Source organism: Anolis sagrei, chromosome 4 (assembly GCF_037176765.1).
Source record: "Anolis sagrei isolate rAnoSag1 chromosome 4, rAnoSag1.mat, whole genome shotgun sequence".
Classification (NCBI taxonomy): Eukaryota; Metazoa; Chordata; class Lepidosauria; order Squamata; family Dactyloidae; genus Anolis; species Anolis sagrei.
Window position 1 is genome coordinate 49,406,809 of NC_090024.1, and position 206,161 is coordinate 49,612,969.

The 206,161-nt window shown below is 38.8% G+C and overlaps 9 protein-coding genes and 1 non-coding gene across 15 annotated transcripts; 9 read left to right on the top strand and 1 right to left on the bottom strand.

Annotated features, from left to right (window-relative positions):
* Positions 1-946: 946 nt before the first annotated feature.
* LOC132772818 (epidermal retinol dehydrogenase 2-like) lies at positions 947-11,650 on the top strand. The gene is made up of 7 exons (XM_060771676.2): positions 947-1,383; positions 2,423-2,554; positions 5,810-5,909; positions 7,327-7,471; positions 8,732-8,854; positions 10,861-10,994; positions 11,453-11,650. The coding sequence occupies exons 1-6, from the start codon at positions 997-999 to the stop codon at positions 10,970-10,972; spliced, it is 999 nt and encodes a 332-aa protein (XP_060627659.2). The 5' UTR covers positions 947-996; the 3' UTR covers positions 10,973-10,994; positions 11,453-11,650.
* Positions 11,651-18,032: 6,382 nt separating this feature from the next.
* LOC132774856 (epidermal retinol dehydrogenase 2-like) lies at positions 18,033-37,030 on the top strand. The gene is made up of 8 exons (XM_060775351.2): positions 18,033-18,580; positions 20,488-20,619; positions 24,116-24,215; positions 25,038-25,182; positions 26,697-26,819; positions 29,823-29,957; positions 31,879-31,950; positions 36,150-37,030. Exons 1-8 carry the CDS (start codon positions 18,194-18,196, stop codon positions 36,271-36,273), a joined length of 1,218 nt encoding a protein of 405 aa, XP_060631334.2. The 5' UTR covers positions 18,033-18,193; the 3' UTR covers positions 36,274-37,030.
* An 8,780-nt stretch (positions 37,031-45,810) lies between these two features.
* LOC132774855 (epidermal retinol dehydrogenase 2-like) lies at positions 45,811-60,646 on the top strand. Its single transcript, XM_067467413.1, has 7 exons — positions 45,811-46,209; positions 48,609-48,740; positions 50,829-50,928; positions 52,344-52,488; positions 53,626-53,748; positions 57,748-57,882; positions 58,223-60,646. Coding segments are annotated over exons 1-7 (963 nt in total). The 5' UTR covers positions 45,811-45,882; the 3' UTR covers positions 58,224-60,646.
* An 8,085-nt stretch (positions 60,647-68,731) lies between these two features.
* Positions 68,732-77,206, top strand: LOC132772817 (epidermal retinol dehydrogenase 2-like). The gene is made up of 6 exons (XM_060771675.2): positions 68,732-69,293; positions 70,531-70,662; positions 71,981-72,080; positions 73,847-73,991; positions 74,847-74,969; positions 76,410-77,206. The coding sequence occupies exons 1-6, from the start codon at positions 68,964-68,966 to the stop codon at positions 76,519-76,521; spliced, it is 942 nt and encodes a 313-aa protein (XP_060627658.1). The 5' UTR covers positions 68,732-68,963; the 3' UTR covers positions 76,522-77,206.
* Positions 77,207-93,864: 16,658 nt separating this feature from the next.
* Positions 93,865-122,982, top strand: LOC132774854 (epidermal retinol dehydrogenase 2-like). Its single transcript, XM_060775348.2, is given in 8 exon segments — positions 93,865-94,029; positions 107,754-108,100; positions 111,500-111,631; positions 115,977-116,076; positions 119,358-119,502; positions 121,684-121,809; positions 122,709-122,804; positions 122,806-122,982. Coding segments are annotated over 7 exon segments (993 nt in total). The 5' UTR covers positions 93,865-94,029; positions 107,754-107,779; the 3' UTR covers positions 122,879-122,982.
* Positions 122,983-124,479: 1,497 nt separating this feature from the next.
* CHCHD7 (coiled-coil-helix-coiled-coil-helix domain containing 7) lies at positions 124,480-146,872 on the bottom strand. Its single transcript, XM_067467418.1, has 7 exons — positions 146,776-146,872; positions 137,808-137,894; positions 136,325-136,423; positions 134,990-135,175; positions 127,179-127,216; positions 126,980-127,033; positions 124,480-124,933 (listed from the first exon to the last, which is right to left on the bottom strand). Exons 2-4 carry the CDS (start codon positions 137,859-137,861, stop codon positions 135,071-135,073), a joined length of 258 nt encoding a protein of 85 aa, XP_067323519.1. The 5' UTR covers positions 137,862-137,894; positions 146,776-146,872; the 3' UTR covers positions 124,480-124,933; positions 126,980-127,033; positions 127,179-127,216; positions 134,990-135,070.
* Positions 146,873-147,093: 221 nt separating this feature from the next.
* On the top strand, positions 147,094-182,729 carry PLAG1 (PLAG1 zinc finger). Of its 6 annotated transcripts, none has more exons than XM_067467414.1 (6): positions 147,094-147,291; positions 164,755-164,820; positions 165,513-165,619; positions 171,438-171,600; positions 175,994-176,352; positions 176,872-182,729. In XM_067467414.1, exons 5-6 carry the CDS (start codon positions 176,111-176,113, stop codon positions 178,121-178,123), a joined length of 1,494 nt encoding a protein of 497 aa, XP_067323515.1. In that variant the 5' UTR covers positions 147,094-147,291; positions 164,755-164,820; positions 165,513-165,619; positions 171,438-171,600; positions 175,994-176,110; the 3' UTR covers positions 178,124-182,729. The 6 variants fall into 6 exon arrangements, with proteins under 6 accessions (XP_067323515.1, XP_067323516.1, XP_067323518.1 ...); XM_067467415.1 differs by having other exon boundaries at positions 171,438-171,541; XM_067467417.1 differs by lacking the exon at positions 175,994-176,352.
* A 3,112-nt stretch (positions 182,730-185,841) lies between these two features.
* MOS (MOS proto-oncogene, serine/threonine kinase) lies at positions 185,842-186,911 on the top strand. Its single transcript, XM_060771673.2, has one exon. The coding sequence runs from the start codon at positions 185,842-185,844 to the stop codon at positions 186,889-186,891; it is 1,050 nt and encodes a 349-aa protein (XP_060627656.2). The 3' UTR covers positions 186,892-186,911.
* Positions 186,912-196,806: 9,895 nt separating this feature from the next.
* RPS20 (ribosomal protein S20) lies at positions 196,807-201,568 on the top strand. Its single transcript, XM_060775340.2, has 4 exons — positions 196,807-196,948; positions 199,406-199,505; positions 200,891-200,964; positions 201,354-201,568. The coding sequence occupies exons 1-4, from the start codon at positions 196,946-196,948 to the stop codon at positions 201,534-201,536; spliced, it is 360 nt and encodes a 119-aa protein (XP_060631323.1). The 5' UTR covers positions 196,807-196,945; the 3' UTR covers positions 201,537-201,568.
* LOC132775307 (small nucleolar RNA U54) lies at positions 200,761-200,826 on the top strand. Its single transcript, XR_009631512.1, has one exon. It is a non-coding gene; the product is annotated as a small nucleolar RNA U54 (small nucleolar RNA).
* Positions 201,569-206,161: the final 4,593 nt, after the last annotated feature.

Below are 206,161 nucleotides of genomic sequence, written 5' to 3' on the forward strand. Positions count from 1 at the left end.
TTTATGTAAATCATGTAAAGATTGAGGAAAAGTGGACTTTCTCCTTGAATCAGTAGCATTATGATCACTACTGTATCACCCTTTTGGCACAAGGTCTTACAGGGCTATATGGTAATGATCACAATGCAACCTGATGCTGATTCAGGGGAAAATACCACTTTCCTAAATCTTAACATGGTTTATATGAAAAATGTATCTTATGTAGACTTGTACCTGAAGTATATTAGACAATCCAAGTAGTTTTGTTTGCAAAATAGCACAACAAATAGTAGTGAATGCTTTAATTGTGATATGTTATAGGAGAGTTGAGTGAAAGCACATAAATACATAATACATACATAAATTATTACTAATATAACCCATTGTAGATACATATGAACAAATCTGCAACTTATAGGTTTGTACCCTGTATACATGGAATGTGTGACTTAGCACTATTATACAGAAACAGCTAGTAGTTCTGCCAATTTAGCAGCTGTCCAATATGTGAATATTTTTAATTCCTTTTTTCCTGCAATAATACGGGTCACTTAGAAGAACTATTTCTCCTGAGGATGCGAGAGAGGAATCACACATCTGCGTTCCTACCTGAGGAGCTATAATGTTCTGCTTTCGTAATGTAATATAAAATGTAATATGAAATTCAATAAATGACTCTGAAGTGTTTGTTCTCCTTCTTTTTCTCCTTCTTTTAAGGAGTGGCAGCACCTTCATTTTAGAGGCACTTAAGTGTAGGATAGGGCCAGCTGCACTTTAATATCTTGTCACATATCCATGCTGGCAATGTATATAATTCTGCTAAATTATAACATTATCTCTATAATCAAATCTAATTGTAAGTGGGAGGAGAACAAATTGGGCCTCCCATAGATGTTTTCAAATATGCAGATTATTTGAAATACTTATATCCACCGTAGCATAGACAATATCATTTCCTATTGCAAGGTTGAGAAGGGAGGATTTGCTCCAAAATTATTAACAAGAATAGCAAACTTCATGTTGATATTACCAGTAAATTATCTCATTTTTAAACTAGAAAATAGATTCAACAGAGTCATGTTAATCATAAGAAGTATCTTGAATACTATTGAATTTCTGATTTTATTTTGCTATTACTGTTTGGAGGCATTCATTTTAATGTTTTTCTCTCTTCAAAAAAATGTTGCTGGGAAAATAGTGCTTGTCACGGGATCTGCAAATGGAATTGGAAGAGAGATTTCCATAAATTTGGCACGTCTTGGTTCTGTCCTTATTCTCTGGGACATTGACGAAGAAGGTAACAATGAAACAGCAGAACTTGCCAAAGCCAATGGGGCTCTAGCCGTATATACCTACAAGTGTGACCTACGCAAAAGAGAAGAAATTTATGCGGTGGCAGAACAGGTAAAGCTTTATTTGTGGTTCAAAAATGTTGTGTATAATTGTGGTTCCTTTAAACAGCAAAGTGTTTGGCAAAGAGAACTGTAAAAATTATCTTACTATTATTTAAACCAGGGAAAAGTACAGAAGGATACAAGTCAGATAAAAGAGGATACATGAGGTGTGTCTACATTGTAGAAATAATGCAATTTGCAATCTCTTTAACTACCATGGCTCAATGCTATGGAATAATGTGAGCTGTAGTTTTACAGTCTTCTCTGCCAAAGTGCTGATTCCTCACCAAACTACAAATCCCATAGTTATACAGCATTGAGCCATGGCAACCATGGAAATACACGATTTCAGGCTGTAGTGGTAATAACATAAGATTTGGGGGAATTTCCCATTATGATCATAATCTACCTTTCAAATTAGCTAATGGGTTTGAAAGTAAGTACTCTTCACTATATGAACATTATAAAAAATCACAACACAGTTCAAAAACAAAAAAATGTTTGCAATAATGAATACAATTGAGCAGGGCAATAAAGCGTTATTTGCCCAGTGGCAAAAAATCTAGGTTGACAATAGGGGATTTCTCTGTGCATATTTTTTTTTAAATGAGTACTCTTTCATGCTTAGTTTACATTATTTCCTCCTATTTACACTGTGGTCTCTCTCTTTCTGTCGCTTTTAAATATCCCTTTATATAAGAGAATGCTGATGGAACATGGCCATACAGCCCGGAAAACACTTAGCAACCCAATATAAAATCAATTTAATGAAACAAACAGAGTCTGCAAGACAGTTGAAAAATGTTCCTATTGTGCACTATATACATGTATATAGCAATTTTGGTAAGGTAATTTGACACACGAAAGAAGCCTCCAAGAGTACAGAAATCATATGTTTTGCCTGCACAGGTCCTCAAAAGAGACTTACAGGAGAACAAAACTTACTTTCAGGGTTTGGTGCTACCTTTTGCCTGCACTCCCTCAGGCTGTTAATAAATCAGGATAAGTCTTGGGCAAGACATCTCAAGTTTGGCTTTTTATTTTTGCAGGTTAAAAGTGAAGTCGGTGATGTAGAAATTCTCATCAACAATGCAGGTGTTCTGAAAGGAAAGGATTTCCTTGATCTTCTTGACTCTGATATCGATGAAACACTAGATGTGAACACTAAAGCACATTTCTGGGTAATTGTTTTACCAGCTTTCTTTTACCAGTAAATGTATGGTTTGAATTTTTGCATATGGTAAAGTAGTTTGAATATTGGATTATGATGCATGAGAGCAACATTTGAATTCCCACTCAGTCGTGAAAATCCACTGGTTTACTGAGTGAGCTAGTCAAACTCTCTTAGCCTTAGAAAACACTGTATCTGAGTCACCTTTGTGTCGCCATAAGTTGATAATGATTTGAAGACACCCAATAACCACAATATTTGAGAAATAAATCTGTCATTGTGGTGAGAAGTGAAATCTCCATGCTCTTCAGCACTGACATTAATTAATTTTAAAAATGCTACTCCTGCTAGTGTGCAATCTTTTTGTTCTTCTTAAAATTCCTTAATGTAGACATAAGTTAATGAAAACATACTGAAATCAATGTGTTAAAAATATTTACATTTTTAATTAAAGTAATTGTTCAAATGTAGGATTTTAAAAAATAAACCCAAAATTTGCAAATGACTTAAAAATTGAAATTGTTACATTATAATGCTACAGAGCTCATTATCATCTGTTAGAATCACAGATGCCTTAAAGGGCCAGACTCAGAGTTAGTTTCTGAACAGAGTTTATTGCAGCAAAAGAAAGTAACACAGAGACACTTAAACGCAGTGCCTCTGGTCAAAACTCAAAAGTTAACCAAACCTGGTTCAAAAAAGGTAAACAGGAAAATAATCGTGATTAACGAGATAAAAGAACCGAAGTAAACACAGTGCTCTAAATCCAAACAAAAGGGCACAGCATGCAACTGGTTAACAAAGATTTGAAGCCTCAGAAAGAAAAGCGTAGTCAGCCAAAGTCCAGAGTCGTAGCAGGAGGAATCCGAAATAGCGAAGCTCCAAAGTCCACAAGCAGCGTCAGTTAAGCCGGTCCAAGGTCCAGGAAGGGAGAAATCCACACTCACGAGAATCCAATCTGAGTTGAAAGCACACACGATCAGGAACAGCAACCTGCAGATCCCAAACCAATGCTGAACATGAAACAAGCAGCGACAAGTCCAGACAGTATCTAATGCACGAACGTTCACCAACACCTTGCCTTCTGCAAAGATCCTGCATTCCTGAACCCACTTTTATCTACACATCCTCATCACCGCCCCATGATTATCCCTTGCAGCTGCTCCCAACTCTTCACGTGAAGTCCTTCGCCCATCCCTCCATCTTCTCAATCTCCTGTCAAGAATTAGATCCCCCCAAGACTCAGTTGGATTCTCCGATTGCCAGTCTTCACTCCCAGAGAATCCCATAAATGTCTCACTAGATGTTGGCTCCGCACAAATAGCTTGCACTTTCTTTACCTTAGTCCAAACAACAGTGTCATCCCCGTTTTCCCCACTCTGTGACCCATCATCCCCAGAGAATCCCTCAAATGAATCCTCATCTGTAGATGCCATAAGTAGGATCCTCTTTCTTTGCCACTCCTCATCCGATTCCTGCTCCTGAGTAACCCTCTTTCTTCCCCTAGTCCAATCCATTGTGTCTCCGTCTTCTCCTTCACTCACTGACCCTTCATCCCCAGAGAACCCCTCAACTGAGTCCTCATCTGTAGGTGCCATAAGTATATCCCGGATCCTTTTTCTCTGTTGTTCCTCATCAGACTCCTGCTCATGAGTAACCCTTTTTCCTCTTCTGACACCCATACTACTGCTTGCAATGTTACTCACAGGCTCTACTACAACATCATCATAATGGTAATACTTTATAACAGTGTTCCATTTTCTACAAAAATAACTTCCATAGAGGTTCATAAGCAGTGTGGTTTTTATTATAAATTGCCCTCCAGAGTTCATTTTTACAACTAATGTTGTAAATAAAAGAACAAAGCTTACCATTCAAGTTATCAACTATAAATTAATGCAATAGCAGCACTTTACTACTGTTCTGTACCCAAAGTTATAATGCTCTATCTTACATTGCCCCCTATCCCCAATGTTGCCATTTGACTTATGCACTTTATCCATCAGCCTTATCCTTACAATTGAGTTGCACCAGTCTGCCCACCCATGCCCAGAAATTGGTTATTATTGCAGGTTCATTGGTTATTTGTTTGATGGTTGCTCTTATATTCTGTTATAACTTTGTTGTTTTATTCTGTTTTATGCTGTTCTTTTTATATTTTAGGGTGCCATATTTTAACCATGTTTATTCGGGCTCGTCCCCATGTAAGCCACTCTGAGTCCCTCTGAGGAAATGGAGGTGGGGTATAAAAATAAAGTTATTCTTATTATTTTATGCAGTAGCCCAGAATAGTACCATTCTGCCCTAAAGCTTCTCTTTTATATATTTTGTCTTCAGATTTGAGACAGTCACTCATCCCCATTTATATTAACATTCTTCAGTTAGAACAAGTATCAGATGCCTAATGCAACATTCTTGATTGCTTTCCATCATATTGTATTAACCAGTAAACTACACATTGGTTTTGATATAACCCAATTATGCTTATTATTTTTCAAACTTATTTCTATTCATTGTTAAGCTGGCTATAGAGTTGAAGCTAATGTGTGACTAATATAGCGCTCACAATATACCACTATCTTATCCACAAGCATTCCAACTTCAGCAACTGTCCAGGTTATCTGTTCAGGTTATAGGAGCTGAATGCACTGGGTCCAAAATCAAAATTAGTCTGGGAGACTGCAATGAGTATGAGGCAAACACACAGCCTTTTTGGATCCTAGGAGCTAGGTGGTAGCATTAAAGTAATGAGATCCAAAATGGCTTTTACTACAGGCCAAATTAATACCACTACACTTCTCTTCAAACGCAACAAAAAGCACCATGTCCTCTCTTGCTGATCCATTGATTTTGCTTGATACAACACAAGAGTGACATGAAGCAGCAACACATAATAAGCCGTGTAATGGCAGTGGGATTGTTTTTCTTTTTATTGCTGTTAGTCCACTCCCTCCATAATGTCAAAGATGAGAAAATCTCATTCTTGTGTTTGAAGAGAAAAGTAATTAATTTTGTTTATTGTTTCATATATTGCTTCACTTCGATTCTCATGAGTTGATTAAATAATGAATTGCAAATAATGTGTTAATATTTTAATGTATTGCTTCCTAGCACTGAGTAAACTGGCATAAAAAATCCCATAAAAAAAGTATGCCAGCAGAAGTTCTTTAACTTTAATGTTTTATCTCTTAACTCTGAGCAAGCAAATACAAGAGTTACATAAAACATGGCTAATATTAATACTGATTTACCAATTGTGCCACAGACTTGCAAAGCCTTTCTTCCAGCCATGATTGCCCGCAATGAAGGCCATTTGGTTTCTACTGCTAGTATATCAGCACTAGCAGGGACCAATAAACTAACAGGTCAGTATGCTACATAACTATTCCTTATTCATCTATTAAAGTATAAAGTCAGAGACAGCCGGCCTGACTGGAAATAAATGAGTACAAATCAAAGCATCTTCGTTTAAGAAAGAATTGAGAGATCATAACGTTAGGTTAATAAGTCAGTGTGATGCAATTATTTGAGTGTTAGACTAGGACTTTAGTGGAACAAGGTCGAATTACCACCTGGCTATGAAACCTTCTGGGTGACCTTGGGCAAGTTTGTTTCAGTACCAGAAAACGGCAATGACAAATAGATCTTGCTAACTTTTGTTTTCAGATGAATTTTGGATGAAATAGCTGGTCATGAACAGCAAATGCCTCAAACAGAGTACATATTTATATCAGACTTAAGTAAAGGTTTCCCCTGATACTAAGTCTAGTCATGTCCAACTCTGGTGGTCATCTCCATTTCTAAGCTGAAGAGCTGGCATTGTCCATAGATACCTCCAATGTCATGTGGCCAGCATGTCGAATGGAGCGTCATATCAGACTTACCTGGGAATAAACAAATGTGAAAATAATCACAGGAATAACTAAGCAAAAATGTGTGAGATTTTACTTACAATAAAAGCAGGAAGCATCTATAGAGAAACAAAACATAATATTGAAGATAGCATGTTATGATATTTGTCCAGCTAGCATGCATGCTATAACTTCCTTCCTTTTCAGCTGGGCCAGGTTTTAAAGTGGAGGGGGGAACCTTCATACATGAAGTACACATCTGCACAGGAGAAGTTGTATCAAACATTATTCCTGAACATTTGAAGAAACCACCAAATCACAATCAGAAAGATTATTTTGTCATTCTATGTATTGCTAATACTTTTCAGAAGCTTCCACAATTATTTTTAGAATCTGTTAGAGATGTGTATGTAAATTCTCTGCAAAGAGGTTTCCTGTCTCCTCCTTAGTCATTAGGTAGTCTGCTTTCCTTTGTCCAGTTCTTTTTAAAAGGTCTCAATCAGTTTACATCTTTGGAAGTATTTGCAAAAATAGCAGTTGAATATGGCAACAATTTGCTACTACAACATTGGTTGCATAAGTACAACCAACTCTGAATGTAGGTTTACTTTCTCCCCCTTAGTTATAGTTATACAAAATATAATAAAGCAAAACAATACGTTTGAACCACATGTGGGGCTGATCGGGGTAAACTTTAGGGGTGATAAGGAAATATGATGTATATACCCAGTTTTATCAGTTTTATCATATCTTATCATATTTATTTACTGTATTGTTGTAAGCGTCTTATTTTAACTCACTGCAATCAAGTGTTATCAAGCCTTGTTGTTTGGTTTGGTATTGTGATATGGCCTAAGGGCTAAGAAATAAAATTACCACTACTAAATGTAATACTTTTCATCCTTTTGATTCTTCTTTCTGAATTTTTCAGATGCTAGTGCAAGTAAAGCTGCAGTATTTGGGTTTTTGGAATCTCTTGCATTTGAAATGAGAGCTGCAGGAAAGAAAGGCATTAAAACCACCATTATTTGTCCTTCATATGTGAATACTGAATTAGTTAGAGGAGTACAAACAACGTAAGTACTGAATTTCAGATAGCAGCACATTTACAAATGTCATTGCCTAGACACAGAGCTTGGGCACATATCATGGGACCTGTGATATATAAGGGACTGCCTTTGTAATCAGAGGTGGTGGGACCTCATATATTTCAAAATCTGGAACCAGTCTGGAACATTTCTGCTCCACACTGGCCCTGGATGCCATGAAGTTATTCAAATGCCCTTTCTCTCAATATGCTGTAGTAGGAAAAACAAAGTTCGGACCACACAGTCAGACCAAAGCCAGGATGTCCACCCTTACCTGGCCTGCTGTTACTGTCATTGTAGGAGCCAGTGATTGAGTTCTGAAGAGCGCCTTGCCATCACCAGTTATCTTTGCTGACAAGGGTAAAGAGAGGGATTATTCCATTGGCCATGTGGATGCCACTGTTGATGTTTTGGCAACATAAATGACACGGCCCAAATCTGTTGATTCCCTGCCTTGAATGCCGGAGAGAACTTTGGACCATTTATCTACTACTACTCCTAACGCAAGGTAAAATGGAGGCCCTTTTCCACTGCCATATAATCCAAATTATCGAACTGGATTATATGAGACTACACTGCCAAATACTCCAGTTCAAAGCATATGATCTGGATTTTATATGGCAGTGTAGAAGGTGCCTGAGATAACTGTTTTACCCCATGTTATGGTCCTGAGGTCCCTAGACATCATCTCGATGTCCAGAGTCAATTTTTAATTAAAAGTGGACTATAGGCTAAAGTAGACAAATCCTGAATTTTAAAATAGATGTCAAAACCCACATTAGTGCAGGAACTGGAGATTCCTTTTCAGGGGCCCCTTCTACACTGCCAAATAAAATCCAGATTATCTGTTTTGAACTGGATTATCTGACAGTGTAGACTTATCTAATCCCATTCAAATCAAATTATGTAGATTATCGGCTTTGATAATCTAGATTTTATGGCAGTGTACAAGGGACTAGAGTCATTGTTTTTTTTTACTTAAAAAGAGATTCCATTTGAACATTAAGAAAAAAAACTTGTTTGTTTTAGGAACTGCTTGACAGTGAAACGGACTTCCCTAAATGGTGATGAACATCTAAACAGAGGCTGTATGGCATCTTTCAGAAGTGCTTTAGTTCTGTATTCCTGCATGGCTCCTTCCAGCTCAGATATTCTATAAACTAAAAGTTCCTTCGCAGAACTATGTGGTTGTCAGAAAGGACAATGTTTCAAATTTATTCAGACAACTTCTTAAATATCTTCCTACAGCCAGCCGTTACTACTTCCTATTTTGGATGTCAGCTATGTTGGGAAGAAGATTGTGGATGGGATTCTTAAAGAAAAGTTGTATGTGCTCTTGCCACCATATGATGGACTCATTGTCCTTAAAATGTAAGAATCTCTCTCCTCTGTCAATTGTTATTTTTGTGTTCAAATATTGAGTCAATATTGTTGAGATAACCAATGTGGCTTAGTGCGCTGAAAGTTAGATTATGATGCAGGAGGCATTTTATGTTCAAATATTCCTAAATAACATAATCAAACATTGGAAATTGTTGTAATGTGTGGAACTGAGATATGAATGCAGCTTTTGACATTTGCTAAATTAATCTTGGAGCTCATATGTTTGATTGATCATTTATCTCTCTTGAAAATTATAATTTACTTTAAGTTTGTGAATGAGACTTTTCTTTTTTTTAAAAAAAAAGTTTATTTCCCATAATAGTCTTGATCATTTTTCATCAATAACTTTACTTCAGAATGCACCTCATGGTGATTATCAGATATAATATCAAATGGCCCTGACAGAATAGAATAGCTTTACTGTTATTGTTCTATTGCACACATCATAAAAACAACACACCCATCCCTCCACACTCCAGTCACCACTGCACAGCTCCCAATGCCTCATCAATGCAAAACCATGGAGTTCAACATAACCACAGCTCTAAGATATCTGTCATCATAAGAAAGCACTGGGGAAAAAAATCTATATTTGCAAAAGAAAAGAAAAAATAGCAAGACAAGGATGTTTACATTACCTACAGCCCTTTATTCTAGTTTCGGAAGTACTAATAAGAGAAATAAGACAAGGAGAAGTGATTAAAGGCTTGAAGGTAAAAAAAAAATCTATACAGTTGAGAGGTTTTGCAGATGATATAATGATTGTATTAGAAGATCTGTTGGAAAATATAACTCCTCTTATGAGCTCTTTAAACAATATGGTAAAGTGGCAGATTTCAGAGTAAATAAACAAAAAAACACATGTTGATAAAAAATATAATAAAAGAAGTCATGTGGTTGTAAAAGTTATCTGGATGCCAAGTGGTAAAAATAATAAATATTTAGTAATAATGTTACTGAATAGAAATTCAACCTCATTCCAAGATAATTATTAAAAAGCATTGAAAGAAATAAACTTGTATAATTGAAAATCTCTCACTATTAAGAAGTATATCTACAAGATATTTTTTTTTTGCTATGGCAATGCCAATGCCTGGAGCTTCTGGCCACCTCTCAGCTAATACTAATAAACATACCTAAAACTTACACTTTAATTGGGCATTTTGTTACAACTTGAAAGAGAATATAAAATTATTTATAGATGGTATCTGACTCTAGTCAAAGAGGTAAAGATGTACAAGGACACTAAAAATTTAGGTTGAAAATTTGAAACATATAAAGGTATTTTTTTTTATCATATGTGATGAAAATGTAACAAAACAAACAAATTGTTGAGATTGATTAAAAATGTTACAAGATATATTTAAAATTAGATTATAACTAAATCCAACTTTATTTCTACTGAGACTTTCAAAAGAACAAAAAAATACAACTTTCAAATGGTTACATTATATACTTATTGAAGCAAGACTGCTCTATATACAAAATGGAAAACTGAAAAGCTATTTGTAAAAGAATATTAAATTACAAAAAATATAATAATAATTCTATAACTGGGAGAAATTGACAAGTTATCTTGTTTGATAAAGGACAAGTAAATTGATAAATCATAAAAGAATTAGAAGAATTAGTTATCATTTATGTAAAAAATAAGAAATGCTTGCGGGTTTTAAGATAGAGCAAAAATGTATGGTATAATGAAGTCACTGTCTAAAATTATAGATTAGCAGATTTATAATATATTTTCATTGTGTGTCTTTGAAGTAGGAAGTCCTTTTTAATATTTTAATTTTATCTTTTCAATTATTGTTTTAAGTGATGAGAGTGGGGAAAATTTTAAAGTGAGATATATAGTGGCAAAAGTCATATAGGGAAAGTTTTGTCATATAAATTGTATAACATTACTTATATTGCTATAAAAATAATAAATATACAGATAAAAAAGAATAAATATATGTTTTAGAGGTAACTAAATTACTATATTCTCTCCCCAGATTTTTTCCTAAGAAAGTGGTTTTTCTTCTTGTAGAATATCTTGGAATATTCAATAATTTAGATCACTTTAGAGGTGAGATTCGTAGAGGACAAACACAAAGGACTAAATGAAAAATCTTCCTCTTAACAACTGGTATGTTTAATACTTTAGTGGATTGTTGTTTTACTTATTTAAGAATGGTTTTACTGTATCATATATCCTATAGGTGCCTACCTAGCATTATATGTACGTCAGATATTCTGTTAAAGCAAACAAAATTTGACATTTGAGTTTTTATTTCCTTGTAAAAGAATAATACTGCCATCCGGGCTGTCCATTGCTTCTGAGAACAGTTTTATGCTCATGCCAGTCACACAGATCTTAGGTGAAACTTATATTGAATACTCTACCTTTGACATAAAGACATAATATTGACAGTTAAGCTTATTTTTGCAAAGCCACTAGACAACCCATTAATCAGCATCAAAGACCAGCCTGCTTTCTCTTCATTATTCAGTAACATGTCTGCAGTAAATGTTGCAAAAAATGTAATAAACAAATTTGAGTTGGAAAAGAACAGGATTGTAATTTAGCTGATTTTCTGCCCACAGCAGGTGAGGGGAACAGCAGCTATCATCAAAGTCTCTTATTGTACATGTAAGAATCAGCAAAACAGAGAGAAGACAACAGAGAAAAGTCATCCCTCATCTTTCAGAATTCAAAATGTTTTTCTTTACTTACAAAAGGCTTCCCTGAAACTTCCTATTTAATATCTCATGTGCATACTGTTAGTTTTGAATAAATGTTTTCCTGGAATATGTTGACCTTTTTCTGTCTTTCTGTCTTTTGTTTGTTTAAAGCAAGCCTGCATAATATATGGCACATGGAACCAGTTGGTGCAGCCCATCGAGCACTGCTGCCCTCCTGCCCCCCATTCCTGCCACCTGCTGCCACTTGTGCCCCCACTACCCTGCACCACCACCTCTTGCTGTTTGTACTCCCTATTCACCAAGTTTGTGCCATTCCCATGGGAAGAGTGTCAACCTGTTGAACATGCAAAGGGACTGGGCTGTCCTTCCCAGATAGGGACCTCCACTGTCTGCCTTCCTGTCAGGGAAGAAGGAGAAAGAAGAGATGGGCGGGGCGGGGGGGGGGGGAGAAAATGAAGGAAGGAAGGAAGGAAGGAAGGAAGGAAGGAAGGAAGGAAGGAAGGAAGGAAGGAGGGGAAAGGGCTATGAACACAGGGAGGGGGAGAAAGGGAAGAAAGTAGAATGAATGAATGAATGAATGAATGAATGAATGAAAAAGAAAAGAAGAGGAGAAGAAAGAAAGAAAGAGAGAGAAGGAAGGAAAGAAGGAAGGAAAGAGGAAGGAAGGAAGGAAGGAAGGAAGGAAGGAAGGAAGGAAGGAAGGAAGGAAGGAAATAAATCAAGATAGGAAAAAGAGAGAGAAGGACAAAGAAAGGAGGGAAAGAAGGAAGGAAATAAGAAAATGGCAAATCACACCCCTTCAGCCTCAGAGCAAGACAAAGACAAATCCCCTTTGTCTTAATCCTAACAAGAAAATACTGTGATAGGGTTGTCAAAAATCTGAAATGATTTGAAAGCACACAACGGCTGCAACAATCTTAATTAGTTACCCTAGCTGGAAAGTTAGGTGCTAAAACTTATTTGCGGCACCAAGAAGTTTAGTCTATCTAGCCCAGTACTATCAGAGGCTGTTAAAGGGGTAATGCCTTGTCTCACAACAACTGAAATAGAACACATTGATTTTTCACCCATTTTAGTGCCATAGCATACTTATTTTCATTATTATTGTTATTATTATACAGAAAGATATTCCAAATCATTACTTAACAAGCAAGACATTTTGAATTTCACCTTATTCATTTGCTCAGAATAAAAGTGAGTTGCTTTCAAAGTGTAAATTAAGATTACACATAATGAAGTGTCCTAAAGCAAAAGTATTATGACATATGAGGTCTATGGACTCATACAATTTTCATTTTTTTCCCAAAGTACTTGAAAGATAGGGTATTTCATTTCCAAACACTGACCTATAGAGTTGATAGGCTTTCTAGGCAGATAATAAGCAGTACTTGCTAAAAGAAAATCATTATCTTTGCAACCATAAGCATTACAGGAGCTTTCTCCAGATCTCAGTTAAATCAGAGATGCCATGGAGTTTCAGAATTCAGAATCTAAACCTGCCATTGCTCAACCTCATGGTCAGAACTGCTGAACTGTCATTCTTAAAATGTGTACACAGATTTTCCCCACATACTGAAAATTGCACACTTCAAGGGTAAAATGGAGGCTTCCATCTCTCAATCGCCCCATTTGCTCCTGCAGAATTCTGGAAAATGTCACCCTCGTCACTGCTGTTGAATGGTCACAGACCTCCAGGAGAGCACTTGATCATCTCAGACAACAGCAAACAAGAAAGAAGAAGCAACCCTTCCTCCTTTTCCCTGGTCTTGCAAGCACCTTTGCTGATATCACCACAGGGAGCATGCAATTGCTGGTAGCTCTCCTGGAGCTTTTCAACTAATCAGCAGTGGCTACGCATAAGATGATGTTCCTGCAAGTCCAAACTGGTTTCGGCCAAATGTGCCATGTAGACTCTCTTCAACACAGCTGCAAATCAAGCACTGAATGTGTTCCTGTGTCAGGACCATGGGCCAAGAGGAGGAGGGGGGGTTGCTTCTCAGTAGCCAAAGCAGGACCTATGGAGGAGGAGCAGTTGGACCTGCCTGAGAACAATACTGCTGTGCAGGAGTAAGTCTCCATTGGGGCAACTGAGGCTTTGCAGATCTCCTGGGAGGAGGACAGGATTTTATACTCTCTGCTTTAGATGATCTCTCAACATCTAAAGATGCCCTCGGCTACAAAACACACAAAAACAGAGCATGCCATCTTTTCTTGCCCTAACTTTATCATATTGGCCCAAAACTACAGGGTTACCCTGGAGGTTAAAGCAAATTCTGGACAATCCTCTGACTTTTCCTAATGTGGGACTAAACCAGATTAGCCTGTTTTTACCCATGATACTTACTAGATCTAGAAAAAACATTGTGAAAACCGTAATATGCAAACCAATTGTGAGTTATATGTCCATGTAAATTAGTTCCCTGCCAGCTCTGCTTTATTATTAAGAAACTTCTTATTATTTTCCTCTCTAGCTGGTCATATTTACCACATTTCCTACAGTATCTCCACCAGCTATGTGGTAAAGGAGATTGTGGATGGTATTCTGAAAAAGAAACTTTCATATTGTCTTGCCATCATACGCGTGACTAAATACTTTTAAAATTTAAGAATGTCAGTTGCTATTTTGTGTCCAATTATAGAGCCAGTCACAGGCCCGTAGCCAAGATTTTGATTCGGGGGGGTGGGGGGTGGGAGGGGCTGAGTTTTATTCCGGGGGGGGGAGTGAGTCTGAGTGAAAGAATGTCTACCCTAGCAAACCTTTTGTATCGTTACCCCAATACCCCCATGCATATGAGATATATTGAGCATGGTGATCAGATCAGGATATGAATAAACATAACAGTTTAAATAATGTACCAGTAAGGCCTTTTTGCAGACCATCATGAGAATTTCTGGGGGGGGGGGCTGAAGCCCCCACCCCCCCCACCCCCCCGGGCGGCTACATGCCTGGAGCCAGTATCATGTAGCGATACATTATACTGTTAGTTTTAAATAAACGTTTTACTGAAATAAGTTAATCTACTTTTTTCTGTTTTTCTGTCTTTTGTTTATCTGCCATATAAAATCCAAATTATTTGCTTTGAACTGGCTTATAGGAGAAAAGATGGGTGCATAAATAAATACTATAGCTATCAATAAATTATGAGTAGCCTACGTTTATCCAAATTGATAGGAAGGATATTTTCTTCCCTTCTGAAATAGTGTTTTTTGGATGTTATATATTTTTAAACTTAAACCTCATTATTATTATTATTATTATTATTATTATTATTATTATATTTATACTCTGCTTTATCTCTCACGAAGGAGACTCAAAGCAGCTTAGCATAAAAGCATTAGCATATAATCTAGAATATACAAATATGCAAGTAAAACAATTAATATAAATAGTATTAAAATTCACAGTTAAAATCCATTAAAACATATTCAAAGTTTTAAAAAACACAGGGAATGCAAGTAAACACAAAGACAACCAATATTGGATTTATAGAAGTTTTATTAATTATAAGGTTACTGTAGAATATTTCATTCACTCACACATGCATTCTCTCATCTATATTTAGGGTGGCCTTTTGCAGCTGACAGATGGTAATTTTGTTAGGGCCGATTTTTTTAAAGTGCAGGCCAAGGTCTTTAGGCACTGCACCCAGTGTGCCAATCACTACTGAGACCACCTTTACTGGCTTGTGCTACAATCTTTGAAGTTCGATCTTTAAATACTCTTCGTATTGTATAAGCTTTTCCAGTTCCTTCTCATCAATTCTGCTGTCACATTATTATTATTATTATTATCATTATTATTATTATTATTATTATTATTATGTTATTACTGGATATTATTAGATATCTCTCTTACAAGTTTTATTGAATATTTGCTGTCTTGTTCTTTTTCTGTTTCTCTGCCAAATGATGCATCTCCTAGATATCTAAGAATACAATTGTAGGATTTCCACCTACAGGAAAAAAGATGAAAGGATTGAGACTTATTCTCCCAAAGAGAAACTCTCCAAGAGCCACCCATGGCTAATATGCACCATATCTTTCATTATGGTTTTTTGATAATCTTGCGGTTACATTAAAACTCTAGTTTCTTTCTTATGACAAATTACATTGTTAGTCTGAGGCAGCACAAATAACAGAATCTGGGAGAATCATAAAGATTGAACAATTTTTAAATTAGTTTTTCTTGATAGAAAAGAAAAAAAACATTAAACTATAATGTGAACAAACACATTGTAAAGTTATATATTTTAAAAAACACTCAACTAATCTACTTTCTAACTAGTACAAAAACTTACACATGACAAACCACAAACTAACACAGAGGCATAAACACTTAAACTATATATTAAACTATACTAATTATCAAGACTACTCTACAGACCTCTCTGTTTGTTTTTATTCTAACTAGTCAACTACCTTTAAGAAATATTAAGAAATATTATATAGGCATATATAATATACTACAAGCTCACAAATCCCGCATATGCAAAAAATATTATTGGAAAATAGTATTCAGTATAACCCAAAAGAGAAAACCTTTAAGAGTAAGTTTGAAAAATTCAGGGAAAGAGACAGAATTTTTATCCTGATGGCATTTTCCTAATTTTACGGTTTCTCATGTATATGTATTCCTGAGTGTATACAATTGAAGCCTGAACGATATGTGTTTATATATAAAAAAAAAACAAATGGCAGCCACAGTTTGAAAAGCTATTTTTGATAAACATCCCCAGCTGCGATGACAGATTATAGGAGCTATAGTAAAACAAACAAGCAAGCACGCTTTTGAAAGTTATGTTACCAAGTGGGCTAAAGTTATCTGGATTGTGTTTCTTTTTTTTTAGCCAAAAAGATGATCATGTTAAAAGAAATGTAAGAACTCACTGTGGAGATCTGGTCTCCTCCCAATAAGAACTGGAAGCCTGGTAGATGGCTATTCTCAGAATCTTCTTGGACAATCGTTCCCAACTGTGGGTCCCCAGATGTTTTGGCCTTCATCTCCCAGAAATCCTAACAGCTGGTAAACTGGCTGGGATTTCTGGGAGTTGTAAACCAAAATACCTGGTGATCCACAGGTTGAGACCCACTGTTCTAGGAAGTATGATCACTAGCCATGCTAAGTGGGGAATTCTGGGAGCTGTAACACTTCCAAGATCTAGAAATATTGGATATATAGTAAAATTGTTGGGTTTCTGAATAGTAGTTTATGATGTGTCTGTAGTATGTAGGTTTAGAGAAGAGAGGGTAGTGGTCTTATTATTGTATTTACACAGGAAGTCCTAACTAGGTGCCATCTTAGTGCGACAGATATTTATGGGTGTATTTAGAACCATGATAATCGTAACCCTTAAACATGGCTGCACCTATAAAAAAGCATGTTGGAATGATAGTCTGGACCAAGTGTTATTATGAACATGTCAGCCTTTTATTTAATTTTATATATGTTTAAAAATAATATGAATATGTGAACTTGTACACACAGCCAAAAAAAATCCAACTTCATCAAGATCTCCCCCCCCCCCCCCCCCCCAGTAATGCTGTTAGACAGGTTGTATGTAGCAGAAATTGTTGTGCTCCCTTCCTCATTTGATTGTGTTTTACAGATTTGCAGTGGATAAAAGCAATAAATTGTTCACATTTGCTTGAAAAAACATCAACTCACTAGAACCAATAGATATAAATATTATTGTCAGAATTGCATACAAAAAACAAATAATGGCCATAATGCTATTATTGAACACAGATTCAAAATAAAATCTGATTCCTCACTCTTACATAGATTATATTTTAAATTTTATCTGATGCAGACTTGTATCTGAAGTATATTTGGCAATCAGAGCTATTTTGTTGGTCTGTAAACAAATACTATGAAATATGAATGCATTTATTCTGATACGCTGTACAGCAAATGAGTGAAGGTGCATACATACACACGGAGGAAGATACATTTGAACAAATCTGCAGTTTATATGTTTGCACCCTGTATACATGGAACATGTGACTTAGCACTATTGTTCAGAATTCTCTAGTAGTTTTGCCAGTTTAGCAACTGTTCAACATAGGTATATTTTTAATTACTTTAATTACTTTCTCCTGCAATAATACAGGTGACTTAAAAGAACTATTTCTCCTAGGGATGCGTGGGAGAGAGTGATTTAACACCTGAATTCCTACCTAAAGTGATGTAATCCAAGATATAATGTTCTGTGTTCTCATAAAATCTAATATAAAATTCAGCAAATTATTCTGAAGTTCTTCTTCCTCATCTTCTTACAGTTTTTCTTCTTCTTTTAAGGAGTGGCAGTACCTTCATTTTGGAGGCACTTAAGTGTAGGATAAGAAAGGGGCCAGCTGAACTTGAATATCTTGTCACATATCCATGCTTGTCATGTGCAGAGTCCTGCTAAATTACAGCCTTTACCCCTTTGTTTGAATGTTGTTTGTATAATCAAATCTAATTGTATGTGGGAGGAGAAGAAAATGGGTCTCCCAAGGACATTCTTACAAAGAAGAGTGTTAGAAAAATTTGTCCCCACAGTAGCATAGACAGTAACATTTTCTCCTGAGAGGCTGAGACCGAAGGATCAACATCAAACTTATTAAATGAGAATAGCAAACATTTCAGGACAAAAATAATTAATGTTGATGTTGACAGTAAATTATCTAATTTTTAAACTAGAGAACAGATTCAACAGAGCCATGTTAATCATAAGAAGTATCTTGGACACCATTGAATTTCTGATTTTATTTTGCTATTACAGTTTGGAGGCATTCATTTTGATGTTTTTCTGTATTCAAAAAAATGTTGCTGGGAAAATAGTGCTTGTCACAGGATCTGCAAATGGAATTGGAAGAGAGGTTTCCATAAATTTGGCACGTCTTGGCTCCATCCTCATTCTCTGGGATATTGATGAAGAAGGTAACATTGAAACAGCAGAACTTGCCAAAGCCAATGGGGCTCTAGCCGTCTATCCCTACAAGTGTGACCTGCGCAAAAGAGAAGAAATCTACACAGTGGCAGAACAGGTAAAGCTTTATTTATGGTTCAAAAATTGCATGTATAGCTGTTGCCCTTAAGTAACCATCCAAGTGTTTGGAGAATTGAACTGGAAGATGATTTAACTATTCTTTAAGCCAGGGATGCCTACAAAAGGATAAATGAGTTAATACAAGAAAATTCTTTATATAAGGCAAATTATGTGATTTGTTCTATGTGACTATGTAATTTTAATTAATATCACTGTTTAATTGTTATGTAATGGATTTTATATTGCTGTTTGATATTGTTATTTTGATACTGTTGGCATTGAATTGTTGCCTGTGTTAGCCGCCCTGAGTCCCCCCTCGGGGGTTAGAAGGGCGGGGTAGAAATGGTCTAAATAAATAAATAAATAAATTAGGAGCCCCAGTGACACAGTGCATTAAAGCGCTGAGCTGCTGAACTTGCTAACCGAAACGTCGAGGGTTCGAATCCATGGAGCAGCTTGGGCTCCTGCTGTTATCCACAGCTTCTGCCAACCTATCAGTTCGAAAACATGCAAATGTGAGTAGATAAATAGGTACCACTCCAGCAGGAAGGTAATGGTGCTCCATGGAATCATGCTGGCCACATGACCTTAGAGATGTCTATGGACAATGTTGGCTCTTCAGTTTAGAAATGGAGATGAGCACCAATCCCTAGAGTCAGACGCAACTACACTTAATGTCAGGGGAAAACCTTTACCCTTTACTATTAGGCTGCAGGCATAATAACTGAAGTTTTTGGAGGATTTCATTGATTTTCCAATTTATGATGATTTACCCAATGTACAAAATAACATGAGGATTCAAGTACAGGTATTCTTTCATATATGAATACTATAAAATTTGCAATTCCATTCAAAAACCCTCCAAAATGTTTGCCATAATGAATATAGCTGGGTAAATAAAATACTATTTGCCCAGTGATTACCCAGTTGATGATGATTTGCCAAATTTACAAATATTATGATGATTCATTCAAGTATTCTTTTCTATACGAGCATTCAAAACCCTCCATAATGTTTGCAATCATGAATAAAATATAGCAAGGGAAACAAAAGACTGTTTGCCCAGTGGCCAAATTTCAGTTCCAGGTTATCTTGCTTAAATGTTTAGCTTAATTTTTAAAATTAATCTGACTGTCTCTCCCCCTCTCATCCTTCATCCTTAGTTCACATTGTTTCCTCCTTCAAACACTGCCCCCCCCCAAACTGCTCTTTATAGAAAAAAAGAAATACAACATTATTTAATGAAACAAATAAAGTCTATAAGTTAACTAACATCTTTGAAAAATGTTAACACCATCTAGTGTACATTGTTAAGCATCTGAAGGTAATGTCATCCAAATTGATAATTGTTCATATGAACATACAATTTGAATGAAGTAGATCATGGCACACAGCTACACTAATCCCTGCTTTGTAGTATGCTGGATGCTGGGGGTATGTGAACAAGGATTCCCCTACCTGTTGTAAAAATGCCTTACCTGGGTGAAAAATGCCTCATCTACCATTATTGCCCATAAGTCAGGGAAAAGCTCAAATTCTGAGGCAGGACTGAAAATTTTCCCCAGCTTTGGATAACATGGGGCAAGGCTGTATTAAGATGACCTTGCCCCACATTATCACAGATCAACTATATACTTTTTCACTTCTATACCAATCAAAAGTGGTCAGTGTAGATGTGCCCAAAGTGTGTAATGGACTTGATTGTGATAAGGCTAAGAACTGACACACTAAGTCCTTTTTGTTTAATACAATTAAGTTTTTATACAGGATTGAGCAACCTCCAGGGTTTCCGGAGTCATTAGTGCTGCCCCATAGTAGTCTTACTTTCCCTTTGTATAGGCTATTTTAATAAATCAGGGTGAGTATTGGACATGTCCGCACAAGTTTTCATTTTTATTTTTGTAGGTTAAAAAGGAAGTGGGTGATGTAGAAATCCTAATCAACAATGCAGGTGTCCTGAAAGGAAAGACTTTCCTTGATCTTCCTGACTCAGATATGGAAGAAACATTTGAAGTGAACACTACTGCTCATTTCTGGGTAATTTTTTTCATTCAAAACTACATGAAATTGTTTTACCAATAAATGCATGATTTGAATGTAGACGTGCGGAATAGTGGTTTGAGTATTGGATACAACTCTTGAGTATGATTTCATGGAGAATCTCCACTTTGCCGTAAATGACCCACGGGGTTACTGTGGGGAAACCACCCAATACTAGCCTAAGAAAACACTGTGATGGTGGGAAAATCTACATTGGTCTTTAGTCCAAGGATGAATCAGCTTCATGGTTGCTTCATGTCACATGGAAGTGGTTTGGGCTAACAAGGCTCCAGGCTGTTTAACATAGCCGTGAACTTTGCTAGCAAGAGCCACAGAACAACACACTGCCCTCAATGGCACAGCTTACATAGTACCTAAAACAATCAAGGTACAATTTATATATCAAGCTTTTCATTTGTTTAGAACTGTAGAAGCGTGTTACAAATTACCCTCCTAGAATACATTGTTACAACTAATTTCCACTGGAATTCACTCTCTTCCAACAACCTAAAAGATGGCTTTATACATGGACTTCACCAGATGGTCAGCACCGAAATCAGATTGACTACATCCTTTGCAGCCAAAGGTGGCGGACATCCATCCAGTCGATGAAAACAAGACCTGGGGCTGACTGTAGATCAGATCACGAACTTCTTATTGCTCAATTTAGAATAAAACTAAAGAGATCAGGGAAAACACACAGACCAGTTAGATATGATCTCACTAACATTCCTAGCGAATATACAGTGGAAGTGAAGAACAGATTTGAAGGACTAGATTTAGTAAACAGAGTCCCAGAAGAACTATGGACAGAAGTCCGCGGCATTGTTCAGGAGGCGGCAACAAAGTACGTTCCAAAGAAAAAGAAAACCAAGAAGGCAAAATGGTTGTCTGCTGAGACACTGGAAGTAGCCCAAGAAAGGAGGAAAGCAAAAGGAAACAGTGAAAAGGGGAGATATGCCCAGTTAAATGCGCAATTCCAGAGGTTAGCCAGAAGAGATAAGGAACTATTTTTAAATAAGCAATGCATGGAAGTGGAAGAAGACAACAGAATAGGAAGGACAAGAGACCTCTTCCAGAAAATTAGAAACATTGGAGGTAAATTTCAGGCAAAAATTGGTATGATAAGAAACAAAGATGGCAGGGACCTAACAGAAGCTGAAGAGATCAAAAGAAGGTGGCGAGACTATACAGAAGATCTGTATAGGAAGGATAATAATATCGAGGATAGTTTTGACAGTGTGGTGAATGAATTAGAACCAGACATCCTGAGGAGTGAGGTTGAAAGGGCCTTAAGAAGCATTGCTAACAACAAGGCAGCAGGAGACGACGGGATCCCAGCTGAACTGTTTAAAATCTTAAAAGATGATGCTGTCAAGGTGATGCATGCCATATGTCAGCAAATATGGAAATCACAAGAATGGCCATCAGACTGGAAAAAATCAACTTATATCCCCATAGCAAAAAAGGGAAATGCGAAAGACTGCTCAAACTTCCGTACAGTGGCCCTTATTTCTCATGCCAGTAAGGTAATGCTCAAGATCCTGCAAGGAAGACTCCAGCAATACATGGAGCGAGAGTTGCCAGATGTTCAAGCTGGGTTTAGAAAAGGCAGAGGAACGAGAGACCAGATTGCCAATATCCGCTGGATAATGGAGAAAGGCAGGGAGTTTCTGAAAAACATCTATTTCTGCTTCATTGACTATTCTAAAGCCTTTGACTGTGTGGATCATAATAAATTGTGGCAAGTTCTTGGTGGGATGGGCATACCAAGCCACCTTGTCTCTCTCCTGAGGAATCTGTACAAGGACCAAGTAGCAACAGTCAGAACTGACCACGGAACAACAGACTGGTTCAAGATTGGGAAAGGCGTACGGCAAGGCTGCATACTCTCACCCAACCTTTTTAACTTGTATGCAGAACACATCATGCGATGTGCGGGGCTTGATGAATGCAAGGCTGGGGTGAAAATTGCTGGAAGAAACATTAACAACCTCAGATATGCAGATGACACCACTCTGATGGCCGAAAGCGAGGAGGAGCTGAGGAGCCTTCTAATCAAGGTGAAAGAAGAAAGCGCAAAAGTCGGGTTGCAGCTAAACGTCAAAAAAACCAAGATTATGGCAACAAGAATGATTGACAACTGGAAAATAGAGGGAGAAAATGTGGAGGCTGTGACAGACTTTGTATTTCTAGGCGCAAAGATTACTGCAGATGCAGACTGTGGCCAGGAAATCAGAAGACGCTTACTTCTTGGGAGGAGAGCAGTGTCCAGTCTCGATAAAATAGTGAAGAGTAGAGACATCACACTGGCAACAAAGATCCACCTAGTCAAAGCCATGGTATTCCCTGTAGTAACCTACGGATGTGAGAGCTGGACCTTAGGGAAGGCTGAGTGAAGGAAGATCGATGCTTTTGAGCTGTGGTGTTGGAGGAAAGTTCTGAGAGTGCCTTGGACTGCGAGAAGATCCAACCAGTCCATCCTCCAGGAAATAAAGCCCGACTGCTCATTGGAGGGAAGGATACTAGAGACACAGTTGAAGTACTTTGGCCACATCATGAGGAGACAGGAAAGCCTAGAGAAGACAATTATGCTGGGGAAAGTGGAAGGCAAAAGAAAGAGGGGCCGACCAAGGGCAAGATGGATGGATGGCATCCTTGAAGTGACTGGACTGACCTTGAAGGAGCTGGGGGTGGTGACGGCCGACAGGGAGCTCTGGCGTGGGCTGGTCCATGAGGTCACGAAGAGTCAGACTGAACGAATGAACGAATGAACAACAACATAATGTAGTTATATTTCTTCTTTTTCAGTCTCCTTTCTATTCATAGCTGGGTTGGCTACAGGCCTGGAATTAGCATGTGTCTAATATATTGCTCATAATATACCACTATCTTACACACAAGCATTCCAGCTTCAGGGAGTAAACACAAACAACTAATTAATTTGACCAGGATGCAGGTACTGAATGCACTAGGTCCAAAATCATTAGTCTAGGAGACCACAATGAGTATGAGGCTTACACACAGCATTTGGGACATTAATGAAGTCAGGATTTGATATACCAGGGCCTAGTTTCTCTTGCTGTTCCCATCAATCTTTCTCAATAGCATACAAGAGTGACATGAAAAAACAGTGCATGACAAGCCAAGTAATGATGTGATGATAATGGAAATATCTCTCTTTCTGTGGCATTCAATCCACTCCATTCACAATGACAAAGATGGCAAAATCCAATTATTGTACTTGAGGAGGAAAATAATTATTTTTATCCACTGTATCCTTTCAGATACTACTTATGTTCAATTCTTAATGTGTTCCTTTTTAATGCACAACTTCCTAACATTGAGAAAATTAGCATAAACATTCTGAAAAAGTATGTCAGCATATATGTCCTTTACTTGTAATGTTTTCTCTCAGGATTCTGAGAAAGCAAATGTGGGAGTTACATGAAACATGCCTAATATTAATAATGATTTACCAATTGTATCACAGACTTGCAAAGCCTTTCTTCCAGCTATGATTGCCAACAACGAAGGTCATTTGGTTTCTATTGTAAGTTTAACAGCACTAGCAGGGGGCAATAAACTAACAGGTCAGTATGCTATATATCTATTCCTTATCTATGCTATCAAAGCACTAACTCAAGGATAACTGGCATAAGTGGAACTTAGTCAGTGCAAATCATGACATCTTAATTTAGAAGAGAATTAAGGGGACATACAGTTAGTTTAATGAGCCAGTGTGATGCAATTATTTGTGTGTTGAACTACGACTTCAGTAGAATTCGGTCACCTTACCACTTGGCCATGAAACCCTCTGGGTGACTTTGGACTAGTCCTTCTCAGCCTCATAAAAACCTCTTTAAAAATCTTGTTATTTTTTCCCCCAGAGACATTGGAATTGAAATAACTGGTCCTACACAGCAGATGCCTTAAACAGAATAAATATTTATATCAGTCCTACTTGGGCTTAAGCATATTTGAAAATAATCACAGCTGTATCTAAGTAAAATCTGCGTGATTTGCCTTAATATAAAAGAAGGAAACATCTATAAAGAAACAAACAGTAATATTAGAAATAGAAAAATAACATTTTATGATTTTTGTCCAGTTAGTATGCATGTCATGCTGTCTTTCCTTTTCAGAAGGTCAAAGTTTTCAAGTTGGGGGGGGGAGGAGGAGAGAATTATGTAGGAGAACATTCAAATATGAGATACTCACATCTGCACAGAAAAAGTTGTATTGAACACTTTCCCTGAATATTTGAACAAGCCATTAAAACACAACCTGAAAGATAATTCTGTCATTCTCTGTCCTGACAGTGCTTCTCAGAGGCTTCCACAATTATTTTGATTCATTTTTATTCAAAATATAGTATTTTTCATCCTTTTGGTTCTTCTCCCTGAATTTTTCAGATTACACTGCAAGTAAAGGTGCCGCATTTGGATTTTTGGAATCTCTTGCTTTTGAAATGAGAGCTGCAGGAAAGAAAGGCATTAAAACCACCATTGTCTGTCCTTATTATGTGGACACAGAATTAGTTACAGGGGTAATAACAACGTAAGTCCTGAGTTTCAGGTAGTAGCACATTCATAGATGTTGTCATTGTCTAAGCACAGAGCTTGGCCATATATCATGGGATCTGTGAATTATCAGGAATTTCTTCTGTAATCAGGGGGTGGGGGCTCAAATACATGGACAGCAAAATCTGGTATTAGTCTCAATCATTTCTGCTCTGTACTGCCCCAGATTACACAAAGCTGTTCAGATGCTCTGCTCCTAAACAAAAGTAGCGGTAGTGGAATCAAAGTCCAGACTGCCCAGTCAGGCCAAAACCCAGGGCAACCCCACTGGATGATCAGTCTAACCTGACAATGACAGCCAGTGATGGAGCTCCAAAGAGCTCTAACGACCTCATCATACATGCTAATTTGCCCATCATACACCACTTGCTCTCCCCTTTTGCCATAGAGCTCATTGCATGACATACATACACTTCAAAAACGGAGAGCAAGCACCAAACATTGCCACATCAGCAATATGGCAAGCTTCCTGTGTTGCTTTTTGCAACAATGGGAGGAAGCTGGACGGTGGACACTTCCCCTGTGGGATGGGGCCCATGGTAAGTCTGGCAATGTGAGGCAGGGGGTGATGGGTTGTCCACGTCCCCCACCAGGACCCCACAAATTAATGTGATAAGGTCCTTAGAGAAATATTGCTCCCACTCTTTCTCCTTTGTCCTGATGGTGTCATTACTAATGTGGCAACATAAGTGACACAGTACTAATCTGTCTCCTTCCTTGCCCTGAGTGAACGGAAAAGGATATGGTGATCCTGGATTGTGTGGTCAGTGGACTGGTTTGATGTATAGCCAGTGTAGATGTCTACACTACCCCTAAATTACAGGGCTGCTTCCCAGTTTAACAACACGCATGAGCATTCCCTGATTTCATCTAATCTGTGGTGAAGTTACTGCTAATGCAGCAAATGTCAAAACCTACATGTCAGAATCAACCTTTTTTTTCTTTTTCTTTTTTCTTTTCAATAAATTCTTTTTTTCTCTTTTTCCTTTTTTCTCCCCCCCCCCTTTTTTTTTAACCTTTCCTTTCCCCCCAGACCTTTCACTCCAATTTCCATTAGTAGGGAAACTTCCTTACCCCCTTATCCATAGTTAGCCTCTTCCTCTTTCCTACCCGTTAAATTTTCCTATTCCTTATTCCCTCCCTTCCTTTTTTTCTCCTCTTTTTTATTTTTATTTTCTCTTTTATTTTTCCTTAAAAATCAATAAAATTACTTTTTTAAAAAGACTCAACTTTTTCCTAGAAAAGAGATACCACTCAAACAATAGGAAAAACTTCTTTATTGTAAGAACTGCTTGATAGTGGAATAGACTTCATTGTATATGCCTCTTTCAGAAGTGGTTTAATTATAAATTCCTGCAGGGCAGTGCTTTGCAGCCTCCTCAACCTCTGTGATTCTATGAACCAAGAGCTCCTTGGTAGAAGTGTGTGGGTTTTTAGACATGCATTTTTGTTCAGACTTATTGAGTCAACTTCTTAAATATCTTCCTACAGCCGGCCACTTCTATTTCCTATTTTGGATGTAGGCTATGTTGCGAAGAAGATTGTGGATGGTATTCTGAAGGAGAAACTTTATGTTGTTGTGCCAGCATATGCCCGGACCATTCTTCTTAAAATGTAAGCATTTATCTTTGCTGTCACTTGTTATCTTTATGTTCAAACATACAGTATGGTGCAAAAAGGCAGTGTGGCTTCCTAGTTTGACAGACTATGAAGAGAGCAATGTTTGAATCCCTGCTCAGGCATTTTGTGTTCAAATTTTCCTAAATAACACAACCAAACTTCTGAGATTATTGTCATGTAGAGACCTGAAATGTAATTGTAGCTTTTGACATTTACTAAATTAATCTTTGAGCTCATATGCTTGAATTATCATTTGGTTTTCTTCAAAATTATAATTTACTTCAGACTTCTGTACTGGACAAGATAGAAATATCAATAATGAGAGCCATCCTAAGTATACTTACCTGAACAGATAATCCAAAACAAAAGAAAAAAGATTCATCAATGTTTTGAAAAAGTGTAATTATAGACCAGTCTCCAATTTTCCAATTCTGGGCAAGGTACTGGAGTGTATGATGGTTTCCCAACTTAGGGGACAGGCAAACCAAAAAGGTGGTTCAAATGTCTGGCTATTTGGCTTGGAGTCCCTTTGGGCTCTTTTGTGTCCCCTATGGTGTTTAAGATCTACATCAAACCTCTGGGAGATTTCATCCGGTGTTTTGAAATGCAGTGCCATTTATAATACACTCTGCATGGGGCTGTCTATGAAGAGTGTTTGGAAGTTTCAGCTGTCTCAAAGAGCTGAAGCCAGGTTGTTAACTGGGACTGGCTAAAGGGAACATACAATCCCCTTGAGACAACAGCTCCACTGGCTGCCACTTTGTTTTTGGGTACATTTAAAAGTGCTGATTATGATCTAATAAAGCTCCATATGTCTCAGGTCTGGACTACTTGGCAGATTGTACCTTTATGTATGAACCTACCCGGGCCCTGAGGTTCTCCGGATACGGCCTTTTCTTGGTTCCACCATTATCTCAAGCATTATTGGTTGTGACACAAGAAAGTCACCTGCCTAGGAAGAAACTTTTTCAGTATTTTTTTTTAGATACAAGTTGGGAAAACAGGAAGCGAAATTTGCCTATAGCTAGGGAGTTGCCCACAAAACTTGCAGGAGTTGCTTGCTTCTGCCTTGAATATATGGTTACTAGCATTAAAATAATTTGTTGTTGTTCATTTGTTTCCGACTCTTCGTGACTTCATGGAGCAGTCTATGCCATCGCGTAAAATAATTAGGGATGCTCAAAACGAACTTTGGCACTTGAGTAAAACAAAATGACCCAAACAGAGTAGAATGGGACACTTGTTGAGAACTTTCAAAGTTTGGGAATACAACTGGTTCTATTTAAAAGAAGCAGTGGCGACCATACCTCAAGAAGCCTAACTTGGCCATGGTGGTCCACGCCTTAGTTACATCCAGGTTGGATAACTGTAATGCACTCTACATGGGGCTGCCTTTGAAGATGGCCCAGAAACTGCAACTGGTGCAAAGGTCAGCAGCCAGGTTGCTAACTGGGGCTAACTATAGGTAGCAGATGACACCCCTATTAAAACAGCTCCACTGGTTGCTGATAAGTTTCCAGTCCCAATTCAAAGTGCAAATTATCACCTACAAAGCCCTAAATGGTTCGGGCCCTGTCTATCTTCGAGACCACATCCCCCCCCCCCCATGTACCTGTGTGGGCATTAAGATCTGCCAGGGAAGCCCATCTCGTGGTCCCACAACCATCACAAGCATGGTTGGTGGGGATGAGGGAGAGAGCTCTCTCAGTAGTGCCCCCCAGCTTTGGAACACCCTCCCTAAGGAGATTAGGCAGGCCCCCACACTGTCCTCCTTCCAGAAGGAATGGAAGGCATGAATGTTTGCACAAGCCTTTGAGGATGTGTAGTCCACAATTAATGATACACCACTGCACTTTCATTCCATGCCCTAATTATTAACTACTACTTGCACTATCCTATTCCCTAATTCTTGTTTAAAGTTGGCCATGTTTTATGACAGTTCTCACCATAGGTTACTGGGCACTGTTTGGACCTTAAATTATTGTTTTATATGCTATTGGTTTTATCTTGTATTGTGTGCTTATTTTATGCATTGTTTTTGGCACATTGTGCCATATGTAAGCCGCCCCAAGTCCCTTCGAGAAGATGGAGGCAGGATACAAAAGTTGTTGTTGTTGTTATTATTATTATTATTATTATTATTATTATTATTATTATTAAAATAGAAAAAATTCAAACAAATACTCTTTTATCATATTTTTTCAACATACTGTTAAAATGTCCCAGTTTCAGTTAATTTGGTAGGGGAAAGAGGAGAATGGACATTTTTCCTTTTTCCTAACATGATAAAAAGAAACGGCATTAAGAAAAGCTACAGCTACACCTAGCTTGTTTATTCACCCTCATTTTAACTGTCTTCAACATTTTGTCATACCTATCCTGGTTTTCATCTATGAAACTGAGACAATATGAGATTGATATTTTATTTTATGGTATTGGAAGGGCCCTTCCACAAAGCCCTAATATCAAGGCAAAAAAACTCACATTATCTGCTTTGAACTGTCCACACTCAGATAATCTGGGATTTTCTGGCTTGATATTCTGGGATATAGGGATGTGTGGAAGGGCCCTCAGAGGCTTGTCTTTTTTTTCAAAGTTGAACTGTTGGGGCTGATTCTTTCCCATAATGGCCTTGATCCTTTTTCATCAATAACTACCTCAATGCATCTGGGTTTTCTTGTCAGATGCAATATGACATGAGCTGACCCAAACAGGGGGAAATACCTGCCATTGCAAGAAAACATTAGGAAAAATATGCTCAACGCAAGAAAGAGTGAGAGATGTTTGTTGTAAAAGGAACAGCTTGATAGTTCCAATGTTTCTTATTTCTAAGAATGCAAGTCTTTTTTAATGTAAGTCCCTCACCAAATGAATGTCTCATATGCAAAAAGGACTTTTACAGCCTGAGACTGAAGGAGTGGTGGCTTCCTGTCTACTCCTAAGAATAATGATGTGGTTTTTTAGAGCTAAATCTAAAATACATTATTCTCTCCCCAGATTTCTTCCTGCGAAAGTGGTTTTCCTTATTGCAGAATATTTTGGTTTCTTCAATAATCTAGATCACTTCAAAGGTGAAATTCAAAGAGGACACGCCAGAAAGGACTCGATGGGAATGCTTCCTATTGACAACTGGTATGTTTAATGCTTGGCTGATCTTCTGTTTGTTTGTTTTTACCTTACTTATCTAAGAATGTTCTTAGTCTATCATATATCCTATAGGTCCCTAGCATTTTATGTCAGATGCTCTGTTAAAGCAAGCAAAGTGTTACCTTTGACTTCATATCCTTGTGAAAGCACCACACTGTCATTTTGATGGTCCATGGCTTCCAAGAGCAGATTCATGTCATGCTCATGCCAGTCACCAGACCTTGGAATAACTTCTCCAGCCAATGACAGATGGAGGAGTCCAGATTTACCTAATTCCTGGAGGAACTTAGCCTTGATTCCCCAGTAAAGATGCCAGTTAGAGGAACAACACTCCAGCCCCCACACTTATAGACATTGGGATTAAGTTTCTCCATCCTGTTCCATGGTGAGACTCCAGATACATTCTTCATGGTGTTCCTGGATACAGTGATATTGGGCCTAAATAGACATTCTAATTGGAGGAGGAACTCTACGTGCAACACTCAGTGGTGGAGCCAGTGAGGATGGGTAGGAATGAAGGCAATGGTCCTTCAAATCTGATTTTGAATTCACCAGTCCCTATATTTCTAGCATTTCAGAAAGTAAGGCAAAGTAACCAAATAAACCAATGTTTGGGAAAAATTACAAACCATAGCAAAATATAAAATGATTAAACTACAGCTATGTTTAATGGGATTGCTGACACACTATATGAAGACATTACAACACAAAAATACAATCAACAGAAATCCTCTCATGTAAACTTTCTAATTATCAATTTATTCCACCTCCTCTACAAACTGTTAAAGGTCTAAGAGCTCTTGAGAGCTCTGTATCTACCTGCAATGGCAACAGAAAAAGGAAAGTTAGCATGAGTGTCCAGTGGGGCAAAGTCAGCTTCAGCCCTGTTGCACTGTATAGATTGTTCTCTGTCATAATGTTGTGTGAGGCACAGAATGTGGGTCTTTTTGCCACTGCTTAAATGGAACATCTTTAATCAATATTAGAATTGTTTGAAACAGAAATGACATTTGTGCAAAACATGCATTTCTATAATCTAAACCTTACCTAGAAATAATAATATTAGTTTGTCCAATTTTGAAAATCTTGAACATCTTCCAAGTTTTACTACAGTGGAACCTTAACTTAAGAGTATTTTGAGTTAAGAACTATCACTCTGCCCGGGTTTCACTTTGACATATGAGCAGCATTTTGAATTAAGAGCTAGTGCCAGAGGGAGTGCTAACATGAGAGTACAGGGTTTTAGGGCTTCAAGGGAGCAACCTCCATGCCTCGTACCTCATGCTCTTCTCTGCTTTGGTAGATTGTAGTCTGTGTTGCTCTTGTCTGCTTTGAGGAAGTGAGTTAGTTGATTGTGTGTAGTTTTTATTCCTTGTATATTTGGCTTCATGAAGAGAGAGAGAGCAAGAGAGGGAGGGAGGCTGGAATGAGAACAGTATGAAGAAAATGATGCTCTGCCTCTTCATTTTGTGCTTTTGTGCTTCCTTGCCACAACTTTGTGCTTTTACCATTTTATTTTTATTTATTAAAATAACATACATTTATAAGTGTCTGTTGCATATAGTATTTTTTTCCAGCTATTAGTGTTATATTAGTACAAATAAAAACATCATAGGTTCTAAGTTAATGTCCACTTCCTCCTTTGCAGTTTTCTAGGATCCCCTATGTGCATTTTTAGTTTGTTTTTACTTTTTTATTAAGGTGTTGAATCACTGGGTGCCATTCATTAATGATGTCCTCTAGTTGTTCTCTTAAGAGTACAATTATTTTGTCAATTATTAGCAAATCTATAATGTGTTTCCCATTCTTCTAAAGGGGGTATCTGTGAGGTCTTCCAGTATCTAGCATAAACGGTTAGAGCTGCCACTATCATGTAAAATAAATTTTTTCCGAATTTCTTTTCTAGTTCTTCATCTGGCATGTACAAAAGGTACATTTGTGGTGTCATTTCGAAGTTCATATGTAGCATCTTTTCGAGGTATACATGAATCTATTTCCAGTAGTTGTTTACTTTGTAGCATGTCCAGTACATGTAAAAAAGTGCCTTTTTCTTATCCACATTTCCAACATTTGTTTGTGCAGTTGTATATCTTCGCTAATCACTCTGGAGAGGGATACCAACATAAATGCATTTTATGAAAATGCATTTTAAAAAACCCCAGAAATGAAATCTTAGAAAACCCAGAAATGAAATAGCTAGAAGAATTGAACCAAATGGGACCTAAATGCAATTGGCTTCCATATAAACACCTGCATGAGAAATTTAAAGATCAATGTAGAACCTTGGTCTTCCAGACTGTGAAAACATGGTTCAATATAGCTATGTTCCAGAAACCAAAGGGACTTATATCTTATATATACAAACATCTACTTACTCGGTACACAGAAGATGAAGTAGTAAAAAAAAACCAATGGTTAGACAGGCTCAAAACATAAGCCAAGTGATAAAAATAGATCAGTGGGAATAGACATGGAAGAGTGTGCTTCTACCATTTTAAAGTTGATCTTTTTTATTGTTCCATGTGAATGTGCACTTATGCATTATTTGTTATTTTTAAAGTACATTTTCTTATTTGAAAACACACATTACAGTTATATTTGGGTTTTCAAGTTACATTTGTTTTGTCCCAATTATCTGGAACCTTCCAGAGTTCCAGATAATTGGGACAGAGTCATTATCTGTTATGATAAGTGATACAAAGACTTTTGCAATAAGTGATCAAAAGATCATCTGGTCATTCTTACTTTCATTCTCTTGGTAGCTTCCATTATTTCTACTATTGTAATAAGTGTTATTAGCTTTGGGCCTCATCTACAATGACCATTTAATGCAATTTCAAATCAATATTGAAGAAAATGGTTTTACTGTGCAGATGATGAGCACAGCAATTCAAGAAAGATATTGACAAGTGTCCATAGACAGTAATCAAAATGATCAAAGGTTTGTAAATCAAGCCTTGTGAGGAATGACTTAGTGAGCTGGGTATTTTTAGCTTGGAGAAAATAAGGTTGAGAGGGGCCATGATATCCCATGTTCATAGAATCATAGAGTTGGAATAGACCTTGTGGGCCATCCAGTCCAACCCCCCTGCCAAGAAGCAGGAAAATGGGATTCAAAGCACCCTTGACAGATGGCCATCCAGCCTCTACTTAAAAGCCTCCAAAGAAGGAGCCTCCACCACACATCAGGACAGAGAGTTCCACTACTGAACAGCTCTTACAGTCAGGAAGTCCTTCCTAATGTTCAGGTGGAATCTCCTTTCCTGCAGTTTGAAGCCATTTTTCTGCATCTTAGTCTCCAGGGCAGCACATTGAGGAGGGGGCAAGCTTGTTCTATCCTCTGGAAACTAAGACATGGAGCAACAGATTCAAATTGCAGGAAAAAAGATTCTACCTAAACATTAGTAATTTCTGATGGTAAGAGTTGTTCAACAATGGAATATGCTGCCTTGGAGCATGATGAGTCTTCTTCTCCTAGGGGTTTTAAACAGAGGATGGATGGCCATCACTGGGGTTGCTTTGATTCTGCATGGCAGGCATTTGGAGTGGATGGCCCTTGATGTCTCTTCCAACTCTTTGATTCCATTAAATCCTGGGACCATTCTGAGGCTCAAATGGTGGTTACACAAAACAGAGCACAGAGTTGCATTAAGGCATCTTTTGCACACTCTTGTGAAACTTTCTTGTCTGGTTGCCACAGTTTGAAATTAGCTTTGAACTACATTAAATGATCAGTGTAAATGGGGCCTTGGTTCCTGACTATCTTTAATTACTGCTAAATGGTGATGGTCTATATATCCTTTCCACAGGAAGCTGATTTATTTTTATATAAAGAAAGATGTAGTTTTAAAAAAAAATCTTTTAAAAAATCTTACCATTATAATGAGTCAATGCTTTGCCATCTCAAATCTTTTGCATCAGTTTCTTCTCCATGCCCTTCCATAACTTACTGGCAAACCATTTAAAGGCCCTTCTACACATGCATTTTAACCCAGGTTAAATCGGGTAAAAAAGGGGAGGGATGGCTAAATTACATTTAGCCAAAATTCAGGTGGAATCTGGAGGAATCAGATTAAAGGCTGAAAAACATGTGTTTAAAAGGTGTCCTTTAAGCCCAAATCCTCCTGAGAAACATGCACCTTTCCATGCCTGTGTATCCCTGCAGGCATGGAAAACATATGTTTTTCTCCCCTCCCTCCATCTGGACTATCTAGAAGGGCCCTAACAGTTACATTTTCAAAGTCAGTATGTTTTCGTTTTGTGTATCTCATATTTCAATTTCTCCGTATTGTTCTGTGTGAATCCACTCTTTATATTTTCTTCATTTGGCATCTGAAGTCTTTCTAGAAAATCAGACAAGGCTTCAGTCATCATAGATGTTTTTATTTTGCTGTTCTGCTGTCCATCTAAATCAGAGAAACCTCTCTCTTTTCTTAAGTCAGCCATGGCATCTAACCACTTTATAACATTGAGAAATTTCGCAGTCGTATGAATTAACTACTTCCAACTGTAATGCATATCCCTCCTTGGTTAAAAATGGGCAGAAATGTCCAGAAACGAGGGAACACCAGCAATTGACCACCTCACATTGAGAATTTTCCCCCTCGTAGAACATTTCAGCCTCTTTTCAAGTTGGGAGAGGAACACAGCTCATCACATGTTCCAAGACTGAAAAGAGACAGAAATGTCCTGAAAAGAAGGAAGTCTGAGCATGGGCCAGCAATCATGCTCATAGCTTCTACCTCCTATTCCACTTTACTTCCATGGTTCCAACTAAAAAACAGGTAGGATGGGAACTATCAAAGTTTCCTGTCCTGTTCCAGTCCTGTTTCATTCCCCAACTATTGGCAGTATATTGTATTCTATGTGGTTTGATGCAGAACAATTGGATCCCATGGAAAGAAAGGGTTTTAACCTGATCACTGTCTTTTGAATCCTACGGTGTTTGCTGCAGAAAAATAGGATCCCGTGGACAGAAATGGTTTTAAGCTGGATTACTATCTCTTGTATCCTATGGGATTTGGGGCAAAATAATAAGATCCCATAGAAAGAAGTGGTTTTCAACTGGTGTCAGTCTCCCTTAATGTAAGCGGCTTTGGGCAGGGCAAGGGATCTCTTGGTTTCCGTATATTGTTGTTTCTCCTGATTTTGAAAAAAGTAATACTGATCTTGTGATGAATGTATGATGAATGTATTGTCAGCTCGGAACTTTCTACCTGTGAGTGTGAGTATGATGGGGAGGCAGAAAAGAAACTGGACTGCTGATGACATCAGAGGGGCAATTCTCTACACTTAAAGGGGCAGTTACCCATGCTTTCCCCTCTCAATTTGATGAGGTAGTCAAGAGGCTACATGAAGCCCTGATGAATTGCAGCAACTGCTGCTGACACCAACCCTGCTCATCCAACTTTCTAAGGTCCCTGTATAGTTTCAAGTTCTTAAATGAGAAAGATTACAACTGTTGGAACTACTTCTCGTATTATGATTTTTATCAATGAAAAAAATGAGATAAGGCACAAATATTGAAATAAGCTACTGAAATCTTTAGCAGGAACCATAAACAACACACCTCATCACTTTGAGAGGGGAAAGCATGGGTGACCATCATTTTAGCATAGAGAATCACCCCTCTTATATCGTCAGCAGTCCCGTTTCAAGTTCTGCCTCCCAATCACACTCACATATGGAAACTGAAGAACTGGTAATACATACATCTTACATTCATCACAAGGTCAGTGTTGTGTGAAAGATTAATCCTGATGGAAAAGGACAGCTATTTCCCCAGCCTCACCTCAAGAAAGCAACAGAAAAGACATATTGTTTTGGTTTTTTGTTGTTGTTTTTTTACTTAAAGAATTGATGAAATTTTCAAAAATAAAGGCAGGGTTGTGATACTGCTCTAGTTAATAAAAAGTACTATCTGAAGTAAGAAAGAGTGGAGAAAGTTTGAAGCAAGAAAAAATGGAAATCTGATTGTCCGACTGATACCAATTGCTGAAAACGAAAATCCCTCATCACAAGAAATAACCTGAAATGTTACAGCTCATCCTTTAATATAGAAGTGCACTTCCTTACTTTCAGACTGAGATGGGATGAAGTGAACAATTTTGAGGTTGGTTATAAAAACAACTTTTTTCTCCCAGAGCTAACCAGAAATACTGTGTGTTTTCTCCACAGATTTCCGCCTACAAAAGCACCTCCTTTTAGAGTTTTTGATACTTTTCGGGAATTTAAATCACTTCAAAGGCCATATTACAAGAGGACTGAAAACAAAGGACTAAAATTCTGTACTGTATTGTAAATGAGACATCTTCTTCTTGGTAACTGGTGGACTTCATACCTGTTATCTTCTGTTTCATATATTTCTACTAGTTTTGTCTTTCACTTATCCTATAGATACATAAACTTCAAATTTTAGATACTATATTAAAACTAGTAAAATTGTGCTGTTGGTGGCCTTTGTCTTCATACCACTGTATGCATAGCAAAATATAGAATTCAGAGGAAGTTTCCCAGTCCCTGGACAAATGACTTCTATGTACATCAGTTTGTGCTAGATTCACTCCATGTTAGTTTTCCCCACCAATGAAAGACTGTGAAATTACTTTTGTAGTAAGCATATTATTTGGAGGAGGAGACCTCTATTCAGCATCTCAATCATGACAAATGACATCCTCCTTCAGGTAAACACTGAAGTTGTGGAAAAGGTATAAGAGTTAAAATACAATTAAGCTATCAAAAGATTAGAAGAAACATTAAAGCATGTTCACCAAGAAACAAAAATACATATAATTAATAGCTCTTAACCCATACCAGTTCCCAAAGGTCTGTTAAAAATGAAATGCCTTCATTAGCCACTTCATCACACATTTACCTCTTTGAACCACTTTGGGAATACGACCTGCTGCCATCAATGATGCTCAGAAGGACCCACCCCATTTACTCTCCAAGTGCCGAGGAAGCATTGCAAGCTGCTTCCTCAGCAACTACAGAAAAGTAAGTGGGTTTTGGATAGCTTCACTTGAGCTACCTGCATTTTTTGACCTTTTTCCCCATGTGATGGGGAAAAGGGAAACACACATTGCTGCCCTTTCTCCCATCTGATGGGGACAGGGTACCTTGTCCCATTGTACCCATTTGATGGGGGAGGGAAGGAAGGTGTGTAGATCAACATGAGGCATCCTGTGTTCCTACCGTTTTGCCAGCAACTGCCAGCAAAACAACACAACCCAGGGTGATGTGTAAAGGGGTCCCTAGTGATGATAGGGCAACATGGAACAAGTCAGATGGACCTCTTATAGAAAGGAAGTCCAAATGCCTGGGAACAGCCACTCTGAGGCTCCTTCCACACAGCTGTATAAAATCTACATTGAACTGAATTATATGACTGAGTGGACTCAGATAATCCAGTTCAAAGCAGATATTGTGGATTATCTGCCTTGATATTCTGGATTATATGGCTGTGTGGAAGGGCCCTGAGAAGACCTTCTACTATATTTCTAGGCAAAAAGTAACTATGAGGATGGTGGAATGAAGAAAATGCCTCTTTGAAGATATTAAAACCCATGCACATTCATGATAGAGAATATAAAACATTAGAGATCTTGGTTCCAAGCTGTATAGAATAGAATTGTATTCAAAGAGCCTAGAATACCAATTAGATATATTTAATCAATAACACTATCTGATAATTTATCTACAAGAATACACAATATTTAAATGCCAACACTATTTTCAAACAAATATTCTTCTCTTGAGGGGAAACACGAATGCCCCTCAAATTATTAAGGCAAAATTAGAATGAAGAAGTCTCTGATGTAATAGAACTTCCTAGGAAACTGCTGATCCAAAGTGTTTGAAAGGCATCCACAAAAATTAGTAGAAGGCATCCATAAAAATTAAAATTAAAATGACAATAAAATTGAGTTAAGATGACATGACTCAGATTTAGTGACCCAATGCAGTTCAGTGACTTGAGCTTTATATTGTAACTTATGATCAGAGTTCAAATGAGCACATAGTAAAGGAAACTCACTGGGTGGCCTTGGGCAAGTCACACCCTCTTAGCCTCAGAATAAGGCAAATGCCCTCTGAACAAATCTTCCCTAGCTGATTGCTATCTTTATGTCTTATATTTTGGACTTTTAAAACAGCCAGAAAGGAAGTGCTGCTTTAATTAAACTGTTTGATACAAACTGGGTGTTTGTTTGATTCACCTCTGCCTGAATATTGGCAGAGCCCTGGTATCGTGACATGGGGAAATTATTGAAGTTTTAACAAACAACATATTTTTTAAAAATCTAGAAGAGCTATCTCCTTGAATTATTTATACTATGACACAAGATAACAGGGGATCATTCCCCACAAGTTTCAGAAAGATTTGCACATCTACTGATTGTTGGGATTTAATTTTTTTATATAAAAATGTGTTTTAAAAAAAGCCACAAGAGCTATCTCCTTGAATGTCTCTATAGGACACACAACACAGCATAACCCATAGAACTTCAATTTAGGGGTTTCCTCTCAGACCATCATAGATTTACTTACAAGTCTCAGCCAGCCCTCTTTGCAGAATCAATAATTCATTGAAATTCTGCCTGCTGCTTCAGAGGGACAATAGCTCTCCCCTAGCCTAATTGGGGCTTTCTGATGCTGAGTAAAATTCTGGGAAATGTAGTTTAGGGCAGGGCATTTTGAATTCTCTGCCACAGGGGTCCTTGCCTTCCCAAACTACATTTCCCAGAATTCTGTGATCTCTCAGTCTCCTTCCCAGCTTGCTCAGCTCCTTTAAAGAGGAATGGCAGCCTCACTTGTTTGCGCTGAAAACAAAACTGACTTTGGGAGGCTTCCAAGGTTTGCAGAATTTAAATGAAAAGTATTGGGTGAGTCTTTTGATTTTTAAGTTTTTGCATCATTTCCCCACCCCTCCCACTGTTTCTTAATATGTGTTCAAATATACAAAACTAACACAATAGATACAAATGAATAACAAACAAAGTTTAGCACACCCTTTTCAATTATAAATAAAGGATGTAAATAAACACTTATAAATCTTTTTATCCATCACTAGAAAGGATGTCAGTGCATCAAAAGCAAGATGAACTGTGTCATAACAGCCCCAATGAAGCATGGTTCAATTTCTAAGAAACTTCCCTTCTCCATGGCCATCCCCAGGAGGGAAAGTGTTCCAATACATTGTAGGTTGTTTCTCTGACTTGTGTTATTATGCCCTCACAAAGCAACATAGAGGTGAGCCAAAGTTATGCACAGGGGTCAAAGTGTGACAGGTTGCCAAGCTGTGAGCCGATAAAGAAGGGTGAAGCTATGCTATTTCCAGTTATTTTCTTAAATTTGAGACTTCAACTGTATTAAGGAAGGCCATTCCTAAAAGAAGAAAAGATCTTTGTCTTGTTTTCCATCTACGGCATGCTCATTTGAAAGTGTTTCTTTCTGTGATTAAACCTTAGAAAACACAGAAAGATTTTTAAAAGAGTTTGAACAAGTAATTCAGGAAATTTTCTCTAGTAATGTGTGATCCTAATAAATTTGCGTATTTTAATGTGCAAATAGATACGTCTAAAAAGACATGCATACAAACCTGGTCCAACTTCAAAAGTAGAAGAACCATGAGATGGGTGGAGGCATTCCTCAGAGCATGGGAATGTTACCTCGTATCCATAGGTTCTTTTTCCCAACTCAGAAGCATCATGGCCAGGATCCAAGTGTGTAACATCCAGTAACAGATGTTCCAGGAATTTGTTTCATTCACAAATCAGAAGCATCATGGCCAGGATCCAAGTGTGTAACATCCAGTAATAGATGTTCCAGGAATTTGTTTCATTCCCATTTCACTTCTGCCCTTTGGCACACACAGCCTTCTCACCACTTGGGTTCTGCTCTGACAATTCCTTCAGGGTGCTGTGGGTAGAGGAATCATTTCCTTCGAGGCCCTCTGACAGAATGTTTCTCAGTGGATATATGGGGATGTAGTAGGTGCAAATGCGGGCGTTGTCTCCCCAAATAGAAATTTGCCCCAGAAGTGAAAATCTCTACCATTGGAGCAATGTAACACTTCATTTAGGATTTTCATAAGCACAGTTTAGGCCTCTAAATGAAATAGGGCTCCAATGTGATTAATGGAATATCAACACAGCAAACAGAAGGATGCACAGCGTTCAGTGCTACAAAGCTAATAATTTGGGGCCTAAGGAAAATTTCAGTGGAAATTGAGGTCTGCTGTACACTACCATATAAAATCCTGATTATCTGCTTTGAACTGGATTATAGTGTAGACTGAATTATGATCCAGTTCAAAGCAAAAAAAACCCCATGATTTTTATGGCAGTGTCGATGGAGCCTTATGTGGGTCATGATTTTTGCAACGGAACTCCTTACAGTGTACTCACCTCTGGATGACCTAAATGAATCCTGGTGCACATATACGTATAGAGGGGGAGGGAGGAAGGGAGGTGGAGAGAGAGAGATTATTCAAGTTGAGAAACAGTAGCTGTAAGTGGAAAAGTTACTTTTTCAAAACATCTTCTGTGAGAAAACACATTGTAGTAAAAAAAACAAATAAACATTCAATAACCCCACTCTTTTGAATGATATGTCAGTAGTTGGGCTAAAGTTAACTACTACCTGGAATATTGATCAAGTTAAAACAATTGCAAGAACCTATCCTGTCCCTCATTCCACCTCAAACCTGCTGTGGAGATCTGAGTTTCTCCCTGTCAAGACTGGAAGACCAGAGTACTAATAAGAAAACCTATCTGTTACATTAATTAGTGTTAGATGAGACTGATTCACATCTTAGAATTATTTCTTTCTAATTATTGAATAGCAGAAAAATCAATTTTCAACAAAGCAGAAAAGCAATTTTCAAAAGAAACCTTATGGAATTCTGACCTCATTCACCAACTAGAATATGAACCATCTTTCTACTCAATTCCAACCATCATTCCCATCTAAACCAGCAAACGAAGACTCTGACTGATTTTTCTATGCACATAATCAATTAACCACATTTACCTCTTTAAGCCTACCAAGTTTCAGAATATTTCGATTGAACATTTTAAAGAAAGCACAAATTATCATAGTTGTTATATACCTGAAAATAAATCATAAATTGCTTTTAAATTTAAGTTTTTCTTTTGGAGTTTTTTGGGACTACAATCTCTGAAATGGAAGAGGCTTGGCATAAGACAAAAGCACAGTCCTGAAAGACACTGCCAGGATATTCACCGTAATGAAATAAGAAATATAATGAAAATATATATTTAATCACAGTGTGCGTATCTTACTGTATGGCTGAGAAAATGTGACTTCTTAACTTCTGCTCATTTTGGGGGTTAGACTAGGAGCCCGAACAAGCATAACCTGGCAAGTCCTATCAAACACTGTAGAAAATGGTACCTCTGTGACAACAAAGCAAACAGCCTCTTCTATGAAGAGCCCAACATGAGGTCTAGCATTAGAAAAAAATACAGCCCTGAAGATCACAGCCAGGATTTCTTCCCCCGAAACCAGGCAGTCAACCACATAATGAAACTTTTTGCTTACAATAGTGTGACCATGTGTGTCTGTGCCTTTCTCTGAGGCCAGGAGAGTATGACTGCACAGCTTCCAGAGCAGACCAGATCTGATGCCCTGTAGTTTGTTAGGTCATGAGCCTGACCAGGCAGAACCTGGAGGGTCTCACAGATACAGGGGAAGACCTTGTGGCCTCTTCCAGAACAGTTCCAGGCTGAGTTAACAACAGGCCAAAGGCATGAAGCCCAATATGAGGTCTGAACAACATTGGGACCTCGAAATGTACTTGCAAAGTATAAAAGCCTGATGGTGAACCAAATGAAGGCCTCCTAATATACTGGCCAAGGATATAAAGCTGAACACAAAGCCTAAAACAAGATGGATGCCTCCAAATATACTGCCAAAGGTGTACAGCCTAACATGAGGTCTGAAACACAATGGAGTTCTTCAAATACAATAACAGAGGCTTACCGCCTAACATGTGGCCTAAAACAAAGTGCTGTCCTCCAGGTTTAAAGCCTGAAATATGCCCTGAAATCAAATGAAGGTCTCCCAATATAATGGTGAGATTTAAAGCCTAACATGAGACTTGAAACAAAAGAGATCCTGCCCCCAATATAATTGCAAGAGCTTTACACCTGACATGAGACCAAAAATTAACTCCTAACATGAGGCATTCAATAAAATGTAAACCTCAGTATGTGATGACACAGTTAATGAGTGGAATTGCCTGGGCCTTCCTGGGGCTGAGAGAGTGTGAGTCCCTCTAGACAACAATTTGTTAAGCATAATTTTGAAGGAAGGAGTGGTCTATGACTCATCCAGGCAAGAATTTATTAAGAGTTTATTCAAAAAGCAGGGGTGGGGGGAACTCTCCTCCACTACGGAACATGCCTTCCATGAAGCAACTCAGGAAGGCTAGATGTCGCCGGGTGAGAAGGGGAACTCTGCTTAGTGCAGCCACCCAAACCTCCAGCCCTTATGTTTTGCTGGGAAAACCCTGCCAATAAATGCCAAGGGCAGAAACTGCCCACATTGTAGGATGTATCCTTGGAGGAAAGGCATAGCAACCCCATTATCCTCTGGAAAAAGGGAGGGAGCAAAGAGGGAAAGTCCTAATTCCCCATTAGGAACTTGCCTCCTACCTCAAGCTGAAGCAAAAAGCACAGCAGGGGACAGAGCAGCCTTAAATAGCCTGCAGCTCCGCCCCTGTCAACTGCCCCCACCAGGTCTGGTCCCCTTCATGAGGGCCTTCACATTCCTCCCAGCAGCTTAGACTTGGCCTGCCAGTTGTGGGTGGGCTAACTTGGTTACTTCTACTATATTGGATATTGCTGCTATTGCAAGGTAAATTGGTGGAAAGGTAGGAACTGACAGTGAATAAATTTGGTTGAGAAAGTGCTTGCAGTTATGGAGGGACTCTTAATTTTTGCTTCTCATAGACTTATCATGGGGATTTGGTTAACCAATTAACATTCATAAGTAAACCAGGCTTGTTTTTCAACCTGAAAAGTTTCAGGGGTGGTTTGAATACCTAACACCCCAGCCCCTTGACTACACGCCTGTCAGGGTGTGAGAGGTATTCATGGCCTCCATCACAGCTGGACCAAATGTCTGTGGTGAAGTGAATGGATGTCCAGCTGGCACCATCTAGCAATTGTTCCATGCGTTCCCTGCAGCAGTGATACAGGGATGACACCACCATCCTGGAGAAAGGTGGTATGCAAGGGGCCTTGTAGTGTGGAGCCACCAGTGCCATCAAGTCACAAAACCCTTCTTCCTCTACTATCAAGAAGGGCTGGTAGTCAAGAGCCAGCACCTCTTTCAGGTGCTGGTTCATCTCCCTCACAGTGGGCAACGTGCCACCCACTCTGTCCTTGCCAGGGCATGCCTCACTGCTCGAGGGTGGCTTGCCTCTTCTTCCTTATGCCAGCTGGTGGCTGTCAGGAGCCTTGCTGCTGCTGCTTCTGTCGCCACTCGTCCCAGATCCAGGAGCCATTCCAACCTGCAGGGGGTAGTGCCACTTAAGATGCAGTCATTGACAGATTCTTGAGGTCTTTCCCTCTGCTGACTTTGCCTCTGCAGTGCTGGCACACTGCCTGCATGTGATTGTCAGGATGCACCGGGAACTAGTCCAAAACTCAGGAACAAGACCAGATGAGGTGGGGAGAGGGGGCAGATGAAATCTTATCACCTTCAGGCCCTCATCCTCCACACTGCCAGGACACAGGGAGGATTGCACCTCAAAATCTTCCCCTCTACCAACTCCTATGCAATCTCCTCTATTTCCTCCAGGGGCAAATTCAGCTCTGTCTCCTCTGACTGCTCAATGGAACTAATGATGGGCAGCACTGTCAGCCCAGATTGAGAGGCTCCTTCAGCAGCAACACCAAGAGAGGTCCTTTTAATTTTGCTGGGTGTGGGAGGAGCAGAAGTACCTTTCCCTCTCCCTTTTGCTCCTCTCAAAGCCTGGCCAGGGAAACTAGACCCAACATCACCACCCACATCACAGCCATGCCACACTACAATTAATATATATAATGATTTATACATCGATATCTATATTTAGATAGATGTGTGTGCGTGTTAAATGCTTGTGTGCACTATTTGTGCAAAAGCAAACACAAAGCAGAAAAAGAGAGAGAGAGGCAAAAGAAGGCACCGAATAAAACAAACAAACATGAACACAGGGCTTTTTTGTATTTTTAAAATATTTGGGGGGGGGATTGCATAGACCAGCACACATCACAGACATAGGCTGAAGAATTGGTAAAGGGAAGGGGGCTGTAAAAGGCTTTAGGGAGGGAGTTGCACTAGTAACTAATGGGAATTTTTAGGGGGGGGGGAGTTTGGGGCAGAAGAGGAATAGGAACAGAAGTCGGGATTATTATAAAGGCTAGGCTAGTAACTACACAGAGAGAAGAAAAGAGCTCTCAGGTCTTATTTCTCCAAATGGCAACTCTCCACAGAGGCTGAGCCTGGGGCTCCTCCCCTTTGCAGAAAGCTTTACAGAAAACTCTGATTGGATGACAAGTGAAAAAAAAAAAGACATGCGGTGGCAAAATGCATCCAGCCACCTGGCAAAGAAAATTGTTGCATTTCCTAATACAGAACTTCAGCCTGCAAAATTCCAAATTTCAGAATCTTTCCAAAATGTTTTGGGAGGGGCTGTTTATTTTTGGAAAAATTTGGAATTTGGTTTCTGGTTCGAATTTCGAGGATCATTAGTCTGAATAGCTGAACCTTCCAAAATCTGGAACAACATCTGGAATTTAACATACCTCTAGTAGATAAAACAATAAATTGTTCACATTTGCTTGTAAAACTGTCAGCTTGCTAGAAGCAATAGATATAAGTATTCTTTTCAGAATTCTCTATAAAGAACAAATGCTGACCATAATGCTATCCAACACAGTTTCAAAGGGAGGAATTCTGTTTCCTCGCTCCTACATAAATTATATTTTTTAATGTATCTGATGCAGGTTTGTACCTGAAGTATACTTGGCAATCAAAGTAAATTTGTCTGTCAACAAATAGTATAAATACAGTAATTGTGAAATGCTGCGTGACAAATGAGTGAAGGCATATACATACACACGGGTAGATACTTTTGAGCAAATCTGAAGTTTATATGTTGTATCCTGTATACATGGAACATGTGACTTAGCACTATTGTTCAGAATTCTCTAGTAGTTTTGCCAGTTTAGCAACTGTTCAACATGTGTATATTTTAATTACTTTAATTACTTTCTCCTGCAATAATACAGGTGACTTAGAAGAACTATTTCTCCTGGGGATGCGTGGGAGGGTGTGATTTAACACTTGAGTTCCTACCTAAAGCGATGTAATCCAGAATATAATGTTCTGCTTTCACATAAAATGTAATATGAAATTCAGTAAATGACTGATGTTATTCCTCCTCATTGTCTTTCCTTTTCTTCTTCTTCTTCTTCTTTTAAGGAGTGGCAGTACCTTTATTTTGGAGGCACTTAAGTGTGGTATAAGACAGGGCCAGTTGAACTTGAATATCTTGTCACATATCCATGCTGGTCATGTGCAGAATCCTGCTAAATTACATCCTTTACCTCTTGTTTGAATGTTATTTGTATAATCAAATCTAATTGTAAGTGGGAGGAGAAGAAAATGGGTCTCCCAAGGACATTCTTAAAAAGAAGAGTGTTAGAAATATTTATCCCCACAGTAGCATAGACAGTAACATTTTCTCCTGTGAGGCTGAGTCTGAAGGATCAACATCAAAGTTATTAAATGAGAATAGCTAACGTTTCAGGGGGGAAAATAATTGATGTTGACAGTAAATTATCTAATTTTTAAATTAGATTATCTAATTTTTAAATTAGAGAATAGATTCAACAGAGCCATGTTAATCATAAGAAGTATCTTGGACACCATAGAATTTCTTATTTTATTTTGCTATTACAGTTTGGAGGCATTCATTTTGATGTTTTTCTGTATTCAAAAAAATGTTGCTGGGAAAATAGTGCTTGTCACAGGATCTGCAAATGGAATTGGAAAAGAGATTGCCAAAAATTTTGCACGTCTTGGTTCCATTCTCGTTCTCTGGGACATTGACGAAGAAGGTAACAGTGAAACAGCAGAAATTGCCAAAGCCAATGGGGCTCTAGCGGTCTATACCTACAAGTGTGACCTACGCAAAAGAGAAGAAATCTACACAGTGGCTGAACAGGTAAAGCTTTATTTATGGTTCAAAAATTTCATGTATAGCTGTTGCCCTTTTAAGTAACCATCCAAGTGTTTGGAGAACTTAAGTGGAGAAATCATTTGACTATTCTTTTAGCCAGGGATGCCTACAGGAGGATACACGTTAGTATGAGAAATATGTTATATAAAGCATACAGAAGGATATGCAAGTTAATATGATAATTTTTTAAATATAAAAAACATATTAGGTTGAAGGAATAATAACTAAAGTTTTTGGATGATTTCATTGATTTCCCAATTGATGGTTTGCTCAATGTACAAATGTTATATGAGGATTCAAATACAAGTATTCTTTCCTATATGAACATGGCAATGCCATTGAAAACCCTTCAAAATGTTTGCAATAATGAATAAAATATAGCTGTGTAAACAAAAGACTGTTTGTCCAGTGGCCAAATTTCAGTTCCAGGTTATCTTGCTTAAATGTTTAGTTTAAAATTTTAATCAGTCTTTCTGTCTGTCACCCTCTCATCCTTTATCCTTAGTTCACATTGTTTCCTCCAACACTCACAATCTTCTCCCTCTCTCTTTCCTCTCTCTCCCTCTCTCCCTCTTAAACTGCTATTTATAGAAAAAAGTAATACATTATTTAATGAAACAAAGTCTTCTTCTAGCATCTTTAAAAATATTAATATTATCTACAATATATCTGTACATTGTAAAGCATCTGAAGGTAATGTCTGTGTCATCCAAATTGATAATTGTTTGTTTGTTTGTTTATTTAGTTAGTTAGTTAGTTACTATATTTATATCACTCCTTTCTTGACCCCGAATGGGACTCAAGGCAGCTTACAGATAGGCAACGAATTCAGTGCCTTAACAACAATATACAATTTTATAATTCTTCATAGGAACATAAAATTTGCATGAAGTAGACCATTGTACACATCTACACTAATCCCTGCTTTGGGGTTGATCTGGTGTGCTGGATGATGGAGACCAAGTTGGGCCAAAAAGTGTCTGAACAAGGATTCCCCTACTGCTGTAGAAGTTGGAGGAAATCCCCACTGACCTGTGGTGCCAAATAGGGTTTGGCGCCAATAGGGGGTAATTGCATTTCCTTCTTCAGCCCCAATATCACAGTGGTGTCCAGCCCAAGTACACAGCATCTACTTTTTCTCCATCACTCACCTTGATATCAGACATGCCCGGGGGGAGGAGGTAATCCCCCTGTTGCCATGGTTGCTGTCAGGATGAGTGACAAGGAAAAGATTGGAGCCATGTCATGACTGGGGACTGATACAACAAGGGAGGTAAGGGGGCAGAGACTGCCATCTGTTTCACAGGCCATCCGAACATGGGGAAAGTCGGTGGCAGTCAGGACACTTGCAGCCATTTCCAGATGAAAACTGCCTCGTCTGCTTTTGCTGTCCATAAAGCTCAAATTCTGGGCAGGATTTGAAATTCCTCCAACTTTGGATAACCTTGGGCAAGGCTACATTAAGTTGACCTTGCCCCACATTATCACAGTTCAGCTCTATGCTGTTTCACTTCTATATCAATCAAAAGTAGTCAGTGTTGATGTGCCCATAGTGTGTAATGTACTTGGTTGTGGTAAGCCTAAGATCTGACACATGAAGTCCTTTTTGTTTAATACAATTAGGTTTTTATACAGGAGTGAGCAACCTCCAGGGGTTCGGGAGCCATTAGTGCTGCCCCATAGGAATCTTAGGGCAGCTCCAAACAGTGGAAAAGTCTGCGTTGACCCGGGTAGTATGCACACCACCCCAAAAGCCCACACTTTCCATGGGCATTGTCTGCATGTCCTCCTGGTACCTACTGAGAGAACCCCTTTAAAACCCCTTTGAAAAGAAAATAACTTATGGAACTGGCATTTCCCTGCTACTGGCTTTCTCCTGGGGCACTGAGGAATGGCATGCCAGAAGAAGGCAGGGGAGGAGGAAAATCACCCCCCCCCCTCATTCCTAAGTACCAGGAGAGGGCGGCAGCAGGGAATTGCCAGCTCCGTAAATCATTTTATTTTTTAAAAAGGGTTTTTAAGGGGTTTGAGGAATGGGTATGTGCCCTTGTGGTTTTCTGGATTGATTTAATCCAGAAAAATGTGACTGCTTTCTGGACTGTCCCCTCAGAAATCCAGGACTTTTGGGGGGGGGGCAGTCCAGACAGTGGCCATAGTGAGTTCGGTTCACGCCTTCCAAGAAGGTACAGAACAAACCTACTAACAAACTGCCTAAAGCATTTGCAATTTCATGGGGCGTCATTTGGACACCACCTGCGAATATCCGGGAGGGAATTTTACACCATGTCTGAATATGCCCTAACTTTCCCTTTGTATAGGCTGTTTTAATAAATCAAGGTGAGTATTGGACATGGCTGCACAAGTTTTCATTTTTATTTTTGTAGGTTAAAAGGGAAGTGGGTGATGTAGAAATCCTAATCAACAATGCAGGTGTCCTGAAAGGAAAGACCTTCCTTGATCTTCTTGACTCAGATATGGAAGAAACATTAGAAGTGAACACTACTTCTCATTTCTGGGTAATTATTTTTTCATTCAAAACTACATGGAATTATTTAACAAAATGGCATGGTTTGTATGTAGACATGTGGAATAGTGGTTTGAGTATTGGATACAACTCTTGAGTATGATCTCATGGAGAATCTTACTTTGCCATGAAAAACCCACTGGTTTATTGTGGGGGAACCACACAATACTAGCCTCAGAAAACACTGTGATCGTGGGAACATCTTAATTGGCCCTTTATTCCAAGGATGAATCAGCTTCATAGTGGCTTCATTTCGCATGGAGGTGATTTTGGCTAACATGACCCCAGGCTGCTTAACATGGCCTTGAGCTTTGCTAGCAAGAGCCACAGAACAACACACTGTCCTCAGTGACACAGGTTACATAGTCCCTGAACAATATCTGCTTTGAAATGAATCATCTGAGTTCATTAAGTGTGGATTTTACACAGTTGTGTGGAAGGGACGTAAAATCACTTGACTCTTGATTGCTTTCCATCACATTGCATTAGCAAGTAAACCTACATATTAAGGTTTGTTATAATTCAGTTATATTTCTTCTTTGTGGTATCTGTGAAAATCACTGTGATGGTACTTCTTGTGCTTGCACACTGTGCTCCAGAATCTTCTGGATAGCTTTAGAAGCCTTCTAACTTCAGCCCTGTCCACCCTCCCCGGGAGGCATATGATCAGTGGGAGGGGTTGAAGCCTTAGTTTCTGTGATCTGCCGACATCATAGAAGCTTTGGAAATCTCAGGAACCTAACTGGGGTCTGACTTTGGATGTTTCTGTCTTCTGGCTTATTGAATTGGACTAGTTTTTACTATAGGTTGTCTCCTTCCTCCCCCCCCCCCCCTTGCATTGATGGACTATTTTGACTATGCCTAATGACTATTCCTTTGGTTAAACCTCGCAAGATAAGTGTCTCTTGTTTCTGTCTTCTGCCGACATCATAGAAGCTTTGGAAATCTCAGGAACCTAACTGGGGTCTGACTTTGGATGTTTCTGTCTTCTGGCTTATTGAATTGGACTAGTTTTTACTATAGGTTGTCTCCTCCCCCCCCCCCCCTTGCATTGATGGACTATTTTGACTATGCCTAATGACTATTCCTTTGGTTAAACCTTGCAAGATAAGTGTCTCTTGTTGGGGGAAGGCATTTCTGCCCCTCAGGTCCACGAAACAATGGACAAAGTGCTGGTTTCTCCCACTCCTTCAAAGAAGCGCGAGGTGTCTGAGCCTCCTACCTCCTGGCCAACAAACATATCTTTAACAACAGCAAAAAAGATTAAAGCCTCTCGGGTTTCCACAAACTAAAGAGGGAAAAAGAAAAATTCTAAGAAGACAAAGGATGGTCCTTGCAATGCACTCTGCATTGGGTTGCCTCTAAAGACTGTTTGGAAGCTTCAAGTAGTCCAACGGGCGGCAGCCAGATTGCTAACTGGAGTGGCATATTGGGAACATACAATGCCCCTGTTACATCTGCTCCACTGGCTGCCAATTTGCTTCTGAACACAATTCAAAGTGCTGGCTTTAGCCTATAAATCCCTAAATGATTCCGGTCCAGTTTACCTGTCCGAACGTATCTCCTTTTATGACCCGGTGTGACTGTTAGGATCTTCTGGGGAGACCCTGCTCTCGGTCTCGCCCTCATCACGGGTGCAGTTGGCAGGGATGAGAGACAGGATCTTCTTGGTGGTAGCCCCATGGCTGTCAAGCAATGCATGACATGCCACATAACAATGTGATGATAAGGAAAACCTCTCTTTTTCAGTGGCATTCAGTTCACTCCACTCATATTGACAAAAATAGAAAAATCCAAATATTGTATTTGAAGAGAAAAGTACTTTATTAATTGTATCCTTTCAGATACTACTTACATTCAATTCCCATCAGTTGATTAAATAATGAATTGCAAATAATGTGTTACTTTTTTAATTTACTACTTCATAGCATTGAGTAAATTGTCATACAAATCGTGAAAAAGTATGTCAGCATATATGTCCTTTAATTGTAATGTTCTATCTCAGGATTCTGAGGAAACAAATGTGGGAGTGACATGAAATATGCCTAGTGTTAATAATGATTTACCAATTGTATCACAGACTTGCAAAGCCTTTCTTCCAGCTATGATTGCCCGCAATGAAGGTCATTTGGTTTCTACTGCTAGTGTATCAGCATTAGTGGGGTCCAATAAACTAACAGGTCAGTATGCTATATATCTATTTGTTATTCATGCTATCAAAGCATAAACTCAAGGATAACTGTCATAACTGGAATTTAATCAGTGCAAATCATAGCATCTTGATATAGAAGAGAATGAGGGGAACATACAGTTAGGTTAATGAGCCATTGTGATGCAACTGTTTGTGTGTTGAATTATGACTTCAATAAAACTGGATCATCTTTCCATTGGCCATGAAACCCTCTGGGTGACTTTGGACTAGTCCTTTTCAGCCTCAGAAAAGGGCAGTGACAAAAATCTTGTTAACTTTTTTCCTCCCAGAGACATTATAATTGAAATATCATATAGAGCAGATGTGGGGGAGAAGGGCGGGGCATAAATATAGGAAATAAATACATAAATAAATGTCCCAAACAGAATTTATATCAGTCTTACTTGGTTTGAAGCACACTTGAAAATAATCTCAGCAGTATCTAAATAAAATGTGTGAGATTTTGCGTATTATAAAAGAAAGAAACATCTATAAAGAAACAAAGAGATAGCATGTTATGATTTTTGTACAGTTAGTATGCATGCTGTGACCTCTTTCCTTTTCAAGTTGAGGGGGGAGAATTATATAGGGCAACAGTTCCTAACCTGTGGTCCACAAGAATGAAAATATGGTTGGCAGCCTCACCATTACCATACCATTGTCTCAAAACCATGTAGCATGTGGTCTTGCAAAACCCTCTTATAGTGCTTAGGCAACTGGGATGTTGTGAGGGGAGAGGCTGACTATCCACAAAGGTTTACTACTACCACATCAGCTCTAGAATATTAAATATGGTTTTGTGTGGGTGAGCAGATAGCGACTACTAGATGGCATATGTTCTGTATCAGAAACTAGAGCTGATGTGGTCTATCCAATGCAATTTTCTGATTTGTAACCTTTTTGGTACTAATGTTGAAGAGTGATCCCTGGTCAAAAAAAAAAAAGGTTGGAACCACTGATATAGGGGAAGATTCAAATATGAAGTACTCACGTCTGCACAAGCAAATTTGTAACAAACATCATTCCTGAATATTAGAACAAGCCATCAGAACACAACCTGAAAGATCATTCTGTCATTTTATGTCCTGCCAGTCCTTTCCAGAAGTTTCCACAATTATTTTCAGACTCAGAGATGTGTATGCAAAATCTTTGCATAGAGGTTTCCCTTCAACTCATTAGTTATTAGACAGTTTGTTCTCCTTCATCCAGTTGTTTTTGAGGTTATCTCTATTATTTTACATTACTTTCTGAAAGTAACATGCAAAAATATTAGGTAGATAATGATATAATAAGACAATGTTAAAATGTTTTCTGACTCCATATATTTCACATTATTTTTAATCATTTTTATTCAACATATAACATTTTTTTCATCCTTTTGGTTCTGCTCCCTGAATTTTTCAGATTACACTGCAAGTAAAGGTGCAGCATTTGGATTTTTGGAATCTCTTGCTTTTGAAATGAGAGCTGCAGGAAAGAAAGGCATTAAAACCACCATTGTCTGTCCTTATTATGTGGACACAGAATTAGTTACAGGGGTACAAACAACGTAAGTGCTGAATTTCAAGTAGCAGTATGTTCATAGATGTTGTCATTGTTCAAGCACAGAGCTGGAGCATGTATGATGGGATTTGTGATTTATCAGGAACTGCTTCTGTAATCAGAGGGTGGGAGCTCATATACATTTATTTACTCTCTTTGTATACCGCCCCTCTCAGCCTTCTGGCGACTCGAAGTGGTTTACATGGAGAGCAAAATCTGGGATTTCTGCTCTGTACCGGCCCCAGATTCCACAAAGCTGTTCAAATGCTGTGCTTCTGAACAGAAGCAACCAAAGTTCAGACCGCACCAAATCCAGGGAAACCCCACAGGATGGTCAGCCTTACCTGACAATGGCAGCCAATGATGGAGCTCCAAAGAGCTTTAACCACTTCATCACACTAGAGAAAAAATCCACTTAAAATCCTGCAGAATTCTGCAGAATTCTGGGATTTATAGTTTTGTGAGGTTGTCAAAGGCTCCTCCCTAATTAGAGAGGCATTGCTCCCCAAACTTTATCCGGATGGTGTCATTACTGATGTTGCAGTGACATAAATGAGAGAGCACGATTTGTCCTTTTTCCTGCCCTGAGTGCAGAGGAAAGGAGGTAGTGATACTGGACTGTGTGGTTAGTGGACTGGTTTAATTTAGAGCCAGTGTAGATGTCCACACTAGCCTTAAAGTACGGGCCACTCCCAAGTTTGCCAGTCATCATGAAATTCCCTGATTCCACCTAATGCAAGGTGAAGTTCCCACTGATAAAACAAATGTCAAAATTACACGCTAGAGTCATGTTTTCCTAGAAAGGAGATTCTACTCGGACGATAGGTAAAACTTCTTTATTGTAAGAACTGCTTGACAGTGGAACAGACTTCACTGGATGTGATATTTCAGAAAAGCTTTAGTTATACATTTCTGCATGGCAGTGCTTTTGCAGCCCTTTCAGCTCTGTTATTCTGTGAACTTAGAGCTCCTTAACAAAATGATGTGGGTTTTTATAAATGCATTGTTTTTCAAGCTTATTGTCAACTTTTATTTTATTTTATTTTATTTTATTTCAACGAGTCGCCCTAGGGCTGAGAGCAGCGGTTAATAAATGCAAGAAATAAATAATAAATAAATAAACTTCTTAAATATCTTCCTACAGCCGGCCACTTCTATTTCCTATTTTGGATGTAGGCTATGTTGCGAAGAAGATTGTGGATGGTATTCTGAAGGAGAAACTTTATGTTGTTGTGCCAGCATATGCCCGGACCATTCTTCTTAAAATGTAAGCATTTATCTTTGCTGTCACTTGTTATCTTTGTGTTCAAACATACAGTATGGTGCAGAAAGGCAGTGTGGCTTCCTAGTTTGACAGACTATGAAGGGAGCAATGTTTGAATCCCTGCTTCAGGCATTTTGTGTTCAAATATTCCTAAATAACACAACCAAACATTGGAGATTATTGTCATGTATAGACCTGAAATGTAATTGTAGCTTTTGACATTTACTAAATTAAACTTTGAGCTCATATGTTTGAATTGTCATTTGGTTTTCTTCAAAATTACAATTTACTTCAGACTTCTGTACTGGATAAGATAGAAATATCAATAATGATAGCCATCCTGAGTACACCTTCAAGTACAGAGGCTTGAAAGTAGATTCAAAATAAAAGGGAAAAGATTCTTCCATGTTTTTAAAAAGTCCACTTTCAATAAAATGTACATAAGAAATGAGTTGTAAATTCATTTTTTAATTTATTACATATATTTATACCCCGCCCTTCTCACCCCGAAGGGGACTCAGAGTGGCTTATAAATTGGCAACAGTTGAATGCCGTATAAACAAACAAGTAAAAACAATAAGCATATTCATTAAACCATGAAAGTAAAAGAATCTATGCATTAAAAACCAATTAATTAAAACCACAAAAACCACGCAAATCCAAAGTCATAGTCGAGGAGCCATTCTGTGATGATTCTCAAATCACATTTTTGCATAGGGTCTTCCATACACCATTGGTGAAAAATATATTGACTGTCACAGTATGTGCTTTACCTTATCTGTACAGATTCCATTTTAATCATCCTTTTCCTTTCATTAGAATTTTAAAAACACAAGCTTCATTGGTAAAATTGAAGCTTTGGACGTCTTTGCACAGCAGTCACAAACATTCCTCATTGTTCCCTCTCACCGCCAGACATGGGGAAGCCGCGCAGCTCATCCCATCAAGGGAAGCGCAGTGCATGCTTGGAGCACATGGCTTCCCTCTATAGAAAGTAATGGCAACACAGGAAGCCTCCTGTATTGCGAGGGTGGCAGCAGCATGCCAATTCCACCCCTCTTCACCCACTGAACTGGCACAATGTTGTCTAATGGGAGCCAACTGGCTCCATGGGCAACCAGAAATAAATGGGCATTTGCCGCCAAATCTAGCCCCATATGGTGAGGTGGTTTAAAGGGAGGAGTGACAATTGTGTTCCATTTGATACCTATTTTTTTCTTTAATTATCAAAAACCACCCTATAGCATTTTGAGAGCACTCCTTTATATGGAAAAGGCTTTTCTTTAGCCTTGGCCAAGCCTTGTAGATATGCTCCTAGAAAGCAAAAAGCAGCAAGGATTGGTAACACCCACTAAAAAGGATGCAGAGAAGAAAGATAGTCTCAGGGCATTGATAAATATTCTTTTACATTTCCAGTTAGCCCAACACATTTCAGCTTAGTACTATTTAACAGTCTTAAGAGGTTAATAAAAATAAAGAAAGAAAAGGGGAACAATAAATAAATAACATAAATATAAAACGAGACAAGTTACAATTTGTTGTAGCACTTATATGTACCCTATATACTCACATCTAAATTTTGAATTTTTAGTTAAAAAAAAACCAAATAAACCTAAACTGGATTGAGCTATCCACAATGTCAATTGAACTACTGAACCTTAAGTAAACTCTAATGTCCTTGGTAACTATAGACCAGTCTCCAATCTTCCAATTCTGGGCTAGGTACTGGAGTACATGGTGGTCTCCTAACTCCAGGGATTTCTGGGTGAAATAGATTATCTAGATCCATTTTAATCTGGTTTCAGGCCTAGGCAGCTTTGGTTGGGATAGAGGCAGCTTTGGTTGCTTTCGTGGATTATCTACACAGAGAACTGAATGAAACAGATTGTCCATGTTCTCCTGGACCTCTTGGGAGCTTTCAATATCATCGACCATGTTATCCTTCTGAGCCACATACTGAGACGCAACTTGGAAGAACTGGTGTATAGTAGCATTGTCCTTCCTGGACGAGCACACCCAGAAGGTAGTGCTGGGGGACTTCTGTTCAAATGTCTGGCTGTTTGGCTGTGGGGTCCCTTGGGGCTCTGTTGTGTCCTTCATGCTATTTAACATCTACATGGAACTGCTGGGAGATGTCATTCATTGTTTTGAAGTGAAGTACCATCCGTAACCCACTCTGTGTGGGGTTGTCTATAAAGAGTGTATAGAAACCCCAGGTGGCTCGAAGAGCTGCAGTCAGGTTGTTAATTGGGACTGGCTACAGGGAGCACGCAATCCCCTTGTGACAACAGCTCCTCTGGCTGCCAGTTTGTTTTTGGGCACATTTAAAAGGGCTGTTTATGACCTATAAAGTCTTATATGGCTCAGTCTGGACTACTTGGCAGATTGTATCTTCTTGTGTAAACCTGCCCAGGCCCTGAGGTCCTCAGGAGTGGCCCTTCTCTTGATTCCACCACCATCCACGGAAGCATGCTTGGTTGGGACACAAGAAGAGCAAAATGACCCCCTTCCTGGTGTCCTTCCAGCAGCATGCCTTTTTATTAAAGGCTTTTAAAGAAAATGTTTTGAATAGTTTTTAATGGTTTCAAAATACTAAGGATGTCATTATAAAGCAATTATATAACCAACTGAAAAGTTATAAGATATATGAAATCTTAAGTTTTAAAATAAATGAGTGCTCTCTAGGTCCACATTTGGACCATAGAAGACAAATATGCTATGCCTCATTGTCCAATCAATATATTTTTTTAAACAGAATCCTCTCAATCTGTGAAAAGTTTTCTTTAGAACCCAAAAATACACATCTTTAAAGTACACTTCAGGAAAAGGTCAAACCAGGCCATTAGAGAATGACACTCTCTCAGTATTTTTTTAAATACAAGTTTGGAAAAACAGGACACGAAGTTTGCCTATAGTTAGGGAGTTGCCCACAAAACTTGCAGGAGTTGCTTGCTTCTGCCTTGAATGGATGGTAACTGGCATTAAAATAATTAGGGATGCTCAAAATATTTTCAGATTAACTTTGAAACTCGTGCAAAACGAAATGACCCAAATGGAGTAGAGTGGGACACTTTTTATGACTTTCGAAGTTGAGAAATCAAACTGCTTCTATTTAAAATGGAAAATTCAAATAAATACTCTTTCATCATATTTTTTCACCATACTGTTGAAATGTCCCAGTTTTAGTTAATTCAGTAGGGGAAAGAGAAGCAAATGGACATTTTTTCCCATTTTCCTAATAGCAGTTATCACCACACCTAGCTTGTTTGTTAATCCTCATTTTTAACTTTTATTATTCTCACCATAGTCTAATATCATTTTGCCAAATCTGATCTGATTTTCATCTATGAAATTGGAACAATATGAGATTAATATTCTATTTTATGGTATTGGAAGATGGCAATAGACTCAGAGGCTTGTCTTTTTTTTTTTTTCAAAGTTGAACTGTTGGAGCCGATTCTTTCCCACAATGGCCTTGATCCTTTTTCATCAATAACTACCTCATCTTACAATGCACCTGGGGTTGCTTGTCAGATGTAATATGGCATGAACTGTCCCTGTCAGAGGGAAATACCTGCCACTACAAGAAAACAGTAGGGAAAATTGCTCAAAGCAAGAAAAAGCTAGAGATGTTTTAAAAGGAACAGCTTGATTGTTCTGGTGTTTCTTATTCCTATCAATGTAAATCTCTTTTAATGTAATGAGTGACCATGTCACATGGGTTGCCAGAATCACCACACATTGTGCGTCATGAGATGGGAGCCAGCAGATTCTGTGGATCATCTAGGGCTCAACCAGCATATGCCGGCAGAAAAAGCCCCTTGTAATGAGGTTGTAAATCTCTCACCAAATGGATGTTTTTGAAATGTTTAAGTTCATTTCTCATATGTAGAAAGGACTATTACAGTCTGAGTCTGAAGGAATGGGGGCTACCTGACCAGCCCTAAGAATAATGGGTTTTTTTAGAGCTAAATTTAAAATACTACATTGTTCTCTCTCCAGATTTCTTCCTGCAAAAGTGGTTTTCCTCCTTGTAGAATATCTTGGTCTCCTCAATAATCTAGATCACTTCAAAGGTGAAGTTCAAAGAGGAGAGATCACAAAGGGAGAAATGGGAATTCCTCCTCTTGACAATTGGTATGTTTGATACTTGGTTGATCTTCTGTTTTTTCTTCTTACTTATCTAAAAATGTTCTTAGTCTGTCATGTATCCTATAGGTCCCTAACATTTTATGTTAAGTAGCAGTAAATCATGATATATGGGCGTTGGGGACATCTCTGAAAATCCCTTTTAAAACTATGTCTCCTTCACTCGATCACAATAACTTATTTGAAATGTTCCAGCTCATCCTTTAATAAAGTGCACTTCCTTCCTTTCATTGGCAGGGATGGGATGAAGTGAACAATTTTGAGGTCAATCCTAAAAACAACATTTTCTCCTGGAGCTAACCAGAAATGCTGTGTGTTCTCTCCCCAGATTTCTTCCTACAAAAGTGGTTTTGCCTACTTGTAGAGTTTTGGTACTCTTCAGGGAATTTAAATCACTTCAAATACCATATTACAAGAGGACATAAAACAAAGAGCTGTGAAATGCTGTACTGTATCCTAAATGAGAAATCTCTTCTTGGTAAATGGTGGACTTCATACTTAGGTGATTTTCTGCTTCATATATTTCTACTAGACTAGTTGATATTATTCACTTATCCTATAGCTGCATAAACTTCAAATTTTAGATACTATGTTAAAAATAGTAAAATGGTACTGTTGGTGACAATTGTCTTTATACTACTGTAAATGCATGGCAAAATATACCATTCATAGGAGGTTTCCTAGCCCCTGGACAAATGACTTTTCGATACACCCATTTGTGGCACATTTGTGAAAACAAACTGGGACTTGGGAAAGCTAATGATAGTTCCCAGCTCAGACCTAGTAGATGATTTATTATGTCTCAGTCGTAATCCCTACAGAAACATGCAAGTACACAGCATTTGTCAAAGACTTGGAACCTTCTGACCTTTCCAAAATGTCAGACCCTTAGGTGTTTTGGTGTACTTTCATTACCTCTTACTTTGGAGCCATAGGCTCCATATACCCTATCATCACTGACCATATGATGCATTTTCAACCAGTACTGAAGAAAGAGTTTTTACTATGCAGATGATCACATAGGAAATCCTGGAACCACTCTGAGTCCCAGATAGTGATTATACAAACTACAGAGCACCGGTGCACATTAAGAGCTTTCTTTCACATGCTTTTGTGGGAGTCTGTTGTCTGGCCACCATAATTTAAAGCTATAGATTCAAGGAACAAACACAGCTGGTATATAGGCTTTAAATTGCAAAGCCTCTCTTGACCACCATAGAAACCTAGGGACAACAGGTTCACAATTTGGATATACTCCTGAACTCAACATTGAATCTGAAGGCCCAGGTTTCTATGGTGGCCAGGAATGGCTTCACAGTTTAAAACCTATGCACCAACTGTGCTTGTTCCTTGAGATGCTGGATCTAGCCATAGTAATAAGTGCCTTTATTACATCTCATTTAGATTGCTATAACACACTCAACAGGGAGCACTCCACTCCCTTGTTGCAACAGCTACAGTGACTATGAGTAGTGCTGTGCTATGATCTCTAAAGTTCTTTATGGCTCATGTTCAAGCAATTTGGCAGACTGTATCTTCCTGTATCAACTGGCCCAGGCTCTGATATCATCATGTTGTCAAGCCACTGCACTCCCTCCCCAATTATTTATAGAACATAAAGATATGTATTTGTTTTATTTTTGAAACCTTTTCCACGACTCCAAAGTTGCAAAATATCAAAGCTGCTAGAGGCGCCGGGATAGACCTAGCAGCAGCTGTACCCTAAAATTCTATCAAATCTAACCCTTCAATAAATGTACCAATTTGAGTTTTATGTGTAACTTATATCATTTATGTATTGTGTCAATTCCTAAATATATAAACTGTATCAAGTATATGTATCAAAATGTATCTTGAAGGCAGCTACCTCTCCATGCCCTCAGGTTTCATAATCCCTTGGGAAAGAATAACATGGCCATGGTCCCTCCAGTTATTCCCCAAGACAGATAAATATCAAAACCTTTGTGTGTTTGTGTGTGTGCAGACAGATTCTCTTTGTCATCAGGATGAGCTCAGGATGTTTGTTCATTCAACTTGAGGCTGAGAGTATGCCACTCCCACAAAATAAGGGGTGCACCAAATATGAGTTTGTTAACTTTCTGAATGGGCAGCCAAGCCCTTGATTGTCTGGAATTACCAGCTTTGTCTTTTGGGTCTTGCACCCTTTTGTCTCACACAGAACTGGACACTTGAGTTAACAAAAAACCCATCAGCATATTCACATCACCATTTCCTCCAGGGTCACACCCTCCCAGGGGACATCCCTGCAAAAGATTGGTCCTCCTGTCATGGGAATCTCCTCCTGCAGACTGCAACATAAGGGAATCCTGGGGCAATCCCAGCATGGATTCTAGCCTGTCTCTCTTCTCAGCCAATCACGGGAGAGCACAGGAAGTCTGAATAGCTGCCAGAAATGTATAAGATGTCATGTATTTTTCTATGAATTTGTGCTTATACCTTTTGAAGAGTATTGCTTGTTCTTTGCCAAATCGTAATAAACCTCTGTAGCTTTGCCTTCAACCCTGAGTTCTTGTTCTCATTCTGGACTGATCTGGTTTAGAAAAAGCTCTCCAGGTATGAACCTCTTTATCCGCGGGACTAGCTAAAATCTCAACAATCAGGAAATGTCCTTCTCTCAGTGCTATAACCATTGCAAACACAGTTAATGGGGACTTGAGAGAGGGCCTTATTGGTAACTGCCCCATGACTCTGGAACTCCCTTTCCAGGGTGGACAGAATGATCCCCTCTCTGCTATCTTCCTTTCAGTGGGCCAAAACATTCTTATTCAGGCAGGATTTTGAAAGAATATATTTAAGAGCAAGCCAAGGGATGTTGCATGAATGATGAATTGCTTTTAATATATTTTTATCATTTGTTTTAATAGTATTGTAATTTAATTGTAATGTTTAATTCTGTTTTAATATTTCCCTTTTGTATGGTTTTATGGTTTTAAAGTTATGAGCCATCTTGGGTCTCAGTTCTGAGAAAAATTCTGGGTACAAATAAACATAAAAATATTGTTATTGTTATTATTCCAATTTACAGCAACAGTTTTTTGAGGTTGAGAGTGTGTGACTTACCCAATTATCTAGTGGGTTTTTATTGGTGATTTCAACTTTGGTGTCCAGAGCTATAATCCACTAAGTCACACTGGCTCTCTATGATAACTGGAATATTCACTTCCTTGCTTGTAGAGGCTGCTATTTTCTCAGGTTGAAAGAAAGCACATCACAGCAGCATGATTCAAATTCCCTTACTGAAGAGGTAATATCTGAGACTGTTTCAGTTCTGATTTCATTACACTTCTTTGCAACCTCATGTACATTGAATGACAACAAGTGGAGGGTTGGCACAAAAATTCCAAATTCTTAAGAGGTGTACAATTGTTCAGTGGTTATATTCAGCAGGGAAAAAGACGTTGCAGCGCTTCTGGGTTTGAAGAGTGAATAGATTCAGAAAGAAGGAAATGATCAAAATGGGAAGGCCTAAAGAATTCTAGCTGGAATCAGATTGACAAAACATAAGACAGCGAGCCTTCCATCCCTCAGCTAAGGATCAAACTTCTTTCAAAGGGAATCAGGAACAAGTGTAAATGAAGGGGGTGAAAAAAAATACAAATTGTCTCACGCTTAATAATAAAGGACACCTCAGTGCATCAAAGAAGGTTAGTGACAACACAACAAGGGTCAGAATGAAATAAGGTTGTTATTATTGTTCCCCCACCTTTCTCTCTACAAAAGAGTGTCAAAGAGCCTTACAGTCAAGCCAATGCAATGCAATTTAAAACCTAAAAATATATAGACATTAAAATAGTTGTAAATATTAACAGTATTTTAAAAAATTAACAGTTAAAATACATAAAATGGATTAAAAATGTATTCAAAGCTAAAAGCACAGCACCCCCCGAACCTGATCTTAAAAAACCTTTTTCTTTAACAGTCTGCCTGAATAAAAAGGTTTTAGCCTTCCACCAGAAGGACAACAGAAAGAGGGCCATTCTGACTTCCCTGGGTAGGATGCTCCGTAATCAAGAGGCAGCTCTTTCATTCCCAATAACTGAGCTTGTGATGCCTTCTACTAACAAATTTCCTAAATGTACATATGAATGTATGTAAACTCCTTTATTACAGATAAGCGTAAAATGTACATACACATTTAGGTTGCTACACTATTTGTATTCACCATAAACTCAACTGCCTTCCAAACACGGAGTTGGAAGTTAAGTAAATAGTTGCATCAGACAACTGGAGAACCGCTAAGCAGAGCCAAGCCATCTGAAGGAAATGCTGCATAATAAGAGTTCAGTCTGACACTCTGCCAAAGCTGGAGGAAATTCCAGTTGGGTTGAAGCATGGGAGAGCATAGTAGTATTACTTTGCACCCATAATCTCTTTCTCCCAGGTCAGAAGCATTATGGCCAGGACTCAAGTGTACAACATCTAATGATAAGAAGTTCCAGAAGTTGGTCCCACACCCCATGCAATTTCTTCCTCAAACAAATAAGAATTGAGAGCACTGTGGGTGGATGAATTATTTCTTCCATGATCCTCTCACAGAACTTTTTCATGGATGTATCGGGATAAAGTGGGAGACAAATTTGGGGGGGAGGGGGGCGGTTGCTTCTCCAAATACAAATTCTGGCCCTGAAAGTAAAACTGGCTACATTTCCCATATTTGGGACTTTTATCCTTTCATTAAGCTATTCCAAAGTCTCGGGAATTGGTTTCACTTTACTTGGGACTCCCTTATCTTTTTCTGTTGAAGTCTGGCAGAACGCCGAAGGCACTGTTCGGCCTATCTGTTTTGACTAATCTCATCCCGTCTATCTATTTGCTCATTAATTACTGCAGATGTCAAGTTGTTTTCAAACCCCAAATCCTGGTAACTCTCTGGTAGCAATTCAGGGAGTATACCATCATCCCCATACCCTTCAGGGACATTCTCATGGGAAACTACACTTTGAACAGGGGTCTCCAGGTCATTCTCTGTATCAATATCATTGACCAAACCTTTGCCATTGACATCACTCCCCACATCCAAAGCACCCAGATCCTGAAACACAATCACAGGCTGAGCTCCAACAGCTGGACCCATTCATCAACTACATACTATGGGCTAACGTTCTACACAATGTCCACCAACGCGCTCATCTATCATAGTAGAACAACAGACTACAACTTCAGTATTACTTTCCTATGTTCATGGTGAATAGAATCATAGAATCATAGAATTGGAAGAGACCTCGTGGCCATCCAGTCCAACCCCCTGCCAAGAAGTAGGAACATCGCATTCAAAATACTCCCAACAGATGGCCATCCAGCCTCTGTTTAAAAGCCTCCAAAGAAGGAGCCTCCACCACACTCTGGGGCAGAGAGTTCTACTGCTGAACAGCTCTCATTGTTAGGAAGTTCTTCCTTGTGTTCCTGCAGTTTGAAGCCATTGTTCTGCGCTAGTGTACAGAAAACGCAATGATAGGATTGCCTTAGGGTTGCCTTCTCATAACTTTGAGGTACTCAATATTATATTTTAATAACTTTGTCCTGCAAAATACAGGCCTATTAAAAGTTCTATTCAGGAGATGGGTGGAGCGAAGAGAGGGAGCAAGAGAGTACAAATCCTCCTGGCTACTTGGAAAGATCTAATCCAGTGCTGAATGCTCGAATTTTGGTATAAAATGTAATAAGAAAATCAACAAATTACTTTTATGTGGTATTTTCTTTTGGAGTGGCAGGACCTTCCACTCAGAAGTACTTAAGTATTGTGTGAGGCACAACTGCCTGGACTTGACTGTCTTGTCGCATAACCCTGCTAAATTAGAGTCAACAATCTTTTGCTTTTGTTTGTGTAATAAATCTAATTATAAGTAGGTGTAGGGGACAAGTGGTACTGTTACAGAAATGGGAGGAGAGAACAAGGAGAACTCACACATACATTCTCAAACATGCAGAATTCTTTGAAATATATACCCTGCAATAGATTAGACAATAACATTTCCTACTGGGAGGCTAAGACTGAAGATTCAACTTCAAAGTTTTTAAAGGAGCATTAGGAAACTTTTCAGAAAAAAAGCAATCATAGTTTATACTGATATAAACTAGCTTTTTAATTTGAAAATATATTCGACAGAATGGTGTCTATATTGAGAACTCTCTTCGACATCTTTGAAGTTATGATTTTGTTTATTATAGTTTTGAGGCATTAATTTTAGGGGTTTTTTTTGTCATCCATAAAAGGAACCCCCGGTGGCGCAATGGGTTAAACCAGGTGGGTGCTGCAGCGATCGGGGGGGGGGGGCGGTAATGGCCACAGGTGCATTTGGGAGAGATGAATAACTGTAAGGGTGTGGTGAAAGCATAAAAGAAAGAAGAGAAGATTTAGAAAAAATTATTTCCAGGGGTTAGGTCAAATAAGTTTAGGAACCACTGGGTTAAATCCTTGTGCTGTCAGGACTGCTGACCAAAAGGTTGGTTTGAATCCAACAAGTGGGATGAGCTCCCATCTGCCAGCTCCAGTTTCCTATGTGGTGACATGAGAGAAGCCTCCCACAAGATGGTAAAAATATCCAGGCGCCCCTGGGTAACATCCTTGTACACAGCCAATTTTCTCATAAGCAATTTGCAGTTTCTCAAGTTGCTCCTGACATGAAAAAAGTCATCCAAAAAGTTGTTGGGAAAATGAAAAATTATCATCCAAAAAGTTGCTAGGAAAATAGTGTTTATCACAGGATTAGCAAATAGAATTGGAAGAGTGGTTGCATTACATTTTGCATATCTTGGTTCCATTCTTGTTCTCTGGTACCTTGATTTTTTTCATGTCAGAAGTTGTTTGAAAAACTGCAAGTTGCTTCTGGTGTGAGGGAAAGATAACAATAAAACAGCAGAGTTTGTCAAAACTAATGGGGTCGTAGCCGTTGTAGGTATAAACGTTTTTGCTACTGCATGGAATTCTTCCCCTTTCCCCACATTACACTTGTAGGTATAAAGTGGAAGAATTCTATACAGTAGCAAAAAAGTTAAACTTTTGTTTATGCTTCAAGTACATCATATATAATTTTTGCCCCTTTGAGCAAAAGTGAATAATCGGATTCTTCTGTAAGCTGAGGGCAGTCTACAGAAAGGTACAACCACTTTACAAGTTGGATAAGAAAAAATAAGAGAATAATCTGACTCTTCTATAAACTAGGGCCCTTCTAGTCATCCCTAAAACCCAGGAGGAAGTGTGTTAAAGTGTGTTTTTTCCAGGTTTCAGTTCCCACCCCCAAACCCCCTCAAGCCCCTCATCCCCCCCCCCCAAATGTACCAGTGGAATCTGCTGTCAGAACAGTACTGCTAACACCCAAAAATTACATCAGAAGGTGGGAAGGAGCTTGAAGAACCGATCCCAAGGTACAATCCTCACAGGACCAACACCTGGAAACCTAAGACAAAAAGGGCCCATCCAGAAAGGCCTTAAAAGACCTGTCTGGGTCTTTACCAGAGGCGTCCAAACAATGCCCCAGAAAAAAACGATTTAACTTGGAATAACCTTGATTATTCCAAATTGATTAAATACCCCATTAGATCCGGGCCTTCTGGAAAGGGGTGGATCTAATGGGCTATTGGGCCTGTGGGGACTATTCCCCCAGGTAATTCCAGGACTACCCAGAACTATTCTGAGGTGAGTCCCCATTTGCATCCTGAACCTTTTGGGCTTGCTCATTTGGAAGTGTTTCTGACTCTGATTGAACCTTAGAAAACATGAAAAAAATCAAATAAAAAGGAAATTTCCTCTAGTAATGTGTGATCCTAATAAATTTTCCTATTTTTAATAGGAAAGTACATACATCTTTTAAAACATATATATTGATTTAAGTTGGCATCTTATTTGTACTTACTATTGAACACAATTGATTTCCTTCTGGCCACAGGATTGTCCTGAAAAGGAGGTAAACAGCTGCATTAGGGAACTGCTTGGCAGAGCTAAGCCATCTGAAGCAGATGCCGTGAGATTGGAGTAAAGCTTGGCTCACCTTCAAAAGAAGAACTCCGAGATGGATGGAGGCATTCCTCAGAGCGTGAGAACATTAGCTTGCACCTTCTTCCCAAATCAGAAGCATCATGGCCAGGATCCAAGTATGTCACATCCAGTAATAGATGTTCCAGGAATTTGTTTCATTCCCATTTCAGTTGACACACACAGCTTTTACACCACTTAGGTTCTGCTCTGACAATTTATTCAGGTGCTGTGGATGGAGGAATCATTTCTTTCAAGGTTCTCTGACAGAATATCTCTCAGTGGAAATATTGGGTTATAGCAGGGGCAAATGATGGTGTTGCCTCCCCAAATACAAATTTGCCCCAGCAGTGAAAATTTCTATAATTGAAGCAACATAACACTTCATTTAGGGTTTCATGAGTACAGCTTAGGCCTAATGAAAAATTCAGTGGAAACTTGAGCCCCATCTACACTGCCATATAAAATCTGGATTATCTGCTTTGAACTGGATTATATGACAGTGTAAACTAATATAATCCAGTTCAAAGCAGACAATCAAGATTTTTTTTTTTATGACAGTGTAGATGGGGCCTTATTTCAGTCATGATTTTGCAGTAAAACTCCTTACAGTATGCACACCTTTGGATGATCTAATTGAATCCTGGTGTGCATATACAGGGGGGGGGGGGAGTTTATTCGAGTGGACAAACAGGTTGAAAAGTTACTTTTTCAAAACATCTTATGTGAGAAAACAGATTGTAATAATAAAAAAACACAATCAAGAACCCTGCCCCTTTGAAAGATATATCAGTTGCTAGGCTAAAGTTGAAATGATTGAGTTAAAACAATTGCGAAAACATATCCTGTCCCTCATTCCAACTCAAACCTACTGTGGAGATCTGGATTTCTCCCAATCAAGACTGGAAGACCAGACTACCAGTAAGAAAACCTAGTTGCTAAATTAGTGTTATATGGGACTGATTTAGAAGTTAGAAATATTTATTTCTAATGATTGGATTCTTAGCAGAAAAATCAACCTTCCATTTTCAACAAAGCAGAAAATCAGTTTTCAGAAAACACCTTCATGGAACTCTGGCCTCATCGATCAACTATGATATGGACCATCTTTCTATCCAGTGCCCACCATCATTCCCATCTAAACCAGCAAAACAAAGACTATTAACTCTGACTGATTTTGCTATGCACATAATCAATGATTTTTTGTTTTAAGAAGATAGATATGGGGTTTAAGGACAGAAACAGTGCCTTGTTTAACAAATAAAAATAAGGCTAGTGAAGAAGGAGTAGGGTTACTATTGCTTTCCTCCACCAATGAGAGGTTTTAGAAGAATTGATATTTATGACTGTGTTTACAAAATCATGGTCCATTGTTGTTTTGTCAATTTAAACCATTTCTGATGTAAGACAGTCCTGCAACCTATCACAACATTTTTTTAAATCTAAAAATATGTGACCTCCCTGGGGTCACCAGGGATTCAAATCCTGTTCTACAGAGTCATAGTCAAACCTCAAACCAGTACACCATGCAGACTCCTTTTAGACATGGTAGGACTCAGCAAAACAAGTCATTACAGTGATAGCTTGGGGCGAGCGTTAATGTGAACATGTCAACCTTTCAAATTCTTGGTGTGTCTAAAAGTAATTAAAGAATATCCACAAACACACAAATATTTCAAGTTCTTGAAAAGTTATTTTCCCAAAATGCTGTTCATATAGCTGAGATGGTCAAGATTTATATCCTAATTATATCCTAAATCCGTAAAAGACCACTTTGGTAGTTGGTCTTTTACGGATTTACAGTAGATAAGAAGAATCCATATTCTTTTGTTTGTCAAAACCTGAAATTGTTAGGAACAATAGATATAAATTTTCCTGTCAAAGTTGCCTACCTTATATTATGCTGTGGACCATATCACATAGAGTTGCAAGATTTCAGTGTGAGATTTTCATTGGTGTATATTTGATGGTCAAGTCTTTGTATAATAGTTAACTCTGACTGGCTATTTAGGCTGGATGTACACTGCCATATGATCCAGTTTCTGGATCCAGATTATCTGCTTTGAACTGGATTATATGAGTCTACACTGCCATATAATCCAAACAGACACATAATCTGGATTCAGAAACTTGATTATATTTCAGAGTGGATGGGACCTTACCTATACTGCCATGCTGACTGCAGTGAGGTCCCTTACAGAAAAAAAACAATATTGATGATAATGCTATTATGATTTCAAAACTCTTATATGGTTGACTTTATCTCATCCAAACTTGAACCTGAAGCTTATTATGTCAATAAACCATAGTAAATATGGTATATTGTATGCTATGGGACAGGTAAGTGATGGTAGATATATAAAAGATGTATACTTGAACATATCCACATCTTATGTCCTTGTATCAAATGTTCCCAACAACAGGTGATTTATCACTAGTGTACAAACCATCTAGTCTTGTGAATTCAGCATCTGTTCAATATGTGGATATTTTTAATTAGCCCTACAACAATATAGCCCAATTAGAAGACCTGTTTCTCCAGGGAAATGGGTGGAGGAGAGGAAAGGAGCAAATGGACACACACCTGCTGCCTTCCTGGGAAGATCTAATCCAACACTGGATGCTCTACTTTTGGTATAAAATTTAATATGAAGTTCAGCAAATGACATTGATGTGGGTTTTTCAGGAGTGGTAGGATTTAAGTATTCTGCGAGGCAGTGCTGACTGGATATGACTATCATGTCACATATTCACGATGGTCATGTGCATTATTTGAGCCATAATCTCTTGTCTGAGTGTTGTTTGTATACATAAATCTAATTGCAAGTGGGAGGAGGGGACAAGTGGGACTCCCACATAATTGGGTGGCGAGGAGAAGTGGGACTCCCATACACACTCTCAAATATGTTGTTCTTTGAAATATATATCCCCATAATAGATTAGACACTGGCATTTTCTTATGGAGAGGCTGAGAAGAAGGAACAACTACTTTCAAAGGAGAATTAGCAAACTATAGTTTACATCAATATTACCAGAAAATTGTCAAGTTTTTCAATTAGAAAAAAGAATCAACAAAATGAAGTCTATGTTAAGATCTCTCTTCGACACCATTGAAGTTTTGCTTCGCTTTCTCTATTACAGTCTGGAGGAATTAATTTTAAAGTTTTCTTGTTATAAAAAAAATGTCGCTGGGAAAATAGTGCTTATTACGGGATCTGCAAATGGAATTGGAAGAGAGCTCGCAATACAGTTTGCACGTCTTGGTTCCATCCTTGTTCTCTGGGACATCGATGAAGAAGGTAACAATGAAACAGGAGAGCTTGCCAAAGCCAATGGGGCTCTAGCTGTTTGTGCCTACAGGTGTGACGTTGGGAAAAGGGAAGAAATCTATGCAGTAGCAGAACAGGTAAATTTTTATTTATGCTTCAAGTACATTCTGTATAATTTTTGCCCCTTTGAGCATGAAAGTATTTGACAAAGCAAATCATTTGACTCTTCCATAAACTGAGGGAGGTATACCGAAAGGTACAACCATTTTACAGGTCAGATAAGAGAAAGTACTTGGATACAAATCATTTTAGGCTGTAATCACATTAACTAAATTTTAGATAGAATGCCATTCATTTTCAATGTTTATAATCATTTATCCAATGTGCAATTTCCAATATAATGTAAGTATTCTTCACTATATCAGCATTTCCAATGCAATTCCAAAATGATTACTTGCCCAGTGGCAAATTTCCAGTCGAGTTCAGTCCAAAAACAGGACATGTTCTGCAGTTTATCCACCTCCCTGGCCCTATGCTACCTTGTTGCTCTACTCCTGAAAACCTGATGACTCCAGCAGACCTTGAAAATGATCAGCCTCAAACTCTACCACAGCCATCGGCTAGGACCCTGTCCTACATCTTATCCACTTCCCCAGCCCTATGTTACTTCATTGCACCAGCCCTGACCCAGCCCTCTCATAGCTGTCTAGGACCACTTTGAAATTCCGGCCATTAGTAGTTTGAATCTTGTCCGATGGAATAATACTGGAAATGTGAGTGGTTGTTTTAACAGTATTATGTTTAGGTTTTCTAATCGTTATTTTATATGATTTTCTGTTGTAATTAAATGCTTTGCCCTATGCTGAAAACCTCCCTGAGTCCCCTTGGGGAGATACAGCTGCATGCAAATAAAGTTTATTTTATTTTATTATGATAGGACTCATTTTTCATAAAATTTCAAATTATTATGTTAAAACCATACTGTTTCCTCCTACACATTCTCAAATCTTTATTCTGTTTCTCTTCTAAATGGTCCCTTATTGAAAAAGCAAATCTAAAATACATTTATTGAAACAAAAACAAAAAAACCATGAAAAAATCATGGATTACATAGAGCAGTCAGTGATTGAATCTTGGCAAGACCAACACATGACACAAGAAATATTGTTTCTTTAATACATCTAAGTTGCTATGCAATCAGGAATGGTCATCTTCTAGGTCAGGACCATATGTGCAGCTACCCTCTCATGGCTCCAAAAGAGACTCATGGGGAGCCTAACTAATACTTTCAGACCTGGTGTTAATCTTTGCCTGTTTCTGCTATAGGTAATGTTAATAAATTAGGGTGAGAAGTTTTACTTTTTATTTTTTCAGGTTAGAAGAGAAGTGGGAGATGTAGATATCCTAATCAACAATGCAGGTATCCTGAAAGGAAAGACTTTCCTTGATCTTTCTGACTCTGATTTGGAAGAAACACTAGATGTGAACACTGCATCTCATTTCTGGGTAATGCTTTTTCATACAAAACTACATGGAATTCTTTTTACTAATAAATTCATACTTTGAATTTAGGTGTATTTCAGAACTTAAGGCGTTTTTAGATTGAGAAAACTAATCTCCATAGTACCATGGCAGTAATTATTTTGTGTTCTAGATTTACTTTAAATAAATAAACTGTCCAAATCTAGAATTTTAAAAAGTACACCCAATGCTTGAAAAGTACTCCAACATTGAACATGATATATTAGAATGCCACAAACCCTATTATCATTAATGCCGATGTTATGTCAGAAATATATTGAGGGATGGTGGCACTCTGTGGTGGGTTGAATCCATGGATTGTGAGCCTACAGATACAACAAGTAATGCTAAACCTCCTCTGAATAAACCTTTTAAAGAAAATACCCTCATAGCACTTAAGAATATGACACATGTATTGTTTCTCCTTTATATCTTTAGCATGTTGAACAGAATAGAATAAATAGTTTTATTGTCATTATATTCTTGTACAATGAGATTAAATCCCTTCCCTAGCACACATCACAAAAATAACACACCCATCCTCCACACCCAACCACCACTTCAAAGCCCTCAATGACACATCAATGCAAAACCATGGAGTTCAACATAGCCACAGCTCTAGGATAAAAGCTATCGCTCAGACCCCTTACACACAGCTGTATAGATTCCACATTGAATTGGGTTATAATTCGGTGGTTCTCAACCTGGCATCCCCAGATGTTTTGGGCCTACAACTCCCAGAAATCCCAGCCAGTTTACCAGCTGTTAGGATTTCTGGGAGTTGTAGGCCAAAAACATCTGGGGACCCCAGGTTGAGAACCACTGGGTTATATGGTAGCGTGGACTCAGATAATCCAGTTCAAAGCAGATATTGTGGATTATCTGCCTTGATATTCTGGGTTATATGGTTGTGTGGAAGAGCCCTCAGTCTGTCTTTGTCACCTTAACTGTCTACTAGATGGCAATAATTCAAAAAAAGAATATGCTGGATTCTTTGTCTTGTACTTGTCAGTCTGTCTCTGTTTGGAATGTTTGGAATTTGAAGTACTGGTCACCTTGGCTTCCAGCAGTTGCCAACCTGATCTATTCTAATATTCTAAAACATTATTAACAATAATATGGTCGCATCCAAATTCGATTCAACGTTCAGGGACTTAGTCCAAAGTCTGTCCATTATCAGTTCACATACATCAACTGCGATTGCTGCTAAGCCTGCTGCCCAATATGCCTAATATTAATGAGAATATGCCTAATATTTTTTAATATGCCTAATATTAATGAGAATTTACCAATTGTGTCACAGACTTGCAAAGCCTTTCTTCCAGCCATGGTTGCCCGCAATGAAGGCCATTTGGTTACTACTGCAAGTGTATCATCATTAGTGGGGAGCAATAAACTAACAGGTCAGTAACCTATGTATTTATTACTTATCTATTTTATCATGGCACAGACTCAAGCACAACTATCATAAATGGAACTGAATCAATGCAAACCAAAGAATCTAATTTGGGGAAGAAACAGGAGAATATGCAGCTAAGTTGATAGCTGATGTGGTACATTAGTTTGAGAAGTCTTACCATGTGTTCCAGTAGTACAAGGTTCAAATCTCCACTTGGGTCATGGAAACCCATTGGGTGACATTGGGCAAGTTACCCTTTCAGCCCCAGAGAAGGGTAATGACAATCGCTTGCTGAATAAAGCTTTTTAACATTTTTTTTGCAGAGGCATTATTAAAATATTTGATCATATGCAACAAATGCCCCAAACAGAAAACATTTTCATCTAATGGGTGATAAACAACAACAACAAACAACTTTATTTCTATACCTCCCTATCTCCCAAGAGGGACTGAGGGCGGTGTACAACAAAAAATCAGCAGACTTTCAGTGCCTAAGGAACTTAACATAATAAAGCATTTCAAATAATAAACAATCAAATAGACAACATCAAAATAAAGCACTTATGAAAATAATGACAGCTGTATCAATAACATGGTATAAGATTTGACTTCCCGTGAAACAAGAAAACAACAAGAATCAAGAAACAAACAATAACAAAAACATGAGGAGATATTTAAACTATAATTTGTCAAGCTATTTTCTAGATGGGCTGGGTTTTCAAGTGGAGGGGGATGAGTTGCATCAAAGAATGTTTTGATATGAAGTGCTTATATCTGCACATAAAAGGTTATGTCAAGCTTTATTACAAAACACTTCAACAAACCATCAGCCACAAAACATGACAGATCCGTCTGACATTCTACATCCTACAATTGCCTCGCAGAAGTTTTCCATCAGGGCAAAAAAAATCCTTGTTCTCACAGGGCACTTCCAGGCAGCAATTTATTGCAGGTGAAAATGGGTTAAAGTAACTTGTTTTCATCTGTGTTGTTGTTTCCATGCCTGCCCAGTAACATCTAGGAGGGCATGGGGCCATGAAACCAACCCCCAAAGCCCTCAAAATAGGAAGAAACTTACCGGGTACTGGCAGTCTCCTGGTGCACAGCAATTTGCTCCCCACCACCACCTCCTGATGCATCATTTATACATGCCAGGAGGCCTGTCAGAGATGCGTAATGGTGCCCAGTAAGTTTCTTCTTGCTTTAAGGGGTGCCTCTTTGCTTCTCCAAGCCCAAAGAAGCAAATTGGGCTGTGTGGACTGACCCCTCATTAGTCCCATGATTACCAGGGGTGAGTCCTCACAGGGTCCATGCCCCATTTATCCTCTTTTACCTGAGGAGTCATTTGTAAGCCTCAGGTAAAAGTCTGAATGGGTCCGCATTTTGGGCCCTCTCTGAAAGGGCCCACAATCGGTTATATGGTGCTTGTAAGTTCCATGCATAGAGATTTCTCTTCTCACCAACACTCTAGCCATCAGCCAACCTATTTTCCTCTGTCTCATTGTTTTTAAGAGTTACCAGTTTACCGAGAATTTCTGGATGTAAATCATTTTTAAAAATTACAGATAAATATGATAATAATTTGCTACTACAACATTTGTTACATTCAGTCATAATTTTCTATTTGCTGAATTGTGTTTAAGTCTAGATTTTGAGACTATGGTTTTTAAAAATGACATCTGAATCTCATTTTTAATATTATTTATGTAAGTATTTTATTCATACTTTAGTAGATTTCATCCTTTTCTGTCATCTTCTTGCTTTTTTTAGCTACTACTGCAAGTAAATATGCAACATTTGGATTTATGGAAGCCCTTGCTTTTGAACTGCAAGATGCAGGAAAGAAAGGCATTCAAACCACCATTGTCTGTCCATATTTAGTGGACACAGAATTAATTACTGGGGCACAAACACTGTAAGTAGTAAATTTCAAGTAGCAATTTATTCACAGATATTAAATTAGTACCTAAGCACAAAACTGGGATATTATGGGATCAGGAACTGCTTTTGCAATGAAAGTGAAAGCCAACATAGGTTTGTGAACCAGAAGCATGTTGCTAGAAATGTGTGGTTCTTTGGAAATTATTTTTTTTTCCTGTTCATTGAATCCACCTTTTTAAAAGAAAGATCATCCCAATTTTTTTTGGAAAAAGTGATGTGTCCTAAGAATTGTAGAATAGACTCCTCAAAGGGTGACAGGTTCTCCTTCTTAAACAGAGATTGGATGGGCATTTCCAAAAGTACTTTAGGGCCCTTCCAGACAGACCCCAAAATGCAGGCCCTGTCACGCTTTTACTGGAGGCACCCAAACAATGCCTCCAATAAAAGCAAATCTGGGGCAAAGCAAGAAACAGACTCCTGGAACTGTTTTTGCTCTGGCAACCCTCCTGGTGCATAAAAATGACATGCCAGGAGGCAGCAGGGGAGTGCAAATTGCTCCTGGCACCCCTCACCTACTGGTGTGTCATTTTTACGCATCAGGAGAACTGCCGGAGCAGCCTCATGGTCACCCAGTAAGTTTTTAGTTTAAGGTTTTTAAGGGTTGGAGTGGCCCAATGGAGACAATTCCCGGGAAAGCCCACTTCTTTTGGGCACCCGTGGAGACATAAACCCACTTCAGAGAGAGTTTCTTTAACCCTCTCCGAAGCAGATTAAAGCCCAATGTGAAGTGCCCTTGGTTATATATTCCTGCAAGGTAGAGAATATGCAGCTTCTTAGAAATATATTTTTTCTGTTTATTAAGTCAACTTTTTAAATATCTCCCCTTTAGGAGGGAATTCTTTTTTCCTATCTTGGATGCAGGTTACGTTGCAAAGGAGATGGTGGATGCCATTCTGAAAGAGAAACTTTATCTTGTCTTGCCATCATATGCCCGACTCCTCGTTCTTAAAATGTAAGAACATTTCTAATTTGTTACATCTAAATGTAAGGAAAAACTTTTCATTGTAATATGTAGGAAGTGAAATTGAAATGCAGCTTTGAAATTTGCGAAATTCTTACCTGAGGTCATATCTAGATTTTCTATTTTTAGTCACCTTTTTACAATAATGCTATTTTGTTCCAGACTTGTTTGACACAAAAGATAAATTGCTATCTTATGTATGCTATTGCATACCTGAACACAAGGTCTTGAATGTTCTAAGCATATCCATTTAAATAATCAATTTCCAATAAAATAAGTTGTTAAGAAGTGTGGGGAATTGTAGGGAATTTGCATTCTCTCTGGGCCCTTCGACACTGTCCCTATATCCCAAGATCTGATTCCAAATCATCTCTTTATCCTGGATTATCTGGCAGTGGGGACTCATATATTCCAGTTTAAAGCAGATAATCCGGGATCAGATCCTGGGATAAAGGGCAGTGTGGAAGTGTCCTCAGATACCTAATTTGGTCTTTAATTATTAAATATCACTCTTAAACATTTTGAGACACATTTAGTCCTCTTTCACTTCCCTTCATGGCAAAGGCAAGGGAGTTTGCAAGAGGCCATAGAAGTTGTTTCAAAGAATATTTGTGTTTAGACTATTGTTATGAGTTTTGTTATTCCATTCTTACTCCCAAGTACCTCCATTATTCACAGCTTAATTCAGTTGCTGCAAGTTGAATTCAAAGTATAAAAATAGTTTGCACTCAGTAAATTCAGCAGGAGCGAGAGAAGGAATAAATTCTTTCCCTTCTCAGTAAGCACAAAAAAATGCAATCTCCTGCAATCTTTCCTGGTTTATTTGTTCTTCTTTGTTATTAATGGTAGTAATCTTCACCATAGTTTGATGTCATTTTTACACATTTCCTGGTTTTCACCTGTGAAAATACTGGACAATATGAAATTGATATTTTATATCTTAGCTATGGAAGGCAGGAATAAAGTCAGAAACTTCTCTTTCATTCAAAAAGTAACTCCTGTGAGCAATTTTTGGCTGATAGTTTCACACAGTGGCCTCAATGCTCTTCCATCATGAAGGGCCTCAATTCACAATTCACTTCAGATTTATTGTAAGATGTAATATGGCATGAGGTGGCCCTAATAGAGGGAGATACCTACCACCTCAAGAAAGCAGCAGGAAAAATATGTTTCAAATAAGAAAGATTGGAAAATATTTACAGTATATAGAAATAGTCTGATTGTGCTCCTGTTTCTTACTCATATAGGCGTCGTTATTTGAAATTGTTCAACTCATCTGCCATATGCAAAATGGATTTCTTTGATTTTACAGCCTAAGATTTGGGTTGAAATGGCGCAGGGGGGTGGGGGGCTTCCTGACATGCTTTAAGAATAAATATGCATTTTTCCCAGATTTAACTATTTCAAAGTACTACATTGTTCTCTCCCCAGATTTTTTCCTAAGAAAATAGTTTACCTTCTTGCAGAATATCTTGGTCTCTTCCGTCTTTTTGATCACTTCAGAGGTGAACCTAAAAGAGGACAGAAAACAAAGGAAAATTGAGAAGTCTTCTCTAGACATTGGGAATATTTCAACGTTTGGTGAGCTACTGTTTTATGTATTTCTGTGATATTTTGCTTTGTCTGTCACATATACTACAAGTGAACAGTATTAAAGGTTAGATACTCAAAGCCAACAAGGAGCTGCAGTGGCACAATGGGTGAAAACTTTGTGCCAACTGAACTGCTGACCTGAGGTCAGCGGTTCAAATCCACAAGACAGGGTGAGCTTCTGCTTCTCATGCGGGGACATGAGAGAAGCCTGGCACAGGATGGTAACACATTCAGGCATCCCCAGACTACATCTCTGCAGACAGCCAATTCTTTCACACCAGAAGTGACTTGCTGTTTCTCAAGTTGCTTCTGACACAATAAAAAAGTTGTGTAAAAGTACAGCTTTCACACTATTGCTGGGATGGACTCAGAGGAAAGATTCATGCCCACATTCACTCAATTAGCAGGACCCTGGATGAAGTGGGCATTGTATTGTTGTAACTGAACAGTTTTTAAAAGATTTCTATTATTTAAACTTACATTCTATTTTACTGGTATGCCCTTTTAATATTTGAATTGTGTTGTTCTTTCAAAACTGCAAGCTGCTTTGAGTCAAATTGTAATGATTATGTGTATAAACATTGGGTTTTGTATAAACAATGGCTGTTTTGCTTCAAAACCATCTTTTGTGAAAATTTTAGGCAGTTGAGCCTTTTCACAATTATCATCTGAAAAGATGATGATGGTGATGATGATGACAACGACGACAATGACATCCCACTTTCCTCAAATATTTAAACATCTAAGGGAGAAGTAAGTGTCTTTTCCAAGGTCTGAGTGTTACTCTTTCTGGAGAGAAAGTATCTGACATTAAAGACAAACAATAATTAGTAGGTGTTCCACACATTGTCAGGTGAATTTTGACACATTTACAGAAGGAAGTGGACAAAATGAAGTAGAATACAATACTTAGAGAGGATGCTCTCAAAGGTGAGTACTGCATTTTATTTTTGTAGTAGTGAGGAAAAACTAAAACATCCCCCCCCCCCCAGGTTCCCTTTTTTAGCATGGCCTCCTTTTTCTGTATTTACATCTCCCTGTAATGCATAAGTGCTCTCCTTCAAATAAACTTTGGCAAAATATGGTCCTGACAAAAAGGATACTTGAAAGCAGAAGAAAAAATATACTGTTTAAATTTCAGTCTTCCACTAAATACTGTGCTACTCCCTTTCACTCCTAAAAACATACAGACTGAAGGAAGGAAGGAAGGAAGGAAGGAAGGAAGGAAGGAAGGAAGGAAGGAAGGAAGGAAGAAAGAAAGAAAGAAAGAAAGAAAAGGGAAGGCAAGGGAGGGGAAACATTAAAAAGGAACACTTTGGGTATCGCTATTTTAAAAAGTAATCCTTGGAAGGTATCTGAAATTCTCTAACTCATGCTCTAATAAACAAATGTAATTCCTTACTTTTGCAGCCTGAGCTTTGGGATAGAAAGAAGAAAATCCTGGCCAGTCCCCAAAATAATCTTTGTTTCCAGAATTAACCAGGGGCATTGTGTTGTTTTCTCCCCAGATTTCTGACTACAAAAGTGATTTCCTTCTCATAGATTATTTGAACTCTTCAGTGACATCTTAACTGAGGATTCTTCTTCTTGGCAACTGGTGGGCTTGATACTTGGATGATCTGCTGCTTCATACACTTCGTCCAGACCACGTATCTAGATGCTACATTAAATGCTAGCTATGCTATTAAAGCAAAAAACATTGTATAATTTTCTCTCCAGATTTCTGCATACAAAAGTGGCTTTCCTTCTTTTAGAGTGTTTGGACTCTTCAATAATTTAAATCACTTCAAAGGTCATGTTACAGAAAGCAGAGGACTGAGAAATGCTATACTGTATCTTAAATGATAAATCAACTTCTTAAAAGCTGGTAGATTTTATACCCGGGTGATCAACGGCTTCATATATTTCTTCCATACCAGCTTTTGGCTTTGGCTTATTCTGTAGATGCTACTTGGAATTTTAGATAGTCTGTTAAATCAAATCAAATACATGGTTGGTGACATTTGTCTTCATTTCACTGTAAAAGCATGATAATGTTTTATCTAGCAAGACATATAATTCCAAGGTGATATCCTAGATCAGGGGTCCTCAAACGGCCCTCCAAGGTCATTTACCCGGCCCTCGCTCAGGGTCAACCTAACTCCTTAATAAACATGTCATTTGCAGAAGAATATATGCTCCAGGATCTCAATCAGGACAAATTTACTCCTCTTTCACTTCGGGCCCATTCCACATAGCCCTAACTCCCAGAATATCAAGGCAGAAAATCCCACATTATCTGAGTGTGGACTCAAATAACCCAGTTCAAAGCAATATTGTGGGATTTTCTGCCTTTCTGTTCTGGAATATAGGGCTGTGTGGAAGGGCCCTTCCTTTTATGGAGAAGGCAAAGGAGTTTCCAAGGGCCCTTTCACACAGCCATATAGCCCAGAATATCAAGGCACATAATCTACAATTATCTGCTTTGAACGGGGTTATCTGACTCCACACTGCCATATAACCCAGTTCAAAGCAGATAATGTGGAATTATATTCAGCTGTGTGGAAGGGGCCTAAGTGGCCATAGAAGTAGTTTCAAAGAGTATAGTTTTGAGCCATGTTACTCCACTGACGATTTTGAATTCACATGTGGTTGGAGTAGCAACAGCTGGTTTTTCGAAGTGCCTAGGAACAAAATATCTAAATCATAGTTAAATTCTTCTGGGTATAAACAGAAGAATGTATGCATAAATGTATTAATTCTCTTATTTTATTCTGTTCTCTCCCACCTATAGTCTCATGGAGGGTTAGAAAAATTAAAACAGATACAAATAAATTTTGAGAGTATTACTGTACAAATGCTGGCTCAACAAAATTATTAATCTTTTCATTTTGTCATGTATTGTGCTGTTAATTAAGTAAACAGCTACATCAAACAGCTTCTAGGCAGAGCCAACCCAACTAAAATAGATGTGGTATGATTAGTGCTAAGTTGGGTGCAGGAATGCCTCAGAATACAGGGTTAGTCAAAATGAATAGGCCAATTCGGGTACAATTAATTTTCTTATTGGCCTATTCATTTTGACTAACCCTGTATGATGTTACCATGAACCCAATAGTCTCCTTCTCCCAGATCACAATCATCGTAGCCAGACTCCACTTAAGGTTAGAACTGATACTGGCGGAACATTGCCAATTGTTTAAGAAATATCTTTGACAGCAAGATAAGGAGTACATAATTAAATCACAGGAAGAGCTATATATCATGGACAAGGGAATCTCATGGTTTCAACATAGACAAATCAGAGAATATTATACTAAGGATAAAAAATGGCTTATTGCACAAAGAAACATTTTGGGACAAGATATTGAGCTCAGAAAGTAAAATGATAACAAAAATTTACAAGAAATCATTAGAATGGGCCACAGAGACAGAATTAATTAAAGATTGCATGGTGAAATGGTCTGCAAATATTGGACACTCAATTAATGTAGATGACTGGGAGAAAATATGAAATAAGAAAATAAAATATACAGATGCATTTGATTTAAAAGAAAACTGGCTAAAATGATGTATAGGTGGTACATTACACCTCAGAAACTGGCTAAATGCTATCCGAAAGTCAATGATAGATGTTGGAAGTGCGAAGAGCAATGTGGCATGCTTTATCATATGTGGTGGACATTGCTAAGTCATATTGGAAAAAATATTCACGAAAAAATAGAAAAGATATTAGATATAAAAATATAATTAAAATTAGAATATTTCCTTCTAGGAATAACTGACTTTGAAATAAGGATAAACTTTTTAACTATCTGGTGACAGTGGCCAGAATAAATTATGCAAGAGTGTGGAGAACAAAAGAGATCCCAACACAAGAACCATGGCTAATGAAGATTATAGACATTATGAACATGGACAAATTAACCCAACTGATGAGTATAAAGCAGAATACGAAGATATCAAAAACAGGTTGGCTACTGGTAAAGAACTTCATAACGCAAGAAAAACTGAAATAGGTAATAGATATAAGATAAAAAATAAATACCTAATGCTCCTAAGAAAGAACACAAGAAGGAGCTGGCCAATATTTTCAGGAGAGACTTTATGAACAAAGGAAGAAAAATATACCTAAAGTGAAGAAGACTGGAAGTCAAAATATATACCCTACCCTACCAAATTCCCTTCCCCTCCCTTACCCATTTTACCCCAAACTCTCAAACCTATCCTACTTCTTTTGTCCCACTTTCACATTTTCCCACTTTTCTATACACCACATATGTTCCCCCTCTTTTAATTGTATTTTGAAAAGTTCTAATAAAAATATATTATAAAAAAAGAAATATCTTTGACAGCATCATTTTTCAATAAGGAATATCTTGGATACTATTAGTTTTGTTCATCTATTGCTGTTTTGAGGCATTTGTTTTAAAGTTCTTTTGTGTTCAAAAAACATTGCTGGGAAAATAGTGCTTGTTAAAGGATCAACGAATGGGATTAGAAGAGAGCTTGCACCAAATTTTGCACTTGCTGGTTCCATTCTCATTCCCTGAGATATTGACAAACAAAGGAACAGCCAAGCTCCAATGGAAATCTAATGGTTCATACCTACAAGTGTGGCTAACGCAAAAGGGAAGAAATCTATTCAGTGGCAGATTAGATAAATGTGTGGATCCTCGTTGATGCGAGTTGTTTATTGTTCAAAAATGTCATATATCAATGTTGCCTTCATTAAACTGAAACTTTGACAGTTTTGCATGAGCACAGGAAAATATAGAGAAGGTACAAGGAATTTAGAAGTTAATAAAATTTACAAGATAATAGAGAATTCCTATAGAGTCAGCCCCCATATCGGGGATTTGGCCTTTGCGGATATGAATCCCTAGGTCCTTCATTGTTCCAGTGGAAGTTGTCCACAGAGGCTGGATCTACATTGCCCTATATCCCAGGATCTGATCCCAGATTATCTGATATGAACTGGATTATATGAGGGCCCTTCCAGACAGGCCCTATATCCCAGGATCTGATCCCATGTTTTCTGTTATCCCAGATTACCTGGCAGTGGGGACTCATATAATCCAGTTTTAAGCAGAAAACCTGGGATCATATCCTGGGATATAGGGGCCTGTCTGGAAGGACCCTGAGCCTAGACTGCCAGATAATTTGGGATAAGAAGATAATCTGGGATCAGATCCTCGGATATAGGGCAGTGTAGATCAAGTCAGAGTTGTGCTGAAGCTGCAGATCTTTATATTAAAAAGAAAAACAACTCAGCTATTACACTTCTCTGCCTGTAGAGGCCGCTGTTTTCTTAGATTTGATATATGATAACTGGGGAAAAATCAACTTATATCCCCATACCAAAAAAGGGAAATGCTAAAGACTGCTCATACTTTCCTACAGTGGCCCTTATTTCTCATGCCAGTGAGGTAATGCTCAAGATCCTGCAAGGAAGACTCCAGCAATACATGGAGCGAGAGTTGCCAGATGTACAAGCTGGGTTTAGAAAAGGCAGAGGAACAAGAGACCAAGTTGCCAATATCCGCTGGATAATGGAGAAAAGCAGGGAGTTTCAGAAAAACATCTATTTCTGTTTTATTGACTATTCTAAAGCCTTTGACTGTGTGGATCATAATAAACTGTGGCAAATTCTTGGTGGTATGGGCATACCAAATCACCTTGCCTCTCTCCTGAGGAATCTGTACAAGGACCAAGTAGCAACAGTAAGAACTGATCATGGAACAACAGACTGGTTCAAGATTAGGAAAAGCGTACGGCAGGGTTGTATACTCTCATCCAACCTATTCAACTTCTATGCAGAAAACATCATACAATGTGTAGGACTTGATGAAAGCAAGGCTGGGGTTAAAATTGCTGGAAGAAACATTAACAACCTTAGATATGCAGATGATACCACTTTGATGGCCAAAAGCGAGGAGGAACTGAGGAGCTTCTAATCAAGGTGAAAGAAGAAAGTGCAAACGCTGGGTTGCAGTTATATATATATATATATATAAAACAGGATTATGGCAACGGGACTAATTGATAACGGGCAAATAGAGGGAGAAATGGTGGAGGCAGTGACAGACTTTGTATTTCTAGGTGCAAAGATTACTGTAGACGCAGACTGCAGCCAGGAAATCAGAAGACGCTTATTTCTTGGGAGAAGAGCAATGACCAATCTCGATAAAATATTGAAGAGTAGAAACATCACACTGGGAACGAAGATCCGCATAGTAAAAGCAATGGTATTCCCCATAGCAACCTACAGATGTGAGAGCTGGACCATAGAGAAGGCTGAGCGAAGGAAGATAGATGCTTTTGAACTGTGGTGTTGGAGGAGGGTTCTGAGAGTGCCTTGGACTGCAAGAAGATCCAACTAGTCCATACTTCAGGAAATAAAGCCCGACTGCTCATTGGAGGGAAGAATAGTGGAGGCAAAGATGAAGTATTTTGGCCGCATCATGAAAAGACATGAAAGCTTAGAGAAGACAATTATGCTGGGGAAAATGAAAGGAAAAAGGAAGAGGGGCCGATCAAGGGCAAGATGGATGAATGGCGTCTTTGAAGTGACTGGCTTGACCTTGAAGGAGCTGGGGGTGGTGACGGCCGACTGGGAGCTCTGGCGTGGGCTGGTCCATGAAGTCACGAAGAGTCGGAAGCAACTGAACGAATAAACAACAGGTTGCTTCAAATAGCTAAATTGCTGATATCCGTCTCACAGAATGCTACCAGTCTATTTTAATTACACTTGTTTCTAATTTTATATATGCTAAATAATAGCTTTTTAAAAGCCCCCACCATTTGTAATAGATGTGTTCTTGTTGTTCAGGGAAACAAGACCTTGTCATGTTGATGGGGTTGAGGGCTGAAGGGACCAGCTAACACCTCCCAACAAAGGATTCCCCAGGCAACCCCGTCAACATGACAAGGCAGGAAGCAGTCAAGCTTTGAAGCTGCAAGGCCATTCAGTGCTGATCAAGGTAGCCAATTGCAATATTCACACCTACCTAAAACAGACAAGAGTTCTTTCTCCCACCCTGGACATTCTAACAGAATTCACAACCTCAGAATTCCCCCAGGCAGCAATCAGCCAGGCTTTGAAGCTGCAAGGTCATTAAAGGTAATCAACGTGGTCAATTGCAACATTCACACTTGCCTCAAACAGACAAGAGTTCTTTCTCCCACCCTGAACATTTCACAAATATATAAATCCCACTTCCTTAGTTTCCACAGACCTCACAACTTCTGAAGATGCCATAGTCCTTTCTTTAAATTGTGTGTATTTCTTTTGCTGAACCTCAGTTCTTATAAGAACAAGTTCAGTGTGTTTTCCAACATTTTGTTCTGTTTAAAAAAGCAAACAGTGTTATTGTTATGATTATGATATTCTAATAAAAATAACTTTGATAAATGCCAATAAGGATCAGCCCTTCCAGGTAAATTTCCTGGTTTTGCCATGCTCTTAGGCTCCATCTATATCTCCATATAAAATCCAGATTATCTGATTTAAAACTGAATTATATGGCAATGTAGACTCAGATAATCCAGTTCAAAGCAGAAAATCTTGATTACGGTATATAGAGTATAAACTGACCTGAATATAAGCTGAGGCACCTAATTTTACCACAAAAAACTGGGAAAATGTATTGACTCGAGTATAAGCTGAGGTTGGGAAATTCAGCAGCTACTGGTAAATTTCAAAATAAAAATAGATACCAATAAAATTACATCAATTGAGGCATCAGTAGGTTAAATGTTTTGAATATTTGCATAAAACTGTAATTTAAGATAAGACTGCCCAACTCTGATTAAACCATTATTCTAACTTTCTTCAATGTAAATGTGCTTATGTATCCTTCCAATAAAAATAGAGTAAAATAATAAATGGGCAAGATGGATGAATGGCGTCTTTGAAGTGACAGTAATAATAGAGTAAAATAATAAACGTAATAATAATAGAGTAAAAACATAAATGTAATAATAATAATAATAATAATAATAATAATAGAGTAAAACAATGTAAATGTAATAATAACAATAATAAATTAAAATAATAACTTTGACTCAGGTATAAGCCAAGGGAGGCTTTTTCAGCCTTAAAAATGGGCTGAAAACTCGTTTATACTCGAGTATATACAGTATTTATTTTTATAATCTGGATTATATGGCAGTATAGATTCAGCTTCAGAAGGCTTGGCTGGTAAACAGAAGAAAAACAGAATTGCGTTGTTGAAGGCTCTCATGGTCGGAATCACTGGGTTGCTGTGAGTTTTCCAGGCTGTATGGCCATGTTCCAGTACCATTCCCTCCTGATGTTTTGCCTGCATCTGTGGCCGGCATCTTCAGAGGTGTGTTGGAAATGAGGCAATACACTCCACTTGCCTCAGTTCCAACACACCTCTGAAGAAGATGGCCACAGATACAGGTGAAAAGTCATGAGAAAATGCTACTGGAACATGGCCATACAATTTGAAAAACTCATAGCAACCCAGAAATCAGAACTATTTGTACTGGTACCTGAACATTCATATGTCTTTCAAAGGTGTAAACATGTACTATAGAAAAGTAATTTATCTCCAAGGCTGGATCTACACTATATCCCAGGATCTGATCCCATATTTTCTGCATATCCCAGATTACCTGGCAGTGTAGACTCATAGTCCGGTTCAAAGCAGATAATCTGGAATCAGATCCAGGAATATAGAGCAGTGTAGATCCAGCCTGAGAGTTAATTATGTGACAATACAATAGCCTCTATCTGACTTCTTTTGATAAGGAGTGAGGTTCCTTTGACACAAAAACATTAGGTGTAGTCACTCAAACCTACCCATTCATTATTTCCACTCCAGTGCCATTGGTATTATAAAAATAGCCAAATTGGGTGTGACAGTATCAGCAATTTGTATGCTACTGAATGATGGCTTTATTTACATAATTAATGAGAGAAGGGAATTTTATCTCAGCTGGCAAGGAAGGGGGTGAGACATACGGAAGAAAATGGGAAAATTAACACTGTGTCAACCAGGTCCAATGGATTGTATAGGACCCGTGAGACCAAGATCTGCAAACTGCAGATAATTAAATGTAATTGCATTTGATAAACTTCCTGGTATAGTCAAATCAATAGTCAATAATTAAGTCTTATCAAAAGGGAGTTTCCTCACTTGTTGGAAAACATCACATCTCTGCCAGGTTCCATCAAGAACAAGCAATTAGCAAATGTCATTCTATTTTGCAAAGTGAAATAGTGCTTGCCACTAACAACCACACCAGGGAGGCGGGGGGAGGCAAAACTTCAGTGCATGGAGCAACTAGACAGAACTAAGAAGGTTGAAAAGTTTGGAAAAGTCATTTTTCTTAGGCTGGATCTACACTGCCCTATATTCCAGGATCTTATCTCAGATTATCTGCTTTGAACTGATTATATACATCTGCACTGCTAGGTAATCTAGGATAGGAAGATTATCTGGGATCAGATCCTGGGATGTAGGCTAATGTAGATTTCTTATTCCAGATTATCTGGAAGTGTTTATCCATATAATCCAGTTCAAAGCAGATAATCTGGAATCAGTTCTTGGGATATAGGGTAGTGTAGATCCAGCCCTTCCAGACAGACCAAAATCCCGAAAGGAACTGGGATTCCAGTTTCTTTTGGGATTGAGGCCTCACAGAAGTCACAACCTTCAGGATGTTGCAAGGGATCAACCTGGGAGGGCATCCAGTCAGCCCCCCATTCCCTCTGTAAACTTACCGGAGGGGTTTTCCTGTGTTCTCAGGCCCCTCGGAGAAAGCTTCTGACATGTCAAAATGACATAGCTTTAGAGAGGAGAGGGGAATTAGAGCTCAAAAAACTGGGATTGCATTGTAAATTGGCCCCTGGGATCACAGAAGGAAGTCCTAAGAGTCAATCCCCATAGGCCCAATACCTGGAAAGATCTGGACCTTACAGTAAGGGCTTGATGTTTTGAAGGTTTTTTTTAATCCAGAGTAAATCACAAAATCCTTGGGTTAATCCAAATTAACCCAAGACGTTATTTGGAGTTTCTATGGCTAAACTGGCATTTGAACCTTGTTCCCCTGTAGCCCTGGTGCAGGCTCTTCTTTTCATGCTACTATAATTGGCTATTTGCCATTTTCACTGAGTTCAGTGCTGAAGTTTATAATGTGTTCTTGGTCAAATACGAAATGTATTAGGCCCCTTCTACACTGTCATATAAAATCCAGATTATCTGCTTTGAACTGGATTATATGGTAGCGTAGAAGGAACCTTAGTCACTCCAAACATACAGGACAGGTCTGGCTGCATCTTTAGCCCCCTCAAAAAAAGCACCTGGTGACTCAAAATGACGTGTCAGGAGTTCTGGAGAGGAAAGGGGGGAATCAGAGCCCTAAGAACTGGAGTGACAATAAGGATTGGCCCCAAGGATAGCAGAAGGCAGTCCTGAGAGTCCTGAGAGTCAATCCCCACATGCCCAGCACCTCAAAAGATCCGGACCTTGCTGTCCAGAGCTTTCTCCTAGGAGCCTGAAGTTGCAGTCAAGTTGGGAAGGGAGGGGCATTCAGCTCCTTCAGGCCCTTAAGAATCCAAAGAACCAGGATGGCAATAGGGATTGACCCCCAGGTTACAGAAGGCGGTCCTAAGAGACAGTCCCCATAGGCCCAATGCCCGGAAAGATCTGGGCCTTGCAGTAAGGTCTGGATCTATCCAAGAGTTTTATTAATCCGAAGTAAACTGGGAAATCCTAGTGAGTAAACTGGAAGAACCCAAAACCCATGATGGGTTGCAGGTTAACCTGAGGTGTCCAAATGATGTCTCAGGTTAACACGCAACCCGTCACAGGTTTGGGGTCTGTAGAGAAGGGTTCTCAGCCACCTAAAACAGGAACAAGCAGAATGTAGATCTAGATCTATTTGTAAGATCAGAAAGAGCTACCGACTGTGTTGCATAATAACCACAACAGCTAATTAAAAATAAACAAATTAGGCTGCTGAAATTAAAAGGCCTTAGGGGAAAATTAGGAGTGCTCTTGTTTGTTTGTTTGAAGGAACTGTGAGTTCAGACATGATGATGAAAACAAATGTGTAAGCATGAGCTTAGACACATGCAGTCTTTCCTTAGAAGATTGAATGTTCTTCATCCGGACTAACATTTCCTATTATTTTACATTTGGGTTGATGATCAATATGATGTAGTGGTTTGGGTGTTGGTTTAGACCAGTGGTTCTCAACCTTTCTAATGCCAGTTCCTTGTGTTGTGGTGACCCCCCACCATAACATTATTTTCTTTGCTACTTCATAACTGCAATTTTGCTATATGAATCGTAATATAAATATCTGATATGCAGGATGTATTTTCATTCAGTGGATCAAATTTGTCACAAATAGCTGATACGCCCAAATTTGAATACAGCTGGGCTTGAGGGGAATAGATTTTGTCATTTGGGAGTTGTAGTTGCTGGGATTTATACTTAACGTACAATCAAAGAGCATTCTGAACCCACTGAATTGGGCCAAACTTACCAAACAGAAAACCCATGACCAACAGAAAATACTGTGTTTTCTGATGATCTTTGGCAACCTCTCTGACACCCCCTCATGCCTTCCCCTCCACCCCCCCCCCCCCCAAGGGTCCCAACCCACAGGTTGAGAAACACTGGTTTAGACTTTGAGGACAATTGAAACAATGTCTGAGCAAGTCATATCCTGTCGGCCTCAAATCAAGGCAAGGTAATCCCTTTCTGAATAAATCTTCAAAGGAAAACTCCATGATAGGGTTGCCATAAATTATTAGAAGTCACACAATAGTTGGTTGGTAGACCTCAGAGGAGAGAGAGAGGGCGCGCACAAAAAAGGCTCAAGTAGATCACTAAATTCACCCAGAGTTTATTCCATGTTGCTCTAATATGTTTTGCTGTTGCTATGTGCCCTCATTTCTGAATTAAGGCACACCTAAAGCAAACCTATCACAAGGTTTTCTTGGTAAGTTTTGTTCAGCAGTGGTTTCCCTTTGCCTTCCCCTGAAACTGAGAGAATCTCACTTGCCCAAGGTCATCTAGTGGGTTCCCATATCTGAGTGAGGATTCAAACATTGGTCTCCAGAGTCACAGTTCAAACACTATAAAATGCTGATTCTGCTCAAATACATCTCTGCATCAGTGCCTTGTATTTGTTTTCTGATTCAGACAGAAGGCTGTTTTCTGTTTCATCTATGCAACATGCAAAAAGGCAGTGGTGACAAGGCTACCAAGCAATAGGAAAAATGAAATCCTTGGGGCTGTTCTGTCATCATCCTGGAATCCTGTCAGCCTCTGGGACGGGCAGAAGCACTGTAAAAAGTGCTGTAAAAATTGCATTTCCACCTTGGCTTCAGGGTTGTATTTCTTACGCTCAAACTAGTTGCTGTGAGGGAAACATGAGATCCTGATCTAATTAACTCCGAGAATACTAATGGAAGGTGGAGCGCAAAAGACAAACAGAAGAGGCTTACGTTATAACCCTTGCCCTATATGTAGCCTAGCCCTGCAAGGCCACGTGTACACAGTTTATTTGTAATCTTTGAGCTCTTTCAAACTATACAGTTAAAGTTTTTTCTTACCTGCCATGGCTGCATCCTAATGAATATTGGGATTTATAGCTTTGAGAGTATTTAAAATATGAGGATTGGACATGGGGATTGCGTGGCTCTCAATACATTTTAAGTCCCATTTATTTGGAGTAGATATGGTGTTAATGGGGTAATACTTTGAATTGCATCTGAATTATTTTGCTAGTCAAGCAACCCCTTTAACAGCACTTTTCTGTTTTTAATGAAAAATCATAAGCATCTTCAGCATAAGAACCCTATACAGGAAAACAGAAAATACCAGATGATGAATGACAGCTGCAAGATACCTTATAGATGACTGGTTCCTTTGACCAAGGTCCTGTGTACTTTTAGCATAGTATAACTACACACCAGCACAGCCAATTGCACAACAGATGTCGTGGCCTTGAACTCAATTGCTGTGCAACTGCTGTGCAACTAAATCACAGATAAGAGGACTCTGTCTTTGCTTGAAAAATGACAGGCAGCAATAAGAGCTAGAATTTTTATATAATGGTATAATCTGATGGCAACCGTTTGTCTGGAATTGAGATAGACCTGATTTCCATACGATATCTCCTTACATTTTTATGACATAAGAGAAAACAACAAAACTGTGATGTTTTAAATGACTCCTTTGACACAGAAGCTTCATTGTTGATGGGTAAGGAGATTGGTCAGACTTTCTAAGAACTGACTTCCAGTTAACCTCCAGATATAAAGTAGGTATAATGCATGCCTTTGCATTATTTACTGTAAATCTTTTCTTGGGTTCACTGAATCTGATGGTATGACTTTCTACTATGACAACTGTAATGACAATGGGTTGGGGGTTTTGACCTATATTTTAGCTGTTGACAAGTTCCATGTTTGGTGGCCGCAGAAGGTTCTCACATTTGTAGCAAACGTTTGGATAAATGAACTGAGAAATGTCAAAATCCTCATTGTCAGTCATAGTAGTCAGCAAGAGAAGAAGGGGGGGGGGGCTTTGAAAATTTCAGAGGGGGTTGATAATTTCAGGGGGGGGAGGGTTGAAACCTGCCTCCTACCTCACACTGAAGCAAAGAGCATAGCAGGGGGCAGAGCAGCCTCCAATAGCCTGCAGCTCCGCCCCTGTCAACCACCTCCACCAAGTCTGGCCTCCTTAATGAGAACATTCAACACACACATACCCAACTTGGTTGCTTTGCTACATCGGCTATTGCTGCAAGTAATGACAGTGTGAATAAATTGTCAATATTTGCTTGAGATAGTGCTTGCAGTTCTGGAGGGACTCTTAATTTTTTGCGTCTCATAGACTTAGCATGGGGATTTGGTTAACCAGTTAAAATTCATGAGTAAACCAGGTTTTTTTTAACCTGAAAAATTTCGGGGGGGGGGGGTGAACCCCTAAACCCACCCACCCCACCTCACCCCCACCCAGGCTACAGGCCTACACACAGCTGAATAAAATCCCACATTATCTACTTTGAACTGGATTACACAGCAGTGTGGAGTCAGATAACCCAGTTCAAAGCAGATATTGTGGGTTATTCTCCCTTGATATGTCTGTGTGGATTGCTCTATTTATGAACTATTGACCTCAAAGGAATGTGGAACAGCAGGATGTGTTAGTATAGTATGGGAAAATAGGTAACAACTAATTTTAAAAAAATACAGTGAAATACAATTTTGAGTAAACAACCACTAAAAACCAGTTCAGGAAGCCAGAAAACGATAACTGATAGTTTTACATGCAGAAGTAAGCCTCTTTTAAGCTAAGCTACAGGGAGGTTGGTGGAGTTGAAGTGTTATCATATTGTCACAGTTTTGTGGTAAAAACAAACAAGTGTGAAGCAAGAGAGCCACGATTGATTGCATTTCCTTTTACGTAATTACCCTAGCAGGTTGAATACTGCTTAGAGAAACAACAGATAAAGTGTAGTTAGTTTGTGAATGCAACTTCCTTTTTGCAGCCTTTGGTGCTCTTTCTCCTCATTTATTTTTGGGTCTTTTCCAGCCTCAAAATGGTTCAAAACTAATAAGAAATACACTTTCCCTAAAAAGTGATGGTCTTGCATGCAGGAAATGGTTTTTACCTATATTCTGGACATCCTGGCACCTGGGTTGCTGTGAGTTTTCTGGGCTGTATGGCCATGTTCCAGAAGCATTCTCTCCTGATGTTTCACCCACATCTATGGCAGGCATCCTTAGAACCTCTGAGGATGCCTGCCATAGATGTGGGGAAAACATCAGGAGAGAATGCATCTGAACATGGCTATAAGCCCAGAAAACTCACAGCAACCCAATGATTCTGGCCATGAAAGCCTTCGACAACACATCCTAATGCCTGTTTGGACCATTATTTGGCTCAGATTATATATATATATATAGAGAGAGAGAGAGAGAGAGAGATCTTAGAAAACTATTTCTTGATTTAAGTTGTTGGCGTGCTGGCTGATATCCGGACAGGGGACATGAGAGAAGCCTCCTCGCAGGATATATATATATATATAGAGAGAGAGAGAGAGAGAGAGAGAGAGAGAGATCACTATAGAATGTGGAAATTTCCTTGTCAAAATGTTCTGCAAGAAACAAGGCCATCCAGGAATTTCAGGTGTTAGAGAAGTGCAAAAGGTGCAGGAAGCAAGCGAGACACACACCGTAAGTGTGTGTGTAGCAAGGTCAAGAGTAGAGAGGGGTGAGGAAGTAAGAGGGAGTGCCAGGAAAAAACACCAAGGACATGAGATGAGGTGAAGGAGGGAGTAGGAGAGTCAAGAGGAATAGTTTGTTGAGAGTGGATGGAGAATTGGACTTGGGTGTCCCTGCTCCAAGTCCAGCACATTATATGTTATGATACTGGTTCCCTTAGGTCAACTGAAACTGAATACTGGAAAGGAGTAAATGGAGAAAGCAATAACTAATGAGCCTAATTCACCTGTTTAGAATGCAAACTAGTGATTGCGTAATTTGGAATAATGTGCATAATGTGCACACTAGCTGCTCAGATTTGAAGAAGTTATTATTATTATTATTATTATTATTATTATTTGAAACACAAGATAAATCCACAGCAGACAAGATCACTCTGCTGGCTGTTGTATTGGATCACACGTCGGACACTTCCCAAGTATCTAGGACTGTGTGATGTATCGGCGAATAATGTGTGCAGATCCCAGTAAGGTTACCTTCTGCAGCTGGCAGATGGTAATTTTGTCAGCGCCAATTGTGTTTAAGTGCAGGCCAAGGTCTTTAGGCACTGCACCCAGTGCTGATCACCACTGGGACCACCTTGACTGGCTTGTGCCAGAGACTTTGCAGTTCAATCTTTAAATCCTCATATCGTGTCAGCTTTTCCAGTTGTTTCTATTCAATCCTGCTGCCACCTGGGATTGCAACATCAACAATTCATACTTTGTTTTTTAACACGATCGTGAGGTCAGGAGTATTGTGATCCAGAACTTTGTCTGTATGAATTCGGAAGTCCCAGAGGAGTTTGACGTATTCATTTTCTGTAACTTCTTCCGGCTTGTGATCCCACTGGTTCTTTGTTGCAGGCAGATGGTATTTTGTTGTTGTTGTTGTTGTTGTAGGTCTTCTTCTGAGTGTGCATAGGTGACATTATATTATTATTATTATTATTATTATTATTACTTTATTTGTACCCTGCTAGCATCTCCCGAAGGACTCGATGCGGCTTACATAGGCCAAGGCCTCAAAACACAATATAACAATACAATACCTAAAGCAAATTAAAAACAGTTAAGCAGAATAAACAACAAACAATAAACAATACATCAAGACACTATAAAACTGGGCCGGGCCAGAGAAATGGGTACAAGATTAAAAGTGCTGATGTGGCAGGAGGTATGTAGGATTATAAAGTAAGTGCAGTGTGCAGTGTGCAGCAATCTTAGTTCTACTAAAGTGCTTCTAGGACTTGGTATTGGAGATTCCTAATCTGAGAAGGCACATCGGAACAGCCAGGTCTTCAAGTTCTTCCTGAAGACTGCCAATGTAGGGGCCTGTCTAAGATCTTTTGGGAGAGTGTTCCAGAGTCGGGGGGCCACCACAGAAAAAGCCCTGTCTCGAGTCCCCACCTGCGATGCAGGCGGGATCACGAGCAGGGCCTCTCCAGATGACCGAAGCGAACGCGTGGGTTCGTAGACGGAGATGCGGTCACGCAGGTAGGATGGTCCCAAACCGTTCAGGGCTTTGTAGGTAAGCACCTGCACCTTAAATTGGGCTCGGAAAATAAACGGCAGCCAGTGGAGTTCCTTGAACAGGAGGGTTGACCTCTCTCTGTAACAGGAGGGTTGACCTCTCTCTGTTAACATCCTGGCTGCTGCCCGTTGGACCAGTTGGAATTTCTGAGCCGTTTTCAAGGGCAGCCCTACGTAGAGCGCATTGCAGTAATCCAATCTAGAGGTGACCAATCTAGAGGTGACATTGTCATCAGCATATTGGAGTTCTATACCATCTGTTGCAGAACTCGCTCCTGATCCGATAAATAAATCCATAAACAAGGCTTGTTTTGTAAGGGCATAAAAGAGGCTTCTGAGAGACCGCTCCCGGCCTTGAGCCATGCCAGTTAAAGGAGCGCCCATCTGCGTTATGATTCCCACAGGGCAGATGCGCCACGGCTTCTCTCCAGCCTCAGCCCTGTCCTTCCTCCTGCAAAGCAAGGCACTGCCCCGGGCCAAAGGGGAGGGGCGGGGCGGAGAGGGGGCCCCTCCCTCCCCCCATCCCTCCCTCCCTCCCTGCTTCCTTCCCCTGTGGCCCTGGGCCTGGCATCGCCCTTCTCCCTTGGAGGCCCAGGAAGGCCAGCTCTGCCTGCAAGCCTTGCTCAGCGCCAGGGACGAAGGCGGGGAAGAGCAGCGCGGGGACGAGCGCCTCGCCAGCCGCAAATTGCAGGTTTTCCACCGCCGGAGGGAGAGGCAGCGCCTCCGAAGCGCATGTCCTTTTTTTTTTCTTTTTTTTTGGGGGGGGTCCTCTTTGCATGTCAGGCTTCAACCCCGCCTCCCCCCTCCTTCCCCAGATCTGGGTTCATAGAAAGGGAGAAGGGGCACCTACGCAGTGGAATGAAGGCAGTTTGCCACCACTTGGCTCAGTGCCGTGGCATCATGGGAGTTGTAGTTTTCACAGCCTTCCCTGCCAGAGGGTGCTAGTGCCTCCCCCACAAACTATCGCTCCTCTGATTCCATAGCATTGAGCCGTGGAGGTTTAAAGACTTCATCACTCTAGAGCAGTGGTTCTCAACCTGTGGGTCCCCAGCTGTTTTAGACTACATCTCCCAGAAATCCCAACTAGTTTACCAGCTGTTGGGATTTCTGAGAGTTGAAGGCCAAAACATCTGGGGACCCACAGGTTGAGAACCACTGGTGTAGAGAATGAATCCACTTAAAATCCGGTTTCTGCTTCCTGCAGAATTCTGGGTTTTGTAGTTTAGTGAGGCTGGTAAAGGCTCCTCCCTAAACTACAAACCCCAGAGTTCTGCAGGAGGCAGAAACCAGATGATGAAGTTTTGAAGCTGCATTCATTCTGCAGTGTGGATACACACTTGGTTTGGAGTGGGGCGGCAAGGCTGGTGGACTGGTGTTGTTTCCCAGATTTATTTATTTATCATGTCAGGAGCGAACAAGTTGTATTGCATTAAAACGCAAAGTGTGCAGACTTGGTATTCTATTAAATGTCCTTTGACCAGTAGCTGGCCACTTGGAGTGCCTCTGGTGTTGCTATAAGAAGATCCTCCATTGTGCAGGTGGCAGGGCTCAGGTTGCATTGCAGTAGGTGGTCAGTGGTTTGCTCTTCTCCACACTTGCGTGTTGTGGATTCCACTTTGTGGCCCCATTTCTTAAGGTTGGCTCTGCCTCTCGTGGTGCCAGAGCGCAGACTGTTCAGCGCCTTTCAAGTGACCCAGTTTTCTGTGCGCCCAGGGGGGAGTCTCTCATTTGGTATCAGCCATTGATTGAGGTTCTGGGTTTGAGCCTGCCACTTTTGGACTCTCACTTGCTGAGGTGTCCCAGCGAGTGTCTCTGTAGATTTTAGAAAACTATTTCTTGATTTAAGACATTGACATTCTAGCTGATATCCAAACAGGGGGTGGGCTGGAGATGTCACTGCCTTGGTCCTTTCACTATTGGTTGCTACTTCCTGGCAGATGTCAGGTGGTGCAGTACCGGCTAGGCAGTATAGTTTCTCCAGTGGTGTAGGGTGCAGACACCCCATGATAATGAGGCATGATTCTGAAAACAGGGAAACATGGCTGCGGGAAACTGGCTTCTATCCTTTGGAACTGGCTTCTATCCTGGACTTAGGAAATTCCATCCAGTTTACCTGCTGTTAGGAGTTGTGGGAGTTGAAGTCCAAAACACCTGGATGGCCAAAGTTTGCTCATACCTGACTTAGCTGCAGGAAGTACTCCAGCTGGTTTGTTGTAGGTTTTTCGGGTTCTATGGCCATGTTCTAGAACAGGGGTCTTCAAACTTTTAAAACAGAGGGCCAGGTCACAGTCCCTCAAACTGTTGGAAGGCCAGATTATAATTTGAAAAAAAACATCAATGAATTCCTATGCACACTGCACATATCTTATTTGTAGTGCAAAAAACCCCTCAAAAACAATACAATAATTAAAATGAAGAACTATTATAACATATCTAAACTTAATAGTATTTCAATGGGAAGTGTGGGCCTGCTTTTGGCTGATGAGATAGGATTGTTGTTGTTATTGTGTGCCTTCAATTCGTTTCAGACTTAGGTTGACCCTGAGCGAGGGCCGGGTAAATGACTGTGGAGGGCTGCATCCGGCCCTCGGGCCTTAGTTTGAGGACCCGTGTTCTAGAAGCATTCTCTCCTGACGTTTCACCTCCATCTGTGGCAAGCATCCTCAGAGGTTGTGAGGTTTGTTGGAAACTGGAAAATTGGGTTGACCTCACAACCTCTGAGGATACTTGTCATAGATGCAGGTGAAACGTCAGGAGAGAATGCTTCTAGAACAGTGGTTCTCAACCTGGGGTCCCCAGATGTTTTTGGCCTACAACTCCCAGAAATCCTAATAGCTGGCAAACTGGCTGGGATTTCTGGGAGTTGTAGGCCCAAAACATCTGGGGACCCCAGGTTGAGAACCACTGTTCTAGAACAATCCGAAAAACCTACAACAACCCATTGATTCCGGCCATGAAAGCCTTCGACAAGGACTCCAGCTGTTGGGAAACGCAGTCAATCAAGCTTTCTTGGCATCCCCCCGGAGGGACAAAATAGTGAGTCTGTATGAGTGTCAAATTACTGGATGTATTTTGTAGACCTGACTTCAGTTGTCAGGTTGCTGGATATGTTTTGCAGAACCGTTTGTGTCTGTGTTGTGTTGGTGGATGTTCTGGACTTTGTAGAATCATGGGCGTATTTGTGTGAGTGTTACGGATATATTTTGTAGAAGTATGTGTTTATTGAGTTGTTGTGAGTTTTCCAGGCTTTATGACCATGTTCCAGAAGCATTCTCTCCTGATGTTTCACCCACCTGTATTGTAAGCATCCTCAGTTGTAAGATCGGTTGGAAAACTATGTAAGTGAGGTTTATATATCTGTGGAATGTCCAGGGTGCCGTTATACAAATGGCTTCTCTGTGTTGTCTGACATGGTAGTTTTTAGCATGTGCTCTGTGTTCTCAAATAATATGCTGTGTCCAGAACTACTGGATCACTCTAACAACTACCATGTCAGACAACACAGAGGAGCCATTTTTGTGTGTGTCAGGAGCGACTTGAGAAAATGCAAGTTGCTTCTGGTGTGAGAAAAATGGCTTATCTGTAAGGATGTTGCCCAGGGGACACCCAGATGTTTTTGATGATTTATCACCCTTGTGGGAGGCTTCTCTCATATCCCTGCATGGGAAGCTGGAGCTGACAGAGGGAGCTCATCCGAACCTTCCCTGGATTCGAACCTGCGACTTGTTGGTCTTAAGTCATGTTGGTACAAGGGTTTAAGAAGCCATTGAAATTCACAAGCATGTGGACAATTTCAACAAAAAGGAGAAAACCATGAAAATGAACAAAATCTGGCTGTCAGTATTTTTTAAAAAACTTAAAATTAGGAAATAAATAAAGAACAACACTCTGAAAACAGGGGAATTCCAAACATGAGACAATCAGAGCCAGCTAATCACCTCCCAACAAAAGATTCCCCCAGGCAGGAATCAGCCAGACCTTGAAGCTGCAAGGCTTTGCAGTGCTAATCAAGGTGATTAATTGCAACATTCACACTTGCCTCCAACAGACAAGTATTATTTCTTCCATCTAATAATAATAATAATAATAATAATAATAATAAACAACTTTATTTATATACCACTCTATCTCCCCGAGGGTACTCAGAGCGGTTTCCAAGTAACATCATCAATACATACAGAGTAAACAACATAATCATAAGATTAACAAAATAATATAAGCATAAAAATTGTCGCCATAACACATATATGGTGACAAGAGACCTTCAACAGATATATAAACCTCCCTTGTTTAGTTTCCAATATACCTCACAACCTCGGAGGATGCCTGCCATAGATGCTGGCGAAATGACAGGAGAGAATGTTTCTGGAACATGTCCATACAGCCTGGAAAACTCACAGCGACCCAGTGATCCCGGCAATGAAAGCCTTTGACAACACATATGTGTGTATTCTTGGATGTACTTCACCTGACCGTGGCAACTTGGAGTCATAGATATGCCTTTACTACATCTTTACATATTCTCAGTGGCAGTCCTCTTGTGTTTGTGTACCTGCCTCCCACCGTCACCTTGATTTATGGCACCTCCCCAGATTTCATAGTGTTTTCTCGGACATTGAATGCTCAGAAGTGGTTTTGTCAGTTCCTTCCTCCAAAAAAATAGCCATCAGCACCTGGGAAGGCTCTCATCCAATTATTAACCAGGGCTGATCCTGCTTCTCTTCCAAGATCAGACAAAATCTGGGGCCTTCAGGCTGCTGTGTTTTGTGGAACTGGGCTGCACTTTCCACCTCCCACCATTTTGCATTTTGTTTGCCTTCTTCAGTTGGTCAGATCAGGGTCCAAATCAGGACGCTTAAGGAGAGGAAGTCTTACTCCACATAAAGCCTTACCTATGTAAACAGTTCTAAGATTGTGCAATAAAGGGGATTAACTTTTAGGCAGTGTCACCCTCTTTCTTAAAATGGAATCCTTGATTAGGTGATCTCATAGCAATCTTGGCATCAGCGTATGTATAATTGCATTCTTGGGCTCTGCCAATTCGATAGGACATTTTTAAAAAATGGAGAGGAAACTCAGATAATTCTTTGCTGTAAACAGGAAGACATTAATTAGCTGGAAATTTCTGGGATTATGATGACTCTGGGCTAAACTATGTTTGCATTAAATATGTAATGCAGAGCTTTGCAAATTGTGTGTTGTGACATATTAGTGTTGACTGCAGTGTGTTATGCAAATGTAAAGAGAAACCTCTGAGTCTATGTAAAGTAATAAATCATATGTTTTTTTAAAATGCTTTTTTGGTGTCAGGAGCAACTTGAGAAACTGCAAGTTGATTCTGGTATGAGTGAGTTGGCCGTCTGCAAGTATGTTGCCTAGGGGATGCCCAGATGTTTTACCATCTTATGGGAGGCTTCCCTCATGTCCCCGCATAAGAAGCTCGAGCTGACAGGTGGGAGTTCACCCCTCTCTCATGTCCACGCATGAGAAGCTGGAGCTGACAGATGGGAGCTCAGCCTTCTCTTGTCCCCGCATGAGAAGCTGGAGGTGACAGACGGGAGCTCACCCCTTTCTCATAGCTGACAGACAGGAGCTCTCCCTCCTCTCATGCCCCCACATGAGAAGCTGGAGCTGACAGATGGGTGCTCATTCCTCTCTCATGTCCCCATATGAGAAGCTAGAGGTGACAGATGGGAGTTCACCCCTCTCACATATCCCCGCATGAGATGCTGGAGGTGACAGACGGGAGCTCACCCCTCTCTCATATCCCCGCATGAGAAGCTGGAGCTGACAGATGGAAGCTCATTCCTCTCTCATATTCCTGCATGAGAAGCTGGAGCTGACAGATGCGAGCTCACTCCCTTTACCCCTCCCCAGATTCAAACCTTTCAGTCAGCAATCCTGCTGGCACAAGGGTTTATCCCATTACACCACTGGGGGCTCCAAAAATAAATACAAATGAAAGGTTTTCATGAGCTATCTTGTGTCTCTAGATATTTTGTTATGACATTTATGTATGTGTCTGTATTTCTTGAAGTAACTGCCGCTTGCTAGTAAAACCAAATTACTGTATTGCAAAATGATGCACGTCTAGAAAGTGTGTCACCAACATGAAATGTTTGGAAAGCTCTGTTGTCATGTGAGACTCAGCGTCAGTGACCTTTGTAATCCAGATTGCACGTGAACCTAATCTAGATTATTCCTGCCACACACAAAAGTAGGGGAAGCTTCAACCTCCCTCCTGAACACAGTAAGAATCACACATAATTTAGAGGGATGTGGTCATTTTATATCAGGCATGGGCCAACTTCGGCCCTTTGGGTGTGTTGGACTTCAACTCCCACCATTCCTAACAGCCTCAGGTCCCTTCCTTTTCCCCCTCACAGCCTCGGGTCCCTTCCTTTCCCCCCTCAGCCGCTTAAGCGGTTGAGGGGGAAAAGGAAGGGACCTGAGGCTGTTAGGAATGGTGGGAGTTGAAGTCCAACACACCTGGAGGGCCAAAGTTAGCCCATGCCTGTATTATATCAATGGGAACCATTTCCAATAGCTTCTATGCAGGGAGGGGAGAACTAGGGTTAAAAGGCTAAGAATTAAGGCTTCCTGAGCCATGCACAGTGGCCCAAGTCAGAATCAGGCTTTTGCATATTTACTTTGGAATAAGACAGAAAATGAAGTGCGGCTCCACGCGGTAGTATGTACTTTAACCCTGCATCTGTTTTCCTCAATTGTTGGCAGGCATTGTGCAACAATAAGCAAAGATTTCTTTGCAGAAGATAAAGGACCAAGAGGTGGGACATGGGTGGAAACAGAGTACTGAGTTCATGGTTGGAAACAGTGTACTGAGTTCATTGTGTGCTATACCCAGGCAAAATAACAGCAGTTCCAGGGCAATTGGAGAGATTATGCTATCATGGTGTGCATGTAACTTGGCAATGCTGATGGCAAAGCCACAAAATTAGTTCATTTTTCTTTATTAGCGAGAACGTCTGTTAATGAATACTTAGCACTTTTATAGGTGCTCTACTAAATTGGATGTTAGCTTACTATAAAAGTTGTTCAGACACATCAAGTAGCAGGCAGATTATAAACTGGTAGAATTTCCGTCTGTTCTAAGATCTAGTGTCACAAATTTGTGAAGATCCTGAAAATAGGGCAAGAAAGCTTTCTCTCCTATATGTTTATAATTAATGGGCACAATTTTCCAAAATCTCCATAGAACAGCTGAGAATCATAGAGACGGGAAGATCCTTGTAGTTTTATCAGGTCTTTAGCTGCCTTTTCATGCAGCAAACTATCTAAAGAACTTGACGGTAGCCAAATATCGCTGCTTACTTTCCAAAGCAAGGTGCAATGTGCTCCCGTCTGAATTCCTGCTGATTTGCAGGTACCTCATATAATGAAAGACTCTGCCCCCCCCCCCCAAAAAAAGAAGTAAAAAAAAATAGAAGAAAGACTCTGCCCGTGTAACAAACAGGAAGTAGAGTGCATCTACCACATTCTACTGTCATGCAGTTTCTACGTGGGTTGAATGAAAAGTAATGCCTCCACCTTCGTAACTCCTCAACAGATGGCAGTACTGGTATGCGGCAGGTACTGGCTTGTTCAGTATGCGCTCCTCTATAGTTTCATTTTGGCGGGAAGCCTCAGCATTGAACAGTTGTGTTGTTAAAATGTGAAGTATGCAATCCTGCGCAGGCAGTCAGTGCGACTTAAGCAACGTGCAGTCATTGAATTCTTGACAGCAGAAGGTGTCACCCCAAAGGAGATTTATCAGAGAATGCAAGTTGTTTATGGTGATTGTGTTAATGTGAGTACTGTGCGTCGTTGGGCGAGTAAGTTTAAAGATGTTGAGGTGGGAACATCTGACTTGCATGACAAACAAAGAGTTGGACGTCCTGTGACAGCAACCACTGAGTTTCCCAAGCAAAAGGTTGACAGATTGATTCAGGACAATCGTCGTATCACTCAGAGAGAAATTTCAATCATAATCAGCATTTCACAACAATGTGTGGGTCACATTATTGCTTTGCTTGGCTATCGGAAGATCTGTGCATGATGGGTTGTGGAAATGGAGTGTCAACTTCTTTTGTGATGGCTTCAGAAAACTTGTTAATCGTTGCCAGAAATGTATCCAATTGTCTGGTGATCATGTGGAAAAATGAATAGTTGTAGTTAAAGAGCACATTCTAAGGATTATTTCTACGTTTGATTTTTTAAAATATTCCCATCCAAACCCAAGTAACGAAGGTGGAGGCATTACTTTTCATTCAACCCTCATATGAACAGGCCCAAGCAGACATAATCAATCCCCTACTAAGGAATTTACCAACAAAGTTCAGTGAAATTTTATATGAAGTTTCTACTTAGTGATAATCTTCCCCACGTGACCTTGGCGGTTGCCAAGTTTCTTTCTGAGGCAGCCAGAAAGAAACTTTCCCAATTTGAGATGCAGCTGAAACACACCGGCACTTCTTGTAGTCTTTTACCTATGTTTTTAGCCAACATATATTTTAAGCAGTTTTTAACTGTTGTAAATTTTACCCATCTCTGTGTTCAGTCAATTGGTTGTTCTTACTATCATTACCTGCATACCTTGAGGCTGAAACACGCCGGCACTTCTTCATAGAATCATAGAATCAAAGAGTTGGAAGAGACCTCGTGGGCCATCCAGTCCAACCCCCTGCCAAGAAGCAGGAATATTGCATTCAAATCACCCCTGACAGATAGCCACCCAGCCTCTGTTTAAAAGCTTCCAAAGAAGGAGCCTCCACCACACTCCGGGGCAGAGAGTTCCACTGCTGAACGGCTCTCACAGTCAGGAAGTTCTTCCTCATGTTCAGATGGAATCTCCTTTCTTGTAGTTTGAAGCCATTGTTCCGCATCCTAGTCTCCAGGGAAGCAGAAAACAAGCTTGCTCCCTCCTCCCTGTGGCTTCCTCTCACATATTTATACATGGCTATCATATCTCCTCTCATCCTTCTCTTCCTCAGGCTAAACATGCCCAGCTCCTTAAGCCGCTCCTCATAAGTTGGGATGCTCTTAAATAGAGGTTCCACCATTCTGTAATTCTGTGTGTATCCCTGTAACACAAAAAAACCCCAGCTTCCTTCAAAATCCCTTACTGAGTATGCATGAACATCAAAGCAGAGATAAAAACAGAATAAACCATCAGCATAACTCAAGGAAGGAAGATCTTGCCCTTTATTTCAGGATATACCTAGCTTCTGATTTCCAAGCAACTAAGGACTTAACTAAACTTCACACAGTATTGCTATCTAAGCTGACCGGTTGAAATCTCCTTCCCCAGAAAGGTCCTACACAGATAGTTATATCAGAAGCCACAAGACCACCTCTTTCTGCCTGTATTACAACACTTGGCAAGCACAATGACAGGAAAGTAGGAAGGAAGACATGTGGCTTGGATCTACTCAATAACCCAGATTGACGGGTGCTTGATCTGGAAAGGGGTGCAACAGCTTTGACAGGCTGCCTGAAACATGCGGAAAAGAGGGATCTATGTATTCACAAAGACAGAGAGACTGCATTGAAGGACAAGGTGAACTTCTGCTGGAATTGGGCCAAAACCTATAAAGCTTCAAGGCGAGGGGTATAACCATGCCATCACTGCAAGTCACAGGAGTAATTTGGGGCACAAATAGAAAAACAGATAGTGATACAGAAGTGGTTGCCTCTTTATAGCCAGATGGCACTATTGGTACCCCAACTGCCTTGCCTGTGGTAGTGGTAAAGCACAAGGCCAAGAGCGTGAAAAGGTTGTTGTGTGCCTTCAAGTGATTTCCCATAAGGAAAACCTGTCACAGGGTTTGATGGCAAGATTTGTTCAGAGGATCTTCCTCTGATGCTGAGAAAGTGTGACTTGCCTAAGTCACCCAATCCATTTCCATCTTACAAAATGTTAATTTGTAATCCAGTTGAGTCTTATAATCAAAGATTGTTAGATTATAACGTGCTGTAATTAGAGATGTGAAGGCCATGAACACTTGGAAACATCCAGGATTTTTTCCAAGTTTCTCCCCTCAAAAAAAATGAGCAGAAATATTGGGGGGGGGGGTGTCCCCTAAATTTCCCCAGCTTTTTCTTGTTCTTTCACTTCTAGCCTTCATATCTACTTATCTGACTAGTTCTGGGTGCCACCATCACAGTCACCCTCTTCCTGGTCAACCCCCATTATCTTGTCCTAATATCTGTTAGACCCATCTAGACAACACTTGTCACTACAAAACAATCAGAAATATTTTTTTATGTACGTATAACAATAAAATTAAAGCTTAATACAAAAAATTCCCCAACAACAAAACAACAAAATAAATAGTCTTCCAAAGGTGCCATGCACAGATCAAGGAGACCATGTGTGGTATCCCAAAAATGTGTTCAAATTGCCAGAAGGGTGGTAGGCATTTACTTCCTTTGGAGCAAGGAAAGGCATTTCAACTGGCAAGTATGTATAGCCAAAAACTAAAGTTAATGTAATATTTAAGACAAGCATATGCCAAGGAAATGCTGAGCGTCTGGCAGTAAATGACACCTACCCCAAGGCATTGTACTTAACATCTGTTGCAGTCCTCAGCCTGCTTTTACTGGGACCTTGGCAGACTGCTGCTGTCTTTGGCCGGCAGGTTGTGCTGCTGCTTTGGCTACTCCTGGAAGTTCTTAGGAAAGAGGAAGAGGTCATGAGTTTTACAGGTCTAGTGAACACTTTAACCTCATTTCTAGAAACGTGAAGAATGTAATGTTGCCTTTTGGAATTAAGAATAAACTGCTTAAGGCAAGATGTTTATGTATTTATTCCTCTCACATTATATTTGCAAGAAGGTAAACTTTAATCTATAGAATAGCTATCCGTTTTGGTTTGTTTCATTCGTATGTCCCTGTTTTCGTTTTCAAGCGCTGCTTCCAAAAACGGGGGCCTGTCTGAACGAGCTGGTTTTTTTTTTTCTTTCATCTGAATGAAACATTTTCTAACCATTGGTCAACATGGCCAGCCTTCCCAGGCTCCCCTTCCCCTCAATTTTAGGACTAGAGAGGTGAAAAGCACCACACATAGAGGGCACATCGACCACTCTTCATCCACCAAGTTTTCTAACATTTGGCTCATCCCCTGATTTTTAGGGATTTTTTTTCTTTCTATAAATAAAATCTCCTTAAAAACATTACTTCTTTCTCTTCCTCTCGATCTACAGAGGAGCCCTGAGGTTAAAGGCAGGGCTTAAGATACCACTGATTCCGAGAGGTTTTCCTCTGGCTATGTGGAGGAGACCTATAGCCTTGTGATGTCACTGTTTTCTTGGGCTCTGATTGGCCCAAACACCTTCTCCTCTTCCTCTGACGCATGTGGAAGAACTGCCTGGGCCGCATGAGGAAAGACACACTACCTAAAAACCAAACAAAGAAAGGGGAACCATGCAACTTTCTCTTTCGAATTGTCTTTTGTTTCATCCAAAAATGGCTCTTTTGTTTTGTGCCATCAAATGGATGGTACAAAACAAATACCCAAATGAAACAAATGGAACAAATACTGTGCCCACCTCTACCCAGAATCCCTTACTCTAGGGAAAGAGTATGTGTCCACTTCCAGGGCATTTGGGTATAGCATTGTGCTGCACTGTTCATATAGCCATGCTAGTAACTTTAAAGGCAACAGTCAGGGTGTGGCTCTGTATTTTCCACAGGGAAAATACAGCAAGGATTATATTGTCAAAAAAAAGACCAAGTGGCGGTAATGCTGATAATACCAGCTTTTCTTCTATGGCTGAAGCCATTTCTACCTATGGTGCATGCACCACTGTTTTCCCATGAATCCTCTGGGGAGTACCTCGGGTGCTTTAGGGAAATTGGTCATGCCTTGCCCTTATTGTGGCATACTGGTGAATCACAAGTTGCAAAAATTCAGAAAGATTTTATTTTTGGACACATAACACCATAAAAAGCAAAAAAAAAAAAAAAAACCATGATCAGCTTGAAGTTGCAAGGATGTTGCCCAGGGGATGCCCAGATGTTTTGATATGTTACCATCCTTGTGGGAGGCTTCTCTCATGTCCCCGCATGAGGAACTGGAGCTGATAGAGGGAGCTCATCCACGCTCTCCCCGATTCAAACCTGAGACCTGTCGGTCTTCCGTTCTGCCGGCACAGGGGTTTAACCCACTGCGCCATTGGGGGCTCCATAGTTTTAGGATGCAACACACAAATAGTTCCAGAAGTATAAGAGACAGAAACATAAAAAAACTCCTTATAGAAGGATAGGCAATTGTATTCAATGCTAACCAGTCTCTCCCATCATCATCACCACCATCTTTTATATAGCACTTTTGCTGTACATGATTCTTTACAAGTAAAGACCAGTTTTCTGCCCTGAGGCATAAATCTAATTAAGACATAACACAAAAGGAAAAGGGTCTCGTAGTGTGAGACAGGTTTGGGTCCTGCTTTTTTTCTCTCATTAAGGTCAAGCCGATGACAGTTGAGATTAAGAAGAGCATTTCATCTGCTTCTGTGTCTAGGCATAATGGAACTATACAGTAGACCCTTGATATCCTCTGTGCTTTAATTCTAGGATCCTCTGTGGATACCAAAATCTGTGGGTACTCAGGTGCCGTTATATAAATAGGGATAGTATAATGATGTCCCTTATACAAAATGGTGGAAACAGGTGCTGCAGAGACTTAAGGATCTGTGAACTGGTGAGAGGGCAATAGCAGGATATGCTTACACATCAGCATGCTGCTTTGTGCACAGCAAAATCAAGGTTTACTTTTGGGAATTGTTTAGTATTATTTTCAAGTGGTTGATTGAATCTGTAAGTGCAGAACCTGTGGATGCAGAGGGCTGGCTATACCTGCTTCTTTTTTCCTCTGAGGCCAAGTCAGTGAGGTTAGAGAGCAAGGTCTTTCAACTGCTTCTGGGCAAAGGCATGATGGAGCTGTGCTTGTCTCTTCTCATAAACTCACAGTAGCTGATGCACCAGCCTCATCTATTATTTCCATAAACAATTGGTGCACATTGTCAAAAGGAAAGTATGAAACTGCTGAATGTAAGCATGGAGAATTTAGATATTGAAGCCTTGGTGATTTCATCTCTGTGTAGCCTTGGTTTCCAGGAAAACCCTGTGGGCTGAGAGGGGGGTTTCCTTTTGTGAGAGCAGTGCACTTTGCACTATGTTATGTGAGCTGCCTTTCATACTGTCAGGCTGCTTTAACTAGAGCAGTGATTCCCTATCTTTTTTTGACCAGGGACCCACTTGACCAGGGACCAATTTGACCAGGGACCGCTCTCCAGCATTAGTACCAAAAGGGTTACAGATCAGTTTTTGGTCAACTTTAGATTCAGTTTGGTTATTTGGGGTGCTGATTCAGAAAATTGCATTGGATAGACCACATAAGGTCTAGTTTCTGATACAGAACATATGCCACCCAGTAATCACCATCTGCTCACCCACAGAAAACCATATTTAATAAGCCTCAGCACTATAAGAGGGTTTCGAGAGACCAGTCACTCTTGTTGCAACAGTGTAGTAATGGTGAGACCGTCAACCATATTTTAGTTCTTGCAGACCACTGGTGGTCCACGGACCACAGGTTGGAAACTACTGACCTAGAGAGATCCTTGGAATTTCTAATGTGTACTCTACTCCAAACAACACTAGTACAAAATATGTACTAGAAACACCCACAGGCTTGCATGTGTGTCCAGATGCTTCAAAACATGTCCTGGTATGTGTGTCTCTGTGTGCATCTCCATAATCTGTGTTCCGGCATTCATGTGTCTTCACTTTCCTAAAATGAACATAAAGTGGGTGATTTTGCTCCTTCTTTGACATTGTGGGTTTCATAAGTGTACCGTGGGTACCATGGAAATACGAATGCAGGTGTGACACACTCTCCTATTTTGTATCAGGAGTGTTCATTGGAGATTTGGGCATGGGGCTACGAGTAGTAAGTATGAGCATAGCTTTCCATGTATATTAACAAATACGTTCCTACATTCTCCTTTGTCCATTTCTACTTTTACAAAACGTGATCATGCTATCAAGTTGGGGGCATTTTTTGGGCAGGTGCAAAAGCACAGGTCACTTACCAAACTAGCTGCTCTTCTTGGCTGTGACCCACAGAACCTGCAGCTACCTGTAGAAAGTGTTGCAGTTCCCTGGAGTGGCTGTGACATAATCCTTTGACCTGAATTCCTAATGGAGATAAATCATTGTAACTGATAAGAGAAATTCAGAGTCAGACTTAAACAGGGTCACTGTGACCTTTAAGATTTCAACCTGCCCGTTATTTTTTGATCTTGCAGGTCACAGTGTTCAGTATTTAATGCCGGTATTTAATTGGGATGGATATATAGCTTTACCATTCATTGCCAGGAATTGGTCTAACTAATCTTTGTCACTATTCAACAGGTAATTGGAAAAACAACTTCCTCAGCATGAATTTTTTCCTGGAAACACTGAGATTCATTGTCCTCTATATATATTTCTCACTGGAGGCTGTCGTTTTATTATTTATCCCTGTCCGTAAGAAGAATGTTGTTGGTGAGATAGTGCTTATAACTGGAGCTGGCAGTGGAATCGGGAGACTTATGGCTTTAAAATTTGCTCGCCTTGGAGCCACTTTGGTTCTCTGGGATATCAACCTGGAAGGAAACAAAGAGACTGCCAGGCTGGCAAGAAAAAACGGAGCTTCTAGAGTACATGATTACATTTGTGACTGCAGCAAAAGGCAAGAGATCTACCGAACAGCAGATCAGGTAACTCTGTAATTTGCATAACATTTTGTTTGGTCATTATGCACTTTGAGGTATGCTGTTGTGGCATTTAAATATTTCAGGAGATGAAACAATAAATATAATGTCTACAGAGGGGAAGGGCATGGGAAGACTATTCTCTGCCCCACAAAGCCATTCCCTCACATTCACATCTTCCATTTAAATAACAATGCAGTTCTGGTTCTTGAAATATGAGAGAAAGAAAATCACTGTCACAATTCTGCCACTTTGGTTTTCTTTTTAAAGCACGCAGCCTACTTGCCATAGTAATGATTTATCTCTGGTTAAAATGTCCTTTTTAATGTTATATTTTGAAAGTTTTGATATGTGCATGTTATTCTATTCCTAGCCAACCATGTACTGCCACCTGAATGATTTGGTACCTTTTGGAAACAAACTCCACATATATTCTATCCTTCATCAGTGATCCATAAGACTGCAGAACTATTTTGCTTGTATTAATTGTGAAAAAGTTACTATATATTTAGAGCACAAATCAGTGTCAATTGCTATAATGTGAGAGAGGGTGAAATTTAAAGAAAAGTCATGGGTAGGAAGAAGGATGTAATGAATCCTCGACTCAGAGCTTTTATATTCTCTAAACCAAGTTGCTTTTCTGTTCCTCAAGATTTGAGACTTGGAAGCAAAAACCAAGACGTATCCCTTGGATAATGGTTGCTTTTATGTTCCTGGTCTCAAATTTTGATGGACATAAAAAGCAAGTAGGTTGGAAAAACACACACACACACATATATATACACACACAAACAAACATCTATCCATTAATTACTACTTTTTTATGAAGCCACTGACCCATATCCCAGATTTTACCATGGTACTTGTAGATTATACCATGGCCCCTATTCTAACTTGTAGCATTCCATATGTTTTGTATCACTGTGATTTTCCACATTATCAAATGTTTCTCTTGCTTAGCAGTTTCTTATCAGCAAAGGAGCACTCAAATAATTCCATTGTTTTAAATGGAATGGGGTGTTTTAAAAACAACTATTTTTTGGCCTTACTAACCTTGCATACTTTGTATTAAAAATGTTGTTGTTGTGTTATTGAACTACTCTTCATGATGGAAGATTTTGGCCTGCATCAATAGGAGCATAGTGTCTAGTTCTAGGGAAGTCATGCTACCCCTCTATTCTGCTTTGGTTAGACCACACCTGGAATATTGTGTTCAATTCTGGGCACCACAATTCAAGAGAGATATTGACAAGCTAGAATGTGTCCAGAGGAGGGTGACTAAAATAATCAAGGGTCTGGAGAACAAGCCCTATGAAGAGCGGCTTAAGGAGCTGGGCATGTTTAGCCTGAAGAAGAAAAGGCTGAGAGGAGATATGATAGCCATGTATAAATATGTGAGAGGAAGCCACAGGGAGGAGGGGGCAAGCTTGTTTACTGCTTCCATGGAGATTAGGACAAGGAACAATGGCTTCAAACTACAAGAAAGGAGATTCCATCTGAACATAAGGAAGAACTTCCTGACTGTGAGAGCCGTTCAGCAGTGGAACTCTCTGCCCCGGAGTGTGGTGGAGGCTCCTTCTTTGGAAGCTTTTAAACAGAGGCTGGATGGCCATCTGTCAGGGGTGATTTGAATGCAATTTTCCTGCTTCTTGGCAGGGGGTTGGACTGGATGGCCCATGAAGTCTCTTCCAACTCTTTGATTCTGTGATTCTATGATTTGCTAAAAAAAGTCGTCGTCGTCATCCCCCCCCCCCCATTTTTTTTTCTGGCTACAGCCCTGTTAAGAGCTGTCACATAAACTCTGTGCAAAGCCTTTTTAAAAACTCACATGACTATTTTATACCACTTCTTCACAAAGGAACATTTAGTATAGCACAAAGAATTTTATTTATGTATTTATTTACTACATTTATATGCCACCCTTCTCACCCCGGAAGGGGACTCAGAGCAGCTTACAAGTTATAATTGTTTCTTATTTGTGCACTACTTGTTTTGCCACCTTATCCGCTTCATAGGAAATGTGCTACAAAACAGGAGCGTTTTGTTGAGTTCCAGGGCCAGAGAAGCAGATGGCGAAGACAGAATTGCCTGCTCCAGGGTTCTTGTTTCATCTATGTTTACACAAATGGTCAGCCACTGCCAGAAGGGACATAGAGTTTCATCTATGCTAATGATCTTGCCATCATTGCTCAAGCAGGGAGCTTTGAAATGGTTGAACAGAAGCTCTCCAAAGCTTTAGGTGTTCTAACTGTCTGTTACAGGGAAAACCAGCTGATTCCTAATCAATCTAAAATGCAGGTGTGTGCTTTTCATCTTAACGACAGACAAGCATCTCAAGCTCTGAGGATTACCTGGGAAGGAATCATACTGGAGCATTGCAGCACACCAAAATTCTTGGGAGTTACTCTGGACCGTGCTCTGACTTATACGGTTTGATTATCAAGCAAAAAATGTGTGCTAAAAATAACATCATAGGAAGCCTTACTGGCACAACCAGACACTGTGAAGACATCTGCCCTTATGCTTTGCTACACAGCTGCTGAATACGCATGTCCAATTTGGAATACATCTCACCACACTAAAACAGTGGATATGGCTCTCAATGAGACATGCTGCATTATCACAGGATGTGTATGCCCTACACCATTGGAGAAATTATACTGTTTAGCCAGGATTGCACCACCTGGCATCTGCTGGGAAGTAGCAACCGGCCCATCCTCTGCTAAGATATCAGCCAGCATGCCAACGACTAAAATCAAGAAATAGTTTTATAAGATACTCACAGGAACACCTCAGCAAGCAAGAGTCCAAAAGTAGCAGGAACCTCAAACACTGGCTGATAACAGATGAGAAACTCCTTCCTGGGCACACAGAAGACATGGCGACTTGGAAGGCATTGGACAGACTGTGCTCTGATACCACAAGATGCAGAGCCAAACTTAAGAAATGGGGCTACAAAGTGGAGTCCACGACATGTGAGTATGGAGAAGAACAAACCACAGACTACTTACTATAATGCAATCTGTTCCCTGCCACATGCACAATGGAGGACCTTCTTACGGAAGCACCAGAGGCATTCGAAGTGGCCAGCTTCTGGTCAAAGGAAATTTAGCATAATGCCAAGTCTTTTAACTTTTGTTTGTTTGTTTTTAATGTATTATAATTGTATCCTCAATGCGCTTCTGACATAATTAAAAAAAATCAAAGGAACAGCGCTTATAATTAGACTGCAGAGTGTGGTGCTAATTCAACAAAAAAGTAGAAATTTGAGAGCAAGAATATCATGTTACTGTTTTCAATTTCTTAGATTGGGGCTGATCTTGGTTATCAGTTGCTATCCTTTTTAACTGTGCATGTGCTTAAAATGTCTTTGACACACATTATGATCAACTATCATTCTTCTAGGTGAAAAGGGAAGTTGGTGATGTTAGTATCCTGATTAACAATGCCGGCGTTGTAACAGGGAAGAAATTCTTGGATTCTCCAGACTTGCTGATAGAGAAAACCATTGAAGTGAACATCATGGCACACTTCTGGGTAACAGATCTGAAATTAACTCTAGAAGTACATTCAAATATGGATTGGATTTTGATATGTAAATTCCTATCACACAGAAGGTGTGAAACAAAAAAATAGATACAGCATTCAATGGTTTACAGAATTTAAACAGATTTATCCTGACAGTTGTAAGTAATCTAAATTGAAAGGTAGCTAGAAAAGAATGGCATTTCCTTTTTTGGAGAGTTATTGTCTCTAACAATTTAAGGATTTGGGTGGGAAAAATCTTTAAAATAAGCCTCCTCACAGTAAATTGGAAATCTGCCATTGTTGGCATCCAGGGTATCTTAAGTATTTTGGTAAAAGAGGTTGGAATTAACTTGCCCATAATATGGTGCAAATTTGCTAGGCTTTCTAGCATTTTATCCTAATTCACCAGATCCCCATCCTGAGAAAAAGGATAATATTTGATTGAAATCTATCCTCCTGTAACTTAAAACCATTTAATCTATTTCTACCCTATAAGGTAACATACTCCTTATTGTAGTATTGGAAGTATTTAAAACAGTGGTTCCCAACTTGTGCTACGTGAACCACCAGGGGTCCACAAGAACTAAAATATGGTCCGCAGCCTCACCATTACTATACCATTGCAACTAAAACGACTGGTTTCGCAATACCCTCTTATAGCGCCAAGGCTTATTAAATATGGTTTTCTGTGGGCAAGCAGATGGTGACTACTGGATGGCATATGTTCTGTATCAGAAACTAGAGACGATGTGGTCTATCCAATGCAGTTTTCTGAATCAGCACCCCAAATAACCAAAACATATTTAAAGTTGACCAAAAACTGATTCGTAAACCCTTTTGATACTAACGTTGGAGAGTGATCCCTGGTTAAAATGGTCCCTGGTGAAGTGATCCCTGGTCAAAAAAAGGTTTACCAGATGTTAGGATTTCTGGGAGTTGAAAGCCAAAACATCTGGGGACCCACAGGTTGAGAACCACTGTATTAAAGCATTCTAGAATAGCATTCATCTTCATAGCAGCTGCATCACATTGCTGGTTCATGTTTAACTTATGATCAACAGTCATCCCTTCGCATTTGGGAGAAGTGGGAAGTGACCTTTTCAGAGAGAAAGAAGCAAAAATGCTTCAGTACATAGATCAAAGAAAAAATTGAGAGGTGAAACAAAAGTGCGGGCATCTTCTCTAAAAACCCCTCTGACATTAATTATGCTTGTGTTGACGTCGCCTCACTTTCATTGGTTTGGCTTTTGCTTCTTTGGAGTTCAATATCTGAAGAGCCATATACTGCCCGTTCCTCAAAATGGTCCATTAAGGTGTTTTTTAGCCAATCTCGAGTGAGGTGAGCGGGTTGTGTTGATGCAAGGTGAATCCCACATAGGGATATAGTCTGTCAAGCTGTTCTTCATAGGACTTTTTGCAAAGTACAGGCAATCCCCAAGTTACAAACAACATAGGTTCTGTTGGTTTGTTCTAAAGTTGAATTTCTATGTAAGTTGGAACAGGTACAGTTTTAGTGTAACTCCAGCCTATCGATCTGTCTGTCTATCTGTATAGCTTTGGATGGCATAGGGAAGGATTAACACCCTTGTGGTGTTTGTTTTGCTGTTTGTGCCCTGTTCAGAAGATTTCACCTCACTTTTTGTCCCTGTGATATTTTGATTTTGAAAAATTTGGTTTGTATGGGAAAAAACTTCAGTGGTGATACCTTTTCCCCATGACAACTCTTCCAGGAGTGAATTTCCCATCCAAGGGATAGGTTTCTCTGACTTCCTGTTGTCTTCACTCCCAGAGAGGAGGCATGATAACCATTAATAAATACATAACAAGGAGTCACAGGGAGGAGGGAGAAAACTTGTTTCCTGTTGCTCTGGAGATTAGGCGCGCAACAATGGCTTCAAACAACAGGAATGGAAATTCCACCTGAACATGAGGAAGAACTTCCTAACTGTGAGAGCTGTTCACCAGTGGAACTCTCTGCCCTGGAGTGTGGTGGAGGCTCTTTCTTCTGATAGAGGCTAGATGGCCATCTGTCGGAGGTGTTTGAATGCAGTTTTCCTGCTTCTTGGCAGGGGGTTGGACTGGATGGCCCATGAGGTCTCTTCCAACTCTATGATTTTTAACTATGAGTCATTTGTAAATTGGATGCTTGTAACTCAAGGACTGCCTGTACTCTTGAGTATAGGTAAAATACAAAATCCTGGATTTTGTTAGAATAACAAAAAAAAAAGTTCTGTAGTAAATCTGTCTCTTTTACTCTCCAGAAGTTAAATTTAGCTTTAGACAGATAACATTGGTGGGTGTTGGAAAATACTCCTCATTAACATAGTTCTTTTAAAACAAGCCAGCTATACTGATATTCCTGTTTAGAAATCTGTGAGCAGTGATCAGAACTTGCAGCAAGGAAGTCTTTGCTTATAATTTTGGTGCTGATGCCCTCTAGTGGGCCATTAATATACAGAAAGTAGGGATGTGCTTTATTCTCTGTATATTAAATTGAATTGTTCTTACAGAGTTTGAGACAACAACATAACATGGCACTATTGAATTTCTTATAATATCTGGGCAAAGTTTGGCAACTTGTATATTTTTTTCCGTGATGATTCTAATATTCAAAATACTTTGCAAAATATTATTTTGTTTTGAATCCAGTAATAGTTCCATGCAATTATGTTTTTAAAATGTTTCCACATCTATTATTATTCCTTCAATTGCTAACAGAGTAAAGTATGACCATTGCTAAAATCCAATGTAGACTTAGCAAATCTTCTACAAGGTAAAGAAAGGTTATAGTGTTAATTGTAAGAAAAAAATAATATACGAGTTTTCAAGTCTACATTAGTATCTTTTTAAGAATTAGCAAAAAAAACCTACTGAAATAAACATGTGAATATTAATATTTTCTAAATGTCTTCTATATTATTTAAATATTATCAATAAGAATGCTTTGACATGAAAACTATTTTAACGCTCATCCTAGCAGATGGAACATTTTAATGCTCCTAAGTCATTTTGTCACAGAATCTTTATAAACATACATATAGATATTTCACAGTACTATCAACTGAAGGATTTTAGACAACATTAACGAGTTCCGTTCAGAAATAAATATCTCTTTTGGCATTATATGTCAAATAAACCAGGAACATTGAGTGTAAGTCTGATGCTGCTGCAGTACTATTTTCCAAAGGGAGCTATTTCCTTAGCAAGCCAGCTTTGGATGCCAGAAGACCAAGCAGGCTGTAGTCATGACACTAGATGGCAGAAAGGTTTTTTTCCCAGTTGGAAATTACAATGGTAGTGTTTTGGACACATGAGTTACTGGTATATTGGTTACTCCAATACACATACAAATACTCACACCAAAGTAAGCTGTCAACCAAAGAGCAGAAATGTTAGTCTTATTTAAATATGTTTGCTGGTTCTGGGTGTTTGAGTATAGGGGTATTTTTCATTTCCTAAAATACGTTAGAATTCTCAATGTTAGAAAATACCCCAGAAATCATCCAGTGTGTGTTTGTGTGTAGATGGGTGAATTTGCTGTTTATTTGTTCAGTCGCTTCCGACTCTTCGTGACCTCATGGACCAGCCCATGCCAGAGCTACCTGTCGGCCATGACCACCCTCAGTTCCTTCAAATTCAAGTTAGTCACTTCAAGGATACCATCCATCCATCTTGCCCTTGGCTAGCCCTTCTTCCTTTTTCCTTCCATTTTCCCCAGCATCATTGTCTTCTCCAAGCTTTCCTATCTTCTTATGATGTGGCCAAAGTTCTTCATCTTGCCTCTAACATCCTTCCCTCCAATGAGCAATTGGGCTTTATTTCCTGGAGTATGGACTGGTTTGATCTTCTTGTGGTCCAAGGCACTCTCAGAATTTTCCTCAAGCACCACAGTTCAAAAGTGTCTATCTTCCTTTGCTCAGCCATCCTTATGCTCCAGCTCTCGCATCTATAGATTACTACAGGGAATACCATTGCTTTAATAATGCGGATTTTCATTGCCAGTGTGATGTCTTTACTCTTCATTGTTTTTGTCGAGATTGGTCATTGCTCTCCTCTCAAGAAGCTAATATTGGTAACCAGAAGATTACAAGAGAGGGCAATTTATCTTGTGATATAATATTCATAATACTTTCTTAAATTAAATATGATTTCAATCAACAATGATAGTGTTATCTGATGATGAAGAAATAGTATGAGATTGTGATTGTGAAATTATACTTTGGCTACCTCATAAGACTCATGAAGCTTTCCAGGGAAAATTATTATCTCACAACTAGTAGAGCAGCACACACGTGTTGAAACACGTGTCCCTCTGTTTCAATACATTGATTGACTTCCTGTGTTTTCTTCCTAGACTGTGAAGGCCTTTCTTCCAGCAATGATAGCCACTAATCATGGACACATCGTGACTATTGCAAGCTCAGCTGGGTTAATTGGCGTCACTGGACTAGCAGGTTCGTACATAGCAGTTGTGTTGGAAGTACAAACAACACAGTACTTTCACTATTTTAGCTGCACCCCCCTACCCATGCTTTGGAAAGGATATGTGGAGACAGTTGCATTCCAGATGTTAAATCAAAGGATTAACTTGATATGGCACTTACTTGTTGGTGAGACAAAGGACGTGTCTGCATTTTAGAATTAATGCAGTTTGACACTACTTTAACTGCTGCGGCTCAACAATATGAAATCATGGGAGTTGTAGCTTTTCAAAGTCTTTAGCCTTCTCTGCTAAAGAGTGCTGATGCCAAAGCAAACTAGATATCCCAGGATACCATACCATAGAGCAGTGGTTCTCACTCTGTGGGTCCCCAGGTGTTTTGACCTATAACTCCCAGAAATCCCAACCAGTTTACCAGCTGTTAGGATTTCTGGGAGTTGAAGGCCAAAACATCTGGGGACCCACAGGTTGAAAATCACTGCCATAGAGCCATGGCAGTTAAAGTGGTGTCAAACTGCAGTAATACTCCAGTGTAGACGCACCCTCACAGTACCACATTAATGTCAATATAAATGTGGAAGATTTCAAGAGGAATGGTTGTATTAGTAGAATCTGCTGCAGTATCTTGTAGACTAGTGGTTCTTGACATTCCTAATGCCGTGACCCTTTAATGCAATTCCTCATGTTGTGTGACCCCCAATCATAAAATTATTTTTTTGCTACTTCATAACTGTAATTTTGCCACTGTTATGGATCATAATGTAAATATCTGATATGCAGGATCTATTTTCATTCACTGGACCAAATTTGGCACAAATACTCCACACACCCAAATTTGAATACTGGAGGGGTTGGGGGGAATTTTTTTTTATCATTTGTGAGTTGTAGTTGCTGGGATTTATCGTTCACCTACAATCAAAGGGCATTCTGAACTCCACCAACAATGGAATTGGGTCAAACTTCCCACACAGAATCCTCATGACCAACAGAAAATACTGTTTTATAATGGTCTTTGGTGATTCCTCTGAAGCCCCCTCGCGACCCCCCCCCAGCGGTCCCGACCCCCAGGTTGAGAAAGGTTGTTGTAGACTCATACGCCATAATTTAATTACAGAATCAAAACCCATGACATTGAACAGTGACGGAAGAGTAAGACTGAGTGAATGTTACCCTTTCCCTCTGCCCAAATTGCTTCCAGTGTTTCATTAGGCAGGCTTCATAGATTACCTATGTACTTAAGACGTCTGTAATGCTTCATTTATGTACATGGTGTATAGGAATTATAATTAGCACTATTATTCATTTGTATAGCACTACCAGTGTCAATGTCATTTCACAGAATTAAACAATAGAAGTTCACATGCTACTTCTGAAATCCTAGTCGCTGAAATCCGTAGCATTTCAACTGAGCCCATTTCCAGTACTCTAGAAATGCAGTTTATGTTCCAGTAGGAAACATCCAGTACAGCATTATAAGATGTTCCAAATAATTTTATAGTGTGCAAATGGTGTCATCATTGTTCCTTACAGCTTATAACAGCCTTTTCCAACCTGATGCCTTTAATGTGTTGTCGAAGGTTTTCGTGGCCGGAATCACTGGGTTGCTGTGAATTTTCCAGGCTATATGGCCATGTTCCAAAAGCATTCTCTCCTGACGTTTTGCCCACATCTATGGCAGGCATCCTCAGAGGTTGTGAGGTCTGTTGGAAACTAGGCAAGTGAGGTTTATATATCTGTGGAATGTTCAAGGTGGGAGAAAAACTATTTGTCTGTTTGAGGCAAGAGTGAATGTTGCAATTAGCCCTGATTGATTCCATTGAAATCTACAAGCATGTGGACAGTTTCAACAGAAAGGAAGAAACCATGAAAATGAACAATATCTGGCTACCAGTATCTTTAAAAACTCCAAAATTAGGACAGTAAAAAAAAGAGCAACACCCAAAAAATGGACAAGAATCAATCAGGGCCAGGCAATATTTCCCAACAAAGTATCCTCCAGGTAGCAACTAGCCAGGCTTTGAAGCTGCAAGGCCATTAAATGCTAATCAAGGTGGCCAGTTGCAACATTCATACTTGCCTCAAGTTCTTTCACCAGTCCCGGACATTCCACAGATATATAAAAACCACTTGCCTAGTTTCCAACAGACCTCACAACCTCTGAGAGTGCCTGCCATAGATATGGACAAAACGTCAGGAGAGAATGCTTCTGGAACATGGCCATACAGCAACCCATGGATGCGTTTAGTTCTGTCAAGTAGTTTACTTCAGCTTCCTGAAGTTAGTGAGAGTTATAGGCTAACATGCTTGGAAGGCACCTGGTTGGAGAAGGCTAACTAAGAGCCCTTGAAACTAACCTAATATTTCTGGGAGATTTATTTAGATCCTCTGGAATTAAATTAACCCCATCATAAATCAGAAAGTCTTCCTTCTGTGTTCTGTGATAGATTCTTCATGGTTAAGGCATCAAGATCCAGACTTCCATCTCAATTTGGATAGTACATTTTAAGCAATTAAGCGATAATATTTTCACAGAAATTGGTTTGGTAAAATGGAAAAGGACTTTAAAAAGACAATTGGGCTGCTGAGGTTTTACTCAGTATGTTATTGCATGGGGGTACCAACATTGCAAAGCATGTCATGTTTTTAGTCAGCTGGGATATAAGCAATTGCTAGGAGCATAATCTTCCTAGGCAAAAAAGCCATGGAAAATCTGCTGTGAAAATAAATTAATCTGTCAAATAATATTCCAAATTCATGACAGGAAACTGCAGCATTTGCCAAAGTTTTTGAATTAGTTGGAAAAACAATAGATCTTTTTGTACATAGTATTGATAACCAGATCATAGAATACAACGGGAGACATAAAGGAATAGGTGGCAGAAGTACTTTTGCTGAACACGTTGTAACTATAGTACAGTAGGTTCATACATTTCTCTAAAGAAGGAATTCTTAGATGCATTCTCACTCTTGTGCCAGTGTTAAGATGTGATGTGTTGTTGCAGCAAGGACAAAAATAAAAGTTGAAGTGAATTACAGATTGATTGCGAAGGACAATGAAGATTGTAATTTTTTCAGGAAATGCTATATTAAACAATATAAATTGTGAAAAGGATTACCAGCTTTTAAATTAAGTTGCAAAAGAAAATTAAGACTTTCACTGTCAGCCACCTGTGTGATTTATGTGTCCTAAGATAGTGACAAATTTAAATGGTTTCCAGTAGGAAAAAATATATCTTGCTTTACACAAATCTTGTACTGCTATAATATTTCTGGTTTTCTCCTCTTACTTTACAGATTACTGTGCAAGTAAGTTTGCAGCAGTTGGCTTCGCTGAATCTCTGGCTGTAGAAATGTTGACAATGGGAAAGACTGGTATTAAATCTACAATTGTCTGCCCATATTTTATTAACACTGGAATGTTTGATGGCTGTCAAACAAAGTAAGTTAACTTCATATATTTTCAGGCTGAACACCTTAAAATTATTTATTGCGTAATGAAGATGAATTGAAATGTAACAGGAATTTCCATGGCGCTTTAGTAGTTCTCAGGTTGTTGTAGAAGTCCATTTTGACTAACTGATATGTGCATATGTTGGTGAGTGCATATGAACATTTTGAGTAAGAGTGCGTGTTTTCTGTTTTCATTTTAGCAGTTATTTGGAATACATTTTCACCACAGGTTGACTACTGGTAATTTAACCTAGGGTTTCTTAAACTTTTTTTCTACTTGCAACCCCTTTTACCCTGAGAATGTTTTGTGTGAGGGGTCTTTATTAAAGATTTTCCTTGACCCACTTCCTGTAGACTGAGAGAAATTAAACTTGGAACAGTTATTAGTACTTCTCTACATAGGTGCCACCTAGGGACACATATCTTTATAAGCAACTGTAAACACCTCACTTGTAGAAGTCAACAGGTTGCTTCAAAAACCACGTTGTGACTTCGGAAATCAAAGACTCATCGTCTGAAAAATGCTTACCCTTCAAAAATAACTTCCTTGTTGGAAAGATGTGGAATTCCAATGGTGCGAAGTTGGGTGAATAACGGGGATGCAGTAGAATTTCAAAGCCACAAGAGCATGCTTCCATTTTGGCAACATGTGAGTTGTGAACTGGTGCATTGTCTTGCAAAAGGCAGACACCTTTAGTGTGCATGCCACGTCTCTTGGTTTTGAAAGCCTCCTGCAATTTCCACAGCAGTGAAGCATAGTTTGCCTCAGTGATCATGGTACACTTTCCTAGGAAATCCATCAATACTACTCTGTGCTTGTCCCAAAATACTGTGAGCATGACCTTGCCTGCCGAGAGTTAAGCACATGCCTTCTTTGGAGGTGGTGAGTCATGATGCTTCCATTAAATCGACTGGACTTTGTCTCAGGATCATAGTGATGGACCCAGCTTTCATCCTGTGTGATCACTCTGTTGAGAAAGTCCTCCTGGTTTCCATGGCACATTGTCAGTAGAGCCTGAGAGCATTCGACTCACTCCTGCTTCTGGAAAGGTGTGAGCAGCTGGGGGAACCAGCAAACAGATACCTTATGCATGTGAAGATGGACTTGGATTATTTTTTCCATGGACCCTACACTAATCTTGATATTTTGGGCTAGGTGGCGAATGGTTAAGCAGAGATTTTCCAAAATGGCAACCTCCACTTGCTGGATGGTGTTTTCATCAATAGCAGAGTGGGATTGCCCTGGAATTGGAGCTGTTTCCACTGAAGTCCGATCACATTTGAATTGACAATGCCAGTTCTTGAGTACATCATATGACAGGGAATCATCACCATAAATCTTTCATCTCATTGAATGTCTCCTTTGGTGTGCGGCCTTTCACGTAAAGGAACTTGAGGACTGCTCTGTATTCCACTAGGTCCATTATCAAACCTCACACCTCTTCAGCACCTGTAAATCAAGACCGTTACCAGTTCTGAGTTGTACATTGGCACATAACCTATAGAGACTTATATCATTACACATGTGCCGTTTCAGTGTCCTATGATAAATAGAAGTGGGTCAGGGAAAATCTTTAATGAATTCCCTCGTGGATATATAAAATAGGCTGATTTTCATTTTTGTGGAGGACTCTTGAAGCATTTTCTGCAGAGTCTTAATACAAAAACTTAACACAAAAACGTCTTTATTTTTGGTTTTCAAAAATAAAGAGGGTGAAATACCAAAAATGTTGATGAACTCTGAACACTTTTGTGGGAGGGATGGCACCTGAAATAATGAATCAAATTGAGATAAGCAAATAGCTTTCTTGGGTTAATGTGGTCAGGTTCAATTTCAATTCTTACAAAAATGCAAAATTGTCAATAAGAGAATGTAGCTTGTCACCAAACTTATTTTTTGGAAGACAGCACGAGGCACAGGAAGAGGCAGGTAATAATTCATGTATAAACATTTGTATTTACTGTATGAAATATTTCTCTTAAAAAACTTGAATACGCCACTATCACAGGTCTTGTAATGGGATGTTCCTTATATCAGAAAATTTCAATTTGAAAACCTGTCAGTTGAACAGGTGTACTTTATGAACATTTATGACCTCTTATCTGAAAGTAGTGAAAATGGGAAAAGACTGACCATCCAGAACTGTGCTTCTGTAATGTCTCTTACCAGGTGGCCACGTGTCCTGCCCATTCTAGATGCAGAGTATGCAGCTGAAAAAATAGTCTCTGGTGTGCTGCGGGATCAGGTGTATGTCTATATTCCACGGAGCATATACTTTTTCAGTGCACTTAAAAGGTAATCGTGACATTTTCCTTTTTACATCCCTTTCTCATTCCCACTTGTTCTAAAGCAGTGGTTCCCAAGCCTTTTTTTGACCAGGGTCCACTTTGACCAGGATCCATTTGAACAGGGCCCACTTGACCTGGATACACTTGTTGCAAATCAACAAAATAATTATAATAGTAATGATGATGATGATAACTAAATAGCTGCAGGATTTCCATCCCATTGTAAGCAATGCCAAATTGTAGAGACCCATAGCATTATGCAGGGCTGAAAACATAAACCCTTTACCCACCTTATGCTGGTGTGCTAATTGCACTTGACTGCAAAAGAACTGGACCCAAGCATAGTGATATTTGCTATATATGGAGCCACCTCTGATAAGTATGTGAAAAATAGATTTGGTCCACAAAGCAACATGTGCATATTTGTCCAGAGTAGTAAGCAGCATATTATGCTGATTTTAGAATGGCTGCACTGGTTACATTTCTAGACAGACTTGAGAATGTTGGCTATTTACTATGGTTTGTATGGCTTGGGCCCAGGATAACTCAGATTGCTTCCTTTCATCCTACATAAGCCTTAAAATCCAATGGGGAAGCAGCTATATTCCTATTCAAGCAGATCAAAGATATGAGAGGGTTTTCCAAGCGCACTCTGGGTTAAGGACTTCTATTCAACAAGCAAGGGTCATAATTTTCTTTTGTGGTTATCAGGTTAAAACTGTTTTGTTATGGCAGGCTTTTATTGGCCACTCTAGATTATCTGCGGATTGCCATTTTAATTATCTGCCAAACTGTTTCTGTAAACAATTCTTTTTTTTCTTTCTTTTTTAAGAATGACAAGTAAATACTGGTATATCTTAAAGGTTTAGCATTCAATTGTTCATGCTGTTTCTCTTCTCTTTGTAGTATACTGTCAGCGAAAATGTTTTTTCTCGCCGGAGAATATGTGGGATCTTTCCATTTTATGGATAAGTTCAGAGGACGGACAAAGACAACTGATAACAGAACATCAGAAAGCAACAATAAAAACTCCAAGTTCACATGACTCAGTTGTGTACAGTAAAGCAGATGTATAGAATTTCTATATTATTTTCTGACTACTGAGAACATGCAGTTTATGTCTGAAAGATCAACACTAGATATTACAATTTGCAAGAAATAAAATCCAGTTTAAACCCAAGTTGGTCATATATGAATATAATTATACTACATATATATTTTAATTACTGCAATGTCTTTTTATTTATAGATTGATGCTTTATCAGAATAGTATCATTTTTGGATATAACATTCAAATATCAAATATTTTATTAAATTTCTAATTTCACCTTTTATAAATAAAAATGCTAAACAGTGGCAATAATAAATATAAATTTTCTATAAATTGTATTTGTTCTTTCTGAAGGACTTGAGGTATGCATCATGTTATCCTCAAAATAATCTTGTGAGCCTGAATTTTCCAAAGCACAGTGGCAGCTGGGCTAGTCTGTTGGATCCCAGATATTTTATACAACAGAAACAGGAAAGTGAATCACATGAATTTTAAATGTGGTGTGTGTCTGTAATGTGATATCCAAACACCAGTAATAATTATTCTCAGAACCAGAGAGAAATTTGTCCACAAATATAAGTATTGTCCAAGCCCACCAGAAAATTTAAAAATAAAATACCTAAATGAAATAATGTAAGGTCCTTTAAAAATATAATTCTTTTCTTTTTTGGGCAAATTTATTCGTACCAGTTCTCTGACGCTTGGGTAAGATGCACTGACCTGGTTGTCTTGCTGCCTTGTGCTCATTTTTTAAAATATCTCATTTTTTTATTACTTAGGTAAAGGTTTTCCCTAACATTAAGTTCAGTTGTATCCAACTCTGGGGGTTGGTGCTCATCTCTATTTCTAAGCTGAAGAGCCGGCGTTCTCCGTAGACACCTCCAAGGTCATGTGGCTGACATGACTGCATGGAGCACCGTTACCTTCCCACCAGAGCGGTACCTATTGATCTGCTCACATTTGCATGTTTTCAAACTGCTACGTTGGCAGAAGCTGGGGCTGACAGCAGAAGCTCACGCCGCTTCCCGGATTCGAACCTACGACCTTTCAGTCATCTAGTTTAGCAGCTCAGCGGTTTAACCCATTGTGCCACCGGTGGCTCCTTACTACTTACCATCCTTTAAATTTATTATTTCTTTCTTTCTTACATGGTGATTATATTTTCATTGTCTTGCTTTTAAAACATCCTTCTTGAACACTTTTTCTCACATTCTGGTACCCATAGAATCTCACCCACCATTAAATTTCTTCAAATATGCTTTTTTTCAGTCAACTGCTCTTTCTTTAGTATCATGGATCTTGATATAGTAAAGCTCATGGAAAACGTCTACTGTTTTGATTTCAACACACAGAGATGGTACAGGAATGGTTCTGTTTTTGAGGAATCACTGCACTGAGTGTGTGCTTATATTATGTATATGTGTATATACACAGTCGTATAGAAAAGAGCAAACATCATGAAAGGGCCCTTTATATATTATACATGATGCTACAGTGTTGGATGCCATCTATGAGATATAATTTTTGACACAACATACATATATTTCTGCCATATATAAAATCATAGTGCTTGCATTGTTAGAATGGTGGTGAGGGATCTGTAAGAAAATGCTTGTTCCATCAAGGTTGTTTTTTACTGTTTTAATCTATCACACAAATGAAAATCCATATTTTAATCAAAGAAAATATTTCTTGTATTCAGCAACTGCATAAAGTCTGCACACCTATCTATAAAGCATTTTAAAACATGCACACCAACCTAAAAGCCAATGTGTCCCTCTCTCCTACACTTTTATTTAAATATTTATATTCCACTTTAATACACAGAGGTTTTGACAAATTTAAAACTGTAAAAATAGAAAAAGACAGAGAAGCATAAAAGTGATTCAGAGAAGTCCAGAACACAGAACCACCATGCAGATCACAGCATATGTTCCAAGAGGAGAGGCCAGTGTCTAGTTTTTGTTGTCATATCATCTTCTGGTGTTTAATCATTTTCATTTTGAGTCATCCTGATCGTGTCTGTGAAACCACTGCAAAATGTTTTCCTCGTGGTTCATGTCCATCTTCAGCCATTTATCTAGAACATGATCTAAGCAACAGTCCACATAAGACAGTCTTGTGTATCTAATCATTCCCTTTCAGTATCCTTCCGGCATTCCTATGCAACCTTCAGCATAAAAGTAGTAAAAATATTGTGTCCCAAGTAGCATTTCACCTTTTGCCTCTTACATCACCCCCTATAAAGTTCCTTGATTGCTGCTCCTATTACTCATAAAGGTGATTATATATGTTCCACCCAAGACTTAGTCATGGCCACTGTTCTGAAAGGGGATTATGAAAATTCATGAATTCATAGCTACTTGTTATGATAGTACAGATAATACTCAACTACGCCTTTCCACCTCAAGCCAAGGTGGCAGCCCAGGTCATAAAACTCTGCCTGTCATCATTAATGGACTGGGTGAGTGAAAACTAATTGAAACTCTGTCCAAACAAGACAAAGGTGCTCCTGATCAGTGGGAAGGCAGATTATGGGAAAGGGATTCAGCATGCATCAAGTGAGGTTGACATTAGGAGTGTACTTCTGGACTCAGGTTCATATTTGGGGCATACTTCTAGCAGCTTTCAGTACCATCGACTATGGTATTCTTCTGGAATACATCTCACAAGGTGTCATTCTATCCCCAATGCTTTTTAATATTTACATGAAACTGCTGGGAGAGATCATCTGGAAGCACTGGGTGGGGTGCTATCAATATGTAGATGACACCCAAATACATTTCTCCATGCTTTCAAAAACAGCCTTAGCTAAGGATAGCATATCTCCTCTGAATGAATGTCTGGAGAAGATAATGGGCTAGATGAAGCAAAACAAATTGAAACTGAATCCAGACAAAACAGAGGTGCTTGCTATCAAGGGTCCTAATCTGGGGTGGAGGTGTGTCAACCAGACTTGGATGGAGTTGTACTCCCCTTGAAAGACTGTCTGCAGCTTGGGAGTACTCCTGGATCCATCTCTCCAAATGTCAGCACAGGCAGATGTGACGGTCTGGAGTGCCTACTACCAGCTTCGACTAATATGCCAGCTACACTCCTTCCTAGATTTGGAGGACCTAAAGATGGTAGTGCATGCACTGGAAACCTCAAGGTTTGACTTCTGCAATGTGCTTTACATTATACTACCTTTGCACCAAATTTAAAAACTCCAGTGGGTTAAAATACGGCAGCCAGATCGGTTACAGGAACATTAAGGAGCGTATTACACCTATCCGAAAGTCACTCCACTAGCTACCAGTTTCTGAGTGCTAGTTTTGACCTCTAAAGCCCTACATTGTTTGGGTCCAGGTTATCTACAGGATCGCCTGTTCCTGTCCAATCCGCCCCAAACCTTAGGTCCTGGGGGGGGGGGGGTCTACTCCAACCTGCCAGAGCCTGATGTGACCATCTCTCAGAAGAGCTATCTCTTCCAGCAGGCCAGTCAGTTTTAATCACAAATTTTAAACTTGGGTCTTATACTTACTTTATGTCTTCTGTGTTTTTCAATATGTATTTTGTAGAAATGTTTTAATATGTGCACTTTATAGGGTTTTTTTTTAAAGATGATTATGTGTTTTTAGCAATGTTGTAACCGTCCTTGAGAGGCATGTGAGAAAATCATTATCATTATCATCATCATCATCATCCTTCTAGACTCAGCACTGAACCTGGAGGGCCATGTTTGTGTAGTGGCCATGAGTATCTTCACACTTCTAAAACTTGTGATTCAAAGAACTATAGGCAGATTGCTAACTGGAGCTAGCTACAGGAAGAACACATCTCCATAGTAGCAACAGTCCTACTGGTTGCCATTTGTTTCTGGACACAATTCAAAGGGTTGGTTACAACCTATAAAGTTATATATGGCTCAGGCCATATATCCCAGAGCTCTGAGATGTGTTTTAGCAATGTTGCAACCCTCCTTGAGAGGCAGGTAAGAAATAAAATCAGCATAACCTTTATTACAATATCATTTGTTTACAAATTGTCAATAAGAACCACTGACAAGCAAAAGCAATATCTTACTTGCATATCACTAAACAAATGCAGTGGCTTTGACTTTACAAATGCTGGTCTGCACAATTACCTTGCTTTTCCTGTTCTTCGTGTTTGAAACAGCCAATGTTGAACTAGTGCACACCTAGCATAACAAAGATATTATGTTTGTATTTTCTTAGGCGATTGTAATACTGTTATAATCTAGAACCAGAATCAATCATCCCAATTTAATTACTAACTATAGATTCTGGCAACAGACAGGATTTCTGAGGAAAGTGGTCACTTACTTTCAAGCATGTCACTTGCACAGTGGGCCTCAGGAAGCCTACAGAGAAGCAATCAGAAGTCCTTCTGTATTCATATAGTGAAAATGTGCATTTCCATCCCATATTATAGAAACCAAGAATATGAGGTAAGATAGTTACTTGTCTACTTTGCCTATGGTAACACTCAAACTCCTTCTCATGAATATATATTTCATTGATTTAAATCATGAATTTAATTTGGTTTCCAATATGGAACATTTACCACCCACAATGTAAAAATTCAACAAATAAATTCATAGTGTTACTTCATATTGGTGTCAAATCTCAAAACTGTAGAACAAGATCAGGGATGTGCAACTCTTACGGATCCCCAGGAAACCTTGGAGAGACAACTGCTACAGGCTATTTTTGGATCCCAAATGTTGTCAAATGTCTTCTAGGAGCATGTGGAGCATTTTTCCCATGTTCCTGGGCACCTGTGGGTCATTTTAAGCTAAAGAATCCTTCCATAGAACCGGAAACAACCCAAAAGTCATGTCATATTCACTCATTCGTTTTTTTTAAAGGTTATTTCTGTGTTCCAAATACCCTTCCCCTCAGCAAAAACATTCCCAGAAGGCACTTGGGGCAAAAATTGAGGCATTCAGGAAAATTCTTCTTTATTTTTGCATCAAGGCCAGCATTTTGTCACCCTGTGCTAAATATTTAAAATGCTAAGGGAAAAAATTTCTTGGTTAATTTCCTGAGCTTGCTTGGGACAACAACTTTCTAATTTCTTAATTACTTTTGAGTACAATCCCTCAGCCAAATTGTTTTTGATATAACAGCAAACACTGTACAAAGACATCTTTCAATATGACAGTGCCTGCTAAACATTTGGTTCTAACTTCATATATTAACATACCAAAATGACGAGTCCAGCTTGTATAAAATACAAACCAGACTTGCCCACAATGAAAAGAAGGCTGCGACTTTTATTTTAGAAACACATTTCTGTTACCAATATATGTCATAGAGAGGTGGAATGAAGTGGGGGGAGGGGAAGCTGTAAGGTTAGTGCAGTCTTTGGATAAACACAGAACACATTGATACAATAGACAACACATACAACATGCCATATGGCAGTTGTTTCTATGTAAATCAGACATGCATTGCCAAACACAACATGGGTATGGGATTTTTTTTCCCTCAGAACTCCAGTGCACCAAAAAATCCAAAACTGACCTGAAGAAATAACTTTTCATGCTGTAGGAAAAGTGAGGTAATAATTAGGGAATAGTGTGTCAAACCACTGCAGGAAAAACATGCTGCAGTGGAAAAGAACCAAGAATAGAATCATTTCCCTCACATGTGATGCTTGCCGAGTGACCAGCCAGCAGGATGAGAAGCAGCCACCATCACGGCCAAAGGACTGTAAGCTCCAGGAAGTGCTGGAACCTCATATCAGCATCTCCATCTCACACCAAAGAGCCATGAAGCAGATGGAGAACATGGGATTCAACAGCCCAGCAGCAACCATAGTTACACCTGTCTTCTGATGTGAGAGGCAGAACCATGAAAAGAGTGACTCCAAAGCCTACACTACTGATGCACCAAAACCACTGCCCAGCTTCAAACACAGGATCTTTTAGGTTATGCTCAATGAATCCACTCCTTAGCTAAGAGGACCTTCTAAGCCAGTGTTTCTCAACCTGTGGGTCCCCAGGTGTTTTGGCCTATAACTCCCAGAAATCCCAGCCATTTTATCAGCTGTTAGGATTTCTGGAAGTTGAAGGCCAAAACATCTGGGGATCCACACGTTGAGAACCACTATTCTAAGCAGTTACCTTATTTATGGTCTTTTTATCTCTCATGCAAGATACAAGAGAAAACACTTGCATTTGCCTTGCATTTTCTTGTTGTTCTCCTTTAAAGAACCAGAACAGACAGTGAACCAATGTTTAGGAAAAATGTAGGCCTGTGGCTCTAACATTCATCACTTTTCTTCTGTACTATTTTTGACATCTTTGCCAAAGGATGAAGCCAGTGAAACTTGAAAAGCTGATGTGATGGATTTTCTCCCTTTTGGTTGGCCCAATAAAGACATCATTTATTTTGTAGATTTTATTGTATTTTGTTATGCTGCCAACACAGCTAAGCCCCGGATTCCAGTGAATCAAATGAATCTGGATGAAGAGGCAGAAGTCACAGACTCAGAACAGTTTCCACTAAGAAGTAGACTCCTTCTTTCACACTGGGTTTGAATCTGTCTCATCTCTATCTGATAACAGAGTGTGCTATCAAATAAATGAAAACTCTGGGGATGAACTTGCATCTGCAGGAGTGTAAACCACCCAGTGCAAGCTGAATAACTGATCTACTTTCAGTTGACCATGAACACTTCTGTCTTATCTGCATTAAGCTTCACTTTATTTGCTCTCATGCTGACCGCAAGACTTTTCAACAGTGGAGTTCACTGCCTCAGAGTGTGGTGGAGGCTCCTTCTTTGGAGGCTTTTAAACTGAGACTGGATGGCCATCTGTCGGGGATGCTTTGATTGTACTTGCATGGCAGGGGTTGGACTGGATGGCCCGTGTAGTCTTTTCCAACTCTATGATTCTATGATCCACTCCATAACTGACACCAGACACTGCTTCAATACATAAATGGCTTCCCTCAAATTTGATTTTAGCAACATGGGGAACAATTAACAGATTTTTTTCCCCACAAATACCTTGGAAAAATGGTTTATGGAATACTTTTTTAAAAGAATGACAAATATTACTGCAGACGCAGACTGTGGCCAGGAAATCAGAAGACGTTTACTTCAAGGGAGGAGCGCAATAATCAATCTCAATAAAATAGTGAAGAGTAGAGACATTACACTGGCAACGAAGATATATAAAGATAAAGCAATGGAATTCCCTATAGTAACCTATGGATGCAAGAGCTGGACCATAAGGAAGGCTGAGCAAAGGAAGATAGATACTTCTGAACTGTGGTGCTGAAGGAAAATTCTGAGAGCGCCTTGGACCACAAGAAGATCAAACCAGTCCATCCTCCAGGAAATAAAGCCCATCGGCTCACTGGAGGGAAGGATATTAGAGGCAATGATGAAATACTTTGGCCGCATAATGAGAAGACAGGAAAGTTTGGAGAAGACAATGATGCTGGGGAAAATGGAAGGAAAAAGGAAGAGGGGCTGACCAAGGGCAAGATAGATGGATATTATCCTTGAAGTGACTGGCTTGACTTTGAAGGAGCTGGGGGTGGCCATGGCTCACAGGGAGCTCTGGCGTGGGCTGGTCCATGAGGTCACAAAGAGTTGGAAGTGACTGAACTAATCAACAACAAAAATATAATAAGTACGTGGAAGCTTTTGGGGCATTTGGGTTGGTCCTAATAAAGTTATTGGGAAATTGTGGATTTTTCCCTTCTCATCGACCATTTGTTTTGTTTTTTTTAACTTGCTGGAAAAGTGCTACCTTTTCATTTAGAACTGCTTTATATTGCAATCCAAATCACAGATTTAGCAGTAAATCTCTTGTATGAGTAAGTGGGCTAAACATAAATTTGTGTTAGATTACTGTTAAAGTGACAAGAACAGCGTCAATAAAATTGATACTTTTGTTCCCACTTAAATTTAAATTTCCTCATTACGGTTCTAGACAGGAATTTTATCAAAATTAAATCATTTACTAAACACATTGGTTCATCACTGCTGCCTAGAACTGCAGACTTTCCTTAGCTTGCTTTGGAGTTCCATAGATGTTAAAAGTTAACACTGCAAATACGCTCCAGTGCCAAACTAATTTTATATACAGCACGAACCTTCATTAAGTTATAAATTACTTCCAATGGGAGCAAAGCCCATATACTAATGCTCTTTTTAGAAAATCTGTTATATCTCTTCTTAAATAGAAGTAGCACCCTGGATAGGGAAGAATTTTAAACGTTTCAAATACCTTCAATTTACTAGATGCATGCTTCTGTTCTTTGGAGAACAAAAATCAAAAGCCCTCTAATGAGAACCATGTGATTGGCAACAAAAAAAAGCATTGTTTCTGGTTTTACTAACCAGGAAATGATAGCAGAACCAGGATAATATATGTGTATATGTTCAGGAGTCCAATTGTACATATCACATTCTAGAGAATCTGCTTCTCACATTATATCTTTATCTTCTAGAAATTACTAATTGCAAGCAGCTACTTTGACCTATATATTCAAAGAAGCTGTACTCAATCTAGGAGAGAATGATTTCACTTTGGTGCTTTATTCTACAAATGATGTTATTTTTGGCAACACCAATACAGAAATTTAACTATAGGTCAGTTAGGCGTATGCACCAAAGATATAAAACTAATTTAGTTGTAAAACATTTTTCAGCAAGATATTTTTGGTTCAACATGGGGAACAAAGAACTAGTATAAACCTGACTTCACTTTGATATTCTGCAATCAGAAGACAGTATCTTGCTATTGCCAATGGAAATGTCGTAAAATAGCAGACAACTTTTGAGTTTTCCAGAATTTCTCTCTGGATAACATGTTAAACAAAATATTATTTGGCAGCAATTGTAGTTAATCTTTATCAAAGTAGCACTCCACAGTGGCATTTTGATTCCTCACTCCATAAAGTATTACTGATGTATGTGCTGTGTGTTGTGGTTTATCCAAGCCATCTATGTGACAGGAATCCTAGAACTTTTTTTTGGGGGGGGGGGGGATGTCAGGAGTGACAAGTCGTTTCTGGTGTGAGAGAATTGGCTGTCTGCAAGGATGTTGCCCAAGGGACACCTGGATGTTTTGATGTTTCACCATGCTTGTGGGAGACTTCTCATGTCCCCTCATGGGGAGCTGGAGCTGACAGAGGGTGCTCATCCACACTCTTCCTTGATTTGAACCTCTGACCTGTCAGTCTTCAGTTCTGCCAGCACAAGGGCACAAGGGCTTAACCCAGGCAACCTTAAACTACAGCTCTCCAGCTGTGTGGGCCTCCAATTCCCAGAAGCTCTAATGAGATTGTTCAATTGTTAGGAATTCTGGGAGTTGAAGGCACAAATAGCTGGAGGGCTGCAGTTTGAAGATGCCTGGTTTAACCCATTGCACCACCAGGGGTTCTAAAGAAGTAAGATTATTTATCTGAACACAGGATTATTGTGTAGGGTAATTATCATACAACCACTAAATATACTAATTTTGCACCTACTGACTTTGTAACTCTGTACATTGCACCACTGAGAAATGATTCTAATTATCAAAATCCACCTGTTTTGATTAGGACTATTGTATGGCAGCTGAAGCTCCACAAAGTAGTAACACAAGAAATTAAGGTTGATACCATTATAGCCATCCCTTCATCCATAAGAATGGTTAGAATGTCATGAATTGTATTTTTTTTCTATCTTTCTCCCCCATGCACCCATACTTAGCTTTACTCTTTTAATGGAATACTAGAGATAAAGAAACCACTCCTTATCTTCATTCTATAATGCACTATTAAAGTATAGGCAGTCTCCAAGTTATGAACAAAATAGATTCTGTAGGTTTATTCTTAAGTTGAATTTGTATGCAAATTGGAACAAGTGCTTTTTTAAAGTGTAATTCCTGTGGTGTTTGTTTTGTAGTCTTACTGTGCTCCTGCTCAGAAGATTTCACCTCACTTTCTGTCTCTGTGATAATTGGATTTTGAAAAATGTGGTTTGCTGTGGAAACAAGGACTGGTGAGAAAGCTTCAGTAGACACCTTTCCCCCATGAATTTCCCTTCCGGGGGTAGTTTTCTCTTCCTGTTCTCTCACCCCCCTCGTTCTTGACTATGTGTTGTTTGTAAGTCAGATGTTAGTAACTCAGAGACTGCTTGCATATGGATGTAAGGGCAACTACAGACTTGGTGGTGTGTGTCAATTTTCAACCCCATAATCATGCCCCAGGCTGCAGAAGCACACTACACATAGCTAGAAGTAACATCACACTATTTCTGCTTTTCTTTCCAGCTGCCTTTCAATGAGAGGTGTTTTTGTTTTGTTTTGGGGGGGGGGGGTTGGTATATTGCCATTAGGGGAAGTGGGGACTGGGAGCAAAAATGTTCCATTATAAAGCCAGTTTGGGGTGGGGGGGGGGGTCATCATTTGAATAAGCTAGTGGCTCTGTGGCCTACAAAATGTCTCCCATGGGTTGCACTTTTTACATCCCATGCCTGTCACCATAGGCATCCTCATGTAAGTTGTCCCACACAGACACACTTTGGATATTTGAGTGCTGGATTACAAATCTGGAATATTGTGTCCAATTCTGGGCACCACAATTGAAGAGAGATGTTGACAAACTGGAATGTGTCCAGAGGAGGGCGACTAAAATGATCAACTGTCTGGAGAACAAGCCCTATGAGGAGCGGCTTAAAGAGCTGGGCATGTTTAGCCTGAAGAAGAGAAGGCTGAGAGGAGATATGATAGCCATGAATAAATATGTGAGAGGAAGCCACAGGGAGGAGGGAACAAGCTTGTTTTCTGCTTCCATGGAGACTAGGATGCGGAACAATGGCTTCAAACTACAAGAAAGGAGATTCCATCTGAACATGAGAAAGAACTTCCTGAGTGTAAGACCTGTTCAGCAGTGGAACCCTCTGCCCCAGAGTGTGGTGGAGGCTCCTTCTTTGGATGTTTTTAAACAGAGGCTAGCTGGCCATCTGTCAGGGGTGCTTTGAATGCAATACTTCTGCTTCTTGGCAGGGGGTTGGACTGGATAGCCCATGAGGTCTCTTCCAACTCTATGATTCTAAACGAGGATTCAAATTCCTGCACTGCCACATAAACCCACGGGATATCTTTCTATAAGTCACATACTCTTAAGCCTTAGAGGAAAGGTAACCTCTCCCCCACAAAAAAAAAGTCAAACCCCATGATAGATTCATCTTAGGTTTCCCATAACCAGGAAATGGCTTGACAGCACATAATGTTTTCATTGTTTTTTCACTCCTTTTCCAATCCTCTTTGCTATTCTTCTTGTACACATCAGGCATAATTCTCTCTGAATATCAACAAGCAGACAGATGCACTGTGAGAAACAGGCAAGGCTCATTAGAACAGAAATCGAGCCTCTGTTGTTTCAGCACTGAAAAAGGCCAAATATGAAAGAAAGGTAAGCAGTTTTGTCTTCTGATGTTTTGAAATCAGCTGCAAGCATCTGGAACAAACCTCAAGACTTTTGGCTCCTGAGAAGCCATGTTCATTCTGTGTATATAGATATTTACTTCCCAGATATTATTATACTATACTAGATATCATACTTCAAACTACACAATATCCTAAAAATAAAATAATTCTGAGATGCATTTCTTTGTATGTCCCCTTGGCATCCATGTCAGGTGTTCAGGTCTTAGTTTTACTCTCCAGCCATTTAACCCTCCAACTATTGTCGCACTACAAATCCCATAAACCTTAGTTCAGTGGTTCTCAATCTGTGGGTCTCCAGGTGTTTTGGACTACAACTCCCAGAAATCCCAGCCAGTTTACCAGCTGTTAGGTTTTCTGGGAGATGAAGGTCAAAACATCTGGGGACCCACAGGATGAGAACCACTGCCTTAGTTGTTATAGCCAATGCTGAAGAAAAGTGGCAGTTGCAATTTAACAACCTATGGTGGCAATACAATTGTCACCCAAGTCTAAGAGCTCTGATTGAGACAGGTGGATTCTTTCTTATTAGAAATACATAAAACACACAAAAACCCCATAATACAAAATCCATTTATTACTGACATTTTCTCCAACACGTTATACATGTTATCCTTCATAAAGTCAAATGTGAAGGTGGACAATGGTCCTGAAGAGAACCGCAGCAAAAGAGCTACCTACCTTAACTCATTTCAACACCTGCTCCAAATCTCTTGCTTAAAATGAAACCAGTGTTTATATTTAAACAGCAACATGGCATTATTAGTATGGTACTCTTTCCATTGATGCCAGAATCCTGCCTCTCTCTTCTGCTGTAGGCATTTCTGGCTTTATTCCATCTTTTCTTCTTTGCATCAAAACCCCATGCTAAAAATACAAAAACATGTCACTGATTTTGATCGATTTCATTATCAGCAAATACTCAAAACAATCTGAAGTATGGACTTTCATCTTATCTCTATTACGTATTTCATAATAATGAATCAATATCAATGTCATTAAAAGCAAATAAAGATGCACTACCAAAAACAGTGTGATACTCAAAAGAATCAATTTCTCCATTGAAAATATTATTATTAAGATTCATTGGGGGAAAAGAAGTCAAATCAATTTAAGAGGTGCAACATCTTTGTTCAGGATTATCTCCTATCAAGATGGCAGACTAGTTTACTACAAAACAGTATAAATGACAACACTATCAAGTATGGCATGTGGAACAAACATTAAATAATCTTTTAATGATTTTGATCTACACAATTTGCAAATATAGAACCTTGCTATAAAATGTTTTCTTGTATTAAAATGAACATCTACTTTGACTTTACATTCTCCAACAGAGAGGCATTGCTTATGCTAGTCAGGTATGTGCTTGAGACAAAGCAGGTGCAACTTTCAAGCATGTAATTAATGTTTAAAAGTGATTGCTCTAAAGAACTAATACATGCAAAAAGAAACAAAATACATTGGTTTTAGTAGTTGAACAATGAGGATAGCACCCAGCCAGTCTCAGCTAGTTCTCCTCATGTAAAATCAGTATCAACCAGTTAAGTCTGTTAACCATGCAACATGGTAGTTTCTAAAATTATATAAGCTCTTATCAACACCACAGTTGTTGCACTTTCCTACTGGGAAGGACTAGGGCCACAGTAGAATCATTTTCCTACTATGTAAAGAGAGTGTGGACAAAAAAAAAAGTTTCACCTCTCACAGTTTTTAAAGGGATTAAGGCTGCACAATCCACAATTGCTACTAAGATTAGACTCCCATAGAAAAAAAATCTGTAATTTCAAGTATTTGCACCTTATGTAAAAGTTGTTTTACTGATTGTATTTGCCCTGAACCAAGGTGTGTAATAATACTTTATCTGTGCATCTATTCACTGTAGTTTTAAAAGCTTCAGTACTAAGTTTTCCAAGCATCACTGATAAAGATATAAAGTCATGTTTCTCCAGTCTTGTACACTCACAATCAAAACAAACTGAACAGCTCGTGAGAAACATTTTCAAATTTACTTACCCAAAACTTTCTGCAATTTTTGTATTTTAAGAAATAGCTGGAGCATACATCTTTATTGTAGTTACTGTCATCCATACATTTTCTAGAAGCATCTGTTTCCTTGAATGTCAAAGAAAATCATGTTATAAACCAACAGGAGACAAGGTTTACATTCCACAACTTTTGCCAGTGTTATATCCTGAGGCTGCACACACGTATGAGTGAACAAATATATACACATATGAGTGAACAATTCGTGTGTACTCAATTTTACTCACAGCTGCTTCCTCAGAAGGCTGGTTGACAACTGCAATCCTAAGAACACTTATTAGAAAGTATGCCCACATGTTTGTGTTTCTATGTCTATTTAGAGGTTTGCAAATAATGACTCTGGAGACTAGAGGCTGAATCCCTATTCAGCCATGGAAACCTACTAGGCTTCCTTAGGCAAGTCACACTCTCTCACACTCAGAGAGAAGGAAAAGCAAAATTCTTGCTAAGAAAACCCTACCATACGTTTGAGTTGGAAATGACCCAAAGACACACAACAAGAAGCAAACTGTCTACTTCGCCTCAAAAGGAATCTATAAATAATTTTACATTTTGAAAAGCTTGTTCTTTTATAAATATACTAGCTGTACACATCATGCATTGCTGTGGCCAACCTTCCCTCCTTTCTTTCTTTCCTTCTTTCTTTCTTTCCCTTACCTCCCTCTTTCCTTCTTTCTTTCCTTTTTTTTCTTTCCTTCTCCCCTTCCTTTTCTTCCTCTTCCCTTCCTCCCCTTTTCTTTCCCTTTCTCTTTCTCCCCTTTCTTCCTTCTCTATCTACTCTTGGACTACAACTCCCAGCAGTCCCCTTGATCAATCTCTCTACTTACATATCAATATCTATCTAATCTATCTGGAGGATTGCTGGGAGTTGCAGTCCAGGAATAGGAAATTGGAAATATGCAGGGATTGGGATTCTCTCAAATAAATCCAAGGAGAAGAAAGCTCCCATCTCGGAAGCAGTGCATTTGAATCCTCCTCCTCTCCTAAAGGGCCTGGTCTAGCAGATGCTGGGAGTTGTAGTCCGGAAGAGAGTGTGGATATACTATTCTGTGTTTTGTTTGCCAGGGGGAGTCGTTTTTGCACATGTGCTGTAGTGTCTTTTTGCTTTTTGGGGCTTTTTAAGTCCCTTCCTCTGTGTTTTTCAGTATGTTATGAGTGATGGTCACTCATTGGCCTGATATGTGTTCTCTGTCCAAATTTGGTGTCAATTCATCCAGTGGTTTTTGTGTTATGTTAATCCCACAAACGAACATTACATTTTTTTATTTATATAGTTAGCCAACTGAAAGATGCTGCAAGCATTAAATCACAGTCCACAAAACTCTAATGACCTCTTTCTTAGAAATGCATGACTATAAGCATATTTATTTTAAAAGAGGAAATATGTTTATTGTGTAAAGCTGCATACCCCCCTCCCCCACAAAAAAAATATCAATGAAACTTAGCTTCTTACTGCTAAACAGGGATTTATGTCATGATCACGAAGTCGTTGCAGTTTTCTGGACATAAAGATGCTTGTTGGTTTTTTATTTTTTTGCAGCTAGAACAAAGAAAGCAAATTTTCAAACATTGCTTTAAAAACAGTTCTCATCTTCATTAAAATTTAAGATTTTCAGTATAAAAGTGCAAGTATTAATTTGAATACATTAAGAAAAAAACATAAAGTACTGTTAAGTCATCATCCCACTCCAAAGTTTTGCAGTTAGCCCATAATTCTCTGGCAGCTTTATGCAAACAGATCTATATTTATGGCACTCCAGATGTGGTATGCAGTACTTCCTTACTCTCAATGATTAATTATTAATATTCTTCACCAATTTAAAAATTTCGATTTTAATTCAAGGGATGTTGTTTTAAGAAGCCATTTCATACATGAATATGAGCTACTTCAATCAACTACATGGAGCAATACATTACATTAATAACTTTTCTAGCCAATTTCCACTCAAAAACACAATTTTTCTACCATCTGAGGTATTGAGTGAAATGTAAAGTCTCTTAGAACTTTCAAAATGTTCAATGAATACTGTTCAGACTACTGGAAATCTTTTCAATTCAATTGAGAAGTAATACCTTTAGTGGTTTTTTCTTATTTGAGCAGTGAAGACAATATATATTTTGGTAGGTTTTCAGCAGATTTAATTTGTCTGTTAATTGTGTTATCTTATGTTTGTTTCTATGGTCTCATTTCTCTTTCTTGTACTTTGTGTTATTGTTAGAAACTACCTTGAGAGCATTTATGGGGGTGCTCAAAGGTAGTATGTACATGTCTTTATAAACACACTTAAAGAAAAGAAAAGGTAGTAGTAAGTAATATAAAATGTTGCTACTTGCTGTACTAAGAAGCACTAAAAACTGGCCATGTTGGGTCTGTGGGCCAAGTTTGGTCCAGATCTGGCGTCACTGGGTTCAGGGCTCTCTGGATAAGAGTAAATTACAACTCCCAGAGCCAAGGACATTCAATCCCAAACCCTGTCTGTATGTACAGTTGGCCCTGTTGGGTTCTATTTAAAATATGAAACTTCAAATATACGCGAGACAAGCAATTTCTTTTATTTCAGTGTTAACACTTATAGGATTATAAATTTGTATCCAATGGTTATTCTATGGCAAATCTTCTACTTCTTGCAGAAACCCTATCTTTCATCCCTGGGCAAGTGTCCAATCCAGCACTTTCATTCTGCTTGAGTTACGTCATTAGGCTAAGTTGCAACACCAACTCTTGTATTTTTCCATTAGTGTAAAGTTAGATATAATTCTTTATTTAAAGCTGCTTGTCTGCTTTCATTTTCCATCTGCTTAGAATTCATAAGTTCACTCCTCTCTTCATGGTGAGTCTGTCTCTTGAGGTAGAAAACAGCAGTCAGCATGGCTGATGATTTTTGACATAACAGCAAATCAGTTTTAGTAACCCCTTGCAGTTCATTTGAGAACTCACGCAGGTTTACAAACCATGATTTCACATGTTCATATGCAGCCAAAATGTTCAACTGGATTACAGAATGAGAAATATTTTTAGGATTTGATGTTAGAAAATTACTTTCAAATGCTCCGATATCTTTCGAAGTCTGGTCTATGAATACAACTAGGAATCTGTCAACCTTATTCCTCAAGCAATATGGGTAACAAGTTTTTTAAAAAGAAGCATAGACTTGATTACCTCTCAGTTTCTCATTTGCTTCAAATTCCTTTTTTCCTTAAGTAAAACACTGGCAATGCTTGAAAAGACTCCTAAAATATTAACTTGCAACTAAAATATGAGAAGAGTTGATAAGCCTTTTAACAAAATATTCATGTAAACTAACCTTTCATCTTTATATTCAAAGTTTCAGATACAGAAGATATTCATGTATGAAATCCAGGTTAAAATGGAAATGGTATTTGTTATTTCACAAATACCATTTACTCTGGAAAGTCATTAAAACAGTCTAATTTCACCCATTTGCATTTTCTATAAATCCTATTCTACCTCAAATCTATGCAAGCTCAACAAAGTTCCATATGGTTTTCTCCAACACTATGTATAATGAAAAAATAACCTATCACGGTATTATATTACTATGAAATGTCTACTGCACAGTATAGCTATCACATGTCCTTCCAAAATATGGACAGTTTTCTTTCTGCAAAACAAGGATGCATTCTCAGGAAATTTAGTTTTTAGAGAAATAAAATAAAGCAGAAGAGCCGCACATGCTGGCATGACATCCATGACAAAGATAAAACTATTACTAGATGATCTAAATTCAGATAACATAAGCTTCCATTTGCCCATTGCACTGCTTAAACCTTAAGGCTCTCCCACTTTCACAAGACATACATTTCTGGGGGGTTATGTGAAACCACAGATATGAGCTTATGTCATTGAATTACTTCATTTCCAGTCCCAACATACCATAAATTAACATTGGAGGTTCTAGCAAATTACTAGAGACACATCCTAATGTAACTGTATCCAATGCTTGGTAACATCTGGAGGAAGTATACACAGAATCACCTGGTGGGCCTAGCAAGCTTCTAGATTAACAATTTCCCCCCAGTCCCAGGTAAGTGAAACCATGGATATGGGTTCTGTGGTTATGGGGATTGGCTGTTGTTTCTCATTTCAGTGTTCCTTCCTGCTTTCCAAACTGGCTTAAATTAAGACATACTAAAGAATGTTAGTGTACCATGTTCTCTTTCAGTTTATAGTTGCAACTGTTTACATGAGACAACTATAATTTTAAATGATAGAAATTTCTACCAATTGATGTATTTGTGCTGTATTATAGTTTGGAGGTATATACAAATGTAAACCTTCAGCACACTCTTTTCTTGTTGACACTCAACAATTCCATATTTGCTGGGTCAAATAATCATACTTTCCCATTGTGCCTGAGCCAAAAAACTACGGCTATTAAGAGATTAAGCCAAATTCAAATTGGACTGACATTTTATTACAACACAAAGCTATGGATAATTAACCATAGTGTTGAAGCACAGAATTCTGAGAAAGGAAGATGGAAAGGATAGCATGAGACATTGTCTGTATGCACAAAAGTTAATAGCCTCAGTAGTCTCACTGAATCAACAGAGCTTACATGGTTAACTTATCCAATTTCCACCAATTGAATGGGTCTACTTTTGGGGAGGTATTAACAAATGGATTTAGGCCTAATATTAGAAGTGCTTGATTTATTTCACTTTTACCAGAAAAGAATTGTTGTTGCAGCCTCGGGTTTCTGATAAGTATACAGCGCTATTCATAAATATTAACCTGGTTTTGGTATTAGTGTATATACTTAACTACAAGCCTAGTTTTTCAGCGCCTTTTTAGGCTGAAAAAGCCCCCTCAGCTTATACTCAGGTAAGGGTTCTAGTGGGAAGGTGTGGGACTGGAAGGGCTTCTTTCAGCCCCTCTCCTTCCTGCCAGGACGCTCACCTCTCCACACAGCTACCCAGGTCTTCTTCCTCTCCTCCTCTCTTGTGCAGTGTGCACCTTCCTCTCCTCCTCTCTTGGCGCCAGTCTTTTCCACTTTTCCTTATTCATATACACACACAGCATTTCCCACAAAATGTATATTTAAAATAAACTATGGTGTTTATTGGAAGGATATGTAAGAACATTTACATTGAAGATTAAAATAATTATTTAATCAGAGTTGGACAGTCTTATCTTAAATTAGTTTTATGTAACTATTCAAAAACATGTAACCTACTGATGCCTCAATTAATGTAATTTTATTGGTATCTAGTTTTATTTTGAAATTAGGAGCCCGCAGTGGGTTAAACACCTGTGCCGGCAGGACTGAAGACCGACAGGTCGCAAGTTTGAATCCGGGGAGAGGTGGATGAGCTCCCGTTATCAGCTCCAGCTCCTCATACGGGGACATGAGAGAAGCCTCCCACAAGGATGATAAAAACATCAAATCATCCGGGCGTCCCCTGGGCAACGTCCTTGCAGACGGCCAATTCTCTCACACCAGAAGCGACTTGCAGTTTCTCAAGTCGCTCCTGACACGACAAAAAAAATGAAATTTACCAGCAGCTGCTGCATTTCCCACCCTCAGTTAATAAGTTTTCCCAGGTCTACGTGGTAAAATTAGGTGCTTCAGATTATATTCAGGTCAGCTTATACTCAAGTATATACGGTATATTCCTTTTTTATTAAACTTGGGATTGTCTCATCCTTTCATGTTCTATGACAGTTTATTTCCTTATTTTCTAAAACATAGTTTTCCGAATCAGGAAATTCACCAGACCCTTTTTTTTTAAAAAAAAGATGAAATCATGCTTTCTGGCTTTTATCTGTAGAGAAGATTCAAACTTTATGTTTTGAACATTTAGTTTGAGCATCGCTGCAAAGTGCTTTTTAACAAACCAAGAAGTTCTGCATGAAGATAAGTGAGAGGAAAAAAAGGCACACCTTGTATATCTGGTCTAAGGAATAGTTGATGAACCAGGCATTAATTAGATCAGTGTTCCCACAGATCTTGTTACAGTAAAGCAGATCCATTTAATCCGTCATCCACTTTCTTGGAATGTTCTATAAAGAACCAGGGCAAGCAATATCCAATCTGCTGACTGGAAAGTTTTAATGCTATGGCAAAAGGCTTGGATGAGATGGTGGTTTCCATGTCCCCCTACCATTACACCACAGCTATGTTGTGCTCAAAAATATTGTTTCTATTTTTATCTATCATTATACCTGAACCATGATGTGGTTACTTTTAACAATAGTTGATCCAACTAAAACAGGACAATAGACTTAAGTCTCTGCTTTCATTTGGACACAGTAACAGAACAAGCTAATTAAAATGTAAGCCAATTTTTCTGATTTCATACTTGCAATTGTTCCTGTAGTACAAAACTTTAGTTTAGTAATGCTTTATCAGTGAATTACTTTGAGTGCTTTGGGGGTACTTAGAATGCGATTTTCCTGCTTCTTGGAAGGGGGTTGGACTGGGTGGCCCACGAGGTTTTGTCACTCTATGATTTTATTAATGCCCCAAGGACAGGATCAAGTATTAGGTTGCTGTGCATGCACACGTGTGTGTACATACACTGCTTACATTGTGCCTATTCCAGTCTTATGTGAAACTAATGCACTATTTTATTTTCACACTTTTTGTCCTTGAAAACCATACCTCTGAACTTTCTAGTTGAATGCCTGACACAATTAAAATTAATTATACTTTTATTTTCCCTTCTATATTCCTGTTTCTTGCCAATTTCAATGTTTGTGTGTATGGATGGATGGATGGATGTGTGTGTATATAGTGCATTGTTGCTATTTTCTGCTAGTGGAATGGTCCATCCAGACAGTAGGAGAGCCTCATGACAACAAGTTCCCTCTGGTATCTGGTATTCAGAGGGAACTCTGAAATCCAATCCTATTTTCTCCCAGGATTTAGGTGTATGTATTTCTATCTAACATGAGAACTTTTTACCAAGTTGAAAAAAATCTATCACATTTAAATGCATACCAGATCGTATCCTGTATGCGAAAAATACACACAGAACCCAAAGAATGTCTTGCAGTGTTCTAGATTATGAGAAATAGAGCAAAGTCTTGCTCCGTGGCAGAATAGTATCAACTGTCTTTAGGCAAACTATAACTCTGATAATTCCAAAGCATGGCAGTTAAAATTGTGTCAAACTGCATTACATCTTTCCCTAGTCTCCTTCCAAAGGGAAATTCACAAGAATTAAAGAACCTGGTAGTGCTGTATGCTTGGCAAGATGCATTATCCGCAATTCACTATAATCCATGACTTGAATTGTTTTAAAGGTTGTCAAAAATCAAACCATGGTCTTGACATTTCATATAATGGACACTAGTTTAATAATAATAGTGTTAAACAGTAGTAAAAGTTATTTGTTACTCGCCTCTTGTCATGGCTTAAGACAGAATACAACACAGTCAAAAACATATCAACATAAAATACATACCACAAAATACATATATCAAAATAGGCTAATATAAGGAACATACACCAAAAACATATAGTACAAAGATCGAAATACCAGAGCAAAATACTGATTGCATATCCAAAAGCGTTTACTATGCCGTTATACAGAGTGCGCCAAAAGTCACAAAGGCATCTGATGTTTTAATAGCTTTTTTGGTTTTTTTAAAAAATGTAATGTCCTTTACCTATTGAATAGAAGTTATTAAATATGAGGAAACCCTTTGTGACTTTTGGCCCACCATGTATATCCCACCAAGTTACAGACATACAATTAAGAATTGGAAAAGGGGGGGGGGTGAGACAACGTGGTGGGTCAAAAGTCAGAGGAAATTATTTATTTACCTCATTTATACCCCACCCTTCTCACCCTGAAGGGGGCTCAGGGTGGCTTACAACAAAGGTACAATATGATGCCTTGAATACATATAAAAATAAAACAAAATAATTTAAAATCACATAGTTAAAAACGTATCAATTAAACAATTACTTAAAATCACACAATCAAAAAACATATACCAGGAGCCATTCCAATTGTCATTTGTATTTCTCATTATTGCACTTAAACTTTGATTGTTGCACTAGGAATAACGGCACTGGTTCCACAACCAGGATTTAACTTTCTTCCTAAAGGTCAGATGGGAGAGAGCCAATCTAATTTCCCTGGGGAGGGAGTTCCACAGCCAAGGGGTCACCTCCGAGAAGGCCCCATCTTTTGTCTCCACCAGTTGCACCTGCGAGGGGGGTGGGCCCAAGAGCAGAGCCTCCCTGGATACTCTTAACCTCTGAGATGGTTCATAGGGGAAGATACATTCAGACAGGTAAACTGGGCCAGAACTGTTTAGGGCTTTGCAGGCTAAAACCAGCACTTTGAACTGTGAAAAGGGAAGAAATCTACCTCTTGGAAGAGTTATCATGGAGGTGTTTCATTTGAAGCTTTATCAAAACAGAGTATCCGTAGGAATACCAAGGTGCTTGTTTATAAAGCTATTGTCCTCCCAACCCTGCTGTACGCCTGTGAGACGTGGACTGTCTACAGACGTCACATGCAACTCCTGGAACGATTCCATCAGCGCTGCCTCCGGAAAATCCTGCAAATCTCTTGGGAAGACAGGCAGACAAATGTCAGCGTGCTGGAAGAAGCAAAGACCACCAGCATTGAAGCGATGGTCCTCTGCCATCAGCTCCGCTGGACCGGCCACGTTGTCCGGATGCCCGACCACTGTCTCCCAAAGCAGTTGCTCTACTCCAAACTCAAGAACGGAAAATGGAATGTTGGTGGGCAGGAAAAGAGATTTAAAGATGGGCTCAAAGCCAACCTTAAACACTCTGGCATAGACACTGAGAACTGGGAAGCCCTGGCCCTTGAGTGCTCCAGCTGGAGGACAGCTGTGACCAGCAGTGCTGCAGAATTTGAAGAGGCATGAATGGTGGATGAAAGAGAGAAATGTGCCAAGAGGAAGGCGCGTCAAGCCAACCCCAACCAAGACCGCCTTCCACCTGGAAACCGATGCCCTCACTGCAGGAGAAGATGCAGGTCAAGAATAGGGCTCCACAGTCACCTACGGACCCACCAGAATACTGATCCTGGAAGACTATCCTACTCGGCCAATGAAGGATCGCCTAAGTAAGTAAAGTACCCTTCCCTATCTTGTCCAATGTATGTATGTATATATACACACACACTTGGCTGAAGTTACACACACTTGGCTCGAGTTACACTTAAAGGAAGTGTAACTTTCTTAAGTGTAACATACAAATTCAACTTATGAAATACAAATTCAACTTAAGACTTACATACAAATTCAACTTAAGAAAAAGCCTACAGAACAGGCATAGGGAAACTCTGGCCTTCCAGGTGTTTTGGACTTCAACTCCCACAATTCCTAACAGGCTGTAAGCCAGGGCCTGCCTGTAATGGACTCAAGCATTCAAGGATTTTGCTATCCACAAGGGATCATCCAGCCTTACCAGAAGCTTGTGGTGCATTAGAGCAAAGCATTCTATGAAGGAAGTGGAGAAAGGGAGAGGGGGGCAGAAGAGGAGGGAGAGAATCAACTCCCAGACCCTCGGTGGTGGGCCAAAGGGAAGCGGGGAAGGGGCCGCCGCCTTGAAGGCAAAGGCATGCCCTTCCCGTTCCCTGGAGAGTCGGGGAAAGGAAGCCCGCCGCCATGCGGAAAGGGCGGAAGGAGAGGAAAGGAGGGGACGGGGAGGGAGGGAGGAATGAAGGGAAGGAACTCTCTGCCCCGGGAGGCTCCTTCTTTGGAGGCTTTTAAGCAGAGGCTGGATGGCCATCTGTCGGGGGTGCTTTGAATGCGATTGTCCTGCTTCTTGACAGAATGGGGTTGGACGAGGTCTCTTCCAACTCTATGATTTCCATACTAGAGGGGAAAAAATCATCTTAAAATCCGGTTTCTGCCTCCTGCAGAATTCTGGGGTTTGTAGTTTAGGGAAGAGCCTTTAACAGCCTCCCTAAACTACAAACCCCAGAATTCTGCAGGATTTTAAGTGGGTTTTTTCTCTAGTCCGATTTTTGGTCGTGTCAGTAGCGACCTGAGAAACTGCAAGTCGCTTCTGATGTGAGAGAATTGGCCGTCTGCAAGGACGTTGCCCAGGGGACGCCCGGATGATTTGATGTTTTTATCATCCCTGTGGGAGGCTTCTCTCATGTCCCTGCATGAGGAGCTGGAGCTGATAGAGGGAGCTCATCCGCCTCTCCCCGGATTCGAACCTACGACCTGTCGGTCTTCAGTCCTGCCGGCATAGGGGTTTAACCCACTGCGCCACCGGGGGCTCTAGTGCGATGAAGGGGTAGGGAAGCCGCCCGGCCCTTGTCACCTTCAGCCGCGACCCCTTCCAGGGAAGGCTCTGCTTCACGCCTCGGCCTGCTCCCCTCCGCGAGGGACTCAGCGGGACACACTGGCCTCACAAGAAGGCCCTGACTGGGAAGAGCCCTCCCGAAGCAAGACTCACCTCAGCAGCAGCGGCACCAACAACAGAACTCGCTCAGTCCCCAATTCGAAAGACGTCAGCGGCTCGGGTAGCCGCCTTATAAAGGGCGCAGCCTACCCCGTTTGTGGCCCCGAAAGTGACAGCGGCCTGAGCCAATAGCCCGCGCGGGACGGCTTTGACGGACAGCGCGGCGCCGTCCAATCCGCGCCGCGCGCCCTCCCCTTCCTCGGCCCGGGGTGCGCGGCCAGCGGGGAAGGCGCCTGGGCGGGGGCGTGGCCCGTGCGCTGATGGACAGGGGGAGGTGTCCAACCCGCGGCGCGTGTGGGCGGCGGGCGGCGGTGGGCGCGGCGTCGCGCGGCAGGCTGAGCTGCACCGCAGCGCTCATACACTACAATGGCTGCTGGGGAAAGAGGGGAAAGCAAACAATTTCCAGGCCCGCCGCGTCCAGCCCGAAATCAGGAAGAAAAATTGCGGAAAAATCGGAGAGCGCCCTAAAAGGCGGGAAGAAAGCGCGGAGGGGATGCGGAGGCGCCCGCGGTGAGTCTGGACCCGGTTTGGGGCTTGGCCGAGGGCGAGATCGGGGCGATTTAAAGGCAGGAGGGGGAGGAGGAGGGGGAGAAGTTGGGAAAGGGGGGGGCAGAAGTTGGGGAAAAGTTGGGGATCGCGCTGCCCTCCAAAGTCGCCCCAACTTTCTACCCCGCTTGAGCTTCTCTTCCGAGCCTCCCCTTTCTCCTTCTCCTTCTTTCAGAGCCTTTTAAAGAAGGGGCTCCCTCTCTCTCTTCCTTCCCCCCTCCCCTCCCCGTGTGGAAGTTACTTTCTTTGAAGTTCCTCTCCTTCTCTCTGTGTCCCCCCCCCCTTTTCTCTCTCTCCTTCCCCCTCCTTCCTTCCTTCCTTCTTTCCCTGAATGCAGTGACAGCCGCAGCAGCAGCGGAAGACATTAGAGCCCGCCGCCTGCCTGCCTGCCTGCCTGCTTCTCTCTCTCTCTCTCTCTCTTTCCCCCCTTAAATGAGAGAAAATTAATATAAATTCAGGCGTCGCTCCTTGCGAGACCCCCTTTGCGCAGAAACGTCCCCCAGGGTTGGCTCTCCCCGGGCGGCGTGGAAAGAGCCCGGGTGGGACACTTTTGGGGGGCTCCCGGAGCGCCTTTTTCGGGGGAGCTTTGAAAGTTTCCTCCTCCCTTGAGAGAGAGAGAGAGAGAAAGGGAAAGAAGTCGCCTTCTTTTTGCGCCTCTTTCTTTGGGGGATTCCTCAATGCGCATTCCTGCTCCTCCTTTGGGGTGGCCTTCTTTTTTGGGGGGGGAGAAAGGGGCGCCCCGGTTTGAACGCGGAGAGAGGGAAAGAGAGAGAGAGAGAGAGAGAGAGGAGGGACAGCTTGTTGTCAGTATCATAAACAACCAAAATGGAGGGAGAACCCAGGGAGATCGCGAAATTGGGGAAAGCGGGGGGAGGGAAAAAAGCCCGCAAAAATCCCTAGAAAAATACACCAAAAATATACACACATCCGCGCCGTGCCTCCCTTCCCCTTCGCTTCTCCTTCCCTCTCTTTCCTCGACTCCCCCCCTTGTTTTGCAGGGAGTAAGGAGTTAAAAAGCGGCGCCTGGTCAAGCTTTGCAAATTCAGGAGGGTGATTATTTGTTTGCTTACAGCCCATGCGAGGAGGAGGAGGAGGAGGAAGGGGAGGTGGGAATCCCCTCCCCTTCATTTCCCCTCTGCCTTTAAATCTGGGAGTGGGATCTGTCTTGGGCACTGGCCGGCAGCCCCATCTGGAGGAAACTCCAAGGAGAAGGAGATCAAGCGCCGCTTCGCCTCCTTCCTCTCCGTTTGGGGGCCAAACTTTGTACCTTTCTTTGTTGCGGGGCGGGGGGAAGGAGGGAGGGAGAGGGAGAGGGATGGATGGATGTTTGGTGGCGCGAAATGTAGCGCGGAGGTGTTGCTCGGTCTCCCTCTCCCTCTCTCTCCTCCGCTTGTTGCCTCGGTCTCCTCTCTTCTTCTTCTTCTCCTCCATCCATCCCGTTAGAGCAGGATGGGCTTTGCTTGCTCGCCTCCCAGCCCAGGTAGTGCGGGATCGGCTCTTTCTAGGAAAACAGAAGGATTCGTGGTTGCTTCACCTGTTTTGTATTCATTTTAGAAGGCAGTCTTGCAATGAGTGCAGACTTGGTCCCTCCCTTCAGGTGTTTTGGACTCCAACTCCCACCATTCCTAACAGCCTCAGGCCCCTTCCTTTCCCCCCTCAGCCGCTTAAGAGGCTGAGGGGGGAAAGGAAAGGGCCTGAGGCTGTTAGGGATGGCGGGAGTTGGAGTCCAAAACACCTGGAGGGAGGGACCAAGTTTGCCCATACCTGCTGTAGTGTGATATCTATCAAGTCCAGGCTTCCTTTTGCATCACTTTGGGGGCTCAATGCGAGAAAGTGCTCCTGATGTTGGTTTCCACGTGGGATCAGGGAGACAGAGCAGAGGATCTTAAAGAGACAGCTTCCTCTTTCCTCTTGCCCTGGGTTACTTGCATCTGTGAAGCCATACATAAATCACACTCAGAAGGCAGGGCAAGGAGTACTTACCCTGGTGGACTTCCACTCATGGAGTGGGGCTATTACAGGTATTGAATGCCTTTTGTAAGAGACACATATGACAGCCTTATTTTCAGTGTTGGTGTGGAGTACTTACACTGGTGGACTTCCACTCATGGAGTGGGACTATTATAGGTATGGACTGACTTTTCTAAGAATCATAGATGCAGCCTTGTTTTCTGCGTTAGTGTGGAGTACTTACACTGATGGAGTTCCACTCATGGAGTGGGACTATTATAGGTTTGGGCTGCCTTTTGTAAGAATTATAGATGCAGCCTTATTTTCTGTGTTGTGACAACTTCAAATTGTTTTGCCATAGAAATTAAGTTTGGATTGGCCTGTGTGGAAACTGAACTAGCTTGGTGTAAATATTAATATTGACGCTTCATTCCACAACATGTAAAATCTAAAACTTCCCACTAGACAACTTCAAATTGTCGTGCCATAGAAATTAAGTTTGGACTGGTGTATGTGGAAACTGAACTAGCTTTGTATAAGGACTATTATAGGTATTGGCTGCCTTTTGTAAGACTCATAGATGCAGCCTTATTTTCTGTGTTTTGACAACTTTTAATTGCTTTGCCATAGAAATTAAGTTTGGACTGGTGTGTGTGGAAACTGAACTAGCTTGGTGTAAATATTCATATTGATGCTTTGTTCTACAACATGTGAAATCTAAAACTTCATCACACTAGACAACAACTTCGAATTGTCATGCCATAGAAATTAAGTTTGAACTGGTGTGTGTGGAAACTGAACTAGCTTGGTGTAAATATTAATATTGATGCTTTGTTCTACGACATGTGAAATCTATAACTTTATCACACTAGACAACAACTTCGAATTGTCGTGCCATAGAAATTAAGTTTGGACTGGCATGTGTGGAAACTGAACTACCTTGGTATAAGGACTATTATAGGTATTGGCTGCCTTTTGTAAGACTCATAGATGCAGCCTTATTTTCTGTGTTTTGACAACTTTTAATTGTTTTGCTATAGAAATTAAGTTTGGACTGGGCAGTGTTGAAACTGAACTAGCTTGGTGTAAATATTCATATTGATGCTTCGTTCTACAACATGTGAAATCTATAACTTCATCACACTAGACAACAACTTCAAATTGTCGTGCCATAGAAATTAAGTTTGAACTTTTGTGTGTGGAAACTGAACTAGCTTGGTATAAATATTAATATTGATGCTTCGTTCTACAACATGTAAAATCTATAACTTAATCGCACTAGAGAATGAATCCACTTTAAATCCAGTTTCTGCCTCCTGGAAGAATTCTGGGGTTTGTAGTTTAGTGAGGCTGTTAAAGGTTCCCCCTAAACTACAAACCCCAGAATTCTGCAGAAGGTAGTAACAAGATTTAAAGTGGATTCATTCCCTAGCGTGATGAGGTCCTTATAGTGGTCCTTTGTGGTTTATATGTGAAGCCATTTTACAGAAAGCTCTGCTGATAACATGTGTTGACGTTTCCTTTTCTGCTGTATCAGTTAAATGTAAACTTGTTTGTATTTTGAATATGTGAACAGGATTCACATCTGTATTGCAGGTTCGAATGTAATGCACTTATGACAATCTGTCATACAGATTTTATGCAGATTTGGGTATACATTTAAATTTGCCCTAACACTATATTTGGTTTTGTTGAAATACAGCCCAAAGTGCAAGAAAGTCTTACATTGGTGTGTTTCTAATATGTGTTGATTATTTTTAGAGAATCATGAACATGGCTTGTTTTTAACTTGTAACTTGCACAGCTTCTGTGATGTAAAATTTGGTCTGTGTGTACTTAGTTTAACTGATTGAAAGGTTTTGGGAAAGTAATTCAGAATTTTCAACAGATCTGTTGTTTTCCTGGTTTATATTAAATTACAGTATCTAGACTTGAATCTTAACTGATCTTGAATGGTAGGTATTTTGCATGATGAGATAGGCAGACATTTGAGATATACTTCAATGCTTTGTTTTGTACCAATAGATCACTGTTGCAATCACCTGCTATATTTGTGACTTAGTCCTACAGATTTTAGCATGGAAATGAATCACACAGGAGTTATCAGTTCAAAAGACTCAATTGCCAGTATATAGCACAACAGCCATTGTGATCACTATGATAACAGATACTTTCCTTGTATATATTTGTTGGCTAGGATAAGTTTGCGATTTATACCCCCAGGATTTTAAGGGGCTCGTTTTTTAAAAAAATCAGTTGTTTGAACTGTTCATTAAGATCACTGGTGAGAAATTGATCTGTTAATGTGTAAGAATTATATGCACATTTCATCAAGTTATTGAATACTTTGTTGATATTAACATTAAAATGGAAAAGCATTTTAAAAACGGATGTACGCCATATGTTTTAAGAATGGCACTTGAATAACCGGTGTTTATAGATAAGTAATTTCCATCTATGTCAGTGAAAGACAGTGAGTTCATAGGTGCATATGGGGAAATAAGTAGGAATTCAATCTGTAATCACCTGTTGTTATCCCAAACACACACAAAAAACCAGAAGATTGAATCCAGACATTGCCCATTGTGGTAAACACTAGAAGAATAGCTAATGTATTCCCAAGAGAAACAAATTAAATCTTACTTTTTATAATAAAATAAGTAGCAAAACCATTCTGAACCTTCGCAACTTACATTTGAATATAGTTTTATTGTGCCAGTTGTATCTGATGTAAAGTTGTATCTTCTTAAATACATTGTAAAAGATGGTCTCTATTTCCTTGTTTTATGAAGTTTCTTTATAGAAATTTCTAATACCTTTAAAGGTGGATGTTTATTTTACCAATACTGTTAAAAGTAAGGCACCTGATGAAAATAACAGTTCCTTGAATATGTTTGGTTTAATGGGCACACCATTTTGTTAAGAAATATGGGAGCCCGAAAAGTTTTATGTTTAGAACAGGTCAATGAATAGAGGGTACAAAAGCTTTATTGATCTCTGAGAATGTTCATTTCTTTACTATTGGAAAGTTGTTTGTTATGCTCAAAATAATGTGGTTTCTGCACTATTCATTTAAGGCAAACACATTCTAACATGCTCTAGTGTCTGAAGAGAGTCTCCAGATATTCTTGAGTGCATGTTATTGACCAAACTATTAATAATTAGATTTTCCTTAGTTAAATGTTTGGAATTGGAATTACCTTTTTATTTTTTCAAGACCTGTGTTTACAATTCATGATGACCCTTTTGTTAAACTTTTTATAGTGGTGTTGTGTCATCATAATCTTACTCTATTGGAGCAGATATTCGAAGTTGCTCACTTATGATTTATCTGATTCAGTAACTAACAATTTGAATTATGCTTACATTAGTCCTAGATTGTATTATTTCACAGTGCTTTCCTATCTCTTAAATGTTATCATTGTTTTCAGTAAGATTTCAGTACTGTTTTCAACAGTGACATTTTAATATTATTTTGTATTCAGAAACTTTGAAAGTATTTAGAAAAAATGGCTATATCTAAGAAATTTGTGTTTTACATAGTTCCACAAAGCATCTGGATTGTAAATATATTGCATTGTAGTACTGAATAATCTAACTAAATGATGAACCTGTACTTCGGGTAGCAGATATCCTTCATTTGTTTTGATAGTATATATGTTTAAATCAAGTTGCAAACCATCTTTGTACATTTCTCTCTTCCCACTAAACCTCAGATTAAAAAATAATCATTCAGATATATGACAAATGTGATATTTTCTCCTGAGCTGATACGAATCATTTGTTTAAAAACTCACATATGACCAATGGTTACTACATTTAATAGGTCATTGTAGTCCAGTTCTTGATTTTGTATGGATTAGTAAATGGTAAGGATTTGTATATCAAACCAGAAGCATGCTAAGTTATTTCTTATAACTCTTAACATTTTAAAACTAATACTATATGTAAATCTTCTTGTTTGCTTTTGTAATATCTTAATTAACACCTAGAGTTGTGTCTGTAATACAGGACTATTGACTAAATTCATGTGGCTATGGCTGAAAGCTTAGAACAGTTAGGTATCTGGAGATCTGGCACTAAGTTAGCCATAACATATGTTAGTGTTTAGTTGTGTATATAATCCTGGTACCTTGTATTCTTTTTGTCTATCCTCAGTGTGTAAATGTATGGTTACATCTTTGTTGGAATATGGCAGAAATAACATTTAGAACTTCATACCAACAACAATTTTCAAACAATACTTTATTAATTGTAAGTTTGATATTCTTCAGACATACATGAAAAATACATTTATCAGCACTTATACAGTTTATATTTTATTTTTTGTTCAGAACTATGTTAGCAAACATATTGGGAATGGTGTTAATGTATGAAGTGTGTATGAATTTGTCACCAGTGACAAATATTATGCAGTTCATATTAATTAGATAAGCAGACTTATGTCTTTAGCTTATGAATTGGGAATCTTACATATCAAGGAATCCATATATCAGCATAATGGCACATATACCCTTTTACTTGTTGCCATCTCCCCAATCCATTTAATATTGGAACTGTTAAAAGGCATAACTAAGTTAAGTATAGAGAAAAAATGAAGCAATATACCTTCAATTACTTGAAATATTCTTCTGCATGTGGCAATCAGAAATCCATTCTAAGAGTAAGGCATACTCCTATTCTTCCTTGGGTAATGGGAATCTGGAGTTCAGAAGTTAAATGAAGCTGAGAGGGCACTAGAAAATTAGGGAAAATTAAAAAATGTACTTTTAAGGAAAAATGAAGAAATGCAGTATGGGGGAAAGTGTCTTGCAATAAGCTTTTATAATCTTATTTGCACTTCTTGTGCCAAATGTGTCGCCTTGTGGAGAATATCCCTAGAAATCAGATTAGAAAGTGTTTAATGGGAATTAGTTGTCAGCTTTTTGTACTAAAACTATTTTTAAAGACTAAGATGTGATTCATATGTTGATAAGGAACACTTCTAATGAAACTTGGTGTTAAATATCACATCATATTTACTGCAAGTATACTGAATTTCTAGAAATAAGAATATCTTTATCATAGATCTTTTATTTTAATTACTAAACCATATTATTGATGCATTTGGTTACTGTGTTATTTCTGTTTTGAAAATGGTTGATAAAATCACATTTAATGTATTTCAAAGTGCATTTTCCTTTATTCTTAACTTTTGATATTTCATATTCATATTTTACATTATTTTTGTTCTTGGTCAATTCTATATTTAAAAGATACTGCTACACTGTTATGAAACTACATTCCACATTTTTTGAGAAAAGTAAAAAATGAATTTGTGATAGTCTATTGTATGAGATATTAGCTTAAAGAAATAAAAATACATATTTGAATTGAAGGTGATCTTTATGGCTAACAGACAGAACAAAGTTGGTGGATTTCGTAGACTAAGTACAGCCTCAGATGTTCACCAACTTCATTCTCAATAGATTTAGTCTACAAAAGCTTATGCTATCAACTTCAGTCTCTGTTTTAGTCTTTAAGGTGCTACAAGATCTCTTTACATTCTGATATTCCAGACTAACAATGCTGTATCTTTGAGTTCTGTATATTTGAAGATAATGTTCTAAGCAGTTTTTTCTAAAATTAAAATATCCAAGCCATGAGGGACATGATATTTAAATAGAATAGCTAACACTAGATTGAAATAATCAGGTAGCTGGTGGGCAGCCATGTCAGAGAGGAATTGATTGTAATTAATTTAATTGTTTAACTGGTATTTTTAAACACCTATTTGAGACTGTATATTGATTTATGTGATCGTTTGTCACCTAATATTCTAATTACCACTATGTGTTATTTCTCTGTCTGAAAGACAGTGACAATTCTTTAAAGGCACTGTATTAAGTGTAAAAACTTTAGAACATTTTAAAGCAAATGTTCCTCATCTATACTGTTAAGGCTGATATTATAGGAAGAGACCACAGGTAGTTTGTGAAGTAACTATAAAAGTTTTAGAAGAACTGAAGCACTGCTTGCTGACTGAAAAAAGTAATTTAGTTGAAAAATCTGGTTTAGTTGGATATAGTGTATCTTCCTCAGTGTCTAAAAATAATGCACATGCTAAAGAACATAACCATTCCCTCGCGTAGACAGTTCATGGTAGGTATGAGTCCTTTTGAGTGTGTCAGTGTTTGCTGTTATTATACCAAAGTTTTTCAGTAGTTAGGTATGTATGTCTCAAAACATGCTGTCAATAAGAACTGTGACTTTATATACTGCCCTGTCCCTGTTTGGGATAGAAGATAAGTTGATTTTCATGAAAAACCTAAGAGTGGTTTCTCCACGGCTACTCTGAGTTTGTTGCTGAACTGATTTTTACTGAGGTTCAAGTCCATTATATAGTGATCACACCAAACACAATCAATATAAAAGAAAGAAATCATTGAAAGAAGAAAATAATTGGCATTTTATTTTTTTATAAAAACAGCTGTACCCATTTTACTTACTGATTATTTTAATCCTGGGATCAAAGTTATATCTATGTATATAATGACTAGTATTGTATATTTGTGCACATTTGTTATCATCTAATTAATTACAAAGTATAGTTAAGCAGTCACACATTCCACTTAAACCAAGGACATTTTTTTTTAGTTCTGAGCTGATTCCATAAGTCTTAAAACCATATCACGAATCTTATTATTTTTTTATTATTCTAAACTAAAATATGCTATGAACTCTTGTTCTCCCTGGGTTGTTTTGATAGTTTTTATTCCCATATGTACTCGCTGTATGCTGTTACAGATATAGAGGTTGTATACTAGTATAGCCAGGGGATATCTGTATTCCAGTTTTGTTCATTCTACAGAGTATCTTGTCCCAAGTACCTGCAATTAATAATCAGAATGTTTAATATTAATTGCAGATACTTGCAGATCTTTGAAATAGTAATTACAGATGCTTGGGACACGATACTCCGCAGTTGGTCATTGCCAATAAATTCTGGCTTGTGTTGGTCTTCTTAATCCCCTTCTTTTAAAAACAAAACCTTTCGAAAAGCTGAATTTCTGCTTCTCCTTACTGAAGTTAATCTGATTTTGATCAGTTTCACCTTCTAGAATTGTACCTTAAAAATCATTAATTTAGTTCAATATGCCTACACAGAAACAGTTGGAAGTAAACTTTGATTGTACTCTAGTTACACAAAACACATTTATGAAAAGCATCTTAGCCTTTGCTCTATTTCAAGGTATGCTGGAAATGATGCTTTTGTGTGTGTTTTTTTTTCTATTTGGTAGAGAGCATTATTTCCTACATCCACATTTTGGGAAAAGGCAGTTTGATACCTTGTAATATTTTTTTTTTAAATTCAGACCATCAATAGGATAATTTCTTAATTTTTCTGGTGCTCCAGAAAATTCATTACACTGATGCAATGTGTGATGTCAGTTAACTAGTAGAAAGCCATGAGCCATAAGTTAGGGCAAGCTGGGACCAGTTCTGACCCTTTAGTGTCTCATATAAAATCATTATGTTTATGTTATTATGCTTGGGTATACAGGCTAGTTTAATATTTCAACATATTCTGCGCTCAGGATATGTAAATATTGATGAAGCTAATTAGGTTGGAATTTCACTAATGGCTGTGGCATCTAGGAATTCAGCATGCTGTTTTGAATTCCATGATAAATAGGAAGGATATAAATTTATAAAAATAATACCCACGGGATTCTTCCAACTGTAAAACCACAAATTCAAGCTCCAGTTGCTTGATGAAAGAATTTTCTTACAGTGACCACAAAAGTTACTTTGAATAATAAGGGATATTTAGGAAAATAATCATTAAGTGATAGTTTTATAAAAGGATGTATGTTGTAGTAAGTGAATGAAGCGAATTTCCATTAGGAAATATACATGGAAAAGGTTGAATAAACTTGGGCAGGTGTTTTCATCTCATTCTGTATCAAAGTTTCCGTGGGGATACATGAATTTAGTGCACTATGTGCTGATTTGATTCACATTGAAATCCTGCTTACCAAGAAACTCATTATTGCAGAACATTTTAATCTTGGTTTATTCATTTTAAACCACATTATTATAAGAAATTGCTTTTAATGCAATCTTATAAAAGACATGCCTTACCAGGACATTAAAGAAATATTCTGATCATCATATCAAGAGTTTATAGCAGTGCTCCTCAAAGTGGTGGTCCACAGACTTTGGCTGGTCTATGAACTACTAGCTGCTATCCATGGTGAATTTTCAAAAACTACTCATGATCATAATTTGACACACTTATGATCTGGAACTCTGGAACAAAGATGGGATGTGGTGGAGAATTGACAGTCTATAGTTAGAGAAGCACTAATTTATAGGATATACCATGTATGGAATAGTGATATACATATGCTATCATATCATTCAGTTGTTATCAAAGAGCGAGCAGTCAATACACTTGGAAACCTTTCTATATATTCCTGTCACATAGTTTTCAGTTTTCAGTAAATTTACTTGAGTAAACCAAAGTGTTTGGATTTTAATTTTCCTTCTGGAAAAGAGCTAATATTAACAGAATGATGCTTTCGTCTTGCTCTCTGCAGCTCTCTTTGCTCTGTGAAAATATATTTGTGGGTAAGAGTTTGGGAATAGCCAGGGATGTAGTGCAAAGTGGAGTGGGAAGCTGGAAATGTTTTCCTCTTATATGAACATATTTATATCTAGTAAATAGCACGATATCTAGTTGTTGCTCTACATTTCAGTCTTTTCTGAAAGGAGAAAATATGCATTACAAACATATATTTCCTTTAAATCTCTTATCACAGCTGAAATGGTTCATCTTAAATTAGTCAAGGAATGTGTTGGTGGTAGTACACATCAAATTTTACTTAGTAGTAGCTCACTCTCAAGTCCATATTAATGCTGCCAGGAGGCAAAGGGGTGATTTTCTAGTTAAAAGTTTTTGTTAAAGAGCTATGTGCTTATTCATATTCCAGAAACATTTCAGTACTTGAAGAAATGTATAATCACGTGTCCATTATCAGTAACAATTGAACTGAAACATTCACAGGGATACTAGATTGGTAATATCTCTGGTCTGTGTTAGGTGCAGTATATGAACTGATCAAATTTTTGGATTAATGCAAATGAATAATCTATAACAGATTATTCATTTGTATTTCTGGCACATTCTGTAGCCCAAATTGTTTTGAACTAAGACGTTTTGCTTTACATGGCCATTTATATTCTGCAAAGCAGTCACTACTAATTTTATCATCTAATCATTATCTTGCTTCATATATACAGAGCATAAATTGAAATTACCTCACAGTCTGGCCAGTTCAGTATAGAGCAATGGGATACATAGCCTTGACAGTAACCAAACAAACACAAATAGGAGCATTTGAACATTTTATTAACTATCTTAGATTACAATGTGGGCTGCTGCTAGTATCTGATGAAAACAGCTGCCAAAATAAAAATTAAATTAACACAATTCACAGATTAGTGTGTCCCAATTGGTAAGCAGACGGTTGGGTTCCTGAAACAACTCCCAAGCAGTTTTGTAACTTTGTTGTTCAGCACAGCTGGGAGAAGTTGTTAAATACGGGTGTACTTCTTGACTAGTAATAAATGATAAATTGGTAGATTTTGAAATGACTGTAACCTTTGAAAATCTGTAAACCTAATACATGACATATTGGAGTTTACAAAACAATACATTATAGTGGTTCCAGCTATCTGCTCTGTTACGTGATTTATACATATTTGAAATAATCAAGCAAGCAAATTGTAAACAATACTATGGTAGAAATTGGTAGGAGAATTCTGTGATATAAAAAGCATTTTAACAGGAATCAGATGCTCTGCCATTCTTTCTGTGCTCTGAAATGACTATACCATTTCCATAATGCACTGTGATGTACTTTGTAAGATGGAAATTAGTTGCTAATTATTTTATTGTGCTAGCCTCTATTCAAATTTGTAAATAGCAAAAATGTAAAGAGACAATAAAAATCCAAAAACAAACAATTTCAGAAAATAATTCAGAAGGCACATTCTCTCACACACATTCTCTCTCTCTCTCTCACACACACACACACACACACACACACACAGAGAGAGAGAGAGAGAGAGAGAGAGAGTTCTCAAAGGCATATCTGATAACACATCAATTTATTGAAAAATTGTGTTTTCAAACTTCAGGATCCAATTAGGAGGGTTAGAAGCCTGTTTTTCCACTGCAGGTCCACTTCAGAATGTATTATGGAGCAGTAGGGAGCCCTCCAAAGTTGGTTGTTAGATAGCATGAAGGGGTGAAGAGTAGAAAAGGTGAAGATAATTGTGCCACAGGAGTATCAGTTAACATGACATTAAATGCAAGCTACATCCAATTTTGAATGCTAAGGTAGCAGAAACCAACTATATGGTTCTGAAAGGGATTTCCACAGCATAGGGATTACTTTTCGAAAGCCCTGTGTAAACCAATAAAAGAAATCTTAAATATGGGCTAGTGTGACTTAATTATCAGGTGCCACTCTCATGGCACAGGCATGTTCATAAGTGACCCTTCAAATAAAGTAACCCTTAAACTCTAGGATTTTAAAGGTTGAGACCAGCACTTTGACTCAGAAATTAACAGGTGACACGTGGAACAGGAGTGAAAAACTTGATATATTCACTTGATGTCCCCCCCCCCCCCAAGATAGTACTTAGGAAGCAATTGGGAAGCTCAAGATATGCACAGGAGTGATGTCTCCCAATGCTGTGAGATTTGTTCACTCTGTGGATTTCTGTGACTAAGCAGAGATATTAATCTTTCAGCATCCCTAGTCACTACACTACACCATGGTGGGTTGTTGCTTTACAGTAGTCTGGTTTTAATTGCTGCACGGTCCTACATCATGCATGCTAGCTTAAATATTTGAGAAACTGTTTTTATTCTAATCCTTTTTTAAAATCTTTCTACATCAGTCCAGAATATTAGTATTATATCTATCTGTTTTGCTGTTCAGAAATCTTTACTACCAAATACTTGTATTTATTTATTTATTTATTTATTTATTTACAGCATTTATATGCTGCTTTTCTCACCCTAGGGGACTCAAAGTGGTTTACACATAGATAATTGTGTGGATGCAAGTTCCAGAATCTGTATATTTGAGCACTTCCCAAAGTGTCCCTGTTTTTCCAGTGTTAAATACATTGCCTACAAGGATATATCTATATTTCAAATATGGCACTTTATTTCTCTTTTTATATGAGTGTATTTATTTCAAAATTGCTATAAGCATTACAGTCTAAGGACTACAACTGACATGAAGACTCTAGTAACTTGAATGTTTTGATCATGCAGTCCTCTGTGTCCCTTGAGGACCATTCAGACTGAACTGAACTACTTGTTCATATAAATCTCCGTTCTTTCCTTTTCCTTTTATATACTCCAATCTACTACATGATTCCTTGGACGAAGGTTCAATCAAATTAGATAAGATTTGCTCCCATGTTCCCAAGTAAGACACTGCTTTAATTGGATAGTTGGCAACCACACCTTAATTTTTGGCTGAGTACTAAAGTTGTGTGACTGGTTCTTATTTTCATGAAAAGTACAGCAAAAACGAATAAAAGGAACCTGAAGTTTTAGTTTGGATCTGAGAGTTCTTTTCGTGAGTAGAAGGAGCTTCACAGCTAATGTTAATGATTCTCCTTCTTACTTCAGTATCATTTTAAATGCAGTTTTGAATGAGCAGATTTTTTTTTTTTTTTTTTAGGTTTTGCAGGGGAGCAGAGATAGGAAGTTCCATGATCCAGGTTCTGTCATTTTTATTGGGTTTCCCTCTAAAACATGTTATTTTTCCCTCTATACAATGCAATATGACTTGATGAGCAGAAAGACCAGGGAGTAATGGAGGACTTGCAATAGTTTGGAGACACCAGAATTCTGGAATGAAAGTCAGAATTCAAGCCATTTTAAGTAGTTTGTTGTACCTCTGAGGATGCTTGCCATAGATGCAGGCGAAACGTCAGGAGAAATGCCTCTAGAACATGGCTCCATAGCCCGAAAAAACCCACAAGAACCTAGTGATTCCAGCCATGAAAGCCTTCAACAATACAGTTTGTTGTATGTTTTTTGCAATAGGATTTTCCATTGGAACATCATGCGTGCTAGGGACTTGTACTCTAATAGCTTGTATTTTTAAACTTTAAGAAACATAAACTTGGACTTGTGCATTTTTATTCAACAGTTCTTTAGATTTGGATCAATAGATTCATTGTGTGCTTTTTACCACATCTCCAGTTGTAAGTTATTGATACATGTAAAACCAACTACTGAATAGTGGGAAAATGCCCTTTCGATCCATATAAAAGGATCCAAAATCATTTCTCCACATCTGTAGTGCTATCATTTTCAGGAATGGAGTATGTCATGGAGGCCAATGCTTTTGCCACCTTCTCTTGAAATTTGTTCAAGTTCAGGTAAAAGAGCATAGAAACAAATAGCCTGTTCTTTTAACCTGGGGTATGGTAAATCTTTTTTACCTTTCCCTTCAAATGACTACAGCAGAGATAATCTATTGCAGACTGGAAAGTTAATAGCAGACTTACTAGAGGATTAAAAGATCGAAAGGAGATGCAACACAAAGTGCAAAATATGCAAGTGGAACAATCCAAATATTAGTGTGGAAACAATTCTAACTGAGATACCTAGAATGTAGTGATCTAGCTATCCACATCTTTTTAGTATTTTAGAATGAGAGTTTTTGTTTGTACAGATTAAATCGATACTCTCATTTTTCAGTCAGTGTTGAAATACATTGAAGTAAAGTGTAATTCTACCACTACCACTTAGCAAATTTGTATAGAAGGTTTAATGGGGAGATCTGGGGACAAAAAGTTCTTATTGACTAACTCAAGATGGGTCTATTGCCATTCATTTTTGACATATTGTATCAGCTTTGTGGTGGTTATGTACATGGAGATGTAATGTACTAAGTTTCCATTTGGGGAAAATTGCAGTGTAAATAAAATTATTTACAATAAGTGTATTATTATTATTACTATTATTACTTCTGACTTTTTCAAAATGTTGTTACCTTTTCTTCTAAAGTATAAAAGCATTTCCATCCTGCCAGTCCTTCATGGTGGGGAAACCTGTGTTACACAAATACTTTCATATGAATTATGTGTTTTCAGGTGCTAGCAGAATAACCACATACATTCTTCTATACATTACAATTTTGTTTTGCAGCAATAAAAACATTCATGATTGAAAGCAAAGAGGGTTATTGTGGAAGTAGAAATTACAACAAACATTATAGACGCACAAGCACTGTCCTTGTCTAACAATTTACATCACAAAGTCTTGTCTAATCAGTATAATTAGGTGGTGGGAACAAAATGATATGTGTGCCAAATGTATCCAGTAAACCTCCCAATAATGTTCTAGAAGAGAAAGCAGATATTAATAGGATTCACTTTGCTAATATTCAGATTGTCATATTTTTATGGAGCAGATATTTTATGAGAAACCCTTTTCTTACATTTGAATATATAATGTTTTTCTGTATAAGAAAAAAAATCAAAGTGCTTGCTGTGGTGAAGAAATGAAGAGTAATAAACCAGTTTTGTGGAGTGGGTTTTTTTTAGTCTTTTGCTCACAAAAAAGTTGAAAAAATGAAAGAACCAGCTACTTTGCAGAGGATATCAGTAATAAAAATAATGAAATCCTAGACAAGTTTGGAAGTGGTCAACAATTTGCTTTCTTGACTGACAATTCAAATAATATGAAAGCAGCATGGGGCATCATAATGGATAACTATCCAGATCTTACTGCAATAGGATGTGTTTCACGTGGCTTAAATCTGTTTCCTAATGATTTTTATGAAGTTGGACATGATGAAAAAGATCTACAGAAGGGCAAATAAAATTACAACTGACATTCATTCATACTGGAGTTGAAATACGCAAGAAGAAGAAAAATTGGAATAATACGATTTTAACACTCACTTTGTAGTAGAATTAAATGTAATGATGTAATCTCATTTGAAAATTTACCAAAAAGTTCTTCAAGAAACAGAATTTGAAAATTTACTATAATTATAAGGAATACCTCTTGAAGATACATCTTCTGGATTCAGTTACAAAAATTCTTGAACCTTTTCACGGCACATTTCTCCAGCAGTATCTAAATCTGAATGCAATGGTGGCGATCAGACATGCTTCACCTTATTGTCCATATGAAATAAGTGGAACATTTCATTCAAAAATAGGAAGAACTTCATTGGCAGCTGCACTCATTTTAGGTCCAAGGTTCATTGGTGTGCATTATTGATAGAAGCATTGCTTCTAGATTTGACTGGACTAGCAAACCAATGATACATTTGGGACACTATTGGAAAGATGTATTCCAATGTTGAAGAATATAAAACTTCTTCAAGAATTTGATTTAGAACTACAGTCTGGAACTTGGCTAATCATATTCTTCCTGCAACATGATGGTAATTTTCTCTTATGCTTTTTGCTTTGCTGCAGATGATTCCATTTGCTATAAAGTATGAAAGAAATTGGAAAATCTTTTGAAATACTGAAATGCAATCCAATAATATGATGTGAAAGAGTGCAGAGATTTGTCTCAATTCATGCAGTTTTTGTTTTTTGAAGTCCAAGAAGATAAAAATAGAGGCCCTCTGGCTAGGATTTTAAAGGATATGACTATTGTTAGATTGCCACTATTTTTATTTGTAATTAATATGACATACAATTTTTATAATGATAATATAGTATTGAGGTGATCATACTTTCAGCATTGTTAAAAATTATGTCCAAATAATGAAAGTTTCTTATTAGTTTCTATTTTTACTTTTTCCTGTGTCTTTGATGAGAAAAATTAAAATACATGTAGAATGAAAGGTGTAACAATTTTAAACTCTCTGTTGAATATGTTATATTCATATTTTTGCTTATAAAAACATGCACTTTTGCATTTTTTACATTTCAAAAATATATCAAATAGCACAATCTATTAAAATAGGAATTAAATATTTCATATTGCTAAAAAGTAAAATGAATTAAAAAATTAATCTGTACGTACCACACCATTTGTTTTACACACAAATATCTTAAGTTTTAGTGTTGATGTTTATATTTATTTTCCATAATTCCATAGTGTGCTATCATGGCACCATTTCCAGAAGTTCCTTATGAAGAATTTGATATCACATCCAGGTGATAAAGACCAAGTATGATACTGTCTTTATCAGAAGCTTCCTTTAGTAAAATTATTAATGTATGAATGTAGAGATTTGTTGTGGAAGGTGAGAGTAGTAGTTTCACTTGATTTGCATATTTTACCTGTATACAGAGAAGATGGAAGTTTGTAGTCAAATAAGGATGTGCCAAGTCTAAGATGTAGCAAGCGCAATTTGAGATAGCTTACTGCTTAAGCCACACAGACATTAAGCCAGGTACCATAATGTACATTTTCCTTTTCCATTTCAGCTACGTTGGGTCTAATATGGGAGAAGAAGTGGATTTAAAATAATGAATGAATGAAAAAATAATTATGTGAGTGAATTTGTGGACACTTAAATTAACTTATCTCCAAAACTAATGGGGGTTGGGTGGGGGGGAGAATCTTAGAATAACTGACACAAACAGGTATGATGATAAATTGTGTTACTTTCCTGATGTTGTTGGACTGAAGCTTTTCTGAGGCTTAGCCAGCATAGTCAATGCTGAAAAACATTAGGACTCCAGCATTTAGTAAATTCTATGTCCTTTTAAAATGAATGCATCTGTATCTGCATTCTCATACAGTCATGCATAATTTCTGGGATCTGTTTAATGAACTGTAGTATATTTAATAGTTGTTAATAGAGATGGGAAAGCCTGGAAAAATTGGGGGGAAACTGATTTTTTCCCCGTTTTTTTTTCCAAAGCCATTTTTTTTCCTGGAAAAATGGGGGTGGGGATGTGTAGAAAAAAGTTTCAGAAATCTTTCATTAAGGCCTTCATGTTATATAGTTTGAATACTATGTCATAGATATATTATATATCATTGGAGAAGAACATATTCTACACACCTTTCAATTTTTCTGGAAAATATGGTTTTGGAAAAAAACAGGGGGGAAAACATTCTCTCCCCCCCCCCCCAATTTTTCAGGTTTTTTTCCAGGCCTTCCCATCTCTAGTTGTGATACATTGATTTTATTAACTTTGAAAACATGGAATTCATATGTGCTTCTTTTATACAATAGGTCATGGAGTTAAATTTTGAAAATAGAATGGAATGAATCTCCTATAACTCCCAACATACTGCTAGATGAGAGGAATCTACTCACTGAGGACAATTTACCCAGTAAAGGTCATCAAACAGGAATTCCTTATTAAACTATTGTATTTGTTGTGGGGAGGGGTAACAACACAGTTGCGGGTCACATTATGTTATTGGTTGTTGTGTTTTCTTTTACTTCATACTAAAACTCTGTAAAAAGTCTGTTGTCCTCACCAGAAAATTATCTGTGATCATGAAGATACAATAAAATCTGTAAATCCAAAACCTTCAAGTGAAATGCTCAAACTGTAGTTTATTATTTTGGATTTTTGAACTTGCCTACTATTCCTTATACACTCTTTCTCTATGTGCCATATATCTTAAAAACAATGACTAAACAATTAGACTTGGCACTAGAGTACATATTATACTAAGCATGTTTCCCCCAGAAAGTCACGTACTTCAGAGAATGACTGGGGGAGCGAGTAAAACTAATCGTAGGCAAGTATTGTGAATCTAGCATTTTCCATTAAGGGATTACTCTTGAAAGTAGATTTGATTTTCTTATAGGAACTGTTTTGATCTCCTGAGCTGGATATCAGTTTTAGAGACTGGTGAGAGTGACAACTGAAGATTTCTACCTTATATAGAACAGAAATGGGTGTGTAGATATTAAATCAGGGAACAATTTTAAGAAACTGTAAACAATAGTAAATAACATTTACAACATTGTTTGCCACATCCCCTTCATTTTCATGTACTGTCAAAAATTCCCTGCATCAACTTGTACATAACATTACATATCTGCTCTCCCTTCTCCTTTTTATTGGAAACCATCCAGAGTGCTCTTCAGAATCATTTTTCTGATCTAATCATTAGACATAACAGTGGGTAGTCTGGTGGACTAAAAAATGATTTGCCATTTTTAATAAAAACTCCAAATAGATAAAATGCTCAAAAATGAGTACAGTAGATACTCAGATAACTAGCATCCATAGGGATTGGTAGATGCTAGATAAACTCCTTATTGACTTGATGTTAATATTGAAAAACAATAATTAAACTTCTAAAACTTCTAAAAAGTGATTTTATTTAAAGTATTATTTCTTTGATTTTTTTTTGCCAGTTAGGAGTTCTGGTTGCTTGAGCTCTGGTTAACTGAAAATCTACTGTATTGTAAATGTCTTCAGTCACACTTGAATTCCTAGGACAAAGTTATCAATTGCATGGAAGATACCCTGCCTACTCAGTTTTTTGTATCAGTGAAATTTAACATCAACACGCCTTCAGATTGAACCTTTTCTTCATAATTTAAATTGTCAGTTAGGAAGAGGCATGTGTTTCTTGTTCCACAGCTAATGAGAATAATGAATGGTGTCTTTTTCAAACTTCTGTCCATTTAATGTGCTGTTCCAGCACTTGTGATTTTAACTGTGTTCACAGTGATATTTAAAAACACTGTAGCCATCACTTTCAGAGTGGCAGTAGCAAGGCAGATGGTATTAAATGGCACATCAAACATTATCTGGTCTCTTTAGCCCATAGATGTTCTTTTTATATGGCTTTTATAAAATTACAGGCCAGCACATCTTTTCTTGGATATACAAGACCATCAAAAGCCACATCAAATAAAGCATCACTCTGATTGTTCTGATGGTACAGTACATCCCTGTTTCCACAGGGGATATATTCCTGGACTTCACATGGATACATGTAAACCATGGATCATAGTGAACTCTATTGAAACGAAGGACCTCTGGCCCAAGAACACCATAGGGTCATGCTGTAGGATCCAGAAAATACCCAGAGAGTACTTATTTTATCAGACATGGTTACACGAAACCACTCATATGGGGATTCATATGGTCTGAAATGATGTAGGTATCTTTAAAATACCTACATCATTTCAGACTTTGGGATTTAGCATCATATTCTATCCAATAAATAGTATAGTACTAGTTTTATATCTGTTGTTTAATAAATGTATTAATGAATGTTCTCTATTTTTAATAAGTTTTATATGTAATTATGATGGTTGGCACTGGACAGGAGTCACGGTGGCACAATGGGTTAAACCCTTGTGCCGACTGAACTGCTGACCTGAAGGTCAGTGGTTCGAATCTGCGAGATGGTGTGAGCTTCCATCTGTCAGCTCCAGCTTCCCATACAGGAACATGAGAGAAGCCTCCCACTTGATGGTAACACATCCAGGCGTCCCTGAGCAATGTCTCTGCAGATGGCCAATTCTCTCACACCAGAAGTGATTTGCAGTTTCTTGAGTGGCTTCTGACGTGACAAAAAAAAAACTGGACAGTTAAGCAAGAGTGACATAATCTAATGACAAATATGGTTTGTTATTTGTTAAAAATATTAATATAAAATCATTTGTCATTCATTCTGTGAGATAGAAATAGAGGAACTTTGAAACTTACTTTTGAGTGTGCATGCAAAGTCTATTCAGTTGGCCACAGATTATATACAACAGGAATGAAGAGGCTGGTTTAGTGAAAAGATAAATATTTTGTTGTTTTCCGCTCCTAATTTCTAGATGCAATGAATCATTTTGCCAGGTTACATCAGTCCCAGAACCTCTGGGAAGCAATTTTGACATGGTATACTAGGCTATTATTCAGATTTGAGTGGGGTTTTTTTTTCTAGGTCTCTTTCCTATGAGAACAGGAACTTGAGTTGTAAATCTTTGACCATGGCAGTGTAGTCCTGAGTATTTGCTGTAAAAATAGTGTTGTTTAAAGTCTTTCTACCTTTACCTGTGTATGCTCTGTATAGCTATTATCCTTTCCTCTTCTTTGATGCTGATTGAAAAAGAATTATTTTTAAATGACACAATTATTTCATCCTAATTTCCTAGGTCCTCCATCCATTTTTCAAAAATTTTGCAAGTTTCTTGTGTAGGGATATCTTTTAAGACATGTCTCATATTTTTATAAATATTTCCTTAAACAATGAGGACTAAGAGGATGAAAATCAATAAACGCTAAAATGTGAGCACTTGTGCAAAAATTGTTTTGTCAGGAAATTCTGCAGTTGTCTTAACTATGCCAGTCCTGAAAATTTTCTCATTTTTAATAATACACATGCCAATCTGAACTTAAAGACATACCATAAATATCCATGCATTTATATATTTGGATACTTTATATTTATCTAAAATGTATTGGTTGTAATACTCACCTAGGGCTATTTTATGTGCAAAATAATGACAAAAATCTTATAGCCATGTATTGATTTCCATTAATATATGGCATGAAGCTCTGGCTCTCAAAATAGAACGGATTGCTTCCCAAATGTAGTTCAAACAGGATCTGATAGTCTTTGCACATCTTTACTAATAAATAGTGTTGCTGCATAAGTGGTTTTTATAGTTTTACAGTGTTCTGGATGTTTTCCAAATATGCTTGCTATTCTCTGAATGCTATAAAGTCATAAAAGCAGGTTAAGAAGTTCTAAAATAACAGGAGCGCATTTTGCCCGCTATATCTAGTAGCTATCTTTTTTTCTCATTAGTAATTATGCAATATATTACAGAGTCCCCAGTGGCGCAGTGGGTTAAACCCCTGTGCCGGCAAGACTGAAGACCGACAGGTTACAGATTCGAATCCGGGGAAAGGCGGATGAGCTCCCTCTATCAGCTCCAGCTCCTCATGCGGGGACATGAGAGAAGCCTCCCACAAGGATAAAAACATCAAATCATCCGGGCATCCCCTGGGCAATGTCCTTGCAGACGGCCAATTTTCTCACACCAGAAGCTATCATGCTTCATATCCTCTTTTTACACTTAAATATCTACACCTACTTTCATAGGGAAAGTGATAATCACTATGCTCTTTTCATTGCACATACCTAGATACAAATAGAGTGGTGATAATGCACTATGTGGGAATAACTGATTTTTAAATTTTCCTTCCTAAGGTCATATTCCAACAATGGGTCGTTAACTGCCACCATACACTACATTGATTTTGAGTGACTCTGACTCTAAAATCTCAAAGCTAATTTGAAATATTTCACTGCTGATTATGGACAATATGGTCATACAGTCTGAAGAATTATTAGTCTATTTAAAGGTCATCTGGGGTCTGATATATTTGAGAGATAGCTCAAATATATGATCTGTTCAGTTGTGGTTCCCATTCTCTGGAATTCTCTTCCTAGGGGAACTTGACCCCCCACCCCCACCCCCGGTGTTGTTGCTGCTGCTGTTATTATATCTCTATTAATAGGCAAAGATGTGCAGGCTTGCCCTGAAATTATATGTTGATATCTTAACCAAATACTTAGTTTGGGAAGAAGTTTTCATAGCTCTCCTACTGTCAGCACTTGTTAAATTTTCTAGTATTAGTCTGGATTCAATAGTTTTCAAAGAAATATCTGTTCTTTGTTTATCTGTTAAGACTGTCTTATTTTTAAAGGGCTTCTTGTGATAAAATATAGTTAGTATGCTGCATTGTCATTTTGATCTTCCTCACATTTTTCCTCTCTGGTCCTTTCTTGTCAATATTCTTCAGACTTCTCTTCTGTTGGAAAATATACCAATGTAGGGTTTTCTACTGTCCAGACAGTTCAGTGCAGAGGAGTATGGCTGAATAAGGAGGAAACCATCCATCTCAATTCTGATGAAAATCCTATTTTGCCAACAAAAGTCTACAATTGGATTCTAGCCATAAAAGTTCAATTACTCTTATTTTCATGTCTGTTGAATATGTAGAAAACAATAATCTAGCTCAGCATGCTATTATGCAGGCTAAGGCTTTCACTGTGTATTATGAAATCATTGCACTGTTGAAGAATATTTGTAGGCATTGGGTTCATTTATTGTGCTGCGTAGACTAATTTTTAACCATGAGGAAAAGAGCATCTGGAGTGCTAATTAAGACAGTTAAACTTTACAAAATACTTTGAATCTTGTAAATGGTTTTCTGATACACCTGAAACAATGTTTGCGTGGCAATATCATTCTCCCTGTTGTAGCTTGGTATGAAAACTGTGTTTCATGTCTTAAAATATTTTGAATCATGCCATAATTAATATCTGGATTGGTCACAATCTAGATGCGCTCAAGTTATTGTTGCAATTCAGATTCATGAATTAGGAACCTAGCCTTGTTATATACCAATCAGCATGGCTGTCCATTTTCCTTTAAAAAACTGAAAATCTCCACCCCTTTCACAGATTTGATATGCAAGGAGATAAGGGAATTAGCTTTCCTTGTTTTCTGGTTTTTGATTCAGCACCAACCCAACACACATCTCAGATATGTTTGAATTTCATCCTCAAGGTTGGCTTATAATATAGATATTGCATATCGTAAATGTTTTATAGTAAATATTTTGCTTAGCTGTATCAAGTAATTGAAAGTTAAATTACAAGCTCCTATGCATAGACTGCTGTCCTAGTTCTATAGGGCCAGGGTACATCCATGAGTAGAGGAAAGCAAAGAAGAGACAAGAAGAAATACAATGGAAAATTAATGAAAGGCAATTACTCATTTCATTCTTCTTGTCTCTCAACTAATGTCACCAACTCACTAAGTAGTTTTCTGGGCAGACTGTATAACTTAGTCTTATATGCAGAACTATTTCGAATGAAATCAGTCTGTTGAAGGCTAGATATATGGATGTATGCAGATGAAAAGTGTACTGTTGGTCAAGACTGAACCAAGAGCAAGAGAAGAGCACATTTGCTTTCTTCTTTTGGCTTGCTACATTTATGAAATTTTGTATAGAATCAATGCATCTTGCTCTTGAAAACATATATTCTGATCCATTATTTGTGTTAACTACAGTTATACCATAACAAGTTTGAGCATGCTGTGTTTCTCTTTCCATTTGGCATCTACCCTTCTGAAGTTAACTTTCTAATGTCTAGTCCCTTCTCCTTTGTTTTTCAGATCAGCAAAAATGGGAAGCACTGGATTCTGGTTTGCTCCAACACATGTCAGTGAAACTGGTTAAGACCAAAATCAGAAGGTTTTTCTTCGTTATCCATCACCAGGTGTGCACTGAACAGAGGCTACCATAAATCTGTTTTGAGTATGAACACCTTTTAAAATGGTATAAATATATATAAAATATTGTTTTTATAATATAGCTTTAAATATTTTTTTCTGATGTATTGTTCATCCTACAGTTGTGAAAGAACCAACATGAATAATAATAGTAATAATAATAATATACTAAAGCTGAAAATGGGCATTCTTACTCAGTTTTTTCAGCTGGTCTTTGAGAAGTGTAATATTTGAGCATCAATGTTAAAATATTGCTTGCATTGCTCAGCCTGTACATCCACACTTCAATTAGATATACTTGATACCTAGAATTACAAACTAGGAAATGGTTTAGCTACCTAAAAAGCAGCCTAAGAATAATAGAACAAAGATTTAAATGGTTGGGCTCTAAAGGACTTATGCAGTATTCTGCATGCATGCCAAGACTTTTCTAATCCTGCTTTTCTGATGCAGCTCTTTATGTATATCTTCCACTGCCTCCCTCAACAACAAAAAATAAAAATTGGCTCTAAAAGGCCAGGGCATTTTCTGCAGCAGCATCCAATCTGGAGAGAACAGTGTCTCTTATCATTCCTTTGGATACTGCTCACGGAAACTTTAACTAAGAAAGGACAAATCTATAATTACTTTACATATGCCATTATAATGAATTCAGTAGATAGTTGTTTAATATTCCTTTACAACGTTTTTTTCTCTACGTTTTTGAACTATATTTAATACAGTGGTAAAATTATTGAAAATTTGATCCTTGGCTTTCATATCTTTTAAACAAAAAAGCTTCTCTGATCACTGGAAGATCTGACTAGGTGCAATCACAATAGGCTTATGCATTAGAATATGGTGATTAAAAAAAAAAGGAATGCTGAAGCGTGATGCCCTTCTCCATCTCAACAATGTTTTCTGACCTGTGTTCTAAGACTTTTATCTGAAATTCTGAAGATCTTTCCCATCACATTTTCCAATTATAGCACAGAAAAGCTAAAAATATTTCTGCAACAAACAAACATGATAAATTCTTCAAACTACCAAGTTCAACTACATAACAGGAAAATAGAATCTTAGAAGTAGTTAAGACTGCAACTGCAAGCATCTTTTAGATTTAACTGGGCTTGCTAAAGCTGTTAGAACATAGAGCAGTTACCCAGCCTGTTCTAAAAACTTACCTGCAACCTCCCCCCCCCCAAAAAAAAATTATTACTGTGAGTATTAAGAAATGGGTTTTGAAAAATATTTTGGCCAAGTTTATCAATTATTGTGTCAAAATCAAACTGCCATAAATACATACCTTCATATCTACACCTTCTTTTACAATGCTTGAAGATGATATTAACTAAAGAAGCACTAAGCACTGTAAGGTGTCTAATTGTCCTTTCTTTCCTGACCCATTTATACATTTCTGTAAATACCTTTTGCATTAATTATTATTTCTGCACTAACCCACAGGTTTTGCATTGTATTTTCTTATAGTGGCCCACAATAGAAATTTGTCTATACGTGTTTTTGCTCCTCAGCTTAGTTTTGCATCCTTTCTTTTTTCTTCCTAAATAGGCCTTATTGGTAGCCATAAGGAAATGCTACCAATCTGTTCTATTTTCATTTATGTTTGACTTGTGATTATTTGCTTTTATTGTTAATTGGGAGAAGTAGTAATAGATGTAATACCTTTGATTTACTGTACCCTAGTTTAGTGAAAACCATTTCCATTTATGACACAACAAATAACACAGTTATTATTTGTTTGGAGGATTCAAATCAGGGTTTAAACCCATGTTAAGAGCAGATGCATGGATTCAGTAGAAATTAGTTAAGTCAAAGTTTATGTACATTATGTACATTTCGTTGATTCAGTAGATATACTTATAGTTTGGACTAACAATTTGATTTAGGACTAGGCTTTCAGGATTAATCATGTTTTTGATATGAAAAATGAGCTGTACAAATTGGGGTCAAACTGATGCTTGCCAAATATTTGTGATATAATATACTATAATACCCATGAAAAACCTTCCATCACCATGCAGCTCCAAAGTCTTCCAGCTTTCTCTAGAGCAGTGGTTCTCAACCTCTGGGTCCCCAGGTGTTTTGGCCTACAACTCTCAGAAATCCCAGGCAGTTTTACCAGCTGTTAGAATTTCTGGGAGTTGAAGGCCAAAACATCTGGGGACCCACAGGTGAACCAGTACCCTAGAGGGTCCAAAATGTCTCTAGAATATGAAATATGTTGGGGAGGCAAGTAGTTGGTATCTCCATATTCTACTGACAGAAGTTATCTAGAGACAGAGGTCCTTACTAAATTCCTTCCAAAAGCAATTAATACTATGTATTGTCGAAGGCTTTCATGGCCGGAATCACTCAGTTCTTGTGGGTTTTTTCGGGCTATATGGCCATGTTCTAGAGGCATTTCTCCTGACGTTTCGCCTGCATCTATGGCAACCTCTGAGGATGCTTGCCATAGATGCAGGCGAAACGTCAGGAGAAATGCCTCTAGAACATGGCCATATAGCCCGAAAAAACCCACAAGAACTGACCAATTAATACTAGTTAGTATGCACCTCTGAGGATGCTTGCCATAGATGCAGGCGAAACGTCAGGAGAAATGCCTCTAGAACATGGCCATATAGCCCGAAAAAACCCACAAGAACTGACCAATTAATACTAGTTAGTATGCATATCAAAGTGCATAATAAATATAACTAACCCAAGAGAAAAATGTGAACAAATATAATTGCCCTCTACTGTTAATTACCTATATAGCTCATTTAGGGGAGAAAAATAATATTATAACACCAAATGCAAAACAATCTTATTTGAGCCTTGAAGGAAAAAATGGGGAAATAATCTCTATATCATAATTAGAGCTTTTAGATGTTTTTTTCTTCAGATTATAGATTTGATTGTATTAGAATCTATTTTTGCCTTCTAAAATCTGAAAAATCTGAAGCACTCTGCCCTCCAAAATGGTTAGTTACTTGGATTGATAGTAGGTGTTTATGAGGATGTATGCAGCAACCATTCACTTCAGGGAGGGCAGGATAAATCCTGCTATGGCACTTTCTTTGCTTATGCTTGTCTTTTCTCACAAACTGCATCTGTCTATTACATACTGAGCTTTGAGTCTGTTTCCTAAATAGTTTCTTTGGCCTTGATATTTGTGATATTCCCATCTTGAATTTTATACTTAAAATACTATAAAATACTATAGTGGCAGGTAAAAAAAGGACACGCTCACAGGTTTCTAAAACATTGATTACATAATTTGGTTGAAAGAATGGATAGATTTGTGCCCCATCATATTGTGCACAAGAATTCTAAACAGGCTAAGCAAACTGAGCTTGGTCACTGAATTCTAGTTTATGTAATTAATATTAGACCCATCAACATATTCTGAAAATGTGCATGCTACAGCCCAATGAGGACTACATCATTCTATTTTAAAGTTCCCTGTGCAAACATATCAGAGAAGATGCCTGGTTAGGCTAGTAGCATTTTCCCTTGACTTCTGTAGCACTCCAGTTCACAGAGTACTGTAGAATGACCCATTAATTTTAATGACTGAACAGTAGCTCCACATATTACTCATAGTACATGGGTTCAATTATATGTGAAGTCCCACTCCAAGGATGAAGGTGAGGAAGGCAGGGGACCAGATTGCCCACACTCCCAAAGTTAGCCTATCCCCAGGTGCCGAATTTGGTGGAAAACCTGGCAACACTGGGCTTCCCGCCAGATTGGCACCTGAGGAGGAGGCTACTTTTGGGAACTCAGAGTGGGCAACCTGCACCCCAGCTTGTGAGTCTTTCCTTTATCTAGTCTCCCCTCTTTAGAGAAACAGGAGAATTGGGGAGAGTGCAGAATTTTCAGCATTTAGGAGCATGTTGGCCAGGGGGAAAGACCCAAACCGCAAACTCTCTCCCTGGAAAAAGGTTTCAAGATTTTACATGAAAATCTTATTCTGCAGAGTATCCCAGAACATCCCTTGGGTAATATGTGAGTCAACTTTTTTTAAGCTTTGGGCTATGGCCTTTTTGAATTGTGCAGCTTTTATTTAGTAGAAAGCATGCACTTTTAGCCATATCATTTTTATTTAATATACAGATTAACATACTTTAAAATTACTGAAACAACTTTCTTTAAACGAGCATGCACAGCCAAATAAATTTTTAGATGCTTGAATACAGTTTTATAACACTGTTCTACTATTTGTATAATTGGTTTGTTTTTTTAAAAAAATGCAAGGTGAAGTGTCAGGGTACATGTGGATCTGTCCATTCTGAGCAGTGAACATTGAGCTGTGATAAATAGCTGAAATTAGTCTACATGTATTACATTAGACCAGCTGAACCTAATTTTATATAAGCTTTATTCAAAAGCATCACATAGCAAGTAAACTACAAAATTGAGTTTAGTTACAAATAGTTGTTTCTTATTTTTTTTTCCAGTCCCCTTTTGCTTTCTTTAACGACCACATGAAACTTGAGAAGCCATCTAAAGCTAAATCATTTAGTGGAGTTGGGCAATTCCCAAGTGTCCAACAAGAAGGCCTGGTTTAGGCTGCGATGGCCACTGTCATTCCTGGTGATTTGTCAGAAGTAAGAGATACCCAGAAAGTCCCTTCAGGGAAACGTAAGCGTGGTGAATCCAAACCAAGAAAAAACTTTCCTTGCCAACTGTGTGACAAGGCCTTTAACAGTGTTGAGAAATTAAAGGTTCACTCATACTCTCACACAGGAGAGAGGCCCTACAAGTGCACACAACAAGACTGCACCAAGGCCTTTGTTTCTAAATACAAATTACTAAGGTATTAAACTCTATTTATTTTTCAGATTATATTATTTGTTGGCCGTTTAAAGCTTTTTAAACATATGTGTATATGTGTACAGTTGAGGTGATTTTCAGGGAGGAAATGTTAATATAGCTGTGAGATTATAGAATTATAAGCAGTGCTTAGTTTTATTAACTAATATCTGAAGTTTTTTGTGTGTTTTGGAAGAGGAAATTTTTTACAGTTTTTCATTGTATAACTGTTTTGATGAAGTGTATGGATGATTTTCCATTTTGGTTATGGAAAGCATTGAAGTATTGACATATAATAAAATACATTATTAAAATAACTTTAAAATCATCAAACTAAAATGTCAGTTGAAATGAAATGGCTTGTAAGGTGTGAATTGCTATATTGATATAGATATTGTTTTTAATTGTTTCCTATATAATATAGTCCTATGAAGAAAATAGCTTAGTATTTAGCTACTGTTAAAATGAACACAAATACTTTTTAATCGGAATAAATACTTACAGAATATATCTGTATTTAAAGGCACATGGCTACTCATTCTCCTGAGAAAACCCACAAGTGTAATTATTGTGAGAAAATGTTTCATCGAAAAGATCATCTAAAGAATCACCTACATACACATAATCCTAATAAAGAAGCCTTTAAGTGTGAAGAATGTGGAAAGAACTACAACACGAAGCTTGGGTTTAAGCGTCACCTGGCTTTACATGCTGCAACAAGTGGTGACCTCACCTGTAAAGTATGTTTGCAGACATTTGAAAGCACAGGGGTGTTGCTGGAGCACCTAAAAACTCATGCAGGCAAATCATCAGGTGGAGTGAAGGAGAAAAAGCACCAGTGTGAACATTGTGATCGTCGGTTTTACACCCGAAAGGATGTCCGAAGACACATGGTCGTGCACACTGGAAGAAAGGACTTCCTTTGTCAGTACTGCGCACAGAGATTTGGCCGGAAGGATCACCTAACACGGCATATGAAGAAAAGCCACAACCAAGAACTTCTGAAAGTCAAAACAGAGCCAATGGACCTTCTAGACCCCTTTACTTGCAATGTTGCTGTGCCTATAAAGGATGAGCTACTTCCAGCAATGTCTTTATCTTCCAGTGAACTGACATCAAAGCCATTTACAAACACTTTGCAATTAAATCTCTACAATACTCAGATTCAGTCCATGCAGAGCTCAGCATCTGCACACCAAATGGTTGCCACATCATTACCTTTAGGTATGCCTTGTCCAATAGAAATGGAATCTGTCCATGCTTCTCACCAGCTATCTCTAAAATATCCACTCAGTTCTACCTCATATACAGTTTCCATGACTGATAAAGAGCAGCCATTGAAAGGGGAAATTGAAAGTTACTTAATGGAACTGCAAAGTGGCATGCCTTCTTCATCCCGAGATTCTCAAGCATCTTCATCTAAATTAGGGCTGGATCCTCAAATAGGCCCGCTAGATGATGTATCTCTTTCCAAAAGTGCTGTTTCTATTACTGAATCTTTAAGCACACCATCACTGGACTTCTCCCAATTATTCAATTTTATACCAGTAAATGGACCCCCATTTAATCCTTCTGTTTCTGTGGGAAATCTTGGAATGAGTTACACTCAAGAGGAAGCACATTCATCTATGACTCACCTTCCTCCACAGGCACACGATCTACAAGACCCTGGTAATGGTATCGGCCTTGGTTCTTTGCATTCATTGTCAGCAGCTTTCACAAGTAGTCTAAACACAACCACAACCCTACCACGTTTTCATCAAGCTTTCCAATAAGATGAAAAAAATGCCTTGTGACAAGTTTATTTTTAGAAATGCCTTAGACAATTTTTATGTAGTGCCTACTATATCATTTGTAAATCTACTTTTGTACAGTACCAATCTCATTAAGCCAGTATGAAATTCAAATTAATTCTTCAAATATTTTGAATGTGTACATTCACAGTTGTTTACTTTGGGATTTAAAACAGTCTCTGTATTCTCACTGCCAGTAGATCCACATTTTAAAAATAGTGAGAAAACCATTCCCAAGACATTTTGTTTGTCTTATCATAGTTTCACAAAGATCCAGTAATTTTATTTGTCAATGGAATAGTGACTATGTTTTTTTAAAGAATAACAACAAAACAATGTTAATGCAGGCAAGTTCCTAAACAATAGTATAAAGGAAAACAACTTTTACTTTGCTCATAACATTTTATATGTAAGTAAATTTGTCATTCCTGTCTGAAAAAGCACAGCTTTTTTTTATCAAAACTTCTTAGAAGACCAGGACTTGCTATTTTCCCTTAAATAATTTCATATGATTAGAGGAGAATAACTTCTCATTTAAGTGCAATTATGAAGCAGTATAATTTGGCAAGAAAAACATTCTTAATCGGCAAGTACAAAGTGAAGGTCTGGCATTGAAACAGAAATATTTTTTCAGGTTTTTTTATGTAACATGTATATCTTTTAACACTTTCACTAAACAGGTGAAATTAAGTCCAGCTAGAAAATTTTACATATTGTCAATTTGATGAATTTGCAACAAAAAAGAATGTAAATTTGCAAATACAATTTTCATATTTTCATTGGAGTGGATCTCTTGAATTGTATTTCATGGTGTGTAATGTCACCCTAAGCATCAACTTAGTGGTAATAATAGTTACTGCACCTGGGTATTTGGCTAGTGATTTTTCTCAATGCCAAGAATTAATAACAGGACTCCTAGGAGTGAAGTAAAAGCATATTGCTTATGCCACTTTTACCTGATATACAAGGTTATTTAGGAAAAATAACAAGAAAATAGCTATTTGTGCTGTTATGTCCAAGTGCTGTTTATTTTCAAAACATCCTCTTATATTTTCTATTCTGGTAACAAAAGAGGGAAAACTGTGATACAAATGCAAAATCTAGTTTAGTGACATTCTATTCCTTATCATTTTTAGGAGGAATTTTAAATGCATAGCTATTTCCAGTTTGTACAGATGAATACATGGTTTTCAAGTGGTTAAACTAAATATCCTTCACAAAAACAAAAGTTGCTCTCATTAAGGAGCTTTGGCTCCCAATATGTATGTCATTAGTTTCTACTTTTTTATCGTAGGAACAATATGCAGGTGTGATTTTACTATTTTATACTGATGTATTTAAATTTTATTACTGAATGGTAACTTTTTATAAATGTTTGTTCCAAAGGCATTAAAATAAGGATGTATTAATGAGGAAGTACCTTTTCAAAATTCTGCAAGCTGCTCCAATATGCCGTGAGAATGATTTCTCAAAGTAGACTTTAGCTCTGCTGCATAATTGCTTCCTTTAGTTTCTATGAAACAGATTGCTGAGATGTATCTTTAGTGGAATGATTCGTTCAATATTGCTTTCCAGCCATTTAGCACCATCATTTAAAAGGGGAAAAACATACCAGACCATTGTCAATACTGCAATCTAGTTTATGACCCAAATAGCAAATCACAAGTAGAACTTTTCTTCTGAATACTCTTGTCTACAAGAAATGATAGAAAGGCTTTAATTGTTCAGAGGAAACGCTTTTCTTTCTTTCTTTTCCCCTCGTTTTCTTTTAGTAAATACCTCCTCGCATCACTGAATCAACACTTAGGGTCTGGCCTTCTCTTTCCCATTTTCCCCAGTTTTTCAAAACAAACACCATCTTACAGCTATTGAATAAGCATTTCACTCATTTAAAAAATGAGTTGAACTAGTTTTAACCTTTTAGGTTCTAATAGAAGCCTAGCACTACATTGACAGGAATGGTATGTATAAAGTGTCTTACAACAATGTTATCTGTTTTCAGTGTTAGTTGCTGGTTAACTTGATTTTTTAAAAAACTAGTTTTTCCAGTATGCCTTAATACACATGATGGCTCCATAATCCTATGGCAGTTCCTTCAGATTCTAAACTGGGATTAGACAGGTGCACTTCAAATTAGTAGTAGAATTTCAGACAAGATATTGAACCTCATTCAGTTAGTATTTCAGTAGATAGCTACACCTTGTGGGCATGTCACTGAAGTAAGATATATGAGTATATGGAAGCAAAATGACATTATGCATTTACACACTAGTGCTTTATGACTATCATTTAGGCAGAGAAATGGTTGAGAAGTTCAAAATGTCAATTTTAAAGCCTATTTTGAGGTTACCAGATTAATTCTAAAAAGTGGAGGGTGGTGTGTGCTGGCTGATCATGCACCACCCTTTGTGTAACTTCTAAACTTCTACTATGGATTTTAAATATATTATATATATATAATTTGCTTGTGTTTTATTAGTAGTGAATTGTGGAATAGAGTGATTTATTCATTTGGCGGTAGAGGTTTTCAAAAACCATATACTGACTAAAACATGAGCCAGACCTGATTGCTTTATTAAGCTAATGATGAATGTTAAGAGTACATATTTTCAGGATCTTTTGCCTAGTGAGCTCTATATGTATTGTAGGCTGTTGTAATTGTTGTGTGTGTTTTTAAACTAAAGCTCGATCAATTTCTATGTTACACATAATACAAGATATAGCACTTTCAAAAAGAAACCTAAACCTTATAAAAGAGAATTTCTTACAGGTTATGCTTTCTATTATAAAATCTATTATAATTTTTCAAGTGCCATTAGATGACATATGTGGGCCTTTGATATAATGCTTTGGGTACAAAATGGTAAACTTTGTAACTTTTAACAGGTACATCTTAAAGTGTGTTAACGTCAATTTGCTATATTGCACAGAACCAGTGTGTCTTTTTAAAAGGGTTTTTACACAGTAGATTCCTAGGTTTACATATTTCTGTCTATGCCATCTTTTACTGCCATTTCATACCAGTCCAAATATTGAGTGGTCAAAACCATTTAAGTATATACTAATACCTTAGAGATTGCATTCATGTGCACACTAATGCTAAGTCCCATACATTTCATTGGGAATTACACATGTGATACTAGGCACTAGAGTTCAGCAATTACAACTCAGTGTTACGTATGTTTATTTGGAAGACCCATTTAATGCAATTAAATATCCTTCTAAGTAAATATGCATAGAATTGCAATCTCTACAAAAAGCAGTATTCTGAAAATACTATGTCCTGTCATAGCATAGGGTTGATCCTGTGCCTGTATAAAGAGAAGGATTAAGCTCTTATTTGTCTCATACACTGGTTTAGCGGCTTAAAATGACATGCCTCTTAGTAATAAAACCTACACATTATTTGCTATGAAATACATTGTGTAGGTTCAGCTGCCTATTTGTATCATGTCAGTATAGAATAAAAACTATCACCAGTTATACATTACAGAGAAGACAATTTAAAATAATGTGGAAAAAATGGGTTCTAATCCCTTAACAGTTATAAGGTTGTAGTGTGTTAAAAGGCCATGTTGTTATGAGTATTTAACCCTAAAATTGACACAGAACTATTGCTTATGGCATGCAAACATTTTCAATATAAGCTTCAGTGGTACAGTTGAACCAGAATGAATGTTTTATCTTCTCAGAAACACTCCTGCAAATATATTATAGTGGATCATGCTGCTAATATAACTTGGGATACAGCTCCTCTCATGGTGCTACAGACCTCTGTCTCATTTAGACTGATGTATTTTTATCCATAGAGAAAGGCCTATATTAGATTTATAGATGTATGATATATTTTTATACTGTGACTTAATTTGTTATTAATGAATTTTGTATATCACCATGTTTTCATATGCACTTGCAAAATGAGAATCTTGGACATGCAAATTTATACCCAAATAAGCCTATTTTCAAAACTAGAAGATGAAAATGAAAAGAGGGCTTTTGATATGGTGTGAAGTGAAGAACATGCTTGTCTCAAAGGGCCCATTCGATCTTGGCAAATGAAAACTATTTTAAAAGAATTACATCTGAACATGATGTGGGTTGCTGAAATTATATTTTTAGATAGTGGAAAATGTTTGGACTTGTGGGGAAAAAACTGTTTAATGATACAGATTTTGAGTCAAAATAGAAAAATGCATTCCAGACCGAATTTGTGTATTTCAATAAAAATTACTATCCTGTGATATGGGAAAATGTGTTGCTTATCATGTATATGTACTTTAAAATGTATTCACAAACTACTGTTGTATTTGTATAAAATATAGACAAAAGATTGCATATATATTTTTGTGTATAAGCTCTGTAAAATAGCTATCACATTATGAAGCTGCAGCAAAAATTCAATTTAGGCATTCATATCCAAAGAAACAGACTATTTATTGTCCACATACCCTGATAAAAATATAACTTGCTGCTATTAAACAATAGTGCTGCAGCTTCTTGTGGCCTACAGTGTTATGTTTGCTGTACAAAAATATGTGAACTCCACAAAATATCAATAAAACTACAGAATGGTTTTAGTTATGTAAAATATGTGTATTGTTTTTGTGTGTATGATTATGCAAACAGTTACCAAAACACAAGAGAATTATATTCTCAAAACATTTTGTCATAGATCAATAGTAAATTGAGAACTATTTTTTTTAAAAAAGGTGGTATTTTCGGTCTATGATTTGCCCAAATCAAAGGTCTTGAAAACAACTCTTGAAAATGAGTGACATTTCAATAATAACAAAAATTATTAGAGGCTTATATGAATTCTGTACATCACAGATAATCAATTATTTTGGGACACAAATACAATAATTAAAGGATTGATGAGTATGCTTTAGAGTAGGAATTCCTTTTTTGTAGTCATCTGTATGATGTTAATATACAGAGCCATACCAAGGGTCAGTCTGATAATTTTTCATAGGCGCTAGAGTCTCTTAGCCTCTTTTGTATCATCATATATTACTACAGAGTAAAGGACATTCCCTCCAACCAGAGATTTTCCACAGGGGTTTACAGAATATCTCTTGAAATTAATCTTCAGTAGTGAAGACCTAGCCATATCAATTATGTTCAATTTGAATAATGCTCTTGTAACTGACACTGCTACAACATTCCAGTAATAGGGACAAGGGAATATCAGGTGTGGTAAATGCTAAATGAGAAAGGAAAACAAAGCTAGTTACGTCATCTCTACTGCCTTTCCTTCCTCAGTAGAATGAATCTGATTCTACCTTAAGGCAGAAACTTCAGTAACTACAATTTACTACTGTGAGGTGTCACAGAATTAAAAACAACTGCAGAGTGCTTTCTCATTGCACTGGAATTTGGAGGAAAAAAATGAATTAGCAGGAGGCTCACCCAGGTATCACAAAGGGAGTCCTGCTACAGTAGTCCAGCCTCCTGTTTCACAGTGGCCAAGCAAAGCCCATAAGGGTATAGTTGCAGCAGCATACCTCACTGATGTTCCTAGTAACTGATAGTCATTTGTTGTCATGTGCCTTCAAGTTGACTCCAACCCCTTCAAGGGTTTCCTAAAAAGTGTATTTCGTGTTTGTCTATGGCTGAGAAAGTACGACTTGCCCAAAGGTCAGCCACTGGGAGTGGGGATTTAACCCTTGGCTCCTAGAATTCTAATCCAATACACAGACCACTACACCATACTGCCTGTAAAGGTAAACTGCCTCAACATAAAATTTATATTTATATACTGCTTTTCTTCCAGTGAAGTCAACATGGCATGCATGGCTCTGGACAAACTTTTATAATCACAGGAAACCTCTCAAGTACATTTTTCTAACACATTTGGCACAAGGTCACTCAGTGAGTTTCTTGAGTAGTAGTCATTCATAGCCTTTGGCTTCCACAAATTTGTTTGATCCCCTTGTAAGACTATACCAGATAATGACTATTATAACATATCATGGTGTTTATTTTCTGAGTGTGAAATTTTCCATAGTTGGAAATTATGCAGCCCCCAAGTTGTTGCTGAACTATAGATAACAATATATCTAGTTTTACCAGTTAGGGATGCTGGGAGATTAAATATCTGCAGAGAGACATGATTCCCATCCCAACTATGCAAAGATGTACTTTATCCGGCTAGAATTTTTCAGCATTGGTGTCTAGCCTCAGGTTCTAATATCATGACAAGTAAATAAATTGTTACTTTCACTATCTCCAAATCCCAACATAAAGACACATTTACTGAGACTTCCGTTTACTGAGCACAGATGACAGAATTTGGGGTATACAATCGGAGAAAAGTTGACTTGCTTGATTTGCTTTCAGAGATTAGATTTGCATAGAATATTCTGGAATACATTGGAAACAGGGTATAAATAGAAAACAAATATTGTTCTTACTTTCAAGAGGAAAGATGCACTACAATACTAAATACATCACAAAGCTCATTTAAGTAGTTCCTTTCAAACTTATTCTTGCAACAGGTCACATACAAGACAAGACAAGGTTGCCCCCTTGTGTAGAAAGTTTGCACTAGACTTCCTTTGTTAATATTAAGTGCACATCAAGAAATCCATAGGATGAATTGTGTTTAGTAGCCTTGTACCAATGTTTTCCGTAAACCAAATATTTGTCAGTCAGCCACATTCTAACATCATAAATTTGCCCATCATTCAATAAAATTCATTTTACATTAAAAGTGGCAATTATGTACTATCAGTTTAGCATCTGCAGTCCTTTCCAAAACACATAGTTTTCTTCTCTAGAGGGGATTCTGTTAGTACAACCCAGCTGCCTATCAGACTAACTAGCTGAGTTCGTGGAAATGGGCTTGGAGTTGATGTTGGAGTCACCTGACTCCAACACCAATTTGTCAGGTGCAGCTCAGAAACTCATGACAAACATGGTCATATCCCAATTGATCTCCAAACACACATCCATCAGGTCACATCCCTGATGCTGTTTTAAGATTTGAGCATATGGATCTGTGGGTAAAGGTAGTTAATAATGTTGTCATTGATAGATAATTCCCTTGTCAAAGTTAGTATCACAGCTGTTATCTGTCCCTGTATGTGTGGTGGACCTATTAAGGTGGTCTGCCCTTTATGATATTTTTCTGAAAAAAAGTTGTCCTTAACATGATACGCAACACACTGAAATTCAACAGTTACACTTTTCTCTTGCATTAAGAGATCATTGATTGCTGAATTTCTGCCTTTTTACAACTGTTAATGACAAAGAAGGTGGACAAGAAGTGACACACTTTCATTTCTGCTTCTTTTTTCAGATTTATAGGAAGCTAAGAAAAGTTATACAAAGATCTAATATCAAAGTGATAAGAAAACTTTTTCCAAAGTAGAGTTATGAAGGAATAATTCCTATAGAAGTCAATGGAATTTACTTCCAATTAAGCATTTTTAGGACCATGCCGTAAGTGTTTTGGGAATTAGGGTTGAACTCTCAGTTCCCTTTAATGGCCAAAGTTAGTAGGCAGTAGTGCTTAAAATCATCCTCATCTGAAACTAATCAGAGCTTGTTGGCTGTAAGTTTGATGCAGAGGTTCTATGAAAGAAATTTGGGAGCAAAACAGAGCAAACTCATGAAATACTGCTTAATTGTCCTGCATCCTTTTTTTAAAAAGAAAGAAGCTTCTTATTTTGTTTGCCAAGGGTTGTTCCTCCATAATTATGCCATCTCCTCTTCCTCATAATCGTCTTCTTCATCTACAATTTTCTCCATCTGTGAATGCACGGCCCTGCAGTAGTCCCTTGGTGTTTCCAGCCAAAGGTGAAAAGTTTTTTTGTGTTGAAGGTGTTTCACCCAGGATTCGCCGACTACCAACTCGTCTAGCTTGGTGTTCAATAGACTGGGATCAGTTGTGTTTGCTACACCCCCTGGGATCAGGTGGCTTTGGTTCAGTCTACAAGGCTATTTATCGTGGAACTACAGTAGCAGTAAAGCAGGTGAAGAAAAGCAGTAAGAACAGTCTGGCATCACGGCAGAGTTTCTGGGCAGAATTAAATGTGGCACATCTTGACCATAATAATGTGGTACGGATTGTAGCTGCTAGCACATGTGCCCCTGCTAATCAGGACACTTTGGGTACCATAATAATGGAATATGTAGGTAACAGTACTCTACACCACGTTATCTATGGGACTGACTGCAAGACAGAAAAGGGTAAGGATGATGGGCTTGGATTTGGCCATGTATCTTTGAGCATAACTGAGGCATTAGGCTATTCTTGTGACATTGTAGCAGGTCTCATCTTTCTACATTCACAAATGATTGTGCATTTGGATTTAAAACCTGCTAATGTATTCATCACTGAACAAAATATTTGCAAACTTGGAGACTTTGGATGCTCCCAAAAACTACAGGATCTTGAATCATCAAGTCCACTACTTTCTCAACAAGGTGGGACATACACCCATCGTGCTCCTGAACTCCTTAAAGGTGAGAGAGTCACTCCTAAGGCAGACATTTACTCTTTTGCTATCACACTCTGGCAAATGGTTACACAGCAAGAACCTTATTTGGGTGAACGCCAGTATGTACTCTACTCTGTAGTAGCTTGTAATTTGCGCCCTTCACTAACTGCAGCTGTGTTTAAAGGTTCAGCCACTGGACAACAGCTTGAAATGTTAATTGAAAGTTGCTGGAAATCTGATGTTGCCAAACGTCCTAGTGCAGAACTTCTCCTCCAGAATATTCATGCTCTGTCTCTAAAAGTGTAAAGCGTTACGGTCTTGTATGTGTCTCCACTTTTATTGTTGATAATTTTCTTAGTTAAACTAGTGTGTTGTTGCTCTGACCTCTCAAGATTCAGAGCAAATTAAAAAAATGTTACTGGTTTTCAAATTGTCTACAAATAAAACTTTTCGCAAAATATTAGTAGTAGGTGTGAAAATGCTCTTCTGAGTTAAATGACAGCCTTTTGCAGTTTATTATGTTATCAATTCTTATAACAATCTACATAGTCTGGAGGCATTCAGATCTCCTAATCTCTAAGACAGGCATACTCAAACTCCAGCCCTCCAACTATTTGGGCCTCCAGCTCCCAGAAGACGTAGCCAGCTTGCTCAATGGTCAGGAATCCTGGGAGTTGGAGATCCAAACAGCTGGAGGGCCACAGTTGGGAGAATGCCTGGTTTAAGATATTAAATTTGGGCTCTAGTCCTCAGAACATTCAGTGGAGGAGCTGGTCTCATTAATACTCATGGAATTTCTTAAGATCAGGCCTATCTGATTACAGTTTGAAGTGGCTAGAGAAGGTATTTACCCTTATTGTCTCTCCAAATTTGGTTAACTGAGTTAAAAATTAGATCCTCATTTTCTAGATACTGCTGAGCAACTCCACTTTCAAGGACAGAAACAGGCACACAGCTACTCTTTAAGTCATCCATAGATGTTTGGCAACTGGTAAAGATATTTATACATTTTTAAAAAGCAGATTTCTAAAAGCAGATAATTCTTAACAAGATTTAAAGCTTAGATCTCTCATCCAAAAGCAGATAGTACATTTAATAGAGGATTTTCTCAATTTTAGAATTATTTGGACTGTCAAAATAAGCAACAAAGCTTTAGCTGCTAAATACAAATGTTTTGCAACAATTTCTAGTTCATAAATATCAGGATCCATTTTTAAGTCTAACTATCTCATGATTGTTTTCACAGATTAATGAACAATTATTCTCCTAAGCTACTCATGCTTGTGAATTTTTATTTTTATTTTTCTGTCTTGTGGGAATTTGAAACATTTTGAAAAGGATAAGGCTGTATTTAGTGAATTAAAACAGCTAAGGCTGGCTGCCTAAACATGCTTATGAAGGAGTATGCTTACTGAACCTAACAGGGCTTTCTTCAGAGTCCTGTTACAGCCCTATACACCTTGGTGAACATAGTGGTGCTGACATTGTCTAATATGCATCAAATTAGGCTGCTTTATTGCACTCAGTCATTTTTCCAATTTCTACTTTCCCAATATAGAACAAAACATTTTAGTTTTCTATTGCCACTTCTGTCTGAAGTATTAGTTCAAAAATCTGTAAACCAAATGTTTTTCTTCTTCTCCTGGGAAAGTGTATTCCCAACTGTGTATACTAATACTGCCAATACTAATATTTTACTTTGTTGTTTTCCATAATAATTGGAAAACTACAGTTCATAAATTAGAATTACTAAGTCAAAATTAGGATCTAACAAAAGCTGATCTAATTTTGACTTACGTAATTTTACTTTGCCAAACATAAATGTAAATTATCTGAGAAGATGCCATGCCATGATAGTTATGATGTGGAGAAATTTGGGTATGCTTTGTATTTTTGGTACATGGTGTCGGATGGGTGGTGAAACTGGAGACTGAAATACATTGTGATAGTTTTGTTGTGTAAATTTAAGATGCTACAAAATCTTTCTTTTTTATTGTTGCCTTCCATAACAATGGTTTTTCAAATCCTACAGCTACGTACTCTCCAACATTTCACAGATGAAAAGAAGAAAACATGTAGCCTAATAACATACTGAGGTTAAAATGGCAAAAGTTATTAACAAAGAATATGTTTAATGTATTGTCGAAGGCTTTCATGGCCGGAATCACTCAGTTCTTGTGGGTTTTTTCGGGCTATATGGCCATGTTCTAGAGGCATTTCTCCTGACGTTTCGCCTGCATCTATGGCAGGCATCCTCAGAGGGTGAGGTGAGCATCCCCTCTGAGGATGCCTGCCATAGATGCAGGCGAAACGTCAGGAGAAATGCCTCTAGAACATGGCCATATAGCCCGAAAAAACCCACAAGAACTGAAAGAATATGTTTGCCTGAGTCTACGAAGAAGGGCAAGATTCTACCTTATAATTTCTTCTCTTCTGCTAAATTAAGCAAGTGCAAACTACTTCTGTACACTCCCCTCAGTTTGCACCAATAGAAGCAAGCCGAGGGGAAAGGAAGGGAAGAGAAAGAAATTTGACATTTTTAAGCAGTTGGAAAAGTAAGGGCCCTTCCACACAGCCCTATATCCCAGAATATCAAGGAAGGAAATCCCATGTTATCTGAGTGTCGACTCAGGGCGCTTCCAGACAGCCCTTTATCCCAGGAGCATCATGGATTTTCCTGGGGGCCTGTCTACACCCACCTCAGAAAGCACGCACTTTCTGGGGTAGGTGTCCAGATGTTCTGCCGGAAGTAGCCCGGCAAAACATCTGCAGACCCTTCCCCACAGCTCCCAACCCCCTTTTAAAAGTAAGGAAAACTTATCCATTACAGTCTTCCTGGAACGCTTCCAGCATGTAGAAATGACACGCCAGGAGGGGGGGGGGGAGGAAATCCATTCCTCACCTCCAACCTGCTCTCCTGGCACATCATTTCTATGTGCCAGGAGAACTCTGGCAAGACTATAATGGAGGCCGGGTAAGTTTTCCTTACTTTTAAAAAGGGGTTGGGAGCTGTGGGGGAGGGGGGGTGGGATTCCCACAGTTTTCTGGACTAATTTAGTCTGGAAAACTGGGAAAGGTGTATGGACTGCAGTCCAGACACCAGAAGTAGTGGGTTTATCCCAAGGCCTTCCAAGAAGACGCGGAATAAATCCACTATCTAATTAATTAGTCACAAAACAGGGTTTTCCTGTTTTAATTACTGGTTGGCTAGAACATCATCTGGACAGCCCCCTTTTTATTGCGGAAGTTTCTGCAAAAAAGGGGCTGTCTGGATGGGTCCCCAGATAAACAGGTTCAAAGCACGTGAGATTTTCTGCCTTGATATTCTGGGATATAGGGCTGTGTGGAAGGGCCCTGGGAGAACAGAGTTTTCACTGGGATTGTCTCTGACAAACCAGGGGCTCTTTCAGACAGACCCTATACTCCAGGATGTAATCTCAGTTTTTCTGTTTATCCCAGATTATCTGGCTTTTTATCCCAGATTATCAGACTGATATAATCCAGTTTAAAGCTGAAAACTTGGGATCGGATCCTGGGATATAGGGCCTGTCTGCAAGGGCCCTAGGACAAAGGGTATGCATTAAAATCAATGATTTATCTAACAAACAACTTAGAATTTGTTGGGTTACAAAAATCTATTATTTGGGGGGGGGGGGGGATGACAAGCGTTATATATTGCTGCCAAGAATCTCAGGCAGGTTAAAGGCATATTTCAGATAAGTCCAAGAATATGCTGTGACCACTTAAAGACCTCATCACACCAAAGTCAGATGATGTATTCTTATAAGATAGTAAAATAAATTTCTTAGTCTTAATCATGCCAAATAATCTCCTTTCCATCTATATTCTCCTTTTTATATTGAACAGACTAGCACTGCTCTGTCTCTGTTTTTGCAAACTAGGTGTCGCCTTTAGTTTCAGTATTAAAAGGTTTTCCTCGCAACCCTTCATATTTCAGACTGTTTGAACATTCCAGCCAATTTCAAGAAATTTGCCATGTGCTGCTATTAAGTTCTTGTGGATAGTGTTACTTCTGTGTTACACATATGGTAATATTTGTCAAGACTGTGCTTAAATTACATATACTTACACAATGGACTCTTTTAGAATGGACTCTTTTGGGAACAGCTACCATTCCCATTCTTAAATTTAGAAAATGTTTACTGTAAACAATATCAAGTGCCTATTTTGCTTCACTTAGAAGTAAGATTTAAGTCGTTTTTAATTGTATATTTTCAAGCAGTCAAACATATGCAAAGTATTTAATATTAGATGCTAATGGTCACTGAATTTGGCTCTAATACTTCCCACTTTTATTGTTGGACTGATAGATTGCTATTTCATTACTGCATTTAAAATTGCTGTAATATATCAAGAACATATACCAATATAGAAAATCTGACAAATGTAATTATTTGGCAACTAAATATGTATTATATTTAAGACCCCAGGCTTTTTTGTACCTGTGTGAAAGAAACAGTATGTGAACCAGAAAAAAAATCTTGTGGCTGGTTGCAATTACTATTCCAATAGCATGAAACAACATTTCCTGTGAACTTTTTTGGCACATAAAATGTTTTATTGAAGTCTGCTCCATCTCTTCTAAATTGTTTTCCTGGTAAAGAAGCGATTTGCTGAATTAAATGTATGGAGTTCCCAGATTACTGAAATTACAATTTCCAGAAATCAGTTCATGTAAGTGAGGGAAAGAAATAATCAGGTTTAAGATCTTCATTTGATAAATCCCACTATAAATGTTACTTCCGTAGTTTTTAACAGTATTTTATTAAGTTTATTTAAACTACACACACAATTACCAATTAAGGTACTTAAATTCATTATGGTGAATGTCATGGCAGTGTCTTTTAGGGCTCTGCTTTTGTCTTATGCCAAGCCCCAGTAGTTTTTAACCTCTAGCCCCCACCCCCCACCCCCACAACCCTGGGTGGAACCATGCCAGTTAAATTGTTTTAAAAATGATATAACTATATTGTACAGATAATGTATTTGGTTTTCTGTTTCATCCTTCAAAGTAGTAAGGAGATTTTGTAAAGAGATTTTTCCTAGTATCTGGTACAGATTTATAGGGCAATAATAATCTGAACAGGCTATATTGGGTCATTCCATGCCAAGTGGTCTAATTTTTTTTAAAGTTCCCACCATCAGGCAGGTTAAAGGCATTGTTTCAGGCAGGTTAAAGGCACATTTCAGATAAGTTTGAACATGCTGTTATATGTTGAATATGCTGTTTTATTCAGATTTTAGTCAGGTGTTAAACTCAGTTTCCCAAAATTTGAGGTCTCTAACTGCAATAGTTGCTGATCTAGACACCCATATCTAAAGGATAGGCAGTCCATGTATGCACTATATTTAAGAATATGCCATTTTGGAGTCTAACAACATTTAAACGAAATGTATAAAAACGGCTAGTAAATTAAAATCCTGTACAATTTTTTCTGCTGATTCTGATGAAATTAATTAATTTTACCATTATGAATGCAAAATGCAGTCAAATAAGTTGACTCAAAGTGTGCATCAAAATGTGTCACAATTCATTGTGGCAAATTTTGACCAATATTCAGACTGCAACAATTTTCATGCAAACAAAGATATGGACTTGAAATTTTGATCAAATTTTGCTTGTGCTGGACACAATACTGCCAGGTTACAGGTAAGCAACCCATTCTTCCATATCAAGTCAATTTCTTTATCTTGTTTGTAACTAGAGAACTGCCTGTACTAACAACTAACAACTGCTGACCTTGCTTAGCTTCCTGCCCCTCAATTATCACAGAAACAGAAAGTGAGGTGAAATCTTCTAAACAGGACAGTATAGACAACAAAAACACCACAGAGGTGTTAACCCTTCCCTGTGTGATCCAAAGCATAGCTGGAATTACACTTAAAAATGTACCTGTTCCAGCTTACACACAAATTCAACTTAAGAACAAACCTACAGAACCTATCTCGTTTGTAACTTGGGACTAACAACTGCTGACCTTGCTCAGCTTCCAGGATCAGATGAAATCTGTTGCAGCAACTTGCTTGATTTTTATATGTTGCAATTATTTATGTACTACACTACCAGTGAACTGCACTGATGTATAGATACTTCCCCTCAAGCACACGTGTGATTCCAAATCTTCACAACAGCTTCCTGGAATTTCTGGTGTAGGTCTGTGTCTGGGATGAAGGGAAAAGACATTCCCATTGTGAGAGTGGACATCTGCTTACTTTACAATGGCCAGAATTTAAAATATCAGGCTCATAATTAAAAGTTACATTAAGATAAAATTTCAATATGCTAAACCCATACAATGGGAGAAATGATATAGATGAAATTTTAAAAACTAACATTACAGTGGCCAGAATTTAAAATATCAGGTTCATAATTAAAAGTTATATTAAGATCAAATTTCAATATGCTAAACCCACACAATGGGAAAAATGATATACAGGGTTAGTCAAAATGAATAGGCCAATAAGAAAATTAATTTTAGACGAATGTATGTTTATTGTAACCAAACTACAGCTACGTATAGACAGATAAATTATCAAAGTTTTGTCTCACCTTCGGCTTGAACTGCAAACGTTTGCGTAACACGCGCCACACAGTTTTTTGCGGAACGTTCAATTCCATGGAAACACGATTTGTCGACTTCTGGGGACTTCGTTGAAAGGATGCACGAATGGATTCCACTGTGTCTTCGGAGAGACGCGGTCGTCCTGTGGTTTTACCCTTGCATAAGCAGCCCGTCTCCTCAAATTGCTTTACCCACCTCGCAATGGAATGTCGATGAGGTGGTTCCTTGCCATACTTGGCTCGAAATTCTCGCTGGACCGTAATTACTGACATTGTTTTAGCAAATGTCATCACACAAAACGCCTTCTCTTTGCCTGATTCCGCCATTTTGAAAACAGCGACTCCTAGCGACGCCTAGCGGCATTAACGTACATGTGTGTTGCTCAAAAAAAACTTTGATAGTTTATCTGTCGCTACGTAGCTGTGGTTTGGTTACAGTAAACATACATTCGGGTACAATTAATTTTCTTATTGGCCTATTCATTTTGACTAACCCTGTATATGTAATTTTAAAAACTAAGTTAACAAAGGCCTACCAAAAATAAAGTTGTTTCAAACATAGTGAGCCGATGTCTGTAAAATGACATTGAGTATTTCTCCACATGCTGAGATTGAATCTAAGTAAGTTTTATTGCTGACAAATCTTGTAACAGAATCTTGTATAGGGGCATCGTTCTTATGTTTGGCCTGTCCTTGTCCATCACATACTACTCTTAATAAAATTGCATGTGTGTTGTGCAAAACTCTGTTAGTTACTGAAATATCCAGCTGAAAGCATAAACATTCTCATAACACTGAAGTATCCAAAGCAAAACAGTTCAAGGATATACTGGCGATATTAATAGGTACCAGGAATGAGGCATGTCCATCAACCAGAAATGTTTGGAGTGCATAGCAGGCATTGATACCTGCTGGAGTTTAGTTCAGGACTTTCATCATCCTTCCTGCCCCCTAGATATCAAAATCCATGACTGCTCAAGTCTCATTATATAAGTATAAATGGTGTAATAAAATATTTATAATATAAAATTGCAAAATCAAGGTTTGTTTTTTTGGGGGGGGGGGATGAGACAATTGTAAGTCTCATCAAAGCACAGCAAATTACTTTTGAGCAGCAATTCCTTGACATTGTTTTATGAAAATCAGACTATTTCATATATCATTAGGGTTGCTGTGGTTTTTCTGGGCTGTGTGGCCATGTTCCAGAAGCATTTTCTCCTGACGTTTCACCCACATCTATGGCAGGCATCATCAGAATTTGTGAGGTTTGTCGAAAACAAGGAAAGAGGGGTTTATATATCAGTGGAATGTCCAGGATGGGAGAAATAACTCTTTTCTGTTTAAGGCAAGTGTGACTGTTGCAATTGATCCTTTTGGTCACCCAGGGCACACAGAAGACTGAGCGACTTGGAAGGTGAAGAATAGACTGCGCTCTGGCACCACTAGATGCAAAGCCAACTTTAAGAAATGGGGCCATCAAGTGGGAGTCCACTATTTGCGAGTGTGGGGAAAAGCAAACAATAGACCACCTATTGCAATGTATTCTGAACCCTGCCACATACACAATGGAGAACCTTTTTATAGCAACACCAGAGGCACTCCAAGTGGCCAGCTACTACTGCTCAAAGGACATTTATATAATGCCAAGTTTTTAAACTTTGTGATTTTTAAAAATAGAACTGTACCCTTGGTTCGCTCCTGATACAATAAAATAAATACTTTGATTAGCATTAAATAGCCTTGCAACTTCAAGGCTTGGCTGCTTCCTGCCTAGGGGAATCCATTGCTGGGAGGTTTTTTGTTTTTTGTCGTGTCAGAAGTCGCTTCTGGTGTGAGGGAATTGGCTGTCTGCAACAACGTTGCCCAGGGAATGCCCGGATGATTTTGATGTTTTTATCATCCTTGTGGGAGGCTTCTCTCATGTCCCCGCATGAGGAGCTGGAGCTGATAGAGGGAGCTCATCCGCCTCTCCCCGGATTCGAACCTGCGACCTGTCGGTCTTCAGTCCTGCCGGCACAGGGGTTTGGGAGGTGATAACTTGGGAGGTGATATAAACTCTACTTGCCTTGTTTCAAACAAACCTCACAACCTCTGAGGTCAAATGTGGGTGAAACTGCAGGGGAAAATGCTTCTGGAACATGGCCGTACAGCCTGGAAAACTCACAGCAACCCAGTGATTCTGGCCATGAAAGCCTTCGACAACACACATTATTTCCTTGCCATGAAAATGCGGTGGTTTGCAACAGTGACATAATCACACTAGAGAATGAATGCATTTTAAATCTGGTTTCTGCCTCCTGCAGAATTCTGGAGTTTGTAGTTTAGTGGGGCTCTTAAAGGCTCCACCCTAAACTACAAACCCCAGAATTCTGAAGGAGGCAGCGACTGGATTAAAAGTGGATTCATTCTCAATTGTGCTTTAGTGCCTTTCCACACATCCCTATTTCCCAGAATGTCAAGGCAGAAAATCCCACATCTGCTTTGAACTAGATTATCTGAGTCCACGGTGGCGCAGTGGAATAAAGCCGAGCTTGTTGACTGAAAGGCCGCAGGTTTGATTCCAGGGAGCGGCGTGAGCTTCTGCTGTCAGCCCCAGCTTCTGCCAACCTAGCAGCTCAAAAACATGCAAATGTGAGTAGATCAATAGGTACCGCTCTGGCAGAAAGGTAACAGCGTTCCATGTGGCCATGTTCTAGAGGCATTCTCTCCTGACGTTTCGCTTGCATCTATGGCAAACATCCTCAGAGGTTGTGAGGTCCGCTGGAACTAGGAAAAAAGGTTTATATATCTGTGGAATGACCAGGGTGGGACAAAGGACACTTGTCTGCTGGAGCTAGGTGTGAATGTTTCAACTGACCACCTTGATTAGCATTTGATGGCCTGGCAGTGCCTGGGGCAATCTTTTGTTGAGAGGCGATTAGATGTCCCAGATTCCACAGATATATAAAACCTTTTCCCTAGTTCCAACAGACCTCACTACCTCTGAGGGTGCTTGCCATAGATGCAGGTGAAACATCAGGAGAGAATGCCTCTAGAACAGTGGTTCTCAAGCTGGGGTCCCCAGATGTTTTTGGCCTACAACTCCCAGAAATCCCAGGCAGTTTAACAGCTGTCAGGATTCCTGGGAGTTGAAAGCCAAAAACATCTGGGGACCCCAGGTTGAGAACCACTGCTCTAGAACATGGCCATATAGCCCGAAAAAACCCACAACAACCCAGTGATTCAAGCCACGAAAGCCTTCGACAACATAAAATGATATATCGTTTATCATTGTATATTTGAAGTTGTAATGTTGATTGTGAGCTGCTTTTGAGCCTATAGAGTATATAAAGCCTATAGAGTATATAAAGCTTAAGCGGCTGAGGGGGAAAAGGAAGGGGCCTGAGGCTGTTAGGAATGATGGGAGTTGAAGTCCAAAACACCTGGAGGGAGGGCCCAAGCTGGCTCAGGCCCGTTCCAAAACAACACTTCTTCGTCTTCGAAACCAGATTTCCTCCTGCGAAGAGAGCGCGCAAAGGGCCACCATTTCGGAAGTATTGCGTTGCATTGGAGGTTGAGGCGAGTCCCCTCCCGCCTCTCACGAAACCAGTTCCGGGGCAAAAGGGGAGGGTGTTTGAGGGGGGAGGCTATATAAGGCAGGCCTTCCCGGCAGCCTCTCTCTTTTCCCCTCCTTCTTGAAGGCAGAGAGGCCTGCTTCCTGACTCACCGCTGTTCCGTGGGCCTCGTGCGCTCGCTCGAATAAGTCGGTCAGGAAAGAAGGAAAGAAAGAAGGCCGCCATGGTGAGAGAGAGAGAGGGAAACAGAAAGAGAGAGAGAGAGGGAGCCAATGAGGGGAGCCCGCGGTGGGCGCGCGGCTAGGGTTTGAAACGTTCGAAAAAAGGGCTTTGGAGGGGGGTTTATTACCAGTTGGTTTCGCCCACTTCAATTCTCTCCCCCCCCCCACAAGTTTGCGCGCGTGCGCCCTTCCGTCATCTCGCCTCGCTTCTCTGAAAGGGAAACACTCTTTGTTGGACTTTACCATTTGATTAAAAAAAGGGGGGTGCACCTTTGCATTTTCCCAGAGGGAATGGGGGGGGGGCTTCGTTTTAAGTACAGGCTATTTACAAGACGATACCATTTGACTGAGGAAAACCGGGGGGGGGGGAGGTTGTCTTTTTCATCTCCCAGAAGGATTCAATCGTCCTGCGAGAAACTGGATTTATAAGTAACCCATGCAGTCACGCAGCCACATGACCTTGGAGGTGTCTATGGACAACGCCGGCTCTTCAGCTTAGAAATGGAGATGGGAAAACCGGCGGGGGGGAGGTTGTCTTTTTCATCTCCCAGAAGGATTCAATCGTCCTGCGAGAAACTGGATTTATAAGTAACCCATGCAGGCCACATGACCTTGGAGGTGCCTATGGACAACGCTGGCTCTTCAGCTTAGAAATGGAGATGAGCACCACACCCTAGAGTCAGACATGGCTGGACTTAATGTCAGGGGACAACCTTTACCTTGTTTTTAATGGCTAAATATATACTATGGTGTAAAATGGAGCCCCCGGTGGTACAGTGGATTAAACCACTGAGCTGCTGAACTTGCTAACTAAAAGGTCGCAGGTTGGAATCTGGGGAGCGGGGTGAGCTCCTGCTGTTAGCCCCAGCTTCTGCCAACCTAGCAGTTTGAAAACATGCAAATAGATCAATAGGTACCGGGTAATAGTATGGAAGCTCTGAGCGTTATGCTGTTTCTGCCTCGCTCCTTTAGGAGCGCTGCTTGCGCAACGCAGAATGGAACACAGATATCATAGGAGGAATGTAAGAGTGCTTTAATGGTAAAACCCTTACCCTTAATCCTAAACTAGTGGTTCTCAACCTGGGGTCCCCAGATGTTTTTGGCCTTCAACGCCCAGAAATCCTAACAGCTGGTAAACTGGCTGGGATTTCTGGGAGTTGTAGGCCAAAAACATCTGGGGACCCCAGGTTGAGAACCACTGCCCTAAACTTTGCCCTAACCCTTACCCTAACTGTCCCCTTCTTTCTATCCTTCCACCCAATATTTATTTGTTTATTGTGTCATCCGCAACCAGACCATTGTATTACATTTCTAACAGAACAAAACAAACAAACATTAAAAAACACAAAGTCTGCAAACTTGGTAGTTGATTAAATGTCCTTTGACCAGTATCTGGCCACTTGGAGTGCCTCTGGTGTTGCCGCAAGAAGGTCCTCCATTGTGCATGTAGCAGAGCTCAGGTTGCATTGCAGCAGGCTTCCACCCAATGCAACTACAAAGTATCTTCCCGCCCTCCTCAGTGTGCCGCTCTCCCCTTCCCTTATTCACAACTGCCATTGCGGAATGTGCGCAACGCTTGGAGCTTCCAGGCCCAGCTATCATACTATCACAAGGTACCACTCCGGCAGGAAGGTAACGGCGCTCTGTGCAGTCATGCCAGCTACATGACCTTGGAGGTGTCTCCGGACAATGTCGGCTCTTTGGCTTAGAAATGGAGATGAGTAGCAACCCCCAGAATCTGACATGACTAGAGCTAATATCAGGGGTGTAAAATCGGTGGTGTAAAATCTGTACTTTGTGTACTTGTTTTGAACCTTATATCTCACTTTCTATAAAAATAATAATTCATGAACTTTTCACAGCCCAAATGTTTCACCCACATTTATGGCAGGCATCCTCAGAGGTTGAGGGATCTGTTGGAAACCAGGCAAGCAAGGTATATATATCTGTGGAGTGCCCAGGGTGGGACAAAGAACTCTTGTCTGCTTGAGGCAAGTGTGAATGTTTTGCAAGGCCATTAAATGCTAATCAAGGTGGCAGTTTGCAACATAAACACTTGCCTCAAGCAGACAAGAGGTCTTCCTTTCATCCTGGACATTCCACAGATATATAAACCTCACTGGCCTAGTTTCCAACAGACCCCTCAACCTCTAATGATGCCTGTCATAGATGTAGGTGAAATGTCAGGAGAGAATTCTTTTGGAAAATGCACAGACAGCCCGGAAAACTCAGAGCAACCCGAAAGCAAGTGCACCAAAAATTAAGCTTAGTAGGAATCTGATAGCAATTTATATCAGGATGCTTTACTCATTTAAATATACAGGAATTGAGCAGTCACTTCCACATACTTTTATAATTATTGGATACGATCAGCATTTGTAGCCTGAAATTTTTTTGATGTATGTACAGTTCTTGTGAGCCATTTAAGTAAGAAATGTGTTTTTCCGAACTGTTTGTTTCAGGCATTCAAAGATTCTGGGAAAGCTCCTGTGGAACAGGAAGTAGCCATTCATCGAATCAGGATTACCTTGACAAGTCGCAATGTAAAGTCTCTAGAAAAGGGTGAGTAGCAAATTGGCACAGGAATCCTGACTATTTGGCAAAAGACTTACATGCAGTTTATCTGTTCAATCTTTGGTTCTTTTCGCGCCCGACTTTGCCAATTTAGGATACATCTACACTGTTAAATTAATGCAGTTTGACCCCATTTTAACTGCTATGGCTCAGTGCGATGGGATCCTGGGAGTTTTGTGAGATTTTTTGCCTCTGCCAAAGAGGGCTGGTGCCTCATCAAACTACAGATCCTAGAATGCAATAACATTGTACCATGCCCACTAAAGTGGTGTTAAACTATATGCTATAGTTTTTACTTTATTGTAATGTACTATATGTATTTTGTGCTTTGTCTTAAGCACTTTGTGCCATATGTAAACCGCCCCAAGTCCCTTTGAGGAGATCTAAGCGAGGTACAATAATAAAATTATTATTATTATAAATGGCATTAATTTTACAGTGTTGGGAAACCCTTAGTTACATGTCAGCCCATTGAGGCCAGTTGAGTACAGCACTGAGCTGTTTGTATTAATATATAAAACCAGAACTGATAGACTAAGAAATAGCAATATCGTTTTCTGCTTAGCAAATTAGGGACTTGTTTATGGACTGCGTTCTAAAGTTTATTGCCCTTTAATAGAGAGGCAAATGCTTATGTGATGAGACCATCTAGTTCAATTTCGAATGTTGCTTCTTTTGTAAAAAGAAGCCTGAATGCCCGATTACAGTAATCTTTTATCTTCCATCATTATCATTATTGCACAATTTTCCCCAGGATTGGGACAAAGCTGTCCAACTCATAAAAAGCAATCAGTTAAAAACATACCGTAAATCATGTGGAAGCATGTGTGTAACATGTAAATACCTACAAGCACCAGATCCTCTCTATCATGGAAGCGTAACAGATGTGGCCCTGTTTGTTGTTATTATGTGTATCTATATCCTGCTTTTTTTCTCCCTACGGAGACTCAAAGCAGCTGATTAGAACTTGGATGGGATGCCACCAATAAATACCAGGTGCTGTAGGGTGTGTTTCAGATGAAGGAATTGGGAAAATGACATCTAAAAATTCCTGGTCTGAAAGAACCCTAAGAAGTTCATGGGGTGACAATAGGTGACTTGAAGGCACACACACAAAGCCCAAGACTTGACTTCCTACCCCACCCCCCAAAAAAACACCACCTACAAATGAAATGACTGTTTTTGTTTTGTAAACATCTTGTTTGCATCAAAAACTTTACTATAACAAGTTTTGTTTAAGAGTTGGCAATGAGGACAAAAGTGTTAACTGAACTCCAATGATTAGTGAATACGCTATTCTGAGCCAACATATAAGAGTGTTTTTTAAAAATAATAAATATGCAACCTTTTTTTAACACTGCTGTATTTTATAGTCTGTGCAGATCTGATAAGAGGCGCTAAGGAGAAGAACTTAAAAGTGAAAGGACCAGTTCGCATGCCTACCAAGGTATCTTACTTTATACAATTTATAACATATCAGTTTGTCATTGGTTTAATAAGGATTTTTTAAAAGATAGTTCTTTGAATTGGGTTTCATATTAGCACTTTGTGTAGTGAACTTATTAGTGATGTCTCAGATGTGGGAGTGAAATAATATGCCTTTTAAGAAGTTTTAGGAGTGTATATCTGCGTTAGACACAGATATACAGTATGCACCCCACAAACTCATGACAGGAAAATAAGAACAAAGGATTGCAATTCAGTATTGATGGTCAGAGTATTTTTTTTCCTATGCAGTATATGCTGAATAAATTCCAGGAACATTTTAATTCCATGTAAAATATCATAATGAAAACTGCATAGTAATCTACTCTTTTTAATTCATTTACTTTATAGACCCTGCGAATCACTACAAGGAAAACCCCGTGTGGCGAAGGTTCCAAAACCTGGGATCGCTTCCAGATGCGTATTCACAAGCGCCTCATCGATTTGCACAGTCCTTCAGAGATTGTTAAGCAGATCACTTCTATCAGTATTGAGCCTGGTGTAGAAGTTGAAGTTACTATTGCTGATGCTTAAAATGATTTGCACCTGTTTCAATAAAAATTGAACTTTTCACCTTTGTTGCTTTGCTTATTGTGTTGTCTTGGAATTAATTGTGAAAAACTTTAAATTTACTACTCTTTATTTGTCACACTTTGAACAAGGAAGCAAAAAAAGATACTGGTAAATATAAGGTGCATCCACACTGCAGAATTAATGCAGTTTGACACCATTTTAACTTAATACTATGAAATACTGAGATTTGTAGTTTGTTGAAGCACCCACACACTTTAGCTATAGGCATTTAAAAATTATAGCTGCCATGATTCCATAGCATTGGGCCATGGCAGTTAAAGTGGGTTAAACTACATTTATTCTGCTGTGTAGATATACCCATAGGCATAATTGGGGTGGATATCCTAGATCAAATTTCCTCCTATGCTTACAGGGAAACATGGAAAATATTTGTGTATAAAGGTCCTATAACTACTACAATCAACATTTATTTTATCCATATAATTGCCGAAGATATTTAAAGTAACATAACGGTCCAGGTTGTTCAGATCTCATTTAAGCCTCACCAAAATACAAATCCCAGGATTTGGCATTTTGCCATGACGGTTAAAGGGGTCAAATTGCATTAATTCTGCAGTGCAGATGTATTAGGCACAGCAGGGATTTAAACCCGGGCCTCCAAAGTTATATTCTGTTTATTTACAGTACTTATATTTTGCCCTTCTCAACCCAAAGGGGACTTGGGGCAGATCACAGAACATATACAGCAAACATTCAATGCCGAACAGATAGAGGTATATTTTGGCTCTTTTCTCATTCGGCATCTTTTGGAGGCTGTGCTCAGTTTAGAAACTTTCCTCCAAAACGCCTTCCCCAAATACTTCCCTGCTTAATGTGGTTGGTATTCATCTACTTACATTTCTGTTTTCGATCTAGGTGGGTGGGGGAGCTGGGCTGAAGGTCAGGAGCTCACCCTAACCCGGCTTTGAACTACAGCTGCAGCTGATGATTAACCTGTTGTGCTAAAGCCATCCCAAATCTAACATTCAAACCACAATAGAAACAAATGGATTGTTTTAAAACCTTAAGGCATAAATATATTCAGGATACAGCACTAGGTTCAGATAAATGATTGACTTAATATAAAACAAGCTTCTTGTGTGTAGCCTATATATTTGTGTATGGTTTAGATGAGTTAATTGCCTTGAAAAAAGAATTTTATGTGAACAGTTGCGTGCAGAAGCTCCAGAGTTTAAAAAAATACAATTCTTGTGATGTAATTGGGATTGATCAATTAGTTCCTGTATGTATTTCATTATTGTTTTGGATTCACAATAGTCTATTAGATAGCAGTTCTTGCCCATTCAGAAACTGCTGATTAGAAACTGCTGTTTAAAAAGCGCTTTTCAGGTATGCTAGTTGAAGGAAGGTCGAAAAAGTAATCAAATATTAATTTCCATTGACTGTTTCTAAGTTATTGCTGCTACAAACAGAATGACTAGTATTTTTGTACTGTAGTACCAATAGTTTAGAATCAGTGTTATTGAATGGATGCCATTGCTAATAATAAGAAATGAAAGAGTTACGGTCCAGATATATCAAGCTCAGAGTTTCCACAAGAGGTCGCTAAAGGATTTAAAAAATGGGAGGGAAACTTAAAACCCTGGAAATATTTCTATACAGCATTTCTTGAACTCTGGACATTATTTCAAGAGTTCTTACAGGGGAAAAGGTAGGAAGTCTGCCCTAGAAGGTCACATGCCCTCGTTGCGTGCAGTGTATCAACCTAGCTTGCTACTGCTTTCATAATTATGCTACAGTATAACAACGAGAAAGGTTTCACATTAGGTTTCCAATTAATTGATCTTGCCAAAAATGCAGGATCTTCTTCCACTAACAAAAGAGCAGTAGAAGTGACAAATGGCAACCAGTAACTTCTGCCTCTTGTATGCATATGCCGCTGTAAATGGAGAATGGGATAGACCGCTAATATATGCCCCCAATGATTCTTTGAGTGCATCTACACTATATAATTAATGCAGTTTAACACCACTATAGGTCAATGCTATGGAATCACGGGACTTGCAGTTTTGCACTCTTTGGCAGAAAGGACCTTATAAAACTACAATTCCCAGGATTTTGTAGCATTCAGCCAGGGCAGTTAAAGTGATGTCAAACTTCACTTAATTTCAGTTGCCATACATGGATGGAAGGTACTGCAGTTGTTTTCTACTTTTTTGCCAGTACAATTCTTGCTGTTGTGGTCATGTACATAATTATTCTCCTTGTAGGTACAACTATCATGTTGAGATGCTGCATTGTAAAATCTAGTTGTAAATGTAAGATGTTATTAATTGTATTATGTATCTTCTTTCAATAATTCTTAACCCTTTTACACTTCCATAACATATGATAGAGGATATCTTCCACCTTCCCACATTTCCAACATAAGTCTTTCCTGGTTTTATACATTTTAGCTAAGCCCTGTGGAGTTAAATAACATCAATAGTGAACTTCCTTTATCACTTTTAACCCAAATTTTCTGCCTTGTTGTTGCATGTCCTGCATCTGCCATCTCTACATTGTATGTTTCTAATGTTAACAAAAGTGGGGAGAAGATTACAGCCTTTTTGAGTGGCTCCCCATAAATGTTATTTCCATTGTTCTTGTAATTTACCTTTTAGAGAAACACCAGCAAGTGTGTGTATACACACATATACACACCTTATGCAGCTGCCTAATTGCACACTCACATGGACACATTTCCATGGACTTCCCAAGCATGTGCTATGCTTTCCCATAGCAATAATACAGTATTTGGAGTAACATTGAATTTTGTTACTCCAAAGTAGCTACACTGTTCTCAGTGAAACTGACTCTCAGTTAAATGTGCATAAGATTGCAACTTAGCTCAATCTATTATTGTTTACTCAGAGGTAAGTCTACTGAATGTAATGGGGCTTACTCCCATGGAAGCATTCACAAGGTCTGACTCTAATAGGGATTTTCCCCCAGTTTTTTTCAGTGGAGCATTTCACTCTTGAAAAATGGCTGGCTCCAATGTCAGCATGGCTCCGTAACATTTTATTATTACATTTCTCCACTTTTCATTGGGTGGAGATGAGAGCTTTAAACTGACTGGGTGATGGTGTTCTTCTGAATCACTTGCAGGATGAGTTAATTGATGGAGCTTAGTACTGATTTCTTTGGCTACACTTGTTAGTTAGTACCTTCAGCCTATAAAACTTCCAAGGGTGGGGCATAGTAGTTTATGCTGGAGTCATAATAAAAGGCAAGGTTCTCTTTTATTTAAAAAAGGCAAGATAGAGAGGAAATATCTCTGCTTATTAATTGTTTTGACAGGAATTTTAACAGGTACGTATGAAGACAGTTTTAAAAGTGCATGATAGAAAAATATATATGTAAGAATGAGGAAGAACTGCATCTTGCATAGGGAAGTAGAGGGATTGTAGGTTGGTTTTTTTTAGATTGTATGCGATTATATATTTACTTACCTCCTTATCCACATCATTTCTATTCCACCTTTCTCTCATGTAATCTTATTGGCAATTAACTGTGCACAGGATTAAATTCAGTAAATTGATTTTCTATATAGATACAATGTTATATGGATGTTAGCACTGCAACAAACCATTATCAAAGCTGTAAAAACAAAAAGGAAAAAACTGATGGAATAGAGAAGAACTGATATATAGATTGAGTATTCCTTGCCTGAAATGTTTGGAACCAGAAGTGTTTTGGACTTTGATTTTTTTCCCCCAGATTTTGAAATACCTATATTTACATACGCATACATAATAAGATATTTTGAAGATAGGGCCCAAATCTAAACATTAAATCCATGTACTGTATATTACACATACAACTTATAGCCTGATAAAGTATTTTTAGTATTTTGGGGCATAAAACAAAGTGAGTGTACATTGAACTGTCAGAAAGCAAAGGTGTCACTATCTCAGCCACCTACGTGAACAATTTGAAGATTTGGAGTATTTTGGATTTCAGAATTCCAGATAAGGGCTACTTAATTCATACATCTAAAGCGAGTATGAAAAATGTGTTTATAAAAGCCAAGAGTAATTTTTTGGTGTTTTGGGGCACTTTTTTAAAAGTACCATAGAACTGGAAGAGACCACAAGGGCCATTCAGTCTAACCCCCTGCCATGGAGGAACACACACCTCTGACAGATGGCCATCCAACTTCTATTTAAAGGAGGAGATTCCAGCATACTCTGAGGCAGCATATTCCACAATCAAAGTACTTGTTTCTTTTTAAGCATTCATTAAATCAACACTAAGGGCCTCATCAGACAGGCAGGGGGAAAGCGGAGGGAACTGTCCTACATTCCCTACCATCTTTCCTTGTCTTCTAGGATAGCCTCCCATCCCACGTAATTTCCCATCCTTTCCCCATCCTTTCCTTCTTCCTCTTCATGGTCTTTAATGAAGAGTCAGGTGGTCCAAAGCCACTCTGTGCTCTGTTTCTCCCCACTTCCAAAACGGATCCCCATGGAATCCCGCTGGAAGTTGCCCTGTATCATGTGATGAGCTCTGTGGGGCTCTGTTTTGGCAACGTGGAGAATATGGGAGAAGACACAGAGGAGACTGTGTCTGATAGTTGAAGA

Bases quoted from the DNA above. Each gene is read 5' to 3' on its own strand.
- LOC132772818 (XM_060771676.2), top strand. From the start codon at position 997: ATGTTGATATTACCAGTAAATTATCTCATTTTTAAACTAGAAAATAGA. The intron at 1,384-2,422 runs GTAAAGCTTTAT...TTATTTTTGCAG, and splicing joins TTTATGCGGTGGCAGAACAG to GTTAAAAGTGAAGTCGGTGA. The intron at 2,555-5,809 runs GTAATTGTTTTA...ATTGTGCCACAG, and splicing joins ACACTAAAGCACATTTCTGG to ACTTGCAAAGCCTTTCTTCC.
- LOC132774856 (XM_060775351.2), top strand. From the start codon at position 18,194: ATGTTGATGTTGACAGTAAATTATCTAATTTTTAAACTAGAGAACAGA. The intron at 26,820-29,822 runs GTAAGCATTTAT...TTCTCTCCCCAG, and splicing joins CGGACCATTCTTCTTAAAAT to ATTTCTTCCTGCGAAAGTGG. The intron at 31,951-36,149 runs GTATACATGAAT...TTTTCTCCACAG, and splicing joins ATATGTAGCATCTTTTCGAG to ATTTCCGCCTACAAAAGCAC.
- LOC132774855 (XM_067467413.1), top strand. From the start codon at position 45,883: ATGTTAATCATAAGAAGTATCTTGGACACCATAGAATTTCTTATTTTA. The intron at 48,741-50,828 runs GTAATTATTTTT...ATTGTATCACAG, and splicing joins ACACTACTTCTCATTTCTGG to ACTTGCAAAGCCTTTCTTCC. The intron at 52,489-53,625 runs GTAAGTGCTGAA...ATCTTCCTACAG, and splicing joins GTTACAGGGGTACAAACAAC to CCGGCCACTTCTATTTCCTA.
- LOC132772817 (XM_060771675.2), top strand. From the start codon at position 68,964: ATGAAGTCTATGTTAAGATCTCTCTTCGACACCATTGAAGTTTTGCTT. The intron at 69,294-70,530 runs GTAAATTTTTAT...TTATTTTTTCAG, and splicing joins TCTATGCAGTAGCAGAACAG to GTTAGAAGAGAAGTGGGAGA. The intron at 72,081-73,846 runs GTCAGTAACCTA...TGCTTTTTTTAG, and splicing joins GGGGAGCAATAAACTAACAG to CTACTACTGCAAGTAAATAT.
- CHCHD7 (XM_067467418.1), bottom strand. From the start codon at position 137,861: ATGTCCAGAAAACTGCAACGACTTCGTGATCATGACATAAATCCCTGT. The intron at 136,424-137,807 runs GTAAGAAGCTAA...TTGACATTCAAG, and splicing joins ACATAAATCCCTGTTTAGCA to GAAACAGATGCTTCTAGAAA. The intron at 135,176-136,324 runs GTAAGTAAATTT...TTGTATTTTTAG, and splicing joins AAAATTGCAGAAAGTTTTGG to CATGGGGTTTTGATGCAAAG.
- PLAG1 (XM_067467414.1), top strand. From the start codon at position 176,111: ATGGCCACTGTCATTCCTGGTGATTTGTCAGAAGTAAGAGATACCCAG. The intron at 176,353-176,871 runs GTATTAAACTCT...CTGTATTTAAAG, and splicing joins TCTAAATACAAATTACTAAG to GCACATGGCTACTCATTCTC.
- MOS (XM_060771673.2), top strand. From the start codon at position 185,842: ATGCCATCTCCTCTTCCTCATAATCGTCTTCTTCATCTACAATTTTCT.
- RPS20 (XM_060775340.2), top strand. The intron at 199,506-200,890 runs GTGAGTAGCAAA...TGTATTTTATAG, and splicing joins TGTAAAGTCTCTAGAAAAGG to TCTGTGCAGATCTGATAAGA. The intron at 200,965-201,353 runs GTATCTTACTTT...TTTACTTTATAG, and splicing joins CAGTTCGCATGCCTACCAAG to ACCCTGCGAATCACTACAAG.